Below are 288358 nucleotides of genomic sequence, written 5' to 3'. Positions count from 1 at the left end.
CCGCTATGCGGGGGAGGGGGTTCGCGACACAGTACCCCCGGATCTGTACCTCATGTACAATCAATGACGACAGATGAGAGTTGGAAGAGTAAACTGTGGCTTTAATCAGCTAAAAGATACCTGCTGGCAGCTGGTCCCAGAATGAGGGCAGGGCTGGAGGTTAGGTACTTTTATACTTGAGCCTGAGGGTCAGAGCCAGCAGGGACAAACCCAGACATGTAACAAACAGTAAGAACAGTAAGTACAATAAGTAAGAACAGTAAGTACAATATAATACAGTGGTTTACCGCATTTACCCCCTGTTAAAAAATAGTCCGGCAGGGGTGAAGGTTGACGGATTGAATTAGAGATCGAGTGTGTCGGGGGCTTTGATCTTCCGCTGTGATTGCCTCAGTCCCGGCTGTGGCGTGGACACTGGTGTTGGATGAAGTGTTGAGGCCTGCGTATCCAGGAGCGTGTCGACTTCCGGATAAGTAGCAACGGAGGTAGACAGTGTAGAGTCGTGAGTAGCAACAGAGGGAGACAGTGTAGAGTCGGGGATAGTGGTGATGGTTGCTGGGGAACCTGCGGGTGCCAAGTCCCGAAGGGAGACTGCGTCCTCCCACCCGTCATGGTGTGCCACGTAGGCATATTGGGGGTTAGCATGGAGGAGAAGGACCCGTTCGCCCAGGGGTTCCGACTTGTGACTCCTCGCATGCTTCCGGAGGAGGACGGGCCCTGGGACCGTCAGCCAGGATGGGAGCGAGACCCCTGAGGTAGACATCCTGGGGAAGACAAACATCCTCTCGTGAGGTGTCGCATTGGTGGCGGTACACAGGAGCGACCGGATGGAGTGGAGCGCATCGGGAAGGACCTCTTACCAGCAGGAGACAGGGAGACTTCTAGACCGTAGGGCAAGAAGGATGGCTTTCCAGACCGTCGCGTTCTCCCTCTCCACCTGTCCGTTTCCCCAGGGGTTGTAGCTGGTAGTCCTCCTTAGGCGATGCCCTTGCTAAGCAGGAACTGACGCAGCTCATCACTCATGAAGGAGGAACCCCGATCGCTATGGACGTAAGTGGGGAAACTGAACAAGGTGAAGAGGCCGTGCAGGGCCTTGATGACTGTGGCAGAGGTCATGTCAGGGCACGGGATGACGAAAGGGAAACGTGAGTACTCATCAATGATGTTGAGGAAGTACACATTACGGTCAGTGGAGGGGAGGGGCCCTTTGAAATCGATGCTGAGGCGCTTAAAGGTGCGGGAGGCCTTTACCAGGTGTGCTCTATCCGGCCGATAGAAGTGTGGTTTGCACTCCACGCAGACCTGGCAGTCCCTGGTCGTGGTCCTGACCTCCTCGATGGAGTAAGGCAGGTTGCGGGCCTTGATAAAATGAAAAAAACGGGTGACCCCTGGGTGACAGAGGTCATTGTGGAGGGCCCGGAGTCGGTCTATTTGTGCGCTGGCACATGTACCACGGGATAGGGCATCTGAGAGCTCATTGAGCTTCTCAGGTCGATACAAGATATCATAATTATAGGTGGAGAGTTCGATCCTCCTCCTTAGGATCTTGTCATTCTTGATCTTGCCCCGCTGCGTAGTGTTAAACATGAAGGCAACCGACCATTGGTCAGTGAGGAGAGTGAATTGCCTGCCGGCCAGTTATTGCCTCCAATGTCGCACAGCTTCCACAATGGTCTGGGCTTCCTTTTCGACGGAGGAGTGTCGAATTTCGGAACCCTGGAGGGTACGGGAGAAGAAAGCCACGAGCCTGCCCGCCTGGTTGAGGGTCGCAGCCAGAGCAAAGTCAGACGCATCGCTCTCCACCTGGAACGGGATGGACTCGTCTACTGTGTGCATCGTGGCTTTGGCAATATCTGCTTTGATGCGGTTGAAGGCCAGGCGGGCCTCAGCCGTCAGGGAAAAATGGTGGATTTAATGAGTGGGCGGGCCTTGCCGTATAATTGGGGACCCACTGGGCATAGTAGAAAAAGAACCCCAGGCATCTCTTCAGGGCCTTGGGGCAGTGGGGGAGTGGAAGTTCCAGGAGGGGGCGCATGCGGTCGGGGTCGGGCCCTAGCACTCCGTTTTCCACAACTTGGCCAAGGATGGCTAGGCAGATTGTGCGGAAAACGCATTTCTCCTTATTGTATGTCGGGTTAAGGAGCTTGGCGGTGTGGGGGAAATGTTGGTGGTTAGCGTCATGGTCCTGCTGGTCATGGCCGCAGATGGTGACATTATCCAGATACGGGAACGTGGCCCGCAGCCCGTACTGTCAACCATTCGGTCCATCTACCGTTGAAAGACCAAGACCCCATTGGTGACGCCGAAGGGAATCCTGAGGAAGTGGTAGAGGCGGCCATCTGCCTCGAAGGCAGTGTATTGGCGGTCCTCCGGGCGGGTAGGGAGCTGGTGGTACGCGGACTTTAAGTCAATAGTGGAGAAGACCCCGTACTGCGCAATCTGATTGACCATGTCAGATATGCGGAGGAAAGGGTACGCATCGAGCTGCGTGTACTGGCTGATGGTCTGACTGTAGTCGATGACCATCCGGTGTTTCTCCCCAGTTTTGACGACCACCTCTTGGGCTCTCCAGGGGCTAGTACTGGCCTCTATGATCACTTCCCGCAGGAGTCACTGGACCTCCGACCTGATATAGGCCTTGTCCCGAGCACTGTATCGTCTGCTCCTAGTGGCGATGGGCTTGCAGTCCGGGGTGAGGTTAGCAAAGAACGGGGGTGGGGCGACCTTAAGGGTCGAGAGGCTACAGACGGTGAGAGGGGGCAGGGGTCCATAGAACTCCACGATAAGACTTTTGAGGTGGCATTGGAAATCTAGATCTAGTAGTAGGGCAGCGCAGAGTTGGGGGAGGACGTAGAGCTTGAAATTTTTGTACTCGACGCCCCATACTGTAAGGGTTGCGACACAGTAACCACGGACCTCCACGGAATGTGATTCAGAAGCCAGGGAGATTTTCTGGGTCATGGGTAAAATTGGGAGGGAGCAGCGCCGTACCGTATCTGGGTGAATGAAACTCTCTGTGCTCCCAGAGTCGAAGAGGCAGGTCACCTCGTGGCCGTTGATCCGGACGGCCATCATGGATTTAGTGAGGTGATGAGGTCGAGATTGGTCGAGGGTGTTGGAGGCAAGCTTCGGAAGGTGGGTGGGCTGATCGAGGGTAGCGGAGGCCAGCGTACGATCTGGTGAGCAGGGGCTCCGGGAGGCAGCGGGGTGGTTCCAAGATGGCGGCCCCCACGGGTCACACGTGGCGGATGGCGCGAAGATGGCGGCCCCCATGGGTCGCACGTGGCGGGTGGCGTCGAAGATGGTGGCCCCCACGGGTCGCACGTGGTGGATGACGTGGAAGATGGGGGTGGTCCCCGCGGGCTACGCGCAGCGCTGCTGGGTTTAGAAACAGGTCGGGCCTGACAGACTTTAGAGAAGTGGCCCTTCTTTCCGCACCCGTTGCAGATCGCGCTCCTCGCTGGGAAGCGTTGTCTGGGGTGCTTACGCTGGCCACAGAAGTAACATTTCGGGCCTCCGGAGTTGGCGGGTCGCTGCGCGGCACAGGCTTGCGGCACCCCTGGGTCGGGTGATGGTGGCGCCCACGACGTCCATGAGGGTGCTGCGTGGTCAGTGGTGTAGGCATCCATGTTATGGAAGGCCACTTCCAACGAGTCCGAGAGCTGTACTGTGTCTTGGAGGTCGAGTAGGTGCTGGCGGATGTAATTAGATTGTATGCCTGCGACATAGATGTCCGGATCAGCAAGTCGGTGTACTTGACAGCCGATACCGCCTTACAACTGCAGATCCGGTTGAGTACCCACAAGGCGCGCAGAAATTCAGCTTGCAGGGCAGCACAGTGGCGCAGTGGGTTAGCCCTGCAGCCTCATGGCGCCGAGGTCCCAGGTTCGATCCCAGCTCTGGGTCACTGTCCGTGTGGAGTTTGCACATTCTCCACGTGTTTGCGTGGGGTTCGCACCCACAACCCAAAAGATGTGCAGGGTAGGTGGATTGGCCATGCTAAATTACCCCTTAATTGGAAAAAATGAATTGGGTACAGTAAAAAAAAATTTTTTTTTTAATTTAAAAAAATTAAAAGAAATTAAAAAAAGAAATTCAGCTTGCGATTCTCCGGATCGCTGTCGCCTCATGGCAAGGAGATGCCTAGCATACACCTCGTTGACTTCCTTAACATACTGCCCCTTCAACAGCGTTATCGCATCCTCGTACGAGGTAGCCTCTCTGATAAGAAGGAAAATTTGCGGCTCACCCGGGAGTTGAGGACTCGCAGCTTGTGGGTCTCAGCGACGACGACGGCGGAGGAATCATTGTAAGATTCGAAGCAGCTTAGCCAGTGTTCCAACGTGGCAGTGGCGTCGGCTGCTTGGGGGTCCAGCTCCAGGCGATCAGGTTTGAGCGATGGATCCATCTTAAAATTTTAGCTGATTAAATTGATGTACCGTCAATGACGACAGACGAGAGTCAAAAGAGTAAACTGTGAAAGTAAACTGTGGCTTTAATCAGCTAAAAGATACCTGCTGGCAGCCGGTCCCAGAATGAGGGCAGGGCTGGAGGTTAGGTACCTTTATACTTGAGCCCGAGGCACGGAGCCAGCAGGGATAAACCCAGACATGTAACAAACAGTAAGAACAGTAAGTACAATAAGTAAGAACAGTATATACAATATAATACAGTGGTTTACCATAGTACCGAATGGGATCCGGAGGCAAGGGAGATTGTCTGGGACGCGGGGTAGATGTGGAGGGAGCAGCGCCTTACCGTGTCGGGATGGACGAAGCTCTCTGTGCTCCGAGTGTCGAAAAGACAGGGGGTCTCGAGCCCATTGACTCGGACGGCCATCATCAAATTCTTCAGATGTTCTGTCCGCGACTGATCGAGGGTGACTGCGCCGATCTGCGGGCAGTCTGCGTGGTCGGAGGTATTGCAGTCACAAGATGGCGGCCCCCACGAGTCGCACGTGTCGAGCTGAGTTGAAGATGGTGACCAAGATGGCCGCCCCCATCAGTCGCACGTGTCGGTTGGTGTTGAAGATGGCAGCCAATATGGCCGCCCCCATGGGTCGCACGTGTCGGGCTGAGTTAAAGATGGCGCCCCCCACGAGCTGCATGAGGCGGATGACTCGTCTGAAGGGGGCTGTACCGGCAGGCACGGAGTCTGTGGGCCTGTGAGTCCGTGGATCGGGCATGGTGAGCTTTTGACTTCGGGCTTTGGATCGGGCCAGACAGACTCTGTCAATATGTCCCTTTTTGCCGCAGTCGCTGCATGTCGCAGTGCGGGCTGGGCAACGCTGCCGGGGGTGTTGGTCCTGACCGCAAAAGTAGCAAGTCGGTCCCCCGGGCTGAACGGGCAGCCACGTGGCACAGGCCTGGGACGTAGTCGGGTCTGGTGAAGGCCGCGTCTGTGGTGACCACGAGAGGTTCGCTGGGTCTGCCGGGAATGCGCTGAGGCTCTGGTAGGCCACCTCTACCGAGGTGACTAGTTTTACCGTGTCCTGTAGATCAGTGGCCCCATTTTCCAGCAGTCGCTGCCGGACGTAGTTAGACCAGACCCCAGCCACGTAGGTGTCCCGGATCATCATCTTCATGTGCTCATCGGCCTTCACATCCCTGTAGTTGCAGTTGCGGGCGAGTAGTGTCAGGTTCTCTAGATATTTGTCCAGCGATTCCCCGGCGCGTTGACGCCGTGTAGTGAGGAAGTGCCAAGCGAACATTTTATTCACGGGCTTCACAAACTGTCTCTTTAGAATCGCGACCGCCGCTTCGTAGGTGACAGCGGCCTCAATCATACCCGAGATTCGGTGGCTAACCCGGGCGTGGAGGAGGCGCAGCTTGAGGGCGTCGGAGGGAGGCGCTTCAGAGGAGTCGAGATAGGCCTCAAAACAGCGGAGCCAGTGGGAGAAGATTTACATAGCTTCTGCTGCTCGTGCGTCGAGTTCCAGTTTATCAGGCTTCAGAGCAGCTTCCATAGTGATGATTTTCGATAATAAATTGATGTACCATCAATTCACTACAAGGCGATGAGAACGAGTGAACGTAGGCTGGGAAGGCCCTGCAGGTGATGCATTGCCAAATCTGATAAATTCCAATGAGCGGGTAAATATTGCGATGGTGAGGAAATGGGCTGTGGAGGATAAGTTGATTTGGGGTAGATGGTGGCAGCATCATGTCGGGGAACAAGGGCTCTGTTGCTGGCACCTCTTCTATTCTCGCCGGTCAGATACACTGTGAACCCAGTGGTGGTATCGGCGTTACGGGTGTGAGCCAGTGCAGGCAGCGTTTTGGACTGGATGGTATGTCACTGTGGGCGCTGATAGGCAACAACCATAGCTTTGTGCCGGCAGAGCTGGATGAGAGCGTGCGGCAGGTGGGGATAGAGTATTTTAGGGACTTGTTTATTGGGGACATGTTCGCGGGGCTGGAGGAGTTGGGAGAATTGTATGAGTTGCCCGAAGAGATCGGCTTTAGGTACCTGCAGGTGAGGAATTGTGTGAGGAAAGGAGTGCCATCCTTCCTGGGGCTGCCTCCTCCGACGTTGTTGTCAGAGGATGAGATAGCGGAGGGGAAGGTGTCAAATATTTACAAGGAATTGATGGAGAGGGAGGGTGCCCTAATGGAGGAGATTAAGCGTAAGTGGGAGGAAGAGCTGGTTGGGGAGGTGCGGGCTGTCATGAGAATGTCACTTTAAGAAATGGTTAACTGCTCATGTTACTGCACTGATGTCAGAGTGTGGGTGGAGCTGAGCTCTGGTTTTGCTTTTTAGTTTCACTTTGAGAAAAAGCTTGGGTGTATCTGGGTTTTCCAGTGAGCTGCAGCTGAAGTTAAACAGAGAGCTGTCCTGTTGATTTCTGCCATCCAAAGACTATCTCTGGATCATTTAGTGAATTCAGAATTATAAATGTTCCCAACAGTGAATGTGAACCTAATGTGCTCCTGTTTAGAGGTTTGTTAAGTCTTTTGGATGTTAGAAGGATCGCTTAAAGGATTACTTAGTGTTGTAGTCTTTGGGGGTTATCTTTGAATTAATGGTTGCTAAGATATTCACTGTTTGTTTTAGAAAGGTTAACTTGAGTTCATAGAATAAACATTGTTTTGTTTTTAAAACGTACTTGTCCACTTATGCTGTACCATACCTGTAGAGTGAGCCGTGTGTTCCCCATACCACAATCTATTGAAAGTTGTGGGTCAGGTGAACTCCAAGATACACTTTGGGGTTCTCTAAACCCTGACCCATAACAATTGGGGGCTCAAGGGGATAAAAGTCTATCTATTGGATTGGCTTAGTGAGCTTAAAGACAGTGAGGGGTGAGCATATTGTGGTTGCTTTTCAGGGGTGGTATTTTAGTTTAAGTGGGGAGTGTGTTGTGGACAATGGCTCTTTCAGAGGCTCAGAAGTTTTTGGGGATGGAGACGGTCACACGCAGTACCTTACGGACAGAGACTAAAAGCAGACTGTTAGATTTGGCAAAAACATTGCAGTTAACATTACCTGACAAAATGCGAAAAGATGAGGTAATTATGGCGGTGGTTAAGCATTTAAAGTTTCCTCAGATACAGTTTGACTCATTGGAAATGGCAAAAATTTGGTTACAAATTAACAAATGGAACATGAGAAAGAATTAAAGCAGCTTGAATACGAAAGAGAGAAAAAAGAAAAAGAAAGAGAGAGAAATAGAGAGGACAATGAAAAGGAGAAAGAAGAAAGGAGGAAAGAAAGAATAGCCCTAGCAGAACAAACAGAAAAAGAAAGGGAGATACAGATCCGGAAAAAGATAAAGAGAGAGAGTTTGAACTTCAGAGAATGGCCATGAAACATGACAATCAGTTAAAATTGGCAGACGTAAAGGGAAACGTACAGTTGGATGATAGTGATGAGGCTAGTGAGAAAGAGCGTCCTAGTCGAAGACGTGGTGGGGATCTATTTAAATATGTCCAAGTATTGCCAAGGTTTGACGAGAAGGAGGTAGAAGCTTTTTTCATTTCATTTGAGAAGGTAGCTAAATAAATGAAATGGCCACAGGACATATGGGTATTACTGATTCAAACAAAGCTGGTAGGTGGGGCTAGTGAAGTGTTTGCATCACTACCGGAGGAGGTATCTGGGACATAAGAGGAGGTGGAAAAAATCCATCTTAGTTGCATATGAACTGGTGCCTGAAGCTTACAGACAAAGGTTTAGAAATTTAAGGAAAGAATTTGGTCAAACATACATGGAATTTGAAAGGCTCAAACAGAGTAATTTTGATAGGTGGATAAGGGCTTTGAAAATAGATCAAACGTATGAAGCTCTCAGAGAAATTATACTTTTGGAGGAGTTTAAAAATTCAATTCCTGATGTAGTGAGAACTCATGTGGAAGAGCAGAGGGTTAAAACTGCGAGATTAGCAGTAGAAATGGCTGATGATTATGAATTAGTTCATAAATCAAAGATTGGTTTCCGACATCAGTTTCAGCCTGTGAGGGATAGAAACTGGGGATATGAGAAATACTCAAGTGGTAAAGGTAAAGGTGATCTGATGGGAGATAATAAGGCGAGTGTACCTCAGATTAAAAAGGAAATCCAGGAGAGTGGAAAAGAAATGAAAAGTTTCAAATGTTTTCACTGTAATAAACTAGGCCATGTAAAGTCACAGTGTTGGTGGTTGAAGAAAAGCACTGGGAAGGCTGATGTGGTAAAACAGGATAAGACAGTGGGGTTTGTTAGACTGGAAAAGGAAAGCCCAAGGGAAGCAAAGGAGGTGCAAAAGATTGTACAGACTGTTCAAAAGATGATTGATAAGAAGGTGCCAGATGTCTTTAAAGAATTTACTTGTGTGGGTAAAGTTTACTCATGGGTATCAGGAAGAGCAGGTAAAGAAGTCACAATTTTAAGAAATAGGGGAGCGAGTCAATCTTTAATGGTAAGAGATGAGGAATTATGTAGGTTGAGAAGAATGTTGCCAGAAAAGGTGGTAATATGTGGAATTCAGGGTGAGAGGACTAGCGTTCCATTATATAAGGTAAGGTTGGAAAGTCCAGTGAAGAGTGGCGAAGTGGTAGTAGGAGTAATAGAGAAACTATCTTGTCCAGGAATACAGTTTAGCTTGGGTAATGATATAGGTGGATCGAAAGTGGGAGTGATGCCTACTGTGGTTGATAAGCCAGTGGAAAATCAGACAACTGAAGTGTTGAAGGACGAATATCCTGGGATTTTTCTGGATTGTGTAGTAGTAACAAGGTCGCAAAGTCACAGGTTAAGACAAGAAGAGAAATCAAAGAGTGAAGATGAAGTTGAAGTGCAATTACCAGAAACGGTTTTTGATCAAATGGTTGAAATAGAACAAGAACAGGTGGAGGATGAGGCGGATATTTTTAGTTCAGGAAAATTGGCGGAGTTACAACATAAAGATATAGAAATGAAACGGATGTATCAGAAAGCATACATGGAAGAGGAATCTATGTGTATACCAGAGTGTTATTACCATAAAGGTGATGTCTTGATGATAAAATGGAGACCTGTACATATGCAGGCGGATGAAAAGTGGGCAGAAGTTCATCAAGTAGTATTGTCGGTAGGGTATAGAAAGGAGGTTTTGCGAGTGGCACATGAGGTACAGTGGGAGGTCATTTGGGGATAAGGAAAACTCAAGCTAAAATCCAGAAACATTTTTATTGGCCTGGACTACATAAAGATGTAGTCAAATTTTGTCAATCATGTCATGACATTCAAACACACACATCATGATGGACACACCAACAGACAAACCAGAACACACAACACCACAACCAATCACACACAAAGACAGGAACCATATAAAAGCACGAACATGACACCTGGTGGACAGTAGGTCTGGGGACAAGGACACGGACACGACCTGTTTTAACATCACAAACAGGGAATCCTGTACATAGAAAGTTTAAATAAAATAGCGTTGTACCATATACAACTGTGTTAGCTCATCTGTGTGTCAGAACGCCCAACACCACATGGTACAGGAGTGGATCGATACCTGCCAACTAACCTGCCATTCTGGACATGGACCGCACCGACAAACCGCAGCCGTTGCAAGTCGCGGGGAACCTTGGTACCAATTGGAAGCTCTTCAGGCAGCGATTTGACCTGTACATCCGAGCCAACGAGAAACAGAGTGCCTCGGATGAAACGAAGATTGCACTGCTCCTCTTCTACGCAGGGCAGCACGCCCTCGACGTCTTCAACTCACTGGTGTTCGAAGAAGGGGAAAACCAATCCAAGTATGACACGGTCATCCTCAAACTGGACCAGCACTTTAATGTTGAAGTGAATGAAAGTTTTGAAAGATACCTCTTTCAGCAACGCCTGCAAGGTAAGGAGGAGCTTTTCCAACCCTTTTTGACGCACCTCCGAATTCTAGCGCAGTCCTGCGGTTACGGCAGCACCACAGAGTCCATGATCAGGGACCAGATTGTTTTTGGCGTTGCCTCCAGTGGCCTACGCCAGCAGCTTCTTAAAATAAAAGGCCTCACCTTAGCGTCTGCTGTGGAAGCCTGTGTCCTCCACGAGAATGCAACCAGCCGTTTTGCCCGATTTCAGGCGTCCGAATTGGCACGGAGGGGGTCCCCTGCCGTCGAATCAGCAAGCCAGGCCGCCCACGACGCCGAACGCATCCAGGCTGTCGATTACTTCCCGACCCGCGGCCCCGACGAGAGCAGCCGCTTCCCGCGCTTTTCGCGGTCTCCCGCGCTGGTGCGCGCCAAAAATAACGGCCACATCGAGGGACGCACTGCGCAGGCGCGCCGACCGCAAGATCGCACTGCGCATGTGCAGTGGCGCAACGAACACCGTGACGTCATGACGTGCGGCAATTGTGGAGCTGTACACTTAAAAGGGCAATGTCCTACTAAAAACCAACAGTGCCTCAGATGTGGCAAGATGGGCCACTATGCTGCCCACTGTCGTGCGGCTCAACCCATGGATCCTGCACATCCCCGACAATCTCGCAGACAAGTCAGGACCGTCCAGCCCACGCATCAAGACTTCCAGTTAAGTGATGCAGATGACCAGGATGCCTTCCGCGTTTCCGTCATCGATGTCAACAAGGTCAATGCCATCAATCCAGCCGATGAGTGGTGTGCCACCCTGACGGTCAACCGATCGCGCGTCACCTTCCGTCTGGACACCGGCGCATCCGCCAACCTGATTGCATATTCTGAATTCCAGGCCATGAAGGTCAAACCACCCATCACGCCATCCCGGCTCAAGATGGTTGATTATAACGGGAACGTCATCCCGTCCATAGGATCTTGCCAGCTACAGATAACTCACAAGACGCACACGGCCACACTCCCCTTCGAAGTTGTCGGCTCAGCAAAAGACTCGTTACTGGGCGCACAGGCGTGTAAGGTCCTTCACCTGGTACAGCGCATTATGTCTCTCTCTCTCCAGATGAGATATCCGACTTCCCGGATGCTGAGTTCCACGCAAATCTCCATTCCCTCCTTGCTCACAACCAGGAGGTTTTTGAAGGCATGTGGACATTGCCATACACGTACAAGATTCGACTCAAACCGATGCCATCCCTGTCGTTCACGCACCTCGCAGGGTTCCTGCGCCACTCAAAGACCGCCTCAAGTTGCAGCTGCAGGCTCTTCAGGACCAAGGGGTCCTATCCAGGGTCACGGAGCCCACGCCATGGGTCAGCTCCATGGACTGTGTAAAAAAGCCCTCTGGCGAGCTCCGCATATGTATAGATCCTAAAGATCTGAATAACAACATCATGCGGGAACACTATCCCATCCCGAAATGAGAGGAACTCACCAGCGAGATGGCGCAAGCCAAAATATTTACCAAATTGGATGCGTCCAAAGGATTTTTGCAGATCCAATTGGACCCGGCCAGCCGAAGGCTATGCACGTTCAACACCCCTTTTGGCAGATTCTGCTACAACCGGATGCCATTCGGCATCATTTCAGCATCTGAAGTTTTCCACCGCATTATGGAGCAGATAATGGAAGGCATCGAAGGGGTACGTGTGTATGTGGACGATATCATCATTTGGTCCACCACTCCGCAGGAACACATGCATCGTCTACGACGCGTCTTCACCCGCATACGACAAAATGGCCTGCGTCTCAACCGTGCCAAGTGTGCCTTCGGCCAGACTGAGCTGAAATTCCTCGGGGACCACATCTCACGATCAGGCGTCCGTCCCGATGCAGACAAAGTTAACGCCATCACAGCCATGCCACGGCCGGCTGACTAGAAGGCTGTCCTAAGATTCTTGGGCATGGTCAACTTCCTTGGGAAGTTCATTCCCAACCTGGCTTCTCATACAACGAATATGCGCCATCTCGTAAAAAAATCAACAGAATTCCACTGGCAACAATCGCATCAGCTGGAATGGGAGGAGCTCAAGTACAAACTGGTCACGGCACCAGTGTTGGCGTTCTTTGACACGGCTCGCCCTACAAAGATCTCAACGGATGCCAGCCAATCTGGTATTGGAGCGGTACTCCTGCAAAAAGACAGTACGTCGTCATGGGCCCCGGTTGCATATGCCTCACGAGCCATGACCCCCACCGAACAGCGCTACGCGCAAATAGAAAAAGAATGCCTGGGCTTGTTAACTGGACTGGACAAGTTCCACGACTATGTGTATGGTCTTCCACGATTTACGGTTGAAATTGACCACCGCCCCCTGGTCAACATCATTAACAAAGACCTGAACGACATGACCCCTCGCCTCCAGCGCATCTTACTTAAACTCAGGAGGTATGATTTCGAACTGATCTACACTCCGGGGAAGGATCTCATCGTGGCGGTCACGCTCTCCCGAGCAGTGAGCACACCACCAGATGCGGAGGGGTTCGTGCGTCAAATTGAGGCACATGTGACTCTGACAGCAGCAAATCTGCCAGCCGATGACGCAAGTCTGGCCCACATACGCACAGAGACGGCGACTGACCCCCTTCTACAGCGAGTGATGCGCCACATGGCGGAAGGGTGGCTCAAAGGGCAGTGTCCCCAGTTTTAGAATGTGCGAGATGTCCTTACCAACATAGACGGGGTCCTTATGAAATTAGACAGGATTGTTATTCCGCACAGCATGCGCCAGATGATTCTTAATCAACTACACGAAGGCCACTTGGGCGTCGAAAAATGCAGACGAAGGGCCCGAGAGGTGGTATATTGGCCGGGCATTAATGAAGACATAGCCAACATGGTGCTCAATTGCACAACCTGTCAGAGGTTTCAGCCGGCGCAACCTCCGGAGACGCTTCTACCACACGAGTTGGTGTTTCCCCCTGGGCGAAGGTGGGTGTTTCACGCGCTCGGCAGAGATTACATCATTATTATAGATTACTTCTCAAACTACCCGGAAATCATGCCTCTACATGATCTGACGTCGTCCGCAGTCATTGGGGCCTGCAAGGAAACATTTGCTCGCCATGGCATTCCAAGGACTGTCATGTCAGACAATGGACCCTGTTTCGCCAGCCGTGAATGGTCGTCCTTTGCCGCAGCACATGGTTTCACTCATGTGACATCCAGCCCTCTACATCCACAGTCGAATGGGAAGGCAGAGAAGGGCGTCCACATTGCCAAGCGGCTCCTTTGCAAGGCGGCTGCTGCCGGATCGGACTTTAACCTCGCCTTGCTGGCCTATCGATCGGCCCCGCTTTCCACAGGTCTCTCGCCAGCGCAGCTCCTAATGGGTCGCTCCCTCAGGACAACGGTACCATCCATCCTGGCACCAACAACGGACCATGAGACGGTTCTTCGTAACATGCAAATGCAGCGTGATCGCCAGAAAAGTCAGTACGACACACGAGCGACGGACCTGGCCCCCCTGTCCTCTGGAGACAAAGTAGGCGTCCATCAACCGTATGGTGGCTGGTCAGCACCGGCCGAAGTCCTCCGACGTGTGGCTCCCCGCTCGTTCCTGATTCGCATGCCGGATGGTTCAGTGCGTCGCCGCAATCGGCGCGCCCTTCGCCGACTTCCACGCTCGCAGCCACACAGTACACACACGCCAGATCCTCAACAGTCTTCCGAGGATGACTTCGTGGAGCTGCCGCAGATCACGCCCTCTCCATCGCCACCCATGGCCATGCTTGCACATCAGCCGGTGGTTCTTGACCCACCCTTGAGGCGGTCAACCCGAACTCGTCGCAAGCCCGTTAGACTGGACTTATAACACCGTTCATATGTTCAAAAAGTTACACACTTCTGTATTATAACCTGTTGTTTATCGTTCCAGATATCGTCTGACTGGACCACTGTTCAAGTTTTTTTTCTTGTTCGCATTCATGTTCTGTTATGGTACAACCTTGTTGATGTGACGCACCCGACATCGCCCCATGTAAATAGTTACGTCATATGCACATGCTGTACACAACACACACACACTCTTAGATGCACTCACGACACGATTATATTTATTACCACGTAGGCACATATCTTTGTAAAAAGGGGGGATGTCATGATATTCAAACACACACATCATGATGGACACACCAACAGACAAATCAGAACACACAACACCACAACCAATCACACACAAAGACAAGAACCATATAAAAGCACGAACACGGCACCTGGTGGACAGTAGGTCTGGGGACAAGGACACGGACACGACCTGGTTTAACATCACAAACAGGGAATCCCCAAGTGCAGAGTATCAAGACAAAACTGTACATAGAAAGTTTAAATAAAATAGCGTTGTACCATATACAACTGTGTTGGCTCATCTGTGTGTCAGAACGCCCAACACCACAAATCATGTCACACATGTCAAGTGATAGGGAAACCTCAAGCAGTGATAAAACCAGCGCCCCTTAATACCCATTCCTGCATTTGAGGAACCTTTTACAAGGGTCCTAATCGATTGCGTAGGACCGCTTCCTAAAACAAAAAGTGGGAACCAATATTTTTTGACTATAATGAATGTGTCTACTAGGTTTCCAGAGGCCATTCCAGTAAGTAATATTACAGCTAAAAAGATTGTGGAGGAGTTACTTAAATTCTTTACCAGATATGGACTACCCACAGAAATACAATCGGATCAAGGATCAAATTTTACCTCCAAGTTATTCAAAGAAGTTATGGATAGCTTAGGAATAAAACAATTTAAATCAACTGCGTACCATCCAGAATCGCAGGGAGCGTTAGAAATGTGGCATCAGACATTAAAGACAATGTTGAGGGCTTATTGTCAAGAGTATCCAGAAGATTGGGATAAAGGAATTCCATTCGTACTGTTTGCAATTAGGGATGCACCTAATGAGTCAACTAAATTTTTGGTCATGAGGTAAGAGGACCACTTAAATTGATTCAGGAAAAATTGGTGGGTGAGAAATCGGAAATTACATCTTTGGATTACGTGTCAAATTTTAGGGAACGATTAAATAGAGCAGGTGAATTGGCTAGACAACATTTGAAACATGCACAAAATATGATGAAACGGGTCGTGAACAAGAAATCCAAAGTTCATAGTTTTGCCAGTGGAGATAAAGTTTTAGTGTTGTTACTAGTGGTAGGTGAGCTTTTAAAAGCTAGGTTTTGTGGACCGTATCAGATTGAAAGGAAAGGAAATGAGGTGAATTATGTGGTAAAAACACCAGATAGAAGGAAGACTCACCGAGTGTGTCATGTGAATATGCTTAAAAGGTACTTTGAAAGGGAAGGAGAAAAAGGAGGTTTTAATGTTTCTAACTCAAAGTGACGAACCAAATCCAGATGACTGTGAATTTGACATGCCTCAAATTAAATTGGAAAATTAGGATGTTCTTAAAAATTGGGATAAATTGTTATCTTCCAGAGGAAAACCGAACTGACCTGAAAGAGTTATTAATATCACATGGGCAAGTTTGTGGAGATAAATCGGGAAGTACTAAAATGGCTTTACATGATGTAGATGTGGGAACCATGCATTGATTTCTTCAAGGATTGAGGGGATAAGGAGAATAAGGGGGTAAAAATCAGGAAGACAAGATGCGGTGGGGTGTTGGTATTGGGGAGGTTGGGTATTTGTGGCTGTTTGTTCAGGTTGATGTGTTGCTCTTCTGATACTTTGTGTATATATGTAAAAAGCCTTGAATAAAAATATTGAAAACAAAAATAATGAAGATGAATTTATGTCTTTATTCTTAATCAGGTAGCAGAACAGATCATTAACCCATTTGGAGAGGACGATGATGATTTTGAAACAAACAAGCTGATTGACCGCAATCTTCAGGTACATTAATATTGTGGATTTGGACCATTAACTATTGCAAATAAGGCAAGTGATTTGCTGCATGTATGTAATAACCCTCACATGACCTACAGGGAAGACCCAATTGATCTCACCATGGGGCTTGTGGAATACGAGCTCGCCCGCTGAGGGGCAGAGACCGAACAGCTGGGCACGTGAACCAGGTACTTCAGAGGTGGCCCGGATTGGGATCTGCATGATTGGCAGTCCTGGCTGGGACATATGTGCTGTATGCCGCATTGCACCTTTACTTTTGTTTGCCTAATTAAACCTTCATTGTTTAACCCTCTTGGGACACCTGAAGATATTAGAATGTGAAAATGGTAGGCTGCATGGTGGTGCAGTGGTTAGCACTGCTGCGTCATGGTGCTGAGGACCCGGGTTCGACCCCGGGTCACTGTCCGTCTGGAGTTTGCACATTCTCCCCGTTTCTGCGTGGGTCTCACCCCAACAACCCAAAGATGTAGGTGGATCGGCCACTTTAAATTGACCCCTCATTGGAAAAAAAACAAAGAAAAAAGAATGTGAAAACGGTTAAACTTACAGTTTTATTTCAATGTGGTGCTTTTATTTTAGTCAGCAATTTGATTTGAAGCGTCAATGTTCTGTCTCTCTCAATCCACCCAAACTAAAACGAGGTAATGCAGCTGGCACAAGGCCATTTAGAGTTTGAGGTGCTGTTTGGAATTTGCCAGAAAATACCAGAGCGCTCACATTATGGATTGTTTGCTCAGTTTGGAAGACAAGATTGTTATACAGTCAGGAAATGCTGGGGTAATGAAAATCAAATGGATGGATGAAGAACAAAAAGGTGGCAATCAGGAATTCCATGATGCTATCTAATAATTATTTCAATAATAACATTGAATTAAAGATTTCCCTTGGCACTTGTTGTGGAGTCAGTCTCATATATTCCACCTAAGGAGGTCATTTGGGCCATCGGTCCATGCCAACTTCCCATTAAACACAAACTTTGGATCTAACGGATTCAATAGGGCTCAGCTGGAGGGCAGCATGGTGGCACAGTGGTTAACACAGCTGCCTCACAGCGCCAGGGACCCGGTGTCAATTCCGGCCTCGGGTGACTGTGTGGAGTTTGAACTTTCTCCCTGTGTCTGCGAGGGTTCCTCCATTATCCACATATTTTAATATCCCAAAGAATTTAAAACGAATCCACCTGCACTCCCTGCACCCTTTAATATCACACCCAGTCTAATCCCACCCCTCAATCACCGCACCATTTAATATCTCGCCCATTCTAATCCAGCGTCCTCCCACAGTCCAAAGATGAGCAGGTTTGGTGGATTGGCCATGCGAAATTGCCCCTTATTGTCCAACGGTTAGATGGGGTTACTGGGCCTTGGTAGGGTACTATTTCCAAGGGCCGGTGCAGACTTGATGGGCTGAATGGCCTTCTTCCGCGCTGTAGAGATTCTATGACTCCATTCACAAATGACTTCTGAGTCAGCATTGTTCCTTCCTCTGGGGGAAATCCTTCAGGTAGCAAATCCCCAGTACAAATCCAACCACACCTCAGTGCTTCACATGGATGGTGCAATCAAAACACTTCTCTTTACAGAACAGAAGGAGCTCTTCTAAGGTTAAGGTATAAAGGATACATGAGTTAGAGGTTAGGAGGAGCTTTTTGATGTCAGATCAGTATTGGAACTGTTTGACGCTGAATGTAAAAGAAAAATCCCCAGCATTACCCATCCTTACAATGAGCACAAAATGAACAATATATCTGTCTATTTGTGTAGGTTTCCTTTCTCTCTGTGGATGATATGTACCAGAATCTTCCACCCATGCAGAAGGACAAGTATTGGAATGAAAACACAGCTCAGCCTCCGTACACCATCGCTACAGCCAACGAGATCCACAAACCATCATTTTTAGGATCTACCTATGACATGCGGTCAGTAAAGATTCTATTTCACACATTCCCCTGAGTGATGGGAGTTCACAAAATCAAGCAAGCAACAAAAGAAAACTAGTAATAGGAATTTGAAATTAAAAGTTATCCTGGTTAATATGGAACTCATTAGAATTCACTCCAGGCAAGTTTTCATTTATTTTTGTTTCAATGGTCATTTTTATGAAAATCACCAAGATATTTCCCTTTTGTTGCTGAATGTAATTTGCACATTCAACACTGGAGCAAGAGTAGGTCACGACTGGTGGGAGCTAGGAGAGATTGCAACAAAGATGTGTAGGTCACGAGACAGAGGAAGCGTTAATGCATTAGCAGATGCTGGTAGTTGCATAAAGGTAAGATAGCAGAGTGAGTTCATGGGAGAAGAAAGAGCAGTGCTCAGTGAAAGCAAAACATAACAAGTGACAAATGGTCTGGTGGCTCTGCTCCACCCCCTTACACATTACATTTCTACCTCTCTTTAACTCTGAAGAAGTCATACTGGCTCAAAACGTTAACTCTATTTTCTCTCTTCATAAAGCATTATATAACTATAACTTACTAGCATTCTTCTGCTTAAGAGATTTAATGAAAACAGATTCAAAATACAAATGTCCTATCTACGAGACATTAAAATATGCCCTTAAATAAATGAAGTTCAGAAATGTAAATGAATTAATTTTAAATAAGAATATGAAGTCATAGGAAATTATGGCTTAACTGGATTCTGGAAAACACAATGTTATGTGAAACATTGAATGTTATAAATGGGGTTCGATTTCTTGCAAGGGAGACTTATCAATATTTCCATGCAAACATGTACACTATGAAGTTAAGAAACTGAAGAAAACATCAATGAATTTACATCACTGAGAAAGCAAATTAAAAATTTTGCTGAGACTTGTCGTTGAAGCTTTTTGTCTTGCACTCCTCAGAACAGTCCATCCGCAAGAGGACCAATTGTGAAAAGGACGACAATTTTATACTGTATGCGTGCTGATTGGGTGGCAAGTGGACTGATTGGTAGAGACAGTGCCATGGAGAATGCACTAGGGATCAATTCAAATTCAAAACAATATTTGACTCAAGCCATGAAGCCTACTATCATTTAGGTAAATTGATGAACGGTGGCGGAGGTAGTAGCACAGTGGTTAGCACTGTTGCTTCACAGCGCTAGGATCCCAGGTTCGATTCCCAGCTTGGGTCACTGACTGTGCTGAGTCTGCACGTTCTCCCAGTGTCCGCATGGGTTTCTTCTGGGTGCTCCTATTTCCTCTCACGAGTCCTGAAAAACATGCTGTTGGTGAATTGGACATTCTGAATTCTCCCTCAGTGTACATGAACAGGCACCAGAGTGTGGCGACTAGGGGATTTTCACAGTAACGTCATTGCAGTGTTAATGCAAACCTACTTGTGACAATAATAAAGATTATCATTATTATTAACTGAAGGTTGGGAGGAGTTTTTGGATGCGCGGAAGGAGTTTTTGGATTCCTGGAATGAGTATTTGAAGACTTCGTAAAAATATTTGCAGTACCCAGTGAATTTCTCTCTGGAGAACTGCCTGTAGCATGGATTTAAAAAAAAAAAATTTTCAAGGCATTTTCACATATATACACACACACACACAAAGAATCAGAACAAAACTCAATAAACAACCACAACCCGCCATTCCCATTTTAACCCCCTTACCTACCCCATCGCCCTTGTGATCCCTCAATCCTCCTTAAATAAATCAATAAATGCCTCCTCTGGGTGAACCCCCCTGCCCCTTCAGAGCAAACTTGACCTTTTTCAGCCTCAGGAATTCTGCCAGATCACCCACCCACACTCCCAGATTTGGCACTCCCACTATCCTAGCAAAATCCGTCTCCGGGCAATAAGGGAGGCAAAGACCAAAACACGGCCTCTCTGGTCTTTCGACACCTCAAATATTGCTACCTCTGGACTCGGAACCACCTCCACACCTAGCACCTCATGTCCGAGAACCCTTGCCAGGTTAGAGGTGTGAATTGTCTCAAGCCAGGACAGTTGGTAGGATTTCACAAGCCCAGGCCTGATGGTGGGGACGGTGAATGTAATGTGACATGTATCCAAGGTCCCGGTTGAGACTACAGCCTTCAACCAGACAAAATCGAAGTCCTCAACAGCACACCACTAAAATGGACCCCATCAGTCTCGCAGCAGACACGGAGGAATTCCATCTGGCGATTGAAGCTCCGGGAGTTCTTCCACAGACCCCAAGAGATTGAACCCAATGAGACAACCAATGAACCGGAACAGCAGACAGAGATCTGTGATGCAGGAACCGAAGATGAGTCAAATTGGACACCTCCGGAAGGCCACTGCCCTCGACTCGACATGTATGCTCAGTCAGGAGTCGCGTCAATGCCAGATTCATCAGTCGCATTCACAAGACAGCTCCGAACGTCACCCAAGCACAACACAACGCCATCCGTGCTCTGAAGACCAACCGCAACATTGTCATCAAACCAGCAGAGGGGCCACCGTCATACTGAACAGAAAAAAACTGCTGCAAAGTGTACCGACAACTCACCAGGAACACTAATTACCTGCAGATCCGACCAAAGAAAACACCCGCCAACTCAGACCTTCAGAGCACCCTACATGCTCACATCCCACGTTGGAGATCTCTACTGCCTGCCGAAAATAGACAATGCCTACACACCAGGCTGCCCTATCGTATCAGGCAATGGGACCCCGTGGAAACCTCTGGCTACATTGAGGGCATCTTGAAACCCTCAAGGAACCCCCAGCTTCTGTTGAGACAAGACTTCTTACAGAAACTCAGCACCCATGGGCCAGTTGAACCAGGAATATGCCTCGTCACAATGGATGCCTCAGCACTCTACATCAGCATCCCCATGACGACGACATTGCTTTAGCTGCCAACCTCCAGGCGCAATTCTGCAACTCATCCGCTTCATCCTGGATCACACGTCTTCACCTTCGACAGCAAGTTCTTCATCCAGATACACAGAACATCCATGTGGACCAAATTCGCACCTCAATACACCAACATCTTCATGCACAATTTCGAACGATACCTCTTCACTGCACAGGACCTTCAACCGACACTATACACCAGATACATCAATTACATTTTTTTCCTTTCGACACATGGCAAAGAATCACTGAAGCGACTACACAATGACATCAATAAGTTCCATCCCACCATCAGACTCACCATGGATTACTCTCCAGAATCGGTTGCATTCTTGGACACACGCATCTCCATCAAGGACACTTTGCTTTATCGCAAGCCCACGGATAAGCTCACACTGCTCCACTTTCCACCCAAAACACATTAAAGAAGCCATCCTCTTATGGTTAAGCCCTCCATATACAGAATCTGCTCAGATGAGGAACATAACAGGCATCTAGACACTGAAAGATACCCTCGTAAGAACGGGATATGGCGCTCGACTCATCAGGAGTCTCACCTGATGGAGCTATGCTCCAGAAAGCTAGTGATTTCAAACAAACCTGTTGGACTTTAAACTGTTTTTTAAGACTTCTTACTGTGCCCACGCTAAGTCCAACACTGGCATCTCCATACACCCAGGACATGGCAATGAAAGTGCTTAACTCAATGTTTCTATGCAGGTTATTGTGTAGACAAGTACATCAAGGTCTTATTTTCAGTAAAGCAAGATGAATGGCCAGTTCAGTTGAGGGAAAAATATTGGCCAGGTACTAAGGAACTTCCGGATCTGAACCGTATCACAGAATCTGAAAGTTGGAGCAATGGTTAAACACCTCATTGGACAACACAATATGGTGCTGTACTGAAGAATCAGCCTAGATTATCTATGGATGATTGGGGCCAGGATTTTCCACTTCCTTTAGTGTTGGGTTCGGCAACAGGAGTGGAAAATAGCATGAGGTCAAAGTTGCTTTGCAATGCACCCAAGCCATGATACATTGGTGAGACCATGCAGACACTGCGACAACAGATGAACGGACATCACTTGACAATAATTAGGCAGGAATATTCCCTTAACAGTCGGGGAACACTTCAGCCTCTGATCTTCGTTCTGCAAGGCGACCTTCAGGGCTCGTTTGGTCTCCATGCAACAGGTAGCTTGTTCTTTAAATGCTTTGTTACCCAAAATCTCCTATTGCATTTTCACCAAGCAGCAATGTCAAAAGGCTGGCATCTCCTGAAATGAAATTAATGAAATGTTGTGTCTGGGAAGGCATCTTTTCCCAGAGTAACCAGTCTCAACATTATTTGAATACATAAAGCAGAAGCAAAGTAGGCATTTTACCCCAACAAGTCTGCTTCACCATGAGACCATGGTCGATCTAATAAATCTCAACTCCATATTCCTGCCATATCCCTATAAACACGCTATTCCCTTGCTAATTAACCCAACCTCTGTAGCTCTCCAATTCTGAGGATTTGGCAAAGTCCTGCCATAAATGGGCATCCCTTACTCGATCACGGTGAGAATGGTTAGCACTGCTGCCTCACAGCTCCAGGGACCCGGGATCAATTCCAGCCTTGGATGACCATCTGTGGAGTTTGCACTTTCTCCTCCTGTCTGCGTGAGTTTCCTCCCAGTCCAAAGATATGCAGGTTCGGTGGATTGACATGATAAATTGCCCCTTAGTGTCCACAAGGCTAGGTGGGGTTACTGGGATAGGGTGGAAGCGTGGGCCGGTGCAAGTTCGATGGGCCGAATGGCCTCCTTCTGCACTGTAAATTCTATGATCATTGACTCTCCCACAACAGGAAATATTTGTCAGCATCAACCCAGTCAAGCTCTACCCCCCCCCACCCCCCAACCGAGACTCCTCTATTGGCTCAATAAGGCCACCTCACATTCTTCTCAACTCGAGGCCTACAGCCCCAATTGACTCTCCTCATAGTAAAATCACTCCACCCCTGGGATCAACTGAGTGAAACCCCTCTGAGGGGGCCAAAACTGCTCAGTATTTCAAGTGCAGTCTAACTCGTGTCTTGTTTAGTTTTAGCAGGTCTTGCCGTTATGTTCAAAAGCACCAGACTGAGGCATTTTGTTCCTGGACCCAGCACAAATAAAAACCCAGGCTGCTCTCAAGGGAGTTACACAGGAATGTCTATCAAACTGCAATGTTAATGTGAAATAGCACCAATGCAAATGCAAGACATTTACTGGAGATGGCTGTTAAAATAAAAACATTGTGCAGGATCACATTAAGGCCTTCTGTACATTTCACAGAGCACTTGGGGACCAGACAAATTTAAATGGTTTTAAATCAGTTTTATTAAGCCATTACATTGCAGAAATATAAGTACTGATCTTCCAACTTCAGCATCTTCACTTGCTGTACCTCTGTTGCGCCATGGGCTATTCCTCAAAAACTGGAAGGAGAAAGTTAATTAATGCAACATATCAAATTCTGAAATTCAGCAATTAAATGTTACAATTTAATGGACAGTACTAATGTAAATGCTGCCATTGCAATATTAAAGTATATTCAAAATATGGGTCTGTTTTATCATGCAATTAGCAGGTGAAAGTTTAAAGGATTTTATTCTTCAATCATCAATTCCTTTGAAGCAGCTCTCAAATTAGACAGCTTAAGTGTCTAAACATTATTGACAGCTGGCAACCATTTATCAGTCTTCAGAATCCCACAGTAGCATCATTACAGTTCAGAAGCAGAACTGGAAGTTGTCATCATCATTAGATCAGGAAATGGTTTTCATGGCCCAGATACAAAAATAGTGTACTATCACTAGCTGCCATGCATTCTAAGCCTCACTAAAGGCTATTACTCACCATGAAGACTTGGGGAGATTTCTTGCTCTTTATTCCCACCTCTTGGGTTTATTTCACTTGATGAAGAATGTCGACATCAGAAGTCTAAGAAAGGATGCAAAGAAGACAAGATTATACAGAAAATGCACTGAAACCTGATAATGTCCCAAGATCCAATTTCTATGGTTGTTTATACTGGCACAAGAGGGTACACTTACTGATGCTGCAGTGACTACATTCTACAAACTATAGACAACAACCAACCGTGCTACACCCGAGCAGAGAGTGATGCTGTGACACTCCATTGCACTATTTTAAAGACAATTCAAATGCAAGTTATTTAAGGAATAGCAACATTGGTTGGTTCACAGTTAATCATGGAAAGTTTTGTAAATCTATCAAAAAATAAAGAGTTGGAAATTAATGGGTGAGTTATAAGATAGCTGCTTTAATCATAGGTTCAGAAGCCACTCTCAGGGTTGTTAATATATACTGTATAATACGTATAGGTCGTTGCGACAGATAATTATATATTGGACTGTTAAATTATATTTTTGGAGAGTGTTACTTGTGATAAGGCAGTTGCCAATTAGGGTTAGTTTTCATTTTTGTTATTTATTATTTATTCATTTTTTGTTTATAAAATAGGTCATTGTTATTTGTGTTGTTATAATATTGTGTAAAGGATGCACAATGTACTGTGTTGGTTGACCAAAAATTTTCAATAAAATATTTATTAAAAAAAAGAAAACTGAGTAACAGAGCTTGTGTAACAGAACACCATGGACATTTAAAGACGGATGAATTCTAGTATTAGTTTTCTGGTGAAGTGAGAAAGATGTAAGCAACTGCTCAAAATGAAAGTACGGTACATACGTAGATCATACAGTGCAGAATGAGGCCATCTTGTCCCATCGAGTCTGCACCGACCCACTTAAGCCCTCACTTCCACCCTATCCCCATAACCCCATCTAAACTTTTAGACACAAAGGGCAATTTAGCATGGCCAATCCACCTAACCTGCACATCTTTGGACTGTGGGAGGAAACCAGAGCACCTAGAGGAAACCACGCAGACATGGGGAGAACGTGCAGACTCCGCACAGCCAGTGACCCAGAATCGAACCTGGGGCCCTGGCGCTATGAATCCAGTGCTAGCCACGTGTGCTACCGAGCTTCCCCACAATACCAAACAAAAACATATCACTAAATAGCAGTCTATTACATTGTATCTGCATTGTATGTAGTTGGGCATTGTCATAATCCATAGAATCCCAACCATGCAGGAGGCAATTCAGCCCAGAATCCCCACGACCCCTCCAAAAGCATCCCACTTATCCCCGTAACCCGACATAACTGGCACATTTATTCAGACTCAAAGGGCAATTTATCCTGGCAAATCCATCGAACTTGCACATCTTCGGACTATGGGAGGATAGGTACACAGACAGGTGGAGAATGTGCAAACTCTAGGCAGTGGTGTATATCACAAATATATGAAATTGAAGTTGTACACTTTAGAAAACACATCCCTTTCAGAGTTTGAATGATTCAAGCCAAATTAATTGATCGTGCAGTATCAACAAAGTAAAGTATTGCGGCTGCAGGTGACTAAAGAAAATAATCAATATGTACATTTTCGATACTGCGGCTGCACAGGAACAGGCTATTCGGCCCAAGTCTGCGCAGATCATGGTGCCTCTGAAACTTCCCTCTACTCCCATCCTATTCATGCAATACAGGAATATTTAATTTAATACCTTTCAAGGTGCAGAACTCACGAATACCCAGTCAACTCCACAAGCACTTTGAGCCGCGTGCCGCCCGGGATGGTGCTGAAAAAACAAAGACAGAGGGAAGGAAGAATAAACGGTCAAATCAAAACCAGGCGGACCAGGAGATGCTGGAAATATTTAGTGAATCAGCAAGTGTTCAGTTCTCCAAGATATATCTCCACAAAGTGAATTCGGGATATTGCAGTAAAATCATTCTCATCATGTACACTTGCTCTGCTCCCGGCCCCTGCCGCGTGCCGGGCTGTTTCCCACCCCGCCACTAGGCCCCGCGCCTCGCTTCACGCGGCCCGAGTCCGCGCAGTCGGCAGCCATCTACCTCTCCCCGGTCACCGAGCTCCAAACCTCCCGCACTGGGGTCACCCTTCTCACATTTCTTACCGCACGTGGCGCCCTCGGGCCCGAGAGCCGCCACTCGCTCATAACAACCACCTTCATACCCAAATAGCAGCTGCGAGAGGGCGAAGCGCTGCCCCCCGAACCCTTATATACAGGCGGCGCTGCCGGATGTGACATCACCGGAAGCATGACTTCGGGAGAAGGGACGGGCTTTCCCGCCGTTCCGCCCGCCATTGAGCCTAAGCGTCTGATTGGGGGACGGCGCCCGATTGTCGCGCCTGCCGATTCCATTGGCCGCACGGGGCACGAGAGTGGCACAGCTCAGAAAGCCCATTCGGCCCATTATGCCTTGTGCTGACCCCTGTGAAAGAGGTGTCCAATTATTATTTTTAAAATAAAATTTAGAGTATCCAATTATTTTTTTTCCAATTAAGGGGCAATTAACCGTGGCCAATGCAAGTACCCCGCACAACTTTGGGTTGTGGGGTTGAGACCCATGCAGAGACGGAGAGAATGTGATTTGATTTTGATTTGATTTATTGTCACATATACCAAAGGACAGTGAAAAGTATTTTTCTGCGGCTGAGGGAATGTACACAGTTCGTACATAGTAAACAAAAGAATAATCAACAGAGAACATTGACAAATGGTACATCGACCATCAAACATTGATTGGTTACAGTGCGGAACAAGGGACCAATCAAAGCAAATACATGAGGAAGAGCAGCATAGGGCATCGTGAATAGTGTTCTTACAAGGAACAGATCAGTCCGAGGAGGAGTTGTTGAGGAGACTTGTAGCTGTGGGGAAGAAGCTGTTCTTATGTCTGGATGTGCGGGTCTTCAGACCTCTGTACCTTCTGCCTGATGGAAGGGTCTGGAAGAAGGCAATGCCTGGGCGGGAGGGGTCTCTGATAATGCGGTCTGCCTTCCTGAGGCAGCAGGAGGTGTATATAGAATCAATGTGGGGGTGGCACGGTTGTATGATGCGTTGGGCTGAGTTCACCACACTCTGCAGTTTCTTGCGATCTTGCACCGAGCAGTTACCATACCAAGCTGTGATGCAGCCGGATAGGATGCTCTCTATCGCACATCTGTAGGCATTTGTGAGAGTTGGTACACCATGCAACCAAGTGATTTATTTTCCTCCTGTAGTCTGAGTCATTGTTGTTTGAGATACAGCACACCACAGTCATATCATCCGCAAACTTATAGATTGAGTTGGAGTTAAATTTTGCCACACAGTCATGTGTGTATAGGGAGTACAGTAGAGGACTGAGCACACGTCCTTGTGGGGCTCCGGTGTTTTCTTTTATAAATTTAGTGTACCCTATTCATTTTTTCCAATTAAGGGGCAATTTAGCGTGGCCAATCCACCTAGCCTGCACATCTTTGGATTGTGGGGGCGAAACCCACGCAAACATGGGGCGAATGTGCAAACTCCACACGGACAGTGACCCAGAGCCGGGATCGAACCTGGGACCTCGGGGCCGGGGCTCCGGTGTTAAGGACTATTGTGGAGGAGGTGCTGTTGCCTATCCTGACAGATTGCGGTCTGTTGGTGAGGAAGTCGAGAATCCAACTGAACAGGGAGGGATCAAGTCCAAGATTGCGGAGTTTGGTTATTAGTCTTGTCGGGATTGGGGATCCAGGTGGCCAGGAGCTGGGGGGCCCTACACAAGCTCAACTTGACGAGGCTGCTGGAGCAGATGGAGGAGGAGTTTAAAAGGTGGGATATGCTGCCACTCTCCTTGGCGGGTAGGGTACAGTCGGTGAAGATGACAGTGCTCCCGAGGTTCCTTTTTATATTCCAGTGCCTCCCCACCCTGATCCCTAAGGCCTTTTTTAAGCGGGTCAGTAAGAGCATCATGGGATTCGTGTGGGCGAAAAAGACCCCGAGGGTGAGAAGGGTGTTTCTGGAGGGGAGTAGGGACAGAGGAGGGTTAGCGTTACCTGATCTGTGTGGGTATTACTGGGCTGCCAATGTGGCAATGATACGCAAGTGGGTAATGGAGGGGGAGGGGGCGACGTGGAAGAGGCTGGAGATGGCGTCCTGTGTGGGCACGAGTCTGGGAGCACTGGTGACAGCACCGCTGCCGCTCCCGCCGACTAGGTACACCACGAGTCCGCTGGTGGCGGCGACATTGAAAATTTGAGGGCAGTGGAGGCGCCACAGGAGTGTGGTAGAGGCTTCGGTTTGGTCCCCGATCCGGGAGAACCATCGGTTCGTCCCAGGGAGAATGGATGGAGGGTTCCTGAGCAGGCACTGGGCAGTAATTAGAAGGATGGGGGACCTGTTTTTATATGGGACGTTTGCGAATCTTGGGGCGCTGGAGGAAAAATTCGGGCTTCCCCCCGGAAATGCCTTCAGGTACATGCAGGTAAGGGCGTTTGTAAGTCGGCAGGTGAGGGAGTTCCCGCTGCTTCCAGCACTCAGGATCCTGGATAGGGTGCTCTCGGGGGTGTGGTTGGAGAGAGCAGTGTCTCGGCCATCTACCAGGAGATGCAGGAGGAGGAGGAGACCTCGGTGGAGGAGCTAGAGGGTAAATGGGAGGAGGACCTTGGGGAGGAGATAAACGAGGGTACGTGGGCGGATGCCCTGGGTAGGGTTAATTCTTCCTCCTTTTGCGCCAGGCTTAGCCTGATACAATTTAAGGTTCTTCACAGAGCGCATGACAGAGGCAAGGCTGAACAGGTTCTTTGGGGTGGAAGACAGGTGTGGGAGGTGCTCGGGGAGCCCAGCAAATCATACCCATATGTTCTGGGCATGCCTGGCGCTGGATGGGTTCTGGAGGGGTATTGCAAGGATGATGTCCAAGGTGGTGAACACCCAGGTTAAGCCGAGCTGGGGGTTCGCACTATTTGGGGTATCGGACGAGCCGGGAGTGCAAGAGGTGAAAGAGGCCCGTATTCTGGCATTTGCGTCCCTGGTAGCCCGGTGGAGGATTCTGCTACAGTGGAAGGATGCAAGGCCCTTGAGCGTGGAAGCCTGGATCAGCGACATGGCAGGGTTCATTAAATTGGAGCGGGTAAAATTTGCCTTGAGGGTCTGTGCAAGGGTTCTTCAGGTGGTGGCAACCGTCCCTAGACTTTCTAGCGGGGCGTTAGGAGGTGGTCAGCAGCAGCAGCACCCCAGAGGGGGGTGGGGGGGGGGAGTACTTTGTGTTTTCTACTGTGTCTATTATTGCTTAATGAGGGGTTTGTACATTGGGGGAATTCGTGATGTAAATAAAAAATTAGTCTTGTCGGCATAATGGTGTTGAAGGCGGAGCTGTAGTCAATGAACAGCAGTCTTACATAGGTGTCCTTGTTGTAGAGCCAGGTGTTGATTGTAGAGCCAGGGAGATAGCATCTGCTGTGGACCGATTGCAGTGATAGGCAAACTGCAGTGGAACGTGACCGTCTGGGAGGCTGGCAGTGATCCGTCTCATGACTAGCCGGTCGAAGCATTTCATGATAACAGATGTCAGGGCCACCGGTCGGTAGTCGTTGAAACAGGTTACCTTGTTCTTCTTTGGTATTGGTATTATGGTGGTGTTCTTGAAGGAGGTGGGGACCTCAGAGCAGAGGAGTGAGGTGGTGAAGATATCTGCGAATACACTCGCCAGCTGGTCTGCACAGACTCTGGGTGCTCGCCCAGGGACTCCATCGGGGCCCGTGCAAGCTCCACGCGGACAGTGACTCAGGGCTGTGATCAAACCTGGGACCTCAGCGCCGTGAGAGATGTCCAATTATATCCCATACCCCCATGACCCTGCAAATGAATCCTCTCCAAGTACATGGCTATTATCAGAGTAGTTACAAAATCTGCTTTCCTTTCAGGTAATGATTTCCAGGTCTTAAACAACCCACTGGGTAGGGCAGCGCGGTGGCACAGTGGTTAGTACTGCTGCCTCAACACGCCGAGGACCTGGGTTCGATCCCAGCCCCGGGTCATGTGGAGTTTGCACATTCTCCCTGTGTCTGCCTTGGTCTCACCCCCACAACCCAAAGATGTGCAGGATAGGTGGGTTGGTCACATTAAATTGCCCCTTAGAAAAAAAACAATCCACTGAGTGGATAAAAATCTAATTTTCTCTCTACTTCTTTTGATGGTTATTTTCTATTTATTAATTCTGATTGCACTCGTCACCCACAAGGGAACTCAGCGACAAAAAATTAAGGTGTCTCTCTTCCATGTATGTACCTGGTTCTCCCTAAGCATCAAGAAAACTAGTGGTCATGCATCTCTGCTCCTGATCACGTTAAATAATGCCCCACTGGAAATGGTGAATAATGGATAAATGGAGTAAACATGTTCTCACAAGGAAAAAGGGTGGTATAGCCACATCTAAGCCCCTGTATGTTAAAGAACTTACAGGGCCCAATGTAAGAGATCTCTGTAGCTTTTTTCAGCTCGGATCAAATGACATTTTCTTTTCTGGATGTTACTTTTGACTCTTGTAATTTCAAGCACTTCTTCAGCGTTCTTATGAACTGGCTATGTCATTTTAAGCACAGATCTTTAATTATTGTCCAAATGTCTGAGGTATTGAGGAAGGTGGATTGTGAGTCTTTTCCTGCTACAAGCTTTAGTTTTCTTCTTGATAACAAATCCTTCATCTTCATAAAATTATTACAGGCCATCTTTATCCCTCTTCTGACTTCAGCATGGCATTTGCTGTTATCATTAGTCCTAAATAGACAAAATTATTTACTTGTTCCAATATGACACTAACCACTTTCATCTTCAATCTGGTTTCTTCTCATTTATTCCTTCTAACTCCCATTGTTCTTTATTTTTTGTATTCATACTCAATCCATATTCTAAGCAGCATGGCAGTACAGTGGGTAGCACTGTTGTTTCACAGCTCCAGGGTCCCAGGTTTGATTCCCAGCTTAAGTCACTGCCTGTGTTAAGTCTGCACATTCTCCCCGTGTCTGCGTGGGTTTCCTCCAGGTGCTCCGGTTTCCTCCAACAAGTCACGAAAGATGTGCTGTTAGGTAATTTGGACATTCTGAATTCTGCCACTGTGTACCCGAACAGGCGCCGAAAGTGGCGACTAGGGGCTTTTCACAGTAACTTCATTGCAGTGTTTATGTAAGCCTACTTGTGACAATAAAAGTTTATATATAAAGCTTCTAGATTTTATTTGACCTGTGATATTTTGTAGGGCTTGATGTTTCTTGAAGTACTGCTGTGCCATCAACATACTGCAAGTGTGTTATCTTGCCTCCAACATTTACCCCAGGAAGTACATCTAATTTTCTTAATATTGTTCCATGCAGAGATTGAATAATTTTGATGACAGTAAACACATTTGCGGTACTCCTCTCTTCACTTTTTAAAAAATAAATTTAGAGTACCCAATTATTTTTTTTTCTAATTACAGGGCAATTTAGCATGGCCAATCCACCTAACCAGCACATCTTTGGGTTGTGGGAGTGAAAGCCACGCAGACATGGGGAGAATGTGCAAACTCCACACAGTGACCCAGGGCCGGGATTTGAACCCGGCTCCTCAGCACCGTAGTCCCAGTGCTAACCACTGCTCCACCGTGCTGCCCCTGTTCCTACTCTTCTAAACTAAGTTCACCAACTTATGCTATGATTTATTTCTATTATGATTTTCAAGATCACTTTAATGAGATGACTCATTAAGCTTATAATTCTAAAAGGATTGCACTCCATTGCTTTAGGTTTCTTCGGTACCTTAATGAATAATGAATGTCTTGAGCTACTTGGAAGGTATCGTTGATCACAAATTTGTTATCACTTCTAATGTTTTCTCCAATAGATTTTCGATGTTTTGTTACTACTTCAAAAGGATTTGAGTACAGCAGCAGTGAGGTCTTGCTTCAATTGTATAGGAGCATGCACTGGGAGTACTGCGTAGTTTTGGTCCCCTTACATCAGAAAATATATTATTGCCAGAGGGAGTGCAGCAAATGTTCACCAGACGTGTTCTGGGGATGGTGGTACTGTCTTATGAAGAGAGATAGGGCAAACTGGACCTGTATTCTTCTGGAGATTCGTGGAATGAGGTGATCGCATTGTAACCTACAAAATATTGAAAGGAATAAACAGGGTAGGTGCAGCATATTTCCTTTGCTTGGGGAGTCTAGAACCAGGGGGCAATTTCAAATTAAGGGGGATGCCACTTAGGACCAAGACTAGAAATGTATTTCATAATAATAATCTTTATTGTCACAAGGAGGCTTACATTAACACTGCAATGAAGTTACTGTGAAAAGCACCTATTCGCCACATTCCGGCCCCTGTTTGGGTACACAGAGGGAGAATTCAGAATGTCCAAACTCACCCAACAGCATGTCTTCGGGACTTGTGGGAGGAAACCCATGCAGACATGGGGAGAACATGCAGACTCTGCACCGGTAGTGACCCAAGCCAGGAATTGAACCTGGAACCCTGGCGCTGCGAAGCAACAGTGCTACCGTGTCAGAGGTTTGTGAATCTTTGGAATTCCCTCACCCAGAGAGCTATGGAAGTTAGATAATTGTGTATATTTAAGGTACTGATTGATAGAATCATAGAGGTTTACAGCATGGAAACAGGCCCTTCGGCCCAACCAGTCCATGCCGCCCAGTTTTTACCATTAAGATGATAGATTTCTCATTAATAATACTTTAGGGGTTAGGGAAATAAATGTGGGTAAACGGCATTGAAGCCACAATGGTATTAAATTGTGGAGCATGCTAATAGGCTGACTGGCCTAGTCCTGTTCATCTACACCTGGAGCTTTTCTAATAACTCATCAATTGTTACATTGTAATCCATATCATTTGAATAGCCCCATTAGGTGTACCCCAAATGTGTGCTGCTGTCAGAACAATCCCAACTTCTGAAGTCTCCCCCCCACAGCTGAAGTCCCTTGTTATTGCTGTCACCCTCTGTTATAACCTGCCTACTTACCATTGGCTGGGGACTAATGACTATCCCACAATCCTGTGGGAGTATGAGCTTCCCCAATGAGGGGGGCGGAGAAACCACTAGTAAACTCCTAGTATAAATAAGCTGGCCAGTTCAGGAACCAGGAGCGAGTATGTAGCAAGGGAAGTTACTGCTACTGTTATGTATATATGTTATAGTCAATAAATGTTATTACTTTGTATCCTTAAAACTCGTGCTGGATTCTTCGTGGCCCTTACAAAACCCTCATAAGCTTCCTCTATCTTGATGTCCTTCCTAATGTGTGCAATATTGAAACTGAAGCCTATCAGTGATTTATAAAGGTATAGTATGATTACATAGGGTATACAGCACAGATACACGCCACCCAGCCCAATGTTACCAGCATATAAGAACATAACATAAGAACTAGGAGCAGGAGTAGACCATCTAGCCCCTCGAGCCTGCTCCACCATTCAATGAGATCATGGCTGATCTTTTGTGGACTCAGCTCCTTTCCAGCCCGAACACCATAACCCTTAATCCCTTTATTCTTCAAAAAACTATCTATCTTTATCTTAAAAACATTTAATGAATGAGCCTCTGCTGCTTCACTGGGCAAGGAATTCCATAGATTCACAACCCTTTGGGTGAAGAAGTTCCTCCTAAACTCAGTCCTAAATCTACTTCCCCTTATTTTGAGGCTATGCCCCCTAGTACTGCTTTCACCCGCCAGTGGAAACAACCTGCCCGCATCTATCCTATCTATTCCCTTCATAACCTTATATGTTTCTATAAGATCCCCCCTCATCCTTCTAAATTCCAACGAGTACAGTCCCAGTCTACTCAACCTCTCCTCGTAATCCAACCCCTTCAGCTCTGGGATTAACCTAGTGAATCTCCTCTGCACACCCTCCAGTGCCAGTACGTCCTTTCTCAAGTAAGGAGACCAAAACTGAACACAATACTCCAGGTGTGGCCTCACTAACACCTTATACAATTGCAGCAGAACCTCACTAGTCTTAAACTCCAACCCTCTAGCAATGAAGGACAAAATTCCATTTGCCTTCTTAATCACCTGTTGCACCTGAAAACCAACTTTTTGTAACTCATGCACTAGCACACCCAGGTCTCTCTGCACAGCAGCATGTTTTAATATTTTATCATTTAAATAATAATCCATTTTGCTGTTATTCCTACCAAAATGGATAACCTCACATTTGTCAACATTGTATTCCATCTGCCAGACCTTAGCCCATTCACTTAGCCTATCCAAATCCCTCTGCAGACTTCCAGTATCCTCTGCACTTTTTGCTTTACCACTGGTTTAGCACACTGGGCTAAATCGCTGGCTTTGAAAGCAGACCAAGGCAGGCCAGCAGCACGGTTCAATTCCCGTAACAGCCTCCCCGAACAGGCGCCGGAATGTAGTGACTAGGGGCTTTTCACAGTAACTTCATTTGAAGCCTACTTGCGACAATAAACAATTTATGGGCAGCACGGTAGCCTTGTGGATAGCACAATTGCTTCACAGCTCCAGGGTCCCAGGTTCGATTCAGGCTTGGGTCACTGTCTGTGCGGAGTCTGCACATCCTCCCCGTGTGTGCGTGGGTTTCCTCCGGGTGCTCCGGTTTCCTCCCACAGTCCAAAGATGTGCAGGTTAGGTGGATTGGCCATGATAAATTGCCCTTAGTGTTGGGTGGGGTTGCTGGGTTGTGGGGATAGGGTGGCGGTGTTGACCTTGGGTAGGGTGCTCTTTCCAAGAGCCGGTGCAGACTCGATGGGCTGAATGGCCTCCTTCTGCACTGTAAATTCTATGATAATCTATGATTATCTTAGTGTCGTCTGAAAACTTGGGCACATTGCCCTTGGTCCCCAACTCCAAATCATCTATGTAAATTGAGAACAGTTGTGGGCCCAACACTGATCCCTGAGGGACACCACTAGCTACCGATTGCCAACCAGAGAAACACCCATTAATCCCCACTCTTTGCTTTCTATTAATTAACCAATCCTCTATCCATGCTATTACTTTCCCCTTAATGCTATGCATCTTTATCTTATGCAACAACCTTTTGTGTGGCACCTTGTCAAAGGCTTTCTGGAAATCCAGATATACCACATCCATTGGCTCCCCGTTATCTACCGCACTGTTAATGTCCTCAAGAAATTCCACTAAATTAGTTAGGCACGACCTGCCCTTTATGAACCCATGCTGCGTCTGCCCAATGGGACAATTTCCATCCAGATGCCTCGCTATTTCTTCCTTGATGATAGATTCCAGCATCTTCCCTACTACCGAAGTTAAGCTCACTGGCCTATAATTACCCGCTTTCTACCTACCTCCTTTTTTAAACAGTGGTGTCACGTTTGCTAATTTCCAATCCGCCGGGACCACCCCAGAGTCTAGTGAATTTTGGTAAATTATCACTAGTGCATTTGCAATTTCCCTAGCCATCTTTTAGCACTCTGGGATGCATTCCATCAGGTCCAGGAGACTTGTCTACCTTTAGCCCCATTAGCTTGCCCATATGTGCCACATTCCCTACTCCTTTTCTCATCTGTCAGCACAACCACCTTCTCCCTTGTATGCTTATCCAGCCTCTCCTTAAATTTAGAGTACCCAATTCATTTTTTCTAATTAAGAGGCAATTTAGCGTGGCCAATCCACCTACTCTGCACATCTTTGGGTTGTGGGGGCGAAACCCACGCAAACACGGGGAGAATGTGTAACTCCACACGGACGGTGACCCAGAGCCGGGATCGAACCTGGGACCTCAGCGCTGTGAGGCTGCAGGGCTAACCCACTGCGCCACCGTACTGCCCCTTTTATTCTATTATTGAGGGCCTCCAGTTTTGCTCTTCTCCACAAGTGGAAACATTCTATGCCCTTTCTATAATTTTAAAGAACGCTATTAGGCCAGCCCACATTTTTCCAAGGGGAAAGATACAGTGCTCAGCTTGTCAGTCCATCACTTACTTATATGTGTAGGAAAACAAAGGTAGTTTAAAAGGATTTATAAATGTATTGGTAAACATTAAAAATAAGGTATAGTTTTAGGTGTATTTAATGTTTATGTGCCTGAATCTAAAACCTAGTTAGATTAATCCCCGACAAAAGTGTTTGCATGTGTGCGGGTTGTTTAAGTTCCTATTGTGTTTCTATTGTAAAAAGGGCTACAGTGTGAAGAATAGGAGTTGGTGCTCAGCAACAAGTCCACTTCTAGAGGGCAGTGGTTAGCAGTTTCCTCATGGTGCCGAAGATCTGGATTCGATCCTGGGTCACTCTGTGTGGAGTTTGCACGTTCTCCCCAGGTCTGACCCCCAGATGTGCAGGGTAGGTGGATTGGTAATGCTAAATTGCCCCTTAATTAAAAAAAAGACCCGTTTGTTGAGGGTAAGTTTGTGGGGTTGGAGGAAGCGCAAGACATTTGAGTGGGCCAGGGGAGCGAGTTTAGATACTGACAGGTGTGAGACTTTGTGCGGATGGAACAGCCCTGGTTTCCTTGGATGCCAGCCACACGACATTGCAGACGTTGTTGGTCTCGGATGAGTCAGGGGAAGGGAGGATTTATGGGTGGTTGGGAGAGAAGGGATCAGAGGTGGGTGGAAGTTACAGATTGAGATGGGTTGGGGAATTTGGAACGAGATTATGCACTGCATCAATACCTCTTCCCGTGTGAGGATGCGCCTTATACAGTTTAAGGTGGTACACTTAACTCAGACCCAAATGAGTGGGTTCTTCCCAGGAGTAGAAGAGGTGTGGGAAGGGGCTGCGAACCATGTTCACATGTTTTGGGCATGTACAAAGTAGGGTAGTTTTTGGGATGGGGTGTCAAGGTTTGGGGACAGGTTAGGATGACACCGGACCCTGTGGTGGCAATTTTGGGATGTCGGAGGCATCAGAGCTGCAGGATGGGAGGGGGGCCCTGATGTTGTTGCCTTCATCTCGGATTGCCTGGCGACAGATTCTACTGAACTGGAGGTCGGGAGTCGTGGCTTGGTTATGGGATTTGTATGAATTTCTTAAGACTGGAGAAGATAGTTTGCCATTGGGGGCCAGATGAGCGTTTTGTGTTGCGAGGCCGTTCCTGTCCATGTGTTGAGGAACTGTTTGTTTCTCAGACATGGTGGTGGTGGGGTGCAGCGAGGAATTAAAAGGGGGAAAATGTAAAATTGTATAGATTTTTAGTTTGTGCTGTGTTTAGGATTAAAATATATATTTTTAAAAAGTAAAGGGAACACTTTGTTTTGGATTCCAGAACACAAGCTGCCTGGGGAAAGCAGAGTGCCAATCAGTGTGCTTAAAAGTGACTTTATGTTAATGAGACCATTGTCGTTTAAGATTATTTTGTGATCCAAGTTAACCTTTTTTAAAAAAAATTACAATTAAGGGGCAATTTAGCTTGGTCAATCCACTTCCCCAGTACATCTTTGGGTTGCGAGGATGCAGACAAATGGAGAATGTACACGAACAATGACCCAGGGCCGGGATCAAACCTGGGACCTCGGCGTCGTGAGGCAGCAGTGCTAACCACTGCCCCAGTGCAAGTTATTCTTAAAATCTGTATGTATGGGGTGGCTAGCACTGATGCCTCACGGCACTGAGACGTGGGTTCGATCCCGGGTCACTGTCCATGTGGAGTTTACACTTTCTCCCTGTATCTGCGCAGGTCTCACCCCCACAACCTAAAGATGTGGAGGGTAGGTGGATTGGCAATTCTAAAAACAGCCTCTTGATTGGAAAAAGAATTGGGTAATCTAAATTTTAAAAATCTGTACATATTTGTTAAGCTACTGGGGGTGTAACGGAAGTGTATAATAATCCAACTTTTCACATTTAACAAATATCTTTTCCTTGTTAACACGGATTAGCTGGGCAGCATATTGACACAATGGTTAGCACTGTTGCCTCATGACGGCCAGGACCCTGGTTCACTGTGCGTGTGGAATTTGCACATTCTCCCCACGTCTGCGTCAATCTCAACTGCAGAACCCAAAAAAGATGCACAGGGTAGGTGATTTGGCCATACCACATTGTCCCTATATTGGGAAAATAAAAATTGGGTACTCTAAACATATTTTTAAAAACTGATTAGCGGTCTTGCAATTGTTCCTCCATTCTGGAATCTTCATGTCGTTATAACATCAACTGGGATCATAACATGTGTACAGCAACACATTTATGTAAATTTTTCTACATCCTTTTCAGCACCTCGCTATTCCTTTCATAATATGGCATACCTGCGCACAGCATTTTCAATGTGGTCGAACCAAGGCTTGTTACAAATTTCACATAACTTTTGAAAAATAAACCTGAGCAGTTTACTTCCTTCGCCCTGAAAGACGTGCTTGTTAGGTGAATTGGACATTCTGAATTCTCCCAGTTTATCCGAACAGATGCCAGAGTGTGGTGACTAGATTTCCACAGTAACCTCATTGCAGTGCTAATGTAAGCATACTTGTAACTTTTATTTTTTAGACTACTTGTAACACTAAAGATCATTCCAAATCCGTAATATAAATTATGAACACTGGTCCTTGTGAAACATCATTTATTTCAGCTGCTGTGAATAACCACTCAACCCTGCTGTCTTGAATCCAGCTACCACTCTGCTACTTGAACAATTGCCGGAGCGTGGCAACTAGGAGATTTTCAGTGACTTCATTGCAGTGTTACTGTAAGCCTACCGGTGTATTCTTGTACCGTGCCAACATTCCTTTTTTTTTTTTGCAGCCCCTTTAATTTTTCTTGTACAGCGGAGTTCTGCATACATGTTCATTGAAATTAGCAGCTCACAAGGACCATGACCCCACGTTACACCTTATCAAAGCCTTTTTGAAAGCCATTTGGCTTCTAAAGTAAATAATCTTTATTGTCACAAGTAAGCTTACATGAACACCATGAAGAGCCCCATGTCGGCACACTGCAAAGCCTATTCGGGTACACGGAGGGAGAATTCAGAATGTCCAAATTACGTAACAGCACATCTTTTGGGACTTATGGGAAGGAAACCAGGCCCCTGCCAGAAACACACACAGGGAGAATGTGAAGACTCCGCAGACAGTGACCCAAGCTCCCATGCGCTGCGAAGCACCAGTGCTAACCACTGTTCTATTCCTTCTTTGGTAAGGATTCTATGATTTTTCCAACCGCCCATGTTAAGCTTCCTATTACTGTTCGGGCATTTGAAAAAAACCCAGCACTAAATGATTGTTTAAAATGCTAATGGGCAGGGCAGCCCGATGGTGCAGTGGTTGGCACTGAGGTCCCAGGTTTGATTCTGGCCCTGGGTCACTGTCCACGTGGAGTTTGCACATTCTCCCCCTTGTCTGCATGGGTTTTGCCCCCACATCCCAAAGATGTGCAGGGTAGGTGGGTTGGCTATGCTAAATTGCCCCAGAATTGGAATAATGGGTACTCGAAATTTAAAAAACGTTAATGGCCTGGTGACTACTTGCGTCTCTGATCAGTTGATTTATACCCGTGCTCAGTAATCAATACACCTCATATTTTGGGAGTTCCAAAGCGCCCAGTGGAGTTTGTCTGGTAGCCCGGCTGGTCATAAGCATAGATTATTTTTTAAGACAAAGTAGATGGGGGTGGAGGAAATCCTAGCATTTAAACCAATGGCCCCAATTCCATGGTCAGCAGTTATTAAACCACACTTGCTGTTCAATACACTTACAGCCTATCATTGGACCTTTGCACAGCCAGCCATTGATGGTTATTCAGATCTCATTTCAGGATAAAGTCTGACCTATGTAAACAGGTCAAGCAACAGCATATCTTTATTGATGAATCCCATGTTTCATTCCAACCATGGTAAAATGAATACTTTGTTTTTTTTAAACAGCGAAGCACCAAGTTTATGTCAAATTTATTAGGTATCTGGTGGGCAACTTCATTCGATTTAATGCTGAATTTTAGTAACCTACTGCTGTAACGAAGTTTGCAGAGTAGGGAAAACATATTAGAAAATTCCTGGATTCCAAGATTTACTGCATGTGCTGACACTAAGTTGCTAAATAATGGTGAATGCTGATAGTTTCACTTATTACCTCAAAATCTACCTTTCAGTGAACAACTCAGGGACTGAATTAGTTCATTCATGGTGCTGAATGTTCATGTTGCCTAGTTAGCTCAGGTAGTTAAAGCATGTCACGTGTTCAATCCCCAGTCAGTGAGCCTTCCTGCATCAAGGCAGGTGTGCATATCTTACTCTGGTTTACTTGCAAACTTAAACGTGTAGAACACAGGTAGCTATTTGGACTTTCGACAAAAGCAATCATTCTTCCATAGTCCTGCATTTATTTTTCCAATGCTGTGTGCTCAAGGTCTGGAATGCACTACCCAACTGTTCAAAGCATTCAAAAAAGGGTATTAAAACTAGTATTTGAAAAGGAGAAATTAAATGAAAATCACTTGTCACAAGTAGGCTTCAATGAAGTTACTGTATAAAAAAAAAAAACCTAGTCACCACATTCTAGCACCTGTTCAGAGAGGCTGGTACTGGAATTGAACCGCGCTGCTGGCCTGTCTTGGTCCACTTTAAAAGCCAGCGATTTAGCCCAGTGTGCTAAACCAGCCAATAAGGTGCAGGGTTATGGGGAGAAGAGCACAAAGCTTATAACAAGCTAGTTCAGACAAGATGGGCCAAATAGTCTTCACCTGCACAGTATTGATTGAGCTTTTCTGGTTTGTAAGTGGCCGTGTCTTACCCTATAAGCTAGTTTAGGTTTGTGATGCAAAGCAAGGCCAGCAACGTGGGTTCAATTCTCGTACCGGCCGAGGTTATTCATGAAGCCCAGCCTTCTCAACCTCACCAAAGGTATGGTGATCCTCAGGTTAAATCACCAGTCAGCTCTCGCCCTCGAAAGGGGAAAGCAACCTATGGTCACCTGGGTCGATTGCGACTTTACTTTCCATTTCCTCATTGGAAATACAACTGTGGCACATACAAAAATTACACATACAGCTTGCTTTTGCGTAGACCACACGACATCTTGCACTTCCAAAAATATTAAGCATACTGTTGGAATGTTAACATTGATTTCCACCATACTTTCAGACTTTGCATTCTAGACCCTAAAGTGCTGTAGAAAACAATCAATCTCTTTGGCCCGTTTCTTCACCCCAACAAGCCCTTTCCTGTATACTTGAGAAAATAATATGTGCCTGCATATTTACAAACAAATGGTCTCGAATTCAATGCAAATTAAAAGTTTACCAGCTGACCAATTATTTTGCTTATTCCCCTGTAATGATTGATCTTTCATCACCCACTATTGTCCTGATACTGGAAAAAGCCTGGATAAAAGACCGCTTTAAATCTCAAATTACAACCAATGAGCAATATTAATGGATTGTTGTGTACAAGATGTATCATCCAAAATGCAAGTTTGCTCACCATTAACCCTAGTCTAAATTGATGGCCGTTTCACAAAGTGATAAAGCACATCCACCTACCCTTTTGGTATTGAAAGTCAATGTTTTAACTCTTGATTCAATCTGTAACTCAATGCTAATTCTGCTTATACGTCAGCATAAGTAAAACAAATGCAAAGCAAAGAAATGCAATATCCTGACAATCCTTAAACATTAATTCTTGTTTCGCCAGGTGCGGAGTATGTCCAGCATTTTGTTTGTATTTTTACAAATGCAATAGCCTGTTAGGTAGCTGCCAACATCATACTGCACTTTACATCAAAGCTACTTCCAGCTTTTTAATAAAAGTTCACCTGGCCTAGAAATGGTTGCACCAGAAAAGAACCGGCCCTCCACATCAAGGGAGCCGAGGGGACACTACTTCTAAAATTATCTTGCCATTTCGATTTCTGCATCACATCTATTAAAAAACTGCACAATGTCTATGCTGTCTCCTGGTAAAACTCAGCTGCCTTTTCCCCAAGAGACCGGCAATTATTTCTCTTCAGGCTTTAATCAGGTAGTACATTCCAGATCCTAGCCAGCGACTAAAAAGAGATTTCCCTCATGCTGCCTTCATTACATTGCCAATCACATTAAATCCATGGCATCCTTTTCTTCCACCAATGCAAAGTTTCTCATGTACGTTCATGCAAACTGATTTTGCTCATGTAGTCTCCATTCGTGTGGCTAGTCTCATGTAAAATAGTTCAAAACTTTACAAATTGTTCCATAGAAATGATTCAAAACAAGTTTAACGTGTCCCCAGCCTTCGAAAGGGAGAAGCCACAGGTACAAGCTCAGCCCTTCTGCAAACTGGAATTTGATCTCGCACAAGAATGAGACTTGGAAAGCCACAAGCAGGACACCAAGACACTAGATTGTGCTAAAAGCTACTCCAGTCTTATAAACAGCAGCACATGATGAATCCTTGAGCAAGGTGAACTGCTGTGCACCTTGGAAGGAAGCTAGATAGATCAGCCAACTTCACTAAATGCAAATCTGAAGCTATTCACTTCACATTTGGGATCCAACTACTGCGATGCTTATCCCAGCATAATAACTCTTCCAGAAGCAGCATAGTAGGAGTTACTAGTTTGCCTACTTTGCTGACAAATATATGTGCAAAATATTTACATCACAAGTTTCTCATTTCACAACCTTACAACATATTGGTGAAAAATGGTTTATTAATCACATTTTCCTTAAAGTACTATGTTTATTTGCCCTTCTTTGCTCTGATCTTCCTCAGGTAGAATTCCAGCTCCTTTCCTTCAAGGACGTAGCCATCAGCTCTGCCACATTGGCCAGGTCTTGAAGCTATGCAAGCTGCAAAAGAAAAACATTCCCCTTATCGCAGACTGACCACTTTAATCCAAACATTAACTAGGTACATAACTCTTTCCTCCTATGGTTGCCCTGTGCACAAGTAGCCATTTGTATATAGAGACAGACAGTGGTACCCTGATGCTGGCTTTGGTTTTGTGTGGTAACAATTACAACTAATCCTGCTTGGATGCAGCAGCCAGAATGATACTAGCTATCTACCTATTGTGTTGTGAAGTGATGAGGAACTGAAACACACAAATTTGTTCCCCCTTTCTTAACTCGGGATGTTAACTATACTACTCGGATCATTCGGTATATCAACCAACTGCAAATCAGGGCTAAAGTCTAGAAACTGTATTTTATGTACACTCTACAATCAAGTTGTTTTTAAACATATAAATGGAGGATTAAAAAGAAGTTGGGTCCTGAAATCAAAGACTCATTTAATGGCAGGGAACAGAGCTCTTTCCAAATCAAAGTCAGATTTTTGCATCTTCCCATCAGACTGTTCAAGATACAAATGATACTGGCGATAACTTTTGACGTAAAATAAATTATTTGCATAAAAATGCTAGATAGATGGGCAGCACGGTAGCATAGTGGTTAGCACTACAACTTCACAGCACCAGGGTCCCAGGTTCGATTCTCACCATGGGTCACTGTCTGTGTGGAGCCCGCACGTTCTCCATGTGGCTGCGTGGGTTTCCTCCAGGAGTACTGGTTTCCTCCCACAAGTCCCGAAAGACGTACTGTTAGGTCATTTGGACATTGAATTCTCCCAGTGTACCCGAACAGGCACCGGAATGTGGCGACGAGAGGCTTTTCACAGTAACCTCATTGCAGTGTTAATGTAAGCCTACTTGTGACAATAAAGATTATTATAGATAGCTCCACATCCATCAACAATTAGCAGTTTATCTATAACACTAGTTATTGTGCAAAACATTGTTCTATCTTTTGGAGCAAACTTCCTTGCCCCCAAGGTATTTTGGGTTACAGAACCAAGGATACTAACAACTCTCCACAACATGTCCAGACAGCACAATTGAGCTTAAGTCAACCTTCATCTGTACACAACTCTGTCAAGCCATAATTTATGGGGAGACAGTAGTGTAATCTTTGGGAACATGGGTCAAAACTGGTGGGATTTAAATTTAGAGTACCCAATCCTTCCCTCCGCCTCAATTAAGAATCATAGAATCCCTAAAGTGCAGAAAGAGGCCATTTGGCCCATCGGGTCCACACCACAAAACAACCCTATCTAGGTCCAAACCCCGCTCTAGCCCTGTATCCCCACCCATCCTTTGAACAGAGGCAATTTAGCATAGCCTGTCCACCTACCTGGCACATCTTTGGGTTGTGGAGGTGAAACCCATGCAGATATGGGGAGAACATGCAAACTCCACATGAACAGTGATCCAGGGTCGAGATCGAACCCTGGTCCTCACCATCACTGTGCCACCTTGCTGCCCATAAATTTGGAATATAAAGGTAGTCTGTCAAAATATAATTTTAAAACTCTATCTGGTTCACTAATATAGTTTAGAGAAGGAAATCTGCCACCCTGATCTGGACTAGCCCAAATGTAAATAAATAAACTTTGTCACAAGTAGGCTTACATTAACACTGCAATGAAGTTACTGTGAAAAGCCCATAGTCGCCACATTCCGGCGATTGTTCGGGTACAGAGAGGGAGAATTTAGAATTCTCAGCTGGCATGGGAATTGAACCAGTGCTTCTGGCCTTGTTCTGCATCACAAACCAGCAGTCTAGCCCACTGAGCGAAACCAGCCACTCTGGTGACTGCCAAGCAACAACGTGGCTGATTTAACTACCCGCTGAAATGGCACAGTAAGCCATTCAGTTTAAGGGCATTTAGGGATGGTCAACAAATTCTGGTATCACTAGCAATGTCCACATCCCATGAAATAATGAAAAGAACTTCCACTTGCTCTTTCCAAAATAAGAGTGGATAACTTGGTGTATGGCACCAAAGCTTGAAACCCACAGCCATCAGGGGAACATGGTTCCCTAATTTGAATATCAGCCCTCTTCAGATATCTTACACATCAGCAGCAGAACTGTAAAAAATGTTAATGATGACAAGCATGTTCACCAGAACATAAAACTTCATCTTTGTAAACTTGGGATCTGAATGAAGAAATATGTTCAATGGCCAGATTTGTAATTACGTACCAAGCAGTTTTCCCTGCTGGAATTGTTCTTCTAGCAGTGAACTGATTTTTGCATTCTTCCTCCGATCATCATATTTCTTCTGAATTTTCTTCGACCTCTTCTTGTTCAGAATTTCTTCTTCTTCAGGGGTCTGTAACACAAGTGCCATCTTATATTGCAGGATTGGGATAAGGTATTTAAAAAAATAACCAAGTGAACATTATGTGTAGTTAGAAGTAAAAACCAGATTAGTTCAATTCCCGTAACAGCCTCCCCGAACAGGCGCCGGAATGTGGCGACTAGGGGCTTTTCACTAACTTCATTTGAAGCCTACTGTTGACTAAGCGATTTTCATTTCATGTGCCATGAAATTATGGATGATAATGATTTGCACTATAATCACATAATACTTGATTTTCCAGATGCCTTCGGAGCAACTAGGTTATACTCCAAATATTGTAGCGTGCTTAATTCAAACAATTCGAATAAATTACCCAGCACTTATTTTTAGCTTAATTCAATTCCAGAGCGCAAAAACAATTAGTTGACTGTAAACTAAAACATCAAACATTAAAGAGGTTTATAGGACCACTGCATAAATAAGTATGATGTCACCACCCAACTGTGCACCTGGGCTTGAAATGTACATTGAAAATTAACTTAATTGCTTACAAATAGTGCTTTTAAAAGATAAATTTAATGTACCCAATTCTTTTTGTCCCCCATTAAGGGGCAATTTAGCGAGGCCAATCCACCTACCCTGCACATCAGAGTCGTGGGGGTGGGATTCATGCTCTCACGGTTCAATAGCTCCCATTAACCAGAGAATGTGCAAACACGACACGGACAGTGACCTGGGTCTGGGATCGAATCCAGGTCCGCAGCGCCCTGACGCAGCAGTGCTAACCAGTTGTACTACACCGCCCGCATACTAGTATTGAAAGGCTTCAAAGAAATCATAAATAGGAATATCTCCAAAGCAACTAATTATCAAATAAGCATCAAATCTTAAATAGTCACCAAAAGTGGAACCACTGAAATAGAAAATGCTAAACTGCTCAGAGAATACCTGTGGAGGCCATTTTTGGTCAATAACCATTCATAAGTACAGAGCCAGCAGCAGTGCAACAGGAAAGAACAAAAAGTGTGTGATGGGGTGAAGCGATTAAACATTTCAAGGTAAAAACTAACAAGTCCATAGCTGTATATGGTCATGGCAGTATAACAAAAGTGGGAAGGAAGTATGGAAAATCTGGCAAAGAGGAAAGGGCTGGGCAGCACGGCGGCGCAGTGAGTTAGCACCGAGGTCCCAGGTTCGATCCCGGCTCTGGGTCACTGCCTGTGAAGTTTGCACATTCTCCCCGTGTTTGCGAGAGTTTCGCCCCCACAACCCAAAGATGTGCAAGGTAGGTGGATTGAACACGCTAAATTGCCCCTGAATTGGAAAAAAATTGAATTGGGTACACAAAATTTATTTTTTTAAAAGGGGAAAGGGCTTCCAGTGAGGCCCCTTTGCTTGCTTTTATCATTATTTTCTAATTTAGTTACACCCACTCCCTACACTTTTGCTTTGACTGCAACTTCCCTGATATATTTTAAATGGTCATTCATTGATTGGTATCACCAGAATTCCAATGAGTGGTTATGGTCTTGCTTTTTCTCCCCAGAGATTGCCACGCCTTGTGTTCTTGGCAATTTATGTTTATACTTTTGATAAAATATTGGAATTAAACACGACAGTAGAATAGAGATTAACTTTGTGGTTACATAATTCGATCAAAACAATGCTCCACATACCAGTTTAGCACCCTTCTTCCGGCCAAGGGGGAGGACAAAGTGAGACTCATACCACTGCCGGAAGGGAGTACTGTCGATTAGAACAACACAGTTCTTTACTAATGTCTTTGTCCTGACCAACTCGTTGTTAGAGGCATTGTACACCACATCAATGATCCTGGTTTTGCGCGTGCAACCTGCAAGGAGAAATATTTTACCACTGTTTAGATAGGGTATAGTTGACTGGAAAATGTCCACAGAAAATAAAAAGTGTGGACAGAGGAGAAATTGTTAGTTGTCGTGCAAAAGTAACTTACACTCAGAACCCCAGGAGAAGTTTCCAGCATCCAACCGTAGTGCTCGATACTTCTTATTTCCACCACGAACTCTCACTGTGTGAATACGACGTTGTCCAATCTGCAGGCGGGTCAAAATATCACTCAGCATTTCATGAACTTCAATATCAGTCATTATCAACAGGCAAATCCTAAATTAAACTGCCACTCATACCAACATTTTGGGGACCAAATGCGAAGCCCCTGTACAACTGCATTGTTATGCAGCTTCAATCATGCTAGGTTTGACATGCTTTTATTTCCAAAATGTCATACCTGTAAAATCTATAAATGGAGAATATACAGATATAACATGCAAATCACTGCTTTTTAATATTCACCCCTTAAGCTTAAAGACATTCAATTCTACCAAATTACATGGAAATAAGGTTTTAAATGATCAGAACCTACAGGAGGAAAGCAAACATTAAGAACAGGCAGTGCAGTCAGTGTAACTATGACAAGAGTAACATTGGTGGGTCTAAATATGACCAGAACAGTCAAGACAAACCCACCTATCCTAAAGAGTCATATTTTCATCATTCACACTGCCAGAAAATATTACCGACAATAATCCTTTGTGAACCACATCCAATTCCCTCCACCCGTCTATTGATTCTAATATAACCATGAGCGTATTCCAAAAGCAGTCCCGTTTCCCCATACCTTAGTATTTGCAGGAGGCCGGCCAAGTTCATACTTTCTTTTTTTGTGATATGGTTTCCTTTTACCTCCAGTCTTGCGACGCTTGTGCCAATTGTTCCGGGAAATACCTGTAATAAAATACCATGTTTAAAATAGTTCCTATTTAACTAGAGTACAAAACAGGCAGATGTATTTAGCTCTCCAGAAGGCAAATTCTAAGTATCATAACAAATGAGTTCCATTGTTTACACCTGGTTGGTTACAAGTCAGAGGCTTTATAATAAAGTTTTAAAATGAGGTCTGGCATCAAGCAATAACACCTACTTGATATAAATCAGTTATGTACTTCAACTGCTCCACAAAACAGATTACTGGGTGAAAAAATAGAACTGTACTAACGTAAATCACAATCCACAATCTAAGTGAGGGTAGTGCAGGATAATCAGGCTATGATGGACCTGGGTCAGGTCCGACTGCCCCTTTATCCATATTAACAATTTCAGTCCTACCTGGGTGAGAATGCAGCTTCTGGCATGGGGCATCACTTTATATTGATAATCAGTCCCTACCGAAACATGTTCTGAGGCAAAATGATTAACGGACATTATTGCACCGCGTCTCCAGCTTATTTATTTGTGTATGAACAGGGCCTCAGTCCAGGGCTGCAGCCTCCTGTGCTCCCTCCACGTATCCCCAACAGTCGGGCCCTGGTGCTTGCCACTCGACCCGGGGCTTTTCCACCTGTAAATGAGGTGGTGATGAGCAGATTTTACGGGCACCATTCGGCTACTGAAGCACCTTACCCCCCTCCCCCATTGCAGGTAGAGGCCGATGGCCGCCATGTCGGATCCCTCCGCCATACCCACATTAAATCATTAAAATTGCACCAGAATCAGCCCGAGCAGCTGTCCCAAACACACTCCATCTTCATCACCATACTGACTCAAACTAAATCAGTGGCCTTTTCTCAACCCTGATCCGATATATTTGCCGGATGGATTCGGATTTCATCGCACAAACCTTGCAGCCTCACCTACCCATTTTCAGGCGCCGATTGGAAAGAGGAAACCCAAAGATTTCTGGGCCATAAGTCGGTTCCAACTCTCGCGAGAACTCACTGGGAGCGGCATGACGAAGGCGGGGGAAATCTTTGTCAAGGGCAACGGAGGCCGAAGGGCAGCCGGGCGGAGACGAGCCATGTTTGTAAGGGACAACCTGGCGCCATCTCTGTGAGGGGCGGTTGGCCCGGTACCTGCGCCATCTTTGTGAGGGGCAGCTAGTAAGTTTTTTCCATAAATTTAGAGTACCCAATTCTTTTTTTCCCCCAATTAAGGGGCAGTTTAGCGTGGCCAATTCAACGACAAATCTTTTGAGGTTATGAGAGTCAGACCCACGCAGACATGGAGAGAATATTCAAACTCCACAGACAGCGACCCGAATCAAACTTGGTCCTCGGTGCCATGAGGCAGCAGTGCTAACCACTATACCACCGTGCCGCTCCTGATAGTGTTATAAAGAACATCAGCCTTATAAGTCAACCAACGTGTTTTTCAACCTTTTCCTTCAGAGTCGAGAGAAAGGTGTTCACAATAAGAGGAAATATTTACCCGCACTCTAACCCTTTTCATATTACGAAGTCTTACAACACCAGGTTAAAGTCCAACAGGTTTGTTTCGATGTCACTAGCTTTCGGAGCGCTGCTCCTTCCTCAGGTGAATGAAGAGGTCTGTTCCAGAAACACATATATAGACAATTTCAAAGATGCCAAACAATGCTAGGAATGCGAGCATTAGCAGGTGATTAAATCTTTACAGATCCAGAGATGGGGTAAAGATTTAATCACCTGCTAATGCTCGCATTCCTAGCATTGTTTGGCATCTTTGAATTTGTCTATATATGTGTTTCTGGAACAGACCTCTTCATTCACCTGAGGAAGGAGCAGCGCTCCGAAAGCTAGTGACATCGAAACAAACCTGTTGGACTTTAACCTGGTGTTGTAAGACTTCGTACTGTGCTCACCCCAGTCCAACGCCGGCATCTCCACATCATGCCTTTTCATGTGGTTCTGAAGCATTGGTGAGTTGGTGCGGAGTCATTGTGATGGTTGTCGTGTTAGGTACACTGATCTAACACTGGATGCAGCTTAGATCAGAAAGATACTCAGGTTTATTGAACTAATAGCACAGTTAGCACAGTTCTCTGTGAGTTCGACTCTCTGCTAACTTAAGTGTGGTTACTCTGAGCTCTTAGCCACGTAGTGGAGGTGTGAGATTGTAACAACACCCTTGACTGACTCTCTAGACGTTCATCAATGGAAAGAGGCGGAGTGTGAGTGCCTCATGTCTTTTATAGTCAGATCCCACCCCTGAGTGTCCTGCCTGCTTATTGGTCATGTCCATTAGCTGCTTGTCTGTATATCATTATGTGTGTGTCAGCATACCATGACAGTGGTGAATTCACTCGAAGAGTTTCTGAAATGTTGGTTGCTCTGGTTTTAGGATTTGAACATTAAAGTTAAATTATCTCACACCTATAACCCCCTAAAATACTAAATATCACCTGCAGTAAATTTATATATAGCCTTATGTTATTAGGTACAAAAACTGCTGTGAAGGAAGATCCAGACACACTACTCTATGATAGACTCTACTTAAACTTAATCTCCATAAGGAAAGTTCTGCAAAATTTCCCCATGACTTCCAAAGGTAATCAAGCAAAGCTTGAGATCTGTGCATTTCCACATCCCTGACAATTATGAAAAACCAAAGGAGCATTTCTTTTGTGAAGGTTGAAAGACTGCATTCTCAGATATCAGAAAACTCATTGAAGGTTATGAAATATTTACGAATTAATACTATTTAAAAACACAGAATCTCTGACCTTCCTATTTCAGTGCTCCTTCCTGCCACCCCTCCAAAAATGAAGTTAGGCATAAACGTGATATTAGAGGGCAACCTTCAAGTTAATATGCAACTGCCGCCCTTATCATTCTACGAGGCAGACGTCGCAGATTTGCAACCCTAAGTCACTAAAGAGTATTTCTGGGTTCCACCTCTGTTAGCTCAAAGTTCAGAGAGGCCAGTAATTTATTGTGGGTTGAAATAAATCACCAGATGAATGGATTCTGGCGATAGCAACTGATTCCCAACACTGAGCAATTGTAACAAGTCAGGAGCAGGGCTAAGGGCAGCGAACGAGATGGCGCACAGCCAGCATAAGATATTCATTGCATTCATTGTGTGGCACTACCACCGAGCTAAATGGGATAAATATTGAACAGATCTAGCAACTCAAAACTGGGCATCCATGAGGCGCTGTGGGCCATCAGGTGCAACAGAGTTATATTAAACCACAATCTGCAATGTCATGGCCCAGCATATCCCCCTCTCTACGATTACCGCCAAGCCAGGGGATCAACCCTGGTTCAATGGAGAGTGCAGGAGAGCATGCCAGGAGCAACATCAGGCACACCAAAAAATGAGGTGCTAACCTGTTGAAGCTGCAACATAGGACTACTTGTGTGCCAAACAGCATAAGCAGCAAGTAATAGACAGATTTAAATGATTCCACAACAAATACATCAGATCTAAGCTCTGTAGTCCTGCCACATCCAACGATTTGGAGCGGCTGATGTTTTCCATGGAGCAGGATGGCAGATTTCTGAAAGGGTGCAGGTAGGTCTCACAGTCGCTGGTTAGCTTCCACTACTGGTATCGTGTCGTGTTGGGTGTTCCGATGCACAAATGATCCAACACGGCTGTAGATGGTACAACTCTGTTTTATTGTCTTAACAACAGTAACAACTAACTGCTGGCTTGGGTACGTGCTTCACCAGCTAACCTGTGGACCCAGCCCTAGCACATGGTCTATGTCTGAGTGGCACGCTGTGAGCTCTGTGCTCTTGAGCTATCTCCTGGTAGAATGAGCGGGAACTGTGGTGTTCCCTGTTTTATAGTGCGTGTGCTCTCACTGGTGATTGGCTGCGATGTTATGTGTGTGCTGGTTGGTCCAACTGCCTATCCATCTGTGTGTGATTGCACCATGATATACTGATGTGGATATCATGACAACCCCAACAGTGGCTAGGATACGGGACCAAAACTCCAATATTTTAGTTTATTTTGTAAGGCTGTGTGGATAGAATGATTCACTCCAGGAGTGTTGCATGAAGAAATAGGGATTTGGTATTTAAAACAAAACTTTATTATGAATACAATATTAAACTCTTTAACTTCACACACAAAAAGAACAGCATACAATTAGCCCTTAATCACTACCACTCAAATCCTCATTAAACAACAAGAAAAGAAACATACAGCTAGCTCTCAATCAAACTTAAAATCAGCATGCCATAGACTAATACATGCTTTACAAAACAGATTTGGCTCATGTTACAACCTCTGCAGATTCTGTCTGGATATCTTCAAAAAGCTGTTTTAACTGGTGTGTTTTAGCTTCTTCCTTGTCCTCAGACAAGACTGCTCTGCTTTAACTATTATCTCTCCTTTTACAACTATCCTACTGTGAGAGAAAGCTGCCTTTACTTGTGGTCAAAACAAGGGTTGCCAGATCAGACTTCAACTCTTCTCCAAAGCTTTCTCAAAATGTCTTTCTCTGAATCTCTTAGTTCCACCCAGCAATGGCATCCTCTCCCCAAGCTGAAAAATACATTAACTCTCCAGGGACTTCCCGTGTCAAAACACATTGCATTAGCCCAGACTGAAAAACACATTCCTCTGGTCAATCTCACCTTCTGGCTCCTAAAAGCTTCCAGGCTCTGCAAAACATGCTTTTTAATAACATGACCACTGCAGTCAAACACACTAGAATCCTAGCCTTTTAATCCTTAAATTGTCCAATGCTTAGATTCCGATATTCCTAAAATCCTCTATTTGTCAGAGTAAGCTCAGCGACTATCCTTTGCTTCAGTATTTTCCCCAACTCTTCTGTCACAGACCTGTCTCTCACTCACTCTCATTGAACTGTCTGAGGGATAGGACTGTGTGTCCATGAACCTGAATCCCCCACACTTCCCGCGTTAACAAAAGTGCAGACCGCGACTCTTAATTCCGTGAACCTTCTGAAACTGCCCGCGACCCACCTGCGGGTTGTGACCCGCACGTCGAAAAATCCTGATTTAGAAGACAGTCATCTTGGAATCATAAGTTTTTGGTTAGCTATGGAAAAGAACAAAGAGCAATCCATACTAAAAATGTTGGGAGGAGGGTCGATTTCACTGGAACCAAACGTTGCCCAGCAAAATGGAACAACGCATGGGTGACCAATGGTTCAGATACAGTTGATGTACATTCCCAAAGGGGAAATAAGTAGGACAATTACAGCCATAGCTCCTTGGGATGGCAAAAGTGATAGTGAGATGAAGCAGAAAAAGGATACATATGGCAGATGTAAGTAATCAGAAAGTAAAAGTGAGAAAGTTCAATAGGGATGTGAAAATATAAATAAGAAATGCAAAGAGTATGAGAACAGACTGGCAATTAACATAAAAGGGAACAAGCACATAAATAGCAGAAAAATGGTAAAGGTGGGATTGGGGCCAATTAGAGGTCAGAGAAGGATATGCATGCAGGGAGGCAGTGGGCATGGTTGAGCTACTATATGGTTACTATGTATCTGTCTTTACTGAGGAAGAAGATTCTTCCAAAATCATTGGAGTAGAGCTAGTGGGCGGCATGGAAACACAGTGGTTAGCACTGTTGCTTCACAGCGCCAGGGTCCCAGGTTCGATTCCTGGCTTGGGTCACTGTCTGTGCGGAGTCTGCATGTTCTCCGTGTGCTCCGGTTTCCTTTCACAAGTCGAGAAAGTCGTGCTTTTAGGTAATTTGGACATTCTGAATTCTCCCCCCGTGTACCCGAACAGGTGCCGGAATGTGGCGACTCGGAGCTTTTCACAGTAACTTCATTGCAGTGTTAATGAAAGCCTACTTGTGACAATAAAGATTATTATTATATTTGAGTCACTAAATGGGCTGTAATTTATTAAAGAGTAGGTATCAGAAAGGCTGACTGTATGTAAACTTGATAAACCACCAAGACTGGATCAGATGCATCTGAGGATACCAATCCTCCTTAATTACAGGTATTGTACCTGTCTGAACCACAGTGTCTTAACCCATATACGGTGGACAAATGACTATGAGACTCAGTTTATAAAACAGAACAATATTTATTCACACGCACACAATGGTTATTCAATCACACACTCTCAATCATAGGTTACACTATACACCACTGGTTCCAAGATCGTAACTAAACTTGGCAGTGACCGACAAGTGCTAGGCAGATACAGGCCTGTTATCTGTGATTGCAGTCTTGTAGTCTCTGTTAGTTGGTTAACATCTGGTTCTCTTCTGGCTCTGGTCTTCCTTCTGTGGATAGTCTCCTTCTTTGGACGGTGAAGGGTCACCGTTGTTGGTTGCTGCTGCAGAGAGAGAATGAGGGCTGTAAAGTAACTTCAATCCTGCTTGGATTTTGTGCCCTTTGGTGGATGGTCTCTGGGTCAGTTATCAATAAATTGATCAGGGCTCGATCAGCCTGATCGATCAAGTGCAATCAGGGGCTGCCACATCAATTTTGGGTTGGGCACTCAGTGACCATGCCTGCAAGTGTAGGGAGCAGGTAGGCCCTTCCAAATAAGGAGTTTAGCTGCCGCTGTGTCTGGTAAACAAGTGTAATTGACAGGACAGTTCTATTGCCCCATCTGGGATGGCCTGGAGATGGCCTTTTGCCTATGTTGTTTGCAACAACCTGCAAAATCTTTTGAAGTCTGCAAAGCCTGGGCTGCAACGTTGTTTGATCTCTTCTGTAGCCTGCTTGTCCATACCCTGACCACTTTTCTCAGCGTCCCTTGCTGGACACCATTTTCGGTGGCCACACAGGGATGGTGCCAGAAGGAATCATAAACGTTAAACCCTTGATTAGAAAAGGGTGTAAAATATACCTAGCAATTACAGAGAAGTCAGTTTAACCTTGATGGGGAAAAAATCATTAGAAACAAAAACTAGTTTAAGTCACTTGGACAAATGTGGATTAATTGAGGAAAACCAAACTTTTGAGTTTGATAATGTTGGTTACCTTGATGATGTTTACCTTAATTTAGTTTTTTGATGATGTAACGGAGAGGGTTGGGGAGTGTAATGTGGTTGATGTGGTGTACGTGGACTTCAAAAGGGGATTTGATAAAGGGCCATGTAACAGAATAAAAGGAACAACATGGACAAGAGGTTGGGTGAGTGACAGGAAGCAGCGAGTAGAAAAGAGAAGGTCGAGAGTAGATTTGACAGAGATGTTCAAAATTACAGAAGGCCTATCTAGACAGAAGAGATGGGGAGAAACTACCGATTGGCAAAAGGGTCAGGAAATAGAGGGCACTGATTTATGTGTGAAAAGAACCAAAGGCCATGTGAGGACAACCTTTTTGGTACAGTGAGTGGTTAGGAGCTGGAATTCAGTTCCTGAGATTGTGGTAGAGGCAGATTCCATTGTGGCTCTCAAAGGGAATTGGATAATTATCTGACGAGAGAAAAAAATAGCAGGAAGACCTGGAAAAGGTCAGGATGTGGGACTTGCTGAGTTGCACTGACAGAGAATAAGCATGGACAAAATTGGCCTATTAATCTTTTCTGTGCTGTAACCCATTCTATGATTGGAAAGAACAGTATATTTTTGAAAAGAATAACCAAATGACTAAATCTGCAATTTCCACTCTCTCTACATTTCTCTCCTTTAAATGTCTTTTTAAAACCCATCATTTTGACCACCTTTTAAATCAACCTACCTAATCACTTTGAACAATGCCCTTAAATAACACAATCTATCAATTAGATTTAGATCCAATTACACATTCCTTTGTTGTACTATTATTTTTGGTTCAATTCCTATGTAGTCTCGCTCTAATTTTAATATTATGCTCTCCTGCAGCCCCCCCCCACCTTATTGCGGGGTACTCTATAAAATATTAAGTAGTTTATCCCTACCCTATTGAATCCTTTGATCACGTTAACTACTTTGATTAAATCACACCTCAGTTTTCTAAACACAAGGGAATGCAAATTAATTTTACATAATTTGTCCCGAGAATTTAAGTTAAAAGCCAGGGACCATTCTGGTGAATCTACACTATTCCCTTCGAAGGCAAAATAATTTCCAACAGTTGCAGTCCCAAAGCAGTTCTCCGTGTTCCACATAAGGTCTGATTCATGTGTTGATCAACTGAGGACTGCCGTCGGCCTCTTGTTGTGGAGGATTTGGAGGATGTTGATGAATTTCTCTGGACAGCGGCCTTTGACAGGGACTTCCATAGCACTTCCTGACTAACTGAGTCAAAAGCCTTGATCAGAGCGATGAAGACCGTGAAGACAAGGAAGTTAGACAAAGGGGAACCAGTGGATGTGATGTATTTAGATTTCCAGAAGGCCTTTGGCAAGATGCCACATAGGAGATTGTTAAATAAGTTAAGAGCCCATTGTGTTAAGGGTAAGATCCTGGCATGGATAGAGGATTGGCTGACTAGCAGAAGGCAAAGAGTGGGGATATAGAGACCTTTTTCAGAATGGCAGCCGGTGACTAGTAGTGTGCCTCAGGAGTCGGTGCTGGGACCACAACATTTCACAATATACATTAATGATCTGGAAGAAGAAACTGAAGGCACTGTTGCTAAGCTTGCAGATGATACAAAGATCTGTAGAGGGACAGGTAGTATTGAGTAAGCAGGCAGGCTGCAGAAGGACTTGGACAGGCTACGAGAGTGGGCAAAGAAATGGCAGATGGAATACAGTGTGGAAAAGTGTCAAGAGGGCTGGAATACAAGACCAGGGATGTACTTCTGAGGCTATATAAGGCTCTCGTGAGACTCCATTTGGAGTGTTGTGAGCAATTTTTGGCCCCGTATCTAAGGATGTGCTGGCCTTGGAAAGGGTCCAGAGGAGGATCCCTGGAATGAAGAGCTTGTCGTATGAGGAACGGTTGAGGACTCTGGGTCTGTACTCGTTGGAGTTTAGAAGGATGAGGGGGGATCTTATTGAAACTTACAGGATACTGGAAGGCCTGGATAGAGTGGATGTGGAGAAGATGTTTCCACTTGTAGGAAAAACTAGAAGCAGAGGACACAATCTCAGACTAAAGGGACGATTCTCTAAAACAGAGATGAGGAGGAATTTCTTCAGCCATGGTGTGGTGAATCTGTGGAATTCTTTGCCGCAGAAGGCTGTGGTGGCCAAATCACTGAGTGTCTTTAAGACAGAGATAGATAGGTTCTTGATTAATAAGGGGATCAGTGGTTATGGGGAGCAGGCAGGAGAATGGGGATGAGCAAAATATCAGCCATGATTGAATGGCGGAGCAGACTCGATGGGCCGAGTGGCCTTATTCTGCTTCAATGTCTTATGGTCTATGTCGAGTGATTGATGTTGTTCCTGGCATTTCTCTTGAAGTTTCCCAACAGTGAATATCATGTCCGTTATTCCACGGTTTGGTTGGAGGCCACACTGTCTGTCTGGAAGAAATTCTTCAGAGACTGGGAGAAGGCGGCTAACGAGGATTCAGGAAATGACTTACCCGCGAATGGAGAGTAGGGCGATTCCTCGGAAAGACCTGAAGAACATAAGAACTAGGAGCAGGAGTAGGCCATCTGGCCCCTCGAGCCTGCTCCACCATTCAATGAGATCATGGCTGATCTTTTGTGGACTCAGCTCCACTTTCCGGCCCGAACACCATAACCCTTAATCCCTTTATTCTTCAAAAAACTATCTATCTTTATCTTAAAAACATTTAATGAAGGAGCCTCTACTGCTTCACTGGGCAAGGAATTCCATAGATTCACAACCCTTTGGGTGAAGAAGTTCCTCCTAAACTCAGTCCTAAATCTACTTCCCCTTATTTTGAGGCTATGCCCCTTAATCCAACCCCTTCAGCTCTGGGATTAACCTAGTGAATCTCCTCTGCACACCCTTTGTTACCAAGGCAAAAAGTTTACACCAACAATTCCTCCTTTTGGTCCTGAAAGATGTTCACGAATCCAGATGGCCACAACGACCTGATATGAAGGCGCAGGGTGAAGATATATATGACCTAGTGGGCAATCAACGTCTTCCTGGTGTTCCATGTGTACACCTTGCCTGTGGCTCACCGACCACTCTTCATATGAACCCGATGCAGGGTAGTTTCCCTTCGTTCGCTGTACCCTCGAGTAACGGGGCGATCTTGAACTCGCAACTGGCATGGCTTGAGCCATCAAGGCCTTACAGCAGGTATTAAAACTTATAACCATGCAACATATTACAAAAATAACAATTATTTTGACCAGCCCGCGTGCCAGGTATAATCCCCATGAGCCCCCCAGCAACCAGCTCAACCATCCGCCTCCTGATGTCTCATGCAATTTCTTAACTTCCTTTCGAATGTGGTCTGCTAAGTTTGTAATATTTTCTGAACTGTCAGGGATGTACGTACAACATTCGGACCCAATCAGGGCACACGTCCCACCTTCCTTTGCAAGTAGGTAGACCAGGGCCAATCTATTTTGCAATGTCACTGTTCTTATAACCACCATCTCAGCATTTACTTCGGTCAGGGCTTCTGCAGTGTCGTTCCGACTTATTCGAGAATTTTAGCCACCTTTCGTATTTCCCTTATGGCGATTCCTACCCCTGCGGGTGGGAGCAATATACTGAAGAACCTAATGGTCTCTGTAATGGCCCTCAGCTGCCTTCTGGGCGCATTTGTGTGTTGGCTGACACTATTTATGTGCTAAATGAATGGAGTGACATATCCCATATAACAAGACCCGCTCCATTTCTGGGGTAACCACGACCTTGTGTCCACATATGAAGTATGTCCCATTCAATGCCCTCAGTATTCCTATCTGGTTACCGGCCCAAGTAGTTTTGAAGTCACCCTTTTCTGGGCTGGTTCTATTCATACATTCGATGTTTATTATTGTTCCCTTGCTGCTCGGTAAGGCGGGTGAGTTCGTAAGGAGCAATGAATGGTAGCATTTACTGTTTCCCGCATTCCACCCCTGGGTGTCCATTGGGTTTTCCTATTCCTGTGGTATTTGTCAGGAAGAGTGCTGGAGGTTCATGGCTAACACTGTAGTTAGGCAAAAACCATCCTCTGAACCCATTCATATCACACCCTGCGGACTCCCAGACTTGCTTTGTGTTTCTCTTGATGAACATATTGTCTTTGGGAAATGGCTGACGTTGTATAACTTCCGAGGTCCTATCTCTATCCACCCACCACTCAGCCATCTCGGACATATTAAAGGGGATAGGTCTCAGTGGAATGCCTCCCATAGAATGGCCCGGTATGTGCGTGCATACCCAGCACCGTGAGGTTTCCACATCTTTTGCATACACATAGGACATATATAGGTACGTATTCACATGCAACTCGTGTTTTGGGCAATTTCCGTAGGTATATTTTGTATACAACTTAACACACAGCATTACGACAATGAGTTTGTACATCATGGTTGGTAGTTGTGTTGATCTTCGTCGGGTAAAGGGCACATTCCTGGTAAGACTTAAAATCATTATTTACTCCTGGTATAGTTTCAACTGGGTCCAATGCTTCCATCATCCCATTCCCCGAATGTCTATGCTTGCACAAGTGTCTCCGCCGTTGAGGACTTGGTGCAGTCCTGTCCCTGGGAAGCAAACCCTGGTTTTTCAGGTAGCACCTTCACCATTACCTTTGAACCAGTGGGGGGAATATCAGGTAATGCCGTCAATTCTAGGTTTTTATCCTTTGTTTCTTGTCTAGTTCATGTTTGGTGGCAGATTTCTTTCAATTGGCTGTTGAGTTAAAATATATATTTGCGCATCCCATCTTTTATTGGGCCTATGTCTCTCCCCCCCCCCCCCCATTATTATCCCCGCTGGTAATTGCATACCCACTGCAGATGTTTTCCCCCAGGGCCTTTGCTCGGGCAGTTTTGAGGGTCCTATTCATTCGTTCAACCATTCCTGAGCTTTGTGGGTAATATGGTATGTGGAATTTTTGTTTTATTCCCATATTCTCTTTGTTATTGTTCCCGTAAAGTGTGTCCCTTGATTTCTATCTGTAAGAGCACCCCCCAGTGACGGATGATTTCTTCTGCCAATATGCTGCTACAGTGTTTGCTGTACCGTCGGGCATTGGGAACGCCTCTACCCATCGGGTAAATTGGTCGATGATGACTAGACAATATCGCTTCTCCCTCCTTTGGAGTAGTGGTCCGGTAATGTCAATTTGAAGGTTTTCCCCAAGGGCCCCTAGGTCTGGGCTGGTGTGCCATTCGGATTTTGACGGGGTGTCTGGGATTATGTTGTGTGCATGTGATGCATCTCTGGCAGTGTTTGGCTATATCACGTCCAGGCCAGGCCACCACCATTCTTTACCAATTAGGTGTGTCATAGCCTCGCTTCCTACATGGTCCAAACCATGATGTGCTTCAAGAAGAGTCTGCAAGCAGGGACAATTACCTTCCCATCTTTCCTCCAAATCCCTTTCTCATCTGGCTTCCCCCCTTTTCTATCCCATTCTACTTTTTCTTCCCTAGATGTGTCATTGTGTAAGCGTTCAATATTGATTTCCTCTACTTGGGCGCTCATAACGGGAATGTCCTGGTCCAGGGCAGCTTGGGCCGCCCTGTCTACTGCCTCATTTCCTCCTTGTTGGGGTGTGTCTATCTTCTGGTGGGCTTTAATCTTTATTACTGCAACCTGCCTTGGTAACCTCGCGGTTTCTAATAAGGCTTCTATACGCTGTTGATGTTTTATCCGATCCCCCCCAGAGGTAACGAATCCCCTTCTGTCCCACGCCGTCATGTAATCATGCATGACCCCGAAGACGTACCTACTATCCGTATATATATTCACCGTTTTGCCTACGGCTAAAGTTAGAGCCTTGGTTAAAGCTACCAACTCAGCCACCTGTGCTGACAGTGAGCCTTCCAAACTTCCTGAGAGTGCGGTCCTCAATTCTTCATCTACGACCGCCCACTGAGTTTGTGGTGCCCCGTTGATATCCTTTCTCGATCCATCTACATATAAGGTGAGATCTGGGGTCTCTAGAGGGTCTTCTTCTACCAGCGTTTCACCCTCTTCCTCATCTACTTCAGAGCATATATGAAGTTCTCCTGGTGAGATGATCTCTTCTGCGGGGTTTCCCCCGGTGTCTCTTATGATCACCACCGACCTGTCTTTAGGGATTAAAACTGTTCCCCATCATGCTCGGCATAGGTTTGAGACTGATCTGAGCTGGCTGTTGTTTAACATTTCTATGATTGTATGTTTGGTGTGTTTGACGATATCCCCGGTCATTACCGTTGGTTCGCTAACCCTGACTGCCCAGGCTGCGCAATCTAAGGCTGCTGTGCAACGGGATAACCCAGCTGCTATGGGTGACTGTTTTGTTGAATAGTATGCTACCGGCCTTCGCCTGTCCCCGTGGGCTTGAGTTACCACCGCTGCATAAAACCCACCTTTCCGCAATTATAAGAGTTTCCTGTGATTCCCTTGCTTGGTTGGTCAACTCGTGCTGCCGCTATCGTTTCTCGTTTTACTTGGAGTCCCAATTTAGCCTGCCTCTTGTCCATCCGGGTGTCTGGCATCCACCTGACTTGCCCATTGGACCGCGGTGTCGTAAGTGGGTGCGGCTACCACGCCCATTCTTAGAATGCCCTGGTGTGTGGGCGGGAGTCATCTTTAACCATCTGAATAAAGGGGGCATCGTCCCGTTGGGGATTCGCTTGTCTTGATGATTCGCAATATGCGTCAAATAACCGTTCCCCGTAACTGCTACTAGGTTCCCCTTTCCTGCCTTGTAGCCTGAATCCTTCCCTAATTTGTGGTGGGGTCCCCCACGCCGGTACAGACGGCCACTTTAAACAGACTTTAGGCTTGCCTGTTGGGCGGCCCTTGTCGCGTTCGCTGCAACTGCGCTTGCCCAATCCCCGTCTCAGAAAATGGATGCTTGGGTCTCCACTTTTCCGCTGGACATTTGGCCCTTCTAATTGGTGTAAATCTCGTGGGTGTAAATCATGAACCTCACACATCTCTACATTCCTCCAAAAATCTGTATTTTTACTACGGGGGTTAATGGTGCCTAAATCTTTCAAAATAGCCTGTTTCCCTAGTGGTGTGAAGGCTTTATATCTATCATGTGCGACATTCGCATAACATTGGACGGGGCCGCATTTCATTTCTGTCATTTCTCCTTCGTCCTCCACGTGTAGGGGGCGGAGGCATAAGGGGTGGATTTTCTCGGCGGGAGTCGTTTAAAAGGTCAGTACTTTGTCTTGTTGCCTGAGCATAATTTATACTTGTTGTTAACTGGTGAACTAAGATGACCCCCGCCTGCCTTCCGGGTGCGGCGATGACCAGCTAAGTTGCACGTTTCGGCAGCTCCCGTTGGAACGGACTTTTGGGCTCTTGATAGGAGCCCCAACGGCAATTTTTAACGGCCAAAATCATTGTGCGGTGAAATAGAAGGGAATCCCCCCCCCCCGGATATATATGGAAAAAGGAGAGGATAGCGGCCGGATTGCAGTGGATCCTTTGGAGCAGCGGCAAGGAAGGGAAGCTCGAAGCAAGATGGCGTCGGAAGGTGGCCGTTTGGTATGGGGCCCGGAGCAACAAGAGTTCCTGCGGCGCTGTGTGGAAGAGCTGAAGAAGGAGGTGTTGGCCCCGATGCTACAGGCGATTGAAGGGCTAAAGGAGGCGCAGAGGACCCAGGAGCTGGAGCTTCGGGTCGTGAAGGCAAAGGCTGCTGAAAATGAAGATGAAATACAGGGCCTGGTGGTAAAGACAGAGACGCATGAGGCACAGCACAAAAGGTGTCTGGAGAGGTTGGAAGCCCTGGAGAATAATTCGAGGAGGAAGAATTTAAGAGTCCTGGGTCTTCCCGAAGGCGCAGAGGGGGCGGACGTCGGGGCATCTGTGAGCACGATGCTTCACTCGCTAATGGGATCGGAGGCCCCGAAGGGCCCTTTGGAGGTGGAGGGAGCTTATCGAGTTCTGGCGCGAAGACCAAAGGCTGGAGAAATACCTCGAGCCATCGTGGTGAGGTTTCACCACTACAACGACAGAGAGATGGTCCTCAGATGGACGAAGAAAACTCGGAACTGTAGGTGGGAGGACGCGGTGATCCGCGTATACCAGGATTGGAGTGCGGAGGTGGCGAGAAGGAGGACAAGTTTCAATCGGGTTAAGGGGGTGCTTCACAAAAAGGTTAAATTTGGAATGTTGCAACTGGCGAGACTGTGGGTCACACACCATGGGAAGCACCACTACTTTGAGACGGCAGAAGAGGCGTGGCATTCATTGTGGACGAGAAGCTGGAATAGTCTGGCGAGAGAAAGAGCTTCTGGGATAAAGTGGTGGGGTGACTATGTGGGGCGAGGAAGGGGAAGGGGGGGGATGATTTTTCAATTTATTAATTTTTCAATTCTGTAACTTTTCTCTCTTCCCCTCGTTGGGGGGGGGGGGGGGGAGGAGGAGGAACTGTGGGCGCCGGTGGGAAGGAAAGGGGAAGGAGAAGGGAACTGCGCCATTAGGGGTGGGGGAAACGCGGGCTTTGCTCCCGCGCTATGGTAATTATGGCGGGAACAGGGGCGCAGGAAGGAGGGGGCCTCGCACAGTGAGGGGCCGAGGGCAAACGGGGAAGCCGAGGTCAGCCAGAGTTCGCTGACTTCTGGGAGCAACATGGGGGGTGTAACTACGCTAGAGGGGGATCTAGCGGAGGGGGGGGGTGGGGAGTTAACTGGGTTGCTGCTGCTAAGGGGAAGGGGGAGCTGTTATGGGGCGGGGTGGTTGAGACGGGAGGGCACTGTCGGTGGGATATACGGGTACGTGGGAAGCGGGTGAGGAGCTGGGTTAAAAAAGGGGATAGCTAGTCGACAAGGGGGGGGGGCGGGGATAAAGAGCCCCCCAACCCGGCTGATCACGGGAATGGGCCGATTAAAAGGGCACGGGTACTCGCACACCTAAAGAAATTAAAGGCAGATGTGGCTATGTTGCAGGAGACGCACCTGAAACTGACAGACCAGGTCAGACTACGTAAAGGATGGGTGGGGCAGGTGTTTCATTCGGGTTTAGATGCGAAGCATAGTGGGGTGGCTATTTTAGTGGGGAAACGGGTACTGTTTGAGGCAAAGACCATAGTGGCGGACAGTGGGGGTAGATACGTGATGGTGAGTGGCAGATTGCAAGGGGAGGCGGTGGTTCTGGTGAACGTATACGCCCCGAACTGGGACGATGCAAACTTCATGAGGCGTATCCCGGACCTGGAGGCGGGAAAGTTGGTAATGGGGGGAGACTTTAATACGGTGCTTGATCCAGGGCTGGACCGGTCGTGGTCCAGGACCGGGAGGAGGCCGGCAGCGGCCAAGGTGCTTAAGGACTTCATGGAGCAGATGGGAGGAGTAGACCCCTGGAGATTTATTAGGCCTAGGAGTAAGGCGTTCTCATTTTTCTCCCATGTTCACAAGATATATTCACGGATAGACTTTTTTATCCTGGGAAGGGCACTGATTCCGAAGGTGACAGGGATGGAGTATACGGCCATAGCCATCTCGGACCACGCTCCACATTGGGTAGATCTGGAGGTAGGAGAGGAAAAAGAACAGCACCCACTCTGGAGAATTGATATGGGCTTATTGGCGGATGAAGGGGTATGTCTAAGGGTGAGGGGGTGTATCGAAAGGTACTTGGAGCTTAATGACAACGGAGAGGTTCAGGTGGGAGTGGTCTGGGAGGCGTTGAAGGCGGTGGTCAGAGGGGAACTGATATCCATAAGGGCACATAAAGGAAAGCAAGAGAGTAAAGAAAGGGAGCGATCGTTGAGAGAACTTCTGAGGGTGGACAGGCAATATGCAGAGGCACCGGAGGAGGGACTGTACAGGGAAAGACAAAGGTTACATGTGGAATTTGACCTGCTGACCACGGGTAAGGCAGAGGCACAGTGGAGGAGGGCACAGGGTGTACAGTATGAGTATGGAGAGAAGGCGAGTCGGCTACTGGCCCAACAATTGAGGAAGAGGGGAGCGGCGAGGGAGATAGGTAGGGTGAGAGATGAGGAGGGAGAGATGGAACGGGGAGTGGAGAGAGTGAACTGGGTGTTCAAGGCATTTTATGAGAGGTTGAATAAGGCTCAGCCCCCGGAAGGGAAGGAGGGAATGATGCATTTCCTGGATCAGCTGGAATTCCCGAAGGTGGAGGAGCAGGAGAGGGCGGGACTGGGAGCACAGATTGAGGTGGAGGTGGTAAAGGGGATTGGGAGCATGCAGGCGGGGAAGGCCCCGGGACCGGATGGGTTCCCGGTGGAATTTTATAGGAAATATATGGCCCTATTGGCCCCGCTTTTGACGAGAACCTTTAATGAGGCCAGGGAAAGGGGGAAGTTGCCCCCGACTATGTCGGAGGCGACGATATCGTTACTTTTGAAGAAGGAAAAAGACCCGCTGCAGTGTGGGTCCTACAGGCCCATTTCCCTTTTGAAAGTAGATGCTAAGCTCCTGGCCAAGGTGATGGCGACGAGGATAGAGGATTGTGTCCAGGGGGTGGTCCACGAGGATCAAACTGGGTTCGTTAAGGGGAGACAGCTGAACACAAATATACGGAGGCTGCTAGGGGTGATGATGATCCCACCAGAGGGGGAGGCGGAGATAGTGGTGGCGATGGACGCCGAGAAAGCATTCGACAGAGTGGAGTGGGACTACCTGTGGGAAGTGTTGAGGAGATTTGGTTTTGGAGAAGGGTTTATTGGATGGGTACAGCTGCTATATAGGGCCCCGGTGGCAAGTGTGATCACGAATAGGCAGAGGTCTGACTACTTCCGTCTTTATAGAGGGACGAGGCAGGGGTGTCCCCAGTCTCCGTTACTGTTTGCATTGGCAATTGAGCCCCTGGCCATAGCACTGAGGGGCTCCAGGGAGTACTCAGGGGAGGAGAAGAACACCGGGTATCATTGTATGCAGATGATTTATTGCTGTATGTTGCGGACCCAGTGGAGGGGATGCCTGAGATAATGCAGACACTCAGGGAGTTTGGGGAATTCTCGGGGTACAAATTGAATATGGGGAAGAGTGAGTTGTTTGTGGTGCATCCGGGGGAGCAGAGCAGGGGAATAGATGATTTACCGCTGAGGAAGGTAACAAGAGATTTCCGGTACTTAGGGATTCAGATAGCCAGGAGTTGGGGAACCTTACATAGGCTTAATCTGACAAGATTGGTGGAACAGATGGAGGAGGATTTTAAGAGATGGGACATGGTGCCCGTCACTGGTGGGTAGGGTGCAGGCGGTCAAAATGGTAGTCCGCCCGAGATTCCTTTTTGCGTTTCAGTGCCTCCCGGTGATGGTCACGAAGGCTTTTTTCAAGAAAATCGAGAAAAGTGTCATGAGTTTTGTGTGGGCTGGGAAGATCCCGAGAGTGAGGAGGGGATTTTTGCAGCGTAGCAGGGATAGGGGGGGGGGGGACTGGCACTACCGAGCTTAGGTGAGTACTACTGGGCCGCCAATATTTCAATGGTGTGTAAGTGGATGGGAGAAGGGGAGAGAGCGGTGTGGAAGAGATTGGAGATGGCGTCCTGCAAAGGAACCAGCCTACACGCACTGGCGACAGCGCCGTTGCCGTTCTCCCCGAAGAAATACACCACAAGTCCAGTGGTGGTGGCAACACTGAAAATATGGGGGCAGTGGAGATGGCATAGGGGAATGACGGGAGCCTTGGTGCGGTCCCCGATAAGAAATAATCATAGGTTTGTCCCGGGGAGATTAGATGGGGGATTTAGAGCATGGCAGAGAGCTGGGATTGTGCAACTGAGGGATCTGTTCTTAGACGGGACGTTTGCGAGTCTGGGAGCGTTGACGGAAAAATATGGGTTGCCCCAAGGGAATGCATTTCGGTACATGCAACTGAGGGCTTTTGCGAGGCAACAGGTGAGGGAATTCCCGCAGCTCCCAACGCAGGAGATTCAGGATAGAGTGATTTTGGGGGCCTGGGTGGGGAATGGTAGGGTGTCGGATATATACAGGGAAATGAGACGAGGGGGAGATCATGGTGGATGAGCTGAAGGGAAAATGGGAAAAAGAGCTGGGGGAAGAGATTGAAGAGGGGCTGTTGGCAGGTGCCCTACGTAGGGTAAACTCTTTGTCCTCGCGCGCCAGGCTTAGCCTGATACAATTCAAGGTTTTGAACAGGGCGCATATGACCGGAGCAAGGCTCAGTAAATTTTTGGGGGTAGAGGATAGGTGTGGGAGATGCTTGAGAGGCCCAGCAAACCACACCCACATGTTTTGGTCATGCCCGGCACTGCAGGGGTTCTGGGTGGGGGTGGCAAATGTGCTTTCGAAGGTGGTGGGTGTCCGGGTCGAGCCAGGCTGGGGGTTGGCTATATTTGGGGTTGCAGAAGAGCCGGGAGTGCAGGAGGCGAGAGAGGCTGATGTTTTGGCCTTTGCGTCCCTAGTAGCCCGGCGACGTATATTGCTTATGTGGAAGGAAGCCAAACCCCCGGGCCTGGATAAATGACATGGCAGGGTTTATAAAACTAGAACGGATAAAGTTTGCACTAAGGGGGTTCGGCTCAAGGGTTCACCAGGCGGTGGCAACCGTTCATTAACTACCTCGCAGAACGATTAAGGAAATGGGAAGGTAACAGCAGCAACCCAGGGGGGAGGGGCTCAGGCTCGGGTGGGTCCTCAGGGGTGTTTTTGTATAGATATTTGTACTTGGTTATGTATATTGGATTGTTTGATTTTATTATTTGGGAGTTATTTTTGTTATGGCAGTTGCCATTTAGTAATTTGAATAAAATATATAAAAAAAAAAAGAAGATTTTTGGTCGTGTCTCGCTTTAGTTTATCACACCATTTTCTTTGTGCTACGGGGGGCTGCGTCAGGATCCCACCCATCTTTGATCATTCTGTACTAATTCCTTTCGTTCTTGTCCGAACACCAGACTCCAGGGTCGTGAAGGACGTCAGAAAAGTGGCTTTTTGCCTCTTTTCCATGATTTGTTAATCATGTCGTCTCCCACCCGTGTCTCCTGTTCCCTTAGGCCACTGTGCTCAGAGGCTTTACCAATTGTCCACTCACTTGGAGTGGTGATCCTTGTGTTATGTACTCTGGGATAATACAGGCTGCAACTCGATGCAGCTTTGACCAAAAGATACTCCAAACTTTAAAGTAAGTTCAATGTTATTTATTGAACCATTAGCACAGTTCTCTAGGAGTTCGACTCTCCTGCTAATCGTGCTGTAATAACTCAGTCTAACTAACCAGTCTGCTCTAAGCCACGTGGTGGGTGTGATGCTTCTGATCTGCTCCTGTCCTACTCTCTAAGTATCGCCTGTGAAAAGAGACAGAGCATGCATGTCCTGTCCTTATATCTGGGTTGTGTAATGCCCCCTTGTGGTAGTGTCACCTCTGGGTGTCTTGACTGCCCATTGGTCGTGTCCTAGTCTATGTATCCATTAGCTGTATGTCATTATGTCTCTGGTGCTCCCTCTAGTGGTTACTTAGTTGTAGTGTATTTACATTAACCCCTTGTGTATTTAGTGATGCATATCACCACATCCCCCTTTTTTCGTGTTACATATTTTCTGTAGTGTTAAGAAAAATTGAACAAACAGGTAAATAAGTGATGACATGTACAAGTTATGATGATTGTGATGACTATACAAGACCAAAGAATAGTTATGAGTCCAAAGTTCATGAATTTACATGGTTGAGTAGCTTTCTTGTGCTGTTATGGAAGTGTCGATGTTGATTGACAGTATTCACAAGGGAATGACAGTGTCCTGGTGTTTACGTTATCAAGAAGTTATCAGGTGGTGTTCAAATGGTCAAATCACTTCATTGTCTGAGATGGACTCTTTTTTTTTTTTTTTAATGCTTGTGGCAGCAATTCTTGATGACATTTTTCCTGAAAGCTGGTTTGCTTGTCCGTAGTGTAGCAAACGTGAATTGGTAAGATGCGTTGATATGCTGTGGTATGATTGCACTTTTGCCATTGTTCTGAGCTGAGCAGTAACATTGTCCTTCATGGGCAGAGTTGTACCATGTCGTACCAGTTGTTGTTCTATTGTTGTCGTCATTGTTATTGACGTGCTTGTTGTTGCGTTTGTTGCCTCTGGTACACTTCTTGTTGTTTTGTAGGTTTTGTTGTTGTGTTTGTTGCGCTCAATGACCACACCGAGTGGAGTTCTTCACAAAGTTACTTTGTGGCATCTGCTGTTTCATGGAGCGTGCTGTCTCGGATTTCTTGGTGCTTCCTTCTCGAGTCACGTCCGGTTCACTTGAATCATCTTTGGCTTGTCGATGCTCCCCGTCTGGAGCCCTTTCTGGTTCATCTGAATCACCTTTGGTTTCTTGATGCTCCCCGTCTGGAGTCATTTCAGGTTCTTGTGGAGAAGCTCGAGTAGATGAGGTTTGAATTAACGTGGTATCACTGGAGTCACTAGTAGCCTCACTTTGATTGTCGAGTGCCTCTGTACATACTAGCTGAGATGTGTCAGTCTTGCTGAGATGTTGCACATCTTGTATGAGAATTGTGAAGCCTTTGTCACTTGTCGCACATACAGTGAGTGGGTAGACCTTCAGTGTCTTCCTGTCGGTTAGATGAGCTGGGTAGACTGTCAGAGTCTTCTTCTGGTGGCTCAAATAATCTGGGTAGACTGTCATAGTCTTTTTGTTGTTCACGTGAGCATGGTAGACTGTCATAGTCATCTTGCTGTGCACTGGAGTGTGGCAGACTTGCACTGTCTGCTGCTGGTTGCTCAGATCAGGTTGCTAGCCCTTCATGGTCTTGTTCATGCAAGGACTGCGCTCTGGAGAGTAGCCATCTGGGATGGCCACGTCCAGATTACAAAATTGACACCCGCAAAGAATGCAGGGAAAATTGGACAATGTCTTGAAGTCCATAATTGCCACACGACGGCACCTGTACGGGTACACTGAGGGAGAATTCAGGATATCCAATTCACTTAACAAGCACAACCTTTGGGATCAGACAGTGACCCAAGCCGGGAATCAAACCGGGTCCCTGGCACCGTGAAACAACAGTGCTAACCACTGTGCTACCGTCCCATTACTTCCCATTTAGGCTGAGCAGTCTCAAAAAAAAAAAAAAAAAATTAAATGTGTGTTATAAAGAGGAAAGGGTCAAAAGCCTTACCAAATAGTGACTTGAACCATCCTATGATCTTTTTGCAAAGGGGTTTCTTATTGCAGTTGCATTATCATAGAATTTACAATGCAGGAGGCCATTCGGCCCTTGGAAAGGGCACTCTACCTAAGCCCACTCCTCCACCCTATCCCAGTAACCCCATCTAACCTTTTTGGATATTAAGGGCAATTTAGCATGGCCAATCCACCTCACCCGCACATCTTTGGACTGTGGGAGGAAACCGGAGCACCCAGAGGAAACCCACGCAGACACTGGGAGAATGTGCAGACTCTGCAGATAGTGACCCAAGCTGGGAATCGAACCTGGGACCGTGGAGCTGTGAAGTAATTGTGCTAACCACTATGCTACCGTGAGTAATATAGCTTATGTAGAGTAATGGAATCTGTAGCAAAAACCAAATCAAACTTTTAGGGAATAGTTGTGCTGTTGCTACTGCCTAATGCTATCATTTTGTGATCGGCTTCTTGGATTGAACAATTACCGTGACATTTTGGTTACTCTGCAATGCTGGATGTAGCACGGACACTTCCACAAATGCTACAGGTGTGAGATGTGTTACTAGGTACAGTATACATGTCTGCCTGCATAGGATTATAGAATAATATAACTGGCCAGAAACTAGTCTGCAGGAATATGGAAAGCAACAGTTTCACTGCTTAGGCTTATCTTCCCAGCTGAGGATATGTAGGGCACATGGCATGTCACCTGATACACGTCAGGCTAGCTTCCTCAGATATCAGCGACTTCCTTGCCAAACTGGAACAAGCAAGATAAAAAGGAGACACGCAAATGAAAATGGGCTCTCACCTAGTTTCTTATTGAAGTTAATTTAATATTCACGTCTTCAAAAGATTTAATACACAAAATCAGTTTGATTAATTTTTCTACAAGTTTCATGCGTTTGGAAGTATGCTCTGTGATATACAAATTGCAAAAAGCAACTGTAACCATTTTGCATGGTATTTAATTACTTTATTGAATATGAAACATTACAGTATAATGATGATTCTCCAATTCAAAAATGGCCCATGCATTCTGGGATTGGATGTGAACCATAAAACAATTCACATTTGAGTTTTCATCTTCAGTACTGCAATTATTTAGGGACAGACTAAGAAAACCTTAATTCAGTTCTTTGACAGCTCATTTTCCATTAAAAACAGGTCATTTGAGAAATCAAAACTCTACTGATTTCTCTATTCCTACTAGACAGGATTAAAAAATATTCAAATGTATGAAATGCTTTTACTTATGCAGTTTCTCATTTTGCTCTCAGTAGAACAATTCAAAAGTATCAGATTGCCATGTGCACATCAGCTCTTACAGACAAGCATGAGCTTGATTTTTGCCTCTACTGTAAGGCAAGAGTTCCGACATCCTTCAGCTGATTTACAAATCCATAAAAGACCACCAAGAATTCAGAAAATGTTTCAGCAGTTTAACAAAAGGTATATCAAGTTCAAAATGTGTTTAGCTTGATAAAATTGGCTGGTGTGAATACCAATTACTGGAGGATACAAAAATCACTGTTCATGAAACCCAGATACCAAAAGGTATGGTAGTGTATCCTATTGGAACAATTATAAAAGAATATGTAGTGGAATTTAGAAAATCTTGTTTATATTAAATAAAGTTCCACAATACCAGCATATTAAAATTGGCCGTATGGAACTTTTGGGGGCAGGGAAAGACTACAAAGGACACAGTAATTCCATTCTTCTACTTAGTAAGAGTTCTCTTTAAACAAGGTCATTTCTTCACAAATCAACTGAGGAATGGGTAGAGAAATCAATGCACCCTGAAAAACTAATCAAATCTGCACTATGTATGCATACTTCCACTTTAGTTGTGTCAGTCAGTTCAAGCATATTATATACTAGATATAAATCTGTACAATGTTCGAAAGAAAACATAAGAAAATGCATATAGACAAACTTTTAGAAGGAGGACTGTAAGGACAGGAACAGTAAAAGAGGAACACAAGCACAGTTTGTGGCCCTTGTATGAATGACAGTTGAATTCAGTGGCCATGACAGTCACAATGCAAGTGCTTTAACACACATTTCAGATTCACAAATTGATGCCGATGACTTCTCAGCCTTGAGCTTTGGCAGCTTGTTCCTCTTTCTGCAAGGCTTGTCTCAACGCCTTCAGGTTTTCTGTAAGAGACAGACAAATATTAATATATAGACAAACTAATCTAATACCCAGCTAAGAAATACACAATTTATTTCATGGAACTGTGCAACATGAATAAATTGCAAGCAAGTATTGACTCTGCCCATGACGCAAGTATGATATTTATAATTTATTATTATTTTTTTTTAAATTTAGAGTACCCAATTAAATTTTTCTAATTAAGGGGCAATTTAGTGTGGCCAATCCACCTACCCTGCACATCTTTGGGTTGTGGGGGGGAAAACCCACGCAAACGCGGGGAGAATGTGCAAACGTCACACGGACAGTGACCCAAGCCGGGATCGAATCTGGGACCTCGGCGCCATGAGGCAGCAGGGCTAGCCCACTGCGCGACCGTGCTGCCCGTATTTATAATTAAAAACACATTTAAGCAGCTTATTCAATGTAGTGATATCTGGAAGGATTAAGTACTAGTAAGATAGTTGCAAGGGCACTAAGGTCATATTAGGCAACACTTACAGTATAGTGTATTGTATTAACTCAGTACATCCTTGTTGAATTTAATTTGACCACGATCACTAATGATCCTGAAGAAAATGAATATGTATTATATGCAATAGCAAATGGGGTAAAGTACAAATTTGAGTATAGAATGTAGATAAAGGAAAATTAAAGTATAACTTATTTAGTAGCTCATCAATCCTCTACTTCATTGAAGTACACTTGAATACCATGTTTTATTGTGAACAAAAAATTTGACATTGTTCGTGGACCATCTAAAGATGAGTAGACTGGTCATCACAAATGTTAAAGATATAAAATGAACCAAGACATCATACTATTGCATATGTAAAATAGATTCAGTTTGAATTAAAGATGGATATAGAATTCTGTATTTCTTTCCATCAAGTTTTGGGAGGGGGGGGGGGTGTTGTGAAGCTCATCTTCAACAATAGCACCAAAACAACTACCTCTTTTATTCTATGCCCAATTTTCTTCTCTCAGATGTGGTGTAAAATGGCATTGCCCATGGCCAATTTCACCCAAGGTCTCTATACTATGTATCAAGCTTTACCTGGGATCAAGGTAATTTATGGAAGAGAACATTGGGGAGAGTGAACATCAATAGGGCAGCACTAGAAATAACAAATATTCAACCCTCGTAATCAATCTTTATAAATCAGCTCCAATTCATCATCACTCTCCTTTATCCAATAGAATATGGTAATCTAAAAAATGTACTGTCAAGATCTTGAAATATTTCCATCCTTTCGTCAATGTAAGTTTGTAATATGTTGGTGTAATTCTCAACATTATAGTCGGGTAGCTGAGTCATCTTCAGGAGTTTGTCATCTGCATCACTCCACAGTAGTAGCTTCTGTAAAAACATTCAATACATGTAAAAATGATCCATGGTTATTTATGGTACTTCCATTTCTATACCAGCAAACATTTAAGTGTTCTTATATCTAGCACAGCCAGATGATAACATTTAGTTGTAACTCTTACAAACCCCTCATGTTCAAGGGACACTTTTCCTTTTAAGGCAGATGGTAGATAAAGTTTTCTCATGGTATTGCACATTTTGTCTTCCCACCACTTTGAGCTCATTAAATGAGTGCTTGTTGCTTTATGGTAACTTGTCTGTTTTCACAGCCCTGACTGAGTAATGGTTGGCTATTCCTTTTTTTTTAGAAATCATTTTATCGAAGCATTTGTAATTTTCACAGTTTATCAAATTAACATTCTAAACAGCGGGGACTTCCGGTGACGGTGGGCGGGAGGCGGCCGCACAATGGAGGGCTCCCGTTCAGGAACGGCATTTTCAGGGCTTTAAGCCCGGTCCCAGGGTTCACGGAGGCGGCAGAAGCAGGGAGAAGGCACAGAGGAGACACAGGAGGAAAAAAAAACACAAAAGAAAAATGTCTAGGGTGAGCAAGAAAATGGCCGAAAAAAAAAAAAAACCAGCTGAAGGTCCGTCGGGGAGTGGAAAGGTCACCACGGGATCACCAAGGAAAATGGAGGCTGGAGCACCAGGGAAGGCCGCACTGCTTACGGCTGAAGAAATAACTAAGGTGATGGCTGCGGAATTTGAAAAGCAGTTGGCGCAGATTGCGAAATGCATGGAGACGGTGAGGAAGGAGATGAGGGAGGTTTTGAGTGTGCTGGAGCACCAGGGAAGGCCGCACTGCTTACGGCTGAAGAAATAACTAAGGTGATGGCTGCGGAATTTGAAAAGCAGTTGGCGCAGATTGCGAAATGCATGGAGACAGTGAGGAAGGAGATGAGGGAGGTTTTGAGTGTGCTGGTGGAGGAGGCGGTTTCCCCGGTGAGGACGGAGGTGGCGAGCGCAGTGGCGGAGGTGCGAGAACAAGGGGAGGCGCTGAAGGAAGTAGAGGAGACGTTATTGCAGCACGGTGATCAACTTGCCTCGATGGGGAAAGAGATGCGGAAGGTGATGGACACTAACAAGGATCTGCGAGGAAAAATGGAAGACCTGGAAAACAGATCCAGGCAACAGAATTTGAGGATTGTGGGGCTGCCCGAAGGAGTTGAAGGACCGAAGCCGACTGAGTATTTTGCCGCGATGCTGGCAAAACTATTGGGGGAGGGGGAGGATCCCTCCCGATATGAACTGGATCGGGCTCATCGGTCGTGGAGGCCTGTACCAAAGGCGAGTGAGCCGCCAAGGGCAGTGACTCTGAGCTTCCGTAGGTACAGTGTGAAGGAGAAGGTCCTGAGCTGGGCCAAGCAGAAGCGGGTGGTGCAGTGGGCTGGAGCTGGTATACGTGTATACCAGGACTTTACGGTGGAGCTGGCAAGGAGGCGGGCTGCCTTCAACCAGGTGAAGAGGGCACTGTACATTAGCAAGGTGCGGTGTGGCATTGTATATCCAGCGAAGCTGAGGGTGACTTACAAGCTCAGGGACTTTTATTTTGGAACGGCGGAAGCAGCGGAGGAGTTTGCAAAAGCAGAAGGACTGTGGCAGAACTGACAAATTGAGGAATGGCCATGTGCCGATGTAACCTCGACTGTATTTTCTTCTTTTTTGTATCACTGCGCGCGGGTGTAGAGACTAAAGGAGCCAATGTGGTATATAATATAATATAATGTGGTATATATTTGGACAAGGGAAGGGACGGGACTTTCACTCGAAATAAGGGTCCTTTGGGGTGTAGGTGGATATGTGGGGTTTGTGTGCTAAAAGGGGATCTTTGGGCTTTCCTAGGGCCAGGCAAGTGGGAAAGGGACCCGGGCAGGGGCCTCCACGCTGGCTGGTTTAAGCCGGCCAGTGAACGGGAGTGAGGTGGGGGGAGGGGCTGCGGCCATCGGAGCCTGGCAGAACAGGGTCCGAGTGGTCTAGCCAGGGTGGAAAGTTGGGGGGGGAAGGAACAGAGGTTGGGAGGAGGGGTTTTACAAGAGGCAGTGGACGGGAGGAGCTGGAGACCTGGGGTGGGGGAGAGGAGCTGTGTAAGATTAAGGGTGACTACGGGTAATCCCCGATTCCTTTTTGTCATTTGTTTACGTAAACATGCGGGTTGAGGCTTGGGGGTTGGTGGGTAGATGGGATCGTTGTTATTATGGGGACTGACATATCTTGCTGATTATTGTTTATTGTTGATGGATGTAAATCTGGGAGAAAATGTGAAAAAGGAGAATAAAAAATTTTAAAAAAACAACAAACATTCTAAACGGCCTATTGAATGGTTGGCTATTCCAATAAGGGAGATTGAAATGTGGTGGCCCGACAAGAAAGCAGGGGGATGTCAACCATGCCCAATCTAGTCTTCATCAGATATTTGCGTACATTTGCGTAAAATGCCCGATTATGATCAGCTAATATACTGGTGATCAAACGTTGCATAAATGGCTGCTAGTCACCTGCAAAATATAGTCTTTGAAAGCCTAAAGAATGAGTCTATATTTTGACTTTGGGAGAAAAATAAAATTCAAATCATACCTGTTGAATTTCTCGATGTTCATCCACCACTTGTTCTTCCAGTTCAAGAATTCTAGAAACATCTACATGCAAGTCACAAATCTTTGATGGTGCCTCCTTAAAATGGAAGGACAATCAAGACAACATATCTGTAAGTTAGAATTTAAGTCCTTTTTAAAATAATGTGCATATAGCAGATGAAGGTCAATACTATAGATTTATTTATTGAATTTAGAGTACCCAATTATTTTTGTTCAATTAAGGGGCAATTTAGCATGGCCAAACCACGTACCCTGCACATCTTTTTGGGTTTGTGGGGGTGAGACCCATGCAGACAAATGGGTCCTCGGCACCATGAGGCAGTAGAGCTAACCACTGCACCAGCGTGCCACCCCTAGAGCTGCTAATTTTAGATTTTTGAAGTTTCCCATCTAGGAAACCAACCAGTATCACTAACTACCCTTTCCATCTACTCTGTTGGTGATTAATTTTTTTAAATTACCCAATTCATTTTTTCCAATTAACGGGCAATTTAGTGTGTTCAATGCACATCTTTCTACCTTGCACATCTTTGGGTTGTAGGGGCGAAACCCACGCAAACACGGGGAGAATGTGCAACTCCACACGGACAGTGACCCAGAGCCGGGATCGAACCTGGGACCTCGGCGCCGTGAGACTGCAGTGCCACCACTGCGCCACCGTTGGTGATTAATTTGCAGTAATTAAATAAAAACTTGCAAGAACTGATCAGGAGGTGTTTGACCACCTTGAAGGTAATGAAAAACAGAAAGCTGCTGGTCTTTTTATTTACGTGTGGATGGAAGATGAAAGGCAGAGGTGCTTTTAAAAAATATTTGTCAACAAGAAATTGGGTGACACAAACAATTGCAAAGCTAAACCTCAAAAGATTACTAGATCTGGATTGCTAAAATATCAAAGGTTGCAGGTGAGCAATAGGTAGTTGAAACAAAGAAAAAGGCAGAGACAACAGTGTCCTGCAGTTAGCATCGTAGTGAAGCAGTCTGGGAACAGTGTCATGCAGTCAGTTCTATAATTGAACAAAAATTCACTGAGAAGCATGAGGGATAAGTAAAAGTCAGAGCCAGCATAATATAGATAAACTATAATAAGTAAGTAATACAAGGATTAGTAGACCAAAGGAGAATTAGACAAGGGGGTTAAAGTTAAGCTAAGGGAAACATCTTTTTAAGACCAAGTAATTTGAAAAGTTTACGTTTAAGACATGGCAGGTGAGGTCAGCAGAGTGGAATGTGTGACCGGTCCTTTGTGGGAAGGCATCCTAGATGATAACGTGTGCAGGAAGTGCCCCCAACTTTAAAAACTGAGCTTGGGGTTTTGGAACTACAGCGGCAGCTGGCGACACTGATGCATCCACAAAGCTGAGAGTTACGTGGATAGCACATTTAGAGAGGTGATCACACTAACTCCAGGGACTGGAGGAAAGAAGAGTGACCACCAGGCAGTCCATGAGAAACAGGCAGGTATTGTAGGAGTCTCCTGGCGTCCTGCTCTCAATTAGGGTTTCCATTTTGGAAGCTGATGGGGGAGCTGTCTCAAGGCAGTGCAATCAGAGCCAAGCTTCTGACACTAGAAGCGGCCTGACTGTACAGGAGGGATGGAAGGAAGAAAGAGCGATAGTTAAAGCAGGACCTTAAAGGTTGTAATCTCTGGATTACTCCCTGAAGTAGGAAGTGAACGGCAGTCACCACAGGTAGAACGCTTCGCTTCTGTCAACCCTTTTAAGACATACTTGGATTTTTTTCTAACTAAGAACTCCATCAGGTCAATTAACCATGCCACGGCAGCATTGGGTGGTACCGAAAGCTTCCATCCAAACAGTACTCCCCTTCGGGCTATTTGCAAGGTGAAGGCCAGGGCATCTGCCTTTGTTCCGGTCTGTAGCTCCGGTAAATCTGAAACCCCAAAGATAGCCACCAAGCGGCAAGGAACCAACTCAATCCCAAGAATTCCCAGCATGGCACTGAAGGAGACCCAAAAGCTCGTTAGCTTTGAACAAGACCAGAATATGCACATAGGGTGCACTGGACCCCCCAGAACATCACTCGTAGCCACCATCTACTTCCGAGAAGAACCCATTAGCAGCACAAACCAATATAAAGGTAGCTTAGTCACATATCGAGCTTCATGAAGATTGTGGAGTATGATAATTCTTAAATTAAAGGAAGTGGATATTTGTCCATGTTTGCTTTGCTTTCATGATTGTCTCAAGGTCAATGTAAAGTCCAAGATTGCCCATTTCCATTGTGCAATGATTTGATTATACAAGTGCGTTCCTCCTATCTCATCAAGTTGGATCATAAAGAGTTAATGGTTGTGATATTACAGAATTAGCTAGGCCATAAAACAATAGCCATGGGTCTGTGCGGACTGGAGCTAATCAATTACCATCCAAAATTACTAACCATTCAAAATTACTGTGGGGTGAGATCATGTGACGAGAAAGCCATTTTGAACACAGTGGCTGTTAAACAAACAAGGCTGGAAGAAATCTACCAGCCTTTTCTCCTCACACTCTGAAATTAGTGGCGACTAGGGGCTTTTCACAGTAACTTCATTGAAGCCTACTTGTGACAATAAGCGATTATTATTATTATTAATATGATGCTACTGCTGTTAGTTTGAAATCCATTGCAGAAATAGAGCATATGCAATGAGCATATACAAACGAATACCCAATGTAAAAAAATCAACTTTTGGAAAAGATGAATTATGTTTAGCAAATGGCTGTCCAGAAATTGCAGTTTACATCAACCTCAATTACACAATAATTCCAAGACCTACATGGAAAATTTCTGTCAGAGCCACAGATACTAGCGAAGGACTCAACCAGTGAGCTCTTTCATTTTGCCTTTTATCAGTGAATTTTAATTTGGCCACCAATTGTAGAATGTATGCACGCTTGCGCTTGTGTGCTTGTTAAAGTCAGAAACTATTGTTTATGGAGAAGTTTATGAAATGTGGCATAGATAATTGTAAAGTACAGTAAATAATTTAAAATGTTGATCTATTCCAAAAATGGAAATGGTGCTGAAATACCCAAGTATGATGTTAAACACCATCTTACATTTTAGTTATCCAAGTCTACACATCCAGTTAATAATTCTTGATGACAAAACAAGGAAGATATTAAAGCACAGGAGGAGGGAAGTGTAAGGAAGTGCCATGAAGTGAAAAATTGAATTGAAGATTGGAGAAAGTTGGATTTTTATGTGATATTGGAAAGGAAGTATAGTTAATAGAGTGAAAAAAGATTACATTAAATTATCCGCAAGAGTAGGACAAAGGGGCATAATTTAAAACCACATTTACATTTAATGAACAAGAAAGTTTAAGAGCAGTGAAAATCCTAGAATCATTTAACAATCAAGATGCTTGCTGAGGGGACCGTAGACAAGTTCTGGGTGGAGAGAACAAAATGGCTGATTTTTGCCCTCAATTGTGCATAGAACTAGTCAAAATATGAACATCATGCATGTTGGAAGACATATAATCATCCTGCATTGTATTTTTATATAGAGAAATCTTACTACTCAATTGCTGTAGGAAACAATGTGCATACAATGCAGTGCTATAAATCTGGGTAACAGCAAAAAGCAACTGGATATCCAGCAGTTACAGATTATTAAGAAGATCTCAGCAAAGAAACATCAAAGTTTAATATTCTGGAGAGACAATCACAAAGAAAGGAAGTTCAAATAAGCTGGAACATTAAAGATAGATCAAACTTTTATTCAATAACCTTCTTTGAATCCGATGTCTCACCCTTCCCACCGCATTGCAATAACTTAGAAGAAAATGTGACATTTTTTAATGGTACCTAGCGATATAGGCGTAATAAGTGACTGGGCACAAGGGAAATCAAAAGGGAAAGGTTGTTGGTAGCATGTCCACAAAAATTAAAGCTAGATGGGTTTAAAAACAATGTAAATTTCAAAATTCAGTGACGCCCTTGTCCCCACCAGTAAAATCTGATCAGCCCTGAGTTTTGGGAAGGCCAGCAAGAACTTGGGGAGGTCGTGCCTGACAAACCTGTTAGAGTTCTTTGAAGAGATAACAAATAGGTTAGACCAAGGAGAGCCAATGGATGTTATCTATCTTGACTTCCAAAAGGCCTTTGATAAGGTGCCTCACGGGAGACTGCTGAGTAAAATAAGGGCCCATGGTATTCGAGGCAAGGTACTAACATGGATTGACGATTGGCTGTCAGGCAGAAGGCAGAGAGTTGGGATAAAAGGTCTTTTTTCGGAATGGCAACCGGTGACGAGTGGTGTCCCGCAGGGTTCAGTGTTGGGGCCACAGTTGTTCTCTTTATATATTAACAATCTAGATGACGGGACTGGGGGCATTCTGGCTAAGTTTGCCGATGAAACAAAGATAGGTGGAGGGGCTGGTAGTATGGAGGAGGTGGGGAGGCTGCAGAAAGATTTAGACAGTTTAGGAGAGTGGTCCAAGAAATGGCTGATGAAATTCAACGTGGGCAAGTGCGAGGTCTTGCACTTTGGAAAAAAGAATAGAGGCATGGACTATTTTCTAAACGGTGACAAAATTCATATTGCTGAAGTGCAAAGGGACTTGGGAGTCCTAGTCCAGGATTCTCTAAAGGTAAACTTGCAGGTTGAGTCCGTAATTAAGAAAGCAAATGCAATGTTGTCATTCATCTCAAGAGGCTTGGAATATAAAAGCAGGGATGTACTTCTGAAGCTTTATAAAGCATTAGTTAGGCCCCATTTAGAATACTGTGAGCAATTTTGGGCCCCACACCTCAGGAAGGACATACTGGCACTGGAGCGGGTCCAGCGGAGATTCACACGGATGATCCCAGGAATGGTAGGCCTAACATACGATGAACGTCTGAGGATCCTGGGATTATATTCATTGGAGTTTAGGAGGTTGAGGGGAGATCTAATAGAAACTTACAAGATAATGAATGGCTTAGATAGGGTGGATGTAGGGAAGTTGTTTCCATTAGCAGGGGAGACTAGGACCCGGGGGCACAGCCTTAGAATAAAAGGGAGTCACTTTAGAACAGAGATGAGGAGAACTTTCTGCAGCCAGAGAGTGGTGGGTCTGTGGAATTCATTGCCACAGAGGGCGGTGGAGGCCGGGACGTTGAGTGTCTTTAAGACAGAAGTTGATAAATTCTTGATTTCTCGAGGAATTAAGGGCTATGGAGAGAGCGGGTAAATGGAGTTGAAATCAGCCATGATTGAATGGCGGAGTGGACTCAATGGGCCGAATGGCCTTACTTCCGCTCCTATGTCTTATGGTCTTATGAACCTAACCTGAGAAGCATCCAAAGTCAAATCACCATGCGCAGTAACCATTTTCTGATTCTCACTTTGAAGTCCACCAAGCTTTAAAGACAATATCAGAGGTGGGGTGAGAGAAATATTACGTGCAGTACATGAGTTACCATAAAGAGGTTAGATTACATCCAGTAGCCACAGAAACTAAAACAGAAAGTATTGTTTCCAATTCTTGGGAACTTTAAAATGGACCTTTTTCTTCGAAATAGTCTATTTTTGAAGTAAATTTAGACAGATTATTCAACCCAGATAGACTTGGAAACAATAAATGGCAACAGATACTGTTGGCATACATGCATGAAGCTAAAGATTCTAATCAACAGGTTTTAAAGAACATGCAGTGTTATTCTTTGCGATCAAAGACATTCTGCTCTTTAGTTAAGGTAATAGAAGTTAGATTGCAAATTCCTTTTACTACAACTCGTCAGAAGGTAGATTAAATTGCGATTCGTTGAAATGAGACATGTAATAGTGAATTTGTTTTATGTCACAGGAAATGAACACGCAAGTTATTAACTGATAAATTTTAGTTATTAACTGATAAATTTTAATGTAACAACTAAATGAAGATGCATACTACCTCCTCAAAACTCAGGATCTTCAATCGATCTAATTTACAACATTTTGGGCAGGGGTGAAATGACCAGCAAAGCTGCTAGCAAGTTCGTTACAAAGCCCCTTTCTATTGAAATGAGCCCCCAAAAGCACAACAGAAAGCACATTACCACCATTTCCACCCAGTGTGAATGTTGGTTTAAAGCAACCATGATAAGATAATGGTATCCCAGTCATTTTCAATCATAGCCAATGCCCAGTTTTAATTGACATTATTCAAATGTATGCAACCTTCTTTTGGAAGAGACAGAACCATACTAGGATAGGAAAGAAGTTGGGGACCAAGTGGGTTTAAAAACAATGTAAATTTCAAAATTCAGTCATGCCCTTGTCCCCACCAGCGAAATCTGACCAGCCCGGAGTTTTAGGAAGGCCAGTAAGAAACTATGAACCTAACCTAAGAAGCAACCAGCATTGGAGGTGGGGACCAAGTGCAATGTGTCCAAGTTTGCAGATGACACGAAGATGAGTGGTAAAGCAAAAAGTGCAGAGGATACCGGAAGTCTGCAGAGGGATTTGGATAGGTTAAGTGAATGGGCTAAGGTCTGGCAGATGGAATACAATGTTGACAAATGGAAGGTTAACCATTTTGGTAGGAATAACAGCAAAAGCGATTATTATTTAAATGATAAAATATTAAAACCTGCTGCTGTGCAGAGCGACCTGGGCACGCCAGTGCACGAGTCGCAAAAAGTTGGTTTACAGGTGATTAAGAAGGCAAATGGAATTTTGTCCTTCATTGCTAGAGGGATGGAGTTTAAGACTAGGGAGGTTATGCTGCAATTGTATAAGGGTTATGCTGCAATTGTATAAGGTGCTAGTGAGGCTACAGCCACACCTGGAGTATTGTGTTCAGTTTTGGTCTCCTTACCCGAGAAAGGACGTACTGGCGCTGGAGGGTGTGCAGAGGAAATTCACTAGGTTAATCCCAGAGCTGAAGGGGTTGGATTATGAGGAGAGGTTGAGTAGACTGGGACTGTACTTGTTGGAATTTAGAAGGATGCGGGGGGGGGGGGGGGGGGGGGGGGGCGGTGGATCTTATAGAAACATATGAAGGGAATAGATAGGATAGATGCAGGCAGGTTGTTTCCAGTTTCCACTGGCAGGTGAAAGCAGAACTAGGGGGCATAGCCTCAAAATAAGGGGAAGTAGATTTAGGACTGAGTTTAGGAGGAACTTCTTCACCCAAAGGGTTGTGAATCTATGGAATTCCTTGCCCAGTGAAGCAGTTGAGGCTCCTTCATTAATTGTTTTTTAAGATAAAGATAGTTTTTTGAAGAATAAAGGGATCAAGGGTTATGGTGTTCGGGCCGCAAAATGTGGAGCTGAGTCCACAAAAGATCAGCCATGATCTCATTGAATGGCAGAGCAGGCTCGAGGGGCCAGATGGCCTACTCCTGCTCCTAGTTCTTATGTAAGGGGAAGAATGTATAAACAGGTCATTAGTTGAATGATGCATCAGATCTGTCAAGTAATAGGTGGAAAAAAAAATAGGTGAAAACCATGAAACTATTCACACACAGCAGCACAGTGGATAGCTTCACAGCTTCAGGGTCCCAGGTTTGATTCCTGGCTTGGGTCGGGTCACCGTCTGTGTGGAGTCTGTACGTTCTCAGTGTCTGCGTGGGTTTCCTCTGGATGCTCCAGTTTCCCCCCACAAGTCACGAAAAACGTGATGTTAGGTAATTTGGACATTCTGAATTCGCCCTCTGTGTACCTGAACTGGAGCCGGAATGTGTCGACTAGGGGCTTTTCACAGTAACGTCTTTGCAGGTTAATGTATGCCTACTTGTGAAAATAAAGATTATTATTACATATCCCTTTTCTTTCAAGGCAGTGAGAAAAGAAAGTGAGAAAATGGGAGCCAGAAAACTAGAAGGTTCATGTTTGAAACTAGTAAACTCAGGTTTAATAGAAAATAGGTTTGAGATTACAATAGAAGATGCTGGCAAAATGTGTTAGAACACTGTGCTTATTTTTCCTGAGTTGATGGGTACAACTGCCAGTATTTGGTTCAGTGAATTAGGGAAAAAAAAAAAAAAAGTACAAAAAAACCTTGAGCATACCTTGTTAAACTAAGGCAATTTTGAGTTTGGCCTATCATTTCAAACTGGTATCACTCAAATATCAATGACAGACTTCTATTTCACAGAATAGAAAGACCAAGCAACACAAATAATGAAGTGAGAGGGCATACTCCTGTGAATCCAGCATATGTGATAGTTATTTAATGCCATCACATAAAAATGCTATTTGGTGTAGTTTGGCTTAGTGAAAATGTATATTGGGAGTCCAGTAATATTTTCAGAACATTTCTAAACTTACTCCAATCTGTACTTACATTTTTATCACAAAGCAACCGAATGTCAGACTCCAAGGACTCGTTGAATCTTTGCTCTTTAGATATTGTGGAACATTCGGGTTCACTTGAAACTTCCTCAACACCGAGTTCTTTTACCCTTGGGCAGACATTAATAAATCTCAATCTTTCTGCAGTTACCAGGCAAGCAGCAAAAAATAAATGGAGCACCTCAACTGTCACAGGTTAGGTTCCTGCATTACACCTAGTTATACATCGTGGGAATTGCTTAATTTAAATTAACTGAAACAAAAGACAAATACTTGAAATTTAAAATTTACACTTACAGCATTTATTAGTCAATAACTTCATTTGACTATCCCGTGATCCAGATTACCCAACAGCAATTAAAAAATTAGAAGTTTTTTGCAGTTATTTGTATTTAATAGTCTTAAGACTAAATCAAATAGACAGCCGTTGCCATTTCCCTTCTCAAAACAGTGATTTATGCTGGGGCAAGATTAAATAGGCGTCAGGTGTTGATTGTCAAAACTTTAAAATGTTGGCAGGCTATTCAGATTGGTTTTGACATTGGCTCCACAATCTAATCCCCAAGACATTTTCCCACCTGGACACAAACAATGCTGAGAAAGCAACTCCAAGCTCTTATGGGGATGAGGCAGGAAGCAATCGAAAATATATTTTGCAAAAAAGATGAAAGTCCATCACCTAATATGGACCCCAACAAATCAGAAGAAGAAGACACTCAATAAAGACCACATCAGAGGTCTTCACAAATCAATTATTCTGCTGGGTGGTAAGTGAATGGCATATATTAAAAGGTAAGATGGCGGTAAAGTGAGAATCACACTGAACTAGTAATCCAGAAGTCCAGGCTAATGTTCCGAGAACATGTTCAAATCCCACCAAAACAGCTGGTGGAATTTAAATTTAAAAGTCTAAATATTAAAGCTAGCAGTAGTGAACATGGCACTAACATAGATTGTAATAAAACCATCTGGTTCACCAATGTTCTTTAGGAAAGGAAATCTGCCATCTTTACCTGATCTGGCCCACGTGACTGCAAAACCACAGCAATGTAGTTGACTCAACTGCACTCTAAAATAGCCTCGCAAGCCACTCCGTTCAAGGGCAATTAGGGATGGGAAAAAAAATCCGCCGTTGCCAGCAGTGCCCACATCTCACGAAAGAATAACATTTTTAAATTCTGGATTAAGATAATACTTTCAATTGTAGTTTGCAAGGGTATCTCAACTTGGAACACAGTTTGTGGGGGTGTATAGTACAGTCAAGTGAAACCCCAGTGAGAATAAGCAGTCAGATTTCAGGTAAAGATTGTTTATTAAATGAAGACAAATACACACAAACAGGACTATATTATGCTAAGCAATGAAATATAATGAATTACTAAACATATAGTTTATGTAGTGCATACCCCTTGTTCCAAAATATATCTACGACCCCCTAACTCCTCAAGACTACCCCTTTCCACCTCTCCACCCACCCCCCCAAAACAACATGCAAATTAAATAGATTTAGAAGTCAAAATGCAGATTGTTACCACACAATACAGTGGGAATGGGACATTTATCTTGTCCTGGTCCAGCCGAAGACGTGTAAACTGACTTAACAAAGGTTTTCTGCATTGCCTTGGCTTGAAGCCTCAGAGCCCGTCCGATATAAAACCTTGCCTCCAGGCTGCTAGCTGGAAGCTGGCTGGCCTGCTTCTGAGGCTGCTGGATGTCAAGTGGCCTCTCTTGCTTCAGAGGATCCTGGCAATTATACCTTTGTTCCACTTTGATGCTGCCTTCTGATTATTTGGCTGTCAGCCCCTCACAATTCTTTTATTCTAGACATTAGCAGGTGTATTCTTCATTGATCTCCCAATCTTTTAGTTGATGTATTTCTACTGATAGGGGATTCATCCCCTATTTGCTAATCGTTACTGGGAAACACACATCCCATTATGCCTTTTGTAGGCGGTTACTGCTGTTGCTGAGCAGATTTCTACCCGTTGCTAGGCATATCGCATCCTATTATGTTTTGTTAAATTAGTGTTACTAGGTACTAGGCAAATCCATGACAAGGTATTAAATAGCATTGGCGCATGGTTTTTGGTATGGGCGCAGGAGCTTTTAATAGAAGGAACCAATACTTGAATCAAAGAACCAATGAAGCATAATGACACTATGTTTGCCTTATTTATAAAACATTTGACATTCAGGTTGTATAACTTAAAACTGTTACCTGTCAGCATATCTCAAAGTATTTAGTGTGTGTTCACAGGAATTCAATCCTGGTGAAATCATTGCAATCTAGAAGAAGAAAAAAATCAATTTCAGCAAGATCAATAAAACGTTCTTATGCATCGACTCAATTGCAATGTCACAAAATATGTTGGTTGTTTTCATGCTGCATGCAGAACAGGTCATAGCTCCTCCTCGAACATGACGTACAAGACAGTGAATAACAGACATTTCACAACCCTTTACTAATCTCACACAAAACAAAATGGCAGTAAATTAACAGATTAAGCATCAGTGACAAACCAAAGTAGTCTGAAATCTAAGATACTTGTCAGTCTGCCCTCAATTTGCCCAAGTTGGCTATTTGAAGTAAGAAAACAAAGATGCTGTGCATGTATTCAAGACAAGCTGATTTGATCATTAGAGTTTGGCTGGGGCATCAGTAGTAGCGCTACAATTTATTTACAATGGAGTATAATGTGGTAAAACTTGAAATTGTTCATTTTGGCAGCGCGAATACAATAAAGCACATTACCTAACGAGAGATTGCAGAGCTCTGAAGAGCAGAGGGATCTGGGTATCCTAGTGCATGAAATCATAAAAGGCTAGTGTACAGGTACAGCAAGTAATCAGGAAAGCTAAAAGAATGTTATCATTTATTGTAAGGGGAATTGAATCCAAAGTAGCATGGTGATGCTTCAATTGTACAGGATAATATGAAGACAGTGTTTGGAGTACTGTATACAGTATTGGTCACCTTTTTTAAGGAAAGATGCAAATGTGTTGGAAGCTGTTCAGGGAACTAGACTAATACCTGGAATGGATGGGTTGTCTTACGAGGCAAGGTTGGACAGGCTAGGCTTGTATCCACTGGAATTTAGAATAGTAAGAGGCAACTTGAAACAGGTACGATTCCAAGAGGTCTTGACAGGATGGACATGGAGAGGATGTTTCCTTGTGGGAGAATCTAGAATTAGGGGTCCCTGTGGGTACCCTCTCATTTAAAAGATGAGGCAAAATCTTCTCAGAGCGTTAATAATAATCTTTATTAGTGTTACAAGTAGGCTACATGAACACTGCAATCAAGTTATTGGTAAAATCCCCTAGTCGCCACACTACGGCACCTGTTCAGGTACACGGAGGGAGAATTCAGAATGTCCAATTCACCTAACCAGCACGTCTTTCAGGACTTGTGCATCTTTGGAGCTCCGATTCCACCACCTTTTCAGGAAGGAAGTCTTGAATATTTTGAAAGGCAGTGGGTGGATAGATTCAGAATCTAAGTATAGGCGGAATGCAGATTTGAGATTACTATCAGTTCAACCATGATCTTAATAAAGATAGAGAGATATTGCCAGGTTAGGCGAGTGGGCAGAAAATTGGCAAATGGAATTTAATGTGGGAAAATGTGAGATTGTTCATTTTGGAAGAAAGAATGAGAAGGTGGATTATTTAAATGGAGAGAGATGCACACAAAAGGAACCTAGGGGTCCTTATGCACAAAACTCGAAAAGCTAGCATGAGGTGTGGAAGAAAATAGAAGACAAATAGAATGCTGGCTTTTATTTCAGGGCAGCTGGAGTATAAAAAGCAAAAGGGGAGTTGCTGCAACTGTACAAGGTACTAGTGAAGCCACATTTAGAATACTGTGCAGTTTTGGGCCTCTTCTAAAGGAAAAATATATAATTGGAGGTAGTACAGAGGATGTTTATAAGGATAATTCCAGGTATGGAGGGACTGCCATATGATAAGTCTGTTCTCCTTGGAGTTTCTGCATTCAAAGGCAGGGTCATTGAACATTTTACGGTGGAGGTAGCTTGATTGTCTTGCCTAGTAAGAATCTAAAATTTTGGGGAGTAGATGGAAATGTGGAATTAGAAACAAACAGATCAGCCAGGATCTGAATGAATGGCTTGAGGTGCTGAATGGCCTATTTCTGCTCCTATTTTGTATGTTCGTATTGTTCATGCTTGGACAGACCAATGGTAGTTTGTACATTTAAAAGAATCCAATTTGTAAAAATTTGCAAAACTTCACAAAAATAGTTAGAAACCAATCAAAGCATAGGATGCCTCTGTACGCGGACGATCCGCTATTGTACATCTCGGACCTGAGCTCTTTGGTGAGGGATATAATGGGGTTGCTAAGGAGATTAGAGGTGTTTGAGGTATAAATTGAGTTTAGGGAAAAGCAAGTATTTTGTGGTGTCTTCTCCAGGTGTAGGGGTGGGAATGAGGGGGGTTGCCATTCTGGGTGGCGACAACTCACTTTAGGTATCTTGGGGTGGATGAGGTGCAGAATTGGGCAAGCTCAATTTCACAAGCTTGGTTGGGAGAGTAAAGGAAGACTTGTTTCAATGGGATAATCTCCCCTGGTTGTGAAGATGAACATTTTGCCACGTTATTTGTTTCCGTTTCGGTGTCTGCCAGTCATTTGTGTGAGCAGGGAAGATGGCTAGGATAAGGAAAGCGGTGCTCCAAATGCGGTGGCAGTCGGGAGGTACGGGGGTTGGCCCTTACGAACGTGCTATACTATTGCTGGATGCAGAGAAGATGTGGGTCTGGAGTAGGGAGGTGTGTGTGTGTGTGTGTGTGTGTGTGTGTGAGAGAGAGTGAGAGTGAGTGAGTGAGTGAGTGAGTGAGTGAGTGAGTGAGTGAGTGAGAGAGAGAGAGAGAGAATGGAGATTAAAGATTTGTTTTTGGAGGGATGGTCTGCAAGCTTGGAGGAGTTGGGGGATGAAGTTTGGGCTCCAGCGTGAAGACAACTTCAGATACATACAGGTGCGGAACTTCGCGAGAAAGGTTTTCCAACGGCATCATTCTCTTTGTTGCTGGAGTAGGTGCTTTCGGTGATGGGGCTGGAGTCGTTTTGGTGATTTATGGTAGGATCATGGAGAAGGAGAAGGTTCCTGTGGCAGGGATTAAGGCCAAGTGCGAGAAGGAGCTGGGCATGGAGGGATTATGGTGCGAGCTTCTGTAGAGGATTAATGCCTCAACCTTGTGCATGAAGCTGGGGTCGATTTCAAGTGATGCACAGATTACATTTATCGAAGGCAAGGATGAGCCGGCTGTTTGACGGGGCAGAGGATAGCTGTGAGTGGTGCGAGAGGGGCCCAGCCAATCATGTTCATATGTTCTGGTCCTGCCCGAAGTTGGAGAAATTTTGGGGGGTGCTTTTGGCACCATGTCAGAGGTCCCACAGTGGTAGAACTGGAGCCTGGTCCCCTGGAGGCCACATTCAGGGTGTCAGACGTGCCGGAGTTACAGACGAGCGCAGGGGCAGATGTTTTCGCCTTCGCCTCGTTGATCGCTCGCATGCAGATCCTGTTGAGGTGAAGGTCAGCTTCTCCTCCCCGTGCCCAGAGGTTCTAATGGAGTTCCTGTACTTGGAGACGGTGAAATTTGCTCCGAGGGGGGCAGATGAGGGGTTCCACAAGAGATGGGGATTGTTTATTTTACACTTTGGGCTATGGTTTCCATCAAAAGGGTTTGGGTGCGCGGGGGGGGGGGGGGGGGGGGGAAAGAGAGAAGAGAAAAAGAGGTCTGTGCATATTCTTTGCAAAAATGTTAAAACATTGAAAATTTGAATAAAAATATATATCTTTTTAAATAAACCAATCATAAACTGCTGCACAGAAAACCTACCATGCAAGTCCTAGAGTTTTCACCAATAAATGAATCTCTCAGTACCAGGGTCAACTTGCTTGCTCGAAATGGCGTATAGATATTGTTCTTCCCCAGTGACCGAATGCACTCCTGGAATACAAAAAAAAACTATTACCACAAAGTACAAGTAATGCACATTTTTAAATGGAGCAGACAATTCCTCAACTCCTTCCAGACTACTATTTCATTAAAGCAACAAGTATCACCACATGGACCACAGCGGTTCAAGGAAGCCCACCACTTTCTAAAGGACAATTAGGGATGGGCCTAATCTAGCGACACCAACATCCCACAAATAAATTAAAATAAAACCCTCCAAATTTTAGTGCGGTTAAGTTTTTCTAAACTTGGCTCTTTCCCCACTTATTTAGAAAAAAAATATTTTTATTGGCATTTCCCATATTTATAAACAGTTGTATATCACATAACATTTTTCTCACCCGCGCTAATTTTCTTTATTATACAGAGAGGTTTAGTTTGTCCTTTGTTTAACTGACCCTATCAACATTTCATTGCCTTCTGGATCGGTTTATGGTTCCTCTCCCCTCCCCCCCGAACCTCCGGGTTGCGCAGTCTTTTGGTACCTCATCTATCTTGGTGTTTAAAAAAAAAGGTTACTCCTTGTTGCTGGCCTCGCACAGGTTTTGGAACAGACCGACAAACTGCCCCCAAGTATCCAGGAAGCCTTCCTCTGACCCTCGGGTGGCGTACTTAATCTTCTCCAGGTGGAGAAATTCCGAAAGGTCAGCGAGCCAGTCTGCAGCTGTGGGCGGTGCTGCCGATCGCCAGCCGAGCAGGATTCTCCGGTGTGAGATTAGGTCAGCGAAAGCATTGGCCCCCTTCCCCATGTGTAACTCTGGCTGCTCCGATACGCCAAAGATTGCCACTATTGGGCATGGCTTCACCCTGACCTCCACAACCATGGACATTGCCTCGGAGAAGGCTGTCCAGAACTCAGCAAGCTTGGGGCAAGCCCAAAACATGTGGGTGTGGTTGGCCGGGCCCCTCTGGCACCACTCACATTTGTCCTCCACCTCCGGGAAGAACCTACTCATTCGGGTTCTGGTCAGGTGCACTCTGTGCACCACTTTGAGCTCCATTAGTCTTAGCCTTGTGCAGGAAGAGGTGGAGTTCACCCTGCTCAGTACTTCGCTCCAGAGTTCCCATCCTACCCCTGTCCCCAGTTCGTCCTCCATTTTTGTCTGGTCTCGTCCAGTGGAGTCCGGGCTCTGTCCAGTAGCTGTCCGTATATTTTCCCACATAGCACCCCACTTCTCGTTGCTTGTGCCTATCAGGTCCTCTAGTAGTGTGCATTCTGGGGCCCCAGGGTACCCCACTGTCTCTTTGCGGGGGAAGTGTTTTATTTGGAGGTGTCTCATTTCCTGTCCTTTTGCTAGCCTCCATTTCCTCGTCAGTTTGTCTAGTGTCGCCAGTCTGTGCCCTACGTAGAAGTCCCCGACCGTCAATGTGCCCCCATCCTGCCTCCATTTTTTGAAGGTGGTATCCCCGCATGGCCGGGGGGAATCTGTGATTGCTGCAGATGGGGGCCATTATGGTTATCCCAAAGTGCTGTCTCAACTGGGCTCACGTTCTCAGTGTGGCTGCTACCACTGGGCTCGTTGTGTATCTTGTTGAGGAGGATAGGAATGCTGCTGTGGCCAGGGCACGGAGGGTCGTTCCTTTACAGGATGTCTCCTCCATTTGTATCCACTCTGCTTCGAGTTCTTGTACCCATCCACTCTCACTTTCTGCCGTTGCTGCCCAGTGGTAGTATTGTAGGTTTGGCAAGGCCAAGACCCCTTTGATTTTCCTTCTTTGCAGTGTCTGTTTGGGAATTCTCAGGTTCTTAACCCCCCCCACACAAACGCCATGATTAGACAGTCTAAGTTTTGGAAAAAGGCCTTGGGGATGAAGATCGGAATGGATCTAAACAGGAAGAGGAACCTTGGCAGCACGTTCATCTTGATCGTCTGCATTCTCCCCGCCAGAGAGAGTGGGAGTGAGCCCCACCTTTGAAGGTCTCTTCTTACTTCCTCCACCAGGCTGGTCAGGTTCCTTGTGGATCTGTGTCCCGTCTCTGGATCCCCAGGCAGCGGAATCTGTTCTGGGCTGTTTTGAACGGGGGCCCCTCCAGCTCTCTCCCTCCCCCGTTTGGGTTCACTGGGAATGCCTCGCCTTTGCCCAGGTTAAGTTTGTAGCCCGAGAAGATTCCAAACTATTTCAGTATTTGCAGTATTGCCTTCAGTCCCTTCTGTGGCTTCGAGGAGGTCATCTGCGCAGAGTGAGACTCTGTGCTCGGTCTCCTCTCCGGATTCCCTTCCAGCTTTTTGCGTCCCGCAGGGCTATCATCAGGGGTTCAATCGCTAGTGTGAACAAGAGTGGGGACAGGGGACAGCCATGTCTTGTTCCTCTCTGCAGCTGGAAGTATTCAGAGCTGGTGTTGTTAGTTTGGACACTCGCTTTAGGAGAATTGTACAGGAGCCTCACCCAGGCGGTGAACCCCTCTCCGCCCAAACCGTTCCAGTACCTCGAGGAGGTATTTCCATTCGACTCCGTCGAAGGCCTTTTCTGCGTCCAGGGAGACTATCACCTCTGGTGTTCTCTCCCCAGAGGGGGTCATTATTACATTCAGCAGCCGCCTGATGTTCGCTGTGAGCTGCCTACCCTTGACAAAGCCAGTTTGGTCCTCTGCGACCACCTCTGGTACACAGCCCTCCAGCGTTTTGGCCAGGACCTTTGCGAGTATTTTCGCATCCACGTTCAGCAGTGAAATGGGTCTATGATCCGCATTCTGTCAGGTCTTCATTTTTTGGGGGTATCAGTGAAACTGTGGCCTGCACTAGTGTGGGGGAGGGTGCCCCTTGCCAGTGAGTCCACGAACATGTCCCTTAAGTGTGGGGCCAGGACTGGTGCAAATTGTTTGTAGAAGTCCACCGGGAACCCATTGGGTCCCGGTGCCTTCCCCGCCTGCATGGAGCTGATGCTCTCCCATGATTTCTCCTAGGTCTATTGGTGCTTCCAGCTCCCCCCTTCTGTCTTCCCCCACAACTGGTAGTTCCAGTCCGTCTAGGAACGGTTTCATCCCCGCGTCCCCGTTGGGGTGCTCGGAGGTGTACAGTCCCCGGTAGAAGGTCTCAAATGCCCGATTGACCTCCTTTGGTTCTGTTACCAGTCTGCCTCTGCTATCCATTACCGGCGCTATTTTCCTTGTGGCTGCCTGCTTTCCCAGCTGGTGACCCAATAGGCGGCCAGCCTTGCCTCCATGTTCGTAGAAGGTCCCCCGTGTCTGGCGGAGTTGGTACACTGCTTTCCTAGTGGATTAAAGTCAATTTGCAGCTTTTTCCTCTCCGCCAGCAGCTTTTTTTTTTTATAAATATATTTTATTGACATTTTTCTAACAGAGATTTTCCGTTTTTACAACATAATAAAGGAATATGCATTAAACGTTATTTAAATAACATCTTAAACTACCAACAAATGAAAAAAAAAAAAGGATAAACAAAAAGCAAATATCAACAACTGGCAAAAAACAAAAACACAGGATAATCTCCCCCCCACCCTCGGGTTGCTGCTGCTGTCCTTTCTGTTTTTCCATTATCGTTCCGCGAGATAGTCAAGGAACGGTTGCCACCGCCTGGTGAACCCCTGAGCCGATCCTCTTAACGCATATTTTATTCGCTCCAGTCTTATGAACCCTGCCATGTCGTTTATCCAGGCCTCCAAGCCCAGGGGCTTCGCTTCTTTCCACATAAGTAGAATCCTACGCCGGGCTACTAGGGACGCAAAGGCCAGAACGTCGGCCTCTTTCGCCTCCTGCAGTCCCGGCTCTTCTGCAACCCCAAATATAGCTAACCCCCAGCTTGGTTTGACCCGGACCCCCACCACCTTTGAGACCACTCTTGCCACACCCTCCCAGCACTCGTGCAGTGCCGGACACGACCAGAACATGTGGGTGTGGTTTGCCGAGCTTCCCGAGCACCTCCCACACCTATCCTCCACCCCAAAAAACCTGCTCAATCTTGCTCCCGTCATATGCGCCCTGTGTAGAACCTTAAATTGAATCAGGCTAAGCCTGGCACATGAGGAAGAGGAATTTACCCTGCTTAAGGCATCTGCCCACAGCCCCTCCTCAATCTCTTCCCCCAGCTCCTCTTCCCATTTTCCCTTCAGCTCCTCTACCATCGTCTCCCCCTCGTCTCTCATCTCCCTGTATATTTCCGACACTTTACCTTCTCCAACCCATGCCCCCGAAATCACTCTATCCTGGATCCCTTGCGTCGGGAGTTGCGGAAATTCCCTCACCTGTTGCCTCGTAAATGCCCTCACTTGCATGTATCGGAAAGCATTCCCTGGTGGCAATTTATATACTTTTTCCAATGCTCCCAAACTCGCAAACGTCCCGTCCACAAACAGGTCGTTCAGCTTCCTAATTCCTGCTCGCTGCCAACATTGAAATCCCCCATCTATCCTCCCCGGGACGAACCTGTGGTTATTCCTTATCGGGGACCACACTGAGGCACCCGTCACTCCAGTGTTGTCTCCACTGCCCCCAGATCTTCAAGGTCGCCACCACCACTGGGTTTGTGGTGTACCTTTTCTCTGGCATCCCCTTTACTGGGTCCGCCACATATAACAGTAAATCGTCTGCATATAGTGACACTCGATGTTCCTCTCCCACTCTAAGCACCCCCCTCCACTTCTTAGAGTCCCTCAGCGCTATGGCCAATGGCTCAATTGCCAACGCGAACAGTAACGGGGACTCCCTCGGGAACTCCAGCTGGTCCAAAACGTGTATCATTCCCTCTTTCCCCTCCGGGGGTTGGGACTTATACAACCTTTCAGAAAATGTCTTGAACACCTCGTTCACTTTCCCTGCTCTCTGCTCCATCTTTCCCGTTTCGTCCCCAACTCCTCCGATCTCTCTCGCCGCCCCCCTCTTTCGAAGTTGTTGGGCCAGCAGCCGGCTCGCCTTTTCCCCATATTCATATCGTATTCCCGGTGCCTTCCTCCACTGCGTCTCCGCCTTTCCAGTGGTCAGCAGGTTAAACTCAGTCTGTAGTCTTAGTCTTTCCCTGTATAGCCCTTCATCCGGGGCCTCCGCATACTGCCTATCCACCCTCAGAATCTCCCCAATCAGTCTCTCCCTTTCTTTACACTCTTGTTTCCCCTTGTGGGCTCGAATGGAAATCAGCTCTCCTCTAACCACCGCCTTCAGCGCTTCCCATACTACCCCACCTGGACCTCCCACCATCATTGACCTCCAGTTATCTTTCGATGCATCCCCTCACCCTTCCGCATACCCCCTCGTCCGCCAGTAGTCCCATGTCTAATCTCCAAAGTGGGCGCTGCTCCTTATCCTCTCCTAGATCCAGATCCACCCAATGTGGGGCGTGATCTGAAACGGCTATAGCCGAGTACTCCGTTCCTGCCACTTTCGGGATCAGCGCCCTTCCCAAGACAAAAAAAAGTCTATCCGGGAGTATACTTTATGGACGTGGGAGAAGGAAAACTCTTTCCCCATCGGACTAGCAAATCTCCACGGATCTACCCCTCCCATCTGCTCCATTAATCCCTTAAGCACCTTGGCCGCTGCCGGCCTTCTCCCGGTCCTGGATCTGGACCGGTCCAGCAGTGTTAAAATCCCCCCCCCCCCCATTACCAAGCTTCCCGCCTCCAGGTCCGAGATACGTCCCAGCATTCGCTTCATGAATCCCGCGTCATCCCAGTTTGGGGCATATACGTTCACCAGCACCACCGCTTCACCTTGCAATCTGCCACTCACCATCACGTACCTGCCCCCACTATCCACCACTATGGTCTGAGCCTCGAACGATACCCGTTTCCCCACCAGATTTGCCACCCCTCTGTTTTTCACATCTAATCCCAGAGTGGAATACCTGTCCCACCCATCCTTTCCTCAGTCTAACCTGATCCGCCAATTTCAGGTGCGTCTCCTGGAGCATAACCACGTCCGCCTTCAGTCTCTTTAAGTGCGCAAACACCCTTGCCCTCTTATACGGCCCATTTAAACCCCTCACATTCCACGTAATCAGCCGAGTTGGGGGGCCATTTACCCCCCCCCCCCTCGTCGACTAGCCATCCCCTTTTTTAAGCCAGCTCCTCACCCAGGTCCCACGCACCTGTCTGTCCCCCAGACGGCACCCTCCCGTCCCGACCACCTCGTCTCGTATCTGCTCCCCCTTACCCTCAGCAGCAACAACCCAGTTAATCCTCCCCCCCCCCCCCCTAGATTCCCCTCTAGCTTGATTGCTCCCCCCATATTGATTCCGGAAGTCAGCTAACTCTGGCTGACCTCTGCTTCCCCAGTTTATCCTTGGACCTCCCTGCGTGTGAGGCCCCCTTCCTTCCTGCGTTCTTTTTCCCGCCTCAATTTCCATACCGCGGGAAAAAACCCGCGCTTCCCTCTCGGCCCCGCCCCTGATGGCGCAGATCCCTCATTCCCCTTCCCTGTCCCCTTTTCCACCGGCGCCCACATTTCTTAGTGTCCCCCCTCAGGAGGGGGGGGGGGGGGGGGGGGATTCCCCGTCCAACATTCTTACGTATTAGCCCCCCCTCTCCCCACTTTACATTTCTGTGCCACCACCTCGCTACCTCTCTCCAGACATCAAATTCTCAAGTCTAGTCCAATTTCTCTTCCTGAATGAATGTCCATGCCTCCTCCGCCGTCTCGAAGTAGTGGTGTTTGCCCTGGTGTGTGACCCACAATCTTGCCGGCTGCAGCATCCCAAATTTGACTTTCTTCCTATGGAGCACCGCCTTGGCCCGATTGAAGTTCGCCCTCCTTCTCGCCACCTCCGCACTCCAATCTTGATATACGCGTATCACCGCGCTCTCCCACTTGCTGCTCCGTGTCCTCTTAGCCCAACTCAGGACCATCTCCCTGTCCCTGTAGCGATGGAACCTCACCACTATTGCTCGTGGTGTTTCCCCTGCCTTTGGTCTTCTCACGAGGACCCGGTACGCTCCCTCCACTTCCAGGGGGCCCGTTAGGGCCTCAGCTCCCATTAGAGTATGGAGCATCGTACTCACATACGCCCCAGCATCAGCCCCCTCGGTCCCTTCAGGGAGACCTAAAATCCTTAGATTCTTCCTCCTCGAGCTGTTCTCCAGGGCTTCCAGCCTTTCTATGCACCTCTTATGTAGTGCCTCGTGCGTCTCCGTTTTTACCACCAGGTCCCGTATCTCGTCTTCGTTCTCGGCTGCCTTTGCCTTCACTCCACAGAGTTCCATCGCCTGGACCTTTTGTGTTTCCTTCAATCCCTCGATTGCCAGTAACATCGGCGCCAGCACCTCTTTCTTGAGCTCCTCCACACATCGTCGGAGGAACACCTGCTGTTCCGGGCCCCATACCATCTGGGCTCCCTCGGCTGCCATCTTGCTTCTCCCTTCTCTTCCCTGCCGCTGCTCCAGAGGATCGTCCGCAATCTGGACACTGCTGTCACTCCTTTCCATCCACACCCGGGGGGACTTCTTCCTTTGTCACCTCACACTGGGTTTGGCCGTAAAAGTTTTCCGTTGGGGCTCCCGATAAGAGCCCAAAAGTCCGTTGAAACGGGAGGTGCCAAAACGTGCGGCTTAGCTGGTCATCGCCGCAACCGGAAGTCCTCCTCCGCCAGCAGCTTTACAGTCAGGGCCCCGGAGTATTTTCTGTCAACTTCCAAGATGGAGTCCACCAGTTGTTGCCTGGCCACCCTCTTCCCCATCTCTGTTTGCCTTGTAGGCTATGATCTCTCCTCTAATCACGGTCTTCAGTGCCTCCCAGAACGTGGAGGGTGAGACCTCTCCGTTTTGGTTGCTACTAACGTAGTCGCCCATGACCCGCGATGTTTTCTGATAGGCTTTGTCAGCCAGGACGTCCATGTCCAGCCTCCATGTGGGGCGCTGGTCCGGTCTGTCTCCAAACTCACGTCCATATAGTGTGGAGCGTGGTCAGAGATAACGACCGCGGAGTACTCCGTTCCAGTGATCCCTGGAAGCACCGATTTCCCAAGTGCAAAGACGTCGATACGGGTGTATACTGGAGAAGTATGAAAATTCCTTCTCTCCCGGGTGCAGGAACCTCCATGGGTCCACCACCCCCATCTGCTCCATAAATGCTCCTGGTTCCCTGGCCATGCCAGACTTTTTCCCTGCTCTGGGGTTTGATTGATCGGTCAGTGGCTCCTGTACACAGTTGATGTCGACGTGCCCCCCCCCCCATCCCATTGATCAGTCGGTGTGTGTCAAGGTTGGGGATTTCTGCCATGGTCTTCTTAATGAATTCTGTGTCGTCCCAGTTGGGAGCGTACACATTTACCAGTACGACCGGTGCCCCTTCCAGGACACCACTGACCATGATGTACCGTCCCCCTGGGTCCGTAACGGTCTTGGTTTCCGTAAACCTCGTCCTCTTGCTAATTAACATTGCTACCCCTAGCCCTCGTCCCGTAGCAGGAATGGTATGTCTGTTCCACCCAGCCCTTTCTTACCAGCAGGAGGTCCTTCTCCCTCAGGTGCGTCTCTTGTAGCTAGATTATGTCTGCTTTTAGGCTTCTTAGGTGGGTGAAGTCTCTGCATCTTTTCATCGGGCCGTTGAGTCCCCTTACATTCCAGGTAACAATACTGGTGGTTTTTTTTTTGACTCCCCAGTACTGCGGGATCACCCATACTTACCTGGTGGACGCGCCCCTGCACTCCGGGGTTTCCCTTCATTAGGGGGCCATCCAAAATGGCCACGGTCGCCATGAGGTTGGACCCCAGGGTTTCCTTTTGTCCAGGAGGCACCCAACATGGCCACCAGCTAGGTGTACGCCACATGGCTGTGCCCCTGCACTCCAGGGTCTCCCTTCACCCTCCTGACTGGCTGTTCGTGGCACCATCTTGGTTCCTCGCCCTGCTCCATGCCTGCCGAGGCCTGTGTTCATGCTGCTCATCTACCTCACACTTCTCTTTGCTCCTCTTTTGTTCTGCGCTCACCCCCTCCCCCCCCCCATTCCTCTGTCCACCCCCAGTGTTCTTCCCCCCCACCTGCCCTGTCTGTCCCCCCCCCCCCATCTCTTTGTGCCAAGCACTCCCTCTTCCCCGAGAAGCACGCTGTGGCACTCCTTTCTTCCTGCCCTCCTCGGTGGCCGCCTCCCAGTATTTGCCCTGCTCTGGTCCTTTTTACCTTCCTTTTGCTAGCCTTTGTCTCGCCCTCCTGTCCGCCTTTCTCACCCTCATTCACCTTGCTTCGCTCCCCCCCGCATTGCATTGAGAGATGGAATGAGCCCGGGAATGAGTTAGCACAGTCCCGCACAGTGCACCAAACACACGTGTACAGTTCGTGATTGTATTGACTCTGTTTGCGGTCTGCCCTCTGCTATTTGTTCTGATTCTTCCTTTCTTTTCCATCCCCGTCGCTTTCATGATGGCCATTGCGGTTGTCCCTCCCGCAGTTTGTTCGCTCTAACGAACTCCTCTGCTGCCGCTGGGATGTTTAAAAACAGCTCCTTCCCCAGAGTTTGGCCGGGAATAGCATCCCAAATTTCACATTACTTTTGTAGAGTGCTGATTTGGCACTGTTGAATTCAGCCCTTCTTTTGGCCAGGTCTGCCCCAATGTCCTGGCACACCCTCATGGTCTTCCCTTCTCACGTGCTTGATTTTGTCTGCCGGGCCCACTTTAGGATTTTTGCCCTGTCTTGGAACCTGTGCAGCTTCACGATAATCGCTCTGGGCTGCTCCTCGGCTTTGGGCGTGGGTCGGAGCGACCCGTCCGCCCTGTCGATTTCTGGGAGTTTGGAAATTTCTCCCTTCCCACTAGCTTGCCCAGCATTTGGGTGACGTAGCCTGTTGGGTCTCTGCCCTCCATCCACTCTGGCAGACCCAATATTTTAACATTCTGCTGCCTGGACTTATTTTCCTGGTCCTCCACTTTCCCACTTAGGCTCTCCTGGGTCGTTACCAGCCTTTTCACCCCGGTTTCCTGAGTTACCATCCTGTCGCTCTGGTCCGAGGCGGCCCTCTCCAGCTCCTGAATAGTTTTCTCCTGCGCCTCCACCTTCCTTTCCAGGCAGTTAATAATTCGCTGCATTTTGTCCGTCGTCTCCGCCAGCATCTCCTTCATCATTGAGAGAGAGAGAGATGGTCGCCGTGTCCTGTTCCGCTGCTCGGCTCGCCAGCTTTTACGCTTCCTGGTTCGCCTGAACCTCTGCCTTGCCCTGTGGGGTCGTCTGCCTGCGTGGCCGCAGCTCCTGCTTTTTTCCTTCGCCTTCGCTGCTGCTCCTTCTTACATCTCGCCGTCCCCCCAGTTTATTATTTGCAGGCATATTTTGGTTATGTGCCTTTCTCTTTTTTCCCTGGGTTTTGGTGTGAAAAATAAATTCTTTTTTTTGTTCCCCCCCCCCCAAAGAAAAAAAAAACCCCAAGGATTTTTTTTCTCCTTTTAAAGACGATTTAAAAAAAATATAAAAATGATTTTTTTTTTGCTTTTTCAAGTTTAAAAAAAAAAAATTTCAGGAGAGGAACAAGCAAGTAATTAAAAAAAATTATTTTGTTTTTGTGTTATCCTCTCCGTGCTCTGACGTTCAGGCAGTTTCTGTGCGATACCCACTCCTCCTCCATGTGCAGCTCACCGGGACCAGTCTCTCCTTTTTTTCCCCTCCCCTCTTCAGCTCCGTGGAACGTAGCTTTGGCGCCTGGGCAGGCCGATTTTGCGGGAGAACAATTTTTTTAAAAAAAATCACCGGGAAAACCCGCGATTTTGTGCGTGTGCAGGAGCGTCTTTGCTGTGGTCGCTCCGTTCACGATCGGCACCGCTGGTTCTCTTTTCCCACTTATAATCCAATAATTTCCACTGACTGGAATGGGGAGTACCTCATGCATGGAAAATGGCTATCTTAGTTACAGCAATGAACCAGCATTAGTCCAGAGGTCACAGAAGGCAGGCAAAGCACTGAAAATCAGGGGGTGGAATTTTCCACACAGCCTGCTGTGTTTCGCCACTAGCCAGCAGCAGGATCCTCTGGTCCCGTTGTCAACAGGGCTTCCCATTGAATGCACTGCTCGCCGCTGGAAAATCCCATGGCGTCGACAGGACTCCCTGGCGCGAATGGCCGGAAGGTTTCACATACTAGACAATGTTTACTGTAGTGAACAAATAAAACTCCAGTAGTAAATCTCAGTCTTAAGTGTTTTTGAAAAATACACATTCACAAGCATTTTAAAAGTCAACAGGGCTACAAGATTATAGCGAGATCAAATATTCAAAACAAAAAAGTTGAGCAATTACACCAAAAACTGGTCCTACGATAGGCAAATTTCAAAATCTCTTACTAAAACAGACTAAAATCTAATCATGAGAGGAGAAATACATAAAAAATATTCATGCTATAAACATACAATGCATAAATAAAACATGTAATATTCATGGATATTACACAAACATAGAATTATACAACCCCATAATACCAGATTTCTCCTGTGAATTTACTTTTGTTTAGAAGAGACGAGGTCTCGAATCCCTATGGAGCAAGAATCATACCACTGAAGGAGGCCACTCATGCTGGCTCTTTGGAACAAGATATACTTGATCTCATACTGTTCATTAAAATAAAATCTTTAATGGAATTGGCATCCACCACCTTTCGGGTAGAGCATTTCAAATTCTGGAAACTCAAATTCTCCACATTTTTTCTAGATCCTGTCAATGATTTTAAAATCTATGACCTCTGGTTATTGAACCACTTGATTAGAATTGGAGAAACATCTTTTGATACAGAGATTAAAGATCATAATTACTTTAAACATACTGTTCATTTGCAATGCTTAATAAGGGAGAAATGGTCAAAATCTATCATGAAACCTCTTAATACGCAATCTCATAACCACTTCTGTTCCTAGAGACTAAAAGTCAACATCCTAATAACCCACCTCTGTACTCTGAAGGCCTGTACATCTTTCCTGAAGTGTTATGTCCAGAATTGTCCACAATACTCTAAGCAGAGTCCTAACCGGTGATTTAAAGTTCCAACATGATCAGGCAAATTACTGCAGATGCTGGAATCTGAAACAAAAGAGAAAATGCTGGAAAATCTCAGCAGGTCTGGCAGCATCTGTAGGGAGGGAAAAGAGCTAACGTTTCGAGTCGTCAAAGCTAACAGACAGAGAAAGTGGGAAATATTTATACTGTGGAGTAAGAATGAAAGATCATCTTTCATTCTCATTCCACAGTATAAATATTTCCCACTTTCTCTGTCTGTTAGCTTTGACAAAGAGTCATCGGAAACGTTAGGTCTTTTCTCTCCCTACAGGTGCTGCCAGACCTGAGATTTTCCAGCATTTTCTCTTTCGTTCCATCATGATCAGTTTGCTTTTACATTCTATTCTTCTATTTATAAAGGCTTGAAAAAAAAAACCCTAATGGCCATATCTAAGGATGTGTGTAAAATGGACATAGATCTTGCTGTTCACCTAAAATTTTCCAAATTGTAACATTTATATTATACAGTTTTTCCAATGGTGTTCTCAAACTGCATCACATTTCTTGCATTGAACTCCTTCTGCCTTGCTTCTGCCCAATTCATCATCATCATCATCACTGTCTAAAGTTTGTATCATCTGCAAATTTTGTAATGTTGCTCCTTAAACCTCTGTCCAGGTCTTCTATAAAAAGAAAAGTGAAACTGGAACATCAACTACAAACCACTTCCAACTCTGAAATAATATCCATCGCTCCACCACTATTTCTAGTCAGAGCTAATATTGTGTCCACACTGCCACTCGTCTCCCGCCTTCCTCCTCCCTCCTATTTGGGCTCACACTCCACAAGCTAATACAAATTCTGCAAAGCTTTCCCTTGTAAAAGTCCAAATAATTGGTTTTAATACGGGTATAGTACAAGACAAAGGTATTTGCTTGGAGAGGCCAGAAAATCAGGTATTGTTCTCCTTAAAGCAAAGAGGATTTAATAGAAGCATTTGAATTACAAGGGGTTTGATAGAATGAATAAGGAGGAATCTGTTCCCAATGACAGCTTGGGTCGGTAACCCAAAGACATAGATTAAGGCAAAAGAATTTGAGACGCAGAGATGAGGAGTGAACTTTGGAATGTATTACCTGTGAAGGAAAGATGGTGGAAGCAGATTTAATACCAACTTTCAAAAAAGGAAAATTGGATCAGCTCCTTCCTGGGAACATTAGCGAATGGATAAGAGGAACTCACAAGGAAGTGCATGCGAAAGTTGTGAGATAGATCAGTTTTTTTTCATGTCCAGGATACACTTACCTTCAAGGCAAGTAGGCTTTTATTAATCTCTGCACCTTCCATTCGAGTTTGTCGATCTGCACTGCTGGTATCAGCACCTCGCTCATTTCCAGCCAGATCAATGAGGGAAAACTGGCCATAAACCTTATCATTTCGCCGAAGAATAATCTGGAATACTGCATGGGATCTGGAGGAGTTGCTATTTGCAGAAGTTTGTCCTGATGTTCTACAAAAAATAAAAACACCTGTAATCTCTTAACAGTGTACTACAAAACAGCAAGCAGGTACTATTTGTTCAATTAATTGCGATTAAAACATTCAATTTTTATAATCTTGAAATTCATCTCATGCAGAAGATGCTTCAGCGACTGGAGTGCTCACTCTTTGCATCTCAGAATGCAATGCCAGCACATTTTGCTACCATGGTCCCTCCAAGATTCAGGTTCTACTTTTCGCATGGACACCCAGCGAGACTATGCATCCTCTAGCTGCCAGAATGGTAACCTGCCGCCGTCTCACAATATATTATACATTCTAAATTATGCTACGTCAGGAGTGAAATACTGTACACAATGCATTGCATAAATACCACAACTCGAAGACAGACTATGATGAGCTATAGATAATTCAGTATATGCCTGTGATTTCATAGAATTTACAGTGCAGAAGGAGGCCATTCGGCTCATCGAGTCTGCACTGGCCCTTGGAAATAGCACCCTACTTAAGCTCACACTTCCACCCGATCCTTGTAACCCCACCCAACTAAGGGCAATTTAGCGTGACCAATCCATCTAACCTGCACATCTTTGGACTGTGGAAGCAACCCACGCAGACACAAGGAGAAAAAGTGCAGACTCCACACAAGACAGTGACTCAGCCGGGAATCGAACTTGGGACCCTGGAGCTGTGAAGCAACAGTGCTACCCACTGTGCTGCCAAGCCATCCACAGGCATGTGTTCAAGAAAAATGTCAATACATGGAGAAAATTAAGTCTGTTTTAAACCTCGTCATGTTTCTTTTCTAAGGCAAGAGAATCTGGGGTGGGGGGGGGGGGGGGGGGGGGGAAGAAACAAAAGGAAAGTTGCTTTAAAAAACAAAACAAGGTAACAATAGAAAACTGCTAATGGGAAATAATGGGAAAGAGTGGATTACCTGTAATTGTTCCCCATATCGACATTCATGATCACATCGTCTACACAGAAGACGTTCTGCTCCCAGAGTCCGACAATCTGCACTTGTTGTTTATTGTCTTCCATTATACGCAGCTTAGCTTTCTTATTCAAGAGATCAAATACCTGCAAAACAAGTGGCAAAATAAGAATTAGGTCAATCATTTGGCTTCAGTCACTGTTCAGAACCCAGTTTTCACTTCCATGACTTGAAACAAAGAGAACCCAGTTACCATCCGATAGTTTTGATAAGAGTCTTGGCACAGTAGAAATTACCTCTGCTTCACCGGTTTTAATCAATTTTAAAAAAGAGTTGTAGTAACCTCAACAGCTGGGATCTCAGACATAACATTCACTGGTAACATTTATATTTTGGCGGCAGAGGACTAAATCTGCTCACCTAGAATTGGACAACGGGAAAACAATCAAATAGGGGCAAGTCTTTCTCTCACGCCCAATAAAGTCAATTGTGATTGTAGACCTACCAGCTGATCTTTTTCTTCATGGTAAGTGGATTAGGTTGGGAGACAAGGGGGGGGTGCTAAAGTATTCTCTGAAGTATGAAAGATAGGGAGTGACAATAGAAAAAAATAAAAGTTGACGAGCCGAGGCATTCTTTGTCAATCAAAACATCCTTTGTAAATCAAAACAAATTCCACCATGTTCCTCACTTTCCCCAAAGCCACATACCTTGCATTTCAAATATTTATCTATTTCCCCCTTAAAAGTCCCAATGACAATGCAATCCTCAGGATTTTGTTTTGGGTTCCCTTTTGCCATACTCCAGTTCATGTAAAGAAACTTCTAGCCCCTTTCCTCAGTTACAATTTTAAGTGAATGACCCTTCTTCATGGAGTCTACAATCAAAGAAACCATTTCTCCTTATTCACTACATTTTAAAAATCTACCACCACTTGGTCTTTGCTGTAGAGAAAACAATCCCAATATCGCACTTCATAACTTTTCGGTTCCCAGCCCTGGCATCACTCTAGTGAATCTCTTTTTTATGCACTCCTGGCTTTTTATATCTTTAACTCTGCATCATTGGCAACCTTAATAATTCAATCCTCATACCTAACTTCAGAAAAAAACCAACCGTTCACTAGTCCAGGCAACATCCATTACTTGATCCCTGCCAACCAACATTCCTTCAAGTTGCTGCATTTTGTATACTTTATTCCTTGAAAAAGCCTTCTTATAGAACACCTTCTGAAAATCAATTCACCTCATCTATCCATTGAGTCAGAATTGTACATTTACCTATAACCGATATTAGACAAACTATAGCCATTTAATTTATTCTATCCCTTTCATGTATTGGCATATTATATTGGCTTCTTTGTAGCCCGCGACACAAACAACATATCTGGAGATCCAAAAGGAAATGATGGTCACAAGCCTCTGCCAGTTCGATTGTTAGGATGAATGCCATTTAGAGTTCAGCTAATTCGTTCAGAGCCAATTCTTCCTGCAGCTATATTTGCTCTGCACTTTCTAGTAAACTAATGTACTCACTAACACCATCATTGAGTTGGATGGCAGGTGATCATTCGACTTCAGAAACTAGTATAGATGGATAACCTGGGGAATGTACACCTTGGATTAGATTTGTCAGGTGTACAGAGGTACATTGAAAAGTATTGTTCTCCATGCAGTCCAGGCAGATTGTTTCATACATGAAAAACATAGGAAGGTGCAATTACTGCTGGATAAATTCATTAAAAAAATGTAAATTTAAAATTTTTTTTTTAAATAAAAACAAAGTGCCCAATTCTCTTTTTTCCCCTAATCAAGGGGCAATTTAGCATGGCCAATTCACCTACCCTGCAGATCTTTGGGTTGTGGGAGTGAGACCCACGCAGACATGGGGAGAATGTGCAAACACCACACGGACAGTGACCTGGGGCCGGATCAAATCCGGGTCCTCAGCACCGAGAGACAGCAGTGCTAACCACTGCGCCGCTCGCTGGATAAATTCATATAGGCAGTTGTCATGATACAATTGTCAACAATTATAAAAGTGAGAAAAGTTGACAAAAGAAATCTGTTTCAGGCTGGAAGCACAGATTCTTTCCAAAAACTGCCATACTCTTCTGCTGAGCAGCCATGGTCGCAACTATTTTTAAATTAACATTAGTCTTTTTCAAAGCTAATTTTCATCTTTTTCCTTGCCTTTCTAAGCTCCCCAACATACTTTCCACATTTATGGTTTTCATGCAGCACGCAGCTCTTACATTTGTTTCATTCAAATTATTTTATTCATGAAGTGTGAACGTACCTTACCACTGTAGATTTCAAAAAAGCTTACGGATACTTTCAGGTTAAGATCCTTGTACCGGGGCTGTTCAAGCAGCAAAAACACGTCCTGAGCTGAAGTGAAAAATAAAGCAGAATGTTATTTTGCCTGTCATACAATAACAATATTTCACAATACATTATGAAAAATATTATTAATGCTTGAACGAAGAAATAAAACAGAAAATGCTGGAAATTCTCAGCAGGTCAGACAGTTTTTGTGGAAAGAGGAGCAAAATTAACATTTTGCGTCTATGCCTGTTTCATGAGAACCGAAATAATTAATTAGATATATAATAAATTTTAAGTAGATACAGAGGTGGTGGGAAAAGGGATGGTGGTGTATGGGTGAGAACAAAACAGGTCTGTGATAGAATGGAAGGCTGGAGACATTAAATGACAGGAGAAGAATGGTGCAAGGCAAAATGGTACGTAAAGAAAAAGGTCTAAAGTATCAGTATTTAACAAAAAGCAGGATCATTAGCAACAACTGCTGTTCTATAAAACAGGAGCAGTGGCTATGATCTGAAACTGTTGAACTCAATAAGAGTCCAGAAGGCTGTAAAGTGCATAATCAAAAGATAACGGTGTTGATCCTTGGGCTAGCTTTGAGTAGGAGGCAAAGACCAGAGAAGTCAAAATGCGGACAAAGCATTAAAAAGACAGATGAGTGGAAACTCTGCTTAAGGATGGAATCAAGGTGTCCTGCAAGGCAAACACCCATTTTGTATTAGCTCTTCCCACCAAACAAGAGACCGTATTGTGACAGCTGAAAGAGTGATTTACTTGTACATCACCTGGATAGAACATTTCAAACTTGGACTGTGAGAGATCAGAAGAAAGTATTGTGGTGATATACATCACTGTAAGTACACAAAGTGTTAATGTACATACACTACATATAGCTAGACACTAGAGGGAGTACCAGAGACATGACACAGACAGTCAACCAATAGGTCAGTAAGATAGGACACGACCAATGGACATTCACGATACACACAAGAGGTGACACTACCACAGGAGGGCATTACACCAACACATATAAAAAGGACACAGCACACATGCTCAGTCTCTTTCCAGTGGAGACACTCTGAGTACAGACACAGGGTTGATTGATCAGACCCACCACATAGATTGTAGCAGACTGGTTCGTCAGTCTGAGTAGCGATTGCAGGATTAACAGGAGAGTCAAATCCAAGAAGGAGAATCGTTAACAGTAATAAATGGGACTTCCGGGTGCGGCGATGACCAGCTGAGTCGCACGTTTCGGCAGCTCCCTGTGAAACGGACTTTTGGGCTCTTGATAGGAGCCCCAACGGCAATTTTGACGGCTAAAAACACTGTGCGGTAAACCAGAAGGGAATCCCCCCTGGATACGGATGGAAAAAGGAGGAGAAAGTGGCCAGATTGCAGTGGATCCTTTAGAACAGCGGCAAGGAAGGCAAGCAAAAACCAAGATGGCGTCGGAAGGTGGCAGTTTAACATGGGGCCCTGAACAACAAGAGTTCTTGAAATGCTGTGTGGAAGAGATCAAAAAGGAAATGAAGAAAGAGCTGTTAGCCCCGATACTACAGGCGATCGAAGGGCTAAAGGAGGAACAAAAGACCCAGGAGCGGGAGCTTCGGGTCGTGAAGGCAAAGGCAGCCGAGAATGAGGACGACATACAGGGCCTGGTGGTGAAGACGGAGATGCAGGAGGCACATCAGAAACGATGTGTGGAAAGGTTGGAGGCACTGGAGAACAACGCAAGGAGGAACAACCTGAGGATTCTTGGTCTTCCTGAAGGTGTGGCGGGAGCGGACGTCGGGGCATATATGAGCACGATGTTGCACTCGTTAATGGGAGCGGAGGCCCCGGCGGGTCCGTTGGAGGTGGAGGGAGCATACCGAGTGATGGTGCGAGGACCGAGAGCAGGAGAAATTTCCAGAATCCATAGTGGTGAGATTCCTCCGTTTTAAGGATAGAGAAATGGTCCTTAGATGGGCGAAGAAAACTCGGAGCAGTAAATGGGAGAACGCGGTGATCCGCGTTTATCAAGACTGGAGTGCGGAGGTGGCGAGAAGGAGGGCGAGCTTTAATCGGGCCAAGGCGGTGCTTCATAAAAAGATGATAAAATTTGGAATGCTGCAACCGGCAAGACTGTGGGTCACATATCGAGGGAGGGACCACTACTTTGAGACGGCGGATGAAGCGTGGACTTTTATTGTGGAAGAAAAACTGGAATGAGCGGGTTATTAAAAAGAACGTTCGAACAAAGTGGTGGGGCGAATGTGGGGGGCAGAGAGGAGTTTTATGTACTAATCCTGCGATGTGGTAACTTTTCTCTCTCCCACAGGTGGTGATGGGGGGAGGAGGGGAGGTGGAGGAGATGGGGCGTTGGCCATTGGGGGCGGGGCCAAGGGAGAAGCGCGGGCTTGGTTCCCGCGCTATGATAATCATGGCGGGAATAGAGAAGCAGGAAGGAGGGGGCGTCGCACGGTGCGAGCCGAGGTCACGGGGGGGGGAAGCCGAGGTCAGCCAGAGTTTGCTGACTTCTGGGAGCAACATGGGGGGAGTAATTACGCTAGCGGGGGGGGGGGGGGGGGGATTACTGGGTTGCTGCTGCTGGGGAGAGGGGGGAGCTGGTATGGGAGAGGATGGGCGGGGGGGCACCGCCTGGGGGAGATACAGCTGCTTGGGAACCGGGTGAGGAGCTGGAAAAAGGTGATGGCTAATCGACAAGGGGGGGGGGGGGGGTAGGAAGCCCCCCAACTCGGCTGATCACGTGGAACGTGAGAGGGCTGAACGGGCCGATAAAGAGGGCACGGGTACTCGCACACCTTAAGAAACTTAAGGCAGATGTGGTTATGTTACAGGAAACGCACCTGAAACTGATAGACCAGGTTAGGCTACGCAAAGGATGGGTGGGGCAGGTGTTCCATTCGGGGCTAGATGCGAAAAACAGGGGGGTGGCTATATTAGTGGGGAAGCGGGTAATGTTCGAGGCAAAGACTATAGTGGCGGATAACGGGGGCAGATACATGATGGTGAGTGGCAAACTACAGGGGGAGACGGTGGTTTTGGTAAACGTATATGCCCCGAACTGGGATGATGCCAATTTTATGAGGCGGATGCTAGGACGCATTCCGGACCGAGAGATGGGAAAGCTGATAATGGGGGGAGATTTTAATACGGTGTTGGAACCAGGGCTGGATAGGTCAAAGTCCAGGACTGGAAGGAGGCCGGCAGCAGCCAAGGTACTTAAAGATTTTATGGAGCAGATGGGAGGTGTAGACCCGTGGAGATTTAGCAGACCTAGGGGTAAGGAGTTCTCGTTTTTCTCCTATGTCCATAAAGTCTACTCGCGAATAGACATTTTTGTGCTGGGTAGGGCATTCATCCCAAAAGGTGAGGGGAACGGAGTATACGGCTATAGCCATTTCGGATCACGCTCCACACTGGGTGGACTTGGAGATAGGGGAGGAAACAGGAGGGCGCCCACCCTGGAGAATGGACATGGGACTAATGGCAGATGAGGGGGTGTGTCTAAGGGTGAGGGGGTGCATTGAAAAGTACTTGGAACTCAATGATAATGGGGAGGTCCAGGTGGGAGTGGTCTGGGAGGCGTTGAAGGCGGTTGTTAGAGGGGAGCTGATATCAATAAGGGCACATAAAGGGAAGCAGGAGAGTAAGGAACGGGAGCGGTTGCTGCAAGAACTTTTGAGGGTGGACAGACAATATGCGGAAGCACCAGAGAAGGGACTGTACAGGGAAAGGCAAAGGCTACATGTAGAATTTGACTTGCTGACTACAGGCACTGCAGAGGCACAATGGAGGAAGGCACAGGGTGTACAGTACGAATATGGGGAGAAGGCGAGCAGGTTGCTGGCACACCAATTGAGGAAAAGGGGAGCAGCGAGGGAAATAGGGGGAGTGAGGGATGAGGAAGGAGAGATGGAGCGGGGAGCGGAGAGAGTGAGTGTTCAAGACATTTTATAAAAAAATTATATGAAGCTCAACCCCCGGATGGGAGGGAGAGAATGATGGGCTTCTTGGATCGGCTGGAATTTCCCAAGGTGGAAGAGCAGGAAAGGGTGGGACTGGGAGCACAGATCGAGGTAGAAGAAGTGGTGAAAGGAATTAGGAGCATGCAGGCGGGAAAGGCCCCGGGACCGGATGGATTCCCAGTCGAATTCTAGAGAAAATATGTGGACTTGCTCGCCCCGGTACTGACGAGGACCTTTAATGAAGCAAAGGAAAGGGGACAACTGCCCCCGACTATGTCTGAAGCAACGATATCGCTTCTCTTAAAGAAGGAAAAGGACCCGCTACAATGCGGGTCCGATAGACCTATTTCCCTCCTAAATGTAGATGCCAAGGTCCTGTAAAGGTAATGGCAATGAGAATAGAGGAATGTGTCCCGGGGGTGGTCCACGAGGACCAAACTGGGTTTGTGAAGGGGAGACAGCTGAACACGAATATACGGAGGTTGTTCGGGGTAATGATGATGGCCCCACCAGAGGGAGAAACGGAGATAGTAGTGGCGATGGATGCCGAGAAAGCATTTGATAGAGTGGAGTGGGATTATTTGTGGGAGGTGTTGAGGAGATTTGGTTTTGGAGAGGGGTATGTTAGATGGGTGCAGCTGTTGTATAGGGCCCCAGTGGCGAGCGTGGTCACGAATGGACGGGGATCTGCATATTTTCAGCTCCATAGAGGGACAAGGCAGGGATGCCCTCTGTCCCCATTATTGTTTGCACTGGCGATTGAGCCCCTGGCGATAGCGTTGAGGGGTTCCAAGAAGTGGAGGGGAGTACTTAGGGGAGGAGAAGAACACCGGGTATCTTTGTATGCGGACGATTTGCTACTATACGTGGCGGACCCGGCGGAGGAGATGCCAGAAATAATGCGGATACTTGGGGAGTTTGGGGATTTTTCAGGGTATAAATTGAACATGGGGAAAAGTGAGTTGTTTGTGGTGCATCCAGGGGAGCAGAGTAGAGAAATAGAGGACCTACCGTTGAGGAAGGTAACAAGGGACTTTCGTTACCTGGGGATCCAGATAGCTAAAGAATTGGGGCACATTGCATAGGTTAAATTTAACGCGGTTGGTGGAACAGATGGAGGAGGATTTCAAGAGATGGGATATGGTATCCCTGTCACTGGCAGGGAGGGTGCAGGCGGTTAAGATGGTGGTCCTCCCGGGATTCCTCTGTGTGTTTCAGTGCCTCCCGGTGGTGATCACGAAGGCTTTTTTAAAAAGGATTGAAAAGAGCATCATGGGTTGTGTGTGGGCCGGGAAGACCCCGAGAGTGAGGAAGGGATTCTTACAGCGTAGCAGGGATAGGGGGGGGCTGGCACTACCGAGCCTAAGTGAGCATTATTGGGCCGCTAATATTTCAATGGTGAGTAAGTGGATGGGAGAGGAGGAGGGAGCGGCGTGGAAGAGATTAGAGAGGGCGTCCTGTAGGGGGACTAGCCTACAGGCTATGGTGACAGCCCCATTGCCGTTCTCACCGAGGAACTACACCACAAGCCCGGTGGTGGTGGCTACGCTGAAGATTTGGGGGACAGTGGAGACGGCATAGGGGAAAGACTGGAGCCTTGGGGGGTCCCCGATAAGAAACAACCATAGGTTTGCCCCGGGGGAATGGATGGGGGATATGGAACGTGGCAAAGAGCAGGAATAACGCAACTGAAAGATCTGTTTGTGGATGGGAAGTTCGCGAGTCTGGGAGCGCTGACCGAGAAATATGGGTTGCCCCAAGGGAATGCATTCAGGTATATGCAACTGAGGGCTTTTGCGAGGCAACAGGTGAGGGAATTCCCGCAGCTCCCGACACAAGAGGTGCAGGACAGAGTGATCTCAAAGACATGGGTGGGGGATGGTAAGGTGTCAGATATATATAGGGAAATGAGGGACGAAGGGGAGACTATGGTAGATGAACTAAAAGGGAAATGGGAAGAAGAGCTGGGGGAGGAGATCGAGGAGGGGCTGTGGGCAGATGCCCTAAGCAGGGTAAACTCGTCGTCCTCGTGTGCTAGGCTAAGCCTGATTCAGTTTAAGGTATTACACAGGGCACATATGACTGGAGCACGGCTCAGTAAATTTTTTGGGGTGGAGGATAGGTGTGCGAGGTGCTCGAGAAGCCCAGCGAATCATACCCATATGTTTTGGTCATTCTCGGCACTACAGGGGTTTTGGATGGGGGTGACAAAGGTGCTTTCAAAAGTAGTGGGGGTCCGGGTCGAACCAAGCTGGGGGTTGGCTATATTTGGGGTTGCACAAGAGCCGGGAGTGCAGGAGGCGAGAGAGGCCGATGTTTTGGCCTTTGCGTCCCTAGTATGCCGGCGCAGGATATTGCTAATGTGGAAAGAAGCCAAGCCCCCGGGGGTGGAGACCTGGATAAATGACATGGCGGGGTTTATAAAGCTAGAGCGGATTAAGTTCGTCCTAAGGGGGTCGGCTCAAGGGTTCACCAGGCGGTGGCAACCGTTCGTCAAATACCTCGCAGAAAGATAGACGGAATGGGAAAAAGAAGGCAGCAGCAGCAGCCCAGGATCGGGGGGGGGGGGGGGGGGAGGAACCAGAAGGACTCTCAGGGTTGTTAATATATACTGTATAGTATGTATAGGTCGTTGCTACAGATAATTTATATATTGGACTGTTAAATTATATTTTTGGAGAGTGTTACTTGTGACAAGGCAGTTGCCAATTAGGGCTAGTTTTCATTTTTGTTATTTATTCATTTTTTGTTTATAAAATAGGTCATTGTTATTTGTGTTGTTATAATATTGTGTAAAGATGCACAATGTACTGTGTTGGTTGACCAAAAATTCTCAATAAAATATTTAATAAAAAAAAAAAACAGTAATAAATGTGTTAAAGCTATCTCCAAGTCTGAACCTTCCTTTGTCAGAGTGCACATCAAGGAAGCAGCTTATGCTACGTCAAAAGCATAACAAAACAAGTATCTCTTGCATAGGAAAGCCAGTGTAATTGCAGAATGGAACAATGTGTCTCGGAGGGAATGCTTGAAGGATATGCTCGAGTGGCACAAAATAATTTATTGAATGTGCAGGTTGGTCGAGTGGAAGGTGAGAGTAAAGGGAATTTTATTGTGGTTCTGGGAAGGAAGGAGAGCGCGAGCGAGCAGAGATACCAGGAAATGAAACTGACATAGCAGAGCCCTGTATACTATAGTGGAGAAAAATGTTCAATTGAGGAACACCTATCAAAAATGGTACAAAGGTGGCATACTCAGAACATGAAAAGGATAAACTTGGGGGTAAAGAGTTTGGTGGAGAATGTACAAATCAGGGTAATTTTGAGAGTCAGTATAATGGATATAGCCTATCTTCAAATGAATATAAGTCAGGGAAGGGAAGAGTCGGTGATAGGCCATGCAAAGGTAAGGAAAGGGTGAAAATCGGAAAGAAAATTACATTTTCTAGTTTGGAGAAAGAGCAGGAACCAGCACTAACAAGCCAATGTACTGGAAAGCAATTGTAATGGAGGGGATATGAAACAAAGAATTTTATACATATTCCCAAAAGGACAGGCAAATTCAAGGCCCATTCAGATTCCCATACTTACATTTGGAGGAAGTAAGTAAATGCAGGAACAGGTTTTGCCAAGTAGAAGGTTTGCCAAGTATTGACTGCTTGGACCCAAGTTCAAGGAAGAAGCAGAGGGACCTCTGGTCTTTCTGGCAGCATAGAGGTGGTGTGTTAAGAGGATGAGTTTTCTCACAAAAAGATACACTAAAATAGTCTAAAGGCTGCCAGACAGCTACAATATACAAGCTGACATTCCAGCAAGTGGGGCGAAATAGAACAGACGCTCAACCCCCTGGAGAACATGAAAGTCCCACAGTTGACATTACACTAACCTGAAACTTCTGCAAACATTTCTGAGATGCAACATTAAAATGCAATTACCCGTTCTAAACACGACTGCAGCAGACGTAGACAAATAGAATTCCCCTAAAATATAAAGCCAGCAGGGTACTTAAGAGGTCGACAAGCAAGAGATCAGAATGCCGTACTGAAAACAGGCTGCAAAAGCCGTTTGCCCTCTTAAAGTATTGTGCCCGGATTTGCAAAGTAACCTTCCAGAGAAAAGAAATCTACCGCAAACAGATATTTTGGTCGTAAAAAGCAGGAATCTGCTCTACACAATATGTAGGAAAACAACTGAATAAAACAACTGCAATTTGGAATCACCAAATAGAGACCAGCTAAAGAACAGTTTACTGTTATTGCCTTTCTTTCATCTTCTGTGTGTACTGAAAAATCGTTAAGCTAGCCTCTTATTCTGCCACCTGTATAACTGCATGGGTGTAAGCGGTGGGCATAGAGATGGAAGAAGAGTTCTGCACTGTGCTGAGCTCAACAGTTCACTGAATTGAAGGTGCAAGGGGGTGAAGCTGAGAACTATTGAGGACAGGAACAGAAAGGTATAATAAAGGTACAATAAAGGAGTAAGATTGGAAGGCGGGATGGACTCAAGAGGAACAGGAACCAGCAGAGGTGCTGGAGTAGTTGAAGCTTGCAAAATATATTTCACAGGCATTTCTGCTTACTTGCAAAAGCGTAGATTCCTTTTGAACAATCTTGTTTTTTCCCAGAGAAGTTACCACCCATAGTCTGTATAGAGAGAAATTAGAATCAAAAATATATAATGGCTGTCCACTTCACAGAGAACATTGAAGCACCAAGAATTAGCGTTGTAAATAATTGAAAAGCCTCATGATAGCAGACAGGGAGGCAGTGGCACAGTGGTATTGTCACTGGACTAATAATCCTGCGACGCTGGGTAATGCTCTGGGGACCTGGGTTCGAATCCCACTAGGGCAGATAAAAATCTGGAATTAAAAGTCTAATGATGACCATTAAACCATTGTGGATTGTCTAAAAACCCATCTGGTTCACAACTTTAGTCACCTCTCTAATTAGTCAGGCATGACCTTTTCTTCACAAATCTATTCTAGCTCTCCCTGATCGACCACAATTTTTCAAGATGCTCAGTTATCCCATCCTTGATTTATAGACTCCAGCAATTTCCCCACCACAGATGTTAGGCCAACATCTTAGGTTAGGATGTTAGGTTAATGGCCTCCTTCTGCACTGTAAATTCTATGATTGGGTCTGTAATTCCCTGGTTTCCTCCTTCTTAAAATGTGGAGTGACACATGTGCAATTTTCCAATCCAGAGGGACTACTCCTGAATCCAAGGAATTCTGGAACTTTATTGTTAGGGCATCTACAATGTGCTCCCCTACTTCATTTAACACCGTTGGATGAAAAAGGTAAAGTCCTGGGGAATTGTCACTCTTCAGTTCCATTAATTTCCTAGTGATGCTGCACTTATGTTAATTGTATTAAGTCCCCGTTTATAGATTCATTTTTTTCCCAGAACTTCCAGCAAGTTATCCTCCTTTTCAAAGTGGGTGGCATGGTGGCAGTGGTTAGCATTGCTGCCTCACCGCGCCAAGGACCCGGGTTCAGTTCCGGCTTCAGGTGACCGTGTGGAGTTTGCACTTTCTCCCAGTGTCTGCGTGGGTTTCCTCAGAGTGCTCCAGTTTCCTCCCAAAGTCCAATTTAGCGTGGGCAATCCACCTACGCTGCACATCCTTGGGTTTGTGATGGTGAGATCCACGCAGACACAGGGAGAATGTGCAAACTCTACACAGACAGTGACCTGGAGCCAGGATTTCTTATTGATTTTGGGTGTGCCTTGCAAGTTTCTTTCCATAATGCCTTTTAGTCATTCTTATAAGCTGGTTTGTAACCCGTTGATGGTCTTTGTATCAATCCCATTCATTTGGATCGGTGCTATTTCTTGCATTTTTGTAAGCCCTTTCTTTTACTTTTATGCTATGCCTAACCTGTTATCCATGGCTGCTTTTTTGTGAAGCGGAGCCTTTTCCTCTCATGGGGTATATACTTGCTCTGTATCTCATTATTAAATATTCTCCACAGGGACTTCCGGTGGCGGAAGTTGCACGTTGGGTGACTCCTGCTCGAGGCTCTGGTTTTTGGAGTTCAATGCCTGGTTCCAGGGACAGTTTTTGGATAAGCTGGTGCAGGAAGACAGGGGACTGTTGAAGATCCAGAAAAAAGCCGCAGGGAAGAAGGGGGCAAGCGAAAGTTCGGCGTCAAGTGAACAGGTCAGCCCGGCAGCAGGATAGATGGTGGAGGCTGGGGCTGTCCCCTTCGCAGTAGAGACTTTGACCAAGGTTATGGCTGGAGTTTGAGAGGCAGTTCGCAAAGCACATGGAGGTGATGTACAAGGGGATGATGGCAGCGATGATGGAGCTGGTGGTGGAGGCGATGGCCCCGTTGAAGGAGGCGGTGTTGAAGACATCGGCTGAAGTACGGGAGCAAGGAGAGAGGTTGAACGGAGCAGAGGAAGCTCTGTCGCAACATAGTGACCAGTTCACCTCGATGGGCGAGAAGCAGAATTTAAGAATGTTGGGCATGCCTGAGGGGATGGAAGGCCTGAGGCCTATGGAGTACTTTGCAAGAACTGGGCAGGACTCATTGGTCACTCAGGCCCAAGCCGAAGACAAACTAGCTGCTAAGGATGGTCACAATTTGTTTCCACAAATTCCACATCAAGGAGAATGTCCTGAGTTGGGCAAAACAAAGGTGTGAAGTGCAGTGGGAAGGATCTGGTATTCACATATACCAGGGCATAACGGTGGAGCTAGCAAGAAGAGGGGAAGCCTATGGTTGGGTGAAGGTGGCACTCTATAATAATGGTGTGAGGTTTGGAGTGGTTGACCCAGCAAAGCAGAGGGCGAGCTACAACTCGAGGGACTTCTACTTTGAGATGGTGGAGGAGGCATTCGTGAAGGCTGAAGGACTGGGGTTAAAAGAAATCCACTCCCCCCCCCCCCCCCCAAATACATTTAGAGTACCCAATTCATTTTTTCCAATTAAGGGGCAATTTAGCGTGGCCAATCCACCTACCCTGCACATCTTTGGGTTGTGGGGACGAAACCCACGCAAACACGGGGAGAATGTCCAAACTCCACACGGACAGTGACCCAGAGCCAGGATTGAACCTGGGACCTCGGCGCCGTGAGGACTGGGGTTAAAATGAGAGACTGGGGTTTGGTTCTGGACTGAGGGAAGAGGGGTGAAATGCTGTACACAGCTTCATTTCTTTGTTCCTGGATGTTTATTTGTTTTGTATGTGGGAGGGGGGGGTGGGGAAAACAGTTGAGGGTTTGGTTTTTGGGTTAGTTGGTGAAGGGTCTGCTACTAGGGGGTCGATACACAACACCCATTACATTTTTAATCCTTTTTTGTTCCTCAGTTCCATCCATATGGTTTTCACTGGATGCTTTCCCCTCTTTATATCCTCCCACACCATTGAAGTGAATCAGTAAGGCTACTCCACCCCTTCTGCCATCTTCCCTATCCTTACTGTAAACTTTATAACCAGGTATGTTTAGTTCCCAGTCCTGCCCATCCTGCAGCCATGTCTCTATAATAGTATATCATAATCCTCAACTTGCATTGGCGCCTGCAGCTCATCTAGTTTATTCCTACACTGTGCATTTGTATACAGAATTCTTAATTGGGCTACTCCTCCTGACCGGTCTCTCAGCATTGATGTTTTATTTGCTTGCTTATTAGTTTTCACTTTTGGCTTAACCAGTATAGTTCTTGTACTTTTGCCATTAGCTGCAGTTCCTGAAGTTAGGTCCCTGACTATTTATTTGCTCTCCGCCCTATCACTTGTTTTTGGAACTGTATCGACCCATTTGCTAGTTTAAGTCTTTGTCATAGAACAAAGAACAAAGAAATGTACAGCACAGGAACAGGCCCTTCGGCCCTCCAAGCCCGTGCCGACCATACTGCCCGACTAAACTACAATCTCCTACACTTCCTGGGTCCGTATCCTTCTATTCCCATCCTATTCATATATTTGTCAAGATGCCCCTTAAATGTCCCTATCGTCCCTGCTTCCACTACCTCCTCCGGTAGTGAGTTCCAGGCACCCACTACCCTCTGCGTAAAAAACTTGCCTCGTACATCTACTCTAAACCTTGCCCCTCTCACCTTAAACCTATGCCCCCTAGTAATTGACCCCTCTACCCTGGGGAAAAGCCTCTGACTATCCACTCGGTCTATGCCCCTCATAATTTTGTATACCTCTATCAGGTCGCCCCTCAACCTCCTTCGTTCCAGTGAGAACAAACCGAGTTTATTCAATCGCTCCTCATAGCTTATGCCCTCCATACCAGGCAACATTCTGGTAAATCTCTTCTGCACCCTCTCTAAAGCCTCCACATCCTTCTGGTAGTGTGGCGACCAGAATTGAACACTATACTCCAAGTGTGGCCTAACTAAGGTTCTATACAGCTGCAACATGACTTGCCAATTCTTATACTCAATGCCCCGGCCAATGAAGGCAAGCATGCCGTATGCCTTCTTGACTACCTTCTCCACCTGTGTTGCCCCTTTCAATGACCTGCGGACCTGTACTCCTAGATCTCTTTGACTTTCAATACTCTTGAGGGTTCTACCATTCACTGTATATTCCTACATATGTCTAGTTTAAGTCTTTTGTCATATGTCAAGGAAACCAAAGGAAGCACTTGGGATGACAAACTTGTCCGATACAAGTACTGGTGATGATGGGTCAGTTACTCTTCTAGTCGAGATTATTCATCTAAACAACATAAATATTTAGAGGCTGTCAAGTGTTTCTGCATTCACCCAGACATGAAACATGGCCCCCAGATTCTGATGGGCTACTGCATGAAGGTGAAGTGACTTGACACAAATTTGCAAATATTTGTATGAACAACTTTAATACCCTAAACCACTTAATTCAGCGAAAGAATGCTGTTAATTTAATTAAGCAATTTTAAGATAGTGTATCAATAGCCTCCCATTTTAACAGATGAAGTAAAACAATTACAAGAGCAATAGATGTTATAATTAACTATACAGTAACATACATGAGTTTTACCACTTCCAGTCTGTCCATAGGCAAAGCAGGTAGCCATTCCCCTCTCGAAGATCGTCCGTACTAAAGGCTTTGCTGTAAATCTAACAGATTAAAATGGTCATAAAACCTCGGCAGCATCCCTTTATTCGCACTTACTTTTCCTAAACACAAAGGCTAGCTGCCAAACAAGAACAAAATGACTTTACACAGAACTACATTCTTTGGCAACGCCATAAACTTATTCTGAAGCATTTTTCCAGGACAAGTCACAAATTTTAAAATGTTGATAGCAAAATAGGTTGCACCATCCCAAACTTTACAAATCACACAAACAGACCATTTGGCTCAACTAGTCTATGCCAGCACCTATTCTCAATAGGAGCTTGTCCCTGTCCTCTTCATTTTGCTTTAACAATGCCTACTTCTATTCCTTGCTTCCTCGTGCACTTATTGAACTACCCCTTAATGCACCCGTTTAATATAATCACGTGATCACAAGTAACACATTTTTGCACTTGCCCTTCACCTCAAATACTTTATTGAATTTATTAGTCATTGGGCTAGATTTACAGCCCCCAATTTTGGACTCTTTCACCAGAAGTATCTTTTTCACAACGACACTTTCAAGGCACCTACCAAATTTTTTTCTTTCCTGGAAAAAGATCCCAGCATTTCCTGAGGGTACAACCTTCTCTAGTGCTTTTCAATTCTTCAAGTGCCACTTATAGTTCCAGCTGTCTCATTAGGTTAGATTTTCAAAAAACTTTCTGCTTTTGATTTGAAGTCCTCTAGAAACTGACCAGTATTTGGTTTACACTTTTTATGGCTTTGTTTTAAAAATAATAATAATAATCTTTAGTGTAACAAGTAGGTTTACATTAGCACTGCAATGAAGTTACTGTGAAAATTCCCTAGTCGCCACACTCTGGCACCTGTTCAGAGTACACGAAGGGAGAATTCAGAATGTCAAAATTAACTAACAAGCACATCTTTCGCAACTTGTGGGAGGAAAGCGGAGCGGCTGGAGGAATCCCACAGACATGGGAGAACGTGCCACAGACAGTGACTGCCGGAAATCGAACCTGGAGCCCTGGTGCTGTGAAGTCAACAGTGCTAACCACTTGTGTCACCCAGAATACCGAATGTAGAGTACGTAATTATTTTTTTCCCCAACCAAGGAGTAATTCAGCGTGGCCAATCAATTGACCCTGCACACCTTTGGGTTGTGGGAGTGAGACGCACACAGACACAGAAAGAATATGCAAACTCCACACAGACAGTGACCAGGGGCTGGGACCGAACCCTGGTCCTCTGTGCAGTGAGGCAGCAGTGCGAACCACTGTGTCGCCCTTTTATGGCGTTATCCCATGTTGCTACATTTAATAATTGTGTATCTATGCCTAGAGATTCCTTTGAGCATTATCTCACTTTAGACTATTTTCTAAGTGTTAGGTGGCCTCCTTATTCTTCCTACCCAAAATGCACCACTTAATTTATACTGAGAAACTAATTCGGCAGGATAGAAACTTATTTCTTCTACATGTTCAATTTTTAAGCACCCAGATTAAGTGCTACAATTGCCTTCATTCAGGATCCATATGCTAATTGTTGACTTGTTAGAATACAAATCTGAGGCTTGATCTCAAGTCCTATTTAGTGATGAATAGGAAAAGCACAACAAAGATGAATAGGTTTCTAAAGTGGACCCCAAACAAATGCATTCGACAAGTTATTCCAGCAAAGCAACTGAGGCAACCACCTAAAAGAGTAGCTTCAACTTGATTTATGAAACAAGTTCAAATGCAATTTGTACACTACGAGTTTTAGCAACTCCAGCCCAAGTTCAACTGGCACGCTTTTTGTAAAATCACTCCTTCATGAAATAACTCGTCTGAAACATATGGTTAATAAAATCCTCATCATGGCTTCTCTTCCTGCTCCCATAATTAAAAAAAAAAAACACTTTAGAATACCGTATTAATAATTTATTTTTTTCCAATTATGGGGCAATTTAGCATGGCCAATCCACCTAACCTGCACATCTTTGGGTTGTGGGCTGAAACCCTTGCAGACATGGGGAAAATGTGCAAACTCGACACAGACAGTGACCCAGGGCTGGAATTCGAACCCAGGTCCTCAGTGCCACAGTCCCAGTGCTAACCACAGCGCCACATGCCTCCCCTGCTCCCACAAGTTAACTCTTGTTTCCCTCAAGGATCTTTCCTTGGCCCACTTCTATTTATCATTTACATGCTGCCCATCAGTCATATATCTGAAGGCACTGTGTTAATTTGCACACGAACACTGACAACACCCAGCTTTCCCTCACCACCATTTCCCTAGAATTCTCCTCTATTGCCAAATTATCAGACTGTGCACCTGGCATTCAGTACTGGATGAGCAGAAATTGCCTCAAATTAAATATCGGGATGACCGAAGCCATTGTATTCAGTCACCACTAACTTTGTTCCCCAGCTACTGACTCCATCCCTCTCCACGGCAATGGTCAGAAGTTAAGCCAGTCTGTTCAAAACCTTGGTCACATTTGATATAAAGATGAGCTTCAAACCTCAAAGTTGTGCCATCAGTTGTGTCAGCCAACTTAATCAGTTTCCACTCACCTCATTCATGCCTTTGTTACATCCAGACATTAATTCGATAAACAAGAGGTTACCCAAAACTCTGTTGCCCACGTCTTAAAACATTCAGCAAGTCCTGCATCCCCGTCACCGAACTACACATAAAACAAGATGTTGCCTGACAAGGAGACAAATTCCTCCATTGTCTCACTTCTACCCATCATGGTAATTGCCTCCATCCTCAAGATATTACAATTCTCTAATTCTGGCCTCTTGTGCACCACCGATTTTATTTGTTCCATGGTTTATGGTTGTGCCTTCAGCAGCTTGGGGCTCCAAACTCCACCCTATACCTCTTTTGCCTCACCTTGAGGCTTCTTAAAACCTACCACCTGGGACAAATGCTTTATCCTTTGACCCAATATCTCTATACGTGGTTCAGTATCATACTTTCTTTCAAAATGTTTGCATTTTGAAATGCCATGGGATGCTTTATTACTTTTAAAGGTGCTACATAAATACAAGCTGTTCTTGTGGAATAAAAATCCTGTATTTTTTACCTCCCCACTGAGAAAGCTTTGAGTGATATTTTGAGCATTAGTAATATTTAAACACCAATTCCAAAATCAATTTAAATTCGAGTACCTGTATACCTCTTCATTGGAAGCAAAATCATCAAAGGCATAGTCAAATCTGAAGGGTTGGTTATCCAGATACTTGGTGAGATCAACCTTCATCTTTGGCTCATGTACCAGAATTACATTTTTGCTAGTAACTGTAATTACATCAATCTCCTTTTTTGCCTTTTCTGTGGGAGCCAAATATAGAAATAAAGTTAAACTTCAATAGTTTCACTTTGGAAATCAGATCTAAAACTAAATGTGAGCTAATTGTCAGAATTGCACCAAACAATAGCCTATTAAAATTCTGCAGTATTGAGTAAGACCAGGGATAAAATGTTACTTACTGCTAGATACTATGCAACTTAAGTTTTGAAATTTTCCACCCATATCCCATTAATTTTCTTTTCTTCAACTCTGCAAGATGTCTTGACCAGGTATTTTTGTTCAGTAGACAGGTCTTTTTACTCAATGGTGACATTTCACTTATGAATGCCAGGTGGATAAATTCAATCTAGATTAATCACCAAAGGACAGCATATGCCATTTAGTCTCACTTCCTTCAATTCATAGAATCTACAGCACAGAGACAGGCCCTTCGGCCCAAACTGGTCCATGCCAGCCAAAATGGCCATGTAAGCTAACCCCATTGCCTGCATTTGACCCATATTCCTCTAAACCCTAACCATGTATCTGTCCAAATGCCGTCAATGTCCCTGCCTCAACCACCTTCTCCGGCAGCTCAATCCACATACATACCACCCTCTGTGTAAACAAAGTTGTTCCTCAGGTTCCCATTAATTCTTTCCTCCTTTAACTTAAACCTATGCCCTCTAGTTCTCGATTCCCCCAAACCTGGAAAAAAGACAGAGTGCATTCACCCTATCCATGCCTCTCATGATCTTATACACCTCTATAAGATTATGCTCCAAAGAAGAAAGTCCTAGCCTGTCCAATCTCTCCCTATAACTCAGCCCCTCTCCTGGCAGCATCCTTGTAAATCTCTTCTGCACTCTCCCCAGTTTAATAACATCTTTCCTACAGTAAGGTGACTAAAACTGAACACAAAACTCCAGGTGCGGCCTCACCAACGTCCTGTGCAACTGCAACACGACTTCCCAACTTCTATACTCAACGTCCTGACTGATGAAGGCCAATATGCCAAAAACCTTTGCTGCCCTAACTACCTGTGAATCCACTTTTAGAGAACCATGCACCTGAACTCAAAGGTCCGCCTGTTCCACAATACTCACCAAGGTCCAATCATTGATTTTACCTTCCAAAATGCAATACCTCACACTTATCTGTATTGAACTGTTATATTACTTGTTAGTAATATGTTGTTACTCTTTGCTTTAGATTTCCAGAATGGTCTGATGGTGGGATTCTCAAGAAACCACCAATCTTTAACCAATGAATAAGGAATTGAATAATGTTGCGTTTGTTCACTCTTGACTATAACTAGTGAATAAGTAATTCAGAATAAAGTATTAACTATATTTAACTACACGTGCTAACTATGCTATTATCTATCCAACACAGCTGTCTAGTCACTCATGGTTCGAAGAGACCCAAGATCCTTTGAGTTCACATATTTATGCATGAATCTAGTGCTGCCATCTAGTGGTTGTCTTGTTAGTCATTAACCCTTCATATATTTCTATATATATATACACATATCACTACAAACTCAATTTGCTATTCCTCCGTTCACTTCCCCAGCTGATCAAGATCCTGCTGCAATTTTTGATAATCTTCCTCACTGAGGAAGCCCAGCACTGACCCGAGGCACATCATTAGTCACAGGCCCCCAGTCCGACAAGCATCCTTCCACCATTACCCTCTGCTTCCTACCATCAAGCCAATTGTATATGTAATTTGCCAGCTCTCCCCGGATTCCATGTGATATAGCCTTCCAGAGCAGCCTATGTGGAACTTTATCAAAGGCCTTACAGACTTGCATCTACCGCCCTGCCCTCATCAACCTTCCTGGTCACTTCAAAGAACTCTTAACAATGAAATGCATGATTTCCCATGCACAAAGCCGTGCCGACTACACCTAATCAAACCTCGTCTTTCCAAACGCATGTATATCTTATCCCTCAGAATCCTCTCTAGTAATTTACCCACCACACATTTCAGGGTCGCTGGTCTAGAATTCCCAGGTTTTTCTTTGCAACCCTTCTTAAATAAGGGTATAACATTTGCTGCCCTCGCCCATGGCTGACGATACTGCAAATATCATAACCAGGGCTCCTGCAATTTCTTCTCTAGCCTCACGCAGTATTCTTGGGTATACCTGGTCAGGAGATATACCCACCTTCATACATTTTAATACATCCATTTCCTCCTCTACTGTAATGCAAACGGTCCTCAAGTCTCCAAAACTTTCTCCATGATAAACACAGGAGAAATATTCATTGAGAACCTCTCCCATCTCCTGCGGTTCCACATGTGTCCACTTTGGTCTTCTCTCTAGTTATTCTTTTTCCTTTAATATACTTATAGAATCCCTTTGGATTCACCTTAATCCGCTCAGCCAAAGCTACATTATGACCCCTTTTTACCCTCTTAATTTCCTTCTTTGGTATACCCCTGTACACCTCCAGGGAATCCCTTGATTCCAGCTGCTTGTACCAGAGCCATGCCTCCTTTTTCCTGGCCAAAACCTCAATAAGTTTTGTAATCCAGGGTTCCCTACTCCTGCCAGTCTTGCCCTTCAGGTACATATAGACCCTGAACTCTAGCTATTTCACTTTTAACAGCCCCCACTTGCCAGAGGTCACTTTGCCCTCAAACAAGCTACTCCAATCAACCCTTGCAAGCTCCTGTCTAATTCCATCAAAATTCACCTTGCCCCAACAATTTAGACCTTGCACCTGTGGACCACTTTGGTCCCTTTCCATAACAATTAAAAGAACTGTGGTCACTGTTCCCAAAGTGGTTCTCCCACTGTCACCTCAGTCACTTGCCCAATCCATTTCCCAAGAATAGGTCAAGTTTTGCCCTTTCCAGAGTAGGACCCGCCACATACCACCAGAGGAAGCTTTCCTGAAGACACGTAAATTCCAGCCCATCTCAGCCCTTAACACTATAGCAGTCCCCATATAGGTTAGGGAAATTAAAATCCTCTACTATGACAACCCTATTACTCCTGCAAGTCTCCCCAATCTCCCTACACATTTGTTCTTCCAATTCCTGTCAACTATTTGGGGGCCTGTAGTACAACCCCAATAAGGTCACCATCCCCTCTTATTTCCACCCACAAAGCATTGTTGGATATTCCCTTGGTTATTTTATCTCTGACTGCTGCCGTGATGCTCCCCTGAATCAAAAATGCAACTCCACCTCCCACCTCTTAAAGCACCTGTACTGTGGAACATTAAGTTGCCAGTCCTGTCCCTCCCTTAGCCATGTTTCAGTTATGGCTACAATAGCCCAGTCGCACATACCTATCCATGCCCTGAGTTCATAAGCCTTACCTGTCAGCCCTCTTGCATCGAAATTCAGGTAGAACCACTGATGCAATACGGCCAATAAATCACTGTCATATGCTACTGGGAAATAATTTCCACTTCTGGCCTTACATATTGAAAAACTGAAAGATTCATAACTTCCTGGTGTGCCCTGGGTCTAGTGGATGGTGTCTCTGTGAAAGAAAGGAACTTACTGCTGAATGTATAACTTCTTCAGCTTCTAAAGGCTGAATTTCCACTGTTCAAAATAAGTTGAAAACTATTGCACAAAGGGAGAGTTGTCCAAACGGTATGCATCATTCATTTCTCTCCAGGATTCCTGGAAATACGTCAATATCACTACTCAATGAGGCCATGCATGGATTGTGAAGTAGAGGGGGCATCAAAGCTCGGTCACCTCTTGTAGCAGGAGTAACAATACTGCTTTTGATTGGGCTTTATAACTGGATGTCTAATTGATAAAAGATCATACACTGAGGCCATTACAGTTAATCGGTTAGAACAGATGTTAAAAGAAATGTCGAAGCCTTGAACTTGGACTAGTCTGGATTAAGGCTACCAGCTTCCCCACGGAATTGCGCAAGGTTGTTGGTGTCTGGATTTTCCTTGGAAGGAATGTGTATTGTAACGATTTGTTGCAACTTTGATTAAAATTGCTGGATTTGCAGAAACACTGGGCATATTCCATTTTGCTATGCTGGAAACATTTCGTACCCTGTTGGGCAGTCCTCTAATCCAGATCAGTTTTTCATGACAAATACAAGCATCTCAAAAAAAAGTTACTGATGTGGAGCTTCATACCCTTTGTTTGATGCCAGGCTTTTGTATGGGTTGGGTTGCTGCCTGTGGGCCTTCCCAATCTACAATTGAATGAAGCCTTGTGTCACCAAGAACCATAACCTGGTTTGGCACTCGCTGGGGCCCACTTTGTGCATGAAACTGCCTGCTTGATAAGAGTAGTGTAGTAGATTTAAAAAGGTCTCAATGGAATTAAAATCTACAGTAGAATCCTGCACACTATGACTTTCAAGAGAATGTCGTCTGTTATCAGACCTGCTGCATAAAGGAAAGAAACAAATTTGGAGATTTGAATCTTTTGAAGACCCGATGCTGCTCAGTACTGCAGAAAATAGTTTTTCCATCACACCTTGGTGTTTAAACAGATTGTAGACCTCCTTTAGTTCTGCTCAATACTTCTTTATATGTCCTACTTCCAATCTCTCTCTCTCTGAGAGACAGAGAGAGAGTCTAACACATGATTAGTAGTGCATCATCTATAGCATACAACAGAATATCCCACCTGCTAACTTCCTTAAGGGGAGAGGGATTTGGACAGTGTAGATAGGGAGAAACTGTACCCACAGATCTGAAAAGGGTCAAGAACCAGAGGACATCACTTTAATGCAATTGGCAAAAGAACCAAAGGTAGCATGAGCAAAAGCTTTTTATGCAAAGTGGTTATCAGGGATGCACTGTGACTGTGGTAGAAGCAGGTTCAACCAAAAGAGAATTGGATAACTACTTGAGAAAATTATTGCAGGGCTACAAAGAAAAATATTTTGAGGAGCATCAACATGCACATGACAAGCCACTTCTACGTTCAATTATTCTATACTGCAGATTAAAATTTTGGTTTTGGTTTTTACTATAAATTGCTGAAAGAGCTCAATAGGCTAAAAATTGATTTTAATTCCACTCAATCCCTGAACCGAACACTGATACACATTGAGCACTTTGAACCTCCACACGCATAGCAGTGCTGCAAAGATGCAAGAAAAATTCTACAATCTAGCAGTTATGTCTGACAACACACCTTTTTTGCTGACAGGTCGTTTTCGGACACAGACACATATTTTGTGTAGCTCAACCTGGAAGAGTTGAAAGGTTAATTTAATTACAAATCCATTCCACTGTTAAGCTAGTGTAGCAATAGCTTGATTATAATGGAGCCAACACGGAGCCAGTATAATGAAGCAACACAGCAGTTTGTACCACATGCCAAATCAACATTGAGCTGCATTCACTCTAGCAAGGCCACCTTTGAATACTTTACAATCCACTAAGGTGGCACTGTGTAATTTCTGGAAAGTTCTAATTAACTAACAAGGCAACAAAAAAGCACCACCAAAATGTTAGTCTTTCCCTGCATGAGAACTCCCTAGGTTTGCTTGCAATACCACTAGCCAAATTTTAAATTAGTGCAGAATTCTGATTTCAAGAAACAAACTACTTTTTGGTAAACTAAGCCACAGTCTATCCTGATCAAGCTGCGCTTAAATGTACTTGTGAGCTGCATAATATTGTTTGGTCAAATTAATTGAACAAAACCCCAATGATAGCTAACTCAAAAAAAATGTTTCAAGGTGTGCACACAGTTTACCCATTCTTATTTATCTACCTTTAAAAAAAAAAAAGAGTACCCCATTATTTTTTCCACTTAAGGGGCAATTTAGCATGGCCCTACCCTGCACATTTTTGGAATGTGGGGGTGAGACCCACGCAGACACGGAGTACGTGCAAACACCACGCGGACAGTGACCCGGAACCAGGATCAAACCCGGGTCCTCAGCGCCAGTGAGGCAGCAGGGCTAACCACTGCTTCACCATGCTGCCTATTTATCTACCTCCATGACTGAATTCAAACAAGATGACCTGTGATTTTACAAATTAAAAAGATACAAGAGTCTGCAAAAGAATATAGATAGATTAGGTGGGTGGACAGAAATTTGACAGACGCAGTATAATGTTGGAAAATGTGAGGGTGTCTGCTTTGGCAGGAAGAATAGAAAAGCAGTATATAATTTAAATTGAGAGAGATTGTAGAATACAGCAGTACAGAAAGGATCTGGGTGTCCATGTACATGAATCATAACAAGTTAACATGTAGGTACACCAATTAATTAGGAAGGCAAATGAATGTTGATCTTTATTGCAAGGGAGATGGAGTATAAAAATATGTAAACCTTGTTCAACAGTAGGCAGCATTGAGCACACTTAGAAGTAGTGTACACAGATGAGGGACAGGAAGAAAGTGGAGTTATGGCTCCAATCAGGGCAGATGTGATCTTTTTTCTAAAAAATATTTTTATTCTCCTTTTTTACTTTTTCTCCCAAATTAAAAACCCACCAACAATAAACAATAATCATTAACAAATATGTCAATCCCCATTTCAATAACAACGATCCCATTCTCCCAGCAAACCCTAAACATTAGCCCGCATGTTCACATAAATGACAAAAAAGAATCAGGAATCACCCATAGTCACCATTAACACACACCGCCCCCCTGCCCCCAACCCTCCTACCCCCCACAACTAATGTTCGATGTTATCCAGTTCTTGAAAGTGCATAATGAATAAAGCCCATGAATTGTCAAACCCCTCCAGCCTTCCCCTCAGTTCAAACTTAACCTTCTCAAGAGTCAAGAATTCCAACAAGTCCCCCCGCCACGCCAGGGCACAGAGATTGCTCTCCAACCCATCAGGATCCGTCTTCGGGCAATCAACGAGGCGAAGGCTACAACATCTGCCTCCGCACCAGTTTCCAACTCTGGCTGGTCTGACACCCCGAATATGGCCTCCTGGGGGCTCGGGTCCAGTTTCACGTGCACCACTTTAGAAATTGCCCCAAAAACCTCCTTCCAGTAATTCTCAAGCTTGGGACAGGACCAAAACATATGAACGTGATTAACGCCCCCCCCCCCCCCCCCCCCCCCATCCCCCACACACAACGTTCACACACATCTTCTACTCCTTCAAAGAATCAGCTCATCCTTGCCCTCGTGAGGTGTGCTCTGTATACTACCTTCAGCTGTATCAGCCCCAACCTCGCGCAAGAGGTGGAAGTATGCACTCTCCGGAGCACCTCACACCAGAACCCCTCCTCCATATTCTCTCCCAACTCTTCCTCCCACTTTGCTTTGATCCCTTCCAGTGGTGCCTTCTCCTCTTCCAAAATAGCCCCGTAAACCGCTGACACTACCCCCTTCTCCAGTCCCCCCGTCGTCAGCACCTCCTCCAGCAATGTGGAGGCTGGCTCCACCGGGAAGCTCCATCTCCTTTCTGGCAAAATCTTGAACCTGCATGTATCTAAACATTTCTCCCTGCTCCAGCCCATACTTCGCTTCCAGCTCCTTCAATCCTGCAAACCGACCCCGAAGAAACAAATCTTTAGTGCCTTAATCCCCTTCTCCTCCCATTTCCAAAAATTTCCATCCCACTTCCCTGGAAATAAGCAGAAACCGCGGCAACACGTTCATTTTAACCACCTGTACCCAACCCGCCAGTGACAGAGAGAGACCATCCCACCTTGCCAGATCAGCTTTCACTCTCACCACCAAACTAGAAATGTTGTACCTGCGGAGCCCCCCACCCCCTCCCCACCGAGACACCACAAAATACTCACTCGTCTAGATTTAGTTTGTACCCAGAGAAAGACCCAAACACCCGAAGCAGCTCCAATATTCCACCTATCGACACACTCAGTTCCGACACGTATAACAGCAAGTCATTGGCATACAAGGACACCCTATGCTCTATCCCCCTCCCCGCACTATCCCTTTCCATACCCCCGAACTTCTTAATGCGATGGCCAACGGCTCAATCGTGAGTGCAAACAGCAGGGGGGAGGGGGGGTGGGGGGGGGGGGGGGGGGGGGACATAGGACATCCCTGCCTAGTCCCACAGTGGAGAGAAAAGCATCTCAAGCTGATTTTGTTTGTGCGGACACTCTCCCTTGGCTCCTTATATAGTAGCTTTACCCAGTTCACAAATCTTGGTTCAATCCCAAACCGCTCCAGAACGGAGGGCAGATGTGATCTTATAGTGAAGCAGGTTCATTGGTCAAATGACCTACTCCTATTTATGACCTTATGAAAGACAAGCGTAGGAACAAAAGCATAAATGTAGAAATAGTTTGAAAATCCAAGTAATGGGTTATTCAGAGATTTTCCAAAATTTATTTTTGTTGGGTAAAGAAACAAAAGTTGATTGCTAAATACTTTTGAAACTCCAGTTAATGCCACTGAATGGTTAATTCCATTGATGGTTAACGACCAGTGATCCAAAATCAAAAAGAGCAAATTGGGTAGGTGGGGGCAATTTTAGAATGAATGGAAGGGCACATGAAATAGAGAGAGAAACAGAGAGAACAGCAGAATTACAACATTCCACAGAGAATTCTTAATGAAGTTAAGAAGAGAGCAGAAAGTCTACCAAGATCCAAAAAAAAAGATGTTAAGAGCTTAATGAGCATCTGGGTTCACTACATTGGGTTTGTTATTTTACCTCCACGTTAGCACTCTCCCATCCATATTTGAATAGGCGTCATTCATCAAAACTGTCCAAGTGCACCATATTAGCCCATTAATTTCCCAAAGTGGGACAGCAGTACTTTCCCTCTCCAGAGCACAACGTGAATTATACAGGATTATTACTTACAGGATCTAAAGTCGACAGATGTTGATATGAGTCTAAAGTAGCTCTTAGGTCTGCAATCATTTTCATGAATTCCCAGTTTGGATTGCCAGTTTCATAATCCTGCAACAAATTAAAAACACTATTAAATCCTATACTTCATTTTGGCTGCTAAAACTATTTCTTTATAACCGATCTAGACGGAACGTACAATAAGTACCATCAATAAGATGCACAGCAGCAGCTGGTCAAGTCTCCTTTAACAGTACCTTCCAAACCACCACAATTCCTGGCACTCAGAAGGTCAAAGAGAGCAGGTGCAAGAGCAAAGCACCACCATCATCCAGTTCCCATCCTGGCCACACATCATTCGGTCTTGGGATATTACTGCTGTTCCTTCATGGTCACTGCATCAAAAAGCTGAACTTCACTCCCAGAAGCACAGATGGACAGCAACTCATTATCATCACCTTTTCAGGGCAATAAATTCTGACCGTGGCAGTGCAGTCACATCCCATGAACGAATAAAAAGGGCACTAATTAAATCAGTGCTAAAATGAAGGCACCAAGATTCATAGGAAACTATGGCTTCAAGTATTATTTTGCCGATTTCATGCTTGAAGACAGCACCTACCATGGTGCTGGTTTTACTCGATAACACACTCAGGGTAATAAAGTGGTTGTAAAGACAATTTCCTGACGCAAGACTGGTGTGTCACACTATGAATAGGGACTTGCGTAAACCAACTAGGCTAATATACAGTGCGTGTGCTACTCCAGGAATGGATGAGAGATTACAAAACACAAAGAACGTGATATCTTTGACACAAGCCTATTCATTTGCTGTTTAAAAAATATTTTTGCACTTCTGAAATCTAAAAAAGAAACAGGTGCAACGTTGACTTAATAATCTTAATTAAGAATTTCAAATGGGTAGCCTCCACCTAAAAGCAAACAATTACTGATCCTTTTTTCAAAAATCACCAAATATTCTATGTCTGAATTTGTGAGAAAGATACCTACCTGTCCACGTCTTTCACGTATTTCCTGTAGCTGAGTTCGCCTATCTTCACGCTGCTTCCTCAGCCTTTCAGTTTCCCGTACACAGATCGACTTTCTTCCTGCAATATAATTCAAAGTCTGTTCACTGCTAGATGATAGATTACCAGTGCCCTTAAGCTGCCAGAAATGTTCAGTTGACATTAGCAACATATTTTTACCAGTACCAATCATAGGCAAATCTCATCCCCTCCCATAAGAGACCAACATCACTCAGTGTTTAATCGTACCCGACACAAAATGTCAATGCATCTGACTTTGGAAGTTAGATAGAATACCCAACTCGCCTCTGGACCCAAACGCAATTTATTTGCTCTGCATGTTTGTTCCAATAGCTGTGTTTGGTTTAACATTTCAATTCACCTAGCTGGGTTTTATTTATAGAAAGCAATACTCTAGAATCTGGTCCTGTGTAATGAGGTAAGATTGATTAATGATCTCATAGTTCGGGATCCTCTTGGAAGGAGCGACCACAATATGGTGGAATTTAAAATACAGTTGGAGGATGACAAGGTAAAATCAAACACTAGTGTTCTGTCCTTAAACAAAGGCGATTACAATGGGATGAGAGAAGAACTAGCTAAGGTAGACTGGGAGCAAAGACTTTATGGTGAAACAGTTGAGGAACAGTGGAGAACCTTCCGAGCGATCTTTCAGTGTTCAGAAAAGGTTCATACCGACAAAAAAGAAAGACGGTAGAAAGGGGAAAAATCGACCGTGGATACCTAAGGAGATGAGGGAGTGTATCAAATAAGGAAAAAGAGGCCGATGTTTTGGCCTTTGCGTCCCTAGTAGCCCGGCGAAGGATTCTACTTATGTGGAAAGAAGCCAAACCCCCGGGCGTGGAGGCCTGGATAAACGACATGGCAGGGTTCACCAGGCGGTGGCAACCGTTCCTTGACTATCTCGCAGAGCGACAAGGGAAAACAGGAAAGAAAGCAGCAGCAACCCAGGGAGGGGGGGGGGTGTATCCGGTGTTTGGGTGTTTTTGTGTTCTTTTCTCTCTTTCTATGCTAGTTGTTTATATTTATTTTTTCAGTATTATTATTTCTCTTTTCTTGTTCTTTTTCTGCACTTGTTGTTAGTTTAATATATTGTTTAAATAACGGTCAATGTACATTTTGTCACAAAGTTGTAAAAATGGAAAATTCTTTTTGATCGAAAAACTTTAATAAAATATATTTTTTAAAAAAAATTGAAGGAAAAAACATACAAAGTGGCAAAAATTAGTGGGAGACTAGAGGACTGGGAAGTCTTTAGGGGACAACAGGAAGCTACTAAAAAAGCCATAAAGAAGAGTAAGGTAGACGATGAAAGTAAACTGGCTCAGAACATAAAAGCAGATAGTAAAAGCTTCTACAAATATACAAGACAAAAGAGTGGTTAAGGTAAATATTGGTCCTTTGGAAGATGAGAAGGGAGATTTAATAATAGGAGATGGGGAAATGGCTGAGGAGCTGAACAGATTTTTTGGGTCAGTCTTCAGTGAAGGACACAAATAACATGCCAGTGACTGATGGAAATAAGGATAGGATAGGTGAGGACCTTGAGATGATTGTAATCACTAAGGAGGCAGTATTGGGCAAGCTAATGGGGCTAAAGGTAGACAAATCTCCTGGCCCTGATGGGATGCATCCCAGAGTGTTAAAAGAGATGGCTAGGGAAATTGTAAATGCACTAGTGATAATTTATTAAAATTCACTAGACTCTGGGGTGGTCCCAGAGGATTGGAAAGTAGCAAATGTGACACCACTGTTTAAAAAAGGTCGTCAGAAAGCGGGTAATTATATTGGGTAAGCTGAACTTCGGTTGTAGGGAAAATGCTGGAATCTATCATTAAGGAGGAAATAGCGGGGCACCTGGAGGGAAATTGTCCCATTGGGCAGACGCAGCATGGGTTCACAAAGGGTAGGTCGTGTCTGACTAATTTGGTAGAATTTTTTCAGGACGTTACCAGTGCAGTAGATAACGGGGAGCCAATGGATGTGGTATATCTGGATTTCCAGAAAGCTTTTGACAAGGTGCCACACAAAAGGTTGCTGCATAAACTAAAGATGCATGGCATTGAGGGTAAAGTGGTAGCATGGGTAGAGGATTGGTTAACTAACAGAAAGCAGAGAGTGGGGATAAATGGGGTTTTCTCTGGTTGGCAACCTGTAACTAGTGGGGTCCCTCAAGGATCAGTGTTGGGCCTGCAGTTGTTCACAATTTACATAGACGATTTGGAGTTGGGGACCAAGTGCAATGTGTCAAAGTTTGCAGACGACACTAAGATGAGTGGTAAAGCAAAAAGGGCAGAGGATACCGGAAGTCTGCAGAAGGATTTGGATAGGTTAGGTGAATGGGCTAGGGTCTGGCAGATGGAATTCAATGTTGCCAAGTGGGAGGCTATCCATTTTGGGAGGAATAACAGCAGAATGGATTATTATTTAAACGGCAAGATGTTAAAACATGCTGCTGTGCAGAGGGATCTGGGTGTGCTGGTGCACGAGTCGCAAAAAGTTGGTGTGCAGGTGCAACAGGTGATTAAGAAGGCTAATCGAGTTTTGTCTTTCATTGCTAGAGGGATGGAGTTCAAGACTAGTGAGGTGATGCTGCAATTGTATAGGGTGTTGGTGAGGCCGCATCTGGAGTAGTGTGTTCAGTTTTGGTCTCCTTACCTGAGAAAGGACATATTGGCACTGGAGGGAGTGCAGAGGAGATTCACTAGGTTGATCCCAGAGTTGAGGGGATTAGATTATGACGAGAGGTTGAGTAGACTGGGACTGTACTCATTGGAGTTTAGAAGGATGCGGGGGGATCTTATTGAGACATATAAAATTATGAAGGGAATAGATAGGATAGATGCGGGCAGGTTGTTTCCACTGGTCGGGGAAAGCAGAACTAGGGGGCATAGCCTCAAAATAAGGGGAGGTAGATTTAGGACAGAGTGTAGGAGGAACTTCTTCACCCAAAGGGTTGTGAATCTCTGGAATTCCTTGCCCAGTGAAGCAGTTGAGGCTCCTTCTTTAAACGTTTTTAAGAAAAAGATAGATGCCTTTCTAAAGAATAAAGGGATTCGGGGATATGGTGTACGGGCCGGAGAGCGGAGCTGAGTGCACAAAGATCAGCCATGATCTCATTAAATGGCGGAGCAGGCTCGAGGGGCCAGATGGCCTACTCCTGTTCCTAGTTCTTATGTAGAAATGTCATTTGGTTCAAGATTGATGGAACCCAGTGCTTTTATTGAAAGAGATAATCCATAACAAAAACATGCATCAATGAGTAACCCACCCCACCTCAGCCATCTTCTGAAATCAATTGACCAGCTTAACATGACTTTTATCACAATGTCAGTGCAACGCAATCAAGCTGAATTTACCACCTATTCCTTTGGCCATAGCATATTCAAGATCCAGAAAAGCAAAGATAAGCTAAAAAGAGTGCAGAACTTACTGGGAGAACATACATGATTCCCCCCTCCCCTCACAAGTATTTATCAAAATGTTTGCAGTTGAAAATACTATAAGGCAAGCAGGTGCACCTCAAAAAATTAAATATTTTACTTATCATTACAAACAAACTGAATTGGGCTTGAAGTGTTATTTTCTTTAAAATCAAGCCCATGATGTGTCCTTTACCTGTGGAAATGTTCTTGCAGCTTACAGGTTCTACCTCGGGTGTTTTTGAATTGGGCACAATTTGCATTTCCAATGTAGCTTGTGTTCTTGAACGATTTGTACGTGGTACTTAAAAAAAAAAAGATAAAATGTTAAATGTACATCTCTCCCCATTTCCCTTCTGTAAAATTTTAAATCTTACAAGTCAAATCAAATAACCCAGTGAGTACACATTTTTACCTATCGTGAAAAATAATCAGCATGCACCCACAAGTGTCAACCAGAATTACGACCAGGTTACAGGAACATTGATGGTGGAATTTGATGACATATGTGACACTGGCTGCATTTAAAGATTCTAACCAGATATCCCAAAATATTCAATTTGTGTTTTGCTTGGTATGCAAAGGATTAAAAAAAGTGATCCAATATTTTAATGTGAAAGCAATTCTTTATATTGTCTGTCACATCTGCAAGATAAAAGAGTTTCTTTAGATTGGAGTACCGCTTTTTACTTGAAGATGAGTCAAATTCCATTTTATTCTCAACCTGCAGAATTGCACCAAAGTGACCAATTCCTCTCATTTTTTCTGTGTTTCTATATCACATTTTCTATGTTTCGATACCAAAGGAAATAGTAGAGTCCAAAACATTGTATGGTTTCAAGAAGCAGTTAGGTACAGCACTTAGGGCGTAGCGAATCAAAGGATATGGGGGAAAGCGTGATTAGGCTATTCCACTAAGCTGGCCATCGAGAAGGAGACCAACTCCTTTTAATGTTCTTCTTCCACTGGCTCCCCACAATGGGAGATTGGTGGTTAGCATATCACACAGTCCAGATCCTTGATAAAAGTCTACTGTCTACGGACTTCCGGTAGCGGCTGTGTCCGACTAGGTCGCATACACGGCAGCTCCCGCTGTGATCGGGGTTTTGGGCCTTTGAACGGGACAACGACAGCACTTGAAGGGTGGAAACCGGCATGGGAAAGGATGCTGGAGAGGTTCCCCCCTTTGCTGTATGGAGGGAACCAGGAGCGGGGCCATGAAACGAGCGATTGCGGGGAAGAAAGCGGAGTTGGTCCGGGAGGACAAAATGGCGGCCGGCGCGGACCAAGAAGCGTAGGCCCAGTGGTTGAGAGAGCAGCAAGACTTTGAGGAGCTGAAGACTGAAATGCTGGCCCCTATGAAGGCTTCCATGGAAAAGATGGGAGTTTCAGAAGGTTTAGGAGAAGGCGATCAAGGAGGTGGCGAGGAAGGTATCGGAAAAAGGAGGACGAGATCCTGGGCCTGGCGGTCAGCGTGGAGGCACAAGAGGCCCTACACAAGAGATGGCAGGAGAGGCTGGATGAGCTTGAATATAGGTCTCGGAGTCACAACCTGCAGATCCCGAGCCTCCCTGAAGGTGCGGAGGGGGCGGACGCGAACACATATGTGACTACAATGCTGGGGACGCCGATGGGCGCGGGAGTCTTCCCGCGGCCCTTGGAACTGGACGGGGCGCATAGAATCCTCGCGAGGAAGCAGAGGGCGAACGAACCACCGAGGGCGATGGTGGTAAGGTTTCACCGCTTTACAGACAGGGAGCGTGTCCTGCATTGGGCAAAGATGGAGCAGAGCAGTAAGTGGGAGAATGGCGAGATTCGCATATACCAGGACTTGGGAGCTGAACTGGCGAGGAGGCGTGCAGGTTTCAACCGGGCCAAGGCGGTCCTCCACAGCAAAGGGGTGAGGTTCGGGCTCCTGCACCCGGTGAGACTTTGGGTAACATACCAGGACAGGAATGATTATTTTGATACGCCAGATGAGGCGTGGACATTCATTAAGCACAAAAAGCTGGACTTGAACTAAGGGGCAGCTGCACGTGGGTGAAACGCGCTGGCGGAGATGTGCAATCGGGTGTTGGCCTGGTGTAAGATTGTTAGTAGAATTTGAGTTGGTTTGTTTTTCTTTTCCTGTTGTTTTGTTTCAGGGGGCAGGGTAACACCCAGGTTGTGGTGTCCAGTGCACGGGAAGGATCCGGATGGCACTTGCCCTCTCACCCGGTGGGGGAGGGGGGCCCGAAGGAGAAGACAGTACTAAGTTTGGAGATAGAGGCGGGAGCGGCCGGGGTCAGCAGACTTACGGAAGCGCAATGGGGGGGATCAGTACTAAGCGGGCGCTTGGCATGGGGGGTTGGGATCGGGGTGCTGCGTTGGTGACTGAAGGGGAGCCAACTGTTGGGGATAGATGGAGAGTCAGGATGGGGGGCCTCCGGCGGGAGGGCTGGAACGAGCCCGGGTGGCTGGCCGAGAAAGGGTGATGGCTAGTCGGCAGGGAGGGTGTGGGGGGCCAAGCCCCCGTCCAGGCTGATCACGTGAAATAGGAGGGGCCTGAATGGGCCGTTCAAGAGGTCCCGCGTGTTCTCGCATTTAAAGGGGTTTAAGGCGGACGTGGCCATGCTGCAGGAGACACACTTAAAACTCACTGACCAAACGAGGTTAAGGAGGGGATGGGTGGGCCAGGTGTTCCACTCGGGGCTAGACTCAAAGACCGGAGGGGTGACAATTTGGCAATTCTGGTTAGTAAACGGGCAGCGTTTGAGGCAGGGAGCATTGTGGCGGACATGGGGGGCAGGTACATAATGGTGAGTGGCAAGCTACAGGGGCCCGGGTGGTGTTGGTGAACGTGTATGCCCCGAACTGGGACGATGCGGAATTCATGAGGCGCATTGGGTAAGATCCCAGACTTGGAGTCAAGTAACTTGATCATGGGGTGGGGTGCGGGGAAAGAGAGAGAGACTTTAATACAGTCTTGGATTCGGTGCTGGACTGTTCTAAGTCCAGGTCGGGAAAGAGACTGGCGGCAGCCAGGGCTCTGGGAGTTCATGGATCAGATGGGGGCGTGGACCAGTGGAGATTCACGCGGCCAAGGGCGAAGGAGTTCTCCTTTTTCTCCCGCGTCCATAAAGTCTACTCGCGGATTGACTTTTTTTGTGTTGAGCAGGGCGTTAATCCAGAGGGTGGACGGGCCATTGCGGTCTCGGACCATGCCCAGCACTGGGTGGACCTGCAACTGGTGGGGGAACGGGGGTAGCGCCCTCTCTGGAGACTGGATGTGGGGCTGCTGGCGGATGAAGAGGTGTGTGGACAGATAAGGAGGAGCATTCAGAACTTTGTGATACCGAATGACACTGGGGAGGTAACAGGAGCAGCGGTTTGGGGGGGCTATGAAGCCGGTCACCAGAGGAGAGTTAATCTCTATTAGGTCCCACAGAGAGAAGAGGGAGAGGGTGAGGCTGGTGGGAGAGATGCTTAGGGTAGGCAGGAAGTATGCGGAGGCCCCCCGAGGGGGGGCTGCTAAAGGAGTGCCGGAGATTACAGGCGGAGTTCGATATGCTGACCACGGGGAAGGCGAAGGCACAGTTGAGGAAAGTGAAAGGGGCAGTCTATGAGTATGGGGAGAAAGCAAGTAGGATGCTGTCGCACCAACTTCGCAGGAGAGGCGCGGCCAGGGAGATCAGGGGAGTGAGGGATAAGGAAGGTAATACGGTGTTGAACCCAGAGAGGATCAATGAAGTCTTCAAGGAGTTTTATGGGAAGCTGTAAGAGTCAGAACCCCCGAGGGGAGGGGAAGGGATGAAGCAATTTATGGATCGGTTGAGGTTCCCAAGGGTGGACAAGGATCGGGTGGAGGAACTGGGGGCCGCGATTAAGTTGGAGGAGATAGTTAAAGGACTAGAAAGTATGCAGTCGGGCAAGGCCTTGGGGCTGAACGGCTTCCCCGTAGAATTTTATAAGAAGTTCTCGGAGCTACTGAGCCCACTCCTGTTAAGAACCTTTAACGAGGCAAAAGAGAGAGGAACCCTCCCCCCGACAATGTCGCAGACATTGATCTCGCTCATTTTGAAGAGGGAGAAGGATCTGCTTCAATGTGGGTCCTACAGGCCGATATCGCTCCTGAATGTAGATGCCAAACTGCTGGCAAAAATTCTGGCTACCAGAATAGAGGACAGCGTCCCGGGGGTGATAGAGGAGGACCAGATGGGTTTCGTCAAGGGCAGGCAACTGAACACAAATGCGAGGAGGCTCCTGAATATTATTATGATGCCCTTGAAGGGAGGGGACGCAGAAATAGTGGCTGCAATGGATGCAGAGCACCGGGTTTCCCTCTACGCGGATGACCTGCTATTGTATATTTCGGACCCGCTAGAGGGGATGGGGGAGGTCATGCGGATCCTGGGGGTCTTTGGGAGCTTCTCGGAGTACAAATTGAACGTGGGGAAAAGTGAGCTGTTCGTAATCCACGCTAGGGGTCAGGAGGAGAGACTGGAGGAGCTCCCGCTCAAGATGGTGGGGAGGAGCTTTCATTATTTAGGTATACAGGTGGCTAGGAACTGGGACGCCCTGCACAGGCTCAATTTATCTCAGCTTGTAGAGCAGATGGAGGGAGACTTTAAAAGGTGGGACATGCTCCCGCTTTCCCTGGCGGGAAGAGTGCAGACTGTGAAGACGACGGTCCTTCACAGATTCCTGTTTGTTTTTCAGTGCCTCCCCATTTTCATCCCCAAATCCTTCTTCAAGCGGGTGAACAGGATTATCACGGGATTTGTGTGGGCAAACAAGACCCTGCGAGTCAAAAGGCTGTTCTTGGAGCGTAGCGGGGGGGGGGGGGGGGGGGGGGGAGGAGAGAGAGAATAGACGGCACCGCTGCCGTCCTCGCCGGCACACACCACAAGCCCGGTGGTGACAGCGGCACTGAGGGTCTGGGGTCAGTGGAGGAGACACAGGCCTCAGTTTGGACCCCGATACGGAACAACCATAGATTTGCTCCGGGCAAGATAGATGGGGTGGGGGGGTTCAAGGCTGGAATAGGGCAGGCATTAGAAGGATGGGGGACCTGTTTATAGAGGAGACCTTCCCTAGCTTGAAGGCGCTGGAGGAGTTCGGCCTGCCCCCGGGAAATGCTTTTAGATACCTCCAGGTCCGGGAATTTCTCAAAAAACAGGTGGGGACTTTTCCGCTGCTACCCCCTCAAAAGGGTACAGGACAGGGTAGTGTCTGGCATCTGGGTAGGAGAGGGGAAGGTGTCGGACATATACCAGGAGCTGCAGGAGGCGGAGGAAGCCTCAGTGGAGGAGCTGAAGGGCAAACGGGAGGAGGAGCTAGGCGAGGTGCGAGATGAGGGCCTGTGGGCTGATGCCCTGGGCAGGGTGAATTTGTCCACGTCATGTGCCAGGCTCAGTTTAATTCAATTTAAGGTGGTGCACCAGGCTCACATGACGACGGCGAGAGTGAACAAGTTCTTTCAGGTGGAGGACAGGTGCACGAGATGTGCGGGGAGTCCAGCGAACTATGTCCATATGTTTTGGGCATGACCGGCACTTAAAGAATTCTGGCAGGGCTTTGCAAGGGCCATGTCCAGGATTAGGGATATGCGGGTGAAGTGGAGTCCAACAATAGCGATATTTGGGGTGTCGGAGGATCCGGGAGTGCAGGAAGTGAAAGAGGCGGAGGTATTGGCCTTTGCTCCCTGGTAGCCCGGATCAGGAGACGGGTCTTGTTACTGTGGAAGAACTCGAAACCCCCAAGTTGGAGACCTGGGTCAGTGATATGGCTGGGTTCCTTAGCCTGGAGCGAATAAAGTTTGCCTTGAGTGGGTCCTTGCTGGCGTTCTCCAGGCGGTGGCAACCTTTCCTTGACTTTCTAGGGGAGCGATAAAATGTCTGCAGCAGCAACAACATGGGGGGGGGGGGGGGAAAGAGGAGAAAGTGTCTAGTTAATGTGTATTTGCGTTTTGTATAATGATAACCACCTAATTTTGTTAAATATTTTTCATTTATTTTTCTGTTACGTAAAAATTTTGGTTGAAAAAATCTTTAATAACAACAATTTTTAAAAAAAAAATCTGTCTACCAGACATCTGTAACTTCTTTGAAATCCCAAATTAATTTAATGAGGAAAGAAGCTCATTAAAACAACCAGATATGTCACATCTGCTCAGAATATCATTGTTCTACTTATGTCAACTTAACGTAGTGTAACATGTTAAAAGCATTAGCAAAATCAAAAATATTTCAAGCACTGTTGTTTGCATTTTTGAAAGTGGTGGTGACCAAGAGAGTGATTTGGATGCAGAATTAAGAGACCAAATACCATTTACTAAATGGTGACAGACGATGTTACCTGCAATGTCATCAGAATCAAGTACAGGTTCTGGAATATCAGCGTCAAATAAAAAGACAAAACAGGCTCCATTAGATTCCATACAACAAGACTTCACACCACCTGTCTCAACACTGAAACCCCCAACTGATTATTTGCTTATAGGCAAACTGGGTTTATTTTCATTTGGGATGTAGTTTCCTTTAGGAAATCTCATCATTTGAAGTTGCTTCGCATGTACAATTAAAATAAATTTACAAAGGCAGTAAAGATCCAATAAAGGTTTGAAATACTGTTGCAGATCTACTGAGAGATAGAATTCAGGATTAGAGTCTAAAGTAATTGTAGTCATCTGGCAGGAGAGCAGAGGGGTAAAAGATCGACAGTTAAGACCAGAGACCTTTTGGATTGCATACATAACACAAATTTCAAATTACACACCACCTCAATATGAAACACCATTAGTGTTCCAATAAAACTCTGCAAAATTGTAGGAACAGCACCATATTATTGACTCAACACCAGACATTTGTGGACACGAGTTCAACAAATTTAGATCATAACCCCTGCCTTCATCCATACCAACCCCCAATCATCCAACTCCCCTGCCCCCATAACAGCCTATTTTCATTAGCAGAGAGTTCAATAACCAGGCAGCATAGATTTTAAAATGAACTGGCAGGAGTAGCTATTTTTTTCAATCCAAGGGAATAGCGGTGATCTTTCGACCAAAAAGTCTCATTATATCTAAAAGTACTTGGATACATAAAAGTGATGTAACCTACAGGACTATGTACAAGAGCTGAAAGGTGGGACTAAGCTGGATAGCATTGCTTATCCCCCAGCCAAAACGAACCTCCAGCCAAAACTAACATGACTGGCCAAATGCCTTTCATCTGTGCGTGAATTTTATATGGTAAAAAGCAAAGCCACCTCTGCTTGGAAAGTGACTTCTCCCTCTCAAAAAAGGCCCCAGTTTGCAAAATGCCCTTCTCTGACTAGGGATTACAGTATTATACCATTCATGGACAAGGAGGGGTTTAAGTTTTTGCAAATAATTTTCATTTTTAATAAATATTTTTATTCTCCTTTTTTCACATTTTCTCCCAAATTTACACGCACCAACAATAAACAATAACGATTGCAATGTCAATCCCCATATCAACAACAATCCCATCCTCCCACCAAACCACCAACACCCTTGTTAACAAACAAATAACAACGAGGAAACAGGAATCACCCAGAGTCACCATTAATGCATACAGTTTCCCTCCCCCTAACCCACCCCTGAATGTTCGATGTAATCCAATTCTCGAAAGTGCATAATGAATAATGCCTATGAATTGTAGAACCCCTCCATCCTTCCCCTCAATTCAAGCTTGACCTTCTCAAGAGTCAAGAATTCCAGCAGGTCCCCCCGCCACGCCAGGGCATTCGGGCGATCTACGAGGCGAAAGCTACATTATCTGCCTCCGCACCCGTTTCTAACCCCAGCTGGCCTGACACCTTGAATATGGCCTCCAGAGGGGCCGGATCCAGTTTCACGTGCATCCCTTTAGAGACTGCCCTAAAAACCTCCTACCAGTAATCCTCTAGCTTTGAACAGGACCAAAACATATCAACGTGGTTTGTGTGCCCCCCCCCCCCCCCCCCCCCCCCCCTCCCTCCCATCTCCCGCAACGTTCACATACATCTTCTAGACTCAGAGCTGGCTCATCCGTACCCTTGTGAGGTATGCTCTATATACCACCTCCAGCTGTATCAGCCCAATCTCGCGCACGAGGTGGAGGTGTTCACCCTCTGGAGCACCTGACACCAGAGCCCTTCCTCCATACCCTCTCCCAACTCTTCCTCCCACTTTGCCTTAATCCCTTCCAGCGGTGCCTTCTCTTCCAAAATAGCCCTGTAATCTGCCGACACTACCCCTTTCTCCAGTCCCCCTGTCGTCAGCACCTCCTCCAGCAATGTGGAGGACGGCTCTCCCGGGAAGCTCTGTATCTCCTTTCTGGCAAAGTCTCGAACCTGCATGCATCTAAATAATTCCCCCTGCTCCAGTCCATACTTTGCTCTCAGGCTTCTTCAATCCTGCAAACCGACCCCCGAGAAACAAATCTTTTAGTGTGCGAGCTTAGGGGCGCTGGAGAAGTTTGGACTACCCCCGGGAAACACTTTCAGGTACATGCAAGTGAGGGCGTTTGTGAGGCTGCAGGTGAGGGAATTTCCACTGCTCCCGGCACAGGAGATTCAAGACAGGGTGATTTCGGGCGTATGGGTCGGAGAGGGCAAGGTGTCAGCAATATACCAGGAGATGAAAGAAGAGGGGGAGGCTTTGGTAGAGGAGCTGAAGGGTAAATGGGAAGAGGAGCTGAAGGGTAAATGGGAAGAGGAGCTGGAGGAGGAGATTGAGGAGGGTCTGTGGGCTGATGCCCCAAGTAGGGTTAATTCCTCTTCCTCGTGTGCCAGGCTTAGCCTGATAAAATTTAGGTTGTTCACAGAGCGCATATGACGGGGGTGAGGCTGAGTAGGTTCTTTGGGGTGGAGGACAGATGTGAGAGGTGCTCAGGAAGCCCGGCGAACCATGCCCATATGTTTTGGTCGTGCCCAGCACCTGAGGGGAGTTGCGAGAACTATATCTAAAATGGTGAAAGTCCAGGTTAAGCCAGGTTGGGGGCTAGCATTATTTGGAGTAGCGGACAAGCCGGGAGTGCAGGAGGCGAAAGAGGCCGGCATTCCGGCCTTTGCGTCCCTGGTAGCCGGGAGAAGGATCTTGTTAGTGTGGAAAGATGCGAAGCCCCCCAGTGTGGAAGCCTGGATAAATGACATGGCAGGGTTTATCAAGTTGGAGAGGATAAAGTTTGCCTTGAGAGGGTCTGTGCAGGGGTTCTCCAGGCGGTGGCAACCGTTCCTAGACTATCTCGCGGAGCGTTAGATGAAGTTCGGTCGACAGCAGCAGCAACCCCGGGGGGGGGGGGGGGGGGGGGGGGGTGGGGCTGTCGAGAAGGAGGGACAGGGGGGGGGGGGGGGGGCACTTGAGCAAGAAAATACATAAATGATCCGGAAAGTTGACATGTACGGGAGAAACCCAATGTACAAAGTTCTGTATTATATTGATTTGCCATGTTTATGTCTTGCTATGAGAGATTTCTTTTCTTTTTGTTACGGGGGGGTTTGTATGGTTGAAAATGGTTTAAAAATTCTTAATAAACATAATTTTTTAAAAAGGCAGTTCGTACGTTCCCCAACCGGAAACCTTGACTCAAATCGCGAGATTGAATCCCTACTGAAGGACAGGTCTGAGACGTTCAAATCAGGCGACACTGACCTATACAAGAAATCCAGGATGACCTCCGCAAAGCCATCCGAGATGCCAAGAGAGAATATCAGACCAAGCTAGAGTCACAGACAAGCATTACAGACTCTTGGCAGTCGTGGAAAGGCCTAAACAACATAACGGGCTACAAAGCGAAGACGAGCAGCATCTCCAGCAGCAGCGCACCCCTCCCCGATCAACTCAATGCATTCTATGCTTGGTTCGAGCAGGAAACCAACGATCCGCTGTAGAGTTCCCCAGCAGCCCATAACACACCCATGCCCACCATCACAGATTCCAAAGTCAGATCAGCATTCCTGAAAGTGAACCCGCAGAAGGCGACAAGTCAAGAGCCTGCGCAGACCAGCTGGCAGATGTATTCATGGACATCTTTAAATTGTCCCTACTCCGCTCCGAGGTCCCCACCTGCTTCAAGAAGACCACCATCATACCGGTGCCAAAGAAGAACCAGGCAATGTGCCTCAATGACTACAGTCTGGTGACCCTGACTTCAGTCGTAATGAAGTGTTTCGGGAGGTTGGTCATGAAGCACATCACCTCTATACTCCCAAGACACCTTGATCCACTGCAATTCGCATACCGCCACAACCAGTTCACAGTAGACGCCATCTCCCTGGCTCTACACATCCCTGGAGCATCTCGACAACAAGGACTCCTACATCAGACTCCTATTTATTGACTCCAGCTCCGCCTTCAACACCATAATCCCAGCCAAGCTCATATCAAAGCTCCAAAACCTAGGACTTCGCTCCTCACTCTGCAACTGGATCCTCGACTTCCTGACCCACAGACCACAATCAGTAAGAATAAACAACAACACCTCCTCCACAATCGTCCTCAATACCGGGGCCCCATAAGGCTGCAGACTTAGCCCCCTACTCTACTCCCTGTACACACATGACTGCGTGGCAAAATTTGGTTCCAACTCCATCTACAAGTTTGCTGGCGATATGACCATAGTGGGCGGAATCTCGAATAACGATGAGTCGGAGAGAACCTGGTGGACTGGTGCAGCAACAACAATCTATCCCTCAATGCCAGCAAAACTAAAGAGCTGGTCATTGACTCAAGGAAGCAAAGTACTGGACACACCCCTGTCAGCATCAACGGGGCCGAGGTGGAGATGGTTAGCAGCTTCAAATTCCATGGGGTACACATCTCCAAAAATCTGTCCTGTTCCACCCACATCGACACTACCACAAAGAAAGCACAGCAGCACCTATACTTCCTCAGGAAATTAAGGAAATTCGGCATGTCCACATTAGCTCTTACCAACTTTTACAGATGCACCATAGAAAGCATCCTATCTGCCTGCATCACAGCCTCGTATGGCAACTGCTCGGCGCAAGAACCTTCAGAGAGTCGTGAACACAGCTCAGTCCATCATACAAACCTGCCTCCCATCCATTGACACCATCTACACCTCCTGCTGCCTGGGGAAAGCGGGCAGCATAATCAAAAATCCCTCCCACCCGGCTTACTCGCGCTTCCAACTTCTTCCATCGGGCAGGAGATACAAAAGTCTGAGAACACGCACAAACAGACTCAAAAACATTCTCTTCCCCGCTGTTACCAGACTCCTAAACAACCCTCTTATGGACGGACCTGATTAACACTACACCCCTGTATGCTTCACCGGATGCACCCGGTGTTTGTGTAGTTACATTGTGTACCTTGTGTTGCCTGATTATGTATTTCTTTTTTCATGTACTTAATGGTCTGTTGAGCCACTCGCAGAAAAATACTTTTCACTGTACCTCGGTACACAGAACAATAAACAAAGTCCAAACCTATGGTTTCCCCGAATCGACATTTCCCTTGACCCTGTCCCCAACCCAAAGTGCTGGCGAAACTGCCTCCAAATACTCAACAAAGCTATTACTACCGGACTCAGAGTATTGCCCCAGGACTGTCGGGAGCGGCGTTGTTGCTAGTGCCTTCAATCCCGACCCCCTACATAAACTCTCCTCCATTCTGACCCACTGGGAATCAACCCCACTAACCCAGCTCCGTACCTTCTCTACATTCGCCGCCCAGTAATAATACATCAGGTTCGGAAGACCCAAACCCCCTGCCTGCCTTCCTCTCTGTAGTAGCACCTTTCTAATTCTGGCCACCTTCCCTCCCCATGTGAACGAGGTAATCATTCCTTCAATCTCTCTAAAATTGCCGTTGGCAGGAAAAATCAGCAGGCACTCAAAAATAAACAGAAATTGCAGCAACACGTTCATTTTAACCGCCTGTACCCGACCTGCCAGTGACCGAGAGAGACCATCCCACCTTGCCAGATCAGCTTTCACCTTCCCCACCAACCTAGAAATGTTGTACTTACGGAGCACCCCCCCGCCCCAATCCCAAGCAACCTGCACCCAATGGTATCTAAAGTAAGTCCCTGCCCTACGGAATGGCAGCCCCACCCCACCCCTGGCCGAGACACCACAAAATATTCATTTGTCTAGATTTAATTTGTACCCTGAGAAAGACCCAAACACCCAAAGCAGCTCTAGTGTTCCTCCTATTGACACACTGTTCCGACACGTATAACAAATCATCGGCATGTAAGAACACCCCATGCTCTATGCTCCACCCGCACTATCCCTTTCCACAGCAAAGAATTTTCTTGACAGAAAAGTGATAAATGTTCGAGAGTGTAACGTTGAGTTGGTTTTGTTCTGTTCAGCCCAATAGTAGCCAATTAATTGTTATGAATGACTGTGTGAGGACTTCCGGGTGCGGCTATGCAGAGCTAGGTCGCATATTCGGTAGCTCCCACTTAGAACGGACTTTTGGGCTCTTTTACAAGGCCCCCACGGCATTTGTTTGACATTTCCCGGTGTGGCAAGAAGACTGCAACATTCCCCTGACAGTATCCCCCAGGAATGTTATGTCTTTTGGCTACCAGACCCAGCAGAAACAGTAAAAGATTTGGCTGCAACGGGATAAACAGGGCCTCTTCCAGCACGCAGGCGGGGGAAGGGCAAGCTTAAAGCTGCAAACTGACCCGAGGGCCTTTATCAAGGTGAATTCTAACAGCAGAGGGAACAACTGTGAAAAGATCTCACCAAGGCCACTGAAGAAGCGGGGACGAGGCTTCCGGTGGCGCCATGGAGTAGGAAGTCGCGCATTCGGCAGCTCCTGTCTGGAATGGACTCTCAGACCTTTTTCAGGAGTTTCCACAGACATTTTGGGGCAGATTGGTGAAGCGAACACTGCCAAAAGGATTCCCTCGCGAGACTTCCGGTTGCAGCTATGCGGAGCTAAGTCGCACATTCGGCGGCTCTCGCAAAAACGGACTTTTGGGCTCTTTTCAGGCCCCCCCCCCCCACCCCAAGGGCACTTTTTCGACGTTTCCCGGTGTGGGAAGGAGTTAATAATAGCTCCCCGTCAGTATATGGCTTTAACTAGGAGCGGGGTGACAAAAAAGGTGGTGGTGGAACAGAAGAAGGGAAGAAGGACAAAATGGCGGTGGGCAGAGACCAGGCAACGTGGAGGCAGTGGACGGAGGAGCAACAGGAGGGTATCCAGCGCTTCCTCACAGATTAAAACGGACCTGCTAGAGCCGATGAAGGCTTCTATTGATAAGCTGCTGGAGACACAAACGGCCCAGGGGATGGCGGTCCGAGAGGCTCAACAAAAGATCTCTGACAATGAGGACGAGATCTTAGTCCTGGCGGTAAAGGTGGAGGCGCACGAGGCGCTCCACAAGAAATGGCAGGAGCGGTTCGAGGAGATGGAGAATCGGTCGAGGCGGAAGAATCTGCGGATTCTGGGCCTCCCAGAGGGGCCGGACGTGGGGTCCTTCCAGGGGACCCTGGAGCTGGAAGGGGCCCATAGAGTGTTGGCGAGGAGGCCCAAGGCTAACGAGCCTCCGCGGGCGGTGCTGGTGCGGTTCCATCGGTTCGTCGATAGGGAGTGTGTGCTCAGGTGGGCCAAGAAGGAGAGGAGCAGTAGGTGGGAGAGCGCGGAGGTTCGGATATATCAGGACTGGAGTGCGGAGGTGACGAAGAGGAGGGCCGGGTACAATAGAGCGAAGGCGGTGCTGCACAGGAAGGTGGTGAAGTTTGGCATGTTGCAGCCTGCACGACTGTGGGTTACCTACAAGGACCGGCACCATTATTTTGAGTCTCCGGAGGAGGCGTGGGCCTGTGTTCAGGCCGAGAAGCTGGACACATGCCTATTCTTGGTTTTTTTTTTTGGGGGGGGGGGGGGGCCTTTGCATTGTTTTGGGTTTCTTTTTCTGTGTTTTTCTCTTTCGGGTTGGGGAGGGTGGATGGGGCGGGTTGGGCACTGTTTTGGTTGGTGGCGGGGCCTGGTAGGTGGAGAGCGCGGGATTTCTTTCCCCGCGCCGAAGACTGGGAGGGGGGGGGGGGGGGGGGGGGAGGAGAGAAGAGGATTGTTTCCCGCGCTTAGAACGGAGGGGGAGAGCCTGTGAATGGGGAGCGAGAGAGGAGGGTGTGCCACACAATGGGAGGACTCGAAGGGGAGGCGGGAGTGGCCGGGGTCAGCAGGAGTCAGCTGACTTGCGGAAGTGCAATGGGGGGAGTAAGCCAGCTAGGATGGGTCCTAGCCGGGGGGGGGGGGGGGGGTGGTGCGCGCGCGCGCGCAATCGAGTTGCTGCTGCTAAGATCAAGGAGGAGCTGGAGCGAGTGGGGTGGGTCGAGGCGGGGGTATGCCGCTGTGGGGAACGGGCCGGGTGTGGGGTGCGGGCATATGGCTGGCCGAGGAGGGGTCATGGCTAGTCGGCGGGGGAGGGGGGCGGGTAACCCCCTGATCCGGCTGATAACCTGGAATGTAAGGGGACTGAATGGGCCGGTTAAGCGGGCCCGCGTGTTTGCGCACCTGAAGGGGCTCAAGGCGGATGTGGTTATGCTCCAGGAGACGCACCTGAAGGTGGCAGACCAGGTAAGACTGACGAAAGGATGGGTAGGTCAGGTGTTTCACTCGGGGCTAGATGCCAAAAATCGAGGGGTGGCGATCTTGGTGGCAAAGAAAGTGTTATTCGAGGCGTCGAGCATTGTGGCAGATAATGGCGGTAGGTACATAATGGTAAGTGGTAAGTTGCAGGGAGGGAGGGTGGTACTGGTCAATGTGTATGCTCCGAACTGGGACGATGCTGGTTTTATGCGGCATATGTTGGGTCAGATCCCAGACTTGGAAGTGGGGGGCCTGATAATGGGGGGAGACTTTAACACAGTGTTGGATCCGGCACTGGATCGCTCCAGGTCTAGGACGGGTAGGAAGCCGGCGACGGCTAGAGTGTTGAGGGGATTTATGGACCAAATGGGAGGGGTGGACCCTTGGAGATTTGCAAGGCCGGGGGCGAGGGAATTTTCATTCTTCTCACATGTCCATAAGGCTTATTCTCGAATCGACTTTTTCCATTTTGAGTAGGGCGCTGATAGCGAGAGTAGAGGATACCGAGTATTCGGCAATAGCCATTTCGGACCACGCCCCGCATTGGGTGGACTTGGAGATGGGGGAAGTGAGGGACCAGCGCCCGCTGTGGCGCTTGGAGGAGGGGCTGTTGGCGGACGAGGAGGTGAGCGAGCGGGTCCGAGGAAGTATAGAGAGGTACTTGGAGACCAACGACAACGGGGAGGTCCAAGTGGGGATGGTATGGGAGAGCTGATCTCCATCAGGGCCCACAAGGAGCGGAGGGAGCGGGGGGGAGAGGGAGAGGCTGGTGGGGGAGATGGTGAGGGTAGATAGGAGGTATGCGGAAGAACCGGAGGAAGGATTGTTGAGGAAGGGGCGCAGCCTCCAGGCCGAATTCGACCTGGTGACCACCAGGAAGGCGGAGGTGCAGTGGAGGAAGGCCCAGGGGGCGGTCTACGAGTATGGGGAAAAGGCAAGCCGGATGCTGGCACATCAGCTTCGGAAGCGGGACGCAGCTAGGGAGATCGGGGGAGTTACGGACAGGGGAGGGAGTGTGGTGCGGAGTGGGGTTGGCATCAATGGGGTCTTCAGGACCTTCTACGAGGAATTGTACCGATCCGAGCCCCCACGGGAGGAGGGAGGGATGGGCCGTTTCCTGGATCAATTGAGACGTTTCCAAAGGTGGAAGAAGGACTGGTGGCGGGACTGGGGGCCCTGATTGGGCTGGAGGAGCTGATCAACGGGATAGGAAGCATGAAGGCGGGGAAGGCACCGGGGCCGGACGGTTTCCAAAGAACAACAAAGAAGAAAGAACAAGCACAGAAACAGGCCCTTCGGCCCTCCAAGCCCGTGCCGACCATGCTGCCCGACTAAACTACAATCTTCTACACTTCCTGGGTCCGTATCCCTCTATTCCCATCCTATTCATGTATTTGTCAAGATGCCCCTTAAATGTCACTATCGTCCCTGCTTCCACCACCTCCTCCGGTAGCGAGTTCCAGGCACCCACTACCCTCTGCGTAAAAAACTTGCCCCGTACATCTACTCTAAACCTTGCCCCTCTCACCTTAAACCTATGCCCCCTAGTAATTGACCCCTCTACCCTGGGGAAAAGCCTCTGACTATCCACTCTGTCTATGCCCCTCAATTTTGTATACCTCTATCAGGTCTCCCCTCAACCTCCTTCGTTCCAGTGAGAACAAACCGAGTTTATTCAACCGCTCCTCATAGCTAATGCCCTCCATACCAGGCAACATTCTGGTAAATCTCTTCTGCACCCTCTCTAAAGCCTCCACATCCTTCTGGTAGTGTGGCGACCAGAATTGAACACTATACTCTAAGTGTGGCCTAACTAAGGTTCTATACAGCTGCAACATGACTTGCCAATTCTTATACTCAATGCCCCGGCCAATGAAGGCAAGCATGCCGTATGCCTTCTTGACTACCTTCTCCACCTGTGTTGCCCCTTTCAATGACCTGTGGACCTGTACACCTAGATCTCTCGGACTTTCAATACTCTTGAGGGTTCTACCATTCACTGTATATTCCCTACCTGCATTAGACCTTCCAAAATGCATTACCTCACATTTGTCCGGATTAAACTCCATCTGCCATCTCTCCGCCCAAGTCTCCAAACAATCTAAATCCTGCTGTATCCTCCGACAGTCCTCATCGCTATCCGCAATTCCACCAACCTTTGTGTCGTCTGCAAACTTACTAATCAGACCAGTTACATTTTCCTCCAAATCATTTATATATACACCACAAAGAGCAAAGGTCCCAGCACTGATCCTTGTGGAACATCACTGGTCACAGCCCTCCAATGAGAAAAGCATCCTTCCATTGCTACTCTCTGCCTTCTATGGCCTAGCCAGTTCTGTATCCACCTTGCCAGCTCACCCCTGATCCCGTGTGACTTCACCTTTTGTACTAGTCTACCATGAGGGACCTTGTCAAAGGCCTTACTGAAGTCCATATAGACAACATCCACTGCCCTACCTGCATCAATCATCTTTGTGACCTCCTCGAAAAACTCTATCAAGTTAATGAGACACGACCTCCCCTTCACAAAACCGTGCTGCCTCTCACTAATACGTCCATTTGCTTCCAAATGGGAGTAGATCCTGTCTCGAAGAATTCTCTCCAGTAATTTCCCTACCACTGAAGTAAGGCTCACCGGCCTGTAGTTCCCGGGATTATCCTTGCTACCCTTCTTAAACAGAGGAACAACATTGGCTATTCTCCAGTCCTCCGGGACATCCCCTGAAGACAGCGAGGATCCAAAGATTTCTGTCAAGGCCTTAGCAATTTCCTCTCCAGCCTCCTTCAGTATTCTGGGGTAGATCCCATCAGGCCCTTGGGACTTATCTACCTTAATATTTTTTAAGACATCCAACACCTCGTCTTTTTGGATCACAATGTGACCCAGGCTATCTACACCCCCTTCTCCAGACTCAACATCTAACAATTCCTTCTCTTTGGTGAATACTGATGCAAAGTATTCATTTAGTACCTCGCCCATTTCCTCTGGCTCCACACATAGATTCCCTTGTCTATCCTTCAGTGGGCCAACCCTTTCCCTGGCTACCCTCTTGCTTTTTATGTACGTGTAAAAAGCCTTGGGATTTTCCTTAACCCTATTTGCCAATGACTTTTCGTGACCCCTTGTAGCCCTCCTGACTCCTTGCTTAAGTTCCTTCCTACTTTCCTCATATTCCACGCAGGCTTAGTCTGTTCCCAGCCTTTCAGCCCTGACAAATGCCTCCTTTTTCTTTTTGACGAGGCCTACAATATCACTCGTCATCCAAGGTTCCCGAAAATTGCCGTATTTATCCTTCTTCCTCACAGGAACATGCCGGTCCTGTATTCCTTTCAACTGCCACTTGAAAGCCTCCCTCCCACATGTCAGATGTTGATTTGCCCTCAAACATCCGCCCCCAATCTATGTTCTTCAGTTCCCGCCTAATATTGTTATAATTAGCCTTCCCCCAATTTAGCACCTTCATCCTAGGACCACTCTTATCCTTGTCCACCAGTACTTTAAAACTTACTGAATTGCGGTCACTGTTACCAAAATGCTCCCCTACTGAAACATCTACCACCTGGCCGGGCTCATTCCCCAATACCAGGTCCAGTACCGCCCCTTCCCTAGTTGGACTGTCTACATATTGTTTTAAGAAGCCCTCCTGGATGCTCCTTACAAACTCCGCCCCGTCTAAGCCCCTGGCACTAAGTGAGTCCCAGTCAATATTGGGGAAGTTGAAGTCTCCCATCACCACAACCCTGTTGTTTTTACTCTTTTCCAAAATCTGTCTACCTATCTGCTCCTCTATCTCCCGCTGGCTGTTGGGAGGCCTGTAGTATACCCCCAACATTGTGACTGCACCCTTCTTATTCCTGATCTCTACCCATATAGCCTCACTGCCCTCTGAGGTGTCCTCTCGCAGTACAGCTGTGATATTCTCCCGAACCAGTAGCGCAACTCCGCCTCCGCTTTTACATCCCCCTCTATCCCGCCTGAAACATCTAAATCCTGGAACGTTTAGCTGCCAATCCTGCCCTTCCCTCAACCAGGTCTCTGTAATGGCAACAACATCATAGTTCCAAGTACTAATCCAAGCTCTAAGTTCATCTGCCTTACCCGTAATACTTCTTGCATTAAAACATATGCACTTCAGGCCACCAGACCCGCTGTGTTCAGCAACTTCTCCCTGCCTGCTCTGCCTCAGAGCCACACTGTCCCTATTCCTCCCTCAATGCGCTCACCTTCTGACCTATTGCTCCCGTGCCCACCCCCCTGCCATACTAGTTTAAACCCTCCCGTGTGACACTAGCAAACCTCACGGCCAGGATATTTATGCCTCTCCGGTTTAGATGCAACCCGTCCTTCTTATATAGGTCACACCTGCCCCGGAAGAGCTCCCAGTGGTCCAGATAACGGAAACCCTCCCTCCTACACCAGCTGTTTAGCCACGTGTTTAGCTGCTCTATCTTCCTATTTCTAGCCTCACTGGCACGTGGCACAGGGAGTAATCCCGAGATTACAACCCTCGAGGTCCTGTCTTTTAACTTTCTGCCTAGCTCCCTGAACTCCTGCTGCAGGACCTCATGCCCCTTCCTGCCTATGTCGTTAGTACCAATATGTACAACGACCTCTGCCTGTTTGCCCTCCCCCTTCAGGATGCCCTCTCCCCGTTCGGAGACATCCTGGACCCTGGCACCAGGGAGGCAACATACCATCCTGGAGTCTCTTTCACGTCCACAGAAGCGTCTATCTGTGCCCCTGACTATAGAGTCTCCTATTACTATTACTCTTCTGCGCTTTGACCCTCCCTTCTGAACATCAGAGCCAGGCGTGGTGCCACTGCTCTGGCTGCTGCCGTTTTCCCCTGATGGGCTATCCCCCCCGACAGTATCCGAAGGGGTATATCTGTTCGAGAGGGGGACAACCACAGGGGATTCCTGCACTGACTGCCTGCCCTTTCTGGTGGTTACCCATTTCTCTGCCTGCACCTTGGGTGTGACCACATTTACATAACTGCGATCTATGACGCTTTCCGCCACCTGCATGCTCCCAAGTGCATCCAATTGTTGCTCCAACCGAACCATGCGGTCTTTGAGGAGCTCCAGTTGGGTGCACTTTCTGCAGATGAAGCCATCCGGGACGCTGGAAGCCTCCCGGACCTGCCACATCTCACAGTCAGAGCACAGCACCCCTCTAACTGACATTGCGTCAATTAATTAAAATTAAAAATTGTTTTTTTTTGGTTGAATATTTTTTTAAAAAATTTCAAAGTTACTGTTAACTATCTGTTTCCTAGCACTAGATTTCTAATAGAAATGCGAAAGCTAAATATAGTACTCTCCGATCTCTGGCTTAGATATCCCTCTAAATTATACTTAAGTAATTATGTTTAATTAGTTACCAATGCTCAATTTTTTTTTTAAATTTAGTGTAGAATCCCAACCAGCCACTCAGGCCACAGCTTTTCTGTGATGTCACTTCAGTTTCCCCCCGACACACACAATTTGAAAAAGGTATAAAAGTAAAAATGAGTAAAAATCCCGGTCGAGTTCTATAAAAAATATATGGACCTGTTGGGCCCGCTGTTAGTTAGGACCTTCAATGAGGCAAGGGAGGGGGGGGGGGGGGCTTTACCCCCGACGATGTCCCGGGCACTGATCTCCTTGATCCTGAAGCGGGACAAGGATCCCCTGCAATGTGGGTCTTACAGACCGATTTCCTTGCTAAATGTAGATGCCAAGGTGCTGGCGAAGGTCTTAGCCACAAGGATTGAGGATTGTGTGCCGCAGATCATCCATGAAGACCAGACGGGGTTGTGAAGGGGAGACAGTTGAACGCGAATGTGCGGAGGCTTTTGAACGTTATCATGATGCCGGCGAGGGAGGGGGAGGTGGAGATAGTGGTGGCGATGGACGCTGAGAAAGCCTTCGATAGGGTAGAGTGGGGGTACCTGTGGGAGGTGCTGAAGAGGTTCGGGTTTGGGGAGGGGTTTGTCAGGTGGGTTAGGCTGTTGTATGAGGTCCCGATGGAGAGTGTGGTCACAAATAGGAGGAGGTCCGAGTACTTTCGGTTGCACCGAGGGACGAGACAGGGGTGTCCCGTCCCCCATGCTCTTCGCACTGGCGATTGAACCCCTGGCTATGGCACGGAGAGAGTCGAGGAACTGGAGGGGGTTGGTGTGGGGTGGGGAGGAGCATAGGGTGTCGCTTTATGCGGACGACCTGCTGCTGTATGTGGCGGACCCGGTGGGAGGAATGCCAGAGGTAATGAAGATCCTTAGGGAATTCGGGGACTTTTCGGGGCACAAGCTCAATATGGGGAAGAGCGAGCTGTTCGTAGTTCAGCTAGGGGACCAGGAGGGGGATTGGCGAGCTCCCACTAAAAAGGGCGGAGAGGAGCTTCAGATATTTGGGGGTCCAGGTGGCCAGGAGCTGGGGGGCCCTGCATAGGCTTAACTTTACAAGGCTGGTGGAGCAAATGGAGGAGGAGTTCAAGAGGTTGGACGCGTTGCCGCTGTCCCTGGCGGGTAGGGTGCAGTCAATCAAAATGACGGTGCTCCCAAGGTATTTGTTCCTGTTCCAGTGCCTCCCAGTGTTTATCCCGAAGGCTTTTTTCAGGCGGGTTAACAGGAGTATAATGGGGTTTGTGTGGGCGCGAGGGACTCCGAGGGTGAGAAGGGTGTTCCTGGAGCGGAGTAGAGATAGGGGGGGGGGGGGGGGCTGGCGCTGCCCAACCTCTGTGGGTACTACAGGGCTGCCAATGCGACAATGGTGCGCAAGTGGGTGATGGAGGGGGATGGGGCTGCATGGAAGAGGCTGGAGACGGCGTCCTGTGTGGGTACGAGTCTGGGGGCGCTGGCAACGGCTCCGCTGCCGCTCCCTCCAAGGAGGTATACCACGATCTCGGTGGTGGCCCTCAGAATTTGGGGGCAGTGGAGGCGGCATAGGGGGGGGGGGGAAGTTAGAGCCTCGGTGTGGACCCCATTACGGGGGAACCACCAGTTCGCCCCAGGCCCAGGAAGAACAGGTGGAGGGTTTTCAGGGTGGCACAGGCCAAGGATACGCAAGTTGGGGGGCCTGTTTGTGGACGGGAAGTTGGCGAGCTTGGGTGAGCTGGAGGAGAAGTACGGGCTCCCCCCCCCCCGGGGGAACACCTTCAGGTACTTACAGGCAAGGGCGTTTGCCAGACGGCAGGTGGTGGAATTCCCACGGCGACTGCCACACACAGTACAGGACAGGGTGCTCTCAGGGGGGGGGGGGGGGGGGGGGTTGGAGTGGGGACGATCTCGGCAACTCACCAGGTGATGCAGGAGGAGGAGGAGGCCTCGGTGGTGGAGTTGAAAGGTAAGTGGGAAGAGGAGTTGGGAGAGGAGATCGAAGAGGGGACGTGGGCAGATGCCCTAGGGAGGGTGAATTCTTCCTCTTCATGCGTGAGGCTCAGCCTCATACAGTTTAAGGTGTTGCACAGGGCACACATGACCGGGACAAGGATGAGCAGGTTCTTTGGGGGTGAGGACAGGTGTGTTAGGTGCTCAGGGAGCCCAGCAAATCACGCTCAGGGAGCCCAGCAAATCACACCCATATATGTTCTGGGCATGCCCAGCGCTGGAGGAATTTTGGAAGGGCGTAGCGAGGACGGTGTCGAGGGTGGTAGGATCCAGGGTCAAACCGGGCTGGGGGCTCGCAATATTTGGGGTGGCAGAGGAGTCGGGAGTGCAGGAGGTGAAAGAGGCCGGAATTCTGGCCTTTGCGTCCCTGGTATCCCGGCGAAGGATACCCCTTCAGTGGAAAGATACGAGGCCCCCCAAGCGTGGAATCCCGGATCAGCGATATGGCAGGGTTCATTAAATTGGAGAGGGTGAAATTCGCCTTGAGGGTCGGTACAAGGGTTCTTTAGGCGGTGGCAACCGTTCTTATACTTTCTGCAGAACGATAGACATTGGTCAATGGCAGCAGCAGCTCGGGGGGTGGGGGAGTTCACTTTATTTTTGTTTATGTTATTTACACTGGAGGGTCTGAGGGGGTGTATACACCTGTTGTCTTAAGTCGGGGTGTTAATGTTAATTTAATATTTAGGTACCGGCGGGGGGGGGGGGGGGGTTGGTTTTTTAGATTGTGTTTTGTACTTAACCCTGTTGGGTTCTTTTTACTTTCTCATTTTGTTATTGATATTTTATGAAAACCTTTAATAAAAATTATTTTTTAAAAAAATGAATGACTGTGAAATTCAACAGGCAGTGTAATTACTATGTCTCCCTCTGTCCTTCCATGCAGCAAATAATGTTGAATCCATCTGTTGGAATTAATGGTTTGAAAAGACACTTAACACGTACTAAAAAGGGACTTGAGCTTGCAGTCTATTTTTAACTATCCAACTTGTATTCCAATCCATGGGAAAGGAGACAGCAGGTCTGCAAAGACAATAACCTCTTGGGGAATGTGAGGAACCTCATCACCTCCCCCATTAGCAAGGCATTAAGGCAATCATTTGAGGTATTCAACTGTTGGAGAAAAACATTTAAGCCTAATCACTTAAACAATGGGCCCTGACAAAGAGAATCTTCCAGATATAATCTAATCTTCGGAATACTCTGACAATGATCTTATTTGAATTCCTTGAGCAACTGGAGAGAGGATGTCATGTTACATACCATATTTCTGCAGTAATGGTGACAAGCGGCTGAGATACAGAGAGAAGGCCGAAGTGAGGTCCCTCAGAATCCTTACAGTGCAGGAGGTGGCCATTCAGCCCATCAAGTCTGCACCGACCAAAGGGCACATCAACTAGGGTCAGGCCTGACTTCCGGGTGCGGCGATGACCAGCTGAGTCGCACGTTTCGGCAGCTCCCGGTGGAACGACTTTTGGGCTCTTAATAAGAGCCCCAACGGCAATTTTAACGGCTCAAAGTACTGTGCGGTGAACCAGAAGTGAATCCCCCCTGGATACGGATGAAAAAAGGAGAGGAAGGTGGCCGGATTGCGGTGGATCCTTTAGAGCAGCGGCAAGGAAGGCAAGCAAAAACCAAGATGGCGTCGGAAGGTGGCAGTTTAATATGGGGCCCTGAACAACACAAGTTTTTGAAACGCTGCGTGGAAGAACTATAAAAGGAAATGAAGAAGGAGCTGTTGGCCCCGATATTACAGGCGATCGAAGGGCTAAAGGAGGAGCAAAAGACCCAGGAGCGGGAGCTTCGGGTCGTGAAGGCAAAGGCTGCCGAGAATGAGGACGACATACAGGGCCTGGTGGTGAAGACGGAGATGCACGAGACACACCATAAACGATGTGTGGAAAGGCTGGAGGCGCTGGAGAACAACCTAAGGATTCTTGGTCTTCCTGAAGGTGTGGAGGGAGCGGACGTCGGGGCATATGTGAGCACGATGCTGCACTCGTTAATGGGAGCGGAGGCCCCGGCGGGTCCGCTGGAGGTGGAGGGAGCATACCGAGTGACGGCGCGAGGACCGAGAGCAGGAGAAATTCCGAGAGCCATAGTGGTGAGATTCCTCCATTTTAAGGATAGAGAGATGGTCCTTAGATGGGCAAAGAAAACTCGGAGCAGTAAGTGGGAGAACGCGGTGATCCGCGTATACCAAGGCTGGAGTGCGGAGGTGGCGAGAAGGAGGGCGAGCTTTAATCGGGACAAGGCGGTGCTTCACAAAAAGAAGATAAAATTCGGAATGCTGCAACCGGCAAGACTGTGGGTCACATATCAAGGGCGACACCACTACTTTGAGACGGCGAATGAGGCGTGGACTTTTATTGTGGAAGAAAAATGGGAATGAGCGGGTTATTAAAAAAAAAAAACGTTTGAAACAAAGTGGTGGGGGGAGGAGGGGGGTAAAAAGGGGGGAAAGAGGAGTTTTGTGTTATTAATCCTGCGATGTGGTAACTTTTCTCTCTTCCACAGGAGGTGGTGGGGGGAGGAAAGGAGGTGGAAGAGATGGGGCGTTGGCCATTGGGGGCGGGGCCAAGGGGGAAGCGCGGGCTCGGTTCCCGCGCTATGATAATCATGGCGGGAATAGGGAAGCAGGAAGGAGGGGGCGTCGCGCGGTGCGAGCCGAGGTCACGGGGGGAAGCTGAGGTCGGCCAGAGTTTGCCGACTTCTGGGAGCAACATGGGGGGTGTAACTACGCTAGTGGGGGATCTAGCGGGGGGGGGGAGCTGGTATGGGGTGGGATGGGTGAGGGGGCACCGTGTGGGGGGGGGACACAGCTGCGTGGGAACCGGGTGAGGAGCTGGAAAAAGGGGATGGCAAAATCGACAAGGGGGGGGGGGGGTAAAAAGCCCCCAACCCGGCTGATCACGTGGAACGTGAGAGGGCTGAACGGGCCGATAAAGAGGGCACGGGTACTCGCACACCTTAAGAAACTTAAGGCAGACGTGGTTATGTTACAGGAAACGCACTTGAAACTGACAGACCAGGTGACCAGGTGAGACTACGCAAAGGTTGGGTGGGGCAGGTGTTCCATTCGGGGCTAGATGCGAAAAACAGGGGGGTGGCTATATTAGTCGGGAAGCGGGTAATGTTTGAGGCAAAGACTATAGTGGCGGATAGCGGGGGCAGATACGTGATGGTGAGTGGCAAACTACAGGGGGAGACGGTGGGTTTGGTAAACGTATATGCCCCAAACTGGGATGATGCCAATTTTATGAGGCGTATGCTAGGACGCATCCCGGACCTAGAGGTGGGAAAGTTGGTAATGGGGGGAGATTTCAATACGGTGTTGGAACCAGGGCTGGACAGGTCGAGGTCCAGGACTGGAAGGAGGCCGGCAGCAGCCAAGGTGCTTAAAGATTTTATGGAGCAGATGGGAGGAGTAGACCCGTGGAGATTTAGCAGACCTAGGAGTAAGGAGTTTTCGTTTTTCTCCTATGTCCACAAAGTCTATTCGCGAATAGACTTTTTTGTTTTGGGAAGGGCGTTGATCCCGAAGGTGAGGGGAACGGAGTATACGGCTATAGCCATTTCGGATCACGCTCCACACTGGGTAGACTTGGAGATAGGGGAGGAAACAGGAGGGCGCCCACCCTGGAGAATGGACATGGGACTAATGGCAGATGAGGGTGTGTGTCTAAGGGTGAGGGGGTGCATTGAAAAGTACTTGGAACTCAATGATAATGGGGAGGTCCAGGTGGGAGTGGTCTGGGAGGCACTGAAGGCAGTGGTTAGAGGGGAGCTGATATCAATAAGGGCACATAAAGGAAAGCAGGAGAGTAGGGAACGGGAGCGGTTGCTGCAAGAACGTCTGAGGGTGGACAGGCAATATGCGGAGGCACCGGCGGAGGGACTGTACAGGGAAAGGCAAAGGCAACACGTAGAATTTGACTTGCTGACAACGAGTACTGCAGAGGCACAGTGGAGGAAGGCACAGGGTGTACAGTACGAATATGGGGAGAAGGCGAGCAGGTTGCTGGCCCACCAATTGAGGAAAAAGGAGAGCAGCGAGGGAAATAGGGGGAGTGAGGGAGGAGGAAGGAGAGATGGAGCGGGGAGCGGAGAGAGTGTTCAAGGCATTTTATAAAAAATTATACGAAGCTCAACCCCCGGATGGGAGGGAGAGAATGATGGGCTTTCTGGACTGGCTGGAATTTCCCAAGGTGGAGGAGCAGGAAATGGTGGGACTGGGAGCACAGATTGAAATAGAGGAAGTAGTGAAAGGAATTAGGAGCATGCAGGCGGGAAGGCTCCGGGACCGGATGGATTCCCAGTTGAATTTTACAGGAAATATGTGGACTTGCTCACCCCGCTACTGATGAGGACCTTTAATGAGGCAAAGGAAAGGGGACAGCTGCCCCCGACTATGTCTGAGACAACGATATCGCTTCTCCTAAAGAAGGAAAAGGACCCGCTGCAATGCGGGTCCTATAGACCTATTTCCCTCCTAAATGTAGATGCTAAGATTCTGGCCAAGGTAATGGCAATGAGGATAGAGGATTGTGTCCCGAGGGTGGTCCATGAGGACCAAACTGGGTTTGTGAAGGAGAGACAGCTGAATACGAATATACGGAGGCTGCTAGGGGTAATGATGATGCCCCCACCAAAGGGGGAAGCGGAGATAGTGGCGGCGATAGATGCCGAGAAAGCATTTGATAGAGTGGAGTGGGATTATTTGTGGGAGGTGCTGAGGAGATTTGGTTTTGGAGATGAGTATGTTGGATGGGTGCAGCTGTTGTATAGGGCCCCAGTGGCGAGTGTGGTCACGAATGGACGGGGATCTGCATACTTTCGGCTCCATAGAGGGACAAGGCAGGGATGCCCTCTGTCCCCATTATTGTTTGCACTGGCGATTGAGCCCCTGGCAATAGCATTGAGGGGTTCCAAGAAGTGGAGGGGAGTACTTAGGAGAAGAACACCGGGTATCTCTGTATGCGGATGATTTGTTGTTATATGTAGCGGACCCGGCGGAGGGGATGCCAGAGATAATGCGGACACTTCGGGAGTTTGGAGAATTCTCAGGATATAAACTGAACATGGGGAAAAGTGAGTTGTTTGTGGTGCATCCAGGGGAGCAGAGCAGAGAAATAGAGGACTTTCCGCTGAGGAAGGTAACAAGGGACTTTCGTTTCTTGGGGATCCAGATAGCCAAGAATTGGGGTACATTGCATAGGTTAAATTTAACGCGATTGGTGGAACAAATGGAGGAGGACTTCAGGAGATGGGACATGGTATCCCTGTCACTAGCAGGGAGGGTGCAGGCGGTTAAAATGGTAGTCCTCCCGAGATTCCTCTTTGTGTTTCAGTGCCTCCCGGTGGTGATCACGAAGGCTTTTTTCAAAAGGATCGAAAAGAGTATCATGAGTTGTGTGGGCCGGGAAGACCCCGAGAGTGAGGAAGGGATTCTTACAGCGTAGTAGGGATGGGGGGGGGGGGGGGGGGCTGGCACTACCGAGCCTAAGTGAGTACTACTGGGCCGCCAATATCTCAATGGTGAGTAAGTGGATGGGAGAGGAGGAGGGAGCGGCGTGGAAGAGATTGGAGAGGGCGTCCTGTAGGGGGACTAGCCTACAAGCTATGGTGACGGCCCCCATTGCCGTTCTCACCGAAGAAATACACCACAAGCCCGGTGGTGGTGGCGACTTTGAAAATTTGGGGACAGTGGAGACGGCATAGGGGAAAGACGGGAGCCTTTGTGGGGTCCCCGATAAGAAATAACCATAGGTTTGCCCCGGGGAGAATGGATGGGGGATTTGGAATATGGCAAAGAGCAGGAGTAACGCAACTGAAAGATCTGTTTGTGGATGGGAAGTTCGCAAGTCTGGGAGCGCTGACCGAGAAATATGGGTTGCCCCAAGGGAATGCATTCCGGTATATGCAACTGAGGGCTTTTGCGAGGCAACAGGTGAGGGAATTCCCGCAGCTCCCGCATGAGGTGCAGGACAGAGTGATCGAACTCATCGTCCTAGTGTGCCAGGCTAAGCCTGATTCAATTTAAGGTGTTACACAGGGCGCATATGACTGGAGCACGGCTCAGTAAATTTTTTGGGGTAGAGGATAGGTGTGCGAGATGCTCGAGAAGCCCAGCGAATCACACCCACATGTTCTGGTCATGCCCGGCACTACAGGGGTTCTGGGTGGGGGTTGCAAAGGTGCTTTCGAAGGTGGTGGGGGTCCAGGTCGAACCAAGCTGGGGGGTTGGCTATATTTGGGGTTGCACAAGAGCCCGGAGTGCAGGAGGCGAGAGAGGCCGATGTTTTGGCCTTTGCGTCCCTAGTAGCCCGGCGCAGGATACTGTTGATGTGGAAGGAAGCCAAGCCCCCGGGGGTGGAGACCTGGATAAATGACATGGCAGGGTTTACAAAGCTGGAACGGATTAAGTTCGTCCTAAGGGGATCGGCTCAAGGGTTCACCAGGCGGTGGTAACCGTTCGTCGAATACCTCACAGAAAGATAGAGGGAATGGAAAAGAAGGCAGCAGCAGCAGCCCGGGGGGGGGGGGGGGGGGGGGAAGAAAGAGGAACCAGAAGGACTCTCAGGGTTGTTAATATATATGTATAATATGTATAGGTCGTTGCTATAAATAATTGTATATTGGACTGTTAAATCATATTTTGAGAGTGTTTATCTGAGACAAGGCAGTTGCCATTTAGTTTTAGTTATATATTATTTATTCTTTGTTTATAAAACAGGTCATTGTTATTTATACTGTTATATTATTGTGTAAAGGATACACAATGTACTGTGATGGTTGACCAAAAATTTTCAATAAAATATTTTTTAAAAAACTAGGGTCAGGCCTCTCCTCTATCCACGTAACCCCGCCTAATCTTTTGGACATCACTTGGTATTTTGCCAACACACCCTCCTGATTTTAATCTATATTTGTGCCTGTGAACTAGATGAGCGTGAAAATTGGACCATATTATTTTACTTAAACCAATCTAAGAGTCAAATGCCTTTGTTAAATTCAAGAAAACATTGATTCTTTTGTGATCAGTGTGCAAACACTAAACAGTCAAGTACTCACTAAATTAGCAAGTATATCCTTTTCAAACAAAAACTGTTGTGGTCAACCAAGGGGGTTAGAAGGAGTAGAGAAATGAGGAGAGGTATTAGATTGCTCCACAGCTGGTCATAACAACCACATCCTCTCAGGTTCCACATTATAACAGACTTTAAAAAAAAATAATTTTCCTACAAGGTTTCTTTTCCCAGTGGTCACCAGTGGCTCCTTCAGCCACCAGCAAATCAAGCTATCCCAACCCCAAGGATTTTCAACTTTATTTTTTGGATGTTGACATGTTGGATAGGCCAGCACTTATTGCCCATATTAAATTTCAGCTGCATTCATCTGCCCACAATTTCATCTGGTTTTAAAGGCACAGTTAGTAGGAAAAGATTATTTAAATTAAAAATTTTCTTTCAATAGAAAAAAGTGATAATTGTTCAAAACATTATAGCTTCGTGTTTTTGTTTTGTTAATCATAACAGAGGCCAAAGAATTGTTCTGAAGAGTGCCCTGTGAAAGTCAGCAGGAAGTTTCATCACCCTGATGGTTGCTCTCTCTCCCTCCCGCCAACCATCCCCAACTCCTTTTACAGTTGGTAATGAAAATATTCAATGCACTAACAGAGCAATTTTGCACATTCCTTCCATGGATCATATCCAGCCTGTTCTATCAAAGGTGGTTAAAATATTCATTTAATATTGAGGAAAGGTTCTGTTAACTTTCTTTTTAACTGGAACATCACTGTGGCACACTGGGTTAGCACTGCTGCCTCACAGCTCCAGGCACCCAGATTCAATTCTGGGCTCAGGTGACGGTGTGGAGTCTGCACATTCTCCCAGAGTCTGAGTGGGTTTTCTCCAGGTGCGCAGGTTCCCTCCCACAGTCCAAAGATGTACAGGTTAGGTGGTTTGGTCAAGCTAAATTGCTTTAGTGCCCAAAAGGTTAGGTGGGGTTACTGGGATAGAGTGGTGGCATGGGCTTAAGTAGGGTGCTCTTTCCAAGGGCCAGTGTGCAGACTTGATGGGCCGAATGACCTTTCTGCACTGTAAATTCTATGATTCTATAACTCTCAAAGTAATCACGAACAAATTCTAATGTTGAATGTTTTGCTTGACTATTACTTTTGGGAGTCATCAGCATTTGCTTGTAAAGTTTAACTCACTTTCCTTTCCGACTCCATTTCTTGGGAGTGCTGATTCACGTCTTGGGACCTGAAGAAGAAAATTATTTTCTCAGCATCCATTATGAATCTTGCAATGGGAAAGGCAGTGAAAATGTTTGTTTTTCCATATCAAAAAATAGCTTGCAGACAAAATTGAATGTAAAACCATACTGCACTTGTACTAAACTAGAAATCACATTCACTCTCAGCACAAAATAGGTTAAACAATTTTTTCTCTTGATTTACGTTACTACTACATGCAGAATGCAAATTAATCCATACCAAGATTATGCTTACAATCAGCAGCTGATTCTCAGAGAGAAAATTTGGAAAGATTCAATTTGAATGATTGCGAGTGAAGCGTTGGCAAAGTAAAATTGAGCAAAGTTGTTCCTTCTGGGTGTTATTTGAGCTTTAGGCCCAGCTAAATATATAACCATGCAAAATATTTAGTTAGATAAAATAACAAGATTTAAAAAAAAATATCCAGTCACAGGTATGTCCCCCACACAGGCTAGTTAAGTATTTAAAAATATATATTATAAACTCAATGCCCTGTATGAGACCAGAGGAACCAGGCCAAAAGTAAGATAAACCTAGAGTTCGACTGTACTTAACATCTTAGGGGGAATTTTTTTTGCATGCAGGAGAAAGACTGGAGCTTATTGTTCCACAGGAGGAAATGAAAAAGTTATGCCTCGAGATGACATACATGAAAACAAGACAGAAGCCAATAGTAACATATATAACACTGAATATTACATTGCTATGTGTGGTTGCATCACTGACTCCCACTGCTGCTTTTGAAAGACACCTGATGATGCACCTTTTATCCAATTAATGGCTGCCCACCAGGAAGGCAGCCAACATCAGAGGAAATGAGGGCAGCTATCCAATTGGGGAAGGATAGGCAGGATGCCCAGGGGCAAACTATGAGCTGGAGGTTGGCCACAACCACCCTTTTAAAAAGGCATCCCTGGTCAGGACTGTTTTCGTCCATTGTTAACTTATTTCTCACATCCAGAAAAATACATTCAAATCTTTACTGCACCTTCACTGATGCAAACACATCAAGTGTGGGTGCCCAGAATTTGGCACTATACTCTGGTAGAGGCCAAAGTAATGTTTTATTGAGGTTCACCATAACATCCTTGATTTTGTATTCTATGCCCATAATAACTAGGATCTCACATGCCAACCTGTTCTGCCATCTTCACAGCAATTTCTGCTTATACCGCCAGTTCTCTGTGTTCCGACACCTGCTTTAGAATTGTACCCTTTACATAAAACTTTCCCTTGTTCGTCTAATGAAAATGAATCACTTCACACTTCTGTGCATGTCAGCCTATTCCCAGCCAATGTCCTCTTGAAGAGAATCACTATCCTCCTCACAGTTTACAATACTTCCAAGTTTAGTGTTGTTCACAATTATATTGTGTCATGCACACCCATCAATCAAGAAAAGCAGTGGTCCCAATACGGAGGGATTGGGGGGGGGGAAGAAAGACTTGTATTTCTATTAACTTCACACTTTTTGCATTTGCCCACTATTAGTTTATGCATCTCATTTCCATTTTTTGGAGGAATTATTGGTAAACAGAGGATAAATACACATGGATTTAAAACTTACCCGAGAGTTTCTTCTTGGCAGGTGTGAAGGTGGCATCTTCTCTACTAATTGAGGATTTAACAATAGTAAGCTTTCAATATCAATCTAAAGGCAAGAGAAACAAATCCAGAACATAAGAGTCAAAAATGTTTGGCAGACATTACAAAAGTTATTGCTTCTGAAAAATAAAACAGACCAACACCTGCTTTATAAGTGAAGCACACTTGAGAAAATCAATCTCCAGATCAAAACCAACATTAGATATCTTTTATTAAATATTTTTTATTCTCCTTTTTCACATTTTCTCTCAAATGTACACCCACCAACAATAAACAATAATCAATAACAAATATGTCAATCCCCATATCAATAACAAAGATCCCATCCTCCCACCAAACCCAAAGCATTAGCCCGCATGTTCACACAAAGACAAAAAGGAATTAGGGATCACCCACAGTCGCCATTAACACACAGCCCCCCCATCCCAACTAATGTTCGATGTTATCCAGTTCTTGAAAGTGCATAATGAATAATGCCCATGATGCACTATCAATTACGACGAGACGAGAGTAGAGAGTAATCGAGGCTTTATTAAGCAGAGAAGTGTGGCCTTCAGCAGCTGCTGCCAGAAATGGGAGCAGCTCGGTGTGCACACACATTTATACTCCGCCTACTGGGCGAGCCAGCAGGCAGGGACCCACCCCCGTACCTGTAGTACAGGAGCCTTACCGTATTACCTCTAATACAACTATTATACAAACAGTGGTGACTACCACATCCCATGAATTGCAGAACCGCTCCATCCTTCCCCTCAGTTCAAACTTAACCTTCGCAAGAGTCAAGAATTCCAACAGGTCCCCTCACCACGCCAGGGCACAGAGTGGAGAGGTTGCTCTCTAACCTATCAGGATCCGCCTTCGGGCGATCAATGAGGCGAAGGCTACAACATCTGCCTCGGCACCAGTTTCCAACCCTGGCTGGTCCGACACCCAGAATATGGCCTCACGGGGGCCCGGGTCCAGTCTCATGTGCAACACTTCAAAAATTACCCTAAAAACCTCCTTCCAGTAATCCTCTAGCTTTGGATAGGACCAAAACATATGAACGTGATTAGCGCCTTCTCCTCTTCCAAAACAGCTCAGTAAACAGCCGACAATACCCCTTCTCCAGTCCCCCCGTCGTCAGCACCTCCTCCAGCAACGTGGAGGCCGGCTCCACCGGGAAGCTCTGCATCAAATCTCGAACCTGCATGTATCTAAACATTTCCCCTACTCCAGCCCATACTTTGCTTCCAGCTCCTTCAATCCTGCAAACTGACCCCGAAGAAACAAATCTTTAGTGTCTTAATCCCCTTCTCCTCCCATTTCCGAAAATTTCCACCCCACTTCCCTGGCTCAAATCTGTGGTTCCCCCGAATCGGCATTTCCCTTGACCCTGCCCCCAACCCGAATCAGCATTTCCCTTGACCCTGCCCCCAACCCGAAGTGTTGGCGACACGGCCTCCAAATTCTCAATGAAGCTATTCTTACCGGACTCGGAGTATTTCCCCGGGGTCATTGGGAGCGGCGCTGTTGCTAATTTCAATCCTGACCCCTTGCACAAACTCTCCTCCATTCTGACCCACTGGGAATCAACCCCTGACCCAGCTCCGCAACTTCGCCATATTCACCGCCCAGTAATAATACATCAGGTTCGGATGACCCAAAACCCCTGCCTGCCTTCCCCTCTGTAGCAGCACCTTTGGCCACCTTCCCTCCCCATATGAACGAAGTAATCCTTCCCTCAATCTCTCGGAAAAAAACCTTTGGCAGGAAAAATCGGCAGGCATTGAAAAATAAAACCAAAATTGCGGTAACACGTTCATTTTAACCGCCTGTACCCAACCCACCAGTGACAGAGGGAGACCATCCCACCTTGCCAGATCAGCTTTCACTCTCCCCATCAAAACTAGAAATGTTGTACCTGCGGAGCCCCCCCCACTCCCGGGGTACCTAAAGTGAGGCAGCCCCCCCACCCCTGGCCGAGACACCTCAAATTCCTCACTCGTCTAGATTTAGTTTGTACCTCGAGAAAGACCCAAACACTCCAAGCAGCTCCAATATTCCCCCTATCGACACACTCTGTTCCAACATGTATAACAGCAAGTCAGTCATCGGCATACAAGGATAGCCTATGCTCTTCACCCCCCCCCCCCCCGCACTATTCCTTTCCATACCCCCGAACTTCTTAACGCGATGGCCAACGGCTCAATCGCGAGTACAAACAGCAGGGGATGGGGGGGGGGGGGGGGCATTGGACATCCCTGCCTAGTCCCACGGTGGAGAGAACTCTGCCAAGTCCCATCCCTGCAGAGTCCCACAGTTTAGAGAAAAGTATCTCAAGCTGATGTAGTTTCATAAAAATCATAGAATTTACAGTGCAGGAGGCGGCCATTCAGCCGATCGAGTCTGCACCGGCTCTTGGAAAGAGCACCCTACCCAAGCCCACACCTCCACCCCATCCCCATAACCCAGTAACCCCACCTAACACTAAGGGCAATTTATCATGGCCAATCCACCTAACCTGCACATCTATGGACTGTGGGAGGAAACCGGAGCACCCGGAGGAAACCCACGCACACACGGGTAGAACGTGCAGACTCCACACAGACAGTGACCCAAGCCAGGAATCAAACCTGGGACCCTGGAGCTGTGAAGCATTTGTGCTATCCACTATGCTACCGTCGGGAATTTTGAGATGGGCTGGAGTACCCGAGGTTAGGGTACCGGGCGGTCACTCTCCCTCGGCTCCTTATATAGTAGCTTTACACAGTTCACAAATCTTGGTCCAATCCCAAACCGCTCCAGAACTGACATCAAGTACTCCCATTCTACCTGGTCAAACGCCTTCTCAGCGTTCAATGCCACAACCACCTCAGTTTCCTTCCCCTCCGCCGGTGCCATAACGATGTTCAATACCCTTCTAACCTTTGATAAGAGCTGCCTCCCTCTTACGAACCCAGTCTGATCCTCACCTATCATTTTCAGGAGGCACTCCTCCAGCCTACCCGCCAGTACCTTCGCCAATACTTTTGCTTCCACATTCAGAAGTGATATAGGCCTATACGATCCACACTCCGTCAGATCCTTATCTTTTTTTAGCAACAGGGAAATCAATGCTGCCCCAAAGTTTGCAGCAACACTCCCTTCCCTATCGCCTCTTCAAACATCCCCACCTTCAGGGGTGCCAGCTTATCCTTGAATTTTTTATAATATTCCACCGGAAACCCATCCTGCCCTGCCACCTTCCCCGATGCATCCTCCCAATCGCATCTTTTATCTCCTGCTCCACTATCGCTCCTTCTAATGTAGCCCTGTCCCCCTCGCCTAACCTCAGGTACTCCAGCCCATCTCGAAATTCCTGCATCTGCCGGTCTCCCCCAGGTGGCTCTGACCTGTACAACCTCATAAAATTCCTCAAAGACCTTGTTAGCCAGATCCAGAGCCACCACCAACTTCCCTGCCCTATCCCTCACCTGAACAATTTATCTTACCGCTGCCTCCCTCCGGAGCTGACCTGCTAACATACCTTATCTCCATGTTCGTAAACTGCACCCCTTGCTCGTCTCAGTTGGCGTACCGCCTTCCTGGTAGACAGTCGGTCGAAGCTCACCTGTAGTTCCTTCCACTTTTCCAGCTTTGCTGGGTCCCCATCTTCTGCATAACTTCTATCTACCTCCAACATCTCATCTATTACCCTCTGCTGCTCCAATCTCTCCTCTTTGTCCACCCTGGCCTTAACAAAATCGCTTCACCCCTCACCACCGCCTTTAGAGCCTCCCAGACAACTGCCTTCGACACCTCACCCGTACAGTTGAAACCTACATATTCCTCAATTACCATTTCAATTTTGTCACAGAACCCTTGGTCCCCCAAAAGTCCCACATCTAATTTCCACCCTGGCCTCTGCGCTACCCCCTTCTCCAGTACCATATCCACCTAATGCGGAGCATGAACTGACACTGCAATTGCCGAGTATTCCCTCCCCTTAACCCCAGCCAGCAAAGCCTTCCCCACCACGAAAAAGTTGACCCGCGAGTATACCTTGTGGACTGCTGAGAAAAACGAGTACTCCCGTTCCCTCGGGTGCAGAAACCTCCAAGGGTCCACTCCTCCCAATTCCACCATTAGCCCAGTCAACGCCCCCCCCCCCCCCCCCGATGGGCCGTGACCTGTCCAACCTTGGCTCCTGTACCAAGTTCCAGTCCCCCCCAACTATCAATTCGTGTGTCCAAGTCAGGGATGTCCCCAAACACCTTCTTTGCGAATCCCACATCGTCCCAATTGAGACCGTATACACTTAACAGCGCCACTAATCTCCCCTCCACCGCCCCGTCATAATCACATATCTACCCCCCCCCCCCCCCGATCTGCCACCACCTTCTCCATCTGGAAGCATACTCTTTTGCTGACCATTACTGCTACCCCTCGAGCCCTTCCGTCAAATCCAGAGTGAAACACTTGACCAACCCAGCCCTTTTAAAGTCTCACCTGGTTCTTCACCCTCAAGTGAGTCTCCTGCAGCATTGCTACATTGGCTTTCAAACTTAAGATGCGGACCTCCTAACCCACGTGACTGTCCTAACTGGGGGTCTCTTCTTCGCCCCCCCCCCCCTTCTTATCCACCATCATCATACCACCGGGCCTTGCCCCATGAGCCTGACCCACCCCTATCCATTATCAACATCCGAACCACCCCCCCCTCCCAAAACACCCCCCTACATTTCCTCTTGAAAAAACATCTCCCAGCATCAAACCCTACCCCCCCCCCCCCCTCGTAGGCCCAGCGCGGGTGGCTCCCCCCACCGAGGTATACCGCCCCCTCCCACCCAGTACCAGAGAAAGAAAAATCAAAAACAACAATCCAACCCATACCATTCCCCAAAATAAGATATACCAGTCGCAACACAGAATGCCAATCAACCCAACCAATAACTTGAACTCTGTCAATGTGAAGTGAAGTAAATTACAATACAAGTCATTAAAAAGTATAGTACTTATACATTTTTCAGCTCCCCAATCAGCATCCAGTCTCTCTTCCAGCTCCGCTCCTCATATCTGTCCCAAGCCTTCTGCCCTCACGAACGCCTCAGCCGCCTCGAAATAAAAGTCTTTGGCATCATACATCACCTTCAGCTTCGCCGGGTATACCATACCAAATCGCAACCACCCGCTTTAAAAAAAATATATACAGTGCCGCCTTCACTCTGCTAGTCTTTTTGCCAACTCAACCGTCAAGTCCTGGTAGATCCGAACTCCAGCACCATCCCACTGCACCTTGCGCTTCTGCTTAACACCTTCTCCTTCATGCAGTACTTTGGAAGCAGATAATTACTGCTCTTGGCAGCTCATTCACTTTGGGCTTTGGCCTTAATGACCGATGAGCTCAGTCCAGCTCGTACCGGGAGGGGTTCTCACCCTCCCCCATCAACTCCGCCAACTTCTTACTCTGTTGGCCTTGGGCCCTCTGTCCCTTCGGGCAAGCCCAGAATTCTCAGATTGTGCCACCTTGAGCGGTTCTCCAAGTCCTCGAGCTTTGCTCGGAGTCCTCTGTTGACCTACACCACCCTCCGCAGCTCATCCCCCATCGAGGTGAACTGGTCGCTGTGCTGCGACATGGCCTCTTCCACTTACTTCATCTTCTCGCCCTGCTCTCTCACCTCGGCCAATGTCTTTGCCAGTTACCCTCACCGGGGCGATTGCCTCCTCCACCAATGACTTCAATGCGACTGCCATCGCCTTCCTCAAAGCCTCCATGTGCCTCGCAAACTGCTTTTCCAGCTCCACCGCCATCACCGTGGTCATCTTCTCCACCGTAAGTAGTGCAGCCCCACCATGCGGTCCAGCATCCGCCATCTTGTCAGCGTTTCTGCTGGTCCTCTCATTTAATGGTGAGCCTGCGTTTCCTCCCTTCTTCAACGCTGCTTTTCGCATCCTTTAACGACTTATTTTTCCTATTTTTGGGGTTTTTTCCCCACCCTTCTTTCTTTCTTCAATCTTTTTTTTTTTTTTAAATATAGAAAAACAAAAATTCTTCCTTCAAAAAAAAAAAAAAAAAAAAAAAAAAAAAAAAAAAAAAAAAAAAAAAAACTTTTCACCAAATTTCTTTAAAACTTCTTTCTCTTCCTTTTTGTATTCCTCCAGAATTCCCCTGGGACCAGATTTCAGTCTTCTTACAACATTCTAAGTGGGTGTGGGACATCTCACCCGCACCGCGCCTGCCGCCTCGACCTCAGTTTAGCTCTGCCCCCGCTGCTCCGAACTCAGCGCGCGACGCTGGACCCGACACCTCAGCACCAGCCACCTGACACCCACGCGGGGTTCCTCGCCGGTTTTCAAACTCAGATGTTAACCAGGCAATGGCCGGAAAAAAAAGAAGAAAAAGGGTGGATATTTCGGACTGAAGCACAAGAATTTATTTGCCAGAGTAAAACCAGAAGTCACATGTGTTGTAATCTTTAGCAGCACTAGTCCCAAGCCATTGGAGATCGCTGAAAGCTTATTAGTTTGGAATTACTTGCCTGAGGACATTGGAGAAATCATCATGATTTTTCAAAAGCTGTCCATCCATTGTAATTTTGAGAATTGAGGGGGCATTGCAGGACCAGTGTGCATTCACGGCAAGTTTCTGACATTATCAAAAGTTAACTTTTGACATAGCTTGCCAAACAGCATTGTCCATGGACATGGCAGCATGAGAGAAAGTTAACAACTGACAGTGCTTTGCTGAATTAGACAAACTGTAGCAGAGTATGCAGAAGGCCCCAAAACCAGCACTTAAGCCAACATTGGGCACAGAACTGTCCATTTGTGAAGGTGGGCTAATTTTGCCACAGGATATTGAGCAAATGTGAGCAGAGAAAACACTGGTTGGAAGAAACAGCAGTCAGTGCATGTGGTTGACAAGGGATTGGTCGAGACCCATAAAATCCAAAGCACAAGGAAATTTGCAAGGCATCATAGTCCATGTAGCTTTAGATGGAGCTCTGGTAAATATACAGGTCAACACAGTGCATCTGTTAGCACAATTCCAGAAAATCACCACTCCATCAAAAAGGTGTCAGCATCAACTGAAGAAATCACACATAGAATTAGAAGTTTGAGGAGAGAAATCTCCCCCAAATACGAAGTGTCAGTTCCAGTCATGTACAAGAACCAATGTGCAAAATTACCAAAAGAGTGATGGGTGAGAAAAACCAGCCTCATTGGGGAGAAGCTGATTAGCAGAATTGGAATGAGCTTTTTTGGCATAGAAACAAAATTCATAAACAAAAGATGGCATGATTGTAAAATACCCCAGGTGTTTAATGAAATTGATAAACCAATTCAAGGACAAGGCCAATATACAGGTCCAGAGGAAAACAAAACCAGTTTATTGCTGGCCTCATCCAGTACCCTATATTCAAAGGGAAAGTAGAGGAAGAACTGAAAGACTTGAGACTGAGAAGATGATCTCATTCATAACAAAATTATTTCATCCATTGAGGAATTTGGATGATGAGTGTGACAAAGCATTCCAGTGGTGTACAGTCATTTTCAAACTCAGGATCACGACCCTTTAGGGCTGCACGGCAGCACAGTTGCTTCACAGTTCCAGGGTCCCAGGTTCGATTCCCGGCTTGGGTCACTGTCTGTGCGGAGTCTGCATGCGTTTACTCCAGGTGCTCCGGTTTCCTCCCACAGTCTAAAGATGTGCAGGTTAGGTGGATTGGCCATGCTATATTGTCCTTAATGTCCAAAAAGGTTAGGTGGGGTTACTGAGATGGGGTGGAGGTGTGGGCTTGGGTAGGATGCTCTTTCCAAGGGCCGGTGCAGACTCGATGCGCCGAATGTCCTCCTTCTGCACTGTAAATTCTATGATGAACCTCTGGTGGGTCACGAAGCGATCGGTCCCGCCGTTCCCGGGGTGGTCCCAATCGCAGAAGGGCCGGACATCCGCCATCAGCTTTTATATGGAGAATTGAGGCTGCTGTCGCCTCTTAAATGCAGATAAAGATTCGGCTGCTTGCGCAGTCTTCCATCCAGAAGCAGCAGAATAGGTCACGTGAATTGACGAGAAGCGCCACCCAGGGATATTTGGCACCAAAGAAGGGAGCAGAGTTGCTTTGATTTTGCAGCTGCTGGCAATTATGGCACGTGAACGGTGAAGACCAATGTAGCAAGAAACGGTCAGATACTCAAAAAGGCAGTTCACCTATTCGAGGATCTCAACAGAATCTGGAGACGGTTGCCCACGAGAGTCCAGGGCAGGGCAGAGCACAGATAGTATTAAGAGCTGCAGGGCCTCTGGTTGACAGCCCTGGAAAAAAATTGAACAAAGAAGCATAAAGATGATTTCTTGAGGTCTGGTTTTATCAATTGTGACAATGCAAATAAGGAGGCAAAGCCCATGTGTTATATGCAGAGAAGCACTGGCAAAATGAAAGAAGTTTCAGAATTTGAAAGAAGTGATGAGTGAAAATTTAATCGAGGTCGGGATTCCAATAATACCACAATAAAAACCTGCCAAACACCCACAATGGTGTCAACATTCTAGTGTACTATCTACCAGGAATATCCAGTGCTGAGTAAAATACATCTTTATTTTTGGAGTAAGAAGATTTTAGCATTTTTTCCACAATCAAAATGGATCATAAGCCAAGTCTCTTGTTCTCACTAACTGCAACCCAAATGCAGAGAGGAGCTCTGAATTTGTCTGCATATCAGTATGACATTAAGTACAAATGACCAGAAGATCATTATAATACCAGTACGTTATCTAGATTGCCATCCCCTCAGGGAGTAGAGCCCAACAGCGAAGATGTACTTTTCCTGACTTGCCAGTCACAACAGATGACATTAGTAGGTCAACTTCCAGGCACTTTGTATTGGCAAGGATGTAGATCTCAAATGCGTGGCCAGAGGTACTGGATTTAGAAATCAGGCCATTTGTTTTTCATATAAAATGTGCAAGAATGTGAGGAGTCAGAGTTGTAATTCCTGAACAAAATACAGATCAGTTTCAAGGTGACCTTCACGATCAACACCTAGGAGGAATGAGCGTGTCAAAATCTAGCAAGAAGCTATCTTTGGTAGCAGGGACCATACTCTACATTGTTTCACTGTGTACCACTGTGTCTTCTATGTCAAGTAGTGGAAAGAAGTTACCATTGGTACCTTTGCAACCATGGAAATGACCAGTTAGAGCGTGGCTACAGCTGCACATAGATTTGCAGAATTTGAAGGTCGCAATTCATTGAAATAATCATTGGAAATGGATTGAGGGGTCGGCATGGTGATGCAGTGGTTAGCACTGCTGCCTATGGCACCGAGGACCTGGTTCAATCCCAGCCCCGGGTCACTGTCTGTGTGGAGTTTGCACATTCTCGTGTCTGTGGGGGTTTCAACCCTACAACCCAAAGATGTGCATGGTGCATGTTAGGTGGACTGGAAACACTAAATTGCCTCTTAATTGGAAAAGATAATTGGGTAAAATAAAATAAAAAATAGAAATGGATTGAGGGAGTTCAGATGGATTGAACTAGCAAAATCATAGATGGTTTGCTGCTCATGGGTTCCCAGAGGAAATGGTGTCAGACAACGAGAATTCCACCAAATAACCCTGCTTTAAATGGAGGGACAGTACAAATTATTAAGCATGCTCGTGAAAGAAATGTTAAATACAAATAGGCAGAAACCTCAATGTCTTTGAACCACAAACTGGTGAATGTGTGTTCATTTGTTGTTATTACAGGTTGAGCATCCCTCATCTGAAATCCCGAAAACTGAGATCTGCACTCGAGTACGCTGCACATGCTCCCAATGTTTCACACATGAGCAGGTCCCAACATGCACCAGAGGTGCAGTATATTCTGAAATCTGATACACAAACCCAAGCATTTCGGATAAGGGATTTTCAACCTGTACCAGCAGAATGCCAGCTTGATTGTTTTGTAGAAGACTGCTTAGGCCAAGGTTTTCATCGCCAAAGCCACATTTGGCAGTTAACAGAAGACAAATAAACCAGATGAAAAGTGGCATAAGGGCAAAGTTGAACCAGAAAGTTAAGGTAAAATAACATAAGCAGGTGAAGTGATCATCACAAGTTGTGAAAATGTGGTTCTCGCAAATAGGTCAAAATGATTGGTCGTAGAAAGATTAGGTAGATCATGTATTACCATCAGAGGCGAAGAGAGAGTTGGGAAGAATTAAATGAGTCTGATGAATTGGATAGTAGGATAAAGCGAATAGTTTAAAAAAAAAATCTTTACACAAGTCGGCTTACATTAATATTGCAATGAAGCTACTGTGAAAAGTTCCTAGTCGCCACAATCCAGCACCTGTTTGGGTACACCGAGGGAGAATTCAGAATATGCAAATTACCTAACCGCACATCTTTCGGGATTTCTGGGAGGAAACCGGAGACACGAAGAGTTGTGCACTAATAGTTACTCCAACACAAGTGGTGCCCGAAACCAGAGTTTGAGTCAGACAGGCATGTTTAATGAAGAAGAAAATTCAACTGAAGATCGAAAATCAGTCTTTGTTGGATAAAAACCTCTTAGACTCCGATCCTTCCCAAAGTTCTGAATGTTTGGGTCACAAAAGGAGGTATACTCCAAGTGGGAAACCAGTGCTTAGCTGGACTGGGAAATAAATTAAGAAACGCATATAGACTGTATGGAAATTGAACATCGTGTGCCCCTTCATTAAGGTTAGAGGAGTGCAATAGCACTCTGTTGTGGCCATTTATCTATGTGTATATATAGTCAAACCAGAATAACCCAATTTCAGTTTGTACTTCACCGTACATGGTCTCTTTTTTTCCTACGAAGAGAGGAATATTTGGGGGGGGGGGGGAATGCTTGACTGTTTCAATAGCAGACGGAAACTTAATAATTGGCCAGAGGTTGGTCTGCAACACTAGCACAAATAGTCAATGACAGGCAACTTCCATTCTAATAACATTCTATTGTAATATCATAATAGGGATTCAAAGCAAACAGCAAGAATTTGATATTTATTCAGAAAAAAAAATGGACAATCTTTCAATAGAATGCAGCTCAAAATACGCATTTCTAACGGAAGATCCCCTTACCTCTTTGGCCTTACACAAGGTGTCTTCTAGCCACTCGGCTCTTACGGAAGATTTATCGGTAAACAATTCAGTTATACTTGCATCTTGTATTATCCCTGTGAATAAATAAACCAAGTGAATTAAAAGGAGCTACAGGGTAGAAGCTAAATACACCTCTCGTCCCAACATCAAATAAAAATGCCACCTCTCCCAATGGCTTTCTGTCTTTTTACTTATTCCTCAAGGTCCAGTTATAAAAGGTGCCTTTAAATATGCAATTGAAATGAGTGGGCTGTTTCGATGATGTACACTGCAACATCATAAAAACGTGAACGTATCCATGAGTATACATTCGCTATGGGCAACAACAAATTGGTAAATAGAACTACTTGGCAGGACTTTTGCTACAAATGTGCAGTAAAATCTGGATCACAATTCAAAGGCAGATGTGAAGTACTCGTTCAACACCCTATCAATGTCCTCTGGTTCCAAGTACAGATTGCCCCTTGTCCCTACTCTTCCCTGGCTATCCTCTGCCCCTGGAGTTCAGGAGTTGTCAACTAAAAACAATATTTATTTTGATAAATGATAGATGTTTTATATGTATAAAGACTTCAATCGAGCTGCAATCTATGAAGCTTATAATCTTATTCCAATATGTACATATGCAACTAAAACTCAAGTTTACATACATTTGGTAACAAAAGTAGATCGAATATCCTATTTTGGAGAGCTTAGCATCAGCAATACAACCCACAGGATATATAATACATTTAAAATCTATATCTGCATCTGAATATCAGTGAATGTTTAACTAAAATTTGTCAATCTTGACATTGAAAGTTTACCATCTTCACTTGACATTCTAGAAACTACTTACCAAGATTTCAAAAGCACTTCAGCTATTCCAAGGAGACACATTGAGCTTGCCTTTACTAGATGATGGGTGAGAAATGCAGACTGACAACACAGCCCACATAATCTTCATGCCATCACAAGCAAGATAGTGACATCATAAAACAGCTCAACTATCATTTCAGGTTAAAGTCCCCCAAACAAATACGATGTACAAGCTGCATCTCAGCGGGTGAAGTTTTCAAAACAAGAAGAGTTTACCACTTCAGTGAAGCAACAATTAGGTTTTGAAATCAAGAGGTCAAAACTTTTAAAAGAATATTTTGTTTTTTTTAATAAAATACATGGTATACTTACAGATGTACACAAAGAGAAACCAAAAAGAGATAACAAAAACACATAACTAAAAAAGGGGTGGGAAAGTACAATCTGGGGAAGTGTATGGCAACGGAGAGACAATTACGTTATACATGTCATGGGGGGGGGGGGGGGGGCGCTTTTCGGTTTCTAAAACAAGAAAATACATACAGAACAAACAAGCAAAACAAAACATAATTGGGTGGGTGGGGTGCCTGGATGGCACCCCTGATGTTACTTGCTTGCTTCTGGTTGGTTTTCGCTGTTGTGTTTGCCTCTGCCGTCATTCTTTCCTTCCTCCTTTACTTTCTTACTCTCTACTGCCCTGAAGTGTTTGTTGTGGTCGTTTCCCGTGCTCTCCTTCCAGTTTGTGTTCCCTGGTCTTTCCTCCCCTCTGTAATTCTTTGCCCCAGTCCTTCCTTCTTCCCTGCCTCCCTTTCCCCCTCTGCAGCTCCCCTTTCTTTTCAGCTGTGTTTGGCTCCCCCTCTTGCACAGTTCCCCCATCCCTCTCTTTTCTCATCTACTTATTATTTTTTTGTTTGTTCGTTGGTCACAAACAGGTCCCGGGAACAGTTGGGTGAATGGCTCCCATGTTCTGAGGAAGCCATCTTCCGACCCCCGGCGAATTAGATTTTCTCCATTTGAAGAAATTCCGATAGGTCGGACAGCCAGTCTGCAGCTTTAGGTGACACAGCTGACCGACTGCAGAGCAGTAGTCTACGGCAGGCGATCAGTGAGGCAAAGGCAATGGTGTCCACCCTCCTCCCCATGAAGAGATCTAGCTGGTCTGATACCCCGAAGACTGCCACTTTCAGGCTAGGCTCCACCTGTGATAGTCACACAGTTTGTATAATACGTGTATTAGAGGTAACACAGCAAGGCTCCTGTACTACAGGTATGGGGGTAGATCCCTGCCTGCTGGCTCCGCCCAGTAGGCGGAGTAGAAAAGTGTGCGCTCACCGAGCTGCTGCCATTTCGGTAGCAGCTGCACGAGGCAACACATCTCTGCTTAATAAAGCCTCGATTACTCTCTACTCTCATCGTAATTGATAGTGCAGCACCACCCTCATCCCCACCACTTTGGACATCGCCTTTGGGCGGTTTCCTTTTTTGCCTCAAAAGAAGGCCTTTTCAGGAGGTCAAACCTTAAAGGCTCATTCTCTAGAACATGCAGCCTTGCTGTTACATGATCCAATTTCCCTCAGAAAAGCAGTGCACTGGGATAATAAATACCTTATTGTCACAAGTAGGCTTCAATGTAGTTCTGTGAAAAGCCCCATGGGTTTCCATGTTTCCAGGTACAATATCAGAAGAAACAAAGCTCACGACAACTCATTTGACTGCAACCCAAGCAGATTTAAATTTAAAAAGATAAATAAATTTAGGACTACCCAATTCATTTTTTCCAATTAAAGGCGCAATTTTTAGTGTGGCCAATCCACCTACTCTGCACATCTTTGGGTTGTGGGGTGAAACCCATTCAAACACGGGTTGTGGGGGCGAAACCCAATCAAACACAGGGAGAATGTGCAAACTTCCCACGGACAGTGACCCGAACCGGGATCGAACATGGGACCTTGGTGCCATGAGGCAGCAGTGCTAACCGCTGTGCCACCATTCTGCCCCCAAGCAGATTAAAAAATATATATATATATTTTATTCAAATTTTTCAGCCAAACAAAACAGTACAAAGGTTTTTCCCCTTTTACAACAATAAAACAATATAAATAACAGTGACCGTTTTTAACAAATAAATAAATAATATATAAACTAAATGGCAACTGCCATAACAAAAATAATAACTCTTCCAAATAATAAAATCAAACAATCCAATATACATAACCAAGTACAACTATCTACACAAAAACACCCGAGCCCTCCGGGTTGCTGCTGGTACCTTCCCATTTCCTTTATCGTTCTGCGAGGTAGTTAATGAACGGTTGCCACCGCCTGGTGAACCCTTGAGCCGAACCCCTTAGTGCAAACTTTATCCGTTCTAGTTTTATAAACCCTGCCATGTCGTTTATCCAGGTCTCCACGCCCGGGGTTTGGCTTCCTTCCACATAAGCAATATCCTTCGCCGGGCTACTAGGGACGCAAAGGCCAAAACATCAGCCCCTCTCGCCTCCTGCACTCCCGGCTCCTTTGCAACCCCAAATATAGCCAACCCCCAGCTTGGCTCGACCCGGACCCCCACCACCTTCGAAAGCACATTTGCCACGCCCACCCAGAACCCCTGCAGTGCCGGGCACGACCAAAACATGTGGGTGTGGTTTGCTGGGCTTCTCGAGCATCTCCCACACCTATCCTCTACCCCGAAAAATTTACTGAGCCTTGCTCCGGTCATATGCGCCCTGTGCAAAACCTTGAATTGTATCAGGCTAAGCCTGGCGCACGAGGACGAAGAGTTTACCCCACGTAGGGCATCTGCCCACAGCCCCTCTTCAATCTCTTCCCCCAGCTCTTCTTCCCATTTTCCCTTCAGCTCATCCACCATGATCTCCCCCTCGTCTCTCATTTCCCGGTATATATCCGACACCCTACCATCCCCCACCAATGTCCCTGAGATCACTCTATCCTGAATCTCCTGCGTCGGGAGCTGCGGGAATTCCCTCACCTGTTGCCTCGCAAAAGCCCTCAATTGCATGTACCGAAATGCATTCACTTGGGGCAACCCATATTTTTCCGTCAGCGCTCCCAGACTCGCAAACGTCCCGTCTAAGAACAGATCCCTCAGTTGCCCAATCCTAGCTCTCTGCCATGCTCTAAATCCCCCATGTATTCTCCCCGGGACAAACCTATGATTATTTCTTATCGGGGACCGCACCGAGGCTCCAGTCATTCCCCTACGTCGTCTCCACTGCCCCCAAATTTTCAATGTTGCCACCACCACTGGACTTGTGGTGTATTTCTTCGGGGAGAACGGCAACAGCGCCGTCGCCAGTGCTTGTAGGCTTTGCAGGACGCCAATCTCTTCCACGCCGCTCCCTCCCCTTCTCCCATCCACTTACACACCATTGAGATATTGGCGGCCCAGTAGTACTCACTTAAGCTCGGTAGTGCCAGTCCCCCCCTATCCCTGCTACGCTGCAAAAACCCCCTCCTCACTCTCGGGGTCTTCCCAGCCCACACAACTCATGACACTTTTCTCCATTTTTTGAAAAAAACCTTCGTGCCCATCACCGGGAGGCACTGAAACACAAAAAGGAATCTCGGGAGGACGACCATTTTGACCACCTGCACCCTACCCACCAGTGACAGGGGCACCATGTCCCATCTCTTAAAATCCTCCTCCATCTGTTCCACCAATCGTATTAGATTAAGCCTATGTAAGGTTCCCCAACTCCTGGCTATCTGAATCCCCAAGTACCGGAAATCTCTTGTTACCTTCCTCAGCGGTAAGTCATCTATTCCCCTGCTCTGCTCCCCCGGATGCACCACAAACAACTCACTCTTCCCCATATTCAATTTGTACCCCGAGAATTCCCCAAACTCCCTGAGTGTCTGCATTATCTCAGGCATCCCCTCCATTGGGTCCGCAACATACAGCAATAAATCATCTGCATACAATGATACCCGGTGTTCTCCTCCCCGGTGTACTCCCCTCCACTTCCTGGAGCCCCTCAGTGCTATGGCCAGGGGCTCAATTGCCAATGCAAACAGTAACGGAGACAGGGGACACCCCTGCCTCGTCCCTCTATAAAGACGGAAATAGTCAGACCTCTGCCTGTTCATGATCACACTTGCCACCGGGGCCCTATATAGCAGCTGTACCCATCCAATAAACCCTTCTCCAAAACCAAATCTCCTCAACACTTCCCACAGGTAGTCCCACTCCACTCTGTCGAATGCTTTCTCGCCGTCCATCGCCACCACTATCTCCGCCTCCCCCTCTGATGGGGGCATCATCATCACCCCTAGCAGCCTCCGTATGTTTGTGTTCAGCTGTCTCCCCTTAACGAACCCAGTTTGATCCTCGTGGACCACCCCCGGGACACAATCCTCTATCCCCGTCGCCATCACCTTGGCCAGGAGCTTAGCATCTACGTTCAAAAGGGAAATGGGCCTGTAGGACCCACACTGCAGCGGCTCTTTTTCCTCCTTCAAAAGTAACGATATCGTCGCCTCCGACATAGTCGGGGGCAACTTCCCCCTTTCCCTGGCCTCATTAAAGGTTATCGTCAAAAGCGGGGCCAGTAGGTCCATATATTTCCTATAAAATTCCACCGGGAACCAACCCGGTCCCGGGGCCTTCCCCGCCTGCACGCTCCCAATCCCCTTTACCACCTCCTCCACCTCAATCTGTGCTCCCAGTCCCGCCCTCTCCTGCTCCTCCACCTTCGGGAATTCCAGCTGATCCAGGAAATGCATCATTCCCTCCTTCCCTTCCGGGGGCTGAGCCTTATACAACCTCTCAGAATGCCTTGAACAACCCGTTCACTCTCTCCGCCCCCCGTTCCATCTCTCCCTCCGCATCTCTCACCCCACCTATCTCCCTCGCCGCTCCACTCTTACTCAATTGTTGGGCCAGTAGCCAACTCGCCTTCTCTCCATATTCATACTGTACACCCTGTGCCCTCCTCCACTGTGCCTCTGCCTTACCCGTGGTCAGCAAGTCAAATTCCACATGTAACCTTTGTCTTTCCCTGTACAGTCCCTCCTCCGGTGCCTCTGCATATTGCCTGTCCACCCTCAGAAGTTCTCTCAACGATCGCTCCCTTTCTTTACTCTCTTGCTTCCCTTTATGTGCCCTTATGGATATCAGTTCCCCTCTGACCACCGCCTTCAACGCCTCCCAGACCACTCCCACCTGAACCTCTCCGTTGTCATTAAGCTCCAAGTACCTTTCGATACACCCCCTTACCCTTAGACATACCCCCTCATCCGCCAATAAGCCCCCCCTCATCCACCAATAAGCCCATGTCCATTCTCCAGAGTGGGTGCTGTTATTTTTCCTCTCCTACCTCCAGATCTACCCAATGTGGAGCGTGGTCCGAGATGGCTATGGCCGTATACTCCGTCCCTGTCACCTTTGGAATCAGTGCCCTTCCCAGGACAAAAAAGTCTATCTGTGAATATACCTTGTGAACATGGGAGAAAAATGAGAACTTACTCCTAGGCCTAATAAATCTCCAGGGGTCTACTCCTCCCATCTGCTCCATGAAGTCCTGAAGCACCTTGGCCGCTGCCGGCCTCCTCCCGGTCCTGGACCTCGACCGGTCCAACCCTGGATCAAGCACCATATTGAAGTCTCCCCCCATTACCAACTTTCCCGCCTCCAGGTCCGGAATACGCCCCAACATACGCCTCATGAAGTTTGCATCATCCCAGTTTGGGGCGTATACGTTCACCAGAACCACCGCCTCCCCTTGCAATCTGCCACTCACCATCATGTATCTACCCCCACTGTCCGCCACTATGGTCTTTGCCTCAAACAGTACCCGTTTCCCCACTAAAATAGCCACCCCCCTATGCTTTGCATCTAAACCCGAATGAAACACCTGCCCCACCCATCCTTTACGTAGTCTGACCTGGTCTGTCAGTTTCAGGTGCGTCTCCTGCAACATAGCCACATCTGCCTTTAATTTCTTTAGGTGCGCGAGTACCCGTGCCCTTTTAATCGGCCCATTCAGCCCTCTCACGTGATCAGCCGGGTTGGGGGGCTCTTTACCTACCCCCCCCTTGTCGACTAGCCACCCCCCTTTTTAAACCCAGCTCCTCACACCCCCCCCCCCACTAGATCCCCCTCTAGCTTAGTTACACCCCCCATGTTGCTCCCAGAAGTCAGCGAACTCTGGCTGACCTCGGCTTCCCCGTTTGCCCTCGGCCCCTCACTGTGCGAGGCCCCCTCCTTCCTGCGCCCCTGTTCCCGCCATAATTACCATAGCGCGGGAGCAAAGCCCGCCTTTCCCACTCGGCCCCGCCCCTAATGGCGCAGTTCCCTTCTCCTTCCCACCGGCACCCACAGTTCCTCATCCTCCCGCCCCCCCCCCCAACGAGGGGAAGAGAGAAAAGTTACAGAATTGAAAAATTAACAAATTGAAAAAACATCCTTCCCCTTCCTCGCCCCACATAATCACCCCACCACTTTATCCCAGAGGCTCTTTCTCGCGCCAGACTATTCCAGCTTCTCGTCCACAATGAATGCCACGCCTCTTCTGCCGTCTCAAAGTAGTGGTGCTTCCCATGGTGTGAGACCCACAGTCTCGCCAGTTGCAACATTCCAAATTTAACCTTTTTGTGAAGCACCGCCTTAGCCCGATTGAAACTTGCCCTCCTTCTCGCCATCTCCGCACTCCAATCCTGGTATACGCGGATCACCGCGTTCTCCCACCTACAGTTCAGAGTTTTCTTCGCCCATCTTAGGACCATCTCCATGTCGTTGTAGCAGTGAAACCTCACCACGATGGCTCGAGGTATTTCTCCAGCCTTTGGTCTTCGCGCCAGAACTCAATAAGCTCCCTCCACCTCTAACGGACCCGTCAGGGCCTCCGATGCCATCAGCGAGTGAAGCATCGTGCTCACATATGCCCCGACGTCCGCCCCCTCGGGAAGACCCAAGACTCTTAGATTCTTCCTCCTCGAATTATTCTCCAGGGCTTCCAACCTCTCCACACACCTTTTATGCTGTGCCTCGTGCATCTCTGTCTTCACCACCAGGCCCTGTATTTCATCTTCATTTTCAGCGGCCTTTGCCTTCATGACCCGAAGCTCCAGTTCCTGGGTCCTCTACGCCTCCTTTAGCCCTTCAATCGCCTGTAGCATCGGGGCCAACACCTCCTTCGTCAGCTCTTCCACACAGCGCCGCAGGAACTCTTGTTGCTCCGGGCCCCATACCAAACGGCCACCTTCTGACGCCATCTTGCTTCGAGCTTCCCTTCCTTGCCGCTGCTCCAAAGGATCCACTGCAATCCGGCCACTATCCTCTCCTTTTTCCATATATATCCGGGGGGGATTCCCTTCTATTTCACCGCACAGTGATTTTGGCCGTTAAAAATTGCCGTTGGGGCTCCTATGAAGAGCCCAAAAGTCCGTTCCAATGGGAGCTGCCGAAACGTGAGACTTAGCTGGTCATCGCCGCACCTGGAAGCCCCCCCCCCCCCCCCGCCCCCAAGCAGATTTTAATGATCATGACTGTATATCATTGCAAAGAGTTAGGAACACACACACTAATTGCTTCTGCAAGGAATGCCCAGCTGCTGCCCATGATAAATGCTGTGGAGGCATTTCAGAAATTTTAATGAAGTGTGATTTGGCATTCAGTGACGAGTATGACAAAAACCCAGATAAGTGAGAAATTCAGACCATCGAACCAAAGTCAAACCATAAGATTCACTGATATGAATTTCATGCTCGAGGTAGGAAGTGTTGAGCCTGAAAGACATTGAGAAATGTAACCAGCAAACAAACAGGTGAAAGGCTGATAGATCAATTCATTTCAAGCCACACACACACACACACACACACACACAGGAGGTGCAAGGTTCGATTGGACAGGACATCTAATAACACCTCAGGCTGTAGATACTGCCAGAGCATATGAAGCAAGCCATGAGTTGACAGAGGAAGATGCTGACTACCCAAACAACTAATCTTCAATGAAAAGGCAACAAGGTGCATGTAGTGAAACAGCAATAAAAAAATATACACCAAGGAGAAACAAAGATGCTCAAAAGCTATGGATGCCAGGCTCATCGGCAGAAGAAAATGCTCTGTATGCAGATCAAACTGCTGAGCTGCGGAAAGTCACTGGAAAAAGATGAGCAGAATAAAGAAACATGATTCACCAAATTACCAGAGGCACAGCAACAGGGAAAATGATAAAAGAAAACCAAAATATCCATCTTCTGCAAGATGAAGAGTTTGAGGACACAATAAACAAAGAATCATACAACTGCACAAAATGAGTGGATGTGACAGATCTTGGAGAATATAAATTTACACAGCCAGTCAGATCAGGGAGAAAGTGGGAAACAAAGTCCAAAACCACAAATCTGAAACTTTTATACCAGCACAACGTTCTATTATCCCAGTCACACTACACAAAAGATCTTTCCTGAAAACTTGAAAGAAAACAAGCATCCAAAGAATGATGTTCGGAGAGATGTAGCAACTTCATGCTGATGGCATATGGTGGGACAGAGATTAAACAGCCAGCCATCACCCAAATCAGAGGGACACAAAGTAGAAATATTAACAGCAAAGAGATGGCCCTGCTACCCTGGAGTTCAGCAGTTGTGAACAGTTGTAGCTGATCTCAGTAAACCACGAGACATAGGAGGCATCACAAGGACGAGTTTGTACACTCGTGATTAAGTGAATGAAAAGCACTCTTTGATCTGAGGCAAGAAAGATCACCCAAATATAAACAAGCTGAGTTAGATGCTTTGAAGATGGAGTATCAATAGCATTAACAAAAGGTATCAATATCAGCAACATGGATAGTCAGTACAGCATGTCAAACTCACAGCAAATGAATACCAAATCCATGAGGTGGAGAGACACCGTACCACCACTCAGGTGATACTTGCGAATACAAACTAGAAAAGACACAATGTTCAGTTTTATTATAAAACTTGATTTTTAATCTTCAATGTAATATATAAAAATGTTAATGACTGGGACAGTTATACTGATCAATGTTCAAAATACACCAACAGTCGGTGAGTAATGAGACAAGTCACTCTTGATACATGGGGAAAACACAGAATCGGCGCAGAGCCACCCCTCAAATCACAAATTGTTGCTCATGCTCACTGCTCCAGTCACACAAGGTGCTTCAAGAACTGCCATACTGTCTAGAACCTGGGCCAATTCACCCTTATGATGAAAAAGTGAAAGGTGATTGTTTTGTTATGTTTCCTTTGTAACATGAGCGGCTTCCTTGTGTTGCATTTGTCAAGGAAGGTCGAGACGTGTAAATAACTTCAACTCATTTATTTACACTATGTACACTTTTATAAAGAGTTCGACACGACTGCTAATCCTATTGTAGCTACCTAAACTGACTGACCAGCTGCTGTCTTCCATGTGGTGGGTGTGATAATGAATCAACCCTGTGCCTCTCCTCACTGACTGTCTCCACTGGCCGAAGGAGGCTGATCACGTGTGTGGTGTCCTTTATGTATGGGTTGGTGTAATGCCCCCCTGTGGTCGTGTCACCTCCTTGTGAATGTCCATTGGTCGAGTGTGCGTGTGTGATGTTTCTGGTGCTCCCTCTAGTGTCTGTCTAGCTTACATGTATTTACAGTGATGCACATCACCAGTGATTAATTCCATTAAGGTTAATTTGTAAATGCATGTCCATATTCCTCTTGTCTGAATATGACATAGCCAAAGATAAAAGTTAATGAATCCAAGATGTTGGATGACTGAAAGAGACCTCCAAACTGGTTGCACTTTTTAAAATGCCCATTCCCAATTGTCCTCGTGCAGGTGATGGCGAACTGCCTTCTTAAACCACTGCAGTTTGAGGTATAGGTACACCCACAGTAATGCCGGGGGGGGGGGGGAATACCAGAATTTTGACCCAGCATCAATGAAAGAATGGGAATATATTTCCAAGCCAGGGTGGCGAGTGATTTGGAGAATTTCCAGGTGGAGGCATATCCATGGTTCTGCTGCCCTTGTTCTTCTAGATGGTGGAGCTGCTGGTTTGGAAGGTGCTTTCTGAAAAGTCTTGTTAAGTTCTTGCAGTGCATCTTGTAGATTGGCAATAGGGGGGAGTGAATTTTTCTGGATGGGACAATAATTGGCCGCATTGGATGTGTCCTATTTCTTGTGGGCAGGGCATGTCGGAACAATTTTCCACATTGGCAGGTAGGTGCCAGTGCTTTAGCTGTACTGGAACACCTTGGCTAGAGGCACGGCAAGTTCTGGAACACAGATCTTCAGTACTATTGCCAAGTATTTTCAGGGCCCACATCCTTTGCAATATCCAGTGCCATCAGCGGTTTCTGGTTACAGCCCCTGGGCTAGTAAGTGGTCAAATCTGGCCCCACTTGCCCAGAGTCGCCGCACATATGACAGACAAAAACACAAGAGGGGAGTCAAACCAATAATGAAAATATTCCTTTGTTTCAGATGGTTGCCCTCCAGCACACCTTCCTTCAGTCTAGGCTTTCAGTCTGTAATGATGGTCCCTGCAGATTCAGAAATATAGTAGCTAGGCAGCTTTTGTGGAGAAAACAAGGGAGAGCGAGATATCCTTTTTAGTATCCAGGACCCGATTGTGCTTTCCTTCGTTCTCGGAAAAATCATTCCACTCAGGTTGGATCCAAGCACCACCTGTTACCAGGAAGAACACTGCTTTTTGGCCAATTCATTGGCCACCAGTCAACCAATCGAACAGAGTCCCCCCCGATCTCTCTCAGGTGCAGAACAGTCGGAATTCTGCTGTCCGAAGGTTAGCACCGTGTTCTCTTTTGTAACTTTTGAGTTCCACACTTGGATGGATGTTAAAGATACATGCCATTAAGTATTCGCGAATCAATAGGAGTGCGGCAAAAATAAAGGGGAAATAAGGGAATCAACAGGAAGGGCCCTTACAATACCACGTGGCCAATTGGCTGAAGACTGGATCTGTAATGCTGAGGATCTCCGGAGAAGGCAGAAATGGATAATGATTGTTGCTGGGCTCTCTCATTATTGAGGATGGGGATATTTGTGGAGCAATCTTCTCCCTATTCTTTGGCATTTGTGCTGTTACCCAAAGGAGGTAACCTAAAAAATCCAACTTAAATCCGGAGATAGTTACAATGTGATTTCACCACCTAATAAAAAGGAGTTACTGAGAATGAAAACGGAATCCCAGAAAATCAAACGGCAGCCTTCAATAAAATCTTAGTAATGTGGCAAGCACATGCAATAGGTCATTACAATGCATCATTCCACAGTACATTGTGAAATTAAGAGCAATTATGGCTGATAGCAGCTCCAAAATGTGTCTAATGTGCAATTATTTCAAACTGCTGAGAACCACAAGACATAACAATACTTCTTCTCTATTTAGATTTCAATTAGAGGTGAAAAAAAACAAAGGGATCCATTATCGACCTTTGACAACATTCTAGTCTCAAACTGCCTTAAATGCAAAATCTACATACATAACAAAATGGTTGTGATGAACGGTTACTGTAACCGTGTACCCTTGTCATCATGTAAGGTGATGTCCCCTTTAAGACCGGGCTTGGAAGCCTGGGGAACTCCGCCTCCGCCCATCTGGGAGCCATATACAAGGGGCCGCCTTGTAGGCGGCGTAGCTGTTAGCACACGTCTCGGCACCAGTCTAGTTCTTAGTTTATTAAAGCCTCCTTTACCGTTTACACTCTAAGCGTCGTTATCGAGGGTACCACAATTTAATAAACTAAACTACATCAGGATGGACGCAGGCCTAAAACCAGAGAAGCTCAACCTGGAAGCACAGACACCGGAGGCAAAATACATTTTTTAATACTGGCTCTGATGCTTCAACACTTACCTGGACTCCTCAGAGACTCCCATCTTGGGGCCGCGCAAGCTGCGTCTACTCCACGCCCAGGTGAGTCTACTCCCCGCCCGGGTGAGTCACAGAATCTCCGCCACGCTCAAAAAGGCGACGACTTATGAAGAGGCGGTCGACCTACTCCGCAAGCGGTTCGTCAAGCCTATCAACGAGGTGCACGCCAGGCATCTGCTCTCTACCTGCTGGCAGTGCTCAGGGGAAATCGCTAGACAAATTCGTCGAGAAACGCACCGCGCTTGCCAGGGACTGTGACCACCAGGATGTGACAGGGGAAGCCCATATGAACCTGCACAGCAGAGACGCTTTGGTGTCCGGCATCCGCTCGACGTACATCCGGCAGCGGCTGCTCGAAAACGGGGCAAAAGACCTCCAGGACACGCTAACGCTTGCCTCCTCGCTGGAGGTGGCCAGACATAACTTGGGTACGTACCCCCGGACTTCCACACACTCAGCCATACTACAGGCCTGCGCCACGCGGCGACCCGCTCAGCATGGGGGGCACAGCGTGCTACTTCTATGGGCAGGGCCAGCACCCACGCGCACTCTGCGATCTGCAGGAAGAAGGGGCATTTTGCGAGGGTCTGCCTGGCCAGACCCAGGGGCCAGAAGAACAAAGAACAGCTGGCCCGAAAATCAGGCTCAGGCCTCGCAATGCGGCTGCGCACCGACTCGACACACCCCCTTCTGACGCGTCATCAGCCTCGTGCGAATCATGGGAGCAGCCATCTTGTCGGCAGCCATCTTCTCGACCAGACACGTGCAGCCACGGCGGTGGCCATTTTAAGAGTCAGACTCGGCTGAGGACTCAGACTACCCGCGAGTGAGAGCGATCACCCTCGACCAAACTCGGCCAAAACACCTGCAGAACTCTATGATGCAGGTCCAGGCCAACGGGCGCGACATTGCATGCCTCTTCGACTCCAGGAGCACGGAGAGCTTTATCCACCTTGAAACGGTAAGGCGCTGCTCCCTGCGCACCCATCCCACGTCCCAAACCATAGCCCTTGCATCCGGGTCCCTCGGTCCAGGGCCCCAAGTACACCCGTTTCAAATGTTATATCCTTCCCCACCTCGGTGCCCCCCTGCTGCTCGGACTGGAATTCCAGTGCAGCCACTGAAGCCTGACACTGAAGTTTGGCCGACGCTTGCCCCCCCCCCCCCCCCCCCCCTTCACGGTATGCTGCCTTGCGACACTGAAAGTCGCACCCCTCTCGCTATTTGCGAACCTCACTCCCAACTGTAAGCCCGTCGCCACCTGGAGCCGGCGGTACAGTGCCCAAGATATGACTTTTATCAAGTCAGAGGTCCAGCGTCTACTGGGAGAGGGGGTCATCGAGGCTAGCAACAACCCTTGGAGAGCACAAGTGGTGGTAGTCCGGTCCGGGGATAAGAAACTGATGGGTGTGGATTATAGCCAGACCATGAACCGATTCACACAGCTTGATGCATACACTCTTCCTCACATCGCTGAAATGGTAAATCAGATCACCCAATACAGAGTATTTTCCACGGTCGACCTCAAATCCACCTACCACCAGCCCCCCATCCGACCAAAAGACCGCCCCTATACTGCCTTTGAAGCAGCCGGCCGGCTCTTCCATTTAGTCAGGGTCCCCTTCGGCGTCTCAAATGGGGTCTCCGTCTTTCAAAAGGACGATGGATCAAATGGTGGACCAGTACGGTTTGCGGGCTACATACCCGTACTTGGACAATGTCACCATCTGCGGCCATGACCAGCAGGACCATGACGCAAACCTCGAAAAGTTCCTCCAGACCACTCGAACCCTTAACCTGACGTATAATGAGGAAAAATGCGTTTTCCACACAACCCGGCTAGCCATCCTCGGCTATGTCGTGGAAAACGGGGTCCTATGTCCCGACCCCGACCGCATGCTGCCCTTAAGGAACTCCCCCTCCCCCACAGCCTCAAGGCCCTCAAACGTTGTTTGGGACTCTTCTCCTACGACGCCCAGTGGGTCCCCAAGTATGAAGACAAAGCCCACCCACTCAAAGACCACCACTGTTCCCCTCTCAGCTGAGGCTCGATTGGCTTCAACCACATCAAGGCCGATATAGTCAAGGCCGCTATGCGCGCGGTGGACAAAACCATCCCCTTCCAGATAGAGAGCGATGCATCAGACATTGCCCTGGTTGCTACCCTCAATCAAGCAGGCAGACCAGTAGCGTTCTTCTCCCGGACCCTCACCGCCTCCGAGGTTCGACACTCTGCAGTCGAGAAGGAGGCACAAGCGATTGTGGAGGCTGTGCGGGGCTGGAGGCACTACTATCCGGTAGGAGGTTCACCCTAGTCACCGACCCAACGGTTGGTCGCCTATATGTTCGATAACACGCAATGGGGCAAAATAAAAAAACGATAAAATTTTGAGGTGGAGGATAGAACTCTCCACCTACACGTACGATATCAAGTATTGTCCAGGGGAGCTCAACAAGCCCCCAGATGCCCTGTCCCGTGGCACATGCGTCAACGCGCAGGACGACCGCCTGCAAGCCACCCACAATGGCCTCTGCCACCCAGGGGTTACCCGGTTCGTCCATTTTATCAAGTCCCGCAACCTACCTTAATCAACCAAGGAGGTCAAGGCCATGATCAGGGCCTGCCAGATTTGTGCGGAGTGCAAACCGCACTTCTACCGGCCAGACAAGGTTTGGCTCGTGAAGGCCTCGGGGGCCCTTTGAGCGAGGACTTCAAGGGGCCCCTCCCGTCCACCAATAGTTATGCCTATTTCCTCACCGTTACCGATGAGTTCTCCCACTTCCTATTCGCCATTCCCTGCCCCGACATGACCTCAGCCACCGCGATTAAGGCACTGCACAGCATCTTCAGTGTTCGGTTTCCCCGCTTATATCCACAGCGATCGGGGTACAGTGTTCATGAGCGATGAACTGCGTCAGTATATGCTCAGCAAAGGCATCGCCTCGAGCAGAACGACCAGTTAGAACCCGCGGGGAAAAGGGCAAGTGGAGAGGGAGAACGCAACAGTGTGGAAGGCTGTCCTTCTGGCACTATGGTCAAGAAGTCTCCCAACTACTCTCTGGCAGGAGGTCCTGCCCGATGCCCTACACCCCATTAGGTTGCTCCTCTGCACGGCCACGAATGAGACCCCTCACAACCGATTGTTTGTCTTCCCCAGGAAGTCTAACTCCGGGGTCTCGCTTCCACCTTGGCTGATGGCTCTGGGACCTGTTCTTCTCCGGAGGCACACGAGGAGCCATAAAACGGAGCCCGGTCGAAAAAGGTCCGATTACTCTACGCCAATCCAACCCCAGTTATGCCTACGTCGACGGCAGGCAAGATACGGTTTCCCTCCGGGATCTGGCACCCGCTGGATTCCCCACTACAGACACCCCTTCCCGCGCCGCTCCCCTGCAGGACCCAGCACCCCCTCCCGATCCGGCCACTGAGACGGATGGACTTATGATGGCACTTCACCCCCACCGGACTCTTTTTCAAACACGGGCTGAATGCGATGAACGGTTACTGTAACATTGTACCCTTGTCATCATGTAAGGTGATGTCCCCTTTAAGACCGTCCGCCTCTGCCCATCTGGGAGCCGTATATAAGGGGGCGCCTTGTGGGCGGCGTAGCTGTTAGCACACATCTCAGCACCAGTCTAGTTCTTAGTTTATTGAAGCCTTCTTTACCGTTTACACTCGAAGTGTCATTATTGAGGGTACCACAATGGTAATGAGGACAAAATGGCAATTTTTCCTCCGCCTTCAGATACCCTGCCCTAACCATGGTCAGTAGGCGATCATCGCTTTCCATTGAATTGTTCCACTGCTTGACAAAATACTGCAGTGATTTGCCATTGCCTTCTGCAGTATGGCTGACCAGGAACTCCTCCCAGTCTTGCGGCCTACCAGCAGCATATTGGAAGGACTTACAGTCTGATAAATAACTTGTCATTACAAGCACACCTTCCATGGCCATCAAGTCCTGAAGTGGAACAAACACAGCTTCTGGTCCAGTGGTAGGGACACTCCTGATGAATCTCTGGAATATGATGGCTTCCATTTAGAGAATTAAAATCATAGGCAAGGCAGTTACAGATAAGCTCGTCATAAAGGATTCACAAATTGCAAACAGCATTTCATTAAGAAAGGTGGGTTGGAAGAATAATGTAGGCATGGACTTACCAGCTTAATAGTTATGGGAAAGTTACTGGAACACAAAGCATTTATATAGAAAAGTCTTCCAACTACAAGGCCTGAAGAAGTGAGGATTAATTGATCAGAGTCAGCATGGATTGGTAAAGGGTACATTAGATCTAACTAATCATAAAATTTCCAGTGCAGGTAGCCATTCGGCCCATCGAGTCTGCACAGGTCCTTGGAAAGAGCACCCTATCCAAACCTAGTTGATTACTTTGAGAAAGTCAGGAGCATAGCAGATACAAGAGTGCCGAAGGATGATTTCATACTTGCAAAAGGTATTTGATACTATTCTGTAGAGTTTATAAGCAAAGTCACCTTTATGATATGGTTGGTAATTGGTTAGGAGATAAGAGAAGGATTCTGTTTGGAAGGATGTGGGTTTTCCCTCAGGGATCTTTAACATTTCCACTAGAATCAGTGCTGCTGCTGATGACAATGGTTCATAATTTAATTAAGAACAAATTGTGGAGTATGGGTGGTGGGGATTGGTAATCAACACGGAGGAGGATAGCATCCAACACGGAGGAGGATGGCATCAAATTACAAGACAATTAACCAAAGTATAAAGGATTGATATTCAGTATATAGTTTACATCAATGACACAAAAAATAGGATCACACAAGAGCATGGAGAGAGAGTTCCATGTAGAGACTACATTACAAATAGTTAGCAATATGATCAATAAAAGATAAGAGTTTGCCAACAATGGTGCCTCCAGTCTTACCTGGAAGTCCAGCACCATGACTCGTGGCATCTTAAAATGTAAGAACTGCATGGGTTAATGAAATGTTTAGATCAAGCACTAGAGGGAGCTAGAATTACACGTATATAAGACATTGACGCTAAGCCATGTTGGAGAGAGAAACAAAGGAATTAGCTAGAGCATAGACTGAAAGAAAGATAGAGCAAATATAATAATAATAATAATAGCTTATTGTCACAAGTAGGCTTCAATGAAGTTACTGTGACTCCGGCGCCTGTTCGGGAAGGCCGGTACGTGAATTGTACCCACGCTGCTGGCCTTCTCTGCATAACAAGCCAGCTGTTTAGACCAAATGGCCTGCTTCTGTGCTGCAAATGGTGTACGATAATATCAATTTTACCACTCATAGGTTGTTCCAAATTGTTCTCTACCTGCTTTCTACCACCACACCTACACCTTAATTACATTAAAAAGGTGCAAGTTCTCAAATTCCCTTTGCTCAGACAACAGCTAACCATGAACCTGTAGCTAGAGTCTAATCTGCATGTGCATACAGACACATGCACGAGGGGCGGCATGGTAGCACAGTGGTTAGCACCATGCCTTCATAGCACCAGGGTCCCAAGTTTGATTCCTGGCTTGGGTCACTGTCTGTGTGGAGTCTACACATTCTTCCCATGTCTGCGTGGGTTTCCTCTGGGTGCTCCGGTTTCTTCCAAGCCCCAAAAGACGTGCTTGTTAGGTGAATTTGACATTCTGAATTAACCCTCCAAGTGTACCCGAACAGGCGCCAGTGTGGTGACTTGGGGATTTTCACAGTAACGTCATTGAAATATTAATGTAAGACTACCTGTGACAATAATAAAGATTATTATGACACCATTTTCATTGAACTGCATTGGTTTCCCCAGGCTCTACTCGTTTCCTATTTCCCAGAAAATTCATTTTAAAAACCCTTCTAGTCCACTCATTTTAGCATTAAAAAATGCAAACCCAGTCTGTGACTTGCATTTCTCGAACTCTAGATTATCAATTTCACTGGAAACCATGGAGATCATATGTACATGACAAAATCTGTCTATTTCCAAGATACATCCAAAGAGCAAGATAGCTCAACCAAAAATCCCCCAATAGCCACGTGTCCAGTACAGCTGAACTTCAGGTAAGTCTGAGAATTGAATGCATGTGCATCAACATTTTAAAATCAAACTCACAGACATAGGAATCTGCTCCATTTACTTCACTTTACTTGTGACAATAAGCGATTATTATTATTAGTTGCTAAAAGTATATAATGGGACAACATCTTGCAAAAAGTTATTGAAGATCTTGGCATATAATTGTAGATGTGTAGCATTACTACCACTACAGGTGAAAGTTTTCTTATGGAGGGATCCACTTAAGCATATTTGAACCTTAAAAATTGGACCAAAACCTGGTCCCCAAAAAAGGTTGGCGACTCATTTTTAGTGGTGTCTAGAGTTGCTCCTGCCATGCTCCCCTGCACTCATTGCTCAGATATTGCATCTTTAATACATTTCAAAATTACTTTGGTAACTACTGATCTATTGCTTTAACCATACAAATATACTGCACTACACTTTCTTGCACCTTTCTGCATCATTAAAATGCACTGCGTAATGCCATACCTACTTACTTTTAGGGCTGAAGCCATTAAACAAATTAATGGCACTCAAGCAGGTTAAGTTCTTGCTCCCATGTCTTATGGTCTTGCATGCATTGCCTCAGTGCACCCCCCCAGCCACACCTGGACATGTCTTTTGGACATTCTGAATTCTATCACAGTGTATTCGAAGTGGGGCCAGAATGAGGCAACTAGGGGCTTCTCATGCCCACATGTCCATCTTTGACCTGCTGCAATGCTCCAGTGAAACCTGTCACAAGCTAGAGGAGAAGCATCTAATCTTCCAATTGCACACGCTGCAGCCCTCAGGACTCAGAGTTCAGCGATGGTAGCACAGTTGTTACAATACCAGGGTCCCAGGTTAGAGTCCCACTTGTCTGTGCGGAGTTAGCAAATTCTCCCCGTGTGTTCTTGGGTTTCCTCTGGGTGCTCTGGTCCTGAAAGAAGTGCCGTTAGGTAACTTTGTTCTTAATGTTTGTTTTGTTGTAATCTCTTCCAGTTCAAATACATTCTCTCCCCCACCCCCTTCAATTCTCAAAAAGAGCTAAAGGACTCAAACGTTAAAAAAATATTTTTTTTATTCGAGGCATTTTACAGCAACACCAATGCTCGGAAACAGTAACCTCATCCCAACACCCCCCCCCCCCCCCCCCCCATCCGGTCATAATATCCACTATAATGAGATGCAGACAGGCAGTGATTGACTCACAGGATAACCAATGAGAACACACAACACATCAATCACCAGACAGGACACCACCACTATAAAGCACACAGGGCATTGAGACTCTCCCTCTCTCTACAGAACACAGCTACTGAGATAGTAAGAGTGCACAAGCCAGTGAGCACTATCACCATGAGGTAGAGAGTTAGTCTGGTCAAGCCAGTAGGAGGTTATCAGTTAGATTTATAGAGTGTCAACTCACAGCAGACTATGTACAGCAATCAGGAAGTTCAATAAAACAGTGTTGGACCATCTCCTGTGTCAGAAGCCCGTTTCTAGTTTCACTGCATCCAGTTGCAGTCAACGTTACTTAACCCATCACACCCTAGCCCAGTCCCTTCACCCTACCCTCACTACCCCTCCCACTGATGTTTTACTACTCCTTAAAGGGAATGACCTCCACTTCAAGAGGAACCCCATTTCCACACATTTTATTTTTGAGGTGCAGCAACTGCGCCAGATGGATCACCCAAACCCCCGCTTTAGGTGGCTCAGCATCCTGTCATTCAAGCAATATCTGCCCCAGGGCTATCAGGGAGGCAAAGACCAACACAACAGCCTCTTCCCCCCCCCCCCCCCCCCCGCACTCCCAGATCCTCTGAAACTCCAAATATTGCCACCCACGGGCTCGGAGACAGCTTTACCCCTGGAATCTGAAGACATTTTTCGTTTTCAAAAACCCTCCAGCTTCGGACATGCCCAGAACATGTCGACATGGCTCGCCGGTCGCCCTGCACACCTCTCACATCTATCCTTTACTCTGGGAAAGAGCCAAGTCATCCTAGACACCATCACGTGCACCCTATGCACCACTTTAAACTAGATGATACTCAGCCTCACACATGACTAGGATGAGTTACCCATCGCAGAGCTCCATAGCCCAGCTTCAACAACCCTCGTAGCTCCTCCTCAGACTTGTCTTACCTCCTCCACTGAAGATTGCTCCCCCCCTCCACCCCCAATTAGCTCCCCAACATATGTTCGAAACATTACCCTCCCCATCTCGTCCTCCAACAGAACTCTTGTAGTGTCAGGGGTGGCAACTCCGGGAATGAGGCCAGTTCCTTTCTCTCAAAATTGCAGCTAGTGAAACCAATTGCCCTTTGGCAACTGGTGCTTCACCTCTAACTCCCAAACCTCCCCCTTATAAACAGATCCCTGGAGATATTCTATTCTCACCTGCTCCCACACCCTGAATTTAGAGTCCAGTCCATCCTGAATAAACCTACGCTTGCCACAAATCAGTGCCCACATTGACATGCCTTCCAGTGGTTCCACACCCTCAACACTGATACCACTACAGGGCTCGTGGAGCACCTGGCCAAGGCAGCAATAACACCCTCAAGCATGACCCTCTACATGTGGCCTCCTCCATGAATGGATCGTCCCCACACCATCCTCTCCTCCACCGCCCACTTCCTAAAAGTTGCAACATTTGTTGACCTGCAATAGTTCGGCAAGTTCAATGACGCTAATCCCCCCCTCCATCTATCTCTCTCTATCCCAAGTACATCCTTCTAGTCCAAGGTACCTAACCCACCTACACTCAGATCATTTTATTAACCTTTCTGACCAGGATTTGGGCAAAGACTGGGTGGGAGGTTCTGGAAGATGAACAAAAATTTCGACAACACCTGTCATCTTTACTTTTGGACCCTCCCAACTAACGACAACACATCCCAACAATCGTCCTTCATTCCCTCCACCACCTTTGTCAAATGTAACCGATGCAGCTGGGTCCAGCTCTCTGCCATCTGTATTCCCAGCTGTCAAAAGCACACCCCCATTTGAAAGGGCAACCTCTCCAAGCTCTCCCTACTCCCCACACATTGGTACCTCGCCCATCGCCATGTTGACTTCATACCCCGAAAACAAACTAAACACCCCCAATATCAAATCAAACCTCTCCACTGGGTTAGAAATATACAGCAGGACAATTGTCTGCATGCAGGGAGGCTCGATGCTCCATCTCCATGCCCCCCCCCCAATAATAACCCTCAGTGGTGATAGGCCTGCAGGCAATACCAGACGGATGGTGTGAGAACTCCAACCAGCAGGTGGTGGTGCAGAGACACCATGTGGTTTCAAGACCGTAGTCATGTGACCAGGGACTCCCATATAAGTAGCGACACATCCTGCCATCCCCAGATGGTTGTAGGAAATGGTAGTAAGTGAACAGTCGTGCTTGGTGTAGTTCCAGAAGAGCACAAAGAAACTCCATGATAATTTGCTCCGTAACAGATCACTACCGTACCACATGTGATTCAATAAAGATCCTGGTTTGAATCAAGGTGTTTGGTGGAGTCCTTTTGCAAGGTATAGAAGACCAAACACAACATCCCCCACTCCCCCAAAGTCCTAAGTGCCATAGCCAAAGGCTCAATCACTAAAGCGAAGAGCAGAACTCCCCGGTCTCATCCCCCAGTGTAACCTAAAATACCCGAAACTAACGTTATTAGTCCGGCCACTTGCCTTATGAGCCTTGTACAGCAACCTAACCCAATCTACAAATCCCTGTCCAAACCCAAACCATCCCAGCACATCGAATAGATACGCCCACTTGACCCAGTCAAACACCTTTTCCCCATCCACTGACACTGTTACCTCTGTTTCCTAGCCTCCAGGGGGCATCATTATCACATTTAATAACCTCCAGACATTAGCCAACAATTCACAAACTCAGTCTGGCCCTCCCCCATCACCCTGGGCACACAGTCCTCGAGATGCATTGCCAGTAGCTTAGTCAATACTTTTGCATCCACATTCAACAGTGATATCAGGCAGTTACAATCCACATTGCTCTGGGATCTGGCCCCTTTAAAAAAAATAAAAACAACAAAATGGAAGCCGGAGGCAAAATGGATGGTAGCTCTCCCTTCTGCACTGATTCATTACACATCTCAAATAATAGGGGGCCCAATTCCAAACCAAACTGCTGATAAAACTCTGCCGGGAACCTGTCTGGGCCCGGGGCCTTCCCTGGCTGCATTGACCCCACACACCCCATTACCTCCCTCAGCCCAATCGGAGTACCAAGCCCTGTAACTTTCCCTCCTCACCCGTTGGAATTCCAATCCATCCAGAAACTGCCTCATACCTCGCTGGGGGCTCCGACCTGTACAATTTCTAGTAAAAAGCCTCAAATACCTTATTCATTTCCCCCGGCTCAGTGACCACTTTGCCTCCAAGGACTCGAAACATTAACCCCGCTTTTTCTCAGTATGGATGCTGCCTGACCAGCTGAGCTTTTCCAGCGTCCTCTGTTCTTGAAACAAATTAATAAGCTCTTTCTCCCACACCTAATCTATACATTTCCCGTACCAGCCATCCAAACAGGCGTCAGAATGTGGCGACTAGGGACTTCTCACAGTAACTTCATTGAAGCCTACTTGTGACAATAACCAACTATTATTGTTATTAAGCAGTCATGCGAGAGTACCTTTAAGAAATGGATGTTTATCAGTGATGTCAGAGTGTGGGTGGAGCTGGGCTGTCAGTCAGCTTTTTACTTTCGTTTTAGGCTGTTTGCTGCAGGGTGTTTTAGTTTAGTTTTCAGCGTTGGAGCTGAAGCCAGGCAGAGCAGGTGCACTGTTGATCTCTCTGGCATGAAAAGACTATCTCTTGATCATTTGATGAATTCAGAATTGTAAATGTTCTCAGTAGTGAATGTAAACCGAATGTGCTTCTGTTAAAAGGTGTTTCTTTTGTCTTCTGGATGTTGTTTGGGAAGTTATTAAGGATTACCTAGTGTTGTATTCTTTGGGGATTGTATTTGAATTAATGGTTAAGATGGTCACTGTATGTTTTAAAAGGTTAACTTGAGTTCATAGAATAAACATTGTTTTGCTTTAAAAAAATACTTCTCCATTTCTGCTGTACCACACCTGTAGAGTGGGCCATGTGCTCCCCATACCACAATCTATTAAAAGTTGTGGGTCAGGTGAATTCCATGATACATTTTGGGGTTCTCTAAACCCTGGCCCATAACAAAGCTTAAAAAAAAAATAACTCAACCATCACTTCTATTTACCTGGCCATCTCTTATCCACACTGCTGTGTCAACTTTCAATCACCAAAATTACTAGCCCAAATCAAGACCCAACCCTTTCAAGTTGAAGGCAACTCAGATGTTATTATCTTCAACTGAGAGAGACATTACCCCATGTGATTAATTTCAACATTCCACATGCTGTTTCCAATAATAAGGATGGAATTGCATTGGAGGAGGTTCAAAGATTTAAGAGGATTTTGCCTGGACTGGAAAAATGCAGCTATGATGAAAGACTGAATAGGCTGGGGGTGTTTGCCTTGAAACAGAAGCTGAAGAGATGTAGTGGAGATGCAAAAATTGTGGGGGCCAGGAGAGAGTGGATGGGTACCAAAGAGGTGAGTGACGCTGGGGAGGGGGAGGGGGATTTAAAATGATTGGCAGAAAGATTAGAAGGGAGATGAAGGAAATATTTTTTTTTTCACCCGGAGGGTGGTAACGGTCTTTAATTCACTGCCTGACAGGTCAGTAGAGAAAGAATCCCTCAACTCATTTAGAAAGGTATCTGAATATGCACTTCAAATGCTGTAACCTGAAAGGCCACGGATTAAATGTTGAAAGTGGGATTCGGCAGGGGTGGGGGGTGGTGGTGCTCCTTTTTAGCCAGTGCAAATACAATGGGCCGAGTGGGGCGGCTGCAGAAAGATTTAGACAGTTTAGGAGAGTGGTCCAAGAAATGGCTGATGAAACTCAACGTGGGCAAGTGCACTTTGGAAAAAAGAATAGAAGCATGGACTATTTTCTAAACGGTGAGAAAATTCATAATGCTGAAGTGCAAAGGGACTTGGGAGTCCTAGTCCAGGATTCTCTAAAGGTAAACTTGCAGGAATGTTGTCATTTATCTTAAGAGGCTTGGAATATAAAAGCAGGGATGTACTTCTGAAGCTTTATAAAGCATTAGTTACGCCCCATTTAGAATACTGTGAGCAATTTTGGGCCCCACACCTCAGGAAGGACATACTGGCACTGGAGCAGGTCCAGCGGAGATTCACACGGATGATCCCAGGAATGGTAGGCCTAACATACAATGAACATCTGAGGATCCTGGGATTATATTCATTAGAGTTTAGGAGGTTGAGGGGAGATCTAATAGAAACTTACAAGATAATGAATGACTTAGATAGGGTGAACGTAGGGAAGTTGTTTCCATTAGCAGGGGAGACTAGGACCCAGGGGCACAGCCTTAGAATAATAGGGAGTCACTTTAGAACAGAGATGAGGAGAAATTTCTTCAGCCAGAGAGTGGTGGGTGTGTGGAATTCATTGCCACAGAGGGCGGTGGAGGCCAGGACGTTGAGTGTCTTTAAGACAGAAGTTGATAAATTCTTGATTTCTCGAGGAATTAAGGGCTATGGAGAGAGAGCGGGTAAATGGAGTTGAAATCAGCCATGATTGAATGGTGGAATGGGCTCGATGGGCCGATTGGCCTTACGTCCGCTCCTATGTCTTATAGTCTCTTTCTATGCAATAACCAAGATCCTATGAAAGCTTATTCCTCTCCCAGACAATGGCTAAATTAAAGAAAGTTTTTTTAGGAGGCTACAAAGGGACAAGAGGTTAAGTGACTGGGCAATAATCTGGCAAATGTGTAATTGTCCATTTTGGCAGGAAGAATAAAAAACGCATACAATCCAAATGCGGCGAGATCGCAAAGCTCTGAGATGCAGAGGGATTTGGGTGTCCTAATGTATGAAGTAGAAAAGCCTAGTGGCAAATAATTAGAAAAGCTAATAGAAATATAATTTATTGCGAGAAAATGGATTACAAAAGCAAACTTATGCTTCTGTTGTAAAGAGCATTGGTGAGACCACATCTGGAGTATTGTGTGCAGTATTGGTCGCCTTATTTAAGGAACAACATAAATGCGTTAGAAGCAGTTCAGAGAAGGTTTACCATACTAATACCAGGAGCAGGTGGAGTGTCTTGCAAGAAAAGGTTGGAGAGGTTAGGTTTGTACCCAGTGTTTAGAATAGTAAGGGGCGTCTTGATTGAAACTTTTAAGGTCCTGGAGGGTGGATGTGGACAGGATGTTGCCTCTTTTGGGAGAATCTAGAAATAGGGGTCACCATTTAAGAATAAGTGGTCGTCAAGTTTAAGAGAATTTCTTTTCTGAGGGCCGTGATTCTCTGGAACTCTTCCTCAAAAGGCAGTGGAAGCAGAGTCTTTGAATATTTTCAAGACAGAACTAGGTAGATTCTTGATTAACAAGGGGTGGAAGGTTATCGGGGATAGGCAGGAATATGGGATTGAGGTTACAATCAGATCAGCCATTGTAGCCACCTGGGTTGGCCAACTCCCGATGTAAAATGGAGAACAGCAAAGGCTGCAGGGAAATTCAGCCAACACAGGCAGAAACCTGCAGGTAAAAGTTACTGTGTATTAAACTCTGCAAAAGCCCAGACAGTATCGATACAAGCAGCCATCTGCATAATAATGTAGCAGCCATCTACATACGGATGAGCGATCCCCGGGAACAATCGCAACATTTGGGACAAACAAAGCTAAGCCAGACTCCCCAGCGCCAGCAGGAGCCAACACAAAAGAGGTTAACGGGCACCTAAAGACCGACCATCGATCAAGGAACCGCTCCAGTATTGGAGAAATCAAACCAAGCGATTGGAACAAAGTCCAATCACCTGGAACCAGGTGCAGGGTCCGCCCTGAAAGGCGGGAAGCCCCTGGGAACTATAAAGTTAAGCCCCCAATTTCAAATTGTTCTTCTTGACCGGATCACTCAGCAACACGAACCAACCTTGACCGTGACCGGTGCAGCCGCCACCGATATCCAGTAAGTCTTAAGTCAACGCTCGCTACGAGATAGATGCTCCTAGCTGCCAATCCGTACCAACTTCGAATCCCGCAGACTCAGAACCCGAACGAAAGGCCATTTTTTTCCCTGACTTGGTGGGCCAGTCCGAAGCTAAGTATAGGCCTGTTAGTTGTAGAAGTAGCTTAGAAGTAGAATTTGTGCATGAGTAGCGATTACTGTGTATAATAAATGTGCTTCGATTTGAATCTTACTAATTGGTGTATTGAGTTATTGATAATTACTTGAACTTGAACCTCGTGGCGGTATCATAAAGATACCTGGCAGCAAAGGTTATAAAACAGAGACAATTGAACCAACCAAAAGTTAACAACACCATGATATACAGGTTTGCTCCAGGGGCACTAGACTGGGGTTTCATGATTGGCAGTGGGCAGGAAATAAGCGGTTCAGGGATTTATTTGTGGGGGGGCAGCTTCGTAAGCTTGGAAGGACTGGTAGAGTACAAGTTGCCCAGCGAAAACGGGTTCCGATACTTACACGTGCAGAATTATGTGAGAAAACAGGTGCCGTCCTTTCCTGAACTGCCGCCCCTGGGGTTCAGGACAAGGTGCTGTCGAAAACAGAGGTTGGAGAGGGCAGGGTGTCAGATATATAAAGGAATTGAAGGATTGGGAGGGTGCCCCATAGGGCACATGACAGTGGCTAGAATGAATAGGTTCTTTGAGGGGGTGGAGGATAGGTGTGGGCAGTGTGCAGGAGGGGCCACAAATTTGTGCTTGCCCAAAGGGAGGGATTTTGGCAGGGGTTCGCTGACATGATGACAGAGGTACTGAGGGTGGCTCTGAGTCCAGAATTGGCAGTGTTTGGAGTGTCGTAAAACCCAGGAGTCCAGGGGGGCAAGAGAGGACGATGTCCTGGCCTTTGCCTCTCTGGTAGCCTGCAGACGGATCCTGTTGGGGTGGAGGGACTCGGAGCCACTAAAACCAGGTGGGATCGGGGGGAGGAGGAAGAGAGTAAACAACCTCACAAATTTCCTCAGGTTGGAGCAAATTAAGTTTGCCTTAAGAGGGTCGATGGAAGGGTTCGCCGGTAGATGGAAACTGTTCAAGGGCAGCACGGTAGCATAGTGGTTAGCATAATTGCTTCACAGCTTCAGGGTCCCAGGTTTGATTCCCAGCTTGGGTCACTGTCTGTGCGGAGTCTCTAAACTCATGAAAATGGCCAAGATCATAGTATTGCATAAAAATGGAATGAACCTTCTGGCTAGCTCCAGCTAGAATCCCCTTGACGTTAATTGCTCAGTCTTGGCCATTCTTGTAACTAGACACCTGGATATGATCTGAAGCTCTCTGGTTCACCCAGGCAGTTAGGTTTCATTGTGAAAGTTTATAATGGCCCCAGTATCTTCAGGCATTCCAGAAGATTCCAACCAGCTGGAGAGACCATACTTGAAATCCATCCCCATCGATTTAGGACCAAATGTATTATTTTGCAATGTTTAACTTAATCCAACACACACAAACTATTCTTATAATCTTGCTGCAATCCTGAGGAGGCCATTTTCTCTGCGATAAAAATATTGCACTTAACACGTCAGTCTTTAAAAAATATCAAATTACTTCAATATTTGATGAGGGAAGAATTTTAAGAATAGCATGGAGTCCATTCGAGGGCAGCACGGTAGCACAGTGGTTAGCACAGTTGCTTCACAGCTCCAGGGTCCCAGGTTCGATACCCGGCTTGGGTCACTGTCTGTGCGGATTCTGCACATTCTCCCCAGTGTGTGCGTGGGTTTCCTCCGGGTGCTCCGGTTTCCTCCCACAGTCCAAAGACGTGCAGGTTAGGTGGATTGGCCATGCTAAATTGCCCTTAGTGTCCAAAATTGCCCTTAGGGCTGGTTGAGTGTGGTTACTGGGTTATGGGGATAGGGTGGTGTGAGCCTCGGTAGGGTGCTCTTTCCAAGAGCCAGTGCAGACTCGATGGGCCGAATGGCCTCCTTCTGCACTGTAAATTGTAGGACTTCTTCCAGGGCAGTTAAGTAGAAGAGGCAGAGAGGATGGGGGGGGGGGGGCATGTTGGTTACTTATTAAGTCATGATGTGGAGATGCCGGCGTTGGACTGGGGTGAGCACAGTAAGAAGTTTTACAACACCAGGTTAAAGTCCAACAGGTTTGTTTCGATGTCACTAGCTTTTGGAGCGCTGCTCCTTCCTCAGGACCGGAGGAAGGAACAGTGCTCCGAAAGCTAGTGACATCAAAACAAACCTGTTGGACTTTAACCTGGTGTTGTAAAACTTCTTACTTATTAAGTCACAATTGATCTCCTGTTTGTTATCGCTTGATTATAGTTTTGATTGTGTTTGATATTTATTTATAAATGCCTTAATAAAATATTTTTTTAAAAAGACCAACCACCATATTATTGAATGGCAGTGCTGGCTCAAGGGGCTTGCCTGCTAATGGTCACATCATAAAAATAAAACGTAAAATGATACCAAGAACATCTGAAAAAAGTAGCCCATTCACAGACCAAAATAAATAATTGCATCTACAACACGGTTTTCATCACACGTCTCAAAAGCGCTTCACAACCGATGGAAGCATGGAGAGCGTGGTCCGTGTTGCAATGTAGGAATTTGCCAATGCTAGGCATTTTGCTTTCATCGCCAGTATTTTCGGGAGCATCTTCTAGTTAACACTAATCTAATTTACTTTATCCGATTTTAATGAATTCAATGGTCAAGTATCACGGGGGGGGGGGGGGGGGGGGGGAAGACACGTTTTCCAGCTATCATCATCCATAAGTTATTCGGGACACGCAGATTCAAACCGGCCGTGAGTCAATCAATGGGCACCCGCTGCCCAATCGCCTGCCAGCATCGACGTCACAGTGCACCAGGTATCCAATCAACGCCGGGCTTTCAGGTTCGGGCGTGACTGAGTTCAGTGACGTCCGCAACGCGCGGGCGATTCAAAAAAAAACCCACATCAGCGCGCATGTGCGCTGTAACATCCTCCACATCGCTTCTTAGAAATAAATAAATCGATTACTTTTTCCGCGCCCCGCCAAAAATGAGAAAGCCCCCCCCCCCCCCCCCCCCCCCCCCAAGCAAAGCACCATTCTGATGTAGTAAGGAAGCACGGTCAACTCCGCTTAAAAACGAACAGTCCGTTTAGCTTTGCAATGATCATATTCCTTCGGTTGAAAATAAGCTGATTCCTTACCATTGCTGCGTTGAATTTTAACAATAAGCCCCACTTTCAGTCTCCCGAACTGTTGCGCCATTCTTCGCACTGACCGAGTTAAACTCGCACAGACCAGTCGGCAGCGGAAGGCAGCCAAACTGAACAGACTTTCAAAACAGCGCGCGGCGAGCCCAAAAGACAGAGCATGCGTGAGAGTGCCGTTATTAAACCCGCCCATTTTAATGGGAACCTCTTAAAGGCATATTTAAAGGGGCGGGTGCAATGCTCGGCAGTTTTGCAGAAGGTACACTTCTGATCCCGGGAGGTGTGTCTGAAGCCGGTGCGGTCCCTTTAAGAGCTCCTGGCTCTTTCTCGCATATACTGACGCCCCCCCCCCCCCCCCCCCCCGCCCTGAGAGGAGACCTTGGCATCATTCTGTATTTGTGGAGTTGCTGAAGTCAAGGTGAATGTTAACATTTTAAAAAGCCTGCAGTTGAATAAATTATGTTTGAAATGCACTTTTACAATTTTATGCATGTGATGAACAGTTACTGTAACATTGTACCCTTGTCATCATGTAAGGTGATGTCCCCTTTAAGACCGGGCTTGGAACCCTGGGGAACTCCACCTCCAGCTCCACCCATCTGGGAGCCGTATATAAGGGACCGCCTTGTGGGCGGTGTAGCTGTTAGCATATGTCTTGGCACCAGTCTAGTTCTTAGTTTATTAAAGCCTTCTTTACTGTTTACACTCTGAGCGTCGTTATTGAGGGTACCACAATTTACTAAACTACATCAGGATGGACGCAGGCCTAAAACCAGAGAAGCTCAACCTGGAAGCACGGACACCGGAGGCAAAAGAAAATTTTAAATACTGGCTCCGGTGCTTCGACACTTACCTGGACTCCTCAGAGACTCCCATCCTGGGGTCGCGCAAGCTGCGTCTACTCCATGTCCAAGTGAGTCACAGAATCTCCGGCATGCTCGAAAAGGTGACGACTTATGAAGAGGCGGTCGAGCTACTCCGCAAGCGGTTCGTCAAGCCTATCAACGAGGTGCATGCCAGGCATCTGCTCTCTACCTGCCGGCAGCGCTCGGGGGAATCGCTAGACGAATTTGTCGAAAAACTCACCGCATGCTTGCCAGGGACTGTGACCTCCAGGATGTGACAGGGGAAGTCCATATGAACATGCACATCAGAGATGCTTTTGTGTCCGGCATCCGCTCGACCTACATCCGGAAGGGGCTGCTCGAAAACGGGGCAAAAGACCTCCAGGACACGCTAACGCTCGCCTCCTCGCTGGAGGTGGCCCAACATAACTTGGGTACGTACCCCGCGGACTCTGCGGCCCCCCACCGGACTTCCTCACACTCAGCCATATTACAGGCCTGCGCCATGCGGCGACCTGCTGATCATGGGGGCACACCGTGCTACTTCTGCAGCGATCTGCAGCAACTGCGGGAAGAAGGGGCATTTTGCGAGGGTCTGCCTGGCCAGACCCAGGGGCCAGAAGAACAAAGAACAGCCGGCCAGAAAATCAGGCTCTCGGGCCCGCAGGCCTCGCAATGCGGCTGCGCACTGACCCGACATGCCCCCTTCTGACGCGTCATCAGCCTCGTGCGAATCATGGGAGCGGTCATCTTGTCGCCGGCATCTTCTCGACCCGACACGCGGCCATTTTACGAGTCCGACTCGGCTGAGGACTCCGACTACCCTAGAGTGGGAGTGATCACACTCGGCCAAAACACCTGCAGAACTCTATGATGCAGGTCCAGGTCAACAGGCGCGACACTGCATGCCTCTTCGACTCCGGGAGCACGGAGAGCTTTATCCATCCTGAAACAGTAAGGCGCTGCTCCCTGCGCGCCCATCCCGCGTCCCAAACCATAGCCCTCGCATCCGGGACCCACGCTGTACAAATCAAGGGGTACTGTATTGCGGATCTCTTGATCCAGGGTGCCAAGTACACCCGTTTCAAATTCTATATCCTTCCCCACCTCTGTGCCCCCCTGCTTCTCGGACTGGATTTCCAGTGCAGCCATCGAAGCCTGACACTGAAATTCGGCGGACCCATGCCCCCCCCTCACGGTATGCTGCCTTGCCACACTGAAAGTCGCACCCCCCTCGCTATTCGCGAACCTCACTCCCGACTGTAAGCCCGTCGCCACCAGGAGCCGGCGGTACAGTGCCCAAGACATGACTTTTATCAAGTCAGAGGTCCAGCGTCTACTGGGATAGGGGTCATCGAGGCTAGCAACAGCCCTTGGAGAGCACAAGCGGTGGTAGTCCGGTCCGGGGATAAGAAACGGATGGTCGTGGATTATAGCCAGACCATAAACCGATTCACGCAGCTTGATGCGTACCCCCTTCCTCGCATCGCGGAAATGGTAAATCGGATCGCCCAATACCGAATATTTTTCACGGTCGACCTCTAATCCGCCTACCACTAGCTCCCCATCCGACAAAAAGACCGCCCCTATACTGCCTTCGAAGCAGCCGGCCGGCTCTTCCACTTCCTCAGGGTCCCCTTCGGCGTCACAAATGGGGTCTCCGTCTTTGAAAGGGCGATGGATCAAATGGTGGACCAGTACGTTTTGCGGGCTACATACCCGTACTTGAACAATGTCACCATCTGCGGCCATGACCAGCAGGACCATGACGCAAACCTCAAAGTTCCTCCAGACTGCCTGAGCCCTTAACCTGACCTATAATGAGGAAAAATGCATTTTCCACACAACTCGGCTAGCCATCCTTGGCTATGCCGTGGGAAACGGGGTCCTCGGTCCCGACCCCGACCGCATGCGCCCCCTTATGGAACTCCCCCTCCCCGGCAGCCTCAAGGTCCTCAAACGGTGCTTGGGGCTCTTCTCCTACTACGCCCAGTGGGTCCCCAAGTATGCGGACAAAGCCCGCCCACTCATAAAGACCACCACTTTTCCCCTCTCTGCGGAGGCTCGATTGGCCTTCAACCGCATCAAGGCCGATATCGTCAAGGCCGCTATGCGCGTGGTAGACAAAACTATCCTCTTCCAGATAGAGAGCGATGAATCAGACATCGCCCTGGCTGCTACCCTCAATCAAGCAGGCAGACCAGTAGCATTCTTCTCCTGGACCCTCACCGCCTCCAAGGTTCGACACTGCAGTCGAGAAGGAGGCACAAGCCATTGTGGAGGCTGTGCGGGGCAAGAGGCACTACCTATCCGGTAGGAGGTTCACCCTCGTCACCGACCAACTGTCGGTCGCCTATATGTTCGATAACACGCAATGGGGCAAAATAAAAAACGATAAAATTTTAAGGTGAAGGATCGAACTCTCCACCTACACGTACGATATCAAGTATCGTCCAGGGGAGCTCAACGAGCCCCCAGATGCCCTGTCCCGTGGCACATGCGCCAACGTGCAGGACGACTGCCTGCAAGCCATCCACAATGACCTCTGCCACCCGGGGGTTACCCGGCTCGTCCATTTTTATCAAGTCCCGCAACCTACCTTACTCAACCAAGGAGGTCAAGGCCATGATCAGGGCCTGCCAGATCTGTGCGGAGTGCAAACCACACTTCTACCGCCAGACAAGGTTCGGCTCGTGAAGGCCTTGGGGCCCTTTGAGCGACTGAGCGTGGACTTCAAGGGGCCCCTCCCGTCCACCAATCGTTATGCCTATTTCCTCACCATTACCGATGAGTTCTCCCACTTCCTATTCGCCATTCCCTGCCCCGACATGACCTCAGGCACCGTGATTACGGCACTGCACAGCATCTTCACTCTTCGGTTTCCCCGCTTATATCCACAGTGATCGGGGTACATTGTTCATGAGCGATGAACTGCGTCAGTATATGCTCAGCAAAGGCATCGCCTCGAGCAGAACGACCAGTTATAACCCGCGGGGAAACGGGCAAGTGGAGAGGGAGAACGTGACAGTGTTGAAGGCTGTCCTTCTGGCCCTACGGTCAAGAAGTCTCCCAACTTAAAATATTTAAAAGAGACTTCAGTTCCTGGAGCAGGCCACAGGCTGCAGGGTTGCTGGGAGAGGTGAGTGCATATTTAAAAGAGACTTCCGTTCCTGGAGCAGGCCACAGGCTGCAGGGTTGCTGGGAGAGGTGAGTGCATATTTAAAAGAGACTTCAGTTCCTGGAGCAGGCCACAGGCTGCAGGGTTGCTGGGAGAGGTGAGTGCATATTTAAAAGAGACTTCAGTTCCTAGAGCAGGCCACAGGCTGCAGGGTTGCTGGGAGAGGTGAGTGCATATTTAAAAGAGACTTCAGTTCCTGGAGCAGGCTGCAGGGTTGCTGGGAGAGGTAAGTGCATATGTAAAAGAGACTTCAGTTCACAGGTCGAGTGGCAGTTGGAGACTTCACTTCCTGGAGCGGGCCTATTGGCTCATTGGAAATCAGGCAGGGTACAAAAGGCGTGGCAGGAGTGTCTTTAGTCACGGGAGTGCTGATTGGAACAGCGTGCATCTGAGTTTAGGTGAGTGACTGAGTTCGGGTGAGTGGCGAGAGAGGGCTGTGTTTTTGTTGGTGTTTGGGTTTATCCTTGAGGTTCTATAAAACATTTTTTAAAAAAAATTATTTAAATTAATTAACTAGTTGAATATGGCTGGACAGGTGATGTGCTGTTGCTGTATGATGATGGAACTGGTGGATCCCATTGAGACCGTCAGTGACCAATTACCTGGACGCTTTGTTTCAGGAGGCAGTCACACCCAGTAGAATAAGTACTGTTAATTTGGTCAGCGACAGAGTGGTGTGACTGCAAGGGAGGCAGGTAGGGGGATCCTGAGTTTAGGCGTTGAGCAGCCTCAGCCCTTGACCTTGTCCAACAGGTATGAGGTACTTGCTCCCTGTGTGGATGAGGAAGAGGGCTGTAGGGAGGATGCGTTGACTGACCACTGCACCGTGGTACAGGAAGCCATTCAAGAGGGGGGAGCAAAAAGACAAGTGGTAGTTGTAGGGGATTCTATAATTAGGGGGATTGATGGCATCCTTTGTAAGCCAGATCGTGAGTCCCGCATAGTATGTTGCCTGCCCGGTGCCAGGGTGAGGGACATCTCTGATCGGCTTGAAAGGATTTTGGAGAGGGAGGGGGAGGATCCAGTTGTTGTGGTCCACGTTGGGACTAACAACATAGGTAAGACTAGGAAAGAGGACCTGTTTGTGGATTATCAAACACTAGGGACTAAATTAAAGAACAGGTCCTCCAGGGTTATAATCTCTGGATTACTACCCGAGCCACGTGCCAATGGGCATGGGGTTGAGAAAATTAGGGAAGTTAACACGTGGCTAAAGGAGTGGTGCGGGAAAGAGGGATTCCATTTCATGGGGCATTGGCATCAGTACTGGGGCAGGAGGGACCTGTACCGTTGGGACGGTCTTCACCTGAACCATTCTGGGACCAGTGTTCTAGCGAATAGGATAAATAGGTTGGTCACAAGGACTTTAAACTAGCAAGTTGGGGGGAAGGGAAGGGTAAAGCTATGGACAGTATAATGGTTAATGGAGAGCAAGGCAGCAGGTTACGTGACAGGTTATTATGTAGAGATATGGGTTCAAAGACAAGGAAAATTAGGAGAAAGGGTAAGAGGAAAAATAATTTGCGAAAAGTTACTGATCAAGGTGTTAGGATACATAACAAAGTCATAAAAAACAGCATAAGTGTACTTTACCTGAATGCTCGTAGTATACGGAATAAGGTGAATGAGTTGATGGCGCAAATCATCGTGAATGACTATGATTTAGTGGCCATTACTGAAACATGGTTAAAAGATGGTCACGACTGGGAGTTAAATATCCAAGGGTATCAGACTATACGAAAGGATAGAATGGACGGTAAGGGCGGTGGTGTAACTTTGTTGTTTAAGGATGGCATCCGGGCAATAGTAAGGGATGATATTGGTGCTATGGAGGACAAGGTTGAATCAATTTGGGTGGAAATCAGGAATAGTAAGGCAAAAGGGTCACTGATAGGAGTAGTCGATAGGCCACCAAATAGTAACAGGATGGTAGGGCAGGCAATAAGCAAAGAAATAACGGATGCATGTAGAAATGGTACAGCGGTTATCATGGGAGATTTTAATCTGCATGTCGATTGGTTTAACCAGGTTGGTAAAGGCAGCCTTGAGGAGGAGTTTATAGAATGTGTCCGGGATAATTTCCTGGAACAGTATGTAATGGAAACTTCAAGGGAACAAGCGGTCCTAGATCTGGTCCTGTGTAATGAGGCAGGATTGATTAATGATCTCTTAGTTCGGGATCCTCTTGGAAGGAGCGACCACAATATGGTGGAATTTAAAATACAGTTGGAGGATGACAAGGTAAAATCAAACACTAGTGTTTTGTGCTTAAACAAAGGCGATTACAATGGGATGAGAGAAGAACTAGCTAAGGTAGACGGGAGCAAAGACTTCATGGTGAAGAGTTGAGGAACAGTGGAGAACCTTCCGAGCGATCTTTCACAGTGTTCAGGAAAGGTTCATACCGACAAAAAAGAAAGACGGTAGAAAGGCGAAAAATCGACCGTGGATATCTAAGGAGGTGAGGGAGAGTATCAAATTGAAGGAAAAAACATACAAAGTGCCAAAAATTAGTGGGAGACTAGAGGACTGGGAAGTCTTTAGGGGACAACAGAAAGCTACTAAAAAAGCTATAAAGAAGAGTAAGGTAGACTATGAAAGTAAACTTGCTCAGAACATAAAAGCAGATAGTAAAAGCTTCTACAAATATATAAGACAAAAAAGAGTGGCTAAGGTAAATATTGGTCCTTTGGAAGATGAGAAGGGAGATTTAATAATAGGAGACGGGGAAATGACTGAGGAGCTGAACAGATTTTTTGGGTCAGTCTTCACAGTGGAAGACACAAATAACATGCCAGTGACTGATGGAAATAAAGATATGATAGGTGAGGACCTTGAGATTATTGTAATCACTAAGGAGGCAGTATTGGGCAAGCTAATGGGGCTAAAGGTAGACCAGTCTCCTGGCCCTGATGGGATGCATCCCAGAGTGTTAAAAGTGATGGCTAGGGAAATTGTAAACGCACTAGTGATAATTTATCAAAATTCACTAGACTCTGGGGTGGTCCCAGAGGATTGGAAAGTAGCAAACATGACATCACTGTTTAAAAAAGGAGGTTGGCAGAAAGCGGGTAATTATAGGCCGGTAAGCTTAACTTCGGTTGTAGGGAAAATGCTGGAATCTATCATTAAGGAGGAAATAGCGGGGCACCTGGAGGGAAATTGTCCCATTGGGCAGACGCAGCATGGGTTCACAAAGGGTAGGTCGTGTCTGACTAATTTGGTTGAATTTTTTGAGGACGTTACCAGTGCAGTAGATAACGGGGAGTCAATGGATGTGGTATATCTGGATTTCCAGAAAGCTTTTGACAAGGTGCCACACAAAAGGTTGCTGCATAAACTAAAGATGCATGGCATTGAGGGTAAAGTGGTAGGATGGGTAGAGGATTGGTTAACTAACAGAAAGCAGAGAGTGGGGATAAATGGGTGTTTCTCTGGTTGGCAACCTGTAACTAGTGGGGTCCCTCAAGGATCCGTGTTGGGCCCGCAGTTGTTCACAATTTACATAGATGATTTGGAGTTGGGGACCAAGTGCAATGTGGCAAAGTTTGCAGACGACACGAAGATGAGTGGTAAAGCAAAAGGTGCAGAGGATACCGGAAGTCTGCAGAAGGATTTGGATAGGTTAGGCGAATGGGCTAGGGTCTGGCAGATGGAATTCAATGTTGCTAACTGTGAGGCTATCCATTTTGGGAGGAATAACAGCAGAATGGATTATTATTTAAACGGTAAGATGTTAAAACATGCTGCTGTGCAGAGGGACCTGGGCGTGCTGGTGCACGAGTCGCAAAAAGTTGGTGTGCAGGTGCAACAGGTGATTAAGAAGGCTAATCGAGTTTTGTCTTTCATTGCTAGAGGGAAGGAGTTCAAGACTAGGGAGGTTATGCTGCAATTGTATAAGGTGTTGGTGAGGCCACATCTGGAGTATTGTGTTCAGTTTTGGTCTCCTTACCTGAGAAAGGACATATTGGCACTGGAGGGAGTGCAGAGGAGATTCACTAGGTTGATCCCAGAGTTGAGAGGATTAGATTATGACGAGAGGTTGAGTAGACTGGGACTGTACTCATTGGAGTTTAGAAGGATGCGGGGGGATCTTATTGAAACATATAAAATTATGAAGGGAATGGATAGGCTAGATGCGGGCAGGTTGTTTCCTCTGGTTGGGGAAAGCAGAACTAGGGGGCATAGCCTCAAAATAAGGGGAAGTAGATTTAGGACCGAGTTTAGGAGGAACCTCTTCACCCAAAGGGTTGTGAATCTCTGGAATTCCTTGCCCAGTGAAGCAGTTGAGGCTCCTTCTTTAAACGTTTTTAAGAAAAAGATAGATACCTTTCTAAAGAAGAAAGGGATTCGGGGATATGGTGTACGGGCCGGAGAGTGGAGCTGAGTCCACAAAGATCAGCCATGATCTCATTGAATGGCGGAGCAGGCTCGAGGGATCAGATGGCCTACTCCTGTTCCTAGTTCTTATGTTCTTATGTCAACTACCCGCTGGCAGAAGGTCCTGCCCGAAGCCCTACACTCCATTCGGTTGCTCCTCTGCACGGCCACGAATGAGACCCCTCACAACCGATTGTTTGTCTTCCCCCAGGAACTCTAACTCCGGGGTCTTGCTTCCACCTTGGCTGATGGCTCCGGGACCTGTTCTTCTCCGGAGGCACACGAGGAGCCATAAAATGGACCCCCTGGTCGAAAAGGTCCGATTACTCCACGCCAATCCAACCCCAGTTACGCCTACGTCGAGTACCCCGACGGCAGGCAAGATACGGTTTCCCTCCGGGATCTGGCACCGTCTGGATTCCCCACTACAGAAGCCCCTTCCCGCGCCGCTCCCCTGCAGGACCCGGGACCCTCTACAACACACCACCTCCCGGCCCCACCCCCCGTTGGTGAGCACCTACCGCGCGCGCGCCCTCCCTTTACACACCCCGCCAGCGGTGGCACCACTACCCCCGGCCCCGCCTATTCACCCTGCGCCCCACCCCACATCGGTCCCCTGCCCCGACCAGGCCCGAAGCTCTGACCGCTGTGCTCCCGGACGTACCCTCAACCAAGATGTCAGTGTCTGCCGCACCACCGCCCGAACTGAGGAGGTCAATGAGGACGATCCAGCCACTGAGACGGATGGACTTATGATGGCACTTCGCTCCCGCCGGACTCTTTTTTTAAACAGGGGGTGAATGTGACCGGGCTTGGAAGCCTGGGGAACTCCGCCTCCGCCCATCTGGGAATCGTATATAAGGGGCCGTCTTGTGGGCGGCGTAGCTCTTGGCACACGTCTCGGCACCAGTCTAGTTCTTAGTTTATTAAAGCCTTCTTTACCGTTTACACTCTAAGAGTCGTTATTGAGGGTACCACAATTTAATAAACTAAACTACATCAGGATGGACGCAGGCCTAAAACCAGAGAAGCTCAACCTGGAAGCACGGACACCGGAGGCAAAATAAATTTTTAAATACTGGCTCCGATGCTTCGACACTTACCTGGACTCCTCAGAGACTCCCATCCTGGGGCCGCACAAGCTGCGTCTACTCCACGCCCAAGTGAGTCACAGAATCTCCGCCAAGCGGCTCGTCAAGCCTATCAACGAGGTGCACGCCAGGCTCGGCCTAGATGGGCCAGGCTGCGCTCGGGCAACTGGGATGGCGAGCTGCCAGCATGTCCTGCCCATTGCACACCAGACGCACCTGGGATGGAAGGGGGGGGGGGGGGAGTCCGAGGTGTCGCCGTGTTCCAGGACCTCCCCTACAGGGGGACCCGGAACGGGCCTCAGCACCTCCTATCCCTCGGGGTGCCCGATGGCCCCCGGGCCTCTACATGGGTCGGGAATGTGAACGGACTGACCATCCGACGCCCCCCCGACACCTGGCACTGCCAGTCCTGGAGGCCCGCCCTGGTATCAACAACGGTCTGCAAGTTTGCAGCCATGGAGCTCAGGGAATTTGCCATCTCTGTCTGTGTCTGGGCGACGCTGGCCAGCACCTGGGCAATGGCGCCGATGCCCTCAGCGAAGACCTGCTGGAACTGGGCCACTGCCTGCAGAGACTGGGCCATGGCCTGCTGAGACTGGGCCATGGCGTTGAGCGCCTCTGCGATCTGCTGCTGGCTCTGGCTCATGGCTGCCTGTGAGAGGGCAGCCATGTCCTGGGCCACAGACTCCGCCTGCACGGAAAGCCCCAGGCCTTGCATACTGATCCCCATGTCTGACACCGTCGCACCCATTGCCTCCACCGCGGATGCCACCCTTGCGGTTTCGGCCGGGGTGGCACGCATGACCGGAACCACTCCCAGCTCTTGGACGCGGGTGGACTCCTCCACCTGGGACCTGTCTCAACCGAGGTGAGCGTCTCTGCGATGGTGAAGGGTGTAGGAGATAGCAGTGGCGTTGTGTCGTGCTCCTCGTCCGACCCAAAGTCCATTGTCCCCTGGGGTGGTGGTTCCTGTCCACCCGTCCCAGTGTGTCAGTGTTGTGTGTGTCGGTGTCCTGGGTAGCGGTGTCCTGGGTAGGTGTGTCCTGGGTTGGGTGTCCTGGCTCAGCTGCGACGGGGGCCTGTGGCTGCCCCCCCCTCGTCGCTGGGTGTTTCCCGCCTGCGTCGACACACTCGCACGAGACGGGGGCGTCGTCTCCCTGATGCTCCGGCTCTCTCGCTGTCTAGGCGCCGCCCTGGAACGTCCTGGGGGCGTGGTATGCCTGATGGGCCGGGTCTCTCCATGTCCCGTGGCCGCCCTGGATCGTCCTGGGGGCAGTCAGCATCCGTGGGGACGGGTGCCTCGACGTTTGGTCCTGCAATACACAATACAGCATGCATGGTTAGACATGCAGGCGGTGATCTATGGGGGAAGGGGGATATGAGGGAAGGGGGATATGGGGGAAGGGGGAAAGGGGGATTTGGGGAAAGGGGGATTTGGGGATACGGGATATGGGGGAAGTGGAGAAGGGGGGCAGGCCGTGGGGGGTCTCACTTGGTGGTGCGCCCCCGACCTCTGCATCCGCAACCTCCCGGTCCTCGCGGGTCCGCCTGCGAGTTCCAGGGCCCTCTCCTCATGAACAGTTAGTGGTCTCTCATCAGCTGGACCCCCTCCAGTCCTCTCTCGCTCTCGGTTGTTGTGTGCGCGCTTCTCCTGTGGGGGGGGCGGGTGGGTGGCAGGGATAAAGGGCAACAATGTTAGGCAGAGATATACATGCAGGCCAGCGGTTGTGTGTATATTGGCAGAGGTGTGCAACGCATTCTGCCACTGCAGGCTGCATGGGTGAGTGCAGCCATGTCAGTTGCACCTAGGGCTGTGCTGCACATCGGAGGTGGGGGGGGGGGGGGGGTACTCACCCTGGCTGCCTTGACAAGGTCATTGGCCTTCTTGTGGCACTGGGCGCCTGTCCTTGGTGTTACAGCCACAGCGCTGACGGCCTCTGCCACCCCCCTCCACAGGCGCCAGCTGAGGCGTGGAGCTGCCCTGTGGCCGTGTCCGGGGTACAGGGCCTCCCTCCTCTGCTCCACTGCGTCCAGTGTCCAGTAGCGCCTCAATGTCCCGCTCCTGGAACCTCGGCGCTGCGTGGCGGGCGGCCATCTCCGGTGGGGGGGGGGGGGCGACTTTTGTGCTGTGATGCCGCTGCTAGCCCATTCCGGGCTGGAGAATTTGCGCTGTTTCGGGGGGCCCGACGCCGGAGTGATCCGCGCCGTTTTTGGCGCCGGGTTCCGGCCATCTCGCCGATTATCGGAGAATCCCGCCCAAGGTGACCAGGGATGATGGAGACTGAACATTGAGGACGATTCAGTTTTTAGGAAGGACAAACAGAAAGGAAAAGGTGGTAGACTTGATTAAAGAAAATATTGATACAATATTGAGGAAACATATTAGCACGGACAATGTGGAATCTGTATGGGCCGAGTTAAGAAACACCACGGGAAAAAAATATTCGTAGGGGTGGTGTACAGACTACAAACGGCAGTAGTAATGTTGGGAATAGCATTAGACAGGAAATTGGAGATGCATTTGATAAAGGAACATCTGTGATTATGGGTGACTTTAATCTGCACATAGATTGGGTGAGTCAAATTAGTCACAATACAATAGAGGAGGAATTTCTGGAGTGTATACGGGATGATTTTCCGGATCAATACATAGAGGAACCTGTCATAATATACACCAGTATATTATGGTGCAGACACACACACACACACTGATGGACATGCAGTGGGACCAATCAGCATACACAACACCGCAGCCAATCACCAGTGAGAGCACACGCACTATAAAGACAGGGGACAGGAGAGTTCCTGCTCGTTCTAGTAGCAGCCAGCTTGGAGCACAGAGCTCACAGCCTGCAACACAGACATTCACCATGTGCTGAGTGCATCACCTGGTTAGGACTAGGCAAGGGTCAACAGTTAAAGCTGGTATTGCATTTACCCACAGTTCAAGTATGTTAATATAGTTAACCTTATAATAAAATAGAGTTGCACCACTTCCAGTGTTGAAATGAAATGAAAATCGCTTATTGTCACAAGTAGGCTTGAAATGAAGTTACTGTGAAAAGCCCCTAGTCGCCACATTCCGGCGCCTGTTCGGGGAGGCTGTTACGGTGACCTGTTTGTGATCCAGAACACCAAACACATCAGAACCACCAATGGAACAGGCCATCTTGGACTGGGTGTTGTGCAATGAGAAAGGATTAGTTGGCAATCTAATGAGAGAACTGTTTCCAACGTCATATCCCAGCCCATCGCCAACCACATGTCCACCTAGTGTGGTGCATGATCCAAGATTACTATTATGGAGAATTCTGCCCCTACCACCACAGTAAGCACTGATTTACCAACTGCAAAGAAGTCGATTCTGGTGTAGACCTTGTGGACCTGGGAGAAGAAGGAGAACTCCCTCTCCTTTGGGCGTGTAAACGTCCATGGATCCCCTGCCCACATCTGCTCCATAAAGCGCTCAGTTTTCTCGCCATGGCCGATTGTTTGCCTGATTTGGGGCTGGATCCCCCCATGCCGACACTATAGTTAAGATAGCCCACCAATGACTCTCTACCCCCCTCTCCGCCCCCATCTTTGCCATGCTCTTTTTAATAAAGTCAGCGTTGTCCCAGTTGGGAGCGTACACATTTGCAAGTATCACTGGTGCCTGTTCCAGGACACCGCTAACCATGACATACTGCCCCCCCCCCCCCCCCCCCCCCCCCGAGTCCGTCACCGTCTTTGTTGCTGTGAATGGCGTCCTCTTACTGGATGGTATTGCTATCTTCCTAGTCCTCTCCCCGTAGCACGCTTGGTATGTTTGTTCTATCCAGCTCTTTCTTACCCTCAGTTGGTCCTTCTCCCTCAGGTGTGTCTCTTGGGGGAAGATTATGTCGGCCCTCAGGCTTTCAGATGGGCCACGACGATGGGGGCTGGATTCTCCGTCGGCGGGATCCTCCGTTTTGCTGGCAGTGCACTCACGCCTGCGGATTTCTCAACAGCGTGGGGGTGCCCGCAATGGGAAACCCCATTGGCTGGTTGGCAGGATGGAGCATCGCTCTGCGGTGTCAATCATACTCACCCCGGGGTTTCCCTTTGTTTGCGGGTCACCCAAATGGCCACCGTTGGTTTCTTTGTTCCAGCCACCACCATGTGCGACCTGTTGTAACCAGCGTTCTTAGTGTTTTCTATTAGCTTTATAGCTGAATACTTCAAAGTCACTCAAGCTTGAAGGGAGATGATTTTTCTTCACTGCTTCTGTTCTCTCTGGGGGTGTTCCATACAGGCGTCTCTCTTTGGGGGGATCTCGGAAGGGGGTCTCTGTAATTAGGAGGTCTTTGGGGAGGTCTCTTTAATTGGGGGGTCTCTTTAATTAAGGGTCTCTGTTGAGGGGAGCGGTCTGGTGGGGGTGGGGTGGCAGGTCTTGCATTGGGGGGAGGGTGGCCCTACGATGGACTTTGGGGGCAACTTCCTTAAAGACTTACCTCTTTGACCCACCGTGTCAGGTACACACTTGTCCTGAGTAATTTTCCTTTCTCCCGTGGCTGCTCAATTTCCTATCACTCTCCCTGCCTGTATCATTCCCAGTTTGTTGGGGTTTCCTCTGGGTGGGTCTATTCTGGAACAAGGGTCTGTGTATAAGCTCATAATTGTCAGCCAGTGTGGCTGGATGGCTGTCTGACCCCTGTGACCCTCTGCTCCTCTAGGTGTGTTCTTATTGGAAAGGGTATAGATTTTGTATTTGCTCAAGGAGAATTATTTCATTGAGGTTTTCGTAAGCGACTTCTGTTTTAATTGCCTCACACTCTCTAACTCATTCTCACACTCTCTACTCCCTGCTCACAGTCTCTATCCTCCTTCACACACTCTCTCTCTTTCTCCCCCCACCTTCACAATCTCTTTCTCCCATAATCTCCAGTCACTCGGTCACTGAGCCCTGCTCCTGCTGCCTCGTGCTCCTCTCCAGCATGCCTGAGCTTTGCTCTGGATGCCTAGGTTCAGCACTGGACTTCCGGATGCCTGGGCCTTGCACACCGGCCCCTGTACCCTGGCACCTCTGCTCCCTGTGCTCTTTACCCCAACATCGTTGCTCCCTGGGCCTTGCTCACTGGCCTTGGCATCCCAGGCCCCGTTGGCCAGCTCCAAAACCCCTGACCCCTGACCCTCGGCCCCCTGAGGCACCAAACTCACTGCTGCTGTGATGCACTATCAATTATGACGAGACGAGAGTAGAGAGTAATCGAGGCTTTATTACTCAGAGATGTATTGCCTCCTATAGCTGCTGCCGAAAGTGTACTATATACAAACAGTGGTGACTACCACATGCTGGTGTTCAATCCACATGCTCCTCCAATCACAGATTGTTTCCCTTCACAAACGTGGGAAAGAAATGGCCTGTGAATGAAGGAGCAGCTCCATAGAGGAGCTTCCATTCAAACTTACTTGTTTGACCAGCATTTTGAAAACTGGTCCTGGAGGCCGCATAGAGGGGCTTTGAGGGGTACATCCTGTAATAACTGCATGGGACATATGGTGTGGGGATGATTATTTTCTCCGTGCTCCTTGAGGTGTACAGCCCTTGTATAAAATATCGGCCGTGTCCGGAACCGACCGTCAGGAGAGAGTACCTGGTGAGGTTCTACTTGTACACATGTATATAATTGTTGTAAAATAACTTGTTTACATTTGCTTACTCTGGACTCCCCGAGCCTTGTTAAACATCCAGCTCTGGGACTGGATTGAGCCTGGACTCAAGCCTGTTTTAATCCTAAATGCCTCACTGTCTCTTTCAATTGTTCGAGGTACAGTACTTTTAAATCCTCAAAAGTAAAATTTTCTGGTTCTGCCAAAGCGGACATTGTTTTATCACAGTTCAACAGTATAGACTTGAGAAGGTCTTTTTACAATTTCTTAGAATCAGTTCCAAGGAACAATGTACTTTCCCCATTCTAATTTGTTCTGTGGGAACAATCCTGGATGACGAGCCCCCAATCTGTAATGATCCGGCCCACGTGAGATTCTCCAAAGTTGTTGATCTGGGCAAGACCCCTCAATTTGTCACCATCTTGCTGGGATACCCCCAAATTGTTACAATTCCCAGTTGAGGAGGGAATAAACTGTCTCCCTGCCTTTATTCAGCCCCCTCCGCTGGCCGCAACAAAATGTAATCTAGAAATGATCCATGTTCATGGATACCCTTTCCCCAGACACAAACAGTTATGTTTAGAAAGGAGCCAGTTGAACCATGCTTTCTTGAGTTAAAGATAGAGCAAGTTTATGAATGACTAAAGACAAGAAAAAGATAAAACATATACATATACATTCATCCATATAAGATGGGAGAATTGAGTGCTAAGTAAGTAAATATTAGAAAAGGTATATGGGACTTGACTCGTGAGAATTCGATGATTGAGTGTTGTGATTGTTGTGATTGGATATCCAGTCCAATTGACTCCAACAGGTGAATAGTCGGTTTTGCGATCCCAGTGTTCTGTAGTTTGGCAGAAAAGTTTCCTGGTTCTCCTTTCAGCTGCAGTCTTTTGCTGACTTCTACAGTCAGACAGAGATCGAGAATATACCTGCGAAAATGACTATTTTCAGGGTACTTTTAGTGTGGTTGCTGGCTTTTATTTCTGTGTCAAACTGCCAGCATTACTCACAGAACACAAACTGATAGACAACCGAGGGTAGCTTTCAGCTGTTTTTTAACCTATTGCAAATGGAAGGCAAATCCATAAAAACCATCTGGGCATTACACAGGAAACCTCTCAATAAGATGGCCATTATGTCCCTTTGTCTCCAATGGAGATGACAATTAGCACCTGCATGTTTTTCAGAAGTACCTTGTCTGGTGTTGTAACCGGAGGCAAGGACTCCACACGCAGTCAGATGGACAAGATACAACAAGATTTATTCTGCTGCTCCATAATACAATAACTCTCATCTCCACTCCCCTCAGAGGCCTCTTCCCCAACCTGCTCCCAGGTGGCGGTTTATATCCTGTGGGGGCTCCTCCAATTGGGAGGAAGCTCTGCCTCCTAATCACCTGGGGAATTGGTATTCCAAGGTATAGGGGGGGAATCTGATACAATGTAGGTTCTGACCCCTTAGAGGATCGTAACCACCCCCCCCCCCCAAAGTCTGGAGAACTGTCCATGTCTTCGGGTGGTTGATCCCTCAATTGCTTGGGTAGCGGGTGGGGGTCTAGAGGCGGCATAGCCGATCTGGGAGGCGTATAGCGCACCCGGCGACCATCGTTTCTGCCAAGAGCGACGAATTCGGGATTGTTCGGCCGGTTGATGTTGCTATTGGCACTGGCCCGGTCTCCATGTCAGATCCAGTATCACCGTCGGCGTTGTTGCTGAATGGACCTGTGAGTGTGGCGGTTACGTCGGCTTCCAGACCTCCGCCGGCCAGCGGGTGTAGCGAGTGGGGGTCTGACCTCGGTGGCGCCTCAGAGATCCCCCTTGGCTGCACGGGGGACGGTGCCCAGATCCTGAGTGAGGTCTCCGGATTTCGCGAGGGTGCCACTTGATCCGGTCGATGCCTATGGTCCAGGTAGTGGTATGCTTCATTTGTCTGGGTCCAGACCATGTAGGAAACTGGTCCTGTTGCGCGGCCGATCACGCCAGGGTTCCATGTGGCTCCCACCCTGAAATTTTGAAAATAGACCCAGTCGCCCGTTCGAAGGTACGTATCTTTGGGTCCCGGCGTGAGTTCCTTCTGGAGTGGTCAAGGCATTGATGGACCCACGCCCCAATGACTGGGAGGATGAGACTGAGGCGAGCCCTAGGTTGTTGCCCCATGACCAATTCCGCTGGCGCGATGCCGGTCGTGGCATGCGGCATTGTGTGGTAACTGAAAAGGAAATGCACCAACCGTATCTCCCAGGATCCTGCAGGCATCTTTTTCATGACCCGCTTAAAGGTTTGGACCACTTGTTCGGCCAACCCGTTTGAGGCTGGTGGTATGGGGCAGTACGTACATGCTGGATGCTGTTTGCAGTCATGAACGACGCAACCTCCTGGCTGGTGAATGCTGTTCTGTTGTCGGATACCAGGACTTCGGGCAAACCTTGCGTGCTGAAGCTATTCCACAGTCTGACTCTGGTGGCTCATCTTTTGTTACCTTACTGTAGTGTTTTTGGTAGCACTGCTGTATGTAACATGCGTTACTCAATCCAGTTGCTGAAGAGGCTTTCTGTACCGTGAAGAAGAAGGCTCAAAGTTGTCCAGAGGTATTGAAAGGTTTATTGAGTAACAGAATTAACAACTGCGTGAGTTCTTACTTTAAGATCAATACCAGTAGAAAGGTTACAAAGTTTATATACAGTAGCTGTGTCTGACCACACTATTCGCCCTGAGCTAGATCAATGCTACTGTCTCGTCATAGTCTAATCACCAAGAGAGGGAGAGAGCTGCTTGCGTCTGGCTTTTATACCCACCAGTGCTGCCCTCTAATGATCTTCCGATTTCCAATTAACCCCTTATGTACATACCCATATGAAGATCACTACACTACCCCTTTTTTTTTTGTTACATAGTTTCAGTGTTATTAATAAAATGGAACAAACATAGTTGGTGTGTGCAAATGTATTACAGAAATCAATGAGTTCATCAGTCCGAAGTTCACAGGTTCAGGTTGGGTTTACGTCTGGTTCGAGTTGATCTCCTGAGTGGGCATGGAGACACTGAGGTTTTAATGTCCGCCTGTTCACCGGCTGATGGTGTCAGATGTTTTCGAGTGAGTGAGTCATGTAGGTTTAACGTCGGAAAGACAGGTTCAGGAAGTGGAACATTTAGCAGGTCTCGTTGATTGCGTCTGAACAGTACACCTCGTCGGACTTTGCAATGTATGATTGTGGCGCTGCTTGTCGTATCACTGTTGTCGTGTTGGACCATCCTCCACCTGGGTGTCACAGTCAAACCATGTCATTGACTGCTAATGGTTGCAGCGGTTTTGCATTCTGATCATAGTGCTGCTTTTGTTTGTGACGTTGGTGTTGTAGCTTGTCAAGCACTTGAGTGTGATCCGGATTGCTGAAGTGTAACACTGGTAGTGTTGGCCTCACATCTCGATTGAAGAGCATTTGAGCTGGTGATAGTACTGAGCTTAACGGTGATGATCTGTATGATAATAGAGCCAAGTGTATGTCGGAATTCGAGTCAGTGGCCTTGTTTATGAGTTGTTTGATAATGTGTACACCTTTCTCTACTTTGCCATTGTCACATGGTTAAAGTTGTATTTATTGGAGAATTCCGTCCACTCCCAGCTCGCAAAGCAAGGACTGTTATCGGACATGACTGTTTGTGGAATACCATGCCTCAAGAATGTTTCCTTGCAGGCTTTGATAACTGATGCAGAAGTGAGATCCGGGAGTTTCATTACTTCCGGAAAGTTGGAGTAATAGTCAATGATAAGAACATAGTTTTGTCTAATGGGATGAAACAAATCTATGCCAATTTTGGTCCACGGTGACGTAGTCATCTCATGCTGCTGGAGTGGCTCCTTGCATTGTGCCGGTTGATGTTTTTGACATGTGTCACATGTAAGTATCATGTTTTTAATGTCCTCAGTGATCCCAGGCCAGTACATGGATTGCCTTGCTCTTCCTTTGCATTTTCTGATTCTGAGATGTCCCTCGTGAATCCTGCGTAGCATATCTGACCTGAGAGTTAGTGGAATGACGATTCTGTCATTTCTCAATATTAATCCATCCACTACTGAGAGTTCAGTTTTGATGTTTTGGAACTGTGGCCACAGTCCTTTTGGCCAGCCATGCTGAAGGTTATGCATGACCTGGAGCAAGGTCGCATCTTTTTGTGTCGCCAGATGAATTTGCTGCAGCTTCACGTCAGATGCCGGGAGAGTCTCTCTGCACAATTGTACTTGAGCTTCTACATCGTCAATGGACGCAGGAGGTGAGCTGTCAGTGTCAATGGGTTGGGACAGTGTGTCGGCTATGATGAGGTCTTTTCCAGGAGTGTAGACCAGTGTGAAGTCATACCTCCTCAGCTTCATCATCATGCGTTGTAGGCGAGGCGTCATATCATTGAGATGTTTTTCAATTATGTTGACCAGCGGTCTGTGATCAGTCTGAACGAGGAACGTGGGAAGGCCGTACACATAGTGATGAAATTTTGTTATACCTGTGATCAGCCCCAGGCACTTCTTCTCTATCTGTGCATATCTGCACTCTGTGGCAGTCATCGTTCGAGACGAGTATGCAACTGGGACCCAGCCTTGATTGGTCATCCTGTGGAGGGGTACCGTACCAATTCCATCTTGACTGGCATCGGTGGAGATCTTTGTGGGTTTCGTTGGGTCGAAGAACGTCAGAGTTGGAGCTGTCATCAATTGGTGCTTTAGATCCACCCATTCTTTTTGGTGGTGTGGAGTCCAGTCAAACTCTGTGTCCTTCCTTATCACGTTCCGTAATGCTGACGTCCTTGTCGATAAGTTTGGTATAAACTTTTTTTTTTGTTGGCGACATTGAAAAGTGATAGCTCCTTTAATATGGGTTACACTTATTCTCATGCATAAAATAAATAAACAATAGAAACAATGAACAAAGGGAAAATAATTTAAATATAATTAATTGCTCTCTGAAATTGTTAAAAATAAAGCACACCAAATATTAAGATACATCTCAGGAGCATTTAACTACAATCCAAAACATGAAAGTCACATATCCAAATTTGCGGATGATACAAAGTTAGGTGGCGTTGTCGACAGCCTAGATGACCGCATAATATTGCAAGGAGATATTGACAGACTAGGTGAATGGGCAAAATTGTGGCAGATGGAATTCAATGCAAGCAAGTTTGAGGTTATCCTTTTTGGACCAAAAAAGGACAGAGCCGAGTACTTTCTAAATGGAGAGATTAGGTACAGTGGATGGCAAAGAGGGGGTTCAGGTGCATAGGTCTTTAAAATGCAGAAAATAATCAAAAAGGCTCATGGAATGCTAGCCTTCATATCTTACGGTTTGGAATATAAAGACACTGGGGTTATGCTGCAGCTATACAAAACCCTGGTTAGACCCCACTTGCGAGTACTGTGGTCAGTTCTGGGCACCACATCTTAGGAAGGATATTTTGGCCTTGAAGGGAGTGCAATGCAGGTTTACAAAAATGATACCGGAATTACAGGGATTGAGTTATGAGGAAAGATTACTCAATAAATTTGCTAGGATTTAGACGGTTATGGGGTAATCTGATCAAAGTATTCATGATATTAACAAGGAAAGACAGTGTAGAAAAAATAACTACTTCCATTGGTTGGAGATTCTAAAACTAAGGGGCATAGTCTAAAAATTAGGGCTAGACCATTCAATAGAGATGTTAGGAAGCACTTCTTCACTCAAAGGGTGGTAGAGGTTTGGAACTTCCTCCCACAAACACCAATTGAAGTGAGATCAGTTGTTAATTTTAAATCAGATAGATAATATTTTTGTTTAACAAAAAATGTAAGGGATATGGACCAAAGGCAGGTATATGGAGTTAGGTCACAGATCAGCCACGATCTCTGAATGTCAGGACAGGCCCAAGGAGTTAAATGGCCTACTCCTGATCCTATGTTCCATAGCATGATCCTGTACACTGGTGAGGTTGCTTTCTGCAATAGTGTGTGTAATTTTGAGTTCCCCACCGTCAGAAGTACATAGATTAGTTGAAGACGACTCAAAACCAAAAAGGTTCCAGAATTCAGATCTCTTAAGTTACAGGAAAAGATGTGGAATTTTAAGATAGTTTTAATTTGATTAATAGTGCGGGTGGCAGATATGAGCTAAATGTTGAAAAGACGGATGATACAAATGAAAGAATGCTTTCTCTATTGAATTGTGAGTGCAGACAGAAGAGGGCGCTAATAAACATGTCACATGCAATATTGAAGATCTGAAAGAATTCCCTTTTCCACCTTTCCTTTCTTCACGGGATCCTTGGTGGGCGCGCTGTGATCTTCTTGACTTGGTGAAAACATGAGTGGTGCTCGGTGTCCGCCTGGCTGACGTTCACCGCTCAGCAGTGCTAACCGACTGGATCCCCGGGCACACCATGAGTTTCGCCGTACTGCGTGTTTTTATTTTTATTCCCTCGCTGGCGGACGGAGTGCTCTATGTTGTCCCCTGTCCTCCGACATTGTTGTCCTCCAGTTCGGTATAAACTTAGAACATAGAACATAGAACGATACAGCGCAGTACAGGCCCTTCGGCCCATGATGTTGCACCGAAACAAAAGCCATCTAACCTACACTACGCCATTATCATCCATATGCTTATCCAATGAACTTTTAAATGCCCTCAATGTTGGCGAGTTCACTACTGTTGCCGGTAGGGCATTCCACGGCCTCACCACTCTTTGCGTAAAGAACCTACCTCTGACCTCTGTCCTATATCTATTACCCCTCAGTTTAAAGCTATGTCCCCTCGTGCCAGCCATTTCCATCCGCGGGAGAAGACTCTCACTGTCCACCCTATCCAACCCCCTGATCATTTTGTATGCCTCTATTAAGTCTCCTCTTAACCTTCTTCTCTCCAACGAAAACAACCTCAAGTCCATCAGCCTTTCCTCATAAGATTTTCCCTCCATACCAGGCAACATCCTGGTAAATCTCCTCTGCACCCGCTCCAAAGCCTCCACGTCCTTCCTATAATGCGGTGACCAGAACTGTACGCAATACTCCAAATGCGGCCGTACCAGGGTTTTGTACAGCTGCAACATGACCTCCTGACTCCGGAACTCAATCCCTCTACCAATAAAGGCCAACACTCCATAGGCCTTCTTCACAACCCTATCAACCTGGGTGGCAACTTTCAGGGATCTATGTACATGACACCTAGATCCCTCTGCTCATCCACACTTCCAAGAACTTTTCCATTAGCCAAATATTCCGCATTCCTGTTATTCCTTCCAAAGTGAATCACCTCACACTTCTCTCCATTAAACTCCATTTGCTACCTCTCAGCCCAGCTCTGCAGCTTATCTATGTCCCTCTGCTACATCCTTCCTCACTGTCGACAACACCACCGACTTTAGTGTCGTCTGCAAATTTACTCACCCACCCTTCTGCGCCTTCCTCTAGGTCATTGATAAAAATGACCAACAGCAACGGCCCCAGAACAGATCCTTGTGGTACGCCACTTGTAACTGAACTCCATTCTGAACATTTCCCATCAATCACCACCCTCTGTCTTCTTTCAGCTAGCCAATTTCTGATACATATCTCTAAATCACCCTCAATCCCCAGCCTCCGTATTTTCTGCAATAGCCTACCGTGGGGAACCTTATCAAATGCTTTACTGAAATCCATATACACCACATCAACTGCTCTACCGTCGTCTACCTGTTCAGTCACCTTCTCAAAGAACTCGATAAGGTTTGTGAGGCATGACCTACCCTTTACAAAGCCATGCTGACTATCCCTGATCATATTATTCCTATCTAGATGATTATAAATCTTGTCTCTTATAATCCCCTCCAAGACTTTACCCACTACAGACGTGAGGCTCACCGGTCTATAGTTGCCGGGGTTGTCTCTGCTCCCCTTTTTGAACAAAGGGACCACATTTGCTATCCTCCAGTCCTCTGGCACTATTCCTGTAGCCAATGATGACATAAAAATCAAAGCCAAAGGTCCAGCAATCTCTTCCCTGGCTTCCCAGAGAATCCTAGGATAAATCCCATCAGGACCCGGGGACTTATCTATTTTCAGCCTGTCCAGAATTGCCAACACCTCTTCCCTACGTACCTCAATGCCATCTATTCTAATAGCCTGGGTCTCAGCATTCTCCTCCACAACATTATCTTTTTCCTGAGTGAATACTGACAAAAAATATTCATTTAGTATCTCGCCTATCTCTTCAGACTCCACACACAACTTCCCATCCCTGTCCTTGACTGGTTCTACTCTTACCCTAGTCATTCGCTTATTCCTGACGTACCTATAGAAAGCTTTTGGGTTTTCCTTGATCCTACCTGCCAAATACTTCTCATGTCCCCTCCTTGCTCGTCTTAGCTCTCTCTTTAGATCCTTCCTCGCTACCTTGTAACTATCCATCGCCCCAACTGAAACTTCACACCTCATCTTCACATAGGCTTCCTTCTTCCTCTTAACAAGAGATTCCACTTCTTTGGTAAACCACGGTTCCCTCGCTCTAAGCCTTCCTCCCTGCCTGACCGGTACATACTTATCAAGAACACGCAGTAGCTGATCCTTGAACAAGCTCCACTTATCCAGTGTGCCCAACACTTGCCGTCTACTTCTCCAACCTATCCCCCCCCAAGTCACGTCTAATGGCATCATAGTTGCCCTTCCCCCAGCTAGAACTCTTGCCCTGCGGTGTATACTTATCCCTTTCCATCACTAGCGTAAAACGTCACCGAATTGTGGTCACTGTCCCCAAAGTGCTCTCCTACCTCCAAATCCAACACCTGGCCAGGTTCATTACCCAAAACCAAATCCAACGTGGCCTCGCCTCTTGTTGGCCTGTCAACATATTGTGTCAGGAAACCTTCCTGCACACACTGTACAAAAAACAACCCATCTAATGTACTCGAACTACATCTTTTCCAGTCAATATTTGGAAAGTTAAAGTCTCCCATAATAACTACCCTGTTACTTTCGCTCTTATCCAGGATCATCCTCGCCATCCTTTCCTCTACATCCCTAGAACTATTTGGAGGCCTATAGAAAACTCCCAACAGGGTGACCTCTCCTTTCCTGTTTCTAACCTCAGCCCATACTACGTTGGAAGATGAGTCCCCATCTAGCATCCTCTCCGCCACCGTAATACTGCTCTTGACTAGCAGCGCCACCCCCCCCCCCCCCCTCTTTTGCCTCCTTCTCTGAGCTTACTAAAACACCTAAACCCCGGAACCTGCAACATCCATTCCTGTCCCTGCTCTATCCATGTCTCCGAAATGGCCACAACATCGAAGTCCCAGGTACCAACCCATGCTGCCAGTTGCCCTACCTTATTTCGTATACTCCTGGCATTGAAGTAGACCACCTACCTGCACACTGGCCCCCTCCTGCGACGTCAAATCTGTGCTCCTGACCTCTATACTCTCATTCTCCCGTACCCTAAAACTACAATCCAGGTTCCCATGCCCCTTGCCTAGGAAGTTAATGAATCCAAGAAATCTGAGCACAGCTTTCTTGTCTCTTGACTGCTGCATTTTCTGGATTGCCGAGAACTATTCATTAGTCAGTTTCAACCCTTGCGCTGATATAGTGTCACCCAGGAAGGTCAGAGATGAGCGTGCGAAGGTGCACTTGGATTGGTTGAGTTTCAACCCAAATTGGTGAATTCTTTTGAAGACTTGTCGTCGTCGAAGAATGTGGTCTTCTGTCATTGACCATATGATAATGTCATCGACATATACTCTAACACCTTCAATGCCCTCCATCAACTGCTCCATGACTCTGTGAAAGACTTTGGATGTGGAGATGATCCCGAAAGGCATGCGGTTATAGCAGTATCGTCCAAACAGCGTGTTGAACGTACACAGCAGTCGGCTGGAATCCTCGAGCTGCATCTGCCAGAAGCCTTGGGAAGCATCAAAGTTTGGTGAAGATGCGAGCGTTTGCCATGTCACACGTTATCTCCTCTCGCTTGGGATCACTTCAGCTCATATGGTTGTAGTGGGAACCCAGTGTATCTCTAGCCATTTAGTGTGGGCTTCCACTAATATGAGGAACGTAGACTCCTGGAACGGACCGTCAAAGTCTATGTGGACTCACAACCATGGTTTCCCAGGCCACTCCCAGGGGTATATCAGGGCTGCCGGCGGGGCCTTTTGGTGCTCCTGGCACGGAACGCAGTTGTGGGCCACCTTCTCACTTTCAGAACCTAATCCGGGCCACCAAATATGACTGTGAGCCAGCATTTTCATCTTCGCCTGGGATCTATGTTTCACCTTCATGGGAGAAGGCCCATAACCCTCGTGACTCAAAGGAACTCCGCTCTTTCTTCGGCCTGGTGAACTATTACGGGAAATTCATTCCCGGTTGGCTATGTTGCTCAACCCGCTCCACCAACTGACACACCAAATGCCGAAGTTCGGTCTTAACCTTCTCCACTATAGCATAGGGAACTGGACAGGAATAAAAATATCGGGGCAGGGCTTCCGGGGGCCACCTGGATTTTAGCCACGGCTAAATAATAATAATAATAATATTCATTGTCACAAGTAGGCTTCCATTAACACTGCGATGAAGTGACTATGAAAAGCCCCTAGTCGCCACATTCTGGCGCCTGTTCAGGTACACGGAGGGAGAATTCAAAATGTCCAAATTACCTAACAGCACGTCTTTCGGGACTTGTGGGAGGAAACCGGAGGAAACCCACACAGGCATGGAGAATATGCAGACTCTGCAGAGACAGTGACCCAAGCCGGGAATCGAACCTGGGATCCTGGAGCTGTGAAGCAACAGTGCTAACCACTATGCTACCATGCTGCCTCTGTAATGGTACCCATGTTGATCTCCAAATTTCTTTCTCTGTCAGTCTGGCCTCAATAAAAGTTGAGACGGATTCGCACGTAAACAGAAGTTATTTATTTAGCTTGCAAGCTTAATCACCTTACAGAAATGTAAGAGACATCCAGCCTCTTTCATTCCAGAAAACGACTGAACTAACAGACAAAGGGATCTCTGCAAAATCAGTTCAAATGGTATCAAGTTTCACATACTCGACGGACATAGGTCAGCCTATGTCCCTCCTGACCTGTTCGATCTATTCTGATTGGCTCACTTCCAATCCCTTTCTCTGGCCCCTATCAATGAAGCATCACCCTCATAGACACACCTCTTCCTGCTTTTTCCATGCGGTCTCAAATTCCTTTGTCCCTAACTGCAAAAATCAAAGTGGCTTATTTCTACATTACATTAACTAGTAACTCTAAAGTAACTATTTTATATCACATTCGTCATTCCCTCCTTTTATCATTCCATGATAACCGAACTATCCAATCTATAGCTACGGTTCCTCATCTAAAAAGATTCGTCGCTGCATTTCCAATTCCTGTCTTAGCCCCCCTTCATCTGCTTCACCCTCATGGATTTTAACAGTTAAATTTTTTTCTCGGTGATTGGGGCGGTGATCTGATCCAGTGCACCCAGCATTCTACCCATCACACATTTAAGGATGGCCAGGCCCACAAAGATGCAGCCGATAGCTACCACTAGATACATGGCCATATTTATCAACCAGTCCTTCCATCCTCCAAATCCCCAGTTACCCCAAGAGTCAGGATCCTGCATCCCGTCCAAGTGATCCCGTATGCGATCCATAAATTTAGTAATGTTAGCAGTCAAGTCCTGAATCCCCATAATACACTTGCCCTGTACTATGGCGCATACCCCACCCTCACGGGCCAGAAGATAGTCAAGAGCATACCGGTTGCGTAAGGACCTCCCAGTAGCCCAGTTTATCCAATTTTGAAATGCCCATTCGGGCCGCCCAGCAATGCAGAAAGCCCTATTCCCAACAGTGATATGAGAGACATTCGCCCAGCCACAAAGGATCTGGAGGCCAGCGTTCAATGGAACGCAAGTGGTGCTATAACAAACGCATTGGCCAGACGCCTGGGTGATATGGCACCTCCTGTCCGTACAGGTGGGAAACAGACATGTTATATTTGTGTCCACCTCTACCAGCAAACAGCCATATCCTTCACTGCTGAAGCAATTCTCGTACGACCGGGAATCCCTATTGGGAGTGAAGTGGCTAGGTATGTACGCCCTCCACCGTCGCAGCCTATCGTACTGTGAATGGGAATTATCCCGAGGGAGGGGAAGGCAAATAGCCGGTGGTGCTGAATCCGGATCGTAAGGAAGAGTGACTTGCTCGGGCAATGGCTCGGAACGCTGACAATGAACCACCGTTTGGGGAGTGCCCCAAAGCGGTGAAACAGAAAATAACCTAGACACCGCTGCGGGGTTTGGGTAGCAGACAACCCGTCCCTGGCCATACAGACGGTGGTAAATCTGGTAGAAGAGATTCATACTACCCGGGTTTTCCTCAGTTTGGCCTTTAATTAACTTAAGTGCATCTCCCGGTAACTTACGTTCTAGCTGTACTTCCCTTCTCACACGCCCCGTCCTCTCTCTAGTCCCTTTCTCTTTCTCATGGTCTCTTCCTACACTCTTCTGACAGCCTGATGTTACCTTTATTGTACCACTTTTAACACATCCAAAATCAAATTTACATGTATTCCAAAAACAAGGCAATGTCCATATAATGTTCCCTTCCCATCGCCGGGGCCGGTGCAGCTGCTTCATGACTCCCGCATTCTCCTTAACTTTGATGACCTTCCATGAGTCGATACCATGTCCTCGTATATGGGGGCAGTGAAGAACATCACCTGTGCATAGGTGATGTATCCTTGTAGATTGGTTGGGGCTACACAGATACATAATATTCCCCTTTTCCATGTCCATCGCCAATAACACGCCAAGCGAAGTGAGGCCAAATATCAGACAGACGATGCGTAGCCACTCCATCATGCTCCACACCTGTAAAATAGCACTGGAGAAGGGAGGCAGGTTAGTATCCGACCTTTTACAGTAGTGGAGATGGGCTCAATTTACAGTGATGTAGGTGGACCCAAGCACTTCGCCCCTCCACTTTAACTGCTGTGGGGGTGGTAAGGAGAACTTGGAAGGGCCCGTCCCATCGCGGCTCCGACCCCTTCCTAGTCCAATTTTTGACCATTACATAACTACCGGGCTGGACTGAAAGTGAGCTAGGTACTGGGCAATGGCTCGTGAGCCGCGCGGACTTGGCCATGGAGTTCCTTGAGCACTTGCGTAAGGGCTAGAACATAGGTGGTCATTTCCTCAGTCATCTGATGAAACTGAACCCGTCTGGGAACCTGCAGGCTCCAGGGAGTTCTAAGAGGCCTGCCATAGAGAATCTCGGCGGGAGAGAGCCAGGCCGGTCCCGCAGGTGTAACCCGCAGCTGGAAGAGGGCAACGGGGAGCAACTTAAGCCATGTCAGTCCCGTGTCTGCTCTTAATTTAGTCAATTTAGTTTTGAGGGTCTGATTGTGTCTTTCAACCACCCCGGCTGCCTGTGGTCTGTAAGCACAGTGTAACTGCTGGCGTATGCCCAACTGGGAGCAAAACTCCTTGTTAATTTGTCCAATAAAATGAGGCCCATTATCAGAACTTAACTGAGCTGGTATACCGTACCGGGGAATGATTTCCCTCATCAAGACTTTAACCACAGTAGCAGCTTTACTATAGATAGTCGGATACGCCTCAACCCATCTGCTGAACACATCCACAATGACCAAAACATATTTATAACATTGACACCTTTCCAACTCAATGTAATCCATTTGGAGCGTCTCAAAGGGACCACTGGGCAACGGGGTTTGCCCCTTCCCACAAGGGATACCTTTTCCGGTGTTATATTGCTGACAAATCAAACACCGATTACTGATACTTTGGGCCAACCCCTGCATTTTAGGGTGCCACCAAGTGTCCAGCAACAAATCACTAGTCCCCCGAGCCCCACAATGAGTTGCAAAGTGTACACATTCGATGACCCATAAAGCCAGTACATCAGACATACAAGTCTGATGTGCAGGCGTGGTCCATAAAGAGGAAACAGAATCATATGTACAACCTAACCGTTTCCACATTTGTTTATCACTCTCAGGAGCGTCCTCCTGTAACCTTATGACGTCTTGGATGGTTGGCATTGGCTTGTCAGAAGCAGACACATTCATAGTAGATCGTTTAGTCTGACTTAACATTTTAGGCACCATCACGTGCTGAATTTGTGCGGCTGTGCGCGCTGCACAATCTGCTCGTTCATTACCAACGTCAACTGGGGTTGTACCATTCGTGTGGGCAGCACATTTAATAACGGAAATCTGCGCTGGCAGAAGGAGGGCCTGCAGTAGGTCATTAACTAAACCCCGGTGGGATATTTGACCACACATAATCATGTCAGGTTGTTCTGACGAAATGTCACTCAAATCGCCCCTTATTGTGGTAGTTTCCTGAATCAAGGCTAAACAGTCGTGGCCAGGTGCGTCTTCATGGACAGGGGGACCACTAAGAAAACAGGCTGGATTGATAGTGGTACAGTATTTAAATGTCAGACGTGGATTGTTCAAAAGGTATATCTCATACCTATTCTGACGAGCTGCGGTAAGATGCTGACCATTCGCCCCATATCCCTGGCATGGTACTGGTCATGGACCTGACGTGTAATATGAGGGCTTACCGAAGCTGACTGTGGCCATAAATGTGGTGATATTGTAACAAAATCGGCTGTACCTTCTTTTCCCGTGACTGTGGCTGTAACCTTGACTGGCCATTCGGTCTCAAGTAATGGCCAGTATTTGTCCTCCAACTCCCTGTTTCGTCCAGTTCTGTCATAGGCCAGGGTAACGTGATGCAGTGATAGTGGCTGTTCAATGTCTAACGTCCACCACTGGGGGGTGATAGAAATATAGCACTGTTGTCTCATCCTCCTCTTCGCTGATCCACCCACCCAAAGTCACTATATTGGAGCTCCTGCTGGTAAACTACCATTTCTGCCGCTTGTTGGGATCGCAGATCATCCTTTTTCATTACATACTCAGTCTTAACCTTTGTAACTGAGCCTCCTTCTTGGCCTACACCCTCCTTCCAGTAAAATCTGACTGCCCTTGCCATCTGGGAAGGGTCGTTCTCTGTCCAATTCATGTCATTACATTTCACAGCAGTAACCACAGAAGGTGGTAGGCAATGCATTAACATAGCACAGTATTGAGGGGAATTCTGACCATTTTGATACAGCAAATCGCCTGACTGCCCCCGGTAGATTTCATTAAAACGCCCCAGACATTCCTATGGCTCACCAATCTTCCCAGGTTTTAGGTCTAAGATAACAGAAAGATTTATGGGCCTTTGAAATGTGCTATTCAACGCATTCAAGATCTGTGTCCTTCTTTTCTCTATTTGCTCTCTTTTTTTTTAAAACTTAAAAATGTTTGAAAATTCAAATTGAATTACTGCAACTTGCAAGCTTAGCTCTGATCTCAACTCAGAACTAAATTTACAATTTGCTTAACACAAACTTGTATAACATTTACAACTTAATTATTTCTTTATCTTAACAATTTTTTCTTTTAACAAGTTTTTTTTTTTCTGTTACATACACATAAGTATTAGCAAAATCAACTATCATAAGTATTAGCAAAATCAATTATCATCTTCAGATTGACACTTTTTAAAATGGTGTCCATGATCTTCTTTAAGTTTCTATTAATCTCCAGATAAAATGAGATAAACCTTATTTCAAGTAAGTAAAATTTAAGATTCTGGCAATTTCAATCAATTGCTTTCGAAAATAATAACTTTTATCAAAGAGGTGGAGAAACCCACTGGTTTCCTTTAATTAATTCAAAACGTAACTTTGCTGGTGTTCACTGACTCAAAGGAAAGGTATCCGATTACACTGCAGACTGTTATCTCAAGGCCTGAGTGAGAAGCACTGTCTGTTTTCAACTCCGCCTGCTGCTGTTAACCCTTTGAGAGACTTCTGCTTCAACCTCACAATCTCAACTAGACCTCGGAACTTTACAGTCCAAGGAGACAATTTTAGCTTAATCAACTATATATTTAAAACACTCACACATAGAGTTGAACCATCTTCAGATTTAAAAACAGTTATACTGGACTGAACCCCCATCTATTGACGTCCCATCAGCCCCTGAACCCATATAATAGACTGAACCTTTATTATTTAAAGTCCCATCAGCCTCTGAACCCTAATAATAGACTGAACCTTTATTATTTAAGTCACATCAGCCTCTGAACCCCGATAATAGACTGAACCTTTATTATTTAAAGTCACATCAGCCTCTGAACCCCGATAATAGACTGAACCTTTATTATTTAAAGTCACATCAGCCTCTGAACCCCGATAATAGACTGAACCTTTATTATTTAAAGTCACATCAGCCCAAAACCCTAACCCAAGCCGAAACAACAATATGAAATCCCATCAATTAAAGTGCTAATCCCCAGACTGACCTGTGATTTCGTCGAGGCGGTCTTTCTGTGCCAACCGCGAGTGACCAGACTAATCAGACGATAAGAAGAGGGGAACAATCAATGCTGGTCGTTTTCCATTTCTACATTGAGGGCCCTTTGTTCCCGTCCTCCTGTTCATAATCAGTCTAATTCTGATTTCGCAGTTGGAACAGGATCGCCCAGAGAAATCCCGGTTTTCGGCACCAAATGTTGATCTCCAAATTTCTTTCTCTGTCAGTCTGGCCTCAATAAAAGTTGAGACGGATTCGCACGTAAACAGAAGTTATTTATTTAGCTTGCAAGCTTAATCACCTTACAGAAATGTAAGAGACATCCAGACTCTTTCATTCCAGAAAACGACTGAACTAACAGACAAAGGGATCTCTGCAAAATCAGTTCAAATGGTATCAAGTTTCACATACTCGACGGACATAGGTCAGCCTATGTCCCTCCTGACCTGTTCGATCTATTCTGATTGGCTCACTTCCAATCCCTTTCTCTGGCCCCTATCAATGAAGCATCACCCTCATAGACACACCTCTTCCTGCTTTTTCCATGCGGTCTCAAATTCCTTTGTCCCTAACTGCAAAAATCAAAGTGGCTTATTTCTACATTACATTAACTAGTAACTCTAAAGTAACTATTTTATATCACATTCGTCACCCAAACCAAGCTGGAAAACCTCCGGGAATCTGCTCAGTTGAGTACACAAACCGCTGGACCACACCTGGAGGATATGTTGCCAATTCAACTGGTGTAGCCAATCGCGGCCCAACAGGCACAACTTGCACAACGGTGAGGGGACGGCACCCTGACGGGCGCTGATAAACCACTGGAGTGAAGGTGGACCCTACGATATTCAGTCATTCTCCTGTATAAGTGGCCAAACGACCCGCCATGTCAGCCAAAGACAAAGTATGCACTCTTGTTTGATAAGATTAAAAGTGCTCTGCGCTACTGCAGAAATGACTGTAGTGCAGCACGGGAACAGTGGTTAGCACAGTTGCTTCACAGCTCCAGGGTCCCAGGTTCGATTCCCGGCTTGGGACACTGTCTGTGCAGAGTCTGCACATTCTCCCCATGTGTGCGTGGGTTTCCTCCGGGTGCTCCGGTTTCCTCCCACAGTCCAAAGATGTGTAGGTTAGGTGGATTAGCCATGATAAATTGCCCTTAGTACCCAAAAAGGTTAGGTGGGGTTACTGGTTACGGGGATAGGGTGGCGGCGTGGGCTTAAGTAGGGTGCTCTTTCCAAGGAACAGTGCAGACTCGATGAGCCAAATGGCCTCCTTCTGCACTGTAAATACTATGATTCTATGACTGCTCCCGTGACCAATGCCATTTGGAGCATATGGCCATTCACTTGTATTGGAAAGTGAATCGGGGCCACATGGGGTATTGCCAAACAGTTCAATTGCATCTCAGCCTCTGCCTCTTATGTGTCATCCAGATGCAAGTCCCAGCCCCGGGGCTGACACCTACCTCGATTGGGGCCCCTTGAGCACTGGCTTTCCTGCAGCAAGCGGGGTACGCCTAAAGTGGCATCCACATGTAGCTCATGGGTAGGAATCCCCTTCAGCCGAGTCCAGGGACGTTGCACATCTCGGTGGCTGGCCCTTCCCCCAGAAGTCAGAGTCGCAGATGTGTTCAGTCTGTGCTGCGGGGATACCACGTGAGGAGTGCCCCCCCCACCCCCCAAATAGTTGAACTCCATCCCTTGTGTCTCTTGGATGCCACGTTCCGCGTTTTCTTGGGATAGGGAGAACTGCAGAGCCTGCTGAAAAGTCAGGTAGATTCCATTCCCTAAACGGCATTAGTGAACCAGATGGGTATTTATGACATGGTCGTCATTAGACTTTGGATTCCAGATTTTTATTGAATTCAAATTTTGCCATCTGCCATGGTGGGATTTAAACCCAGTCCCCAGAGCATTACCCTGGTCTCTGGATTACTAGTCCAGCGACAATACCATTATGTTGCCACTGTCTCACCATAGTGAGTGTAGTATCACATGAGTGCCATAGGGTGGCACAAGATGTCTATGCTAAATATATTTTCCCCTATACAGCACTTAGACGATCCTTTCATATGGTGCAATTTTGCACAGAGTCATGTTGCCTGGAAGGGAAAATGAGGCGGGTAATGAATTGAGCCAAATCCCTGCCCCTATAAAGACTCACTACAATATTATATGTTGCAGTATCACAAAAATTTTGCTTGCTGTATGGAAAACACCCAATAATAACCAAGGTGAAATTTTCTGCTGTCGGCACCTCTGAACTCCCTCAGTAAATTAATACTGGTTTAAAACTGACATTCAGAATTACCAGAAGGCTGCATCAGGCAGAATTACCATTAGGGTTAACCTTGTTGCCATTTGGTGTTTTCAGTCAGTTAACTGCTAAATACTCACAGGGATGTTGTTTATCTTCTTTTCTATCTCAAACTGTATGAAATGTTTCTTATTATTTCTGGTGCTGGCTGGTTTGCTCTTTGGCATCTTTTGTTGTGGTAAAAGGGTGAAGGGAGTTTGGACAAAGCAAGGGTTAGTGTGGATCTGGAGAAACAGCACTGCACGATATAAAGAGGAACATGATGCGAGACTGTGGCTAGAATTTTACGCTGCCCTCCGCGGGTTCTAAGGTGGGGTGGGGGAAGAGGGGAGTATAAAATAGCTGGGATCCCGTCCACCACAACCCAGATGCAGTTTTACAGTGGGGCTGACAGGGCCTCGGATGGGAAGCTCGCCCTTGCCCCTTTTCCCGCCCAGCCTCGATGTTTAGGCTGCAGGTGCCCGATGACTTGAGGGTGGTAAACTGACCAAGTTCATACCTTTGTTCTGGGCCTCAATCGGAAGGCCCCTTCAGACTGAGGATCTCTCCCCCTCAGGGACCGGTCAGCAGCGAGATAAATACAGAACTGTGCCATCTGCTGTAAGGACACAGCAGAGAGATTATAGATCAGAGGATGTTGTAAAAACTCAGCAGGTCTGGCAGAATCTGTAAGGAGAGATTTCTTGTTTCAGACTCCAGCATCTGCAGTATTTTGCTTATTTTAGCATAGAGAATATGACTGGCATAGCCAGTGACAGCACTAGCCAGCAGCAGCCTCAGGCCTGCATGTACCTCCTTGCAAACATACTGTAGTAATAACCTATGGTTACGGTGCCAGGCAGGTGCACTTTCTTGCAGCTACATTGAGGAGCACAGCTTCCACATCAGTGGTGAATGAACATGGCTGCTACTCTGTCACCTGCTTGCACATTCATGCCTTGCACATTTCTTTTCCCTTTTTTTCCAATAACCTCTTAATCGTCTCCCTTTTTAGCCTGAGCAAAGGGTGCCAATAGGTCATAGAGCTTTACTGGCTTTCCTGGGGCTATAAGCATTGATGTCCCGCTGCTCTGACACTTGGAATTTCTGTAAGTCTTTTAAATTTCACTGACCTGTAATCTTTCCCACCAACAGAGGGCTTCCTGCAACCATCCAAATCTGTACCATGGACAGTAAATAATTATGACTTCCAGTGAATTGGGTGGTTTGAGTTTATCACTGGGCAGGTAAGAATTGCACCATTTTTAATCATTTAGAATTGTCTTCAATAAATAATCAGGCCCATACTCAGTCATTGAGTGTGCACAAGACTGAGATTGCTAGATTTCTAATGACATCAAGGGAGGGAAAATGGCATTGTGGTAGATGATCAGCCATGATCTCGCTGAATGGCAGAACAGGCGAGACGGCCTGAATAGCATACAGCTGCTCTTACGTTTGTTATGACTAGGTGAGACGGAGTGAACAGGCTCCCCTATGATTTAACCTGAGTGTAGCCTCGGGGAGGTGTTCCACACTGGGGCACGAAAAAAAAGAGTGCCGTTAGATAGCGGGGTAATGCCAGGAACGACCCCGCTAAGCATGCCCAGAACGGACTCTTTCTTTTTAGTTAGATCGCACCCGTAGGGTTTATTTTTTTACTGTGGCATACCATTTCTATGTTTGTTCAGTTTTTTTTTGCAGAAGTACCCGATTGCGCTCTCTATTCCTGATTCGTCCTCCTGGAGCTGACAGCCCCTACTCTGAGATCACTCGCTTTGATGGCTATTTTGATGTTTTGTTAAAGTCTGGAGCTGCTAGTACAGGTTTAAAACATAAAATAAAATGCTTTTTAGCTTCTTGAAAGCTGTCTGGTATTTCTTGGTCCTCACTACTTTTGCTTTTTTTGTAGTAGGTCTTTCAATGGGGCAGCAACGTCCTCCAGTTTGGGACGAACCTGCAGTAGAATCCACACATCTGTAAAAATCATATGATTTCCCGTTTTGTTGTGGGATTGGGAGTACTTATCCTTGACTCATCATGTGTGTTCAAAACATAGAACAAGGAGCTGGAGTAGGTCAGTCAGTCCTTCAAGCCTGCTCCTCCATTCAATATGATCGTGGCTGCTCCTCTATCTCAACACTATGCTCCTGTGCTCTCCCCATACCCCTTAGCACCTTTAGAGTCTAGAAATCTATTTATTTCCTCCTGAAAATGAAATGAAATGAAAATCGCTTATTGTAGGCTTCAACGAAGTTACTGTGAAAAGCCCCTAGTCGCCACATTCTGGCGCCTGTTCGGGGAGGCTGGTACGGGAATTGAACCGTGCTGCTGGTCTGCTTTAAAAGCCAGCTATTTAGCCCAGTGTGCTAAACCAGCCCCTAAAAAGCCCCTAGTCGCCACACTCCGGCGCCTGTTCGGAGAGGCTGGTACGGGAATAAATATATTCAGTGACTTGGCCTCTACAGCCTTCTGTGGTAGAGAATTCCACATGTTCACCATCCTCTGAGTGAAGAAATATCTCCTCACCTCAGTCCTAAATGGCCTACCCCATATCCTGAGACTGTGACCCTTTGTTTTAGACCCCTCAGCCAGAGGAAGCAACATCCCTGCACCCAGTCTGTCCAGCCCTGTCAGAATTGCATATGTTTCAATGAGATCCCCTCTCATTCTTCTAAATTCCAGTGAATACAGGCCCAGACGACCCAATCTCTCCTCATGTGACAATCCTGTCATCCCCAGAATCAGTCTGGGGAACATTCACTGCACTCCCTCCATGGCACGTATATCCTTTCTTAGGTAAGGAGACCAAAACTGCACAGAATACTCCAGGTGTGGTCTCACCAAGACCCTGGGCAGCTGCAGTAAGACATCCTTGTTCCTGTACTCAAGTCCTCTAGCAATGAAGACCAACATACCTTTTGCTTGTTGCACCTGCATGCTTGCTTTCAGTGACTGGTGTACAAGCACACCCTTTGGACGTCAACATTTGCCAGTCTGTCACTATTTAATTAATACTCTGCCATTCTGTTTTTCCTACCAAAGTGGATAACTTCACATTTATCCACATTATACTGCATCTGCCTTGTATTTGCTCACTCACTCAACTGGTTTAAATCACCTTGAAACCTCCAAAATCCTCTGCACTACACACATTCCCACCAAGTTTTGTGTTTTGAGCAGACATGGAAATATTACATTTGGATCCCTCATCCAAATCATCATTGTGAATAACTGGGGCCCAAGCACTGATCCCTGCGGGACCCCCACTAGTTACTGCCTGCCGCTCTGAAAATGACTCATTTATTCTTACTCGCTGCTTCCTGTCTGCTAATTAATTCTCAATCCATGCCTATATATTACCCCCAATCCATGTGCTTTAATTTTGCACACAAACCTTCTATGTGGGATTTCATCGCAGGCTTTCTGAAAATCCAATACACTACATTCATTGGTTCTCTCTTATCTATTCTGCTAGTTACATCCTTAAAAACCTCCAGTAGGTTTGTCAAACATGATTTCCCTTTCATAAATCCATGTTGATTATGTGTAATTCTATTGGTATTTTCCAGGTGTCTCATTATCACGTCCTTTATAATAGACTAGGTAGGTCACCTGAGCCTTAACAAACTCGCTCTTTGCAAGATTGACCACTGGGTCAGCTGCCTCTAATCTCTGGAAATAGTTTCCTGTTGTCCTAAGTGAATTTCTCAGGTGTCGCTATATATTGTCTATATACACAATTGGACAAGTCTGCCACCACCTGGCTCAGCAGCCACAGAAAGGTGGCTGGGGCATTTCTGAGTCTGAATGGCTGGACCCGACACTGGTATAACCCATCTGGGGTCACAAAGGAGTCAAGGGAACTTGCCAGTAACCCTTGAGTAAATCTATCTTTGTAATATAGGTTGTGTTACCTATGGAATAGATTGATAAAATGTACAGTGCAGAAGGGGCCATTTGGCCCATGAGGTCTGCACTGGCCCTTGGAAAGAGAACTCTATTTAAGGCCACGCCTCCACCTTATCCCTGGAACCCAGTATCTCCACCTATCCTTTTGGACACTAAGGGGCAATTTTGCATGGCCAATCCACCTAACCTGCACATCTTGGGACTGTTAGAGAAAACCAGTGAACCCGGAGAAAACCCACGCAGACACGGGGAGAAAGTGCAAACTCCACACAGATAGTCACCCGAGGCTGAAATTGAATCCAGGTCCCTGGTGTTGTGAGCAGCAGTGCTAACCATTATGCCACCATGCCACCCTATCCTACCTATTTAGTCTTCCAGCCGGGGTATCCGGTAAGAATTGGCCTTGTCACTGCTTTAACTTTTCGTGAGTGAATGAAGAGCCTTCTGGAACCATGTGGCTTGGCACAAGCACAACTGGGGAGCTCCAGGTACTGCTGCTAGGCTCAATTAGTTGGGGCTCCAGCATGGAGTTAACCTACTCCTGAACTTGGGGCAGATTTTGTGAACCAAGATGGTGGTCGAATTCTCTAGTCATCGGGATTCACTTTTCTTGCTGGCTGCGCACCCCTTCCAGTGGGTTTTGCTGTGGCGTGGGGTGCTTTCAATGGGAAATCCCATTGACAAACAGCAGGAGTATAGAATCCTGCTGCCAGCGAACGCTATGCGCTGAGAAACATGCAGCTGGGGAACCGGAGAATCTCGCCCGGTATGTTGCCTTAATCGGAGGGCTCTCCTCCTATCTACAAAATGTAGAGCTAAATCTACAGATGTTTTTAAATGCAGTGAGCAGCCTTGTCAGGTCTTCTCATTGTTCGTCCTTTAGGTGGGTGAATATGATGTCCAATTTTGCTGAACGTTCTGTGTTTGCTAGCTGGACAGTAAGGTCGGGGCTGGTTTAGCACAGTGGGCTAAATAGCTGGCTTGTAATGTAGAACAACGGCAGCAGCGCGGGTTCAATTCCTGTACTGGCCTCCCCAAAAACAGGTGCCGGAATGTGGCGACTAGGGGCTTTTCACAGTAACTACATTGAATGAAATGAGTGAAATGAAAATCGCTTATTGTCACAAGTAGGCTTCAAATGAAGTTACTAATGAAGCGTACTTGTGACAATAAGGGATTATTATTAAGGGGTTCAATGTAGGCCTCACCTATATCTCCCTGCAATTCATCCTCACTTTTCCTGTGGTGTCCCGTGGTATGTTTTTATTGGACAGACCATTACCTGCTTGTGCCCTTCACAGCTGGGATATTGGCCAGAATTCTCCGCCCGTTGTAATTCACTTTTCCTGCTGGCAGCCACCCTGCCAGCAGATTTTCCGACAGCGCGGGGTTGTTACAATGAGAAATCCCATTGACAAACGGCGGGAAGATAGAATCCCTCCGCCAGCGAACTCGGCACGGCTGAGAAGCACAAGGCTGGAGGAAGCGCGGAAAATCCAGCCCATTGTTTTATCATGTTGACTTGACACAGTCTTTGCTTTTTCTTGCAGCCCGTGGCTTCAATTTGGTAGTTTTGCCTCCCACAGCTTCTTTGCTGCTCTCATACGGGCCATTGAACCAGGCTTTTAAGGGTTTACCCAGTATTGGTAGGAGCACTCGCACGTTGTCTCCTGGCTGAAAGATTTGAGCCCTGGCATGTTTGTCTGTCTATATTTTCATCACTGTTTGGGGGATTCTTAAATGTTCTGGTGCCACATCACAGAATCTCATGAGTCACGCTTGGAACACGGTTACTTAGTCCAACATGGAGATTCCTCCTATTCTCAAAATCTCTCCTTGATTTGTTTCAAAGGTCCTTGCGCTTAGTGTCCATAAACCAATTCAAACGGAGTAGAACTGGTGGACTCATTGGGTGAGTCCCTGGTGGCAAAAAGCTCCCACATGTATCACCATCATGCTGCTTCCAACATGATATTAGTCACATCATAACATTCTAAACAGAGAATATCTTGCCCTCACTGACATAAACAGAACCAGATGTTGACAGAGTAATGTTCCTGCAATGCTTGATCTTGTCAGCAGCTATTTTTACTGTCATGATGAACAGCCACCCAAACATTTCAATATCTCACTGTTGGTCAAAGCCCAATTCTGCCCATCTTGAAATCCAAGCATTTAATACCTGTCCACCAATCATTGGCTGCAAATTAGTTTTTTTCTGTATTTGTGAAAGTAAATGCTCCATTCCACCTGGTAAGATTGTAGGTTGTGACATCAATGGTGCTGATAGAACTGACACAATGCAAATAATATTCTTACCTATCATTGTAACCAGATAATCACTTACAATGGCACCTCTTCCTGCTCCAGCTCTGTTACTCCGGTAAGGATCTATATTGATCGTCCTCTCCCATTTCTCCCATTTGCTGCCCCTCAGTGATATCATTTGAAAACATAGCATTGGTAGTTCTGCCTCACCACCACCTCTCTTGACTCCTCCACTGCTTTTAAATGATCAGACTTCTTATTCAACATCTAGGATTGGATGAGCAGAAATAGTCTCCAATTAAATATTGGGAAGACTGAAGCCAGCTTTAGGTACCTGGTCCAAACTCCATTTCCTAGCCATCTGCTCCACCCTTCTCCCTCGCAACAGTCTGACACTAAACTAGTCTGTTTGCAACCTTGGTGTCGTATCTGATCCCAAAATGAGCTTCTAACCATGTACTCACATGCTCACTAAAACCATCTATGTCCACCTCTGCCACAGTACATCTGTTGAAACCTCACTCATGCCATCACTATATCTAGAACTGATTATTCCAATGCATTCCTGGATGGTCTCCAACCTTCTACCCTCCATAAACCCCCTAACATTCAATGGCATTACAATTATTTAAACTCCCACAATCAACATCCTGGATGCTACCATTGACCAGAAAATTAACTAAACTAGCCATATAAATACTGTGACTACAAGAGCAGGTCAGAGTTTAGGAATCCTGCGGTGAGTAACTCGCTTCCTGACTCCCCAAAGCCTGTCCACAATTTACAAGGCACAAGTCAGGAATGTGATGGAATACTCTCCATTTGCCTGGATGAGTGTAGCTCAAACAACAAAAGAGCCTTGACACCATCCAGGACAAAGCAGCCTGCTTGATTGACACCTAACCCACAAACATTTGCTCCCTCCACCACTGATGCACAATAACAGTCATGTGTATCATCCACAAGATGCACTGCATGAACTCACCAAGGCTCCTTTGACAGGACCTTCCAAACCCACAACCGCTACCATCTAGAAGGAAATTGGGAACAGGCACATGGGAACACCACCACCTTGAGGTCCTCCTCCAAACCACTCACCAATCTGACTTGGAAATTTATCGCCTTCACTGTTGCTAGGTCAAAATCCTGGAACGCCCTCCCTAATAGCACTGTGGGTATACCTACACTATATAGACTGCAACGATTCAGGAAGGCAGCTCACCACCATCTTCTCAAAGGAAATTAGGGATGGTCAATAAATGCTGGAGGTCGACGCATGCCGCAGAGGTGAGGGACCACTGGGCCCCACCCAGAGGGCCTGTCAAATGTTAGTTGTTAATGCCATGCAGACTGATGCATGATCAATTGTACAAAGACTCAGGTTGGATACAACTGTGGCTTTATTGCAGTAAGATGTGTGGCCTCCCACAGCAGCTGGCGAAATGGCTGCTGAATAGAGGACACGCATATTTATACTCCTCCTACTGGGCGGAGCCAGCAGGCAGGAGCTACCGGCGAACCTGTAGTACAGGTCCTACCTTACATCACCTAATACAGTTGTAACAGTGGTTTACCACACAGACTGACCCATCCCTCCCACTGACCACATATTCATTTTCCCACAGGTCCTCTAGACGATGGCGTCGACCCATCTGGGGTGGCCCCCTCATCTGCCTCCCATGAGACCACCTGGGAGGAGAGCTCCGGGGATGCAACCATTGATGCATCAGAGCTGTCATCCCCAACCTTCACTGGCACAGAGATACGCACCTTGGTTGGCAATGTTAGTGGACAAGCTTTTGGGGCACATTCTGGTAAGCACCTCAACAGTTGCTGATGCACATCAGGTGGAGGCAGCAATGCCCAGGTGAGATAGCAGTGAGACTCTGCTGGATCCCAGGACCCAGCTGGGTCCCAGTCAGATGCTGAGCCTCTGGTACAGGGTTGCCCAGAGCTGATGCAGACGTTAGGGTGCGGCCGTGACATTCAGAGGGAGATGTCAGCAAAACTCCAGCAGGTCCATAGCTGATTGGGAGAGTCCCAGAGGCTACGGGCACAGGAGGTAGCATGGCACCGAGGCCAACAACGCTAGGGTGGTGACCACAGAGGAGAGCCTGGTGCACAACGTCAGCAGCATTAGTGGAGGTGTCCAAGATATTGCACAGTTGGCGATGGCCATGGTTGAGGGCCCCTGTAGACTGGCCGATTCGCTGGGGGACATGACCCAGAACCAGGCGAACCTTGACGAGGCACTGCAGGACATGACCCAGTCTCAGATGGAAATATCCGAGGTGCTGTGGAGCTTGCCCCAGTCGCAGGTGGGCATTGTCGAGGTGCGCACAGTATGTCCCAGTCACTGAGGAGCATCATGGAGAGTGTCAACACCATGGTGCAGACATTGGGGAGCAGCCAGGGTTGGCAGGGCCAGATGATGCAGGGGCAGCGGAGGCTCAATCCAGCTGCCCCTCCATTCCGAGGTGAACCCCAGGGCCCGATGGGCACCGACCGGAAGGAGGGGTCACTGAGTGAAACCTGGACCTATCCTGTGGACTGGCGATGGTGGCCACCAGCTCCCCTGAGTTACACCCCTCTGATGAAACTGCATCTCGCAGTCAGCACCTGGAACAGGGTGGATTGGGGCAGCTCCATCGGGTGAGTGGGACAGTGGTGTGCACTCGTACAGGCCGACCACCAATCCCATGCCCCATTCCCCCAGACATGGGGTCCTGGCACCCCGTCCAGTTGACATGCCCTGCCTACGCTCACCTGGCCGCAGCGGGGGGTCCTGCTCACTGGATCGCACACCCTGCATCCCAGGCACCTGAGCAAAACACCGGCAAACGCCGACCGCGGACATGTGCCTGGGGCTGGGGCCCATCTCCTGGGTGTTCGGAGGTTGGCTGCTGCGTCTGTGGTGCTGCCCCCTGCTATGTTCAAGCACAGTGTCCATGCATCAAGGTGTGATTGCGATGCTAGGCAATGAGCCCCACATGCTCATGGCCAACCCACCCATGGGGATCCATTTGTGATTGTGATGTGCTCACTTAACCGTGATTGCCAATTCCTCATTAGCAATGGCACCAGCCGCACGGCCAAAGGCCTCCGAGGTCAGTGGGAGTAATGGGTGGTCAGTGGGCAGACAGGCAGGGAATAGGGTTGTCCCTGGAACGGGCACACATGATCCAGCAGTTGGCATGGAGGATCCGTGCACTGTTGTCCCCCCCCAGCAGAGCCCCCCCAGCCCCGATACCTACCCCAGCCCCTCATGGCAACCCACTCGCAAGCGGGGCTGCGCCACCCCGTTGCCTTCACCTCCCACTGAGCACAGGAGCAACAAGCCCAGTGCCCCCGGGCTCATTGCTTGTGAGCGTAGATGGCTACTCACCTCCTGGGGTCCTTGCAGCAGCCGTTCCTTTCAAAGGGAATACTAATCAGAGCAAGCGTTACTACATGCTGGTGGATCACGGGAGGCGGTTGGAAAAGGGGTGGCTCCCGTTAATTGTATGGAAATAGGTGATTATTGGTTTCTCGCCGCGCTGTGGCTGGATACCGATTTCGCCCACGGGAGCGGGTCGGTTGCATCGCAAACTGTTTGCCACCTGCTGTGATTCTCATTTTTGGCTTTTCCTTTTACCAGCTCCGGTGTGCTCTCACTCCAGCAAAACGAGGCCACTGAATCTCGCCCATAGTCAGAGCTTCCCCTTTGTAGCCTGAGGTAGTACCGCACCCCAGGAAATAGCAAAACCGGAAATGAGACCTGGCACAGCAGTTATGCCCTTTGCATGGCTGTGTTGCTGTGTTGCTGTTTGTGGGCACTCGTGCCCCACGGTGTATTGTGAAAATATCATCTTCTCCTTCTCCCTCGAGTGGTTGAACTTCCAGGAGTGAACCCTCCCATTTGCTCCATGAAGGTGTTAAGTCATTTGCATTTTAGCACACTGGGCTAAATCGTTGGCTTTGAAAGCAGACCAAGTCAGGCCAGCAGCACGGTTCAATTCCCGTACCAGCCTCCCCGAACAGGCGCTGGAATGTGGCGACTAGGGGCTTTTCACAGTAACTTAATTTGAAGCCTACTTGTGACAATAAGCGATTTTCATTTCATTTTTCATTTTCATTCTTAATTTGGCTCCTATTCTAGGGCTGGATTTGTCTGTTTTTGGTTGAAGTCCCCCACCCTCCATGATGAGTTGGTGGGGGTCTAGGTCGGGGATTTCTGCCATAGTTTTCTAAACAAACTCGACGACATCCCAGGGGCGTATATATTTACAAGGTACAACTGGGGCCCCTTCCAGGGTCCTGCTAACCATTATATACCATCCCACTGGGTCCGTCGATGTAAATGCTATCCTTTTCTTGAACATTATGGCCAACCCCCTCGCCTTGTGTATAAACACACCTGATAAGTCTGTCCCACCCAGCTTTCCCCTACCCTCAGTCTGTCTTTCTCCCTTAAGTGCGTTTCCCATAGAAAGACTACGACGGCCCCCAGGCTTTTTAGATGGGCTAAGACTCTGGATCTTTTCACCAGTCCATTGAGTCCCCTCCCATTCCAGGTGATTATTCTGATGGGAGGTTTCTGTCCAGCCGCCCCCCCCCCCCCCCCCCCCCCCCCCCAAATCCGGCAGAAGTGGGGGGTGATCAGCCATACTTATCTCGTGGACGTACCTCTGCATGCCGGGTTTCCCCTTTGTACATGGGCCATCCAAAATGGCCACGTCATCTCTCTCGTCAATGTGTGATCTGTTGAAATCAACATTCTACCCTCTCCCTTCTCCCAGCACCCTGAGCCCTGCGAATACCCTGTTCCCCCATTATCTCCCTCTTCTTGCCCAACCTCCTTCCCTTTCCCCCTGCCCCCAACCCCCACCCCCGGTTTGCTATCCTACCCCCCTCTTGCCAGGCACTCCCTCTCTTTTAGTATGCCACCCACCCCCCTTTCTTTCCATGCACTTGCCTGCTCACTAGTGTGGCAGCTCGCCCCAGAAAAGCTGTTAGAATCTGTTCCTTCTGTTTTCCACCCATCTTACTTCTGCCCCTCACTTACCATGTCATCAAGTATAGTTACCCTCTTCCCCCATTGGTTTATGTGGGCCCACAGTTTCCTTGGTCTCCCTCACTGCTTCTTCCCGAGCCCGTTCTTTTGAATGAACTCATTTTGCTATTTCCGGCATGTTGAACCAATTATTTCTGTCATTAAATGTGACCCATAGTCTTGCCGGGAACAACATGCTGAATCGCACTTTACTTATAAACAGTACGGTTTTGGCTCCATTAAACTCTGCCCGAAGCTTGGCAAGGTCAGCCCCAATATCCTGAATAATGCTGATTGTGGGCGGGATTTTCTAATCCCGCGGCAGACTGTCCACGCCGTCGTAAATGCCGTCGCGTTTTACGACGGCGTGAACGGCCCGACCCGACGACTAATTCTGGCCCCTACAGGGGGCCAGCATGGCACTGGAGGGGTTCACACCGCTCCAGCTGCTGATCCCGGCACGAACTGAGCGCTGCGGGATCCGCGCATGCGCAGTGGCTTCCTTCAACATGCTGGCCCCGACGCAACATGGTGCAGGACTACAGGGACCGTGCATAGGAAAGGAGGTCCCCAGCCAGAGAGGCCGGCACGCTGATCGGCGGGCCCCAAACCCGGGCCAGGCCACATCGGAGGCCCCCCCCCCCCCCCCGAGGTCGGACCTCCGCTCCCCCCCCCCCCACCTCCCCCGACCCTTACAGGCCGAGTTCCCGCCCGCTGAGAGCAGGTGTGGACGGCGCAGGCGGGACTAAGCGTTTTTTCACAACGGCCGCTCGGCCCACCCCGGGCCGAGAATCGGCGGGCCGGCCGCGTAGAGCGGCCCCCGAACAGCGCCGTGCCAACCACGCCGGCGCCCGTGGCGCCGATTCTCCGCTCTGTGAGAATCGCGTGCCGGCGTCGGGGCGGCATGGCGCGATTCACACTGGTCGCGGGGATTCTCCAGCCCGTCCCCGGGCTGAGAGAATCCTGCCCTGTGTGTCCTTCCCATTTGCACGACCGTGTGCTCCTCGCCCAGTTCAGAACCCGTACCTTGTGCTGAAGCTTGTGAAGTTTCGCAATTATTGTCCGTGGTGGTTCTTCCGATTTGGGCTTTTGTGGTAGTGACCTGTGGGCCAGGACCACTTATGGGGGCTTGGCGAAGCCCTCCTGCTCGACCAGTTTACCGAGCATCTTCGGACATATCCCTTTGGGTTCTTACCCTCTGCGACTTCTGTTGCCCAACGATCTGCAGGTTCTGCCGGCGGGATCTGTTTTCATGGTCTTCCACCTTCTCCTTGAGTGCCTTCTCGGTTATCCTCAACCGAGCCACCTTGTCTCTGAGCGAAGCAATCCGCTCGTCCTGTTCAGTGGCTGCCTTCTCCAGATCCTGACCTTCGCCTCTTGGGCCTCCAGTCTCCACTCCCTTTATGGGGGCCAACGCTGTCCATTGCTCCATTTATGGGGACCAGCGCAGTCTCTATTGCCGACTTCATTGCCGACATGAGATCCTATGTCACTGCTTCTCTATGTTTTGGTAGTTCAACAGAGATTAACTCAGTTCCTCTATTGATGATTGGCCGAGTTGGCGATCCTGTTGGGTTCACCATGTTCAGTTCTGGGTCACCACGCGGGTCCCCCTGTTCTGGTGTCGGGGTTTTCCCCCCTTTACTTTTGCTGGCCTTGTGTGTGGTAAACACCACGAGTAACACATTGCATGTATTACGGTACTGCCCATGTATTACAGGTACCATGGTAAATCCCAGCCTGCTGGCTCCGCGCAACAGGCGGCATATAAAAGTATGTGCTGTCCTGCGCTGCTCCCATTCTGGTTCCAGCTGCAGGAGACATAACATCTTGTGCAATAAAGGCTCGATTGTTTCACCATTCTCGTCTCGTGGTAATTGACGGTCGATCAATTTATTGCACAAGATTTTAAAAGATAGACTTCCTAATCAAGCCTGATCGCCTACAGCTGAGCCCTCATGCAACCAACGCCACGTCCACCTTCGACCACTGGCTAGCCTGCTTCGAAGGCTACCTCAGAGCAGCCACTGAAAAACTCTCGGACCCACAGAAGCTCCAAGTCCTCTACTCACGGGTGAGCCCTGAAATTTTTCCCCTCATCCGGGATGCGCCCACCTACACAGAAGCGATGATGCTACTAAAGGGACATTACATTAAGTCGGTGAATCATGTGTACGCCAGGCACCTCCTGGGGGAGACACTGGACGATTTCTTGCGGGCTCGACAGATTCTCGGTAGAAACTGTGACTGCCATGCAGTTTCGGCAGTCCAACACACCAAACTATTAATCAGAGACGCTTATGTCACGGGCATTGCTATACCCCCCACGTGTGATCCAGGGGCGCCGCCACCTTCTCCACCACAAGCCACGTGCAGCCCGTGGGCGCCGCCGTCTTCTCCACCACAAGCCACGTGCGGCCCATGGGCAGCACCATCTTTGGTGGTGCCTGTGGGAGCTGCCATCTTGGACCACGCCTCAGGACCCCTGCTCGTCGGGCCGTTCGCTGCCCGCTGATACCTCCGCCACCGCTGATCAGCCCGGGACCTCCCAACATCTTCCGCAGCTCGCCTCCATCACCCTGGATCAGTCTCGGCCCCACAACCTCGCAACCGCTACGACATCGGTAAAGATCAACGGGCACTAGACGACCTGCCTCTTTGACTCCGGGAACACAGAGAGTTTCATCCACCCTGCGCTCCCCCCCGGTACTCCCCGTCACCCAGAAAATCTCCCTGGCCTCCGGATCTCATTCCGTGGAAATCCGGGGGTACTGTGTAGTGACCCTCACCGTTCAGGGTTTAGAGTTCAGCAACTTCAGGCTTTACGTCTTCCCCCATCTCTGCGCTGCCATGTTACTAGGTCTTGATTTTCAATGCCACCTCCAATGCCCTACTTTGAAATTCGGCGGACCCCTGCCCCCCCCCCCGCCCCCCCCCTCACCGTCTGCGTCCTCACGACCCGTAAGGTCGATCCACCTTCACTGTTTGCAAACCTCACCAGGCATCGCCTCGAGCAGGACGACCAGCTACAACTCCTGGGGAAACGGGCAGGTGGAGAGGGAGAACGAGATGGTCTGGAAGGCCGTCTTGTTGGCCCTTCGGTCCAGAAATCTCCTGGTCTCCCGCTGGAAGGAGGTCCTCCCCGACGCACTCCACTCCATCCGGTCGCTCCTGTGCACCGCGACTAATGAGACCTCTCATGAACGTGTGTTTGCCTTCCCCAGGAAGTCCACATCCGGGGTCTCGCTCCCAACATGGCTGACAGTTCCTGGACCCGTCCTTCTGCGGAAGGATGTGCGGAGCCATAAATTGGATCCCTTGGTTGAGAAAGTCCACCTTCTCCAAGCAAACCCGCAGTACGCCTACGTGGCACACCCCGACGGGCGACAGGACACAGTCACCCTCCGGGACCTGGCACCCGCTGGGTTCCCACTCTCGACCCCCGACCTGATACCGCTCTCATTCACCCCTGCGCCACCCACCCTCCCACCAGCAAACCTCACCGCAGCCCCTACCCCAGCAGGATCCGTCCCCTCACTGGATCCACTAAGGGGTGACGAAGTAGATGACAACACGCTCCCGGAGTCGCAGGTGACCACGTCGGCGCCCACATCACCACCAGGACTGAGGCGATCGCAGCAGAGGGTCAGAGCCCCCGACAGACTCAATTTGTAATGTTTTCTTCACCCTCGCCGGACTCTTTTTTAAACAGGGGATGAATGTGGGAAACACCATTAGGAACACATTGCATGTATTACGGTACTGCCCATGTATTACAGGTACCACGGTTAATCCCAGCCTGCTGGCTCCGCCCAGCAGCCGGCATATAAAAGTATGTGCTCTCCTGCGCTGCTCCCATTCTGGTTCCAGCTGCAGGAGGCACAACATGTTGTACAATAAAGCCTCGATTGTTTCACCATTCTGGTCTCGTGGCAATTGACGGTACATCAATGTGTCTTGGCTGCTGGCTCTCCGGCATTCTTAGTCGGTTGAGTGGTAGGTAGAGGTTAAGTTGGGGGGAACTGTTTTGGTGCTTTTAGTGCCCGTTTGACGGTTTAGCAAGGTGTAGGGTGGCATGGTGGCACAGTGGTTAGCACTGCTGCCTCACAGCAGCAGACCTGGGTTCAATTCCAGCTTTGGGTGCTTGTCTGTGTGGAGTTTGCATGTGGAGGTGCATCTTGTGCTAAAACACAAAACTAAGCAATAACTAGGAGAAACTAAGTTGAAAGAATAACTCTCAAAACCTTTCAAGGGCAAAATTTTACATGGTGCTGCGACCAACACCAATGGCGCCAATGTTGGATGGAAGCAGGCATGTTGCTCCACAGCCATTCAAGGCTTGGTGAGATTTCTGCCCCCCCCACCTGGTGAGCAAGTCCCGTGTCCGATCGCTGCTGGCCAATCAAATGGTCTGCACCTCGCTGGTCCCAGCACTGGAAAGGTGACCACTGCTGAAACTGTATTCTGTCTCCAATGGCAATCGTCGGCTGGAGCTGCATGGGAAGTAAGCAAGGGAGGCAGTTTCAGCAAGTCCAGGCTAGTATGCCCTGACCAAGAGGGTGAGGGCCGGTGTGGATAGAATGGGAGAGGAAGCCTGGATGCGGGATAAGGCCTATGTGGGGTCCTATGATGGGCCAAGGCGCCGAGGTCCAGATTTGATCCCGGCTCTGGGTCACTGTCCGTGTGGAGTTTGCACATTCTCCCCGTGTTTGCGTGGGTGTCACCCCCACAACCCAAAAGATGTGCGGGTAGGCGACTGGCCACGCTAAATTGCCCCTTAATTGGAAAAAATGAATTAGGTGCTCAAAATTTGTTTAAAAGAAATGATGGGCCCAAGGCGGCCCATAACGGAGGTATGCTCCTTGCCCACTAACAGCCCGAGCAGTGAAAGCTGCCAGGCAGTCCCACTTGGCGCCAGTTTCCGCCCAAAATGAAGACACTTGTGGCAGGGATTGGAATAGGCCTTTAAGTAATTGACAACATCAGGGCTTCAACTGGCTCATGGGCAGGCGGGTTGCCTGTCGCCTGACCTGTTGATCACAGAATTATTTGTCTGCCAAGTCGCCCCAGGGAAGCATAACATTCTGGCCCAAGTCATTGATTTATGAAGTCAATCGTATTTAGTGCATAAATAGTGAATCATTTGAAGCATTGAAAGGAAAAATATTAATGTGCTGGTTTGGCAGGACGCAAAGGGATAAAGATTTGTGTGGGTAAAGGATGAAAAATGGCTAGATTAGCCTCAATTACAATAGTACTATAGATTGTATATTGAAACAGAGATTAAAAGACAGCGAACTAGTTGGCTTGAAAAGCCTTTCATAGCTCCAACATTTTAATGTATTTGATCCAGGGAGAAATTAGGAGATTTGTTTTAATGCATGTTCGCATTACCTCAAAGAAGTGTTCCAAAGGCTGTGAAGCGACACCAAAGGGATTTTTTGCTGGACAGAGAATAGAGGACACTAGTTTCTATTCTTATTTGCATCCTTTTCTTACTCTATCTTGTATAGAAATCTTGGGTTAATTAGTTACAGACATTGCTGCTGTGACAGATCAGACAATTCAACCCAATAGATGAGGGCTCATTATGGGAGATTTTGATTACAGTTTTGATGGAGGGTAAAGGCAACCAGCTTTTATACTTCCTGAATAATCTGGGAGAACTGAATAAAACACCACCGTATTTATTGTCTGAAGAGCTGCAGCATTAACATCTGTAGAACAGATTTTAGAAATACACATCTGCTTGACATGGTTCTTCAAATTAGCAGTGCCTCAAAAGACTTGAACTGTAAAGCAGATGCCCTATCTCTCTATGTGCACATGAATACGTGTGTCTGTCAGTAAGACTTACAAAATGTTTAACTACCTTCATCAAATTCAATGGAGTGATAGATAGATAAACAGAGAATAATAAATGGCTGGAAATCATTAATTCAATTGAATTGTTCCGATGAAGTCATAACCGTGAGTGTTTGATCCTATTATATGCAGGATAATAGATGGTAGGTAGTGAGTTATAAGGTGCTCAATCAATTCATTGAAGAGATTCATGAAACACTGTAAAGTTTGAATGGTATAAACACACATGCCAACCTAAAAGATGAGCAAAAGCTGACCAGTATTTTGTAAAAAGGTGACACAGCATCATAATGATGGATTTCTACAACACCTATCTGATTATAGATTTATGCAATATAAAAAGCAATAGTTAAATCAAACGCACAGTGGGTCACAGGCCTGCTGTAAATTAGGTTAGATTAATATGTACCGATCCAGCATCCATCATTTTTTAGGAAATAGATATAGTTGTAAGTAATTCATGTGTGTTAGGAATAAGGCATAGCTTTGAGTTTAAGCTTAATTTTTATTTCTTCAGTTTTAGTTTAATTTTAAAAGTTGCTTGTAAGTCTTGTTTGTTTAAAGGCCTGCATTATCCGACTTTATATGAACCACAGGGTATAAAAAAACTGGGCCATTACCGTGTAACAGAGAGGAGAAAAGAAACGAGAACAGAAAGAAGTTTGAGTCAGTTGGAACAAGGTAACCCAGAAGCAAGCAGCATTTCACAGAAACTCCAGAACAGGCAAGACAATACGCATGGTCAGAAAACAAGTCTTGGAAACTAAAGAAAAAAGTCCCAGAAACTCATAGGTGGGGTAGAAGCAAGTTCCAAGAAGAGCTTCTAGTCAAAGGAATAACTGGGAGAAACTACGTTGAAAGAATAACTCTCAAAACCTTTCAAGGGCAAAGCTTTACATGGTGCTGCGACCAACACCAATGGCGTCAAAGTTGGATGGAAGCAGGCATGTTGTTCCACAGCCATTTAGGGCTTGGTGAGATTTCTGTCCCTCCACATTTCTAAACAAAAAAAAAGTTAGGATCTATCATGCCTGGTTCCCACCCTGTAAGCTGACTTGTCCAATAGTAACATCAGTTGGCATCGTAGCATATTGCACAATAGTTTGGAATAGTGACAGAGAGTATTATAACTATAGTGACCACAAGAGCAGGTCAGAGGTTTGGCATTCTGTGGAAAGTAACTCACCTCCTGCCTTCCCGAAACCTGTCTACCATTTACAATGTGTGATGGAATACACTCCACTTGTTTGCATCAGTGCAAAACACTCAAGAATTTCAATACTGGTTTCCCATTATCGATCCAAGTACTTTACACCTTTAAAAACCTCTAATAAATTTGTCAAACATTCCAAAAAATCCCAAGCCATGTCTCTGTACTGGCGATTAGATAGAATTTATATTTGTGCCACCATCTCTTCCATCTTATTGCAGATGCTTCATGCATTCAAAAAAAATGCCTTTCATAATTTTTTTAATGATTATTTCCCGCATGGACTTCATTCACCGATACACAATTACTGTTAAACTCTTCACCCCTTCCTCTTGCATTCTGCTTTTACCTCCATTGCTACACTGTTGTCTCAACTTTTCTCTTTTCTTTTTGGATTTCTAAATATCCTTTAATCTGAACCCGCATGCCCCCCCCCCCCCCCCCACGGCCCCCCCCACCATCACCACCACCAATCCGTTGTTAGTTTAAAGCCCTATCCACAACCCTAGTTATACGATTTGCCAGGTCACTTGTTCCAGTCCAGTTTAAGTGGAGCCCATCCCAGTGGAACAGCTCTCTCTTTCCTGAGTACTTTGTCAGTGCTCCATGAATTGAAGCCTTTCTTCCTATGGCATGTTTTGAGCCATCTGTTTGACCCTATGCCTCAGGTAATAATCCAGAGATGATTCCCTTTGGGTAATTTTGATTTGGACCCTTAAACTCTCCCAGCAGAACATCAGGCGTGATCCAACAGCCATGCTGCTCCTGAAAAGCAGCTCATCATGGCGCAGTATGGCCGATAAAAGCCGGGAGACCCCACTCCTGGGATCTACCCGGTTAGAAACACCTCGTGAGATCGAACGCAATCTCGCATGACGTTGCGATGTAAATCAATGCGATCACCTTTTAGTAAATATACATATTAGAGCGAGACAGCTAGTTTCACATTAATGTGCAGTTTCTCGAGGTACCCGAGACGTTGAGATTTATCCCTTTGCCTCGGAGACCTTGAGTGAGTGCCGTTCAGCATTGGTCCCCAGAAATGGGGAAGAGACGAAATGGCACTTGTGGGGGTCTCCCAAGGGATTGGAGGCCACCAGGTGCATGCCCTTTGGACAGGGTGGTACGCTGGCACTGCTGCTTCCACCTGGTCACCCTGGCACTGCCAGCTTGGCACACTGGCAGTGCCACCTGGGTACCAGCCTGGCACTGACAAGGTGCCCAGGTGGTACTGCTAGCTAGTAGGGCACTGTCAGCATGCCAGGTTTTCACTGCCAAGCTGCCCTTTTTAATGTTCTGGCTTCGGGCCAGGGGTGCACTGCGCGGGCTTATGGGGATGCGGAGGGCATGGGAAACCCTCCCATAGTGCATTGGGGCTTGTGGGGGCACGGAGGGTCACATTGAGGGCCTTCAGGATCTCTCGCTACATTGTGGAGTTCCGGTGAGCTGAGTTCCTCGGTGTAGAAAACAGGGCTATGCGTGGCCTCGGCTGCATGTTGCCTGCTGAGGACCCTTATTTAACGTGAGTGGCGTTTTATACCCATGTGTTTCTCGGCGCTGCTGGCACCAGCAAACACGCAGCTAAACATGCTCACTATGGGGCTTTGTTCCCATTGAGTTGAATCGCGCCCATCATCTCTAGTTCTACCTCTGAGTTTGGTTTGTACGTGGACCGCAACAACTGAATCTTCCTGCTCCCCCCTCATAGTTTGTCTCCTGCCATGAGGAGATATCCTTAACCCTGGCACCAGGCAGGTAATGCAACCTTTATAACTCATGGTGGTGGCTATAGAAAACAGTGTCTATACCTTTGGCTATACTGTCGCCTATCATTACCATGTTCTTTTTCACTATCTCCCACTTGAATGTATCCTGCATCATTGTGCCATGGTAAGGTTGTTCATCCTTTCTGCAGTCCTTCACCCCCATCCACACGGGTATCAAACACCTCAAAACTATTGGTTAACATCAAATGCTGAAGGTTCTTCCATCCCTGCTTGACCAACTCTAAAGTTCTACCTAACCTAAGGAATGTGATTTCCTCCTGCAACAAAGTGTCCATGTAACTCCCCCCCCCCCCACCAATGCTCTGTAATGTCTGCAACTCAGACTCAACGGGCAGGATTCTCCGTCCCGCCAGCCCCGTTTTCTGGTGCGGCGTGCCCCTGCCGATAGTGGGATTCTCCATTCCTGCAGCCAGCCAATGGGGATGGGTTCCCATTGTGGGTCACCCACGCCGTCGGAAAACCCGCGGGCAGGGGTGCGCTGCTGGCGGGGCGGGTGATCTCTCCCACAGAGAATCCCTCAGAACATCCTGAATTTCAAATTAATTGGGCTGGAGTCTCCTCGCCGACAGCGCACTCACGCCCCCGGATTTCCCGACGATGTGGGGGGGTCCCACAATGGAAAACCCCATTGGCCGGCTGGTGAGACGGAGGATCCCGCTGCTGGCGGGGGCATGCCTCACCGGAAAATGAGTGCAGCGTGACGGAGAATCCTGCCCATTGCCTTTCTTTCACTGTTGCTATGGGTCAAAGGTCTCAAACTGCCTTCCTAACAGCACTGTGGGTGTACCCACACCAGATGAACTGTGCAATTCAAGAATACAGCTCATCATTCTCTTCTCCAGGGCAAATTGGAGTGGGCAACCGTTGCTGGCATTGCCAGTGAATCCCACACCCCACAAAAGAATGAAAAAAGAAGACTTGGAAATTCCTCAAATGGAGAAGAGTTGGCAACATGTTGGGATCTGATCTGCAGCTCCAAAACGCTCCACTTTTCAAACATTGACTGAATGGATTTTCACCAAATTGTTCCCACCATTGCTCTCAATGTAGAAATATAAAGAAGTCATCAACTATCTAAACATCTGTCAAATACTTCGCGACGTAAAATGCCACCCTGCAATATTGCCCGCCATCCAATCAGAAGGTGGTGCACTGAGAAGCACATTAATCAATAAAACATCCCACTTCTTCTGGCCCCGGTTTAACTATTCAAAAACTCACCCAAAATGGCACATTTTGATTGATCAGAATGCCATCAGTGTGTCGGGTTTCCGTCTGTTTATCTGAAACTGCTGGAATGAAAATGTGGAGGCCTCAAATGGGATCAAAGCAAAGCTCTACAACTTCAGATTTGTGCTCTTTATTGTCAACCAAGTTACTAGGAAATGCCTAAATCCATATTTCTGGGCCAACAGATGTCAAGGCAATGTTGGATGCGGAACTAGGGATGCTCCAGACTGAAGGTCATGAGTGCTTGTCAATTATCAAAATGTTGGGCAACACAGAGTTTAGTGAGAAGGAAAAACCGTAGGAAATCAGTATTAGTAGGGAAATGGTGTTGGGAAAATTGATGGGATTGAAGACTGATAAATCCCCAGGGCCTGATAATCTACATACCAGAGTACTTAAGGAAGTGCCTCTGGAAATAGTGGATGCATTGAAGGCAATCTATAGATTCTGGACCAGTTCCTACAGATTGGTGGGTAGCTAATGTTTAATAAGGGAGGTAGAGAGAAAACAAGGAATTATAGACCAGTCAGCCTGACATCGGTAGTGGGAAAATGCTAGAGTCCATTATAAATATTTAACAGCAGAGCACTTGGAAAACAATGGCAGGATCGGGCAGAGTCAGCATGGATTTATGAAGGGGAAATCATGCTTGACAAATCTACTGGAATTCTTTGAGGATGTGACTCGTAGAGTCGATGAAGGGGAGTCAGTGGATACGGTTTCTTTGGACTTTCAGAAGGCTTTTGACAAGGTCCCACATAAGAGATTAGCATGTAAAATTAAAGTGCATGGGAGTGGGTGTAGTGTGTTGAGATGGATAGAAAACTGGCTAGTAGACTGGAAAGAAAGAGTAGGAATAAATAGGTCCTTTTCCGAATGGCAGGCAGTGACTAGTGCTGTACCACAAGGATCGGTGCTGGGACTCCAGCAATTCACAATATATATTAATGATTTCGATGAGGGAACTAAATGTCATATTTCCAGATTTGCAGAAGACACAAAGCTGAGTGGGAGGTGACCTGTGAGAAGGATGCAGAGATGCTTCAATGTGATTTGGACAAGTTAAGTGAGTGGGCAAATGCATGGCAGATGAAAATGAAATGAAATGAAAATCGCTTATTATCACAAGTAGGCTTCAAATGAAGTTACTTTGACCCCTAGTCGCCACAATCCAGCACCTGTTTGGGGAGGCAGGTACGGGAATTGAACCGTGCTGCTGGCCTGCCTTGAAAGCCAGTGATTTAGCCCAGTGTGCTAAACCAGCACCTATGCAGTATAATGTGGATAAATGAGAGGTTATCCAATTTGGTCGCAAAAACAGAAAGGCAGATTATTAGCTGAAAGTCTTTAGATTGAGCGAGGGGAATGTGCAATGAAACCTGGTTGTTTTTGTACACCAGTTCCTGAAGGTAAGCATGCAGGTGCAGCAGGTGGTGAAGAAAACAAATGGTATGTTGGCCTTCATAGCGAGTGACTGTGAATACAGGAGCAGGGATGTCTTCCTTGCAGTATTACAGGGCGTAAGTGAGACCACAACTGGAATATTGTGTGCAGTTTTGGTCTCCTTATCTTAGGAAGGCTGTTCTTGCTGTGGAACGAGTGCAGTGAATGTTTACCAGACTGATCCTGGGATGGCAGGACTGACATATGAGGAGAGAGTGAGTCTGCTAGGATTGTATTCACTGGAGTTTAGAAGAAGGGGAAATCTCATGGAAACCTATAAAATTCTAACAGGAGTATACAGGGTAGATGCAGAAAGGATACTCCCGATGGTCGGGGAGTAAAGAACAAGAGATCACAGTCTAAAAATATGGGATAAGTCATTTAGGACAGAGATGAGGAGAAATGTTTTCACCCAGACAGTGGTGAGCCTGTGGAATTCTCCACCACAGAAAATAGTTGAGGCCAAAACATTGTTTGTTTTCAAGAAGGAGTTGGGGGCTAAAGGAATCAAAGGATATGGGAGAAAACGGGAACAAAACAGATGACTGAGTAAGCCATGATCATAATGGATGATGGAGGAGGCTTTAAGGACCAAATGGCCTCCTCCTCCTCCTATTTTCTATATTTCTGTCAGACTATCGTGCTACTGAAGCTGCCTGGCTTTCCAAAAATGAGGCCACCATCATGCAAGATTGTGACTACTGATTCTGAGATTGGTCAATTACATTGAGATGCTGAGGATAGCAAAGAATGTGTTAATGTTGAGCCTGTATTGAGGGCACAGGTGAAAGAAGCTTGTATGAGCTAGTTGACATCATTGTCCTTGAAACCTGTGGCTATAAGGTTCTTTCGGGCATGTCTGCTCTATCTGGTCTATACTATAGCCTCTTCCTTTTTGGCATCAACATCCTCACCCTCAACAAGCTCATCTCTCTCCATTTCCCACCCTTTGGAGGAGATGTGAATTCCTCCATCTCTCGAACTGGTAACTCATCCTTCCTTTGGAGTGGCAGGGTGTGTAGAGTGCAACAAACCACTGTTATGCAGGACACCCTCTGGTGAGTGGACTGGAGAGCGCCACCTGACTGGTCCAGATATCTGAAACACATCTTCAACATGCCAGCCGTCTGCTCAATTAAGGAAATTGTTGCAGAATGAGCTGCATTGTACCTCCTCTGAAGCACTCTGTGGCTGCCGAACGGGTGTCATTAGCCACGTCTTTTGGGGGTAGCCTTTGTTAGCGATGAGCCAACGCTGGATGTACTGAGAGCCCTTGAAGATCAGTAGCACTTGCGGCGGCTTAACATATATAGAAGTGTAATTCTCCACACCTAATTTTCATCTCTGCACTTTACCCAAGATATTCTTTATAGATGAAGATCTATTCGAATTTATCCTGGTACAGTAAGTTATTTTAAATTTTAAAATAATGTTGCGCAAAATGACTCAAGGCTAGTTCCTTTCATTGACAGTTCAACTCTAGATGCATACTATTAATTTGTGAACTGAAGTTATTTATGATTTTCAGCAATAATTAAACCGAACGATAGTGAGTTCTACGCTGAACTGACTAAGGAAGTTTTATATCATACTGTGTTGAACTCGCTGATAATCTAAGTGAGTGATTAATTAGGTGGAAGGCATGCTGGATTAATTATCTTAAACAGAAACTGCTTGGAAATATTTTCAGCAAGCATATAAGTGGAGTCAATGCCATGATATCAAAAATCTCAACCTTAAAACTGAATTCAAATGTGCTTTTCCTCTTCGGGTTTTTAATTAAACTGCTGCAATTTTCCAATATTACTATTTTTAAAAACAATGACTACCGTTTTGACCTCGCTAAAGAACAATGGCTTTGGGAATTTCTAGCCAATGAATGAAATGAAAATCACTTATTGTAGGCTTCAAATGAAGTTACTGTGAAAAGCCCCTAGTCGCCACATTCCGGCGCCTGTTCGGGGAGGCTGTTACAGCAATGTGCACTGCAGTTATTGAAAGTACACAGAAGTGTAATTTGCAGCCATGGCAGGGTAAGGGCTCTGGGTTTAAAATCTATTCTCAGCAATAGTTACTATCACTCCTCACAATATTCTGTGGATGACAACTTTGATATGTATGCAATAGTGGGACTTCTCACCCCAGTCACAATATTGCAGCAAGACTATACAGTGTGTGGCCATATCGAAAACCACTTTGAAAACTTTCTGAATGTAATTGGGTGCTGTGACAAAGGGTGCGATTTTACGGGAAAATATCGGAGTCTGTTTTTGGCTTGTTTAACTGGATGTTTCTCGGTGGCTGCAGTGCTGAGAAACACCCGGCTATTCAACAGCACTTTGCTAGGTCTTTTTGGCCCCATCGAGGCCGCACATACATAATTTCCTGCAGCAACGAGCTCAGCTCGCCAATGGGGAAAGAGTACTTGTGGATTGGGGCGCCATTTTTAACGGCAGCCCAAATCTTTTGACCCCTCCCTCCCCATCATCAGAAATTTGGTCTCTGGACCCCTCTACTGCACCCAATCTACCTCTTTCGGGGTCCTTGAGTCTCACCCCCCCTCTCCTGGCACCCTACCTCTTAAGGGCAAAGCACCCCCCAGGCCTGACTCATGGCACCGGCAGCTTAGCACCCGGACATCTTGGCACTATCAGCCTGACACCTTGCCAGTGCCCCTGCCAGCTTGGCACTGCCACCTGGGCACCCTGGCAGTGTTAGGGTGGCACTGCCAGGTTGCCTAGGTGGCAGTGCCAAGGTTCCAGGCTGGCAGTGCCAAGCTGCCTGCATGCCAGTGGGAGTGCCAGGTACCACCTTGCCCAAAGCCGAACCACCCGAGCGTCTCCAATGGCCTGGCAACCCCCCCCCCCCCAGACGCCATCACGACTGGTCAACGTTTGTGTGGACTAGTATTAAACGGTGCCCATCGAGCTCTCGCTGGGGAGATCGTTAGTTCCTGGCTCCTGGGAGAATACAGCGCAGACATATTTAAATGAGCCGAATGATTCATTTAAATATGCATATCTGGGTAACACCTAATGAGGGCGAGATCCAGATCACGATGCCTCGTGAGATTCAGTTGAATCTCGCGGGACCTCTCAAGCGTTGCGAATCTCGCGAGCGGCCTCTTGTGAGATTCAAGAGCCTCGTCGCATTACCAAGTCCGGCGCCACAAGGCTGGTAAATCCCTCCATATGACACAAACTGGCCTATCATCTCATGGCAGCTCACAAGAGTAACACCATTTTGGCAAACGAAAATTAGCAACGCATTTATTTTGAAATTACAAATATGGTGCCAATTTTATATCCAGCCTGCACTTATGTAGCTTAACCAGCACTGACACCATTTGTTTCCTGATTGGGATAAACTAAAATATAAAACTGAGCTTATTGATGACGAATCAGATGAGTGAATTGCTGCATCTCCAGTAGAGTGGGAGCAGACTCACTCCACCACACCTACCTCAGGGTCTGTGCCAGTTGGAGAAAGTGCTTTATTACTGGGCCTCCTGGTCCAGACTCAGAGATACATTGCCTTCATCTGCTACCCGCAGATTTAACTGAGGGAGCGTGTGGCCCTGGGTCATGAAAACCATATTGTTTCAATAAACGATAATTAACATTAAAAAAATTGCATTGACTTCTGCGTTTTGTTTGGTTGCAGGACATAGTAATTTGAGCAAAGGGTCCCTGGAAAGCAGTGCGAGAATTATTTGAAAAAACAACATTGATCTGCAGTAAATATCAACAGAATCAACAGAACTACAGGTTTGAAGCCAGCTGAAACTTTTACAGCAGCCTCTCAGAAATTTCTAAAAGTCATGAATGATGTACAATGATTGCGTTCAAGGGGAATTGGATAAATTCTTATGGATAAACAAATTGCCGGACTATGGGGAAAATGTGAGTGAGTAGGACTAACTGGATTGCTCTTCCAAACCAGTGAAGAGGCGATGGGCTGAATGGTTTGCTCCTGCACTCTATGATTCCATGAGATGGTTATGAGCAATTTCAGTCGAGTTGCTACTTGATCACACACAACAGTTATGCATATTCTATTAAAAGTGCTTGGAATCACAGAAACTGGCCAATAAGCCAACTGTTTGTGTAAATTCATTGGATACAATGTACCCAATCCATGATTATGCTTCACTTATGCCCATGTTGATGATTTAATTATACTTAAGGAACAGAATAAATTTCCCCTCAAGTTTCCTTTCTGACTATAATTCACATTCGCAGAACACGTGTTAGAATGCTGTGATTGGTAATTTTCACATTTTGGGAATTTTGGCTGTTTAAGCTAGGAAAAACTTTGGATCGTTTACACCAAGATGTTGTTGTTAACTTAAATCTGGCTCATAAGTGATTCAATTTCAGAGCACACGTGGTCTGCAAATGTGAATTATAGTCAGTCAAAGCGCCTGTCCAAGTTCACATTTCTACCTCTCTTCAGCTCTGAAGAAGAGTCATATGGACTCGAAACGTTAACTCTGATCCTCTCTCCACAGATGCTGCCAGAGAAGCCCTCACTTATGAGGGCAGTAGATGCTTGTTGACAGCTGAACAGCCACGGAAGGAAATCAGAGGAGTGGAAGATAACGGGCAGGATTTCCGGCTTCCCAGCCACGTGTTTCCTAGCAGCGGGAGGGGGTGCGCTGTTCACCGGTGTCGGGATGCTCTGTTCCCACCGCTGTCGATGGAAATTCCCATTCCCCACAATGCCGGTAAACCCACTGGCGTGGGTGCACTGCCGGTGGGACCAGAGAATCCAGCCACCAGCGAATGGCCAGAGAATTCCCGCCAACCTCTGAATTTGAGCACTAGTCATTTCAGAGAATTCGTAATTTGGAAATGAATTTCGCTCTTCTGTAACAAGGATATTAAAGGTTTAGTTTCTATGTTTTATGGAATGGATTAAAATTCACTGTAAATGTTGTTCGACTTATTCATATGTTAAATGTAAAATTTAATCAACTTGTTGCCTCACAATTGGCCTCTTGTAACAGAGAATTTATCAGTCTGCCTTACAGAAGACATGAGAGATGCAGAGATCCAGTTCACATATCGAGAGATTTCATTGCTAAAGATCTTCCGACCACACTGATAAATGACAGTAAAGGTGAACACCTAACAAACGGGATGTTAAGTCTGTTTACAGCAGAGGCACCGAACACAAAGGAGGTAACATGTACAGACTCAAAAATTGTAACTGTAATTGTGAATTTATTTTCTCTTAATAAAAAACATTGCCTGTTGCACATTGAGCTTTTTCAAGCTCTTAATATTTGTAAAGACTCACCAATTAATCATGTAAATTATATCAATGAGAAAGGTGGAAGAGCAGATGCCGTAGGCCAGAAGGTATTTTCACTGTTCTGTGGTTAACATCCTCTTGGTGGCCAATAGCATTTTTTTGAGCTGCATCCAGCTGTTCTGTACCTGAAATGCAGCTGCTGTACATGTTGTCTTCTCATTCTATCCAACTATCAAAGATAAAGAGTGACAAATTAAGCAATTAGGCTCAAGGCAGGTGGATTATCTTCCATTCTGACCCACTTAAGTTATATTTTTCGATTGGTTGTAATGTTTTACTGAATGTGCACCTCTGCAAATATCCTGCCATTTCTGAAGTTAGAGATCTTAAGGGGGATTCTCCGGGGCCAACAGCCAGTGACCGGAATCATGATGGCCAGTGAATCGGGCGATGGGCAGAAAATGGAGACCCATTGTGAGTCTCCCAGCCCTCCCCACCCACCCCGACAAGATTTCCGATGGCCCCAACGAGGTTTCCGCACAGACTTGCAAATGGATCATTACAGCTGATTTGAATCTCATTTACAGGCAAGACACCCAGTTCACCTGCTTCCCAGGATGCTCCAGCTCCCCTTCAGTCGGGAGACCCACTGGTGTGATTTTCTGCAAGTCCTGAGAAACGGGGACCTAGCAGCTGGCATTCTGAGGGGTGGCAAGGGGGTGAATAACCTCCCTGCAAGTACCTCCCTGCTGTTGTTGCCCACTACTGGCTTCAACTGATGAAACAGACAAATCAGTCATAAAGTACATTATATTCAATACAAACTTTATTTAATACAACTTTATGTAACTCACAACTTATGTAACTCACAAAGACTTTAGCTATATGCTTTATTGACATTTACATAAGTTTCAAGTCTCACAACTTGAATTCATCATACTTGAAAACTGCTCAGCCTGCTCTGGAGGGTGTGCTCTGCTACGAGTATCCAAATTCAGGGTTCTTCTTGCGAAGGTTTATCCCAGGGTTTTTGCTATTGAAATCTTAGAAGATTCTTCTTTTGATAAGGGTTTTATTTATTACTCATAAACAATATTTTACCCCGGGTTCGATCCTGGCCCCGGGTCACTATCCGTGTGGAGTTTGTAGATTTTCCCTGCCTGGGTTTTACCCCCACAATCCAAAGATGCACAGGGTAGGTGAATTAGCCACGCTAAATTGCCCTTCAATTTGGAAAAAAAGAATTGGGTACTCTATATTTTTTTTAAAAAAACAATCTTTTACCACAGAGGCACCAGTTGTCCTTGAGAGAGTTTTGCTTTCGCTGTTTCCACACAAAGTGTTATCAGTGAAGAGTCCAGATGTACAAGTTGTTGTTCTGTCCTTTCCCACAAACTTCAGTTTTCTGAGCTGCAGTTTTCATACACACAGGTCTGTTAGCCTCTTCTATCATCATATCTTACAGCACAATGTTAGCCCTTTCTCTTCTCAGCAATGTCGAGGGGAGTCCTTCATGGCAGGTGGGAGGCGGCGGGGTGGGAGGCTTTTGTGGGCTGGAGGGGCTTAGGTCGGGGGCCTTTCTTGTGATGTGGGTCATTTGGCTGGTATTCCCATCCTCTGCCTTTGAAAACTTTGAACACATGTCTGTCAGCATCTCAAAATTAAAGTTCTCTGAGATTAAAGTTGTCCTATCTGCAGTCTTAAACCTTTTAAACTGTCTTTCAGCATGCCAAGTTAAAAGATCTGTGAAATGAAGGTAAAAGTATTCCCTTTAATCTGGTGGAAATCTTTGAAGTGTTTTTTCACAGTCAATTCAATTGCCCTTTAACTTTTTCAAGCCTGTTTGTATGCCTAGAAGGCTAAAAGCTTTGAACTGTTTGCATTGTTTGTAATGATATGTATATAGTCCAGTTAGTGAAGGGTTAATTATTACATCTCAGTGAATATTAAACACTAAAGGGAGCCACCACTTCTCTGTATTTAAGTCAGACCCTGAGGGAGTTCTGGGAGTAGCATTAGGAGAAAGCGTGGTGACAGCATTAGGAGAAGATTAGATTAAACAGAGTTAACACAAGATTAGATCATAGTGTATTTAGTGACTATTTAGTGGATTATAGAGTACTGCTAGATAGATTCAATATTACTTAATTATTAACTGTAGCTCAGTAGAGTGTGCAAACTTAATTTACTTAATAGTTTTATAGTAACTTTGATTTGTTTCAATCTTTTGATTGGTGGACACTTTGTCAACAACACGTCGGATAATTCTGGAAGAAAACAACATAACATATTACCATGAATGGTAATATAACATTGTTTACATACAATTTTGCAGACCATTGCCTTTTTAAAGCCTTCTGATTGACAAGTACAGGTAGTTTCAAAGGGAGGTTTAGTATTGTTTACTTATGAAGCGCTACAGGGGTCCATTAGTTCTCAAGTACTTCCTCTTTTGAGCAGCTATTCACCACAATTTTGTAAAGAGGCTGGACGGGATTCTCTATTGACTGGCGGGCGCCGATCTGACACCAGATCGCAATTCTCTGTCACCTCGACAATGGCGTCAGTGCGTTCCAGAATCCACGTCCAGCAAACACCATGTCATTAGCGGGCGCAACCAGGTGTTCTCTGTGGCCTCCGCATTTCCTGCCTCCAATGGGCCGAGTTCACTTCTGCTTTTAAAAATTGTGAAACCGATGTCGTGGCTGATGAGGGAGAGAGAGGAGGTAGAGGACAGAGAGGCGCAACCATGGGCTGCCAGGCCAGACACTGGCCAGGTTGGCTACGGTGGGAGTGGCCCTGCCAGGGCTGGGCAGGGGGGTGATGGGAGAACATGCCATGTGGCCAGGGTGACCCTTCCCATGGGACTGGAATTGTGTCCAGTGACTAGACCTCCATTGCCACGGCCTGCAAGGCAGCCATCTTGCTGGGCACCCTACTGACCACCCACCTTTGCCCCTGGTTCTGCAGAGTGTCACCGCTGTATTGGTGCCCACGCACCCCACCCTTCGCCATACTCTCCACCTGGTTGCCACCCGCTGGCAGGGCATCAGGCAGCCCTCTCAAGGGTAATGCCCAAAGTAGCCCCTATGCGGCCATTGGGCGGTGTCCGCGGAGCATACTGTGGCAAGGGAAGTGCCAGTCGGCAGTACCCCTAGCATCAGAGACAGGCCAGGGCCAGAGGCCCCCATGGTGCTGGCCACTGATGGGGCCAGGGGTGCGGAGATGGGTGGGGAACATGCGGGGATGGAGCCCGCAGTGCCAACCGGGGCCACCATGTAGCCTGTTGGATCTGGTTGGGCACGGGGGTATGCACCATGCTAACATGTCGGTCTTTCGCTGCCTGCTGACAACAGTTATTGGAATTCAACCACGCACCCCCTCACCTGCAACCACCTCTGTGATACATACCGGCCGCACTATGGGGTGTGGGCACTGGGTTGGCAGTAACAGCGGGTCTGTTCCGTGGGATGAAGAATGATGACATCCCGCTCTGCGATGAACTCTGGAGCTCCACAATATTTCACAACGTCTGACTCCTGCCCACGGTAGCACTTTCTACCGTCCACCTAGGTGATCCCTGAATGCGAGCTGGCCATTCCATCACACGGTGCCATCGAATCACTTCGGATGACAGTGGTGGGGATGGTCGAGAGCGGGAGGGTGGGGAGCCCTGGCCACCCACAACATCCGGGAGGGTGGGGAGCCCTGGCCACCCACAACATCTGTCCATTTCCTCCCCACCTGGCATCTCCTCTGTGGCCAACCCAGACCATCCCATCCCTCACACCCATCTGACAGAGCACCGAGGCAGGTTGTAACAGTGTGAACGGGTGTTTAATGTAACAATGTATATACAGACTTGTGCCCTAACCCTTATAACTAAACTGTGTCCTGCACCCATGCCAACTTAACTAGTGTCTAACTTTCTGGCCTTGCGGGCCCTAACACTGCACTAGGTGGTTTCCCAGATGGTACAGCAGGAGTGGAGGCAGCCTGCTGTGATATCCACCCTGCCATCTGGGTTCCTGTTGGCAACTATCTTCTCTGGCGATCGGGCCTGATGGGCCCAGCTGCTGCTCGGTCATCCCTTTTCTGCCCGCTGCCCACCAGATGCACCTGGGACAGAAGGGTGGGGGGGTCCAAGGTGCTGCGGTGCTTCGGCACCTCCCCTGCGGGAGTCACCATCACGGGCCCCATCATCTCCTCCTCCCTCAGGGTGTCCGGTGGACCTGGGCTACTCCATGAGACCGGGGTGCAAGTGGAGCTATCCTCTGAGGTTCCCCCGCCACCTCACTCCACCAGTCCTGGAGGCCTGCTCTGGTCTCGACCAGGGTCTCCATGTTCGTGGCCATGGAGCACAGGGAGTGGACCATCTCCATCTGGGACTGCGCCACATCATGCTGCGACTGTCCCGCCACCTTCTGGGTTTGTGTCACATCAGCCAGTGACTGCGCCATCTCCCTCTGGGACTGGGCCACCTCCCTCTGTGCCTGTGCTACGTTAGCCAGTGCCTGGGCAATGCTGCCGATGTTCCCAGCCTTGGCCTGCTGTGCCTGGACCATGCTCAGAAGCGCCACTACGATTTCCAGGTAGCTCTTGCACATGATTGCCTGTTAGGTGGCAACCCTGTACTGGACCTCGCCAGTGCCTGCACAGAACGCCCCAGTCCTTGCATATTCTCATCCGTAGCCAAAACTGTCGCCCCCAATGCCTCCACCACGAACACCACCCATGTTGGCCTGGGGGGCACGCATGGTCGGCACCACCTCCTGCACGCGGTTGAACTCCGCCAACTGCGCCTGCAGGTACTGAATTCTCGCCGACAACACCTCATGTGGTCCCTGACTCTGCGACTGCATCAACACAATTGATGGGACTGTCTGTTCCAGAAGCTCGAAACACGTCTGGACGGCAGCTAGTTCCTGGGGCCGGCCTGCCCTCCGACCGTCCGCCCCCTTAGGTGTTCCTACCTCCACCTGCTGTAACAGATCAGCTGTGCGATGAGCGCCAGATAGTGTCCCAGGAGCCTCTTCACTTAAGTGCCCAACCGAGGTGAATGTCTCTGGGATAATGGAGGGCATTGGAGACAGCTGTGACGGGAAGTCATCCTCAGACTTGAGCTCCGGGATGTCCTGTGTCTCGGGTGGAGGGCTGGCATAGGAGCTGCTCCTGTTGCTGCTCGACTCAAGTGGGGAGCTCCGGTTGTGGCACAGTCTGGGAATGGGGGACACCAGATGGGCCCGCCCCATCTCCAGCAGGTCCCGCAAGCCACAAGACAAGACTCATGATTAGATCATGGGCCGGGAGAGTGTGAGGGTGGTGGGGGTCAGCGTGTGGATGGGGTAAGGGTGTGGTGAGGGAGGGAGTGAGGGTGGTGTCAGGATGGGGGTGAGGGTGGTGTGGGGTGAGGGTGGTGGGGAGGTGAGGGTGGTGTGGCACTGCTGGACGGTCCAGATGGTGCTACCCAGGGTGCCACCACCTCTGCCATCTGCGCTCAGGCACGGCGAACGGCAGCTGCTGGCAACCTCCTTCCTGGGTCGGGGTACTGGGTCATCCGCCTCTCCTCCACCACATCCAGGGGGGTTTCCAGCTCGGTGTTGGCGAAGCGTGGAGCTGCTTACCTTGTTGCCCTAATGAGTGACACCCCTAAGAGACCCCTGTAATGAGGGGACCCACTGAGACCCCTGTAATAGGGAGACCTTCCTCCCACGGACCCCGGTAATAGAGAGACCCCACTAGGGATACCTGTAATAAGGGGACCTTCCCCAGAGACCCTGTGATAGGGAGACCCTCCTGCCAGGGACCCCTGTAATAGGGAGACCCCCCAGGGACACCTGCGATAGGGAGACCCTCAGGACACCTGGAATAGGGAGACGCCTCCAGGAACCCCTGTAATAGAGTGGGGTTCCTCCCATGGGCCCCTGTAATAGGGAGCCCCCCAGGGACCCCTGTAATAGGAACCCCCCCCACAGGAACACCTGCAATAGGGAGAACCCCCCCCAGGGACACATGTTATAGGGAGACCCCCAGGGACCCTAAAGTGGCCCTCCACAGCAAACCCCGAACTGAAGGGATCTCCCCTTAGAGATCCCCTGCCTAAAGGAACCCCCCAAAGGCCCCTGAACTAAAGGGACCCCCACACCGACCCCTGAATAAAGGACCCCCCCCCACACCCCTCCCCCCCCACCACAGAAACCAACCCTGCCCCAAGAAAAGAGATCCCTGTCTGGAAACTAGAGACTAGTCCAGACAGGGGCAGTGAAAAACAAAACACTGGAACACTTACCTGGAAGCTTCATGTGTCCATTCCTCAAAGGAAGACAGCTTGAACTGTGTTTCACCCCTGCAGATCCCTTTGCTGCAACCCATTTATAAATTTCTGGTAGTGGGCTGTGATTGACAGCTTCCACAAACCAGCTGTAGCCTTGATTCATGCATCTCCCTTCATGGATCATTGACTCTTAAGCGGTGAAACCCCAATGTTTACAAACATTGACCACAGCAAAGAGAAATAAGTGCATTCCAAGCACTAAGTGCGTTCCAGTCACTCAAGCGTATGATCATAAGATAACAGCTTGTTGTGTTGGAGGTAGTATATTGGCATGGGTGAAGAATTGACTAATCGGCAGGAAACAGCGAGTGGAGATAAAAGGTTCCCCTTATTTAAGGAAAGATGTTGGGTACAATCCAATAGCCATGCTACGCCTGAAAAGCAGCTGACCGTGCTGCAGCGAGGCCGATAAAAACCAGGAGACCCCACTCCCGGGGTCTACCGGCTCGCAACGCCTCGCGAGATCCAACATGATCTCGCGAGACGTTGCGATGTAAATCCCATTTTGGGTGGGATCATTTTTTGGCAAATCTGCATATTAGGCTGAGACAGCTAGACTCACTCTAATGTGCAGATTCCAGAGGTACCTGAGGATTTGGAATTCATCCCCTTTGCCTTGGAGACCGGGTGAGTGCTGTTCAGAATTGGTCCTCACAAACAGAGACCTGATAGAACGGCACTCTTAGGGGTCTTTCATCTGGTTTCCAGCCTGGTACTGGCCAGCTGGCATAGGCACTGCCTGGATGCCAGTTTGGCACTGCCAAGGTACCAAGCTGACATTTTTTGTGTGCATGTGATTGGGCTGGGGGTGCCTGTGGTGGGAGCTGGGGGCCCTCCCTTGTGTGTTTGGGTTGGGGTGGGCACAGTAAGAAGTCTCACCACACCAGATTAAAGTCCAACAGGTTTATTTAAAATACGTTTTCGGAGTGCTGCTCCTTCATCAGATGAAGTCAGGCTCAAGGGGCTGAACAGCCTATTCCTGATCCTATTTCTCATGGTCTTGTGGAATCATAGAATTTACAGTGCAGAAGGAGGCCGTTCGGCCCATTGAGTCTGCACCGGGTCTTGGAAAGAGCACCCTACTTAAGCCCATGCTTCCACCCTATCCCCATAACCCCACCTAACCTTTTTTTTTTGACACAATTTATCATGGCCAATCCACCTAACCTGCACATCTTTGGACTGTGGGAGGAAACCGGAGCACCCGGAGGAAACCCATGCAGACATGGGGAGAATGTGCAGAATCCGCACAGACAGTGACCCAAGCCGGGTATTGAACCTGGGATCCTGGAGCTGTGAAGCAACTGTGCTAACCACTGTGCTACCGTGCTGCCCTCGAATGGACTCCATGCTATTCTTAAAATTCTTCCCTCATCAAATATTGAAGTAATTTGATGTTTTTTAAAGACTGACGTGTTAAGTGCAATATTTTTATCGCAGAGAAAATGGCCTCCTCCTCAGGGTTGCAGCAAGATTATGAGAATAGTTTGTGTGTTGGATTAAGTTAAACATTGCAAAATAATACATTTGGTCCTTAATCGATGGGGATGGATTTCAAGTATGGTCTCTCCAGCTGGTTGGAATCTTCTGGAATGCCTGAAGATACTGGACCCATTATAAACTTTCACAATGAAACCTAACTGTCTGGGTGAACCAGAGAGCTTCAGATCATATCCAGGTGTCTAGTTACAAGAATGGCCAAGACTGAGCAGTTAACGTCAAGGGGATTCTAGCTGGAGCTGGCCAGAAGGTTCATTCCATTTTTATGCAATACTATGATCTTGGCCATTTTCATGAGATTTCATGAGTTTAGAGATTTTCTCTGCACTAAAGCAGAACATTGTTGACAATTTTGGATCTAACTCTAATATGAACTTATTATAATTTTCCGGTGTAGCTGGGAGGTGGAGGAATCTTTGCATGGGAAAGTTATTTAATTCGAGTAGGTCTTTCAAAGTTGAGGGGCTGGGTTTGAGTTCAGCAATGCCTGTTACACACACACACTTTTGCTTTGAATCACCCGAAACTTAATCTTGTTGAAATTCATAGAATTTACAGTGCAGAAGGAAGCCATTCGGCCCATCGAGTCTGCATCAGCCATTGGAAAGAGCAGCCTACTTAAGCCCACACCTCCACCCTATCCTCTTAACCCAGTAACCCCACCTAACCTTTTTTTGGACACTTCAGGGCAATTTAGCATGGCCAATTCACCTAATCTGCACATCTTTGGACTGTGGGAGGAAACCGGTGCACCTGGAGGAAACCCACACAGACACAGGAAGAATGTGCAGACTCTGCACAGACAGTGACTCAAGCCGGGAATCGAACCTAGGACCCTGGAGTTGTGAAGCAACAGTGCTAATCACTGTGCTACCATGGTGTGTGCACAGGAAAGATCTTCTGGAGAGTGCGGCACAGTGACACAGTGGTTAGCACTGTTGCCTCCGGCGCTGAGGACCTGGGTTCGATCCTGGCCCCGGGTCACTGTCCGAGTGGAGTTTACACATTCTCCCAGTGTCTGCGTGGGTCTCACCCCCACAACACAAAGATGTGCAGGGTAGGTGGATTGGCCACCCTAAATTGCCCCTTAATTGGAAAAAAAAAGGGTCTGGATTCTCCGATCCTGACGCTATGCGCTAACGCCGGCGTGGGAACGATGGCCTTTTACGACCAAAAAATGGCGCAAAACGGCCACCGATTCCCCGTTTGGTGGGCGGCTAGCAGACACGCAGCGTAGAGCACCCGGCTCTAGCTACCGATTTGGCCGAAGAATTGCCGGGTCCGTGGCGCGCATGAGCACAGCAGCAACATGCCGTGCAACATGGCGCCGGCCGTGTGCGGACGCGGCCTGACAAATGGTGCCCCCCTTTGACCAGGCTCGCCACCCCCGGACCACCCCCCACCAGTGCCCCCAGCCCCTGCCAAAGCCTCCCCTGCCCGCGGATCGGCTGTCCCCCAACTGTGGCAGCGCTGGACTCAGACTGCAGCCGTCACACCGAGTTCCTGACAAAAAATAGCATGAGAGACCCACGCCATCGGGAACTCGGCCTGTTGGCGGGCAGAGGGCCTCAGGTTACATCCTGAGGCCGTCCATACGGCGTGGCAGAGCATCGCAAAAGCGGCACCGGACACAATTTTGGCGCTAACGTCGGAGACCGGAGAATCCCGTCCAAGATATCTGGAGAGCAGGCAGATCATTATGTCAGTAAGGGTATAACGCTGATTTGACACCAGTGCTGCCATCCTGGAGCTCGACACTTCAGCCAATCTTCTCTTAATCTCGCACAGCTGGACACATTAGGCAGCTTGCAGAAGCCCCCTCCACCAGTGAGATTTGAAGGGACTATTGCACGCAGCCAATGAACAGTATGGTTTGCACTGGCTAAAAAGAGTAATCAGACTAATCAGCAGGCAGCACGAAGATAGAGAACAGCCTGCATTCCAATCAACGGGCATGGGTCAATCATGCAGCATGATCCCTGTGCCTGTTATCGAGGTTATTCAATTTAGCCTCTTAGATTCCTGGAAGACCAAAGCTCTTGATGAAGGCAAGCTTCTCCTTAGTAAGATTATATGATTTTTATTTAAATGACTCATAATCCTGCGTCATTGATTTTGTCTGAAGCCAAAATTACTCAATGATTCAAACTCCTCAAACTGGTTACAAGCATTTTCCATCTTATTCATGTGCGAAATAAGTTTTAAAAATATTTTATCAGTGTATTCAACATTTCATAAAATCATACAGCACAGAAGGGCCACTCAGCCCCTCTTGCCAGCCCAAATTCTTTGAAAGAGCTACCCAATTATTCCCAGTCCCTGCTATTTCCCCTGCAATTCTTCACTCGATTGAATCTGCTTCCACCACTCTTCCAGGTGTGCGAACCAGATCACATCAACATGCTTGGCAAACGACAATCTCCTCATCTCACCTCTTAACATAAATCTTTGTCCTGTGGTGAATGACCATCCAGCCAGGGGGAATTCTCCTTGTCTACCCTATCAAACTCTGCATGAATTTGAACACCTCTTTTAAATCTCCTCTGGACTTTCTCTTGTGGATGAGGATAAGGGGAAGTTCTTTTCAAAGTAAAAGCAGTAAGGCAGCACCAGAGGTGGATGGCACCAACTCAAAGATACATAGCGTGATTTTTGTAACTCCGATGGACGTTGCTGGACTTTAGTGAAGAGGAAGCGTCAGTATTGTACAATCCTAGCTCCTTCAGTTTTTCCTTCGTCATCATGTCAGAACCATTTTGATAAATCTTCTCTTATCCTTCTCAAGTCATTGACATTATTCCGAAAGTGCGGTACCCGGAATTTGACACACCAATTCTGCTGCTGCCTAACCAGTAATTTTTAAACATTTAGCAGAACTTCCTTTCTTCTGTACTCTAATGGCTGAATTATATGCTCCCCCACTGTAGGTTGGACGGTGGGGGCACACAGAAAATCCAGCGGTTAACCTTCCTCCCCACCTCCCCTGACCTGTCTCAAATTTTACAGGGCCCGGGTGAAGTGGCAGGAGGTTCGCTGCCCTTGGATGTATTGAGGTCCTTAAGTGGCCAATTATGGCTACTTAATTGCCTTATTCCACCAGTGCCGATATTTTATCCATGGTAGGAGGAGGCTAACATTGTGCAGGGAGCCTGGCAACTTTATTTGCATGGCCTCGCCACCATCAACATTTTACCTGGGGATCGGCGGGGTCCACAGCGCCCAGTAAAATCCAGCCCTATGCCTCTCCTTCTGAAGGTATGGATGCTGTATGCTTTTTAACAGTGTAATGATTTAGACCAGGCCTTTGAGATTGGCCAATTGGAATACGGGTTTTCTGATTAGTGCGCCAATCAGGGAACCTCTTCTTTGTGTATAACAGGGAGTGTCAGATCCTCTGCACTCCCAGTGTAGTTAGCAAGCGGAATGCACATGGTTATATTGCTGTTGGTTTTGTTAATAAAAGGGATTCTGGTGAAGGGACTTCTGCCTCCGTAGACGTATTACAAACAATCATCTCAAATTGTCCTTCAAAGAAATACGTAGGGCGTCATTCTCCGACCCCCGCCGGGTCGGAGAATGGCCGTTGGCCGCCGTGTATCCCGCCCCCACCGAAGTCTCCGGTACCGGAGATTGGGCGGGGGCGGGAATCGGGCCGCGCCGGTTGGCGGGACCCCACCCCGCTCAATTCTCCGGCCCGTATGGGCCGAAGTCCCTCCCAGAAATTGCCTGTCCCGCCGGCGTAAATTAAACCTGGTATTTACCGGCGGGACCAGGCGGTGTGGGCGGGCTCCGGGGTCCTGGGGGGGGGCACGGGGCGATCTGACCCCGGGGGGTGCCCCCACGGTGGCCTGGCCCGCGATCAGGGCCCACCGATCCGCGGGCGGGCCTGTGCCGTGGGGGCACTCTTTCCCTTCCGCCTCCGCCACGGCCTCCACCATGGCGGAGGCGGAAGAGACTCTCCCCACTGCGCATGCGCGGGAAACTTTCAGCGGCCACTGACGCTCCCGCGCATGCGCCGCATTTCCGCGCCAGCTGGCGGGGCAACAAACGCCATTTCCGCCAGCTGGCGGGGCGGAAATCCCTCCGGCGCCGGCCTAGCCCCTCAATGTTGGGGCTCGGCCCCAAAGATGCGGAGCATTCCGCACTTTTGGGCCGGCGCGATGCCCGTCTGATTGGCGCCGCTTTTGGCGCCAGTCGGCGGACATCGCGCCGTTGGGGGAGAATTTCGGCCCAGATGTCAGATACAGTCTGGAAGCCATTAGGAACCTCTAACTCCCTTTGTTTCTCCAGCCCTTCAAATTGTACCATGTAGTTTATATTATGAGCCTTTTACTGTGTGTTCTCCAAAAATGCATTACTTCTCAAATCTCTACGTTATGTTTCATTTGTCCTGTCTCTGGCCCTTTCATCAATCTGTCCACGTCCTCTTAAAGTCAATATGTTGCTCTCCTGTTTAAAGTCATATAAACTTTAATGTAAGTATATGCTTTGGACTGCCTATAAATCTCTTTAAGAGGAACCACATCAAATTATATGGTTGAGACACATATATTTTCAGGTTTTAGATTCATGTTTAATCTCTCGATCTCTTGCTTTTAGAGTTTGTTTTTGTACGATGTAAAGGAAATTACTTTCCACGCTTCACTGCATTGCTGACATCTCAAATTGCTACCTCGGTCACCTCTGAATGTTCTTTCTTTCATAAATATGCTTCCATATATTCTCTCCAGCCACTTAGCTAATAGATTACATAAAATATATGCAAGAGAAACAGGCCATTCGGCCCAACCAGTCCATGTTGGTGTGAATGCTACTCTCGAGCCTCCTGCCATCCTTTATCTAATTCTATAAGTGTAACTCTCTATCCCCTTCTCCCTCTTATCTTCCCCTTAAATGCATCTACGCTATTTACCTAAACTAGTCCCTGTGGTGGCGAGTCCTATGTTCTCAAGACAGGAAAGCTACAACGGCAACATTTAATATTGAGCAATTTGATCTCTAGTTAGAGGAATTAACTTCTGAAGCAACTACTTGAGACCTGGTTGTTTACATCTGGACCGACAACTTCAATTAACTATCCATGACACAGGATTAAACACAGATCCTAATGGCTTCCAGATAGTCTCTGACATCTCACATCTGTTAGAATCCAGACTTCTCCCAATGTGTCCAATGAAGAAAACCGACTCAATGGGCAGATTGGTACCTCTGAACAAAAACTCTACCTTCAGTGATGGGCATCAAATGAACATGTTGGGGCAATGAGCTCAGCAGCGCTGCTGGAAGAAATTCAATGACCTCAAAAGGATGAGCATGGTGGGTGGCAATAGTCATATTTATCTACTGTACCCAAATATTGCCATTATGACCTTCTGCTTCTCACCTGTGTACTCTTTCACTTTGTCCTTACCCACCCATAGATGCTCAATGTATTGTTTTCATTTATTTTAATCATTTACAGGATATGAGTATCGCTGGCAAACCTAGCCTTTATTTACTATTCATACTTACCCGTGAGCAGTTGGTGATGAACCACCTTCTTCAGAATTGAAGGGTTTTCTTAGGGCACTTAAGAGTCAACCATGTTGCTCTGGGGTCTGGAGTGAATGTAGGCCAGACTGCGTAAGAACAGCAAACTTCCTTCCCTGAATCATAGAACTTATAGTGCAGAAGGAGGCCATTCGGCCCATCGAGTCCACACAGGCCCCTGAAAGAGCACCCTATCTAAGCCCATACCTCCACCCTGTCCCCATAACCCAGCAACCCCACCTAACGTTTAGACACTACAGGGCAATTTAGCATGACCGATCCACCTAACCCGCACATTGTGGGAGGAAAGGACATTAACAAATTAGATGGGATTCATAATAACCCAGTAGTTACATGGGGCTGAATGTTTCCGGAGTTGGGATTGAGAATGGGTGGGCCATATTGCTCAAACCCCCTCCCTCCCCGCCTTTAGAAATGTCATACACAAACCACCCGACTAGAGGCTGCCCTGCCCCATTGCATAAACAAACTGCGGTCGGCCTTAAACTGAGACTGAGATTTCAATCCCTCAGTGGAAGGAAGTCCCACCTTTTAGAGCTGCTGGCCAATCTGATTGCCTGACAGTTCACAGTCCCAATAGCTCCAGAACTATGAAGTAGTGGGTGCTGTTGGGACTGCAAGCATCTCCACAAAGAAGTGTCATGGACCCCCCACCCATTAAAATCCTGGGAATTTGGGGCAGGGAGTGATTGGGGAGGGGGTGATGTAGTGTGGTAAACCACGTGACTGTATTGTCTGGTCTGTACTGTATCATACATGCCTGGGCTTGTCCAGGTTGGCTCCGCCTGTGGCTCCTCCCCTCGGGGCTTTCTGTATAAGAGTGGCAAGTCTCCACCTCCGGCCCCAGTTCGGGCCCAGAGTCTGGAGGCTTGCTGTTCAGTGTATTAAAGCCTCAGTTAACTTTATCAACTCGTCGTGTATTATTGATGATGCATCATGTAGGTTGGGGTGGGGGCAGGTTTTGGAGGCCAGACAGAGATGCACAACTGGAAGTATGATCTTGGGGTGGGGAGGGGGGGGGGGGAGGCTCTACTGAGGTGCCCTTGATGCACACAGGACACCCACCAAACAGTGTACCTCACCTTCCTTCCTACCCTTTCACCAACTTTGGTTTAAAAATGGCTTTCCTATTCCCGCTCATCTTCAACTTCGCTGCGTATTATGGCAGTGGAGGCAGTTTGACCCCCTACCACCCTCCCAACCGAAATGCATCTGGCAGGAGGCTGTAAAATCTGGCCCACGGCCACCATCACTGGTACTAGTTACATTCCAGATTTATTTAATTAGCTGATTTTCAATTCTCCAGTTATCATGGTGAGACTTGTAATCATGGCACCTGATAATTAGTGCAGATTTCTGGGTTATTAGTTTGGAAACATAGCCACTATAATAGTGTTCACTGCAGTGCTGTGTTTTCCCGTATTTCTGTTACTTCGGGATACCTCCCCCAGTGCAACGCTCAAGACCTGTAACCAATCACTATTTGTTGATGTACTTTGTTGATTATTCTTTTTGTCTACTGTGTACGTACTGTGCATGTTTTCTTGGCTGCAGAAAAATAATTTTCACTGTACTTCGGTACATGTGACAATCAATCAATCAATCGATCATCAATCAAGCAACCTTCCATGATCAGTAGCTCCATGATTCAGACTTGTCTTCACAAGTCCCGATACATGGTTATTGATGATTCCTTGATACCAATATTACGTAATCAATCATTCCTCTCGTGTAGAAGAAGACAGCTCACAAGGTGAGGTGGGGTTATAGGGATAGAGTGGGGGGCAGACCTAGGTAGGATGCTCTTTCAGAGGGTCGGTGCAGACTCGATGGGCCGAATGGCCCCCTTCTGCACTGTAGGGATTCTATGAGAAGGAGGGAGAGTAGGAGTATTCGAGGTGTTGCAGTCATATTAAATCTTTTGACACACTTCAGAGCTGGCCTTCCAAATTCTTGAAAGGGGATTGACTGAGAAAGCATGAGTTGGAGGAGATGGATGCATTGGCCCAGTTTGTGATTCCTACACTGCTCACCTTTCTTCATTCTTATCCTTATTCAGTTCCCCCATCTGATAAAAAAGCTTGCTCCCACATGTCTGCCTGGTAAATTCCTGTCATAACTCTGCTGTGAATCTGCTTTTAAATATAGCTTTTAAATATGGTCTTAGCACTGCCTGGTTCAGGTTGATGTTGTTTATGAACTGGGTCCTGGATTTCTGAGATGGCATTGTGGGGACAGAGATTGGGCATTTGGTTCCAAAGGCAGGTTGTCTTTTTCTGGCCACATGGAGGCATGTTTGGAGGCTGGGGTTCTGGCCACAGAAGGAGGCCTCTGTGAGCACCTCCATTTTAAGCCACCCCTAGATTCCTCTCTTCTCAAGTAGCATTCACGTATCCTGGTAAGGCTGCCTGTGGCAAATAGTTGCAGACCCTCCTATTTGGTCTCCTGCATTCTGGTCTGCTTGCCGCTTCTTAATCAGCAGCCTCCAGGAATAGAGCGGCCAGCATCCTGCCACTACCATTGTTGGGTTCCCAATGGGGCAGCACGGTAGCATTGTGGATAGCACAAATGCTTCACAGCTCCAGGGTCCCAGGTTCGATTCCGGCTTGGGTCACTGTCTGTGCGGAGTCTGTACATCCTCCCCGTGTGTGCGTGGGTTTCCTCCGGGTGCTCCGGTTTCCTCCCACAGTCCAAAGATGTGCGGGTTAGGTGGATTGGCCATGCTAAATTGCCCATAGTGTCCAAAATTGCCCTTAGTGTTGGGTGGGGTTACTGGGTTATGGGTATAGGGTGAAGGTGTGGACCTTGGATAGGGTGCTCTTTCCAAGAGCCGGTGCAGACTCGATGGGCCGAATGGCCTCCTTCTGCACTGTAAATTCTATGATCTATGAACTCAGAAATCAGGCCAATGTCGAGATTGAGGCCCATCTGGCAAAATCTGGGCTGTCAGACGTTGCCATCTAGACCCTGAGGCAGGACCCATGATGAAGCTGATGCAGATATGTTGAACTCAATGGGTTAGATGTGACAGTGTGCCATGATTCCTGTCTGCTGGCACACACCATTTAAACAAAAGAGAATAGTGATAAATGGATAGGACCACTCATTGGCGTTGGTGGCAGTCTAATTGTGGAGGACAAAGATATGGTGTGAATATTAAACAGATATCCTATGTAAGTTTTTACAAATGACTTTGAAAACAAGAAGAAAGGGACACTAGAGAAGGGAAGAATGTGTGATATCACTGACTCGATCTAGAAAAAGGAATTTGTTCTGAAAAAAATAGCAGAACCACGGCTGGCTCTGATGTTCAGCAGGGAGGGTCAAAGCGCAGAAGAGCAATATTCATAGGGGACTCTATAGTCAGGGGCACAGATAGGCGCTTCTGTGGACGTGATAGAGACTCCAGGATGGTATGCTGCCTCCCTGGTGCCAGGGTCCAGGATGTCTCCGAACGGGTAGCGGGTATTCTGAAGGGGGAGGGCAAACAGGCAGAGGTCGTGGTACATATTGGTACTAACGACATAGGCAGGAAGGGGCATGAGGTCCCACAGCAGGAGCTCAGGGAGCTAGGCAGAAAGTTAAAAGACAGGACCTCGAGGGTTGTAATCTCGGGATTACTCCCTGTGCCACGTGCCAGTGAGGCTAGAAATAGGAAGATAGCGCAGCTAAACACGTGGCTAAACAGCTGGTGTAGGAGGGAGGGTTTCCGTTATCTGGACCACTGGGAGGTCTTCCGGGGCAGGTGTGACCTATATAAGAAGGACGGGTTGCATCTAAACTGGAGAGGCATAAATATCCTGGCCGTGAGGTTTGCTAGTGCCACATGGGAGGGTTTAAACTAGTATGGCAGGAGCATGGGTACCGGAGCAATAGGTCAGAAGGTGAAAAAGATTGAGGGAAAACTAGGGAATAGGGCCAGTATGGCTCTGAGGAAGAGCAGACAGGGAGATGTTGCTGAAAACAGCGGGACTGGTGGCCTGAA

The 288358-nt window shown here is 47.2% G+C and overlaps 2 protein-coding genes, 2 long non-coding RNA genes and 2 other non-coding genes across 8 annotated transcripts; 1 reads left to right on the top strand and 5 right to left on the bottom strand.

Moving 5' to 3' along the window:
- Positions 1–23371: 23371 nt before the first annotated feature.
- LOC140426221 (uncharacterized) lies at positions 23372–26203 on the bottom strand. The gene is made up of 4 exons (XR_011948156.1): positions 26058–26203; positions 25653–25727; positions 23915–23998; positions 23372–23493 (listed from the first exon to the last, which is right to left on the bottom strand). It is a non-coding gene; the product is annotated as an uncharacterized lncRNA (long non-coding RNA).
- On the bottom strand, positions 25816–25897 carry LOC140427525 (small nucleolar RNA SNORD55/SNORD39). The gene has a single exon (XR_011948545.1). It is a non-coding gene; the product is annotated as a small nucleolar RNA SNORD55/SNORD39 (small nucleolar RNA).
- A 15893-nt stretch (positions 26204–42096) lies between the features above and the next one.
- On the bottom strand, positions 42097–42228 carry LOC140427534 (small nucleolar RNA SNORA35). The gene has a single exon (XR_011948553.1). It is a non-coding gene; the product is annotated as a small nucleolar RNA SNORA35 (small nucleolar RNA).
- A 283-nt stretch (positions 42229–42511) lies between these two features.
- On the bottom strand, positions 42512–48704 carry rps8a (ribosomal protein S8a). The gene is made up of 6 exons (XM_072510718.1): positions 48637–48704; positions 47621–47727; positions 46937–47036; positions 46641–46816; positions 44865–44994; positions 42512–42668 (listed from the first exon to the last, which is right to left on the bottom strand). The coding sequence occupies exons 1-6, from the start codon at positions 48638–48640 to the stop codon at positions 42559–42561; spliced, it is 627 nt and encodes a 208-aa protein (XP_072366819.1). The 5' UTR covers positions 48641–48704; the 3' UTR covers positions 42512–42558.
- Positions 48705–61340: 12636 nt separating this feature from the next.
- On the top strand, positions 61341–270982 carry LOC140426218 (uncharacterized). Its single transcript, XR_011948155.1, has 7 exons — positions 61341–61887; positions 75932–76019; positions 76451–76641; positions 103658–103803; positions 244142–244233; positions 269397–269500; positions 270244–270982. It is a non-coding gene; the product is annotated as an uncharacterized lncRNA (long non-coding RNA).
- Positions 70601–209327, bottom strand: kif2c (kinesin family member 2C). Of its 3 annotated transcripts, none has more exons than XM_072510715.1 (21): positions 209152–209327; positions 179166–179260; positions 168072–168155; positions 166442–166490; positions 136487–136594; positions 132831–132928; positions 131832–131930; positions 128207–128261; positions 122943–123105; positions 119729–119819; positions 115334–115397; positions 106753–106844; positions 104458–104600; positions 103326–103530; positions 90042–90152; positions 86399–86466; positions 84173–84290; positions 81193–81264; positions 75890–75985; positions 73171–73306; positions 70601–71948 (listed from the first exon to the last, which is right to left on the bottom strand). In XM_072510715.1, the coding sequence occupies exons 1-21, from the start codon at positions 209210–209212 to the stop codon at positions 71884–71886; spliced, it is 2073 nt and encodes a 690-aa protein (XP_072366816.1). In that variant the 5' UTR covers positions 209213–209327; the 3' UTR covers positions 70601–71883. The 3 variants fall into 3 exon arrangements, with proteins under 3 accessions (XP_072366816.1, XP_072366818.1, XP_072366817.1); XM_072510717.1 differs by lacking the exon at positions 209152–209327 and adding an exon at positions 180025–180071; XM_072510716.1 differs by lacking the exon at positions 81193–81264.
- Positions 270983–288358: the final 17376 nt, after the last annotated feature.

This window comes from Scyliorhinus torazame, chromosome 7, assembly GCF_047496885.1.
Source record: "Scyliorhinus torazame isolate Kashiwa2021f chromosome 7, sScyTor2.1, whole genome shotgun sequence".
NCBI lineage: Eukaryota > Metazoa > Chordata > Chondrichthyes > Carcharhiniformes > Scyliorhinidae > Scyliorhinus > Scyliorhinus torazame.
Note: the sequence above shows the minus strand (reverse complement) of the source record. Positions and strands in the feature narration are given on the sequence as shown.

Bases quoted from the DNA above. Each gene is read 5' to 3' on its own strand.
- rps8a (XM_072510718.1), bottom strand. The intron at 46,817-46,936 runs GTAAGTTACTTT...TTCTCCTTGCAG, and splicing joins CTTCTCCTGGGGTTCTGAGT to GTTGCACGCGCAAAACCAGG. The intron at 42,669-44,864 runs GTACGTAATTAC...TTTCTTTTGCAG, and splicing joins CCAGCAGGGAAAACTGCTTG to CTTGCATAGCTTCAAGACCT.
- kif2c (XM_072510715.1), bottom strand. From the start codon at position 209,212: ATGGCGCAACAGTTCGGGAGACTGAAAGTGGGGCTTATTGTTAAAATT. The intron at 168,156-179,165 runs GTAAGGGGATCT...TCTTGCCTTTAG, and splicing joins CCTTGTGTAAGGCCAAAGAG to ATTGATATTGAAAGCTTACT. The intron at 128,262-131,831 runs GTAAGTAATAAT...CAACTCTTCCAG, and splicing joins ATCTGTCGACTTTAGATCCT to GTTGAGCTACACAAAATATG.